Raw genomic sequence first — 267,524 nt, forward strand, 5'->3', positions numbered from 1 at the left:
CATTCTTGATCTGCAGAAATTATACCCCAAAACATTCAAATGCAATGTCACAATGAACACTTTATAAATGTACCCTTTGTTTCTAACGCATCTGATTTTCTGAATCAATATGTTTTCAGTGTTCCTGTACTGTAGAATCTCATCAGCTTCCAAAATTAGAGCTTTTAGCTTCAGTTTAGACTGGCGTGGCTTTAAAGTCGCGCAACTTCATCGCGGCTTGAATCTGACTTCAACAGAAGTCAATACAAGCTGCTCTGAAAAAGGTCCCCCCCTCAAGTAGTGCAGGAACCTTTTGAGTCACACCGATTAGAACGGTTCCATTGCCGTTGGAAAGCGACTTGTCAGGCAACCCTTAGGCTAGATGAAAACTTTTTATAGGAACTGTTTATCCAAATAGTCCAGTAAGAAAAATCTAAGAAACCCTGCTGATGCCTCCACCCACCCCACCTTACACACATCATTGGCGGTGTCAAAGGTGAAAAAAAAATCTCAAAAAGTATGCTTGCAATAGTAGTAAAAGGCCAGTCTGATGAACAGTAAGCAGATGATGAAGGTTCCATTCACACTGGTAGGACTCCAAAGTTGTACGACTTTGGAAAGCAACTTTAGCTTTGTCCAATAATAATGGACAACTGTTGCACACTGGTCACATGTAAAACATTCAGGTGCAGCTTTCATACAACTTTTGAGGGTTAACATTGAAGTCTACGGCCCTCAAGTGGCATCAAAGTCACACCAAAAGTAGTGCTTGAACTATTTTGAAGTCGTTGCAACTTTACGTCTCAGATATGTTCATAAATGTTCATATGTTCACTGTTGTCTTCCGTGGACCTCCAGGCCTTTTTATGTTACTGAGCTCACCAGTGTTCTTTCCTCAGAATGTACCAAACTGTTAGTTTGGCCACTCCTAATGTTGCTGCTATCTCTCTGATGGATTTGTTTAGTTTTTAAAGCCTTTACAATGGCCTGTTTCACTTGCATGGACAGCTCCTTTGAACTCATTATGTAGGTTCACAGCAATAGAATCCAAATGCCACACTTGGAATCAACTCCAGACCTTTTACCTGCTTCATTGAAACAACGAAGAAGTAGCCCACACCTGGCTATATATATATATATATATATATATATATATATATATATATATATATATATATATATATAGCCAGGTGTGGGCTACTTCTTCGTTGTTTCAATGAAGCAGGTAAAAGGTCTGGAGTTGATTCCAAGTGTGGCATTTGGATTCTATTGCTGTGAACCTACATAATGAGTTCAAAGGAGCTGTCCATGCAAGTGAAACAGGCCATTGTAAAGGCTTTAAAAACTAAACAAATCCATCAGAGAGATAGCAGCAACATTAGGAGTGGCCAAACTAACAGTTTGGTACATTCTGAGGAAAGAACACTGGTGAGCTCAGTAACATAAAAAGGCCTGGAGGTCCACGGAAGACAACAGTGGTGGATGATTGCAGGATCCTCTCTATGGAGAAGAGAAACCCATTCACAATATCCAGACAAGTGAAGGACACTATCCAGGAGGTGGGCGTATCATTGTCAGAGTCTACAATCAAGAGAAGACTTCACAAGAGCAAAATACAGAGGGTTCACCACAAGGTGCAAACCATTCATAAGCCTGAAGAATAGAAAAGCCAGATTAGATTTTGCCAAAAAATACCCGTTCAGGAAAAGCATTCTTTGGGTGGATAAAACAGATTAATCTGTACCAGAATGACAGAAAAAAAAATAAAATAAATAAATAGTGGAGAGGGCTTGGAACAGCTCAAAGCACACAACATCTGTGGTCACATGGTGGAGCTTGCAGTGTGATGGCTTCCAGTGGAAGTGGGTCATTGGTGTTTATTGATGTGACAGAAGGAGCCAGATGAATTCTGCAGTGTTTTAGAGATATACTGTCAGCCCAGATTCAGCCAAATGCAGCAAAGTTGATTGGACGACGCTTCACTGTACAGATGGACAATGATCCAAAACACTGCAAAAGCAACCCAGGAGCTTTTGAAGGAAAATAAGTGTAATAATCTACAATGGCTGAGTCAATCACCTGATCGCAACCCAATTAAACATGCATTTCGCCTGAAGGCAAAACTTGATATTTATGTTTAACCCCTTGAATTAAAGCTGAAAGTCTGCACTTCACATTCATTTGGATGGTTTTGTTTTCATTTTATTCTGGTGGAAAACAGAGCCAAATGTATGAAAATTGTGGCTGTGCCCATATTGGGGAATCATAGTTTGTAGCCCCTTTTTGAAGAAGTAAACCTCCATGTACTCACACAGGATTTTTGCGATCAGGTGAATCACCAATGCGGATCTCAGCCCCCAACAAGCGTTGCATGCAGCAGTACTGACGGTTTGTGATGACGATACTGGATATGTTGTAGGTCTTTTTCAGGTCCAGATTCCACCAGGGCTCATAGTCCTTCATGGTGTGAGTGCAGAAACCTTTATGAAAATCCGTTTCTGCGTTTCCGTCTATGGCTTTGTTTGCATAGCCCATCACTCTGGACTTGTAGACAGAACTCTGGCTGGCTTCTCCATTTCGGGCCACATTAACCACTGGAGATAAGACATAGAATTAATTAGTGACCTCACAACCAGAAATATCACTTTATGGTAAATTTACCATTTAAAAAAGGAAATATCTACAACTTCCATGATCTGACCCTCCATAGGATAGAGAATACTCTTCTCCTGGACTTCTCTTTTTGTTTGAGAACACTCCCCACCAGGATATCACACCTGCCAACATGACCCTCCATAGGGTAGAAGATACTCCCCCTCATGACCTCTATCTTTCCAGTTACACACCTCACTGGAATATCACTCCCTCCAGCATGACCCCCTATAAAAAAGATAGAAGAAAAACAAAATACTCTTCTCCTGACCTTCTCACCACCTTAATATACCCACCACCAGGATATCATATCACCAACATGAACCTCCAGGGGTCTCCAAGCTTTCTAAAAAGGGCCAATCTACTGTTCTTCAGACTTTATGGGGGCTGGAATGTGGCCATTGGGGATAAAAATGCCTCAGACTTGGTGGTCAGTGTGAGTAAATTACATAGCACCTTGTGTCAGCGGGGGGAATAGTGCCCCATCATTGTGTCAGCAGGAGGAATAGTACCCCATCATTGGTGTCAGCAGGAGGAATAGTGCCCCAAAGGCTAGAGAAAAAAAAAAATTAGTAAAAGGAACACACTTGACCACTGGGCTGCAGTTTGGAGACCACTGAGGTAGACAATACTCTGCTCCTGACCTTTTCTTTACGGTTACAATTACACTCACCACTGGGAGATCACATCTCCAACATGACCCTCCAAGGTAGAAAATACTTTGCTGTGACTAGGGATTTAAACGTGTCTGGGTTCAATTCAAGGCAGGTTCTCCGAACAGGACTAAAATATGGATACCAAATCTGAACCCCCATTAAAGTTTTAAGAAGCCAAATGTTAAAAATTATGGCTGTTATCCAGGCTCACATAAGCCTCCAACAGCTTTTCTCAACCTTTCAACAGAGGAACCCCTCTTACGAATGACTAGCTACTAGCTAACTCAGAATACATTGATGGTGATGGTCAGAGGGAAGAATGGTCCTTACGCTTGTGGTCATGGGGAAGAATTACCCCCTTACAGATAGCTAAAGATCAACGGAGTCAGTGGGAACTTCTTAGACAGATTGCCCATTGCTTAAGGAATTCCTAGCAACCTCTGGACGAACCCTAGGGTTCCATGGAAATCTGGTTGAGAAACCCTGGTCCATTAAGGTAGGAATTTCTGATCCACAACGAATCATTCTAATTAAAATGAACTGACGCCTAAGAGACACAGGGCTTTCATTGCTGAACTCTACAAAACATATGGAGACCAGGAAATCAATTTCATTGGGACGTCATTGTCTTCATGTTTAATTAGAAAGTATTAAAGGCCAGAGACTGTCAGGCAACTACGTTTCAAAGAGTAGTCAGCATAGCAGCCTCCCTGCTTCTCTCAGTACAAGCTCAGTTGGATGATGGAGAGAAGTGGGCATTGCAACAAGCTGTCACCCCTCAAAAGCGCTTGGAGAAGCCTGCTGAATCTTTCTGCAATGGATCACACAGAATTCAGTTTAGAGGCAAGTTGTGATGTTTCCTTGGTGGCTTTAATAGCCATTCACTGCTACTGAGAGTTCGGTTGATACAATCAGTTCAGTTCTTACCTCCGGGCTCAGGAGTACAGCACTGAGTCACAATCAGAAACCCGAACACAAATGGGGCCACCAACAGAGGCATTCTGGAGAGGACAGAGGAAAATGGGGTATTACAATGAGCGAGACTTCATGTGAAAATAGACACAGAGAATATACAGTATACTACAAATTGTAGGATTGCGTTTGTACAATAGAATAAAGCCACACATGGATTCTCTGTAGGTCATATCCAAAAGTTTGAGAGGCTACATATGCGTCACCCTATAGATCAGCCTCTCAACCTTTTCAACACAGAGGAACCCTTAAAATAACTTTCCGGTCTCAGGGACCACCTGCTAAAAGTTACTATCTACAACTCATGAAACATTTGTGATGTCAGTAGGAAGAATGTCCTACATTGGGGGGGGGGGGGGGGGTAGGGCAGGGGGAAGAATGCCCCTTACACTGGAGGGTCAATGGCAGCTGGTGCTCCAATTTTTTTTGGGGTCGGCAAACAAACTACAGCCACACCCCCTCCCAATCACTTGTTTGACCGTCCCGCGCCAATTGACCCATCCAGGTCATGGGCAGCTTCCCCCTCCCCCCTCAGTGTGCTTCCCTACCGGCTTTTCTACTGGCCAATCCGGTCTTAAAGACCCGGTTCGTGATGGGAGGAGAAGCAGGAAGACAATAGCGATTAATTCGCTATTGTGACACCACTGGGTGGGCTTCTCTGGGCTCAGTGCTTAGCCCCCCTGAGCCCACCCTTTTTAAAGCCAATCAGAGCCTCAGCCTCTAACCGTGTGCTTCAAAAAACCCCTATAGAAATCCAATCGTCTAGCACCCTGCATGGAGATTAGGGACTGGGCACATGGAGATTAAGGGGTCCGCGCCCCCTATAAGTGGCCACCTCTGGTCAGTGGTAAGAGTGCTCCTTGCACTGGAGGTCCGTGGGAAGAATTACTCCCCTACGAATAGCTAAAAAGAGCTATGGTGCCAGTGGGAACTGATCTAAGGCAGAAACTGCTCATTGCTCAAGGAACCCCTAGCAACCTCTGGAGGAACCCTGAAACCTTATTATACAGTGCCTTAAAGGTTATGAATATTTTTTTTTTTTTAAAAGGTTCCGACCTTCCAACAGCCCTGAGTCCTTGATGAGGAACTTGACTGGACCATGCGTACTGACAGCTTCACCTGCCCCTTCTGCTCCAGGAGTTCCCTGCCACCGACCGTGTGGTGACAGACATTGCCAATGACCTGACCATGTAGAGGCAATGTTCCCTCACAGCTCTCCCCAGGCCTCCTCCTGCGATCGGAGCACCCCCCCAGCTGCTGTCTAACATGCCATTCCTTACTTCACTCTGCCGACTTCTCCCCCCAGTGGCATATCACCTTACATAGTAGGCGAGGTTGGAAAAAAAAAAAAAAAAAAAAAAAAAAAAAAGACACAAGTCCAACCTATGTGTGATTATATGTCAGTATTACATTGTATATCCCTTGTGACATTGGGGGATGTCTAGCTCAGTGAGAGATGCGTTTTAAGTGAGTTCACAGCCAACAGGAACTAAGGTTTAAGGGTGTAGTAGCCCACTTTTATTGAAAGTAACAAAGATGAAAGTTCACACACCCGTTTGATTTCCCACACAGGGGTTCTTCTCCCAAAAACTACTGAAAAATGCCAATCCACCTGGCTCTTAAGGCTCGCTCAGCCTTGGGCACAGTTCCTTGCTGCACAGGCCCACTGCTACTTTAGGCTTCCACACTGCTCCAAGACTCACGGTCCCCAAGACTCTCTTCCAGTTGTCTCAGCTATGGTCTCTAGGCATGTGCATTTCGAATAGAAATTTGGACGAATTTTTCATTATTCGGATACATCCGAATTACAAAAGTAAAGAATTTAAACGAATTTGAAAAAAAAATAGGAGGGAGGGAGAGGGGGAGAGAGGGAGTCACAGGGCTGACTGTTCCCAGCTCACCTCATGTTCGGCAGTCTGTGCACTCAATCGCAGGTGCTCTCCGGCTTTCATTTCATGCTCTTCGTCGGCAGTTCCCACTCGGTCACAGGTAGTATCCAAACTTTTCGTATCATGTTCAAAATCTTGCGGTTTATGCTTCCTAACCTGCACCCCCTTTTGTGAAAACCTGCCGGAGTCGTTGTCGCTCATGTCCCGACATCATTCGGCACAGATGTACTACTCACTGTCGGTCGGTCTCAATATCACTCGCAATAGGTTTCACTGGTTATGAAACTCATTGTCCATGGGGTTGCCATCTCATTTATTAGGAGATGAGCATGTATTGTTTGTATGGGTTTATGTGGCTGATTGGGGTGTAATCAAACCCACCTGGTGCCTCCTCTGCACTTGATTAGCCTGGGGGGGTGGGTAGTTTCACAGCAAGGGATGGCATACACTCTACAACCAATTGGTATCAGATACTCCTTACTACCGATTTATATCAGATGAATTTCATACGTTTTACAACTGATTCGTATCAGATGCATTGCAGAGGCCGACTCTACCAACTCACTGCATGTCCTTCGAGATTGGTCGTAGGTTTTCATCGATTGTCACACACTCACTGTCGCAGGTAGGACTTGTGGTTGCCTGCTACCGAACCGTTACTTTATGTTCCCCTTCATAAACCGCCTACGACTTCGTAGGTCTTACTTGGTTATTCGTACTTACTGCCATTCTCTGTTCCTCATTTGAGCCCAGTCGCACCCGCGATGTTACAACTCATGACAGCCTTCACTCGGCACCACTGGTATCTTACTGACTAGGAAATAAGAACCGTACGAATAAGTGCAACCGCCTTCAAAACAAGTCGCTTACAGCGCAGGGTCTCGAACCTGCGTCCCACACACACACACACACACACACACACACCACACCCCTACTAAACGCCCATTTCACCTACTAACCCCCTACACCTCCTACTGAAAACACACACTTCACCTAACTGACCCCCTATACCTCTTATTGGATACCAAGTACACACCAACAGCCGATCCGAATCTAGTCGCAACATCGGCCCTATGATTCGGATCCGTGGCAATCACAAGCCCCTTCAACCACTAACAGTCAGCTGATCTGAGTCCAGTCGTAGCACCGGCTTAACGATTCGGATCCGGCACACAAGCCCCATCGTCACCTTACATCCACAACCGATCCGAATCTAGTCGCATAATCAGCGCAAAGATTCGGACCCTTGGCAATACAAACTTCACCAACCGATCCGAGTCCAGTCACAAAACCGGCTCAAATATTTAGATCCTCAGCATACACAAGCACTCACCAACAGTGTGCTTCTTCCAACCGACCGATCCAAGCCCAGTCACATAGTGGCTCAATGATTCAGGATCCTCGGCATTACAAAACCCCACCATCCCATCCGAGTCCAGTCGTAGCACTGGCTCAACAATTCGGATCCTCACCAATCCAACGTTCACGGACCGATCCGAGTCCAGCCGCATACCGGCTCAAAGATTTGGATCCTCAGCACTTCCAACCAATCCGAGTCAAGTCGTAGCACCGGCTCAACGATTCGGATCCTTGCCAATTCAACTCTCACCAACTGATCCGAAGTCCAGTCGCATACCGGCACGATGATTCAGGATCCTCGGCATTACAAGCCCCACCGTCCAATCCGACTCAACGATTCGGATCCTTGCCAACCCTACTTTCCCTGACCGATACGAGTCCAGTCTCACACCGGATCAACGATTCGGATCCTCAGCATACAAGCACTCACCAACAGCGTGCTTCTTTTGTCCGACCGATCCGAGTCCAGTCGCAATACCGGCTCAATGATTCAGATTCTCAGCATACACAAGCACTCACCAACAGTGTGCTTCTTCCATCTGACCGATCCAAGTTCAGTCGCATACCAGCTCAATGATTCAGATCTCTCACACCATCTATTTTGTACCAATGCTGCGCACGGTTATTCCTACATAATCAAATTTCTGCTAAAAAACTCTTTTCGCCTATCAAAGGCTTTGCAATGGTTGCAAACGTTACGAAATGGCTTCATACAGCCACTCATCTCCAGTAGCAACACAGCTACTCAATCGTATTCTCTATCCCTTTCCCCTTTAGGTCAGTTAGACTACCAGTTGGTCCACCCTGCACCAGGTTTGGACAATATCTCCCCAAAAAAAAAAAAAAAAAAAAAAAAAAAAAAAAAATTTTTTTTTTTTTTTTTTTATTCGAGGGCCTGCACCTTCACCAGGGGGCCAGCTGCCCCAAACAGCTCTTTGCAATCCCCCTTGTCAAACCAAAATTCCCGTGTCACTGTACTACAGGTTCCCAGTCGACTCAAAATTTTTTCTCTCACTTATAGGGCATCAAGTCAGGTGTATAGTTCAAAGGAATCCCCCCTTGCTTTTCTCTTGAACACTTTTCACTACATGTTTTACTTCACATACACGATTTGACTTGCTCCCAAGGTGTTAGTAACTGTCACATACTTCTGTGCACTTCACTCTGTTTTCTAAGAGCGATCAGAGATCCTTCACCACGCAGACAAGGTCGCCTAACATCCAGCTTGCTGGCAGTGCAAGCGTTAGCAGACCGAACATACGACAATTAACTACACAACGCAACATTCTTTCTTAGAATACCAGACTGCAAAATATTCGCCCCTGTCCGCCCAGGGGGGCTCTGGTTCAGTAGTCTGTGCCGAGCACAGGCGACACCCGAGCTAGCGGTTACCTAGCCAGTCACCTCCTGGATCACCTCGGTTGTCACGCATTATTTCGAGTTTTCTAAAATCACTCAACAGTGCTCGTACTCAATCGACTGTCGCTATGGCTATCCTTCCTTGTCCTTCTCCATCTACCCAAACGCATCTATCCACTCCTACCTTTGCAACTTGCCTTAGACACATGCATTGCCCTTCCTTGCTTTTGCCGACAGCGATAACTTCGCCTCCGCCCATCACCCTTTGCGGGCACAGCAAGCGACGGCTCAGTCTCACAGAGCTTGGACCATAAAAAAAAAAAAAATATATCTACAGGCCGCCCTCCCAGGCATCATGGCAGTATTTTCTGAGCGACTATTCAGCTGCACTCCTTGGTCACACTTTCAAACGGGTACTCATTCCATGACTGTCACCACTAAAAAAAAAAAAAAAAAAAAAAAAAAAAAGGAAAACCAGCAGCCAGACTCGAGGTGACCCTTATCTCACGCCTCCTAGTGTTTCTCTCCCAGGTACAAGACCCGGACTATATCCTTAAATTAGATGTGCCAGCAATAAGCGGATCTGCCCAGATGGAATGAATTTCTCATCAACTGGAATGGTATGTCAATGTTCATTCCGTTAGCATCTCCCTCTTCATCTCAGGTATTCACGGACGCCACAGCCTCCACAGGTCCTCGCATCAATTTTTTGGCCATCTTTGGGTCGCAGGGCCATGGCCATCAGAAATCCTCTTGATTCCCGGCTTCAGTTAGTCCTTCTCTTTGTTCGAACTCTACCTCATTATTGCAGCAGCTCACGTCTGGCGCAGTATCTGGGCAGCACAAACACTGTCGTTTGCCACAGACAACTAAGCCACAGCTAGTATAAATAAAAGCAGGTTCAACTCGCTGGCCATCATGGCCTTCCCGAGCAGGCTGGTGCAACTATCCCCACAACACCAAATAATGTTTACTGCATCTACATCCCAGGCAACTGCAATACTCTGGCCAACGCACTACCCGTTTTAACTTTGCGTCGTTCCTTTTGCAGGGATCTGGAACCGACCCGACCATGTATTATCCCACATTGGTCGTAGCTAACCTCGGATTAAAACATCTTCACAATGCTACCTGCCTTGTTAATCTATCATTTTCTCACAACACCCTGAAGGCCTACCATACTGCCTGGAAAATCTATGACAAGTTCCTAGCCTCAAACCCTAGGGCAGTATCAGGAGATTTCCATCACATCCTGGCCTACAGATCATCTTGCCACACGCAGTTGGCATTTTCATGCAATACCATCAGACTACTTAGCTGGCATCCAGCATCTCCTTACAAAATCCTACCAAACCACCGTTGGTTGCCACCCATGCGGTCCAGACTATCCTGCGCGGTAGTCACAGACAATTCCAAATAGTAAACATCTACCTGCGACCAGCGCCATATTTTGAGACATGTCTACCATCCTGTCACATTCCCCTTTGGGTTAATTTCAGCCAGGTCGTTCACGCAACCATCTACCTAGCTTTCTGCGGTTCTTATGCCCCAGTGAATTCACAGTCACCGGCCCCAGTAAGATGTTACGTAGGCGCCACCTGACACGCCACCAAAATTACTTCATCCGGCACCTCATGGTGTCTGAAACACAACAGTCTGGTCCCAGTGTAGATATACTTCCAAGACGCTCAACGCCTGCCTGCCCCGTGGCCATTCTAGACCAATTATCAGCTCATCTGCCCGACCTCGGAGGGCAGCCATTTCTACCGCTCCCTACTAGCCCTCTAAGCAGCAACCAGTTCACCAGACAAGTTGGGAATCTTTTGCCCAACTTAGGCCTTGACCCCGGCCAAATTTCCTGGAAATTCTTTTGCATCAGAGTAGCATCAGCAGCCTCACGAAACGGGGTCCCGGACCACGTTCTCAAGAAAACGGGCAGGTGGAAATTCACTTGCTTCGCTCGATACATTCCCAATCCACAAGCAGAAATGTCACGAGCCTTTGGCAAGCTTGCCCCGTAGTATGTCAGTAAACTTAAGCAAATCATTACCTCCCCAACCAAGTCTTTTTGTGCCCTTCTCTGGCATACCACCCAGCAGATCTGGGTTTACCATACAGCAGGCCAGGGCACACTTCAGGTCTATTTTATGTTAGTCTTGTGACGTGTTTATGTGCTTCATATCTCTCAGGACGGAGGGCTCCGACTAATTATATATATATTTGTATTATTCTCTTCTATTGTTTATGCTTTTCTTTTCTATTATTTTATATTCTATAATAGTCTTTTCAATTCAAATTCTATACAAAATTCGAATTTCGGAACATGGCTTCTGAAGTTTGAATTTTCGTATAGAATGAATTTGAATAGAAAAGATTAGAACAGAAAATAGAAAAGAATAGACTAGAAAAACAATAGAACAGAATAGAATAAGATATAATATAGAAAAGATTAGAATACAATATATTATATCTTAGGCTATTCTGTTCTATTGTTTTTCTAGTCTATTCTTTTCTATTCAAATTCATTCTGTACCAAATTCCAATTTTGGAAGATGGAGATATATATCCCCATCTTCCAAAATTGGAATTTGGTACAGAATGAATTCAAAAGCGAATAGAAAATATTAGAATACAATATATTTTTTTTTTTCTATTCTGTTCTATTGTTTTTCTATTCTATCCTAATCTTTTCTATTGGAATTAGATTTTATTCTATACGAATTTCAAATTTCGCAAAATGGTTATATAGTTTACTTTTTCAAATTCAGTTAATGTTTTTTTCGAATGCGGTAGAATTTTTTCGAATTTTATAGTTTTTTTCGAATGTGGTAGAATTTTTGGATTTGACAGTTTTTTCCGAATACGGTCGAATTTTTTCGAAGACGAAACGAAACAAATTCCGAAAACGAATGCAACAAATTTAACTAAACGAATTGTGTCCATTTTACACACATTTTCACTAAGACAGGGACTCTCACATATCCCCCCTTTGTTTTGATCCAGAGGGAGGAACACCAGCACCCATCAGGGTTGGGTCACCTCTGTGCCGGCTGTCAGCCGCGTAGGCCCAACCTTTTTTTTCGGGTGCACTTCCAGGTAAGTCCTACTCTGACTCTCCATGGGATCCCACTTGTTTCTATCCTATACTTTCTCCCACTTCTGGGGTTCCTGGCTTTTCTCAGGGGAACTCTGCCTTCCCCGATACCCTCACTTTCTTGATATGGGGAACCACCTTTTCCCTCACTGACACCAGTTTTTCCCATTACAACAGTTTTTTTTGGTTTAACAAATTGTCTGAGGTTACTTACAGAAATTAAACCCTCGTTAGCAGTACCAACCAGCGACATACCACAAATTCTGATGTCGCCACTTCCAATACCATCAATACTTCCCCACACAGTGTCTCCGGGTACCTTAATTTGTACCTCTTTGCGAATGACAGGAAAAATCTCTGCTACTGACACATCTATTTTCGGGCCCTTCCTTCACGTGATGTCTAGTGGGTAAGGCAGTGTCCACACCCTCTACTGACCACTGCTCAGCCGCAACTCGGACCGGACCAGCAGAAGTTTTCTTAGTTATCGCATCAGGTGGGGAGACCTCTGATGTTTTCAAACGTTCTCTTGAGCGCCTTCCATCCACACTGGTAACTAGAAGCACCCTCTGAGAACCTTGAGACCATTTGCCACACTGCTAACAAATATGGTACCAACCAGTTCTTATTTGATTAACATGAAGCACAGAATGTACTACTTGGCTCCACCTACTGGTACTACGCAGTACCACCTTGTCCGACCACGGTGGGGACACCCAAGTGTACAGCAAATGTGTATTTTGGACTTTAAGCATTTTCAACAATACATTAGTCATCTTAATGCGATCCACATCTACATACAAGACCTTTCTAGGGACTTTTCCATTATCAATGACTTGGAGGGGCTCATTCACTGAAGCCGGAAAGGTAGAGACATTTACAGCGACCTCCACCTCACTGGCGTTATCCGTCTTCACAGCCTGGCGCTCAACTGGAGCGCTGACCGATGTATGTCTCACATTTATCCTTTCTGCCACAGCATCAGGGAGCCACTGCAGGTCATAAGTCACATTTTTGCACTCACCATTTTCCAGTGGTTGGGCTGTGGATAACAACTGCCATGCATGCGCCCTTAACCGGCCCTTCTGACTGGAAGGGACCAATCTCTGCCGGGGCCAACACGCCCTTGGCCACCCTGCAATCCCTCCATTGGGCATAGCAGGTGTTATGTCCACATCTGTGTCAACCATTATAGCTTTGTTTAGTGTTGCTACTGTTTCCTTGCACCACATTTCCCAGTCAGTGGTACTTCCCTGACAGGCATTCTGCAGCGCTGCATCACCTGTTCCAAGAGGCACCAATGGAACCCGGGACTTATTACCCAATACTGTACATTTGTCATCTCTATATGTGTCAAATTGTACAAGCACAGTTTCACTTATGTCACATTGAGACGATGCTTCTTCACACAAGGCAGGGTGCAATACACTATTTGGACCAGTTTGTTCTGGTGGCGCTACCATCACACCCAGCTTTAACAGGGTGAATAAATTGTTCAACAATCTGGTCACATACCAGGCGGGTGGTCTGCACCCACACACTCACACTGTGGTGCAGTCCCTCTGTTCCCCCAGAGTAGTGCCAGAGCGGTCCTGAACAACCTCCAGTTCCAACACAGGGAGATCCCTGGAGATTTCCATGGACAACCCTGCGGCTCTGCCTCTGGTGGTCATGGGAGACATCCTACTCCCATCCTTAGTAAACACATTACCAACATTATTCTCAAATAGAACATTTGCAGAAATAAATTTCTCAACCTTTAGAGGATCATCATGACTCTTAGACATAACTGTAGCTATTGTGGGTAGCCTCTTACTTGAGCAGCTCCACAGATGACCTGGAAAACCCTCCACTCCAACACTGTGGGCTCCTGGAAGGTTTCCCTGGGCAACCCTGCAGCGCCTGTCTCAGTCACTAGGGAACATGGTATACGGATTTCTTTAGTTACCCCTAGTACAGCTCTTGCAGCACTCTGCTGGATTCCAACAGGTACATACAGTCCCCATGTCCTTTTTAGTCTTTAGTCCTGCTGCCAGTTGGGCTTTACCCTGTGCCTCCCCACTGCTCCGGGTAGCACACTGCAGCAAGTCCACCTGTACTGCGGATCTCCCCGCCGGACACACTTCCACTTCATTGGGTTCTGTCCCACAAACTGCAACAGTCTTACCAATTCCTGTAGCCGGTGTCATAGACTTCATTTGAGAGCGTGGTCTCATCTGTGGTGTCTCCATAGGCTGACTCTTCCATGTGGTCATGGAGCAACACTGCAGCCTTTCCGGACCCACTGACACTCCCTGCATGTAACAGTGGGTTCCCTGTTGCTAGGGGTAACAGCAGACCAGCATGCCAAAGATGGTTGGCTACACCTCATGGAGGTTTCAGACTGTTTTGCCCTTCTTTCTGGGCTGACCACTTCACATAAGTGGCCATAACAGAAAACCTTGCGTTTCTCTGGATTTCCAAAACCTAGGTCTTCCGGTGACATTTCTCCTATCCCGGAGCATTGCTGGCAGCCCATGATACAATGGAACTCTCCTCTAAGGATTTCCTCTTTAAACTTGCGGTAGTCATCCTGGTCCCCATCCATCAAATGGTAAACCGATTTGAACTCTATCTGTAATAAGGTTTTCAGCAATTTTGGCCACCGGTCACTAGGCCATTTTCTCTTTACAGCAACTTTTTCAAATCTTACAAGGAAGTCCAACCTCCTCTGTGGGCAGCATGGGTTGCATATAATCATGGGCCAAGATCTGAGCCCCTTGCACTGCGCCCCACTCTTTATTCTGGTTCCACTTGAACCACTCATTCACCACTGGCCCCTTTTGACTGGTCCTCCTAGGTGAAGACATCTCAGGCCACGCTGAGCTCACTTCCCCTTTAACTTGATTTAACATGAACTTCTTGTGTTTTGACTGCCTCATCCTTGCAGTCACATGCACAGCAGCTTGTTACACGGTTCACAGCAGTAATACAAAAAAAAAACCACACAATGCACACAATGCTCATTGCCTGGCTGCACTTCCATACACAGCCACTCACCGTTACTTGACAAACTCACTGCTGGCGCAGAGACCCGGGTTTCACCGTCTGTATGCCCGCATTCGAACACCACTTGTGACATTGGGGGATGTCTAGCTCAGTGATAGATGCGTTTTAAGTGAGTTCACAGCCAACAGGAACTAAGGTTTAAGGGCACGATAGCCCACTTTTATTAAAAGTAACAAAAGGATGAAAGTTCACACATGCGTTTGGTTTCCCACACAGGGGTTCTTCTCCCAAAAACTACTGAAAAATGCCAATCCACCTGGCTCTTAAGGCTCGCTCAGCCTTGGGCGCAGTTCCTTGCTGCACAGCCCCACTCCTGGCCTTTAAGAAGGGGCTCTCCTGACACTCTAGGCTTCCACACTCCTCCAAGATTTACGGTCCCCTCTGGTCCCCAAGACTCTCTTCCAGTTGTCTCAGCTATGGTCTCTGACTCTCTCAGCTGGCCCAACTCTGTCCACTGACCTGGAACCTCTCCCACATGGAGTACCGTCTCAAGGATGTTGCCTGGGTTCTTAAAAACGGTAGCACACCTCCTTCCTGTCTGCAGCAACTGCTCCAATACCAACTCTTTTCCCACACACACTGAGCTATGCTCAGCTCTGCCTTATAACGAGTGTGTGCACCTGGACACAACCTGCAGAGCTTCTGGAAAACCTGGACACATGACTGAAGACTCCATCCCTCCCAATGCTCTTTGAAGTCTTCAAGTTTCCAGCCCCAATCCAGACTTACAAAATCCAGAGAAAACTTAAAGCATAGTTTTCTCTGCTCACCGATCTTTTGCTGGAACTTCTCAAATTGCTTCTTTGAGAGTCCTGTGTCCATTTTACACACATTTTCACTAAGACAGGGGCTCTCACTCACACCCGTATGTTGTGGTCATTCAGGTGCTTATCTAATAGTTTCTTGAAACTATCAATGCTCGCCTCCGAGACCACCTGTGGAAGGGAATTTCACATCTTTGCCGCTCTTACAGTAAAGAACCCTCTACGCAGTTTAGGATTAAACCTCTTTTCTTCTAATTTTAATGAGTGGCCACGAGTCTTGTTAAAGTCCCTTCTGCGAAAAAGTTTTATCCCTATTGTGGGGGTGTCACCTCAGCTTAGATATGAGGCACGCCCCCTGCCAATACCAATTGGGGATTGGTCAGGGCTCACACACAAGCTGCCTGCCACTCCAGTTCCAGGCCCAACCCCTCCAGAATATTCTCCTTGGAAGCAGGGGGAGGCACCTCAGAACTGAAGTGCAGGTGGTCACACCCTGTCATGGACATACTACTTCCAGACCTGCAACAGGGCTCAGGCGCATCCCCACCAACAGGTTCCCAGTAACGAACACGCGTGCGCCAATACGCGTGCGCCGATCGCGGACATCGCACGCACAGTGATGCGGCTTTGACGTCCAGTGGCCTTTAAGAGGGGCTTCCACCATTCAGCTCTTGCTGTTTGATCTGCAGCTTCACCTGTGACCTATTCCTGTAATCTGCATCCAATCACCTGACCTGACTCTCTGACCACGATGCTGTCTCCAATCCTGAACCTTGGCTTTCCCTGACTCTGATCCTGTTTACCTGTCTGCCTGATCTCCTGTTACCAGAAACCAGCCTGAACTTGACCATTCCTTGCCTGCCGATTCTGTTGAACTGATCCACTGTGTATGACCCAGCTTGTCTGACCTTGCTTCTGCCTGCTGTGTGCACCCCGCTGACCTGCACCCAGCTCACCTGCACCCAGCACTCCAGCCAGTTCCAGTGTCTCCCAGTGGACATCTCCAGTTCCAGAGAATCCACCAGGCACTCATACCCCACTGTGCTCCTACGGTCACTGTCCTCAACTCCAGTGATCTGGGAACCAGGGCTGTACGAGAGGTCTCCCTCTGCACGTCAGGCTCACATACGAGGTACGTGTCACACCCACTGCTACTCTAACCACTCCCAGACACCAGATCAAAACAGACCGGCCTAGTTTGCAGCATAGGCCTGCCTAAATTTGCCTGTGCTGGACAACCTAGTAAAAATATACCTTTCTAGAACCTACCTATTGGTAGAGGGTGCTACATATCCCAAGCTTTGAACATCTCACAGAGCACTGTTTAAACCATCATCTGAAAATGGAAAGCGTGTGGCACAACTGCAAACCTACCAAGACATGGCCATCCACCTGAACTGACAGGCCGGGCAAGGAGATCATTCATCAGAGAAGAGCCAAGAGGCCCATGGTAACTCTGGAGGAGCTTCAGAGATCCTCAGCTCAGGTGGGAGAATCTGTCCACAGGACAACTATTAGTCATGTTCTCCACAAATCTGCCCTTTATGGAAGAGTGGCAAAAAGAAAGACATTGTTGAAAGAAAGCCATAGGAAGTTTTGTTTGCAGCTTGATCAGAGGCACTGGCAAGCATTACTGATGGCATCCCTGGTGGGCTCTCCTGGTGGTCATGGGTAGGCATCCTTGGGGGGGGGGGGGGGGGGGGGAGCAGCCAATCGGCTCACATCTTTCAGCGTGAGTAGAGGAAAAGCCTATACACAGCTTTTCCTGTTTACGTTGATCAGCTGTTATTGGACACGGCTGATCATGTGGTAAAGCGCCTCAGTCAGAGGCTCTTTACCTAGTTCGGAGATGCGGTGTGTCAGACCGACACCACCAATCGCAGGTTATTCCGCTGGACGTCATGATGCCCAGTCAGGATAACTGAACCACTTCCCAGCCATCATTCTGCTATAGGCCGGGCGGGATGTGGTTAAGGTCAGCCCAGACAAAACGCATTAACTGTCCATTTTCAGTGTACGCAAAATCATATAATGGAAGTGTTTTGTTTTTTTGTTTTTTTAAGGATTGTGCTGAGGTTTATTCAGGTCTGAGAGACCATGCCTCTTTAAGCACCACCATTCATTCACCGATGACCTGCCTGGGTGTAAGAAGATGTCCGCTGCTGCCTTTGTGTTCTGTCACATTAGGAACGCATAGCGGCCATGTTGGAACGCATGCGCATTAAGCATTTTTTGCAGGGAACGTCACTTCCGTTCCTTTTTCTGATGGGCAGCGGTATTCTGACAGGACACTGGCCTGATAGCTTCCCCAGCGACTCGGTAATGGGCCACGCAGCAAGAGATTCCGGCCTTGATTGGTGTAGAGGGGTTGCCTGGCAACCCACAACGCTTGTCCAGGTGTCCTCTCAACCTGGATGGAGCTAAACAATGAGGTCAGCACTACTGTAGCTGGTGCCGGTGACAATATAAAAAACATTAAAGTAAAAAAAGTGTATACGGACTGGGCTGCAGCACGCTACACGGCAGAGAGTGACATTTGGATATTTATCCCTTGGTCACTCAGCTAGCATTCTAAGCTTCAGTGACTAGCTGTCCCCTATATTGCTGTGGATATTACATTGGTATACTCCATAGGATTGATATTACAGACATTACGCGTTCAAGATTTGGTCCACTCTCCTACAGTCTGACAGCCATGCAACATTTTCTTGGATTTCTGATCCTTAGTGCCCACTTATCACATGGAACCACTAAACTGGACCCAATATACATGTAAAAAAACTTGAACCCTCAGCCCCTGACAAAGGTATCTGAATACTTCATACCGGAAACGCGTCAGGCATCAGGGCATTTACATTGCATGACGTTTATATACACAGTTCGTTTTTGTTTGTTTACCAGGTGATATGTGTTATGCACCCTTGTGATGTGTAAATTTCATATGTATTTTATTCTATACTATTAAAGACATTTTTTACATCTACTGAGTGGATGGTCCGTTAAAGTCCCACTTGAGGGGGTGTTTTTTCCTTTGTTAGTAAATAAGTGACAAATACTAGAAGATGACCAAATATAGCTGCAATTATTGTGTATGTGAACTGATATCACAAAAAATGTTGTATATATATATATTCGGAATGTATAATGCGTGAATATTAACCTCCCTAATGGTTAATCAGTGAATCATGTGCAAAATAATCAAATGGAGCCTATTATAAACAACAACATCCTTCACCATAACAAAATCCTATAACTAAATATCAATGTGATAATTATTGAACACAATAAAGAAGAAAGAAAGATGATATATTAATGTGATGAACCACAGTGCACAGATATCTCAATAGGACAGCATACCGCTGTGAAGAAATAGAACGTCTTTGGTGATTGATGAATATAGACAGGTTTCAATGAGTAATCCCCAGTGATAGATGGCTTGCTCATATTTAGCTGCTCATTAGCATGGGCTGGCTTCTGCCTTTCAAAGAACTTCCGCAGTATGAAACAACAAAAGAGACCATTGCGCAGGTAGTATAATATATATTCCCTATAAACTAAGGGTAAACTTCACTCACACTTTCAGCAGAATAAATTGCATATGGAATTGCATACAGCTAACAGCTGGGATCTCCTCACACGCCAACAGTGTGCACACAGCAATGCTCGGGAGGATCCAGCGATGAGCATTGCTGTGTGTACACTGTTGGCGTGTGAGGAGATCCCAGCTGTTAGCTGTATGCAATTCCCATATGCAATTTATTCTGCTGAAAAAGTGTGAGTGAAGTTTACCCTTAGTTTATAGGGAATATATATATTATACTACCTGCGCAATGGTCTCTTTTGTTGTTTCATACTGCGGAAGTTCTTTGAAAGCCAGAAGTCAGCCCATGCTAATGAGCAGCTGAATGTGGGCAAGCCATCTATCACTGGGGATTACTCATTGAAACCTGTCTATATTCATCAATCACCAAAGACGTTCTATTTCTTCACAGCGGTATGCTGTCCTATTGAGATATCTGTGCACTGTGGTTCATCACATTAATATATCATCTTTCTCTCTTTTTTAATGTGTTCAATAATTTATTATCACATTGATTTTTAGCTATAGGATTTTATTATGGTGAAGGATGTTATTTATAATAGGCTCCATTTGATTATTTTGCACGTAATTCACTGATTAACCATTAGGAGGTTACACCGTGTTATATTGGGAGGTTAATATTAGCGCATTATACATTCCGAATATATACAGTATAAAAAACATGTACAGGTCAGTGTTAATGACTGGGCAATCCAGCTTTATGCAACTGCACAATGCTGTGTGATATCTGTAGGTAAATACTGGCTTTTTTTGCGGGACCGACATACCTGGGGTGGGCAGTGCTTTACTTTTTGCCTTTTAGATTGGTGGATGTTTAACCCGTTACGGACTGTCCCACGCAGATATACTGCGGCAGGGCAACCCTCCTGTGCAAAATCACTTACCTCTACGTGATTTGGTGCACTGGGTCTGGGGCATGTGCCGCTGGCAACCCGCTCCCACTGCGATTGGACACAGAGGGAGCCAATCAGTGGGTCCAGCGGGACCCACCGATCATTCTCAGGAGAGGCAGAACGACGGTCTGTTTATGTAAACAAGGCAGACCACTGTTCTGAGAGAGGGGAAGATAGAGATTGCGTTTCTGCTAAGCTTCAACACAGATCTTGGTCTTCCTCTAGTCAAATTATCCCTCCCCCACAATTAGTAAGCTCTCCCTAGGAGCACATTTACCCCTTTGATTGCCCCGGATGTTAACCCCTTCCGAGCCAGTGTCATTAGTACAGTGACTGTGCATATTTTCATATTTTTAGCACTGATCACTATATTAGGGTCACTGGTCCCCCCCCCCCCCCCCCCCAAAAAAAAAAAAAATTCAGTGTCAGATTTGTCTTCCGCTCTATTTATAATTTATATTTATACACACAAATAATCTCTCATATATAGATATAATTACACACATTAAAATAGAGTATATAGTAATCAGTTTGTAGACACTAACTTGTGCAAACCAAGCAAAATACGCATATTAGGATTTTTCTTTAACCAAAAATATGTAGCAGAATACATATTGGATATGTATTATAGCAGACAGTAAAAAAAATATTGATTCACAAAATTGTCAGTCTTTTTTGGTTTATAGCACAAAAAAATCAAAACCAGAGGAGATCAAATACCACCAAAAGAAAGCCCTTTGTGTGTGGGGGGGGTAAGACACATTTTATTTCGGTACAGCGTTGTATGACTGCGCAATTGTCAGTTAACCACTTAACCACTTCAAAACCAGCCTCGTTTTGGATTTTAGGTGTTTAAGAGTTTAAAACAGGTTTTTTTGCTAGAAAATTACTTAGAAAAAAAAAATATATAATGTTTGGGGGTTCTAACACCCTAGAGAATAAAATAGCAGTCATTGCAATACTTTTTTTTGCACCGTATTTGCGCAGCGGTCTTCTAAGCGCAGTTTTTTTGGAAAAAATTAACTTTTTTGAAAAAAAAAAAAATAAGACAACAGTAAAGTTAGCCCAATTTTTTTTTATATTGTGAAATATAATGTTACGCCAAGTAAATTGATACCCAACATGTCACGCTTTAAAATTGCGCCCGCTCGTGGAATGGCGTCAGACTTACCCTTAAAAATCTCCATAGGCGACGTTTAAAAAAATTCTACAGATTGCATGTTTTGCGTTACAGAGGAGGGCTAGTGCTAGAATTATTGCTCTCACTCTACCGGTCGCGGTGATACCTCACATGTGTGGTTTGACCACCGTTTTCATATGCGGGCGCTACTCACATATGCGTTCGCTTCTGCGCGCGAGCTCGTCGGGACAGGGCGCTTTAAAAAATTTTTTTTTTTTTTTTTTTTTTTTATTATTTATTTTACTTTATTTTATTTATTTTTTCACTGTTTTTAAAAAAAAAATAAAAATTTGGATCACTTTTATTCCTATTACAAGGAATGTAAACATCCCTTGTAATAGAAAAAAGCATGACAGGTCCTCTTAAATATGAGATCTGAGGTCAAAAAGTCCTCAGATCTCATATTTAGACTAAAATGCAAAAAAAAAAAAAAAAAAAAAGTCGTTTAAAAAAAATGACAAAAAAAATTGTGCCTTTAAGAGAAGTGGGCGGAGCCGTCGTAATGACGTCGCTCCGGCCGTCACATGGTATAGAGACGGGTGGGGGGCCATCTTGGCCTCACTCGTCTCAGTACCTCAGCGGTGACAGGTCCCGATCTCCTCCGCCGCTACCGACGGCTCCGGTAAGCGGCGGAGGGCGCGGGAGAGCGGTGGGAGGGGGGGTGGCACCTCTCCCGCCGCCGATAACGGTGATCTCGCGGCGAACCCACTGCAGAGACCACCGTTATCGTGTACAGAATCGCCGGCCCTAAAGATGGATACCTCGGTTGTGGCAGCAGCTGCTGCCGTTACCGAGATATCCATCTTTAAATCAGAGGACGTCAATATACAGTGGGCGGTCGGGAGGCGGTTAAGGACCGGAAGGATTTGCCTCCTTAATGACCAGGCCATTTTTTACAATACGGCACTGCGTCTTTTTGCAAAATCTTTTTATTAAGTTTTATATTGTCATACAAAAAAAATGCCCATACAAGGGCCAAACATTGCCCACGCAGGGGCATATCCTCTGATGCGGCAACAGGTCACACCAGGACACATCATTTGACATAAATAAACTTCCTTATCTATACCCCAATGGGGGGAGAGGTTAATTCAGGAGAATCCATGCTCTGCATTAAAATGACAGGATAATGTGACAAGAGATATTGGGTCAGCTTGCTAACATATTATAACCATAATGGTAATTTAGGAATTTGTTACTGTATCAGTTGCCGTGGTATTATCCAACCAACAGGTCCATACCTTTTCAAATTTTTTTGGGCAGCCCTTGCCCGAGTAGGTGGCTTTATAAAGGGGCAGACTGGCATTCACTAGGCTCTTCCAGAATCTAACAGAGGGGGGAGATGACCATTTCCAGGTCATCGTGATGGCTTTACATGCATAGTATAATAAAAGAGATATATTAGTATCTTCCTAGCTCTGAGTATTGGCATTTGTTCCACTAGTCCCAGCAGACAATGTTTAGGATCATATGGGACACTAATCTTTGTGACCCTATTGATCACTTGGAGTACTTCTTTTCAATAATGTACAATTGCTGGGCAAGCCCAGAAAATGTGAAAGAAGTCCCCCGGCTGATAGGAGCAGCGCCAGCACGCCGGAGAATACGCCGGCGACACCCGGTGCAGCCTGTGAGGCGTGTAATGAACTCTGTATGATTTTGAATTGAACCAGTTTGTCCCTGGCTGAGAGCAGAGGGGAGAATGGAAAATCCCAAATCTCCCTCCAATCATCTTCATCCATCTCCGGTATGTCCCAAACCCATTTCCTGTGGAGGGAGGACAACTCAGAACAGTGGCGACCAGCAGGGACCCATAGATCTGAGATGTGGGTTTCTCGAGATCTTTCACCCGAAATATTTTTTACTTTTTGCTATAGCCACCACCCCCCCAAAAAAAAAAAAAAATATAATAATAATAATAATAATAATAATAATAATAATAATAATAAATAATAATAAGTTTAGTCTGATATATTTTTTTACATATTTCTGGTAAAAAAAAAAAATAATGAAATTTGCAATAAGCGTAAATTGATTGGTTTGCGCAAAAGTTATAGCATCTACAAAATAGGGAATAGATTTATGCTTTTTTTTTTAACTAGTAATGGCTGTGATCTGCAATTTTTAGCAGGACTGCAACATTGCGGCGGACAGATTTGACACTTTTTTGGGACCAATGACATCTATACAGCGATCAGAGCTAAAAATAGCCACTGATTACTGTATAAATGTCACTGGCTGGGAAAGGGGTTAACACTAGGGGGCGATCAAGGGGTTAAAGGTTACCTAGGGGAGGTGTTTCTAACTAAGGGGGGGGGGGGGGAATGGGACTGACTGGAGAACAGTAGGAATAGCAGATCGGTCTCTCCTCACCTGACAGAAAGGAGATCTGTCAATGTACATCGACAGATCTTCGCTCTGTCTGACATGGAGGGGGGTAAACCTTCCGGGGCTGAAGTGGTTAAATCTGTTTCACTGTTAATTTACACGTATCACATGCCTGACAAAGGGGCCCTGCATGACACCAAAACGTTGCACCTTCTTGCTTTTGATGTGATCATGCTGAAATAAAAACAGTTTGGACTGAAGATCCGAGGTGTGCTGGCAAATCCATTCCTTGTGACTAGGGATGAGCCGAATACCCCCCGCACCAGAACCTGCGAACGGACCGAAAGTTTGCGCAAACTTTAGAGTGCCATTAAAGTCTATAGGACTCGAACATTTGAAATCAAAAGTGCTAATTTTAAAGGCTAATATGCAAGTTATTGTCCTAAAAAGGGTTTCGGGACCCGGGTCCTGCCCCAGAGGACATGGATCAATGCAAAAAAAAGTTTTAAAAAACGACCGTTTTTTCGGGAGCAGTGATTTTGATGCTTAAAGTGAAAAAAAAAAAAAAAAAAAAGTAAAATATTCCTTTAAATATCATACCTGGGGGGTGCCTATAGTATGCCTGTAAAGTGGCACATGTTTCCTGTGCTTAGAACAGTCCCTGCACAAAATGTCATTTTTAAAGGAATAAAAGTCATTTAAAACTGCTTTCGGCTTAATGTAATGTCGGGTCCTGGCAATATGGATGAAAATCAGTGAGACAAACGGCATGGGTACCCCCCAGTCCATTACCAGGCCCTTTGGGTCTTGTATGGATATTAAGGGGAACCCCGCACCCAAATTAAAATGAGGAAAGGTGTGGGGCCCCCAGGCCCTATATACTCTGAACAGCAGTATACAGGCGGTGCAAACAAGACAGGGACTGTAGGTTTGTTAAGAAGAATCTGTTTGTAATTTTGAACTGGTACATTTTTAAAGTGTAGCACCAGCCAAAAAAAAAATCTATTTTTAAGCTTTTTGGAAAACATAAGGAAGGGTTATCACCCCTGTGACATTTGTTTTGCTGTTGTGCTCATCTTCAGAAGATTTCACCTCACTTTTTGACAAATGTTTTTTGAAAATTTGGGGTTTTTAGTGAAACAAGGATTGGTGATAAAGCATCAGTGGAGAGGAGACACGTTTTTCCCATATTAACTCTTACAGGAGAGAATTTCCCTTCCTAGGGGTAGATTTCATCTCACTTCCCGTTGTCTCCTTCCGTTTGCAAGTAGGAGTCGTTTGTAAGTTGGATGTTTGAAAGTAGGTGCCTGCCCTATATACTCAGCAGAAATTTGGGCCTTAGGTGTTGTTGTGGCCACAACACTGTAAGCCCTCACAGGGCCCTGCTGTGAAATATTAGATCAAGAATTGTAATAACATGCCCCTGTTGAACAGGGTCAGAAAGATTGGGCCTTTGGTGGTGGTGTTGCTGGTGCCACAACACTAAGTCCTCTTGGTGGGCGCTGGAATGGGCCCTGCTGTGAAATATTAGATCAAGAATTGTAGATACATGTCCCTGTTGAACAGGAGCAGAAAAACTGGGCCTTAGGCATTGGTGCCACAACACTGCAACCCCTCACAGATGCTGTAGTTGGAGCACAGGAATGAGCCCTGCTGTAAAGTATTGCATCAAAAATTGTAATTACACGCCCCTGTTAAACAGGGGCAGAAAAATTGGGCCTTGGCCACTGGTGGCAGTGCCCAGAACCAAAAATGTTCTTACAAGCCATCAGCATGAAAATTGAGGAGGAAGAGGATCATCACTCAGCATCAGCAGTCTTGAAGGGATCTCTCATAAAAAGAAAAAAAAAAAAAAAAATCAGTTACATCAGCATCAGGTAGTTGGTAGCTTGTGATCCAAGACTGATTCTTTTTTATGAAGGTCAGCCAATGTGATCGGTTACAAAGCCTCCAGCAGCACTGAATGTGCGTTCCGAAAGAATGCTGGATGCAGGACAGGCCAGTAGCTCAATTGCATACTGTGCAAGCTCTGGCCAGTGATCCATCCTCAAAACCCAGTAAGCCAGAGGATTTTCGGTGGGAAAGGTGTCCAAGTCAGATCTTGCCCCTAGGTAATCCTGCACCATGTGAATCAGATGCTGGTTGCTGGAACCGATCAGACCTTAAAATTGTCTGAACACAAACCTTTCTGCAAAGGCCTCCTGAAGAGGTTTCATCCTCTGCTCCCTCTGCGACGGCAAGATAAGGTCCGCAACCTTACCCTTGTAACGTGGATCAAGGAGGGTTGCCAGCCAGTAATGAACCCTCCCTTTGATACCACGAATACAAGGATCCTTCCGCAGGCTTTGCAGGATCAGGGAGGCCATGCAGCGTAGGTTTGCTGAGGCATTCAGTCCAGAGTCCTCTGGGTCACTAAGGACGACATGATCCGCAGCCACATCCTCCCAGCCACGTACAAGTCCATGGGTTTCTTTGGATTGTAAAGGATCCCTTGAAGACTGCTGCTGATGCTGAGTGCCAGGCTCCACCTCTATGCTGACACAATCCTTTGCCTCACCCTGTGTGATTGGCGGGCACGCAGGAACACTGTCTGGATAAAGGGGCTTTGAGAGGTAAGGAAGTACTCCTCTTCCTCCCTCTGTTCTGCCTCAAGTGCCCTGTCCATTATTCCATGCAGCATGTGCTCCAACAGGTGGACAAGAGGGACAGTGTCACTGATGCATGCACCGTCACTGCTCACCATCCTTGTGGTTTCCTCAAATGGCAACAGTACAGTGCATGCATCCCTGATCATAGCCCACTGGCCTGGGGAAAAAAAAAAAATAAGGTCCCCCTGACCCTGTCCTGGTGCCATAGTCGCATAGGTACTCATTGATGGCCCTCCTCTGCTGCGTGTGCAGCCGCTGCAGCATGGCCAATGTTGAGTTCCACCTGGTGGGCATGTCACAGATTAGGCGGTTCTTGGGCAGATTAAATTCCTTTTGGAGGTCAGCCAGCCGAGCACTGGCATATGACCTGCGGAAATGCACACAGACTTTCCTGGCCTGCCTCAGGACATCCTGTAAGCCCAGGTACCTGCCCAAGAACCGCTGCACCACCAAGTGAAGAACGTGAGCCAAACAGGGCACATGGGTCAGTTGTCCCTGTCGGAGGGCGGAGAGGAGGTTGGTGCCATTGTCGCAAACCACCATACCTGCCTTAAGCTGGGGTGGTGTCAACCACCTCTGAACCTGCCCCTGCAGAGCTGACAGAATCTCTGCCCCAGTGTGGCTCCTGTGCTCCAAGCACACCAGCTCAAGCACCGCATGGCATCTTTTTGCCTGCGTGCTTGCGTAGCCCCTTGAACACCTACGGAGCACCGCTGGTTCCGAGGACAAATCAGCACAGGAAGAGGCAATGGAGGAAGAAGAGGGGTGGAGGAGAGAGGTGTGGCAGAACCACCACTAGTAGAACACTACTGCACCCTGTCTTGCATCCTTCCCAGCTGCCAGAAGAGTCACTCAGTGCGCGGTGAAAGATAGGCAACATCCCTGTCCATGCCTGCTGGACCATGAGTCAGCGGTAATATGCACCTTTGCGCTGACCGCCCTGTCCAGTGAGGCATAATCACTGCCTTCCACATGCCGGTAGAGAGCCGGAATCGCCTTCTGTGAGAAAAAGTGGCGTTTGGGAACCTGCCACTGAGGAACTGCACATTCCACAAACTCATGGAAGGGGGCAGAGTCTACCAACTGAAAAGGCAGCAGTTGAAGTGCTAGCAACTTAGCCAAGCTAGCATTCAACCGCTGGGTATGTTGATGGCTGGGAGCGAACTTCTTTTGGCGGTGCAGCAGCTGGGGTAGGGAAATTTGCCTGGTACAATCTGATGTCGGTGTACCGATAGCAGATTGCCCGCAAGTACTTGGCTGTGACACACCTAATTCTACACCTTCATTCCTCTCAGTGCAGGTTTCAGAGAGGACTGAAGGTATAGTGGAGTTGGAGATCCCAGCTGATGAGGAGCAAGGAAAGGTCCACTTTGTTCTTTGCTGTGGGTCTTTTAGGTACGCTTGCCTACGAACTGCATGGCAGGTCGACATATGTCTGGTCAAGCATGTGGTGCTCAAGCGGGTGAGGTTTTGGCCACGCAAGATACGCTTGAGACATATGTTGCAAATAGCAGTGGTGGGATCTGATGCACTCGTCTCAAAAAAGGCCCACACCAAAGAACTTTTGGAATAATGCGCAGAGACAGCAGCGCCCTGCACATGCAGAGCTCTGTGGTGTGATGCAGTCGGTGTGCTGCCCTTAAGCTGGCCCCTGGAGGGCATCCTGCCTCGTTGGAGATGTTCCGCCTCCTTCTCCCTCCTCTCCGGCACCCACGTGGAGTCAGTGACCTCATAATCCCCTCCCTCCTCATCACTGGAGCAAACCTGGCAGTATGCTGCAGCTGGGGGAACATGACTGCCAGATTGCCATTCTTCTTGGGCACCCCCTCTGTCTGGGCTCATGTTACTGCCTTCCTCTAGCTGGGTACCATCATCGGAGCCTTCAAAACGCTGGGCATCCTCCTGGAGTATGTACCCAACACTGTGGTCAAACAGTTCGGGGGACTCCTCAGGAGGACATGGTGGGGCTAGGGAAGGAGTCACTGATGACATTGAGCCGAGGGAAGAGGCCGCATTGGTAGCTGCTTTGCCAGACAAAGTACCCTGAGCGTGGGTGAGAGATAATGAGGAGGATGAGGACGGCTTGGTCATCCACTCGACCAAGTCTTCCGCATGTTGCAGCTCAACACGGCCAGCTGCCGAAAAAAAGGACAAGTGTATCCCACGGCCACATGCTGATGAGGATGCACCGTCTCCACGACCAGCACTGTTGCCTCTAGACACAGAGCCTGCTTGCTCTCTTTTATTGGCTTGTGACTGTCTGTCTCTCCTTGTTGGCCTTCCAGACATACTAATGGCCTGCAGTGAGATGTAGCTGCACAAAGCTGGGATAGATATACACACACACACACACACACACACACACACACACACACACACACACACACACTGCAGCTAGCAGAATTAACTGCCTGCCTGTAGTATTAGTATGAGAACACCACCAATTTTCTTCAGGTAGCTTTAGGTGCACACTGTGTAGAGGACACAGTACACTAACTGTAAATACTGTAGCTGCCTGCCTGTGGTACTAATAGGATCAGAAGAACATACCTCCCAACTGTCCCGGATTGAGCGGGACTTTCCGCATTTACAAGTTTGTCCCGCTGTCCAGGGAGTTTGTCCCGCATTATTCTGTTGATTAATGTTGCCTTCTAGCTCAATAGGACCTGCAGCAGTGTGCACATTCAGAACAGCCAGGGATTGGTGAGCAAGACGGCTGGGTGTGCCCTGTGCAGCCCCCATGAGAGACTGCAGCTGTCAGATTCGAGCTGTGATGTCGGGTGTGGGCGGGACTGCTACCCAGACCCTCCCCTCTGTCAAGCAACCACTGCATAGGGAGAGGCATTTTTACTTTAAGGTCCCTCAAATTCTTTAAAAACCCCCAAAATTTATGTTAGTATTTGCAGATGTTACTGTGTTTTTTTTTTTTACATCATTGCCTGCATATCCACTGGGGACTATTTTTTTTTTTCTTGCTGAGGGATACAGAAGCCTGGTCGCATAACCCGATGATCTTTACTTAGACCCGGTGTTCTGCCGAGAAAGTTCCCCTCGACGGATAATGACCCCCCTGTAGTGCGCAGGCGCAGTAGGAACAACAAGGGAGCCACTGAAAAGAGCCGAAGCTGAACACCTGAATCAGCTGTACCTGCGTGCCAAGAGTATAGTAAAAAAAAAAAAAAAAAAAAGAAAAACCACTTTTTAATAGGCCCCTCGAGGGCTCGCCGCTCTTCGGGCATGACCTCGCTACTCTCGGGATTTTAATATTCTAACTCTATGTCCACTTGGATGGTGGGGCTTTAACGTGGACTTAGGTTAGAATGTATTGCGCAGGCGCCGTATACAGCTGACGATCAGCTGTTCGACAATTTTCGGCGGCTCCGTAGTCGTTCCTACTGCGCAAGCGCAGCGCATGCGCAGTACAGGGGTGTCCTTATCCGCCGGGGGAACTTTCTCGGCAAGGAGACTTCAGAAGCGGATTGATATAAATCTCTCTTCTGCCTCCTCAGCCAATGGGAAACACTGTACCTGGCTCACCTTCTTTGACTTCTAAGAAGAGGAGATGTCAGCAGCTGCATCGAAGGGGGAGAGAGAGGAGAGAACACAGCCTGCAATGGGGACACACTGTAAGAAGCAGACAGATTCCTTAGCACCAGCACTGAAAACAGTGAGTTGTATTACCCTGCACTGCTGCCAGCATGGAGCTCTAGAGGACAAAATCGTTCAACTAATCCCTCCAGGCTTGTATACTGACACCAGCAAGATTTGTGATAAAGATTGTATGCGGGGCAGACAGAACACAGACAGACTGCATTCCTTTCTGCCATATACAGTATACATATACACACACACACACACACACACACACATACACACCACCTAGGATGCATATACACAATACATTGTAAGTGCAGCTGACTCGCCTGCCTTCTCTAACTCGAATCAAATGACACTGTCTATCTCTCTCTCTCTATCTCTCTCTCTCCACCACAACACAACACACTACACAAGGCCGCCACGCAGGCCGCTTTATATATAGTGTGGGGCGTGTACTAAACCCCCTGAGCCATAATTGGCCAAAGCCACCCTGGCTTTGGCCAATTACGGCTCTCTGTACAGATGGCGATGTGATTGGCCAAGCATGCGGGTCGCGCATGCTTGGCCAATCATCAGCCAGCAATGCACTGCGGAGCCGCAGTGAATTATGGGCCGTGACACGCCACTCGAATTTGGCGTGAACGGCCCATAACGTTCGCATTTCGACGAACGGTCGAACAGGCTATGTTCGAGTGGAACATGGGTTGAACTCGAAGCTCATCCCTACTTGTGACATTCCTGGTCCAGTTTCCAGCTGGTGGTGGTTACAGCACCCATCGTCTTAGAGCGGGGGTCAGCAACCAGTAGATCGCAGACAGGCAACTAGTGAATCGCGGTCTGGGCTTGCTGATCCGCCATCCTAGAGCATCAAACATAAGAGTGCAATGCAGAGGGACTCCTTGTAATGTTGGAGCTGTAGTAGGGAGCCAGAGCCGCATAAGCAGATGCCTCCTCTGTAGTGCCGGATCCTTTTCCATGTGCGATACCAACCGCACTCCACCTCTTATCCCGGCTAGTGATCTCCAGAGTGGTGCCAGCAGCAGGAAAGGAGATCTTCAGGTCAGTGTGAAGCAATACACCGAGCATAATAGTATAGGGCCGCTTTACACTGATGTGCTGCGATTTACCCACACCGCTGGTGCAGTGCATACCTCCCAACTTTCTGAGACGGGAATGAGGGACACCTATTAGCAAATGTAGGCATAGGACACACCCCCTGCCACCCCCCCTTAAAGTAGAATTGTACAAGAAGAATTGGTTAAACCCACTAAGTGCTTTTTTTTTAATCACTACTATTCCTTTAGATTGGCTTTTGGAAATTACAAATGCAGCAATTGAGACATTGGATGAAAGGTTTAGCGCTGGGAAACACTTTTGATAGAGATAAAGTGCATTTTATATACAACTTTATAGATCAGACCAAAATGAGGGACAAGTGAGGAGGAAAGAGGGACAGAGGGACTTTATTCCAAATCAGGGACAGTCCCTCGAAATCAGGGACAGTTGGGAGGTATAGACACCACGGGCGCATTGCAGCGTACCTGCAGCTTTCCTGCGCTTAGCCATAGACTTCCATTTTATCCTGCAGGTTTGATGCACTTTCTGAAACCGCCCCACACCTACAGGATATAATAGAATTTTATAGGAAAAGCACAGCCAACGCAGGAAAGTCTCAGATGTGCTGCACCCATGGTATGGGTATTCCGCAGCACATTGTGTGAAAGCAGCCTTATAGGGGGGCTCAGAACTAGAGTTGCCACCTCATCCCTTTAAACCCGAACACCTTTGAATTACACGGGTTCTGAGGCTAATTAAATGCAGATAAAGCACCGAGTTTAATTACTACCTTAACCAGCCACAGAACCTGTGTGATTAATATGTGTTCGGGTTTAAAGGGATGAGGTGGCAACCATACTCATGTGAGTGAGGCCGCTCTGCAAGTGCTCTGCAGCCTCGTACAGCACACAAGGGGTTTGTTGCTTGTGTTGTGTTGATTTCTCACCACCTGCTTTAACCCCGTGGACCCCGCAGAAGCATGCATTTGCAGGGCGCTTACAGAGTGGCCCCATTTACATGAATGGGTCACGATTGGCAGGTTGCACCCACCAAAAGCAGCAAGGGGTTTAATTTATGCTGTGGCATGTGCATAGCTCCCAACTGTCCCTGATTTCAAGGGACTGTCCATGATTTGGAACAATATCCCTCTTTCCTCATTGGTCCCTCATTTTGGTCTGATCTATATAGTTCAGTGGCGTACCTTTGGGGGGGGGTAAGTGTTGTGGTCTGTAAGGGAAGCGGTGACAGCGGGGCGGGCTCATGCAGTGCAGCGGCGATGGATGTGTGCGCAGGCCAGGGAGGGGCGAGCTGTGACAGGATGGGGTGCCTGGGCCGGGTGCGGACCGTACCACTAGCCGGTTGACACGCCGCCGGATTGACAAAGGAGCAGGAGAAAACACTACGGGGTTTATTTACTAAAGGCAAATCCACTTTGCACTACAAGTGCACTTGGAAGTGCAGTTCCTGTAGATCCGAGGGGGACATGCAAGGAAAATAAACAGCATTTTAGCTTGCACATGATTGAATGATAAAATCAGCAGAGCTTCCACTCAGTTCAGATCTACAGCGACTGACTGCACTTGTAGTGCAAAGTGGATTTGCCTTTAGTAAATCAACCCCACCATCCCTCTCTCCTGTACAGCAGGGGAGGGAGAGAGACCGCGGGCAAGCGCTGAATAGAAGACGGAAAATGCCAAGTTAACTAGTAGGTGATTGGTTGCTAGGTGGTCCTAGCAACCAATCATTAGCATTGTCGATATGAAAAGTTAACTCCAGCAGTTCCCACCCTCTGGTGTGTGTGTCCCTCTGCACGAGTAAGGTAGGAAGGGACAGCTGTGAAACATGCAGGGGGTCCAAAGCTGGGGGGGTTGTGTAATGTGCAGGGGTCCAGTGTAATGTAATGTTTGACATGCCAAATCAGCCCAATATGAAAGGGGGCTCAGAAACAATTAAACATTGATCCCATGCATGCAGACTTTTCAAAATCTGATCCTTTAAAAATCTAGGGGGCGTGAAAGGACAGAAAGAAAAGCCGCATACCCAGATACTGACAGATAGCAACTACGGGGATCTAACATTCCTCCACGCCTTTGTCCAGGCCCCCGGCCACCACCTGTCTTTCTCAAGACCGACCACCCACCTTGGCCACGTGCCCCTCTCATCCACACCCACCTTGGCCACGTGCCCCTTTCATCCACACCCACCTTGGCCACGTGCCCCTCTCATCCACACCGACCACCCACCTTGGCCACGTGCCCCTCATCCACACCGACCACGTGCCCCTCTCATCCACACTGACCACGTGCCCCTCTCATCCCACAATTGTCAACAGAGGGGTTAGAAGCTCCCCAAATCTTCTCAGACAGACAAGTCAGCAGAACGAATGGATTAATTCCTTACTAGGATTGTAACATTCGACACTCTGGTAGACCCCCATACACACGCACATACTTTTCCCAGAAGATATCAAGCAACTAGGGCTGAACCAAGGACAGGTGGCACGCATAGGAGCCTACTGGACTGATTAAAGCAAAGATGTCATCTGCCTTAAAACTCATCACCAAAATCTTGTCCACAACCAACCTCCTTATACGAGGAGCACCCCTGAGCTGCACCACATTCCGCCAACAGAAAGGCAGGGGTGGAGATAGCAAACCTGCAGCAGACCTCCCTCCTTAGCTGCCCACCTGATGTGACCCCCTCATCCCAGCCAGAGTCCCAGCATAGGTTTTATTGGCAGAACCAGAAGCTCCAGACCTCAAAGCTGCACCCTGCCCATTGGTTGCAGGAGCCACAGAACCCCCACTCTGCAAACCACCAGAGGCAGCAGCTGTCACTCCATCCACCAACACACATCCCCCTTTCCAGCATTACAAGCAGCTTTATCATTCATGCTTTCACATCCATGGCACTACTGCTCCCAGCAGACCCACTCACACCACATACTGCGGTCCTCACCACCTCCTCCCCCAACATACTCATCTTAGGTAAAAACCTTCCACTCCTTGTCACTCTTCCTGGGATTTCAGTAACACCTTTCACAGTGCAGCTGCCATGTTCCTTCCCACCATCATCTGTTGTACCTGTAGCTACCGGCAGGGATTGTTCAGAAAAAAACGGCAACTCCCACCTTTACCTTCCTTCTAGCAGAATCCAGCATTACAGACTTCTTGGGATCAGAAGCCAGGCCTACAGCCCTCTTTTATGCAGGGCTCTGTGCAGAAACAGGTGGTTTTTCCCTCCAAAACTCCATACTGGTGTCCATAATGTCAGATTTAACCACTTCAGCTCCGGAAAGGTTTTACCCCCTCATGACCAGGCCATTTTTTGCTATTCAGCACTGAGCTACTTTAACTGACAATTGCGCAGCCATGCAACACTGTACCCAAATAAAATTTATATATTTTTTTTCACACAAATAGAGCTTTCTTTTGGTGGTATTTGGTCATCTCTGTTTTTTTTCACATAAAGGAAAAAAATTCCAAAGCTTTATAAACGTATAATAACAATAGTGTGTGAGTGTGGGGGGACATTTTTGTTTATTAAAAAAATCATACAAACATACAGCTTATTATTAAGAACATATTTACACAAAAATAAACAACAACTAAACAAAAACAGGCGTGCTTACATCAGCAAGTAAAGAAAAACGTTTCCTGATAAGATAACATAGAAAGAAACATATTTTAACAAAAACAAAAAAGAGACTACAAACCCCGAGCCTCAACTTAAACACAATCCCCCACATCATTCACCCCGACTTCCACATCATTCACCTTGCATTCTGCACCAGCCAATCTCAAGTTCCCTTCCCCCTCCACCATCATCCAATCCATCCCTCACTCCACCCCTCTGTGTCTGCCAACCTCCAGCCGCACTTCTGCAACGCCTAGGAGGAGGGGTTGGCACCACCATACATGCTGGTCCAGCACCCTCCACTGCTTTCACTACACTAGGAGAAACAATAGGTGCAGACACAGACTTGACAACCACACTTTGTGACACTGACTGGGGAACCACAGACTGGGGGGGAACTGACACCACAGAGGCCCTCACAGACACAGATTCTGATGGGACAGGGACACTAGGATTCCCTTGTACAACCTCCGCCAACCCAGACTCTTCTCTATCCAGACGGAAAAATTCTTCCACCAACTCTGGTTTATTGTGCAAAGCCTCAGGGCACCGGCTATAAGGGTGACCAACCTTATCACATAGGTTACATTTCATGATGTTACAGTCCCTTGCCAGATGCCCCAGTTCCTGGCACAAAGAACACTTCTGTTCTGGACATTTAGAGGAGAAATGTCCCTTGACTCCACATTTATGGCACAGCTTAGGTTGACCAGGGTAGAAGGCAGTAATCCTATCTCTATCAATAAAGGCAGAGGAGGGCAAATGCTGGACCACATTCCCACACACACTCAACCTCATTGATACTGACCACCCACCGTCCAGATTCCTCTATCATCCACAATCTTTTTTAGGGGACACAACGTTTTACCAAACCTCCTCAACTAGACCCATAAATCCTCGGGGGGTATAGACTCATTCCTTGTCAGGATAATCACATTTTTTATCAAGGGCTGATGTGAGATTACCTTAGGGACAAGCCCCTTCCAGTCCGGCTAGCCCCCATATACATGCTCAAACCGCTCCAAAGACAGATCCAGTGATTCTAGAGGCACAAATGACAAATCATATTCAAAGGAACCAGCCGGACTGATAAGAGCATAAGTATCCTCCTCCATAAATCCCATGGCTAGGATCTTATCCACAACCACCCTCCTGGTGGAATACCTCATCCTTCCCACCTGAGCTGTACCACATTCCTGCGTTTAATGGAAGAAGGTGCGTTAGGTAAAAGTCGCACAACTGGCTCCCTTTCACCACCGGCAGCATGACTTTGTCCCCACACAGCCCTAGCATAATTCCTAACTGGGACAGTTGACACATTAACTGGTTGCATAGGGATATTAACTGCCTGCATAGGAACCTCTGAAATCTGGTTTGGTAAATTACCCACCACTTGATCCTCCCTCCTTCCCTCTAGCACAACAGTCCCGCTCACCATAGTCCCAGAAGTACCACAGATACCAGCAGTCCCCTCATCAAGTAAAGTCTTCTGTTTAGAAAAATCACCAGCTGTTTCAGCGTTCATACGGGCCTCCTGCTCTGCAGTTTCAATGTTCATGCGACATTCCTGCTCTGCACTGTTAGTGTCCATGTGGGACTCCTCGCAGCCACCTAATCCTGCATTCCCTGCTGATTGTAAGGGTCTGTTGGCAGGAAAAGCACTCCTTTATCATGATCCTCATCTGATGAGGCGGTGCCGCTCAAGGGAGATTCCATTTCTGTAATGGCCTGCAGCAATCCGCCATTTTCCTCAACCTCCTCCTGAGATGACCCAGGCTTCTGGGGAGGGAGGGGGGCAGATACTGACTCAGACATGACAGATCCTGAGACAGGGGTAGTACGGGGGCCACCATGTGAAGCCACTTTCTTACCCTCCATCCATACTGTCGCCATTGCCCCTCCATCCATACTGTCGCCATTGCTTTGGCATCCACCCTCTGGCTGGTATTAACACAGGCACTTTCCTTCATCTGTTTGAATCTCTCCTTATTCTCACACTTTTCTCTGAACACACCGCTGCTCTCCTTCAGAGAGGAGACCAACTTCTCCTGCTTTTTTAATGCCTCTTCCAGAGACTTTAACTTGGAGATTTCCCTCTTACTGTTTCCAGACTTACTGTGCAGAGATTTATTTTTCCTGAGATCTACTTTCATGACAGCAAGTTTCTGTTCCTCCTTAGCAATGTGGCGAAGTCTTTTCACCACTTTATCCTGGAAGACTGGTAGGGACTCCTCTTGCATAGGGACAGGCCCAGGATTCATTGCAGCTTGAGCACATGGAGTAGGCCTCAGTGCCTCTGGAGAGCCTACACCTTCATCTTCCCCACCCACTGCATGGTGGTTGGGCGAGAAGCCTGCAGGACAGGCCCAGGCTTGAAGTTTCCTCCAACTGAGACCAAAGCAGAGTGAGCCAACACCACCACCTGGTGGAGAAGCTCCCCTGGTGCAGAGACTGATGTGACTGACTCAATGATCTCTGTACAGCACTGCGGTATCATAGTTGCCAACAGTCACGATTTTCCCAGGACAATCCCAATGTTGGGACCCTCATCCCGATCAGAGGCCGTCCCGATTTGGGATTTTGTCTTAGTCCAGGGAAATCGGGAATGTTTTTGGCTCTGCAGCAGTTCTGGCTCCAACAATATGGCCACTGGCCCAACCGCGAGATCTCTTTCCCCTTGTGTTCAGTGGAGAGGGGAGGGGGCTCGATCCGTGCAGCCAATAAATCAGCTTCTCTCTTCACAATTCTCCTGCACACTGAAGCCAGTGTTAGCTGCACGGATCGGCCCCTCCCCTCCCCTCGCCACTGAACACGAGAAACGAGAGGAGACACATGGAGCTGCAACCAACCCTCCATCTCGGCTGTGGACCTGAGCCAACCAATCACTGCACACCTCTTACTGACCCCCATCAGCCACCATACACCCAGGAGACAGAGGAATCAGCTGACTCCTCCCCCGGCCTGCACTCACCTGCATGGTGACACTTCTCCCCATATTCACCTGAGACTTACACCTGCCTGCACGTGCATGCCTCTCCACCTTCACTACAGAGTGTGCGCGCCCCCGGGAGGAATGTAATGTGACAAACGGCCCCGCTCAGTGGTGCATGCTATTTCCCAGCCACGCCCCCAGGATTCGTAAAACCGGAAGTGTATGCCTGCCGCTTCCTGGTCGCATGGTTACCATGGTGACAGCCAGCAACAAGCCGGATCACCAGCATGGGGGATGATGTTTGGAGGAAAGGCTGAGTGTGGATGACAGGTGAGATAGATCCTCCTCCTCATATACCATTCACACACCGATGTGTACATTACTTTGCTACACAATCATTGCATGAGCCAAGTCACAGCTGGACATACACTATACAATCTGATTGTACAACTTCCTGCAGATATAATGACAGCTGTGTAGTGCAAGAGCCCCCCTAATGATATGGAATGCTGACCATACACTATAAGATCTGATTGTACAACCACCTACAGACATACTTGCCAATTGTCCCAAATTTCCCGGGACATTCCCGGGATTTAGACCCTTTCCCCGATTTTATTGTGTCCCGGGAAATGTCCCCGGAAATCCGTTTTTTCCTGATTTTTCGCCGCCGCCGCTAGAGGTCCATGGCCGGTGGAGACAATGTCTCTGCTGGCCATGTTTAAGAAGACCAGAAGAAGAACACGGGTGGCTACAATGGAAATTAAGCTGCGGTGCCTCCCACCCGCCCCGCTGCCGGTCTGTCTCTGCCCTGTTATGGAAAGGGACAGGGGTGGGCAGCGCCGCAGCTTAATTTCTATTGTAGCCATGCGGCCAGCTAAGCCTCTATTTTGTTCCCCCTCGGGGAATAGGGAAACTGTAATGGTGGTGGAGACACCGCTATACCTGATGTAAGGGGGCTCCAATGGGGAACTCCTCATAACTCAAGCGGAAAAGGAAAGGGATACCCAGAGCCCCACCCACCCGCTTATAGACTTCTGTATTGAAGGGGCACTGAAGCAAGAAATGGTCCATTGTCTCCTCCACACCCCACTCTTGGACAACCACAATTCTCTGCAGAGCAATGCTTTAAGTTGCCCTTCACATAGAGTCTGCCATGGAACGAGAGCCAGGCCAAATCCCAAAACTTTAAAGGGATTCTCTCCAGATTAGTCAAACGTAGACCCTTCCTCGTAAAAGAGCCTGGGCAATCCCTCAAGGCCAGTGGCTCGCTAAAGGCAGATTTAACAACCCTCCTCTCCAGGGCCTTCCTAGGAAGAGACTTAATTTTCTTCGCCGTCACTCGCCACTGCTGAAGCATTTTCAGGCACGGGGCAACATAAGCCGGGAGATTGTCAGGCTGTCAGGCTTTTCACTGACCCACCATTCTCCCAGCTTCTCAGAAAATGCCTAAACCAGGACTGAAAGATACCAACCCACCCAGGTGGTTCATCTGCCAGTATTTTACCAAAATTATGTTTCAAAAACATCAGAGATAGAATATCACCAGGTTGACCATACCTAGGCCACCCATCCACCTGGGAAGGTAGGTTACTGACCTCTTAATGAGGTTCAGATTGTTCCCCTATAACAGCTGGAGGAAACAGCTGTAAATTCTCGCATAGAGAGACACTGACAAAACACAGACAAAGCTGACATACAGAAATACCGGGATCAGGTAAATTTTAATCAGGTCAATCCCTTTCCTGTAAGAGAGTTTCAAAGCCTTCCAGCTGGCAGCCTTGGCATCTGCATCTTGTAGCCTGCTTTCCCAATTTGCATGGCCATAATCGCAGGGACCAAATTTGATGCCAAAATCTTTAATTTCCTGCCGAGGCTCTGGGAAGGTGTCCGCAAGCTCGAAGCTATCGCCTTCCGCTCCCATCCAGAAAACCCGCACTCATATCCTAATTGACCTTTGAGCCAGATGCCTCAGCATACTGCTCCATCACCGAGACCACCTCCTCCACCTCCTCTGTCCCAGAGATGAAAACAGACACGTCATCAGCATAGGCCATGACCCTCAGAGCGGGCTCACCAAGAATGCCCAAAGGAACTCTGTACAACGGTTACGCTCTCTATTCTCCTGATGAAGGGATCAATTGCGAACACATATAGCAGAGGACTCAAATGACACCCCTGATGCACAATCAAGCCAACCTCAAAAGGCTGTCCCATCCAATCATTCACAAGCATGAAGCTTGCAGCCCCTTTGTACAAAGTCTTCAGCCAATCAATAAAGCCCCCTTTAGGCCATACTTGCCAAGACGCACCCTTTAAAACTATGGACAGTCTCAAGGCACCCTTTAAAATTACAGACAATCTTAAAGCGGAGGTTCCCCTCAAAAAAAGCTTGGCTCTCGGCTGTTACCGTCGCCATCCTCGGTGGGGGAATCAGGAAGTGAATCGTTGCGGCTTCACTTCCTGGTTCCCTACTGCGCATGCATGAGTCACGCTGCACAATCTGGATGGTCCCTGCTGTCTCTGGGACCCGTGTGTTTCCCAGCAGACAGCGGGGGGGGGGGGGTTGGGGGGCGGGAAGAGGCTTAGACTTCTGCGGGAGTCTATGCCCGGAAGTGAGTGAGTGACCTTAAGGCACCCTGGTTGAAAAAAGCTGCTCTAGACCACAGTCTGTGGGCCCATTTATTCCATCTATGAGCCCAATGTTCAAGTGTGACATTTCGGAATGAAAATGTGAATGCAATTCACTATAGGACATTCCATGTATGTTCCAATCTAGTGAAATCTATCTCTTAGATTACGTATTTTTTTCCTCCTGGTTAATGTTCCTTTTGACATAAACTATATTGACAAATAGGCAAAAGGTTGAGCCCACATCCATTAGCCGTTGGATTTGTAGTAGTACAAGATACAAAAGAACATGTGGGGTAAGGATAGCGTTAAGTTGCCCTATACACAGTAATATATTTCTCTCCCCTTTGGTGGGAGTGGAGATGACCCCATCTATAAGGATATACACTCACCGGCCACTTTATTAGGTACACCTTGCTAGTAACGGGTCGGACCCCCTTTCGCCTTCAATCTTGGTGGCATAGATTCAACTAGGTGTTGGAAACGTTCCTCAGAGATTTTGCTCCATAGTGACATGATAACATCACACAGTTGCTGCAGATTTGTCGGCTGCACATCCATTATGCCAATCTCCCTTTCCCCCACAACCCAAATGTGCTCTATTAGATGAGATTTGGTGAGTGTGGAGGCCATTGGAGGACAGGGACCTCATTGTCCAGTGGTGAGATGATTGGAGCTTTGTGACATGGTGCATTTTCCTGCTGGAAGGAGACATCAGAAGATGGGGACACTGTAGTCATAAAGGGATGGACATGGTCAGCAACAATACTCAGGTATTTTCAAATTCAAATTCCGATTCGATAATTTTTTTACATTTTGTTTTAATCAGAATGCATTTTTTCGAATTCGGAGGAGTTTTTTTCGAATTCTGTCTAATTTTTCGAAGACGAAACAAAATGAATTCCGAGAATCAATTAAACAAATGTAACAAATTTATTTAGATAACAAATTAAAATGAAACAAATTTTTTCATCCCGCACATGTATACTGTTGCCTTTCTATCATCTGGATCAGTCTGCCCATTCTCCTCTGACCTCTGACATCAACAAGGCATTTTCCTCCACATAACTGCCGCTCACTGGATGTTTTCTCTTTTTTCCACCATTCTCTGTAAACCCGAGAGATGGTTGTGCGTGAAAATCCCAGTAGATCAGCGTTTTTTGAAATACTCAGACCAGCCCGTCTGGCACCAACAAACATGCCATGTTCAAAGTCACTTAAATCCCTTTTCTTCCCCATTCTGATGCACGGTTTGAACTTCAGCAAGTCGTCTTCGAAACATCTAGTTGTCTAAATGCATTGAGTTGCTGCCATGTGATTGGTTGATTAGCAATTTGTGTTACCAAGCAATTAAACAAGTGTACCTAATAGAGTGGCCGGTGAATGTACAGTACATACACACACAGCGCAAGGTCATGTTCACACTATGAGATGTTTCTCGGGGCTGCTGTTCCATTTGAGCTCCACATGGTGGTGATCTCACTTATACCCAGACATGAAGCCTCTATGGAAGACAGGAAGTGATGTCAGGTACAGACAGGAAGTCTCTATGTAAGACAGGAACTGATGTCAGGTACAGACAGATAGTGAACAAGGGTGCACACACGTAGTTGCCAACAGTCCCGATTTTCCCGGGACAATCCCGATTTTGGGACCCTCGTCCCGATTTAATCTTGTCCCGTGTGTTTTCCTGAATTTTTGGGATTGTCCCGAGAAAATCGTGAGTGTTTTTGTAAAAAAACGGCAACGGCTCCACAAAAATGTCCGCCGTCGCCCCACGAGTGAGTCAATAAGTTGTTTCCCCTTGTGTTCAGTACAGGGGAGAGGGGCAGCCAATCGGCTTCTCTCTTCAGTGTACAAATAGAAAATTCTATTGTACACTGAAGCCTATTGGCTACAGGGATTGGCGACCCCTCCCCCCTCTCCACTGAACACAAGGAAATCCTCCCTCTGCCCCGTGTGTGTCAGTGTCTCATCTTTGACGAGAAGAGAGGGGGGGCCACCAGGGAGCAGCCGCTCGTGAGTGTGACACATGGGAGAACTTACTACAGACACGCTTCCTGCGCTACTCTGCATGCTGGCTAGTTGGTAATGTGCCCCCTGAGGTGCCCCATGCTCTAATGTGCCATGTGCTATGTGCCCCGATGAGCCCCATAATGTGCCATGTGCAATAATGTGCCCTGATGTGCTATGTGCCCTGACGTGCCCCGTGCCCTGATGTGCTATGTGCCCTGATGTGCCCCATAATGTGCCATGTGCCCTGACGTGCCCCGTGCCCTGATGTGCCATGTGCCCTGATGTGCCATGTGCCCTGATGTGCCATGTGCCCTGACGTGCTATATGCCCTGATGTGCTATATGCCCTGATGTGCTATATGCCCTGATGTGCTATGTGCCCTGACGTGCTATGTGCCCTGACGTGCTATGTGCCCTGATGTGCTCCGTGTCCAGATGTGCCATGTGCCCTGACGTGCTATGTGCCCTGACATGCTATGTGCCCTGACGTGCTATGTGCCATGATGTGCTATGCGCCCTGACGTGCCCCGTGCCCTGACGTGCCCCGTGCCCTGACGTGCCCCGTGCCCTGACGTGCTATGTGCCCTGACGTGCTATGTGCCCTGACGTGCTATGTGCCCTGACGTGCTATGTGCCCTGACGTGCTATGTGCCCTGATGTGCTATGTGCCCTGACGTGCTATGTGCCCTGACGTGCTATGTGCCCTGACGTGCTATGTGCCCTGACGTGCCCCATGCCCTGACGTGCTATGTGCCCTGATGTGCTATGTACCCTGACGTGCCCCGTGCCCTGATGTGCTATATGCCCTGACGTGCTATGTGCCCCATAATGTGCCCTGATGTGCCCCATAATGTGCCATGTGCCCTGACGTGCCCTGTGCCCTGATGTGCTATATGCCCTGATGTGCCCTGTGCACCATAATGTGCCCTGATGTGCCCCATAATGTGCCATAATGTGCCCTGATGTGCCCCATAATGTGCCCTGATTTTTCCATAATGTGCCCTGACGTGCCCTGTGCCCTGATGTGCTATGTGTCCTGATGTGCCCCATAATGTGCCATGTGCCCTGATGTGCCCCGTGCCCTGATGTGCTATGTGCCCTGATGTGCCCCATAATGTGCCATGTGCCCTAACGTGCCCGCCCCGTGCCCTGATGTGCTATGTGCCCTGATGTGCTATGTGCCCTGATGTGCTATGTCCCCTGACATGCTATGTGCTCTGATGTGCCATGATGTGCTATGTGCCCTGACGTGCCCCATGCCCTGATGTGCTATGTGCCCTGATGTGCTATGTGCCCTGATGTGCTATGTGCCCTGACGTGCCCTGACGTGCTATGTGCCCTGACGTGCTATGTGCCCTGACGTGCTATGTGCCCTGACGTGCTATGTGCCCTGACATGCTATGTGCCCTGACGTGCTATAAGCCATGCTGTGCTATGTGCCCTGACGTGCTATGTGCCCTGACATGCTATGTGCCCTGATGTGCTATAAGCCATGATGTGCTATGTGCCCTGACGTGCCCCGTGCCCTGATGTGCTATGTGCCCCGATGTGCTATGTGCCCCGATGTGCTATGTGCCCCGATGTGCTATGTGCCCTGACGTGCTATGTGCCCTGACGTGCTATGTGCCCTGATGTGCCCCATGCCCTGACGTGCCCCATGCCCTGACGTGCTATGTGCCCTGATGTGCTATGTACCCTGACGTGCCCCGTGCCCTGATGTGCTATATGCCCTGACGTGCTATGTGCCCCATAATGTGCCCTGATGTGCCCCATAATGTGCCCTGATGTGCCCCATAATGTGCCATGTGCCCTGACGTGCCCCTTGCCCTGATGTGCTATATGCCCTGATGTGCCCTGTGCACCATAATGTGCCCTGATGTGCCCCATAATGTGCCATAATGTGCCCTGATGTGCCCCATAATGTGCCCTGATTTTTCCATAATGTGCCCTGATGTGCCCCGTGCCCTGATGTGCTATGTGCCCTGATGTGCCCCATAATGTGCCATGTGCCCTGATGTGACCCGTGCCCTGATGTGCTATGTGCCCTGATGTGCCCCATAATGTGCCATGTGCCCTGACGTGCCCTCCCCGTGCCCTGATGTGCTATGTGCCCTGATGTGCTATGTGCCCTGATGTGCTATGTGCCCTGATGTGCTATATGCCCTGATGTGCTATGTGCCCTGACGTGCTCCATGCCCTGATGTGCTATGTGCCCTGATGTGCTATGTGCCCTGACGTGCTATGTGCCCTGACATGCTATGTGCCATGCTGTGCTATGTGCCATGACGTGCTATGTGCCCTGATGTGCTATGTGCCCTGATGTGCAATGTGCCCTGATGTGCTATGTGCCCTGACGTGCCCTGACGTGCTATGTGCCCTGATGTGCTATGTACCATGATGTGCTATGTGCCCTGACGTGCCCCGTGCCCTTATGTGCTATGTGCCCTGACGTGCCCCGTGCCCTAATGTGCTATGTGCCCTGACGTGCTATGTGCCCTGACGTGCCCCGTGCCCTGACGTGCTATGTGCCCTGATGTGCTATGTACCCTGACGTGCCATGTGCCCCCTAATGTGCCCTGATGTGCCCCATAATGTGCCATGTGCCCTGACGTGCCCCGTGCCCTGATGTGCCCTGTGCCCCATAATGTGCCCTAATGTGCCCCATAATGTGCCATAATGTGCCCTGATGTGCCCCATAATGTGCCCTGATTTTTCCATAATGTGCCCTGATGTGCCCGTGCCCTAATGTGCTATGTGCCCCATAATGTGCCATGTGCCCTGATGTGCTATGTGCCCTGATGTGCCATGTGCCCTGATGTGCCCCATAATGTGCCATGTGCCCTGACGTGCCCCGTGCCCTGATGTGCTATGTGTCCTGACGTGCCCCATGCCCTGATGTGCTATATGCCCTGACGTGCTATGTGCCCCATAATGTGCCCTGATGTGCCCCATAATGTGCCCCGTGCCCTGATGTGCTATATGCCCTGATGTGCTATATGCCCTGATGTGCCCTGTGCCCCATAATGTGCCCTGATGTGCCCCATAATGTGCCATAATGTGCCCTGATGTGCCCCATAATGTGCCATGTGCCCTGATTTTTCCATAATGTGCCCTGATGTGCCCCGTGCCCTGATGTGCCCCGTGCCCTGATGTGCCCCATAATGTGCCATGTGCCCTGATGTGCTATGTGCCCTGATGTGCCATGTGCCCTGATGTGCCCCAAAATGTGCCATGTGCCCTGATGTGCTATGTGCCCTGATGTGCCATGTGCCCTGATGTGCCCCATAATGTGCCATGTGCCCTGATGTGCTATGTGCCCTGATGTGCCATGTGCACTGATGTTCCACCATAATGTGCCATGTGCCCTGATGTGCCCCATGCCCTAATGTGCCATGTGCCCTGATGTGCTATGTGCCCTGATGTGCTATGTGCCCTGATGTGCCATGTGCACTGATGTTCCACCATAATGTGCCATGTGCCCTGATGTGCCCCATGCCCTAATGTGCCATGTGCCCTGATGTGCCATGTGTCCTGATGTGCCCCGTGGCCTGCTGTGCTATGTGCCCTGATGTGCCCCATAATGTGCCATGTGCCCTGATGTGCCATAATGTGCCCTGATGTGCCCCGTGCCCTGATGTGCTATATGCCCTGATGTGCCCTGATGTGCTATATGCCCTGATGTGCTATATGCCCTGATGTGCTATGTGCCCTGATGTGCTATATGCCCTGATGTGCCCTGATGTGCTATGTGCTCCGTGCCCTGATGTGCTGTGCCCCACTCTCCTATGCCCTGATGTGCCCCGTGACCTGATGTGCCCCGATGTCCTGTGCCTCAATGTCGTGTGCCCTGATGTGCTGTGTCCTGATGTGCTGTGCCCTATACGCTGATATGCTGGGCTCTGTACCCTGATGTGTTGTGCCCTGATGTGCCCTATACGCTGATGTGCTGGGCTCTGTACCCTGATGTGCTGTGCCCTGTATCCTGATATGCTGTGCACTGATGTGCCTTGTATCCTGATGTGCCTTGTGCCCTGATGTGGCCTGATGTACCGTACCCTGATGTGTTGTGCCCTGGGCCGGTCTGGATGAAGTCCAGGGCCACATTTTTGTCCCAGTCCAGCCCTGGCCCCCTCCCCCATATCACCACCATACCTGCCCCTCCCCCCCCCCCCATATCACCACCATACCTGCCCCCCCCATATCACCACCATACCTGCACTCGCCTCCCCCCATGACAACACCATGCCTGCATCCCCCTCCCCCCATGCCTGCACCTCCGGCCTAGTCACCACCATGCCTGCACCCCCTCCGGCCTAGTCACCACCATGCCTGCACCCCCTCCGGCCTAGTCACCACCATGCCTGCACCCCCTCCGGCCTAGTCACCACCATGCCTGCACCCCCCAGGTCACCATCATGCCTGCACCCCCAAATCACCACCCTGTCTCCACCCTTCCCCAAGTCAGCCTGTAACACCCCAAGTCACCATGCCTCCACCCACACACCTCTCCCCCCTTGTCACCACTCTTGAGGAGATGTAGCTAGACTGTAGCCAACACTCCATCTGCAGCCAACACTCCGCTGGGGACACCTGACGTAAGAGGTACTGTACTGGGAATGTTTGATGGAAGGAGGCACTCTGCTGGGGCACCTGATGCAAGGACAGACTCTGCTGGGGGAACCTGATGTAAGGACAGACTCTGCTGGGGGCACCTGATGCAAGGACAGACTCTGCTGGGGGCACCTGATGCAAGGACAGACTCTGGTGGGGGCACCTGATGTAAGGACAGACTCTGCTGGGGGCACCTGATGTAAGGACAGTCTCTGCTGGGGGAACCTGATGGCATCTGGTGGCAGGCGACGTAGCAGGTGACACGCTCAGTGGTCCCACTGATTCTGCATTATGGTGAGTTGAATGATTTCATTTTATATTACAATGTAATAATAGAAATAATGCGATTCAATCATCCTGACACAATAACAACCATGGTATCGGGATGATTGAAGTGCTAACACCAGGTGTTTGGAGTATCTTTATCTGCTGATTGTTAAACTTTCTAGAATACACATTTTTATTGTGTAGGATCTGGGGCTGCTGTCCCATCATTCCCCTCTCCCCCTTTCCCCCATTCCCTCTCCCCCTTTCCCTCTTCCCCTTTCCCCCATTCCCTCTCCCCCTTTCCCTCTTCCCCTTTCCCTCTCCATCCCTCATTCATCTCAGACTCTAACCACACCCTCTTGAGCCACGCCCATTTAAACCACGCCACACTTGTATTTTTCTAAACCACGCCTACAAACGAATGCCCCACCCCCTAATTATTGTACGGCTCTGCCTACAGCCAAAAATGTATCCCACATTTTTTTTTGCAATGTTGGCAACTATGCACACACAGCTTCAGGCAAAAAATGGACACACCCGGTCCAGGGTGCTAATCTTGAAGGAAGGCCGAGTGGGGCTGAAAGAAGGCTTCCGGGTCAAGGCAGGCAGAAGGGAAAATCCTGGAGGCCTTGCTACAGTCTTTGGTCCCCACATGTTATGACAGAAAAGGGACTACAAAGGGGGAGGGGGGTAGGGGGGAGTCCCAGGGTTCGAAAAGCCATATACAGCAAATATGGAACAGGAACAAAGCGTAAACTCTGAATAGTCTGACACTCCTCTCAGCTTAGGGATGATATATGGTACTTCCACATCAGCCAAGACCTCAGTTCCTAAATTGTCGGGGTGTCTGGCTTTATCCTGGTACAGCATCCAATGACTCCTGAGCTATCTGCTGAGAGAAGCCTCATCTTGCCCACAGATCAATGATGTCCATCAGCTATTCTCTACACACTGCCTCTTGCTTAGAGGAATTTAATATTCCTGACTTACATTACTATATAAATATACTGTACATGGTTGAATACACCCGATGTCCAAAAACAATCTCCAGAGCTCTTAAATGTGATAACTGTCCTCATCATCCGCCTCAACCCAAGATAAACCAGTAGAGGACTTTCCCATCTTACACATTTATTAAGTCACATATAATATTATATCACCACTAAGAGTCTCCACCAAGCTGAATGGTTCAGATAATTCTCACCTAATTGCCCACCAACAGGGAGGAGCCTCCAGGATGGAGGAGGATCAGAGTCATGTGACCAAGAGGTTACTCAACCTCACCCTGGAGATCATCTACCTGCTGACTGGGCAGGTGAGGAGGATTCTGGGAGGTCACAGGACATCACTCTTCTCTAGTCTGGTTAATAGACCATGTTCTTATTGTAGACAGATGTCATATAATTGATATTGGTTTATCTTTCTCCTGATCTGTAGGATTATGTTGTAGTAAAGAAGTCTAGTGAGGATCCAATCTCAGGAGGATGGAGCAGGACCCAGAGCCCCACCATGGTGTCTCCCTATTGTTCTCCCATACCTGAGAGGAACAAAGAGCAGAACATCCTGGAACTGACCACCATGATGGTCCATTTGCTGGCAGGAGAGATGAGTGGTGCTGGGAATTCTGGGACATTATCCAGTAACAGACAAGGAGTGTGTCTGGATGGTATCTGTATCATTGTGTGTGCCAGATTCATATAAGGTGTCAGGATGTCACTGTCTAGTTCTCCACAGAGCAGTGGGAGTATTTAGAAGGACACAAGGATCTGTACAGGGATGTCATGATGGAGAATCAGCCGCCCCTCACATCACCGAGTAAAAGGAGACTTTATTGTAAAGGAGAGAGCAGTACAGAGGCTCCACCTAGATCTCCCATCAATCTACAAATTCAATGCAGACAGAACCCAGGACCCATAGCTGCATATCAAGGTTTTTGTTTACTATTCTGCTGGTCCTCCACTGTAATATTATGAGGGAGGAGAAGTCAGCAGAAACTGCAGCGTGCGTGTGTTGTCCCGCCTGGGCTATGGGGGGAGATTGTGGAAATGTTCCCCCGTAGGAAGTTTTGGGAAGCGCTGCACCAGTCAAGTGAAGGTAGGACATAGAAGGAAGAGATTGCTACTTCTGAAATTAAAAAATAACTGAAGGTGAAACATTTGTTTAGTTTTGTATAGAGTAGGGAGGGATTACAGCAGCTATCTGTATGTTTACTGTTATCACCAAAAGTGAAAGAAAATCCGAAATATTGAGTGATCACCAGAACAGGAATCATGGGGAAATCTTTCAATAGCGAGTTCTGGTAACCACCAGGGATTTCCTCCTACTTCCTGTTGTGACTATGGGACAGAAAGTGAAGGGAAACCTCCCCATGGTACACAGATGGCAAAAAATACCAGACAGGGGTTGAAACCCTCCCTTACTACGTCCAGAATGAAAAAAATAGTCTTGCTTTCAATTCTACTTGAATACTGGTTGGTCCTTTTTACTTTCCAGTCATTCTTCATGAATGGCGATGTTGATAGATAAGAGGTCCAAAAGACCCCTTTGAGGGTCATCTGAGAGGTGAGAGAGAATCAGTTTACCTGGTGGATCAAACAAGGGACCCCAACAGCTTCTGTCTGCAAATCTTCCTGATGGCAATCATTTTTTCACATTTTCTTTTCTTTAGTACACTGACACGACATCGGGAAAACCTCCAAGGATCCTCTCACTTCATCTACAGCCGGTAAAGCAGAAGATAAGAACACGACGAGAGGTTCTCCAGTAGGAAAGCCCAATCCCACAGATGCCCCCCCTGGACTTCACAGTGCAGACCAATCACCATATCCTGCAGACCCTGAGAAACCTCACACCTTGAGGCATGGTACTGGAGATCCAAGGCAGGTGTTATATTCCTGCTCTGAGTGCGGGTAACTTTTTCATTCTAGATCAGGTCTTTCTTCACGCAGAAGAGGTGTTCACACGGTGGTCCACAACTACTTCATTTTTGACGACCAATATTATCTGCAGGTACAAGGAACCGCCATAGGTGCTAATTTTGCACCTTCTTATGCAAATCCAACCATGGGCTTATGGGAGTACCAATACATATGGCAGAATAACCCTTATGTAAAACATCTGATATTCTATGGTAGATATATAGATGATATTATCATGATTTGGGATGGTCCTGTGATATCATCAAAGAATTTGTCCAACACTGTAACAATAAACCACATGGTTTGTCTTTTACTTACATCACAGATCCTGATAAGTTAGCCTTTCTTGGCTTAGAACTACATCATACGAATGATGAGATTCATGCCAAGAATTATTATAAACCCACAGCTGGCAATTCTCTGCTTCATTACAAAAGTTTCCATTACCATAAGTGGACAAAAAACATTCCCAAAGGACAGTTTTGCCGTCTCAGGCGAAACTGTGCAAAACAAAAGATTATAGAAAACAAAGCAATCTATTAAAAAATAAATTCATGGACAAAGGCTATCCGGAATCTCTTATTGACCAGGCCTATAAACATTATTTACAAGATGATCTCCCTAAAATAGAAAAAGAAGCTTTCGATCAATCCGTTCGCTCCACCACCAAGTTTCATACTGATTTTAAAAAGATGGAGACACTTTTTAAAAAATATTGGCCGATATCATTGGAGGATCCACATCTTTGAGAGCGCAGTGTGCATGCGCCGGTGAACTCACTGGCTCCTACTAAAGTAAATATCTCCCAAACAGTGCACATTTGGGAGATATTTACTGTATTTACAGGTAAGCTATATTATAGAATTACTGATGACTGACCCAACACATTGACAGCTTCCTAGTGGGCTTGCTTACGTCGGTTAGGATTAGGATCTGAACAAGCCCAAGCTCATCCCTACTGGGGAGAAGACATATTCCTGTCCAGAATGTGGGAGATCCCAGGAGCCACTTCCTTGGCCTATATACATGACGTATGATAGAATTAGTCCTCATCCAGCTTAATTATTCACATTTGTGTGCTCGTTCATTTGTAGATTCTCTAAGAGGAGAGGCCGTTGTTGTTACACAAGAAGGATTTTTACCAAAAATTACATATCATTATTCAAGAAGAAGTCTCACTTCTATTTTTATGAATGTTTTCTCTGCCTCCCGGGTAAGATGTGGTACTTTGTCCCATGTTCCTAGGTGCTATCTAAGGCTAGCTGTGAGGTCAGATAGGGCGCCCCTCCTCCCTCCACATCCATCGGCCAACGCAGCTAGCAAGGAGATGGCTATTTTGACGGAAGGGTCTGTTCACCATCTACAAGCACTTGCCCTCTTACCTGGAACATTTTAGCTGAAAGCCCCCTTCCCCCTGCATTTCTTGTGAGGGAGAAAAGTGCCACCTGTAAAAATAGCTGTCTCTTTGCTAGCTACATTGTCGGATGGCTGTGGAGGGGTGCCCTGTCTGACCTCACAGCTAGCCTGAGACAGCACCTAGGAATATGGGACAAAGTCATGTCAAAGCAGACTTCACCCTGCTAGAGATGTTCTACTAGCCAAGAGCACCCTGTGAAGGCCCAGCCAAGCCATGTTATTGGTTTGTTTTTCAGTTGGTGCCATTAGATTTGTTCTCTGGAATCCTAATTGTTTCTCAGGTTATATCAGTGATTCCGCTGAATGTTGTTTCCTGTTTCTGTGTTTACTTCACCCAATAAAGAATAGTTACTGCATTGTGTCTTCTCAGTCTGTCATTTGGATAAGTTTGTAATTGGGCCAGCAGTGTTAATTTCACCAACAAAAACATTTTTGTCATAAATTTAGTCACTGGCATGTTTCCAGTGATGAAAACAACAAAAATTACCCCAAATTTTCAGCAATTGACGAAAAGTATGATGAAAGTCAATTCCCACTTTCGTCAATGAACTAAAACGGAAATGAAAATGTAAGGGAGAGACTTTTAACCGTTGTTTGTTTGTCAGGTCACCTTGAGGCTAGGTGACAGATGCACACCGTTGGGATCAGGAGTGCACCGCAAGGTAGTGGACCCTACGGCTGACTGCTGCAGATGAGAGTCAGGGTGGTAAGGAAGGCAGGGCCGCTGGAACACCAACATGGATCCCATTGGGGTTAGAGCGTAAGATTCCCTAGGGCGCGGAGTCTAAGAGCCAGCAGGTGTTCACCAGAGCCTCTAGTGGTGAGGATGGACTGGGCTGCAACTGGCTCCAGGTCACGACCCCCAGGGTCCCCCAGCTCACACACTTACAGTAGGCAACAGGAGGATAGGGATAGTAAGGGAATAAGCCAAGGTCGGGGCCACAAGCAGACAAGGACAACAGAGTTCACGCCAAGGTTCAGGGTCACAGGCAAACAGGGATAGTCGGGGACACACCAAAGGTCAGGATCACGAGCAGACAGGAATAGTCGATAACAGGCCAAAGTCGGTGACTGGAATCAGACGTAGGAAACACAGCAAGTACACACGAAAGCTAACACACAATGGTTGATCAGCACTGCTGGCTTGCAGTGCACAGGTTAATATAGGGTTCCCTGATAGGGCCTGGGGTGGGGCCATGCTTAGAGGAGAGGTTAAAAAAACCAGCCAGGTGTGAGTGGCTGGCCTCTTAGTCTGAACACATGGAGAAAGTAAGCTGACATAACCATGACATTGTTTCCCCTCCCAGCAAGCAAGGTAGCGATCGTACTATGCAGCATTTACAAGCATCACAACCGCCCAAAGCACTGTGTGCATTACATGTCTCCGCTCCTCAGACCACCCAGAGCACCATGTCTCTGCTCCTCAGACCATCCATAGCACTGTGTGCATTACATGTCACCACTTCTCAGACCATCTGGAGCACTGTGTGCATTACATGTCTCCGCTCCTCAGACTATCCGGAGCACTGTGTGCATTACATGTCACCGCTTCTCAGACCATCCAGAGCACTGTGTGCATTACATGTCTCCACTCCTCAGACCATCCAGAGCACTGTGTGCATTACATGTTACCACTTCTCAGACCACCCGGAGCACTGTGTGCATTACACGTCTCCACTCCTCAGACCATCCAGAGCACTATGTGCATTGCATGTCACCGCTTCTCAGACTGTCCAGAGCACTGTGTGCATTACATGTCTCCACCCCTCAAACCATCCAGAGCACCGTGTGTATTACATGTCTCCACTCCTCAGACCATGCAGAGGACTGTGTGCATTACATGTCACCGCTTCTCAGACCATCCGGAGCACTGTGTGCATTACATGTCACCGCTTCTCAGACCTTCCAGAGCACTGTGTGCATTACAGATCACCGCTTCTCAGACTATCCGGAGCACTGTGTGCATTACATGTCTCCGCTCCTCAGACCATCCAGAGCACTGTGTGCATTACATGTAACCACTTAACAGACTGTCTAGAGCACTGTGTGCATTACATGTCTCCACTCCTCAGACCATCTGGAGCACTGTGTGCATTACATGTCTTTGCTCCTCAGACCATCCGGAGCACTGTGTGCATTACATGTCACCGCTTCTCAGACCATCCAGAGCACTGTGTGCATTACATATCTCCGCTCCTCAGACCATCCAGAGCACTGTGTGCATTACATGTCACTGCTTCTCAGACCATCCTGAGCACTGTGTGCATTACATGTCTCCGCTCCTCAGACCATCCAGCGCACTGTGTGCATTACATGTCTCCACTCCTCAAACCGTCCAGAGCACTGTGTGCATTACATAACTTTGCTCCTCAGACTGTCCAGAGCACTGTGTGCATTACATGTCACTGCTTCTGAGACCATCCAGAGCACTGTGTGCATTACATTTCTCCACTCCTCAGACCATCCAGAGCACTGTGTGCATTACATGTTACGCTCCTCAGACCATCCAGAGCACTGTGTGCATTACATGTTTCCGCTCCTCAGACCATCTGGAGCACTGTGCGCATTACATATCTCCGCTCCTCAGACCATCCAGAGCACTGTGTGCATTACATGTCACCGCTCCTCAGATCATCCAGAGCACTGTATGCATTACATGTCTCTGCTCCTCAGACCATCCAGAGCACTGTGTGCAATACATGTTATGCTCCTCAGACCATGCAGAGCACTGTGTGCATTACATTTCTCCGCTTCTCAGACTGATATGACCAGAAAGGACGGTAACCCCCAGTGTTGGTCTCCGGAGTCCATTAAGGCCTTTGAGAGTCTCAAGGCTGCCTTTGTTTCTGCTCCTGTGTTGGCACATCCTGATCCTACATTACCTTTTATCCTTGAGGTTGATGCTTCTGAGACTGGAGTTGGCGCTCTTCTGTCTCAACGTCCTAACTCTGAGAGCGTTATGCATCCTTGTGGCTTCTTTTCCAAGAAATTGTCACCTGCGGAGTGCTATTATGAGATTGGTGACAGAGAGCTGTTAGCGATCATTTTAGCCCTGAAAGAATGGAGACATCTCCTCAAAGGTACCGCTGTGGCAGTTCTCTTTCTTACTGACCATAAGAATCTCACATTCTTGTTTGAGGATAAACGCCTCTCTCCCAGAAGGGCGCGATGGGCTCTTTTCTTGTCTAGTTTCAACTACATTGTCTCATTCTTACCTGGTACTAAGAATGTAAGGGCTGACGCTTTGTCACAACAATTTTCCTCCACTTCCAAGATAGAGTAGGTTCCGGTTCCTGTGATTCCTCCTGATCGTATTCTGGCTACGGTTCGCACCAGTCTCACTTTTCCTTTGGGTGACAAAATTCTTGCTGCCCAGGTTCATGATCCTCCTGAGAAACCCTGTGACCGCTGCTATGTCCCAGAGAGTCTCCGTACTGCCGTGCTCCATACTTACCATTCTCCCAAAGCTGCTGGCCACCTTGGGAAGAATCAACTCTTTTGGTCAATTTCCCAACAATTCTGGTGGCCTAGTCTACGTGCTGATGTAACTGCCTTTGTAGCTGCCTGTTCCATCTGTGCTCAGAGTAAGACTCCACGACACCTTCCAGTGGTCTATGAATTTCATTGTGGAGTTACCCAACTCCCAGGGCAACACAGTTATCCTTATGTTGGTTGACCGGTTCTCGAAAATGTGTCATTGTATTCCACTTAAGGTACATGGGCTACTCAAGGTGATTGTCTTGAACAGGGGTAGTTGGTTTGTGTCCTGGGTCTGGCGAGCCTTTTGTGCACAGTTGGGAATTCAGCTTGTAAATATTGTACTAAAGCGCTGATATGTGAAATATATCTGAAAAGATGTGCAAAAGAATATATTATGTGCAAAAATATGAATGAAAAATAGGAAATAACCAAATAATCAAGCAGCACCCATGTGAAAAAGTGTTCTGATTACACTAGGATGTGAGTAAATCTGTCAATGAATAGTGCGCTAAGATTAACTTCCTATTAAAGTGAAAATGTTGAGTATTGTAGCAATTAAGCATACCATAAAAACATAAATACTTGGTGAGTTACCTCAATAAAAATACAAAAACACGTGCATAAGGCAGATATCGATCCCTAAAATATCAACCTGCATAGGATATAATCAAACAGTAGGACAAAAAAATTTATATATCAAAATCCCTGGAGGGATGTATAAAAAGAAGTTATAGGTAAGCATAGGGGAAATAACCACCACAGTTCACTGTTGCTGATTGCTTCAGTAGATAACTATCTGGAACGTAAGTCTCTCCCCTGCACTTCTGATGCACCCGGCTGCTTGTTTTTTAAATTCCTCCCATCATGTATTGCATTCATGTAACCAAAATGAAGAATATCATTGCGCAATGATCACAGCCTCTATGGTACTTTCTTTGTTAAGCATATGTGTTTACACTCATATGGGATACAAAGTAACAGCTCTTTGAACCAATCAGTCGCTGACCGCGATCTCACTCCTCTCATCGTTCACTGTGTCCAACACTTAGGCACATCGGATGACGTTACTGGCTCCTCCCGACGCGTTGCGTCACATGTCACGTGACTTTATCAAGGGTCGCGTCGGGAGGAACCAGTTACGTCATCCGATGTGCCTGTGTGTTAGACACAGTGAATGGTGAGAGGAGTGAGATCGCATACAGTCCATCGTTGACTCCCGTAGGTTCCATGGGTGCATACAGTACCTGGTGCATTGGAGAGGATACGGTCCGGAGGAACGCTCTTGGGTCTCATCCTCGGACGTACATGCCCCTGTCCTCCTCCGTGATTTCCATAGACGTTTTCCCCCTAAGCCTGGTGGTCCTCCAAGGGGGAGGGGTAATTGAGGAGGGGGTACTGTCAGGGCTGGGCTCAGCCCTTCCTTCTCTGAGCTGGCCACTCAGCTGTCGGCTAATTGCCAGCTCCTATCTCTCCACAGTGACTCACCTGTTGATGATATCCTGCTCGTCAGTCCTGCCTACTTAAGCCGTCCAGCCCAGATGATCTCTGCCTTCGCCTTGGTCACATCTTTAACCACTTCAGCCCCGGAAGAATTTACCCCCTTCATGACCAGAGCACTTTTTGGGATACGGCACTGTGTCGCTTTAACTGACAATTGCGTGGTCGTGCGACATTGCACCCAAACAAAATTGATGTCCTTTTTTCCCACAAATAGCGCTTTCTTTTGGTGGTATTTGATCACCTCTGCGATTTTTTATTTTTTGCGCTATAAACAAAAAAAGAGGGACAATTTTGAAAAAAAAGCAATATTTTTTACTTTTTGCTATAATAAATATCCCCAAAAAATATATAAAAAAAATAATTTTTTCCTCAGTTTAGGCCGATATGTATTCTACATATTTTTGGTAAAAAAAAAATCGCAATAAGCGTATATTGATTGGTTTGCGCAAGAGTTACAGCGTCTACAAAATAGGGGATAGATTTATGGCATTTTATTATTATTTTTTTTATTAGTAATGGTGGCGATCTGTGATTTTTATTGTGACTGCGACATTATGGCGGACACATCGGACACTTTTGACACTATTTTGGAACCATTGTCATTTATACAGCGATCAATGCTATAAAAATGCTTACTGTGTAAATGACACTGGCAGGGAAGGGGTTAAACACTAGGGAGCGATCAAGGGATTAAGTGTGTCCTAGGGAGTGATTCTAACTGTGGGGGTTTGGACTACCTAGGACATGACAGCGATCACTGCTCCCGATGACAGGGAGCCGTAGATTTCTGTCATGTCACAAGGCAGAACTCGGAAATGCCTTGTTTACATAGGCATCTCCTCGTTCTGCCGCTCCGTGACATGATCACAGGACATCAGCCGACATCGAGTCCGCAGGCACGTTCACGGAGCATGCGGCAGACGCGCCCACAATGCCACGTCTTAAAGGGGACGTACCTGTATGCCCATTTGCGCAGCCGTGCCATTACATAAGTCCATCAAGTCCAACCTATGTGTGTGATTATATGTCAGTATTACCTTGTATATCCCTGTATGATGCGGTCGTTCGGGTGCTTATCCAATAGTTTCTTGCAACTATCGATGCCCCCCGCTGAGACCATCGCCTGTGGAAGGGAATTCCACATCCTTGCCACTCTTACAGTAAAGAACCCTCTACGTAGTTTAAGGTTAAATCGCTTTTCTTCTAATTTTAATGAGTGGCCACGAGTCTTGTTAAACGAGTCCCTATTGTGGGGTCACCAGTACGGTATTTGTATATTGAAATCATATCCCCTCTCAAGCGTCTCTTCTCCAGAGAGAATAAATTCAGTGCTCGCAACCTTTCCTCATAACTAATATCCTCCAGACCCTTTATTAGCTTTGTTGCCCTTCTTTGTACTCGCTCCATTTCCAGTACATCCTTCCTGAGGACTGGTGCCCAGAACTGGACAGCATACTCTAGGTGTGGCTGGACCAGAGTCTTGTAGAGCGGGAGAATTATCATTTTATCTCTGGAATTAATCTCCTTTTTAATGCATGCCAATATTCTGTTAGCTTTGTTAGCAGCAGCTTGGCATCGCATACCATTACTGAGCCTATCATCTACTAGAACCCCCAGGTCCTTTTCCATCCTAGATTCCCCCAGAGGTCCCCCCCAGTGTATAGATTGCATTCATATTTTTGCCACCCAAATGCATTATTTTACATTTTTCTACATTGAACCTCATTTGCCATGTAGTTGCCCACCCCATTAATTTGTTCAGATCTTTTTGCAAGGTTTCCACATCCTGCGGAGAAGTTATTGCCCTGCTTAGCTTAGTATCGTCTGCAAATACAGAAATTGAACTGTTTACCCCATCCTCCAGGCCGTTTATGAACAAATTAAACAGGATTGGTCCCAGCACAGAACCCTGGGGGACCCACCCCTGACCATTCCGAGTACTCCCCCTTTATCACCACCCTCTGAACTCGCCCTTGTAGCCAGTTTTCAATCCATGTACTCACCCTATGGTCCATGCCAACGGACCTTATTTTGTACAGTAAACTTTTATGGGGAACTGTGTCAAATGCTTTTGCAAAATCCAGATACACCACGTCTACGGGCCTTCCTTTATCTAGATGGCAACTCACCTCCTCATAGAAGGTTAATAGATTGGTTTGGAAAGAATGATTCTTCATGAATCCATGCTGATTACTGCTAATTATACCGTTCTCATTACTAAAATCTTGTATATAGTCCCTTATCAGCCCCTCCAAGAGTTTACATACTATTGATGTTAGGCTAACTGGTCTGTAATTCCCAGGGATGTATTTTGGGCCCTTTTTAAATATTGGTGCTACATTGGATTTTCTCCAATCAGCTGGTACCATTCCAGTCAGTACACTTCAAGTAAAAATTAGGAACAATGGTCTGGCAATTACCTGACTGAGTTCCCTAAATACCCTCGGGTGCAAGCCATCTGGTCCCGGTGATTTATTAATGTTAAGTTTATCATATTACGTATATCATCTTGCACTGGTCGGCAAGCGGCTAGAGACACTCTCCTGTGTTCCTGTTAAAGACTTGCTTGGCTGACATTCCTTCTGGCTCCAGTTCCTGCTTGCTGTTCTACTACACTCATCTCTGGCCCCCTGATGTTTTGGCTTGTCTGACTATCCGTTTCGGTTCCTGAACTCTAGCTATGTTTTGACTACGTTTACTCTTTTTTTATTATTATTAAACAAGTGAGATTTAACTGTACTTCTTTCTCAATCTGATTCATGGTTTCTGACAGATACGAAGAAGCCGGATGTTCAATCCACCCACATTGAGTTCCAAAACCCAGAAATAATGGAACCACCAGTCAGATAACCCAATATATTCCAATCTGGAGAAAGAAAAATACAAATACCATCCCGGTTCTTGTGGTCTGACTAAAACATTAGGTGTCAACACATAGAAAGACCAACCTAATGCGGGTAGCCAAACAAATAAATCAGTCAGTAACAACAATCCCGACTGAAAAGTAATAAATAAAAAAAAAGCGCCATCTTCTGGATATATTGAAAATTATATATATGAACATATATTCCAGATAAATAACATACTTGAATATAGTTAATTCATATATACAGTGCCTTGAAATTTTCCACATTTTGTAACTTTTTGATCCCATAAATTTAACACAATTCCATGAATACCTGTGACTCAAAGTTAGGACCCTGGTCAGACAAGATGCTTTTCAGGAACCCATAAGGTTGCACTACATAAGACCAGAAAAATTTAGCCATGGTGACAGCAGCTTGATATCGAGTGGGTACCACCACAGCAAACTTGGAAAAGTGGTCAACAAACACCAGAGCACATTTATACCCTGAATAGACTCTGCCACCAATAGAAAATCCATAATATCTAAAGGGGTTTGTTGGGCCAGACCTTTATGCAGTGCTCAGCTACGACACTCTTGACACACCATGTGCACCCAATTAGACAGTCCTGGACAGTAGAAGAACCATCAGGTATACACCTCTATCCGATGTGCCCCCAGATGAACATTGATCTGATGTAGTATTTGACAAACCCCTAGAGTGGTGGACTGTGGCATTACCAGCTGGTATATGTCTTATTGTCACTGGCACAGGGGCCCTGTGATACAACACATCTCCAGGCAATCCCACTGTTGAACAACACTTGAACGTATTTGGAGTTCCTGGTAGGTGAGCCTTCAGGGTCCTTTTTCTGCAGAGCAGTCCATTATTTTAAGAAGTAAACCTCTGATACCACCTGTGAATTCTTTATCCACTGGTTAGCCACATGTGTCTCAAATGTGACATAGGTCGTTCTTATGAGTGCCACTTCGGAATCTACCCGCATCTGATTCTTTTCCTCCTGTGGCTGCTCAAGAAGATAGCATGATAAGGCTACTTGCCCTCCTATCAAATACTCTGCAAACTTCTCAGTAATGGCCCACACTAGAGTCAACTTGAACAAGCTGTAATTGTGGGCATTTCTCTCAGTGGGCCTCAGGCTGCAACTGGCATAAGCAAAGACCCGCTCAAACCCATCCTGTTCTGGGACAAGCACTGCCAAAAGCCCCTGAGTACTGCCATTGGTGTACACCCAACTGCTTGATATAACCTGCACACGCCAGTTGGGGGTCCGTGGTCAACACTTCTTTAGATGTCTCAAACACCTCCTGTTGAGCCTTGTCCCACTGCGCTCAGATAAAGGAAGACAACTTGCCTTTATGCTGTGTAGAGTGTCTGCATCAAAGTTGTGTGAGGGGTGCAGCAATCTGAGCATACTTGGGGATAAAATCAGTTATAATACCTCACAAGTTTCAAAAAGGCTCTCAGTTCTGTGAGGTTAGTTGGGACGAACCAATCCTTTATGGCTTGAATCTTGGTTATGCCTGGGGACACCCCTTCTGCTTTCATCAAGTGTCCCAAGTACTATATGTGGTTTTGCAACAATTGACATTTGTAAGGTTTCAACTTGAGCCCGTGTTGCGCCAGTCTGATTAACACCTGGTCCAAGTGGCGGAAGTGTTTCTCAGATGTCTTGGAGAAGACATTAACACTGTGCAGTTAAATGAAGATGGTGTCAAAGTTGAGGTCCCCGGTCATCTTTTCATCAATGTCTGAAAGGTACTAAGAATGATAGTTAGGCTGAAAAGCATCAGTTTAAACTCATATGACCCTAACAGTATAATGAAAGTTGTTTTCTTTCAGTCTTCCTCTCTGACAGGTAAATTCCAATAGGCACTGGAAAGGTCCAAAGTGGAGAAGTAACAGACTTGCCCCAGGGCCATTTAAGATTCCTCTAGCTGAGGCAGATGGAGATGGTAGGCATCTCCTCCAGCACAACGCCTATTTGCAGACTGTTTCTCTCTCTCTCTTGTGCAATACTTGGTTTCTGACACAGCTAGCACATGGTAGGCCTAACTCTATCACAGTCAAACCTTAGAAATTGCCATTTGCTGGCAGGGACCGTGGGCCCCTTTGGTGTAGCAACAAAGTGCTAGCTGTAACAAGGTGGACTACTCATCCCAGTCAGTCCTGTGCAGACTCTTACAGCCCTTATGGCTGCAGCCACCTGACTTCAATGTCAGTGTAGTAAGGTCCCAGGCCTCTTTTGGTCTAATGAGAACCTCCAGGGCCAGAGATAGCTGACATCCTTCTGTATATGGTGGGTTGTGAGGCATGGCGGGTGCAAGGAGGTTAAAGTCATTGGGCGCCAGACACTTCTTGAATGCAAAAGAGATTTTATTTCTCTAACAAACTTTTTGGGGAAAAGAGGGTTAGGGTCAGGACACCCTTTGGTAGTTGCAAGTTCAATTGGCAGACTCTGAGACTTCAATAGGAGGACAGCCATGCAGGGAAAGGCATCCAGCAAGACGCCACATCTGCATGTGCAGGAATGCTGTCTCCTATGGCAACAGTCTTTAACAGTTCCTAACACAAACGTAACAGTTTCTTTCACTTCCACTACAATCTCTTCTTGTAGTTCTTCAGCCCACTGAGCTTGTGGTCTCTCACTAGACCCACTGATTCACTGCCACTAAATCCCTTTAGCTCCTTCAATCCTTATGGTTGTATCTTCCTAAAGCGTGACCCCCACCTCCCTGCTGGGTCCCTAGCTTGGCACTCCCAATACTTCTCAAGCTTCACCCCACTGGCCTGCTGGGTCCATAGCTTGACACACAGGGCCGCTCTGCAAGCGTCACCTCTGCTGGCTGGGTCCCTGGCTTGATACCCACTGAAGTTTCCCAATTCTTCACCGTCCCTGGTTGGTGAGAATTCTGCTCTAGTACTTGCTTCAGTTACTCACTGTGGTCCCTGGTAATAAGGTGGTTGGTCCCTTAGTGACGACAGCTTCCCCTCTACCTTCGATCACGACAGGTTCTCCGGCCGGCAGAACCATCACTTCTGGTTGGACTGCAAGCCACAGTCCCAACCCTACACTGCTCTCTCTTGCTTCTGGATGGGCCTTCAGACAGCCTAGCAGCCAGATGTGCCCTGGATAGGCCCAATTCCAGGCCTAGCAGCCCAGGCAATACAACACACGTCCACCCAGACGGCCGTCCAGGTGGCACAGAACATAGATCACCTGACTCCACCCGAATACATAGGCTCTCCCAGCAGGCCAAGGGATCCAAGAAAACTCCTGCCCATTGGCTGAGACACCCACATACCCATAACCTGACCTTGAGTTGCCCTTCTCAAATCTAGTACCACCAAGTACCCGGCCACCTAGTGGTAGAACAGAAAAGTGCAACAAGGCCAAACTTAGGGAGAAATCAATAGATCTCTATCAATCAACCAGGAAAACTACTCTTGGCAAGTTAATTTGCGAGGAGAAACCCTGCCTAAACTCCAGGGTGCTGCATTAGTAACATCACAGTCTCTCCCAAATGGCTCTACATCCAGTTCCTGGCATGCCTTTCTCAGCTCTCCCTCACTGACACCTGGTGAATCCCGCCTGGAGACTTGTCCGGCAGTATTCCCCACTGTCCTCTCTTGCTCCTGTTCAGGACACCCCTAGGGTTGTATGGGGTCCCTGTTCAGCTCTGAGCTCCTGGCCAAAGGTCACTCACCCCCCCAAACTGGGAGGTTCCCTCAAAGGCCCCGACAGCCTAACACTCCATCTCCAGTTCTTCCACCTGAACGACTCCTCCTCAGCCAGGCTGACCCTGGGTATTTCAAGGAGGCCTGCCCCCTGTCAATCCTAGTTGGGGATTGGTCCGGGCTCCCTAAAACACAAGAAAAATAAAAGGAAAAGACTGCGCTACGAAGTGAAATTGCACAAAAATCAATAATGCAATAAATCAATATATACACTGGAAACCCACATAAACGTCCAATAAAATCAGATCATTAGAGTAATAATTATAAAAAAATTTTTTATGACAAAGTCCATAGACGTGAAAAGATCTAGAAGAATCCTTCAATAGTTCTCTGTGAATAGCAAGTGGGAAAGTGAAAATTAGGTACACCCAGCAAAGTGATCCTTCACCATCACACATATGCACTTACCAGATGGGAAGCACTATAAGGCACATCTCAAGACTGTATCCCGGTCAGGCAACTTGACGTAACCACTACTCCAGATACCGCTAGGGATGATGGGCGTGTAGAATGAGTCACAATATACTATCAGCAGTAGCCCTCCGTACAGCATCGATCCATCCAAACACCAACCCGAATCCATACCATAGGGGTAGAAGAAAGGCAGCCATAGTGTGAATCTGATAGGAACTTTTATTAAAATAAGGTAAAACACTTACAAATTTGAAGTATAAAAAAGAGCATTCACCAGCCAGCAAGCGAGCGCCCGTTCGTAGTTGCGTGCAATGATGTCAGAGCGTCAACCTCCCGACGTACGTTTCGTCTAATCACTGACGTCGTCTGGGGAACGACCATGCCACTCCACTCCTCTTCCCCGCCTCTCTTCTAGAATCCTCTAGAAGCCAGGTTGAGGTACCAGAAAAGTGCTGATGCATGTCAGTCGCCTGCTGCTATTCTAAACCACTCCCAGCCCAACAGATCAAAAACAAACAGGCCTAGCTTAATTCTAGGCCTGCCTAAATTTACCTGTACTAACCAAAAATCTAACTCTAGCACCTACACTAGGTAGAGGGTGCTACATTATGTTACTGCAAGCCTGTACAGTGATACCTGTACTAACCAAAAATCTAACTCTAGCACCTACACTAGGTAGAGGGTGCTACATTATGTTACTGCAAGCCTGTACAGAGAGGATAGTAAGGCTATAATACTTTACATGTCTAGGACCAGGAGCAGCCTCATATCTCTAGCTTGGGACAGCAGTAGCCAGATGCTTTGGTTTTTCCCGCAAGGAGTAGCAACTGCACCTTCAGTTTGGAACCTCTTTTGTTACTGTTACCACAGCTGCACCATCAATCCACAGGTGAAGAGCACTTTTGAAGTGAGTTACTAGCAGCCAGAGACATTAGCAAGTCCTCTATTTCTACATGTCTCAAACTGTGTTCAGGTTCTTCAGTTCTGGGCATCTTGTGCATCCCTATTCTTCTCTATTCAAGTTATTCCTTAAATAGCCAAAACAAAACAAAATCCCCTGGACTGTTCATTGAGCCTTTGAGAAAGCATGGAAATTTCTGTTGCCTGGCTGTGCTAAAGGGAAAGACCCAACAAATCCAGCAGCCCTTACAGGGGTAGTGCTACAGAAGAGAAGGGCTAGAAGCTGCCAGATGTCCTTCTGCCAGGGAACGAGGTGGGGCTCTAAATGATTTGCTGCAGCTTCTAATGCACATTCTTAGAAACTTGCAGTCTGTGTTGAGTGTAATTGGTCCTCCTAATTCCTATCTGGAACTGCAAAACAATAATCCCCTGTGTTGTGGAAATCAGTAGAGGGGAATTCTGTAGTTTAGGAAATGGTAACAAGGCAGAACTGACACCATTACATGTGATTTCGGTTCAGAAAAGGCAATGTGTTGTCAGCTCACAACAGAAAATTAGGAGCTATGTGTATTTCTGGTAGATCGGTTATTTTTCTGTACCAGGGTCTTCAACAGCTTCCCGTCATCAGAAATGACCCATACATCGTAGGGAACTAGCTGTGATACCAGGACCATGGCTGCACCCATGATCCTGATATCATTTTTTTTCATCCGGCAATTCTCTTTTTTGTAAAAGTTATCTACAGCTGCATAATTACTTTTCCAGGAGGAAGAAGAGAGCCCCCCATCCCCCTGCCGCCTTTCCCAGGCTCTATTGACCCACTGAGAACCCGGGACCAATGTGACATGTCGCATCGGATGCATTCGAAGGAGCGAGAGAAACTCCTGTTGTTCCCCCCCCACTGTGATGTCAGAAGCTGGAAGTGACAAGGATTCCATCACTTATGGTTTGTTTGTTAGCTACTTGCCGACCACCCGCCATCGTTGTACGTCGGCTGTTTGAAGTGAAATACCGTTGTTATGGCAAGAGATAGTTGCCATAACCCCGGTATTTTTTTAAACAGCGGGCGGTTCGTTTTCAGATAAAAGTGATCTCAGCAGCGGATTTGCCGCAAGACCACTTTTATCGGCGGCGGGAGAGGTGCCCCTCCCGCCGCTCCCCTGTGGTCTCCGCCACTCCCCGGTGGTCTCCACCGCTTACTGGAGCTGTCGGTAGCGGGGGAGACGATCGGGTCCTCTCCCCTCAGTAACATGGAGCTGAGTGAGGGAAAGATGGCCCCCAATCAGCTCCATACCATTGGATGACAGAAGCGACATCAAACATCACTTCTGCCCAAAGGTCTTAATAGGGAATTTTTTTTTTTAATTGCATTTAAGCGTAAATGTGAGATCTGAGGTCTTTTTGACCTCAGATCACACATTAAAGAGATCCTGTCATGCTTTTTTTCAATTATTTTCTATTACAAGAGATGTTTACATTCCTTGTTTAACCACTTCAATACCAGGCACTTAGACACCTTCCCGCCCAGGCCAATTTTCAGCTTTCAGCGCTGTCGCAATTTGAATGACAATTGCGCGGTCATACAACACTGTACCCAAACAAATGTTTTATCATTTTGTTCCCACAAATAGAGCTTTCTTTTGGTGGTATTTGATCACCTCTGCGGTTTTTATTTGTTTCCGTTAAAATTTTTTGTAAATAAGCACGTTTTCTCCTTCAATGACATTGATATGGCTGCACTGACGGGCACTGATACGGTGGTACTGATGGGCACCAATGAGGTGGCACTGACGGGCACTGTTGATGGGCACTGATAGGCGGCACTGATGGGCACTGATAAGTGGCACTGATGGGCACTGATAGGTGGCACTGGTATGCGGCACTGATGGGCACTCATAGGTGGCACCGATGGGCACTCATAGACGGCACTGATGAGCACTCATAGGCGGCACTGATGGGCACTCGTAGGTGGCATTGATTGGTACATATGGGTGGCACTGATGGGTACTTATGGGTGGCACTGATGGGCACAGATAGGCACAGATGGGCAATGACAGGTGGCACTCATAAAACATATCGGGGGCATTGCTGGAACATAATGGTGCCAATCAGTGCCCATTTGTGGGCACTGATTGGCACAGATTGGGCACATGTGGATGGCCATGGGGTACATACCTGGCCATCCACATGTTGCCCCTTCCCTGGTGGTCCTAGTGGCGATCCCTGGTGGTCCAGTATGGTGATCTGAGGGGGGCTGCACTGATAAACAATCAGCGCAGACCCCCCCCCTGTCAGGAGAACCGGCGATCGGCTCTCCTCTACTTGCGTCTGTCAGACACGAGTGAGGAAAAGCCGATCAACGGCTCTTCCCATTGACAGCGTGATCAGCCGTGATTGGACACGGCTGATCACGTGGTAAAGAGCCTCCGCCGGAGGCTCTTTACCAAGATCGGTGTAGCGGTGTGTCAGGCTGACACACCGCTCCACCGATCGCCGCGATGCGCGCCCCCAGGGGCGCACAGCGGCATGTAATCCTGCTGAACGTCATATGATGCCCAGTCAGGATAACGGAACCACTTCCCGGACGTCAATCCGCTATAGGGCAGGCGGGAAGTGGTTAAGGAATAAAAGTGACCCTTTTTTTTTTTTTTAATGGACAGTATAAAAATAAAAAGTAAAATAAATAAGAAAAAAAAAGAAAACAATTTAAAGCTCCCCCTGTCCCCACGTACTCGCGCGCAGAAGCAAACGCTCACGTACGTCACACCCGCATATGAAAACGGTGTTCAAACCACAAATGTGAGGTATCGCTGTGATCGTTAGAGTGAGAGGAAACATTCTAGCACTAGACACCCTCTGTAACTCTAACCCGGTAACCTGTAGAATTTTTTAAACATCGTCCTATGGAGATTTTTAAGCGTCAAAGTTTATGGCCATTCCACGAGTGGGTGCAATTTTGAAGCGTGACATGTTAGGTATCAACTGTCTTTCACAATATAAAAAAAAAAAATTGGGCTAACTTTACTGTTTTCTTATTTTTTTTAATTAAAAAAAGTGTATTTAAAAAAAAAAATGCGTTTGTAAAACCGCTGCGCAAATACGGTGTGACATAGAGTATTGCAATGACCACCATTTTATTCTCTAGGGTGTCTGAAAAAATATATATACAATGTTTGGGGGTTCTAAGTAATTTTCTAGCAAAAAAAAATGATTTTAACCTGTAAACAACAGATCTCAAAAAGAGTCTCGGTCGTAAAGTAGTTAAGAAGCGTTTACTGGCTTATAAAACACCCAATCAAACTGATCTCAGTCCAGGAGAGATCTGGAGTCTAATAGACCACAGATCTCTCCATAAAGACAACCTGTCACGTCCCACCGATGCTGTCACAAGGGACATCCCTTGTGACATCAATAAAGTTCAATAAAAAAAGGTTTAAAGAAAAAGTATCAAAAAATACATTTAAATAAAAATATATAAATAAATAATTTAAAATGCCCCCCCTGGTCTCCCCATGCAAATGTGAATGCATACGTAGGTTCTGCATGTATATATAAACTGTGATCGCACCACACATGTGAGGTAGACGTGTGCAATTCGTTTTGTTCTGAATTCATTTTTTAACGATTTTTCGACAAAATTGTTAATTCGGAAATATGCAAATTAACAAAAACCCGTTTACCAAATTTTTAAGAATATTCTGAAATCCTAAATTTCGGAAATTCGAAATTTCGCACGATTTGAAATTTCGGAAAATTTGAACTTTCGGATATTCGAAATTTCGGAAATTTGAAATCTCGGAAATTTGAAATGCGAAAATATGAAAATTTTAAATTTCGGAAATTCGAAAAATCCGAAGATTTGAAAATTCGAAAATTCGAAAATGTAAATATTCGTAAATTTCAAAATTTGAGGATCCAAAAATTCAAAAGAATTAAGATCCGAAAATCTGAAATAATAACTAACTAATAATAACTTAACTATTGCTAAGCTATTAAATTATAGGTATTGGAATTTCCTTTCAAATTTGGCTGTTTATGAATGTAACGAATATGAATTTATCTGAAGTTACAAATTATCCGAACTAACGAATGCCTTATCTAAACGAATGGAATGTAACAAATTACTTTTTGTTATTATTATGTATTATTGATTAGTTCCGTTCCATTTGTTTAGGTGCGGCATTCGGTATTTTGGATAATTGTTGACTTCAGATAAATTCATATTCGTTACGTTCACTAACAGCCAAATTTGAAAGGAAATTCCAATACCTATAATTTAATAGTTATTATTAGTTAGCTAGTTATTATTTCAGATTTTCGGATTTTCTTTCTTATTTTTGGATTTTCGGATTTCCGAATTTTCAAATTTACAAATTTTGAATTTCCAAATTTACAGATTTACAAACTCCGAATTGTTGAATTTACAAATTTACAAACTCCGAATTATCGAATTTACAAATTTACGAATTTATATAAAAAAACAAATGAAATGAAAACTAAAAGAAACACATTTTTCGGCAGTGCACATGTCTAATGTGAGGTATGACCATGAATGTCAGAGTGAGAGCAATAATTCTAGCACCAGATCTCCAGTGTAACTCTAAACTGGGAACCTGTAAAGGCTTTTAAGGCGTCGCCTATGGAGATTTTAATGTAGCGTAGTTTGACGCCATTCCCAGGCATGCACAATTTTAAGGCGTGACAAGTTTGGTATCTATTTACTTGTAACACCATCTTTTATATTTCACTATTCTTCCCAATGACACCAGTGATGGGGCACATTTCCTCTAACTGACACCAATGATGGGGCACTATTCCCCCCCACTGACACCAACGATGGGGCACTATTCTACCCATTGACCCCAATGATGGGGCACTATTCCTCCCACTGACACCAATGATGGGGCACTATTCTACCCATTGACCCCAATGATGGGGCACTATTCCTCCCACTGACACCAATGATGGGGCACTATTCCTCCCACTGACACCAATGATGGAGCACTATTCCCCCCACTGACACCAATGATGGGGCACTATTCCTCCCACTGACACCAACGATGGGGCACTATTCCTCTCATTAACGCCAATGATGGGGCACTATTCTTCTAACTGACACCAATGATGGGACAGTATTCCTCCCCCAATACCAAAGATGGGTCATTGTTTACTCCCACTGACTTCAGGACATTTTATACTCCCAATGACCACAGCACAGCCCCCCTAAAGTCTGAAGGACAGTAACCTGGCCCTTCATTTAGAAAGTTTGGAGACCCCTGTTTTTGGGGTTACGTGTAGGCAAGAGTGAGTTAGGGTTTCCCATTTATTTGGTGGGTTCCCCCTTTATTAGATGGGTTCTGGCATTAGGCTCGCCTCTCTGCCCTTATCTGTGGGATGTCAGCAATTGAAAAAAAAAAAGGAAGATGTCCCCCTGAGCGAGAGAGCTCCCCCTGGAGCTTGGGGGAGGAGGTTTTGGACCAAAGGAGGCTGAGTTTAGCAGAGTTATGGGATGAATATATGTGAGTAGCACCACAGCACCCCTCCTGTGAATTACTGGGACAGCTGCCGGGATAGTTACCAGAACTTTTGGAAATTGAAGTATTAATGTGTTGATCTTCTTCCAAAGATTTAAAAAAATTGTGGACTGTTGTATTCCTGTTTGTTTATTGAGTAAACGTCCTTAACAACCCATGTGTCATCAGCTGTCAGGGGGTTTCCCCGCTGACAGCTGAATGTAAAAAAAAAAAAAAAAAGAAAAATGCCGGCTAAAAAAATTCACAAAAAAAATAAAAAAATGCGTAGGGTCCCCCCAAAACCATTTACATTCTTATACTAATACACGTAGTCTTTGAAGGAAATCCGCAATATGTTTATATTTTGATTTAATTATCTAATTGGATTCAAACTCAATCCGAATTTGACTACATTTCGTTTTGTCATTTTAAATTTGTTTAAATTCGTTAGTAAGTCTGAAATTCGGATACATCTGAAACCCTGAATAACGAAAATTGCCCCGAATTTTGATGCGGAATAAACAAACCACACATGTCTAATACAAGGATATGAGAACACATACATGCTGAACTGGACTAGAGTCTTTATTTAACCTTTTCAACTATGGATTCTAGTTAAAGGAAGTGAACTGTATGACATGAAAATCAGAAACCAACAAAACAGCCAGGCAGCCAACATTTTCCAAAAGAGCCAACACCAAGAGCAGACCCTGTATTTCTCTCAGGGAAGGTTCATTATAAAGTAGTACAGAAGAAGGAAAATAACCACATTTGATGTGCTCCAAACATTGGCGGAGATAACTGTCCATGTGATGTTACCAGCATTCATGGCCACGTTCTCCTTTGTGTAAACCTCCACTTCGCACAGTGCCAGGTGTTCGAAGCGCCCACGGATCACCACACTGACGTATCGACCCGACATCCCGCTGCAGCACAGAGAGATCCGAGGTTTGGAGACATCTGTGACCTTTTTGCACCTAGAGAGATAGAAAAGGAGATTGGGCAATGAGTATCACCTCTATGGAGCAGTACAATTCTTCCAGGAAGTCTTGTCCCCGTCTAAGAACTGAGTGATAAATCCTCCTATGGTTTAGCACGTTAAATGCATCAGTCATGTTACCACCAACATCCCCTATTTTACCAGAGTAGAACCCGTCTAACACCCCAAAGGCAGGATAGCACCGCCAGAGGCAGAGGCTGGCCAGCATTTCACCCTCAGGGTCGAGTCCATGGCTAAAATGGGGGGAGGGGGGCAGAGAAAAGATATTGGGCGCCAGTCACTTGTCTTTTTAAAGTTTTTAAAGTTTTCTTAAATAACAGTCTAGGAGGTGAGGGTTAGGGGTCCCAGATACCATAGCAGATGACTTAGAGACTCTCCAGATCAACGTACAGCTTGAGCATCAGAACCTTTAAGCCAACCTGGCAACACCGTAAGTACATTCCTGAATTTTAGTGTGTCCTCCAAGTAAGACCCCAAGCCCTTCTAGGAGACCAGCCATCTTCCCAGCTCTCTCCTGCAAGGGAATTTCCTCTGTGTCTCCTTTTTGGCACAGCTTCCTTCAGACCAGGCAGGACAGCTTTAGGACCACTTCAGCACACATTAGGCCCAAACCAGGCTATTGGCCCTAACAGCATTGCTCCATCTAGCGGCACCTCCTTAGGCTGAAGCCCAGAGAAAGGGCGAGCAAATGGCCGGTCCCAATTATTTATATCCTCCAGCATGCACCAGTGGCCTAGGGCTGCAACTAACGATTAATTTCATAATTGATTAGCTGGCCCATTATTGTTTTGTTTAATCGGATAATAACCTCTTAAAAAAAGTGTGGTGGATAATTTAGTTTAAGGGTTGTAAACCCTCACGGTTGTAGTGCAGACCCCCCCCCCCCAGAGCCTCCCTTTTACTTACCTGAACTCGATCATTCCAGCGATGGGGATGAGCACACCAGCTTCAGCCAGTGTCTTGGGTCCTTATTGGATAGATTGATAGCAGCAGGATCCATTGGCTCTCGCTGCTGTCAATCAGGCCGAGTCCTGCTGTCTGTGTCAATGGACGCAGCAGCAGGACACTGGAGCTCGCCTGCACGAGTGCCCCCATGGAAAGCGCTTCTCCATGGGGACACTTGATGCGGGAAGGAGCCAGGAGCGGGGGACCCCAGAAGAGGAGGATTGGGGCCACTCTGTGCAAAACCCCCTGCACAGAGGAGGTAAGTATGACATGTTTGTTTTTCTTTTGTTTTTTTAAACAAAGCTTTACAACCGCTTTAATATGTAAAGTAAAGTAAAAGAAGAAGTAGAAAAAAGTAGAAAAAAAAGGTAATTTATTCTTAAATATCTCTATGCAGTGGCAAATATAAATAACAACTATATGGTTAGGGAGCAAAATCTCTAATCCACTCTGAGAATAACAGACAGAGGAAATACCGTACAGTGCCTTGCAAAAGTATTCACCCCCCTTGGCATTTTTCATGTTTTGTTGCCTCACAACCTGGAATTAACATGGATTGTTTGAGGATTTGCATCATTTAATTTACAGAACATGCCCACAACTTTGAAGATTTTTTTTTTTATTGTGAAGCAAACAAAATAACAGAAAAAGTCAATGTGCATAACTATTCACCCCCCTAAAGTCAATACTTTGTAGAGCCACCTTTTGCGGCTATCACACCTCCAAGTCGCTTTGGATAAGTCTCTATGATCTTGCCACATCTTACTACTGGGATTTTTGCCCATTCCTCTCCTTGCAAAGCTGCTCCAGCTCTTTCAAGTTGGATGGTTTGCGCTTGTGTACAGCAATCTTTAAGTTTGACCACAGATTTTCTATTGGATTGAGGTCTGGGCTTTGACTAGGCCATTCCAACACATTTACATGTTTCCCCTTAAACCACTCAATTGTTGCTTTAGCAGCGTGTTTGGGGGTCATTGTCCTGCTGGAAAGGGAACCTCCATCCTAGCTTCCAATCACACACAGAGTGGTACGGGTTTTGCGCAAAGAAAATCCCTGTATTTAGCGCCATCCATCTTTCCCTCAACTCTGACCGGTTTCCCAGTCCTGACTGCTGAAAAACATCCCCACAGCATGATGCTGCCACCACCATGTTTCACGGTGGGGATGGTGTTTTTTAGGTGATATGATGTGTTGGGTTTTGCGCCAGACATAGCGTTTTCTTTGATGGCCAAAAAGTTACATTTTAGACTCATCAGACCAGAGCACCTTCCTCCATACATTTTGGGAGTCTCCCACATGCCTTTTCGCAAACTCAAAATGTGCCATTTTGTTTTTTGCTGAAAGTAATGTCTTTCTTCTGGCCACTCTGCCATAAAGCCCAACTCTATGGAGCGTACGGCTTATTGTGGTCCTATGTACAGATACTCCAGTCTCTGCTGTGGAACTCTGCAGCTCCTCCAGGGTTATCTTAGGTCTCTGTGCTCCTCTCTGATTAATGCCCTCCTTGTCCGGTCTGTGAGTTTTGGTGTGAGGCCGTCTCTTGGCAGGTTTGCTGTTGTGCCATGTTCTTTCCATTTGGTTATGATAGATTTGATGGTGCTCCTAGGGATCATCAAAGATTTGGATATTTTTTTTATAACCTAACCCTGACTTGTACTTCTCAACAATATTGTCCCTTACTTGTTTGGAGAGTTCCTTGGTCTTCATGGAAGTGTTTGGTTAGTGGTGCCTCTTGCTTAGGCGTTGCAGCCTCTGGGGACTTTCAAAAAGGTGTGTCTATGTAATGACAGATCATGTGACTTAGATTGCACACAGGTGGACATCATTTCACTAATTATGTGACTTCTGAAGGTAATTGGTTGCACCAGAGCTTTTTATGAGCTTCATAACAAAAGGGGGTGAATACATACGCACATGCCAATTATCAGTTTTTTATTTCTGAAAAATAGTTTTATGTATATATTTTTCTAATTTTACTTCACCAACTTAGACTATTGTGTTCTGATCCATCACATATAATTCAGATTCAAAAAACATTGAACAAAAGGCTGTAATGTAACAAAATAGGTAAAAAGCCAAGGGGGGTCAATACTTTTGCAAGGCACTCTATATACTATTAGAGGTTGAATCTGGTAAATATCATCAGACTCAGAGATCAAATTATTTTTTTAAAGAAAAAAAAAATTAAAGAGTATTTTGTGGATTTTCAGACAGAACTGTAATATATTATGTATGACAGACTCCCTTGTCATAGGCAGGTGGTTTGATAAAAGTCACTTATGCTGTCCATACAAAAACAATGTCTTCCTTCAAAAAAAATGTAATTGTGAGAGCATTCGTTGATTTTCTAATGGTTAGTGCGGTAAAATCGGCATTCATTTTTGACCACAGTGATGGGAAAATTTGAAGGAGCAGAATAGAAAACTTCTTGGTCAAAGGAATTTTCAGTGTATGTGGGTTTTGATCAGAAATGACATTCATTTTAAAACTGAATGTTAGAAGCAAGAGAAATCTTCAAACAACATTCTTTCATTCAGCGACTGTACAAAGATTTTTCGTATGAATATTTTTGTCTGAAAATCGATACGTGTATGGCCAGCATGAGGCACGGTACACACCTATGCAGTTTGCTTTTGATCCGTTTCTGCAGTGCTTTCTGCTGTGCGTCTTTGCACACGCGACTTTGCTGCGATTTGTGTTTTGCATTTTTTGGCCAGTTTATTGTTGGGCAGATTAAAAGATGCAACACACTACATGCTTTTCTGCAGCTTCTCCATTGAAGTCTATTGAACCACAAACAGCAAAAAAAAAAAGCACAGTTTTGCTGACCCTTTCCAAACACGCAGCGGCAGAAAAAAAAGCTAAGATGTGAACATGTCTCATAGGAAACCATGTTAAATGAACTGTAGTGCATTTCTGCAAAAAGCACCAAAAAACGCATAGGTGTGAACCAGATCTAAGATGTTTAGTAGCAGCAGAATGCTTTTTTTGTATCATCTGTCATAATGGGGTAAAAAAACAAAACTTAGCCCTTTATAGTACAAAAAGAGCAAATAATTACTATAAGGGGTTCATTTATACTGTGAAACAGTGAAAGTAATAATAGATATTACTTATATCATACAGAGTATCTCACAAAAGTAAGTACACCCCTTACATTTTTTGTAAATATTTTATTCTACCTTTTCATGTGACAACACTGAAGAAATGACACTTTGCTACAATGTAAAGTAGTGAGTGTACAGCTTGTATAACAGTGTAAATTTGCTGTCCCCTCAAAATAACTCAACACACAGCCATTAATGTCTAAACCGCTGGCAACAAAAGTGAGTACACCCCTAAGTGAAAATGTCCAAATTGGGCTCAAAGTGTCAATATTTTGTGTGGCCGCCATTATTTTCCAGCACTGCCTTAACCCTCTTGGGCATGGAGTTCACTAGAGCTTCACAGGTTGTCACTGGAGTCCTCTTCCCCTCCTCCATGATGACATCACAGAGCTGGTGGATGTTAGAGACCTTGCGCTCCTCCACCATCCGTTTGAGGATCCCCCACAATTCTCAATAGGGTTTAGGTCTGGAGACATGCTTGGCTAGTCCATCACCTTTACCTTCAGCTTCTTTAGCAAGGCAGTGGTGGTCTTGCAGGTGTTTGGGGTTGTTATCATGTTGGAATACAGCCCTGCGGCCCAGTCAGGGAGGGGGTCATGCTCTGCTTCAGTATGTCACAGTACATGTTGGCATTCATGGTTCCCTCAATGAACTGTAGCTCCCAAGTACCAGCAGCACCCATGCAGCCCCAGACCATGACACTCCCACCACCATGCTTCACTGTAGGCAAGACACACTTGTCTTTGTACTCCCTACCTGGTTGCCGCCACAAACACTTGTCACCATCTGAACCAAATAAGTTATCTTGGTCTCATCAGACCACAGAACATGGTTTGAGTAATCCATGTCCTTAGTCTGCTTGTCTTAATCAAACTGTTTGTGGGCTTTCTTGTGCATCATTATTAGAAGAGGCTTCCTTCTGAGATGACAGCCATGTAGACCAATTTGATGCAGTGTGCGGCGTATGGTTTTAGCACTGACAGGCTGACCCCCCCCCCCACCCCACCTCTTCAACCTCTGCAGCAATGCTGGCAGCACTCATACATCTATTTCCCAAAGACAACCTCTGGATATGACGCTGAACACGTGCACTCAACTTCGCCTTGAGGCGATTCAGTTCACATTTGCAGCGCTATACAAATCATTCATTCATTCATTCTTTAGTCGACCATGGCGAGTCCTGTTCTGAGTGGGACCTGTCCTGTTAAACCGCTGTATGGCCTTGGCCTCCGTCTTTGCCATGAGGTTCCATGTTGAACTTCCAGTGACCAGTATGAGGGAGCGAGAGAGATAACACCAAATTTACCACACCTGCTCCCCATTCACACCTGAGACCTTGTAACAAGAACGAGTCACATGACACCAGGGAGGGAAATGGCTAATTGGGCCCAATTTGGACATTTTCACGTAGGGGTGTACTCACTTTTAATTCCAGCGGTTTAGACATTAATGGCTGTGTGTTGAGTTATTTTGAGGGGACAGCAAATTTACACTGTTATACAAGCTGTACACTCACTACTTTACATTGTAGCAAAGTGTCATTTCTTCAGTGTTGTCACATGAAAAGATAGAAGAAAATATTTAACAAAAATGTGAGAGGTGTACTCACTTTTTTGTGATACTGTATATAAAAACAAAAATACAATTATATATAAAAATAATATATACCGTATTTATCGGCGTATAACACGCACTTTTTTCCCCTTAGAATCAGGGGAAAATCGCGTCATACGCCGATCCCCTGCGATCCTGAGCTTCAAAATCGCCGACCACGATTTGAAAATGGCGCCTCCGGCGCCGAAATACACAGAGCCAGTCCTCGGCTCTTCTCGGCCACATTCGGCTTCACTCGAGCGCCGCCCGAACCTAGCCGAGTGTACTCGGCTAGGTTCGGATAGCTCCGCTCACAGTCACGCTCATCCCGGGCGGGACTACGAGTGGAGCCGAAAGTGAACGAGAGCCACCGAGAAGAGCCGAGGACCGGCTCTTTGTATTTCGGCGCCGACGGCGCCATTTTCAAATCGCGGTCGGCGATTTCGAAGCTCAGGATCACAGGGGATTGCAGGATCGCAGGGGAGCGGCGCCATTTTCAAACTGCAGTGACAATGAAAAGTCACTGCAGTTTAACTGCAGCCTGAGCAAGGCTGCAAATGGACACAGAAAGCTGCAGATCGGCACTGACAAAGTTGCAAGGCTGCAAATGACACCAAGGCTGCTGACTGCAAGGCTGCAAATGACACTGGACAAGCATGCAGATGGACGCTGTGCAAGGCTGCATTGATGGGCATTTAAATGTAAGTTTTTTTCCTTAAAACATTTTTTTCCTTATAATTCCCTCCTAAACTTGGGGTGCGTTATACGCCGATAAATACGGTATATATTGTTATATATATATATCTTGCTTATTTTTTTCTAACAATTAGCTGGGATGTCAGCAGTTGCGGTGGTCCATTTCTGACTGATTTGGTAACACAAATCTAATCCACCCATTTATCAGCCCATATTGGGGCACCATCATAGTTTGTAGCCCCTGTTTGAAGAAGAAGTAAGCCTCCATGTACTCACACAGGATTTTTGCGATCAGGTGAATCACCAATGCGGATCTCAGCCCCCAGCAGGCGTTCCATGTAGCCGTCCTGACTGTTTGTGATGACGATACTGGATATGTTGTAGGTCTTTTTCAGGTCCAGATGCCACCAGGGATCATAGTCCTCCATGGTGTGAGAGCAGAAACCATTATTAAAATCCCTGTCTGCGTTTCCGTCTATGGCTTTGTTTGCATCACACATCATTATGGACTGGTGGACAGAACTCTGGCTGGCTGTTCCATTTCGGGCCACATTAACCTCTGGAGATAAGACATAGAATCAATTAATGACCTCACAACCAGAAATGTCACTTTATGGTAAATTTACCATTTAAAAAGAATATCTACCAATTCCATGATCTAAACCTTCATAGGATAGAGAATACTCTTTTCCTGGCCTTCTCTCCACCTTTATGATTATACCCACCACCAGGACATCACATCACCAATACAAACCTCCAGGGGTCTCCAAACGTTCTAAACAAAGGGCCAGTCTACTATTCTTCAGACTTTATGGGGGGGCTGGACTGTGGCCATTAGGGATAAAAAAAACACTTCAGACTTGGTGGTCAGTGGGTGTAATTAAATTACATAGCACCTTTGGTCAGCATGACGAGGAATAATGCCCCATCATTTGTGACAGTGATAGGAACAGTGCCTCATCATTGGTGTCAGTGGGAGGAATGGTTCCCCTATGATTGGTGTCAGCGATAGGAATAATGCCCCATAGTTGGTGTCAGCAACAGGAATAGTGTCCTTATCTTTGGTGTCAGTGAGAGGAAAAGTGCCCCATCATTGGTCTCAGTGAGAGGAATAGTGCCCTATCATTGTTGTCAGCGAGAGGAATAGTGCCTCATCATTGGTGTCAGTGAGAGGAATAGTGCCCCATCTTTAATATAAGTGGGAGGAATAGTGTTCCATCATTAGTGTCAGTGGGAGGAAAAGTGCCCCATGATTGGTGTCAGAGGAATAGTGCCCCATCATTGGTGTCAGTGGGAAAAATAGTGCCCTATCATTGGTGTCATTGATAAGAATAGTGCCCCAGCATTGGTGTCAGTGAGAGGAATAGTGCCCCATCATTGGTGTCAGTGGGAGGAATAATGCCCCATCATTGGTGTCAGTGGGAGGAATAGTGCCTCATGATTGGTGTCAGTGGGAGGAATAGTGCTCCATCATTGGTGTCAGTGGGAGAAATAGTGCCCCATGATTGGTGTCAGGGAGAGGAAAAGTGCTCCATACACAAAAGGAAATTGCACATGGGACTTTAACGAGGCACAACCAAGAATTATAAAATGTACAAAAATGTTCTAGAATCCTCTAGAAGCCAGGTTGAAGTACCAGAAAAGTGCTGATGCATGTCAGTCACCTGCTGCTACTCTAAACCACTCCCAGCCCCACAGATCAAAAACAAACAGGCCTAGCTTAATTCCAGGCCTGCCTAAATTTACCTGTACTGACCAAAAATCGAACTATAGCACCCACACTAGGTAGAGAGTGCTGCATTATGTTACTGCAAGCCTGTACAGAGAGGATAGTAAGGCTGTAATACCTTACATGTCTAGGACCAGGAGCAGCCCCATATCTCTAGCTTGGGACAGCAGTAGCCAGATGCTTTGGTTTTTTCCACAAGGAGTAGCAACTGCACCTTCAGTTTGGAACCTCTTTTGTTACTGTTACCACAGCTGCACCATCAATCCACGGGTGAGGGAGCAGGAATTCTTCATTGCTCCCTGGCAGGTTCAGAGAAAGTTCTTCTTGAAGGCCCGGATCTTCTCTCCATCCTTAGGTCACTTCTCTGCGGTTCACACCTCTCTTCTGTCTCCCTTTGTGGCCTAGGACATACTCGCTGGTAGTGACCTACACCTCCACAGTTTAGACAGATGTCTTGATTCGTGGGCTTCTGGCCGGACAACCCAGTATGTTCTGTCATCAATTCAGTGCGACCATCTCAGATATGAGATCCAATGACCTGGTCATCATTTCCATCATTCTGGACATCTGAGCTTTCAGAATCCCAAGTTCTGGATCTCTATCAGCTGTACTGGCCACTCTGACTCCGACAACAGGTTCAGACTTTTGACTCTTTCCTTTGTCCTCCAGCATGGCTTCTTCCTCTCTCACTAATTTAATGAACTCAGGATACTTCATGAACCTGGTATCAGCTGAAGTCTGTAGCCGGATCCAAACGGGATCAGAGCTGCATTCTTGCTTGATCTACGACAGAAGGTAGCATCCCCTTCTTTAATACGATCTGATGCAATATCTTATTCAAGCGTCTGAGGTATTCAGACAAGCGTTCACTGTCTGCTGTCTGGATTAAACGAAACTCAGTCTGGTCGGCTAACTTCACACTGGATCCTCGCAAACCGTCATCGACCACCCATATTTCTTGCCAAAGGACAATGTCTGCACTACCTGACTGACCTGCTCATCAGTCTAGGTCTCTCCAGGGAGCTCAATCACTACGCTTGATTCTGGGTTGGCGCCTTCTTCTTCGCACCACTGGATCACAGCGTTGGGGTCTATCTTGGTGCTTAAGGGTGCCCTCTAGGGGGGGTTGATTGCAGAATAACAGGATCCCGGATGAGTCCCCACGTGTAGCACTTACCCCCAAAGGAGCTGCTGGTAATGAATTGGGCCTGCACTCTGCTTTTGCTCCCCTTGAGAATTTTCTCAACCCTCTTGACACAGCTGTGTAATAGTGTTGGTGTGAAGCCCAATAGCAACAACAACCCAAAAATAACATCAGATATTGTATTTTTACCGTTACCTGGGTATCCGCCTGCTACGAGAATTGAAAACAGCCAATTGTAGATTTGATTGACAGTAATTTTACTAGAAACTGGTTTTAGAAAGAGTAATCACAATAATGCCTGTAATGTACAGAGTCAGAACATACAATAATCAAAGAGCATTCAAATAATCAGACTCAATAATAATACAGTGAGTATCATATGCGGGTGAGTCTCCAAGTGGGACTGATGCTCAGTGTGGTATGACCTTGACGCTGGGCGTGCTCCCACTTCCAGCACAGCCACGCAAACCACACACAACCTGTTTGTCTGCTACACAGCACTGAATGTTATTATATTACAATACATATGCTCAAGGGCTCCCCCTAGATTGTAGTACCTCCCCGTGTGCACACTGCAGGATGAAAGGCCTTGTAATAGAAAATAATTTTCTGGTTCTCTTTCTTCGGCTAGCACATTTCACTGAAGTTTTTGTAATCCGTTAAGTGCAAGAATGGCAAAGTAAAATAAACTGATATGTAACTGCAGCTTGCTATGCAACACACTTGTAAGTTTTCTCCTCAATGATAAATTGTCCCGGACCGTCACTCTGCAAACAGTGGAGTGCAGGCTTTGGGCCTGGTTAAACACAGTTCATTTAAGTGAGCCTGCTGTATAGAACTGCAGGTCTCAGCAACACTTGTGAGATTAGTCTTATGCCCCGTACACACGGTTGGATTTTCCGATGGAAAATGTCCGATCGGAGCGTGTTGTCGGACATTCCGACCGTGTGTGGGCTCCATCGGACATTTTCCATCGGATTTTCCGACACACAAAGTTTGAGAGCAGGCTATATAATTTTCCGACAACAAAATCCGAACGCGTCAATTCCGACCGTGTGTGGCCATTTCCGACGCACAAAGTGTCACGCATGCTCAGAAGAAATTCCGAGACGGAACAGCTCGGTCTGGTAAAATGAGCGTTCGCAATGGATACAGCACTTTCGTCATGCTGCAATGTCAAAAATAGTTTAATGCAGCGCACTCCCTTCTTCTTTATAATGTGAGAAGAATGAAGTAGTTTTGTTGCTCATATTCACACAGACTTCTCACAAACTTCTTTCTTTATTATTTATTGTGATTCCCTCAATATATTTAGATTTGTCACATCCGACCAAATATTTTTGGGTTGTTTTTAAATATTTTTTCTTTTTTTCTTTTACAAAGGGTTTTATTGATAATCATAGCAATTTCACAGTTTAACAGTGTAGATAATGCATCTTGAATAAACATAACAAAAAGTTTAGCATCTTATAAATAAAATAAGTATGCTAGTAAATCAGAGAAAAACAAAACAATAAGAATATAACAGAGGCTGAAAACATTTTTGAAAGGGAGGTTAAAGAAGAGCTAGGGGCAGAGATTAGTTGAGAAGGGAGGAGTAAAGAATGGGGGGAAAGGAGAAAAGAGGAAGAAAGGGGGGGTGGGTCCCCGCGGTGGGGAGCAAGAGTGCATTAAATCCGAAGAAGGGTGGTATCAAATCTAGTGGGTTTAGTATATTTGACCCATGGCCTCCATACCTTCAGGAACTTATCACGAGTGTCCGAAAGGACAGCGGTCAGCTTTTCATTAACCATTATAGCATCCATGCGATTCTTAACTGCCTCATAACTTAGTGTCTGTGTCTTCCATGCCCTAGCTATCGTTAGTTTGGTTGCAGTAAAGAGATGCAGAGCCGGCTGGCACTCCGGGCGAAGCAGCTCCGCAATTGGTTTGCAGAGAAGTGCCTCGAACGGATCCTTTTTGAGGTCAGCATGGAGTATGCTTCGGAGGAGGGAGTAAACTCTAATCCATAACCTGCGTACCCTCGGACAGGTCCACCAGATGTGCGACATTGTGCCCTCCTGGGAGCACCCTCGGAAGCACAAGGGAGAGTAGGCTGGAATGAACCGGGCCAGTCTAGCAGGCGTGTAGTACCACCTGTAAAGTATCTTATAGGCATTTTCTAAAAAGATGACATTCTTTGAGCATTTGGATATTGCTAAAGTCATGACCTGCCAATCCTCCGGATCGAGCTGTTTTCCTAGTTCCCTTTCCCATTGAAGGTGACAGAGTCGTGTCGGTGGTTTTTTAGAGGTAATAATAGAGGAATAGACCAGTGATATTAAACCCGAGGTTTGGGGTCTTGCTCTGCAGAAGTTCTCGAAGGGGGTCAAAATATAAGGGGTCGGTTGAGATTTTATAAGCCCCTGGAGAAGTGACGAATCTGTAGGTAGCTATAGTGTTCACGTAACGGAATATCGTGAGAGGAGCGTAGAGCCTCGAATGATATTATCCTGGTGGGGGTGAAAAAACAGTGAATGTCCATGAATCCGTTTGTCTTCCACCAGGAGAATTGCTGGGGATTTTCCCAGCCTGGTGGGAACAATGGGCACTGGGGAAATTGAAGTAGGGGTAGATGAGGAGAAATCAGGCCGGCCGAATACTTTACCGAGTCCCACATGCGAAGGGAATGGGCCAGACATGGCCCCGTCACGAGAGGACGATATGTGGGAGGGAGCCAGGGCAATGAGGAGATTGGTGTTGGGTGTGAGTCCACTAGGTCCATAGTGGCCCATAGCGGCATTTGGTGTTGTGCATGGAGTTGGGATAACGGGGCTATGTTTGCAGCTATATAGTAGGCTTGTAGGTTAGGGACTGAAAGTCCACCATTGATTCTGCGGGCATATAGTATTTGCTTATTGATTCTGGGGCGGGTAGAACCCCAGACAAATTTCAGGATTTGGCGCTGATGTATTCGTAGGATATGCGGCGGGATCGGGACCGGTAGGACTCTAAAGAAGTAGAGTAATTTCGGCAGGTATGTCATACAAATTGCCACGATCCTGCTGAACCAGGATAGTGGGAGATGAGTCCAAGAGGACAACATGTCCATCAGCTTCTTGAGTATAGGAGGAAAATTTGCCTTATAGAGTCCCGCGTAGGTTGGGGTGAGCCGGATCCCCAGGTAGGGTAATGAGGTCAGCCATTGGAACGTGAAGGTATTTTTTAAGGTTATCAAGTCTGAGGACCGAAGATTAATTGACATGGCTTTTGATTTGGTGGGGTTAACGGACAAGCCAGAAAGGGAGGCAAAAGAGTCTAGTAAAGAGAACAAGTTAGGTAGGGTGATTCTAGGGTTTGTTAGGGTTAGGAGAATATCATCTGCGAACAGTGATATCTTATGGGGTGTCCCTGCTATCTCAACACCAGTTATGTCCGGGTGGGATCGGATCGCCTCTGCCAAAGGTTCCATGGCCAAAATAAATAGGAGTGGGGAGAGTGGGCATCCCTGCCGAGTCCCCCTCCTGATGGAAAATGGAACTGATTCGAAACCATAGTATTTGACCCTAGCCTGGGGGGAATCATATAGTGCCATTACCCATTGCAAGAATGACGAACCGAAACCATAGTGACTGAGTACCTTTGTCAGGTAAGGCCAGGACAAAGTATCAAAGGCCTTGTTCATGTCAAGAGACAGTAACATAGTTGCTATAGACCGGCTATGGGCTGTGTGCTGAAGTTGTATTATACGTCTAATAGCGTCTCCTGCTTGTCTCCCCGGAACGAACCCCACCTGGTCTTTTTTGACCAGGCGTGGTAGGAAGGAGTTTAAATGACTGGCCAGGATCTTGGTCAGTATTTTAATGTCTACATTAATAAGTGAGATGGGCCTAAAATTGGTCCAAGACGTGTGGTCACGGTCGGGTTTTGGAATCATAACAATATTGGCAGTTAAAAGGTTAGGTGTGAGTGCATGGCCATCTTTTACTGCATTGAACATGTTGTTAAATGGGGGGCTAAGACGTCTGCTAACTTCCTATAGTAAAGGGCCGTGAAGCCATCCGGGCCTGGACGTTTGCCTACTTTCAGTTCTTTTATACCCTGTAATACTTCCGTTAACTGAATATCTCGATCCATTAACGATGCGTGTGTGTCAGACAGCTTAGGCAATGTCAGTCCTGTCAGGAAGGATGTCAGGTCTTGAGTAGGAGGCTGAGTGGGGGCCTTGTAGAGGGAGGTGAGGCGGTACCTAAATTCTTCCAGCACTTTCAATGGGTTACTTGTGAGGACATTATGTCTCGTGCGGAGAGTGATAGGGTTGTGTTTCGGGGTAAAGGTGCGCAGCCTATTGGCCAGCATTGAGTTGGGTCTGTTGGCCTTGGTGTACCATTTCTGGCGGGCCCAGCGTAATGTACGTTCTGCCTCTTCAGTGAGGCATAGGTCGAGTTCTGTACGCGCCCCATCTAATAGTTTACGGTTAGCCGGGGTAGGGGACTGTTTAAAAATTGTGGATAGGGATTCTAGGCGCGCTTCTAAAGATTTACGCATTGTTATACGCTCTCGTTTGCGTTTTGCTGCCAGCTGAATTATACGCCCCCTGAGTACCGCTTTGTATGCTTCCCAGAGAGTCACCTCGGAGGAAACAGACCCAGTGTTAAGCCTGAAATATTCCACTGAGGCTTGAGTAATATCGGTGAGGACTTCCTTAAAAGATAAGAGAGAGTCATTCATAGTCCAAGCGGAATATTGGGGTTTGCTGAGCAGCGAGTGGCATATAACCAAAACAGGGTCGTGGTCTGTCCAAGGAGCTGCTAAAATGGAAGCAGACACAACCAGGGGGAGATGTTTCCTCAGAACAAACATATGGTCAATTCTGGAGTGGGAATGGTGAGGATGGGAGTAGTAGGTGTAATCCTTGCCAATAGGATGTAGCTCCCTCCAGATATCTACCAGGTCACGACTTTGTAAAGAATGCATGAATTTTTTTGCATCGGATGATGGGGCTTTGTGTTCCAAGGGGTACCTGTCCAGAGCAGGGTTCAGCGTAACATTGGAGTCTCCCGCTAAGAGGAGAGTGCCTCTCTGGTGGGACTGCAACAGGGAGCAGATATGGGAGAGGAAGGGTCCCGGGTTATTATTTGGAGCATAATATGTTAGGATGGTGACCTCCGTGTCCTGAATAGTGCCTTGTAGTAAAAGATATCTACCCTCTGGGTCAGCAATCTCTCCACTGCAACTGAAGGGAACCGACTTGTGTATGGCAATCAAAACGCCCTTCTGTTTAGTCGGACCATTAGCTAGAAAAACTTGAGGGTACATGGCATCGAAGTATTTAGGACAAGAAGAAGATGAGAAGTGGGTCTCCTGTAGGCATGCTATGTTCACTTTCTGTTGCTTAAGATATTTAAAAACTTTAACCCTTTTCTGGGGGGAGTTCATTCCCTGCACATTCAGGGATAACCAATTAAGTGTCATGGTACATGGGAAGTTAGCCATAAAACGACTTTACTCACCCACCGCGAGGACCTGCAAAGGGTGAAAGGGAGGTAGAGAGGAGGTGAAACAAAGAAAAGAACAAGGTAGAAAGGCATACTGTAGTACATATAATAGCCAGTAAAAAATTGTAGCATATAGTACTGAAAAAGTATGAGTGCAACTGGTTGTGGGTCTAAAGGCCCACAGGGGGGTTGAATGTTGGTTGGGACTAACGTCCGAACCAAGAGCCAACTCATGGGGGGAGCAGTGATCCAACGGAACCGCTCGGCATTGTTATATAGTAAAATTAACTTTAAATCTTTAAGCACAAGACTTGGTGCACCGCTTAAGGCACTAAGGGAGAACACAAACATCCTGAAATATGTGGTTGCCTTTTATTTTAGGTCTCCCCGTCGCCCCGGACTCCCCTCCATTGTCGAGGGGGCCCGTGGCGAGTGAGAGACCAAAATGTCATTGGGGTAGTCCCTCATGACTACCCAATAGATAGAGAGGGAGAGGCAATCAATCTGAAAAAAATAAAAATAAATAACTAATAAAATAAAGTGTAACTCACAACACTAACAGGGTGAAAAAATATAACATCATATTCTGAAACCCACCCGCCTCCCCGCAAAGACGGGAAACTGCTGTCAGCAGTCTGCAGCGTATTGACGGCTGCCTGAGAGCTGAGGGAACCAGCATGTTTGCGTCAGAGAAAAAAAAAAAAAAAAAAAAACCTCGACAGAGCAGGAAAAAACAAAGTAGAACCTGTCAAAATTCTATTATCCCGCTGTGCAACAGGGTGTGAGTGCACCCCGCCACAGAGGTGGCAGTATACAGTCAGCTGGACAGTCCGCGGCCTCCATGTACGACCCCTGTAAGGGGGGTCAAAGTGACATGCCTTAGTAAGTGCTCAATGTCTCGCCCGGGTGAGGCCGACTTGTCCCGGAGGCACCATCTCGCAGTTGGGGCGCCCCAGGGGGGCCCAGTCCCGGGAAGTTCTTGCAAGAAATTGAGTGTCAGATCAGGTTCAATTGAACGGAAAAAACTAGCATCTGTGAGGTCAGTTCTGCCTATTACCAGTTCAGTAACAACATGCTGGGTATCAGCGGGAGCCAGATATAATGTAAGTCCGATTGCAACCGCAGGCAGGCTTAGGGTTTCATGGAGTCATTTGGAACTTTTCTGTGAAGAACCGTCAACTTGGGAGGTTATATGCCATAAGCCTTTAGGGCCTGCTATGAACCTTTGGGCCTGCAGGTCCCAAAGGTCTGTGATCCGGGTTGAGACCTTTGAAGGGGCTGAGAGGTCCGGCGAGGAGGCTGGAAGGATCTGGGCCTGGAGGAAGAAGAGGGTGCATCTCCCTGGGAAGGTGGTATTTCCAGCTGCAGTTCCTGAAAATGATGTTTCAGGTCAGAGGGGGAGGATGCATGGAACTGGCGGCCGAGATGCGAAAATGAGAGCTTAAAAGGGAACCCCCATCTATATTTGATCCCTTGGGTCTGCAGGACCTGGAGGTAGGGTTTCACGTCTCTTCTCCTTGCAATAGTTACTGGAGAGAGATCCGCAAAAAGCTGGAGGCTGTTCCCGTGCCGCTTGGAGGAGCCGCTCCTTGGTGCGGTAAAAATGGAACTTGATGATGACATCTCTTGGGGGGCCCTCTGACGGTTTGGGTGCTAGGGATCTGTGTATACGGTGCAGCACGTCCTATTCGGATCCCGGTCAGGCCACGCCCCCCATTTTTTCTTTTTTTCAAGGCTGTTTTTGTATTTGTTTGGTGGTTTGTATATTTTTCAAGGCTGTTTTTTTTTATTTTTTTGTGGTTTGTATTTTTAAAAAGTCTGATGTTTTTTTTTTTTTTTTTGTCTGTTTTACTCCATAATATTTTTTTGTGTGTTTTGTGTGTCAAGTTACCACAACACCATTGATATCTTGTATTATTAAATCTCAAGGAGATTGTTTGGTGTTGGTGTCTCTTGTTAATTTCACATTGTATATTTAAAAATGTACCTGCCTCCTCACAAACAAACAGTCCTTTTAAAAGGAAAACACACATAGGCAAGTATAATTGTAAAAAAAATCCTTTATTAAGGGCTCACAACTAAACAAAGAGGCAGGCAACTCTGGAGAAACAGCTGAAATGGGTGAAGCCTTTGGCCCCCAGGGCACACATCAACTATTTTCTTGCAAAATTGGTGGCCTGAGGAGTCCAGATCTAAGGGAGTGCAGTCTTGTCCAGACGTCCCAGAGATCCAGAAAGCAGCAGATGACATCTGTGTCCCCAGGCTGTGGTCATACAAGAGCCTGCATCTTTGGCCAGACCAGACTGAACCCAGGGCCATCACTCTCTGGTCTTCCTTCCATGCTTCCTTCCATGCTGTGGCTGTGGTGGTGGAGTTGTGGCAGCAGGAGGAGGAGGGGCCAACTCACTCAGGTGGGTATTGGGCGTTAGTTCCCCACTCACCCTCTTACTTAGGACTTTATACAGAAGGTCCTCACATAGCTTGCGTTGACCCTCCTGCATGCCCTTCAGTTTGGTGGCAGCCATGCAGGCCTCTTCAGGAGTGGGTAAGGCTCTGAGGGATGCAGAAGCCTCCCGAATGAGCCTGAGCGCAGAATCCTGCATGTGAGTAGCCTTCCTCGCTCTTTTGTATGGAAGGCGGAGGGGAGGAACCTGCGATTCGGTCAGGCTGCGACTGGTCCCAGGCTTCTCCTGGCTGCCACTTAGCCCCGCCTCCTCCTGGCTGCCAATAACCCCCGCCTCCTCCTGGCTGCCACATTCCACAGCCTCCTCCTGGCTGCCACATTCCACAAACTCCTCCTGGCTGAGGTCTTCCTGTGTATGAAAAAGGGACATCGTTTTCGTTTTTTATTCATCAATCACACACAATTTTCACCTCCTGACTGTTGCAAATTGAATGTTAACAAATATAACACACTATCCTTCTGAGCCCACCTTTTTTCAGTCTTGTCCAAAATATTTTTGCCCACTACTGTCTATTGATATGTAAAACACTTTTTTCAATCAGAAATTAGTGATCAATAATAACATCTAGTAAACATCATTTATTTATTGACCAGAAATCTGTAGAAGAATGCTATACCTGGCTCCATCTGGGCTCCTCCACTTCTTCCTGGCTGGAAGTCCCAGGTTGGACATCGGAAGCCTCAGCTGGGGTGGAAGATAGGGTGGAAGGAAGAGCGGAAGGAAGAGTAGAGAGGGATTCTCTGACTTCAGTCTGGTCTGACAGAAATCGCAGTCTCTCATAGTACCACAGCCTGGGGACATAAATGTCATCTGCTGCAGCTCCGGATCTCTGGGAATCTGTGACCTTCTTGCACTCCCTAAGATAAGTGCTCCTCAGGCCACCAATTTTGGTTTTTAAATAGGGGATGGTTGCTGTGGGGACCACCGGCTTCACCAACTCCAGCAGTTTCTCTAGCGCTGCCTGCCTCTTTTGTTTATTATTGTATTGGGGGTGTTTCACCTGCCACAGACAGGGCAGCTCCCTGTATTTGTCTATTAACAGGGGGAGGAAGTTGTGGTCATTGAAGCCATCCATTTTATCTGCAAGACACAACACAAGACAAACCCTAATGTCAGCCTAAAGTCTATTAAACTTGTGCAAATACAGTCCTCAATCTAGAAGCAGTATAGGCCCAATGTAAAAATCTTACCTTCGCTATCACGATCGGCGCCTCCGTTACTCCTTTCTCCGCTCACAGATCGTACGTGCTACGCACGCGTGTTATGCTTTATAGACACTGGGCATGTGTGAAACTCCGCCCGCCCCTGACGTTTTTTCTAGTCTCTTCCCCGCCCCTTCTCATTCGGCGCAGTGGGGAAAGAGCACATGGCGGAGACACAGCAGGTGTCTGATAATTACACCAACGAGGAGGAGGAGGAAAGCCCGGATCCTGATGTCCTTTGGGGAGATGTTGGAGATGGTGGACATCCTGAAGAAGGCCGACTATGACGGGAAGTATGGACCTTACCCCAACCCCAATGTCAGAAAGGCCAAGATCATGGCGAAAGTAGTCAAGAGTCTGCACCGGAATTTCGGGGTACGACGATCGAAAGATCAGCTCAGGAAGCTGTGGTCGGACCTCAAATTAAGAGAACACGAGCAGTACAGAAAGATCCGGAGAGTGCTGCAAAAAAGTAAGTAGTTGTGCTGTGTTCCTATTCTTTATGTTTATTACGTTCGTGCTGCTCCATGTGCTTTTCCTAATTGTTATCCAGTTTAAAATGGCAACTTTCATGTTCATGGGCACATTTTTCGTTCGTATCAAACATAGTTCGTTTGGCCATATGCAATTACCATCATTTTTTGGGGCCTACTTGTGTGAAAAGAATTGGGTTGTGTAGATGTGTTTGTTACTAGAATGAAATGCAAACTAGATTCTATGTAAGGAGAGGACACTCAGCAGTTTACACATCTGGACGCTGGAGCACTAGTGTGGGACACAAGAACACCTTTTTTATTAGGGGGTCCCACACAGGTGCTCCAGTGTATACTATAGGGGGTCTCCATCTGTGAAGCTTGTACAGGACAGGTAAAGTATTGAAGCTTGACAAAGGACAATAAAAATGCTACATCTTGGAACTCTGCCAAAACAGACAATTGTACCCCACTTCCAAGCAATGTTTCATATTCATATTTCTGCCATCAAATATCTGTGTGCTAAGTATACCTATTTTTTTGTACATAGGGGAAAAAAAACACGAAGGACACCCCTCATCTGAGGAGACCACAGACCCCCACCTCTGGAAGAAGGTGAAATCCCCCAAAGCCAAGCAGAGCAGGAGGAGGAAGACGTGGTGGAAATTGTCACCACAACAGGTGAGTGTCTGCGACCACAGGCTCAGGTAAGAGATGGATGCTGGCAGATTTATAATACATGGTGTTTTTTTTGTTTTCTCTCTTTTTAGGTGATCGTGATGTTGTGGATCCTGATCCTTTCACCTCTGAAAGTGCCCAGATCCTGATCGGGGAGATCATGGGGTGTAATGTTGCATTGGAAAACATCAATGGTGTTCTTCAAAAAAATAAGAACATCATTGATGTTTTAGGGCGAGTTTAAAAGCCCTCCAAATCCCTTTGTTTTTTTGGTGTGCTAGAATTTTTGAACATTTTTTTCAAATATTAGAAAAGCCAAATTTTGAAGAGGCACAAAGTGTGTCAACATGTGCTATCTGCCATCACGGGAGATCAATGGACGCGTTTTGGGGGTGCAACCCCTTCCTCAATAATAAAGTAGCTGTGAGGAAGGGGTTGCACCCCCAAAACACCTCCCTTGATCCCCCATGATGGCAGGTAGCACATGTTGAACTTCTTAAATTGGTGTGCATCTTCAAAATTTGGCTTTTCCTGGGGTGACTTCACCCCATCTGCTGAACGCAATATCAAACTCAGTTTGTAAATACTCATGTCTGATATTGCCTTCAAGTTCTACCAAATGTGAACTTTGTAAGTTCAAGATTTGTGTCTTTCTTGTTGGTTTTAAACATGCCTGTTTGATCTAAAATGGACATTTCTAATTTTTCTAATGTGACCCCAAAAATTGTTATACAACAAACATGTTGGTTTGTTTTAAAAACCTTTTCTAAATGCACATGTGATTGTGCAGGTAATAAAAGGTTGTTAATCAAGATTGTGTGGATTATTGTCTCAACGTTACAAAACTTTTGTTGTGCTGTAATAGGTGTTTTCTGTGACATTGAGGGTTATTTCCTGAGGGGAAATCCACTTTGCACTACAAGTGCAGTTTCAGTGCAGTTTCAAGTGCACTTGTAGTGCAAAGTGTCTTTGCCTTTAGGAAACAACACCCAACAGTGTTTTGTAAGGTTACACAATCACGCCAATTTCAGGACTCACCACATTTCTGTCAGGGTCAGCTAAAACAAACGCAAGCAGGAAATGTCACCAAACCTTGGTTTTTTTTTTTTTTAAATTTAAAAAATGTTTTACACATTGTCTGGCATATTGATGTCCCCCCTACCCTCAAAGAATTCAAGGTATCTTAGCCGGACATCACGGGCACTCAGGGGGGGCAAGCCAGGACAGCCACTTTCAAGCGCCGTCAGGGTTGGTTCATTAGGAATTCCGGCCTCAGGCCCAACTGAGCCAGCATAGTTGGCAGAATGTTTCCGTAAAAAGTTGTGTAGAACACAGCACGCCAGGATAATGTGATTCAGTTTGTATGCCGCCATAAGTATGGGTGTAAGAAACAGGCTTAACCGGCTGGCCATGATTCCAAATGTGTTCTCCACCACTTTTCTGGCTCTGGGCAGCCGGTAATTAAAAACCCTCTGGTCCGGGGTGAGGGTCCTCATCGGGAATGGCCGCATAAGATGGTCCCCCAGCGCAAAAGCTTCATCCGCAACAAAGACGAATGGGAGTCCTTCCACATTGTCTTCTGGAGGTGGCAAGTCCAAGCTGCCATTCTGGAGACGCCTGTAAAACTCTGTCTGGGCGATGACTCCACCATCCGACATCCAGCCATTCTTCCCCACGTCCGCATACAGGAACTCGTAAGTAGCCGACACCACCACCAACATCACAATACTATTGAACCCCTTGTAGTTGTAATAGTACGACCCCGAGTTGGGTGGTGGGACGATGTGGACGTGTTTCCCATCAATTGCCCCTCCGCAGTTAGGAAAGTCCCACCGCTGGGCAAAGTGGGAGGCCACAGTCTGCCATTCCTGTGGCGTGGAAGGAAACTGGAGTTAAAACAAAATCAAAAATTAGTCATTTTGCACATAAACAGGGAAAGCAGATTAGACACAAACATTCTTGGCCATAATCAAGCTAACATTTTTATGAGGGAATTTTTTAAGACCAAAGTATAAGGTACACCTATCAGATTCCCCCCCCTCATGGGCCATTTATAACATTATGGGGGGGGCTCTTGGACAGGTAACCCTCTTGACTTCATTGAGAGATGAATGCCATGGGTATTATTTGGAACAGCCCCTCCTTAGTTACACTATTGGCAGCCCACTGGATAGGTAAGAAGTGTCATAATACAAAGATATAAATACACACTGTACACATTTGAGCACATTTGGACATTCTGCTCTTACCTATCAAGAAAATAATAGGATACAAAAACTTGAAACAGTACAATTTGAAAGTATACAGGCAGGCCCTACTACATGCTTTGGGGAATTCATTCATAAATCCAGGGCTTTTTTTCTGGCGGAACGCACCGGAACTGTGTTCCGCCACCTATTGTCAGGCATTCTGTCTCTAAACAAACTTCCTAATCTCTGTATAGCCTGCGCCCCGCCTCCTGAGGAGGAAACACAGATAAACCTCTGCACAGCTGAGCTGTGTGTAGTCCCGTGCCATCTCCTCCGCCCCTCCCTGCAGATGATCCATGATCTTTGTTTCCCTGCTTCCCTGCTAAGACGAGTGGAACAATGATGATAGGTTAGTAATGTGATCTCAGGGAGGGGGTGTGGCCAGCCTCGTCAGTGCTGTGCATGCCATGCAGACCTGGTAAGTCACTAAAGTCGATGTGTGTGCTGCTGTAGATAGATTTAGAATCTAGATTGGTTTGTGGAGTGACTGTATTTAATCTCCCAGATGGGCCATCATACACCTGACCCTGTCAAGCTAACATAATGGAGTTACATTATGGAGAGGGAGGAGGATGTTTTTGGGTGAAGATGAGATACATTGTGGAGAGCCTCTTCACAATGTAACTCTCATCTCCGCCCAGAATCATCCTTATCCCTCATCCTCTTCCCCAACCTGGATCGTCCATCCCTCTCCATCATCCTCATCCCCACCCCAGATCATCCATCCATCCCTCTCCATCATCCCCACCCTGGATTATCCATCCATCCATCTCCCTCATCCCCACCCCGGATCATCCATCCATCCCTCTCCATCATCCCCACCCCGGATCATCCATTTATCCCTCCATCATCCCCACCCCGGATCATCCATCCATCCCTCTCCATCATCCCCACCCCGGATCATCCATTTATCCCTCCATCATCCCCACCCCGGATCATCCATCCATCCCTCTCCATCATCCCCACCCCGGATCGTCCATCCCTCTCCATCATCCATATCCCCACCCCGGATCATCCATCCCTCTCCATCATCCCCAACCCCGGATCATCCATCCCTCTCCATCATCCCCACCCTGGATCGTCCATCCCTCTCCATCATCCCCACCCCGGATCATCCATTCCTCTCCATCATCCCCACCCCGGATCATCCATCCCTCTCCATCATCCTCATCCCCACCCCGGATGGTCCATCCCTCTCCCTCATCCCCACCCCGGATCATCCATCCCTCTCCCTCATCCCCACCATGGATGATCCATCCCTCTCCCTCATCCCCACCCCAGATGATCCATCCCTCTCCCTCATCCCCACCCCGGATCATCCATCCCTCTCCCTCATCCCCACCACGGATGATCCCTCCCTCTCCCTCATCCCCACCGCTGATGATCCATCCCTCTCCCTCATCCCCATCCCGGATCATCCATCCCTCTCCCTCATCCCCACCATGGATGATCCCTCCCTCTCCCTCATCCCCACCGCTGATGATCCATCCCTCTCCATCATCCTCATCCCCACCCCGGATTGTCATCCCTCTCCATCATCCCCACCCCGGATCATCCATCCCTCTCCCTCATCCCCACCCCGGATCATCCATCCCTCTCCCTCATCCCCACTGCGGATGATCCATCCCTCTCTATCATCCTCATCCCCACCCCAGATTGTCATCCCTCTCCATCATCCCCACCCCGGATTGTCATCCCTCTCCATCATCCCCACCCCGGATCATCCATCCCTCTCCATCATCCCCACCCCGGATCGTCCATCCCTCTCCATCATCCCCACCCCGGACTGTCCATCTCTCTCCATCCCCACCCGGATCGTCCATCCCTCTCCATCATCCTCATCCCCATCCCGGATCATCCATTCCTCTCCCTCATCCCCACCCCGGATCATCCATACCTCTCCCTCATCCCCACCCCAGATGATCCATCCCTCTCCGTCATCCACATCCCCGCCCCGGATCATCCATCCCTCTCCATCATCTCCACCCCGGATCATCCATCCCTCTCCATCATCCTCATCCCCACCCGGATCGTCATCCCTCTCCATCATCCCCACCCCGGATCGTCCATCCCTCTCCATCATCCTCATCCCCACCACGGATCGTCCATCCCTCTCCATCATCCCCACCCCGGATCGTCCATCCCTCTCCATCATCCTCATCCCCACCCCGGATCGTCCATCCCTCTCCATCATCCCCACCCCGGATCGTCCATCTCTCTCCATCATCCCCACCCCGGATCGTCCATCCCTCTCCATCATCCTCATCCCCACCCCGGATCATCCATCCCTCTCCCTCATCCCCACCCCGGATCATCCATACCTCTCCCTCATCCCCACCCCAGATGATCCATCCCTCTCCATCATCCCCACCCCGGATGATCCATAGCTCTCCATCATCCTCATCCCCACCCCGGATCGTCATCCCTCTCCATCATCCCCACCCCGGATCGTCCATCCCTCTCCATCATCCCCACCCCGGATCGTCCATCCCTCTCCATCATCCTCATCCCCACTCCGGATCGTCCATCCCTCTCCATCATCCCCACCCCGGATCGTCCATCTCTCTCCATCATCCCCACCCCGGATCGTCCATCCCTCTCCATCATCCTCATCCCTACCCCGGATCATCCATCCCTCTCCCTCATCCCCACCCCGGATCATCCATCCCTCTCCCTCATCCCCACCCCGGATCATCCATCCCTCTCCCTCATCCCCACCCCGGATCATCCATCCCTCTCCCTCATCCCCACCCCGGATCATCCATAGCTCTCCCTCATCCCCACCCCAGATGATCCATCCCTCTCCATCATCCTCATCCCCACCCCGGATCATTCATCCCTCTCCCTCATCCCCACCCCGGATCATCCATCCCATCTGTTTGCTGGGCAGTCTCTTTCCTGGGCACTCTTTACTGGGCAGTCTTTTTGCTGGACTAATCTAGGCGGTCTCTTTGCTGGACTAATCTAGGCGGTCTCTTTGCTGGACTAATCTGGACGGTCTTTTTGCTGACAGTCTCTTTGCTGGGCTGAGCGGTCTCTTTGCTGGACTATTCTGGGTGGCCTTTTTGCTGGCGGTCTCTTTGCTGGGAATGTCTCTTTGCTCAATATATGGGGATGCATGCTTTGGTCCATGTGAGTCACAGGCCTAAGCTGGGCAGTCTTTTTGCTGGACTAAGTTGGGCAGTCTCTTTGCTGGGTAGTCTCTTTGCTGGTCTGGGCAGTCTATTTGCTGGACTAAGCTGGGTGGTCTCTTTGCTGGGCTGGACGGTCTCTTTGCTGGATAGTCTCTTTGCTGGACTGGACGGTCTCTTTGCTGGGTAGTCTCTTTGCTTGGCTGGATGATCTCTTTGCTGGACTATGGCTGTCTCGAATGCACTGGGAATGTCTCTGTGCCGCACATTTGGGAATGTCTCTGTGCCCCACACTTGGGAATGTCTCTGTGCCCCACACTTGGGAATGTCTCTGTGCCCCACACTTGGGAATGTCTCTGTGCCCCACACTTGGGAATGTCTCTTTGCTTCACATTTGGGAATGTCTCTGTGCTGCACATTCCTGCAGGCTTCTCCCCGTCGCCAAGTACCGCAGGGTAGGGACGAGCCTCTGCTCCGGAGTGATGGCTTGCCTCATGCAGGTATCCTGCCTGCTGATATAGGGGGTCAGCAAAGCCAACAAACGGTGAAACACGGGGTCCGTCATCCGGAGAAAGTTCCTGAAATTATCAGGATTATTCTCACGGATCTCACGGAGCAAAGGCATATGAGAGAACTGGTCACGCTGAAGCAACCAATTCTTGGTTCATGAACTCCTCCCCACCCTGTTCATGGACTGGACTTGTGTCAAGGTCAGGACCCCAACACCAAGCCCCCGCACAGCACGAACTCTACGAGGAGTACGCATACGAAACATGGCTAGAAAACGGTCGGCTGCTCAGAACGAAGTAACAGAACGCATTGAAGAACAGCAAGGCCTGTGAAGAGCGACCTGAAAAACAGTAACGAACGAACAAGAACACAATGACAAGTCAAGGGTACTCGCTGCACGACCTGAAGAGCAGATACAAACCCACAAGCACAAACTGAACAGCAGAAAACGATCTGAAAACCACGAGTCTGAAAAAGCACGAATCGTCTCTCACCAAACTTTTACTAACACGAGATTAGCAAAAGGAGCCCAAAGGCATAGTTGCCAACATTGTAAAAAAAAAAATGTGGGACACTTTTGTGGCTGTAGGCGGAGCCGTACAATAATTAGGGGGCGGGGCATTCAGTTGTAGGCGTGGCTTAGGAAAGATATACAAGTGCGGCGCGCGAAACTGTGAAAAACGGGCGTGGTTTACGCAACATAGTGGGCGTGGCTTAAATGGGCGTGGCTCAAGAGGGTGTGGTTAGAGTCTGAGATGAATGAGGGATGGAGAGGGAAAGGGGGAGAAGGGGAGAGGGAAATGACGGGACAGCAGCCCCAGATCCTACACAATAAAAATATGTGTATTCTAGAAAGTTTAACAATCAGCAGATAAAGATACTCCAAACACCTGGTGTTAGCACTTCAATCATCCCGGCACCTTGGTTGTTATGGTGTCAGGATGATTGAAGTTCATTATTTCTATTATTACATCGTAACATAAAATGAAATCATTCAACTCACCATAATGCAGAATCAGTGGGATCCCTGAGCATGTCACTAGCCACGTCGCCTGCCACCAGCCATCCGTCCTTGCGTCAGATGTCCCAGCAGAGTCCGTCCTTGCATCAGGTGCCCCCAGCGGAGCCCCCCTTACATCAGATGTCCCCAGCGGAGCCCCCCTCAAACCAGGAGTCCCCGGCGGAGCCCCCCTCACACCAGGAGTCCCCGGCGGAGCCCCCCCTCACACCAGGAGTCCCCGGCGGAGCCCCCCTCACACCAGGAGTCCCCGGCGGAGCCCCCCCTCACACCAGGAGTCCCCGGCGGAGCTCCACCTCACACCAGGTGTCCCCGGCAGAGCCCCTCCTCACATCAGCTGTCCCCGGCAGAGCCCCCCCTCACATCAGGTGTCCCCGGCAGAGCCCCCCCCTCACATCAGGTGTCCCCAGTGGAGCCCCCCTCACATCAGGAGTCCCCAGTGGAGCCCCCCTTACATCAGATTCCCACAGCAGTGCGCCCCCCCTACCTCAGAGATGTCCTAGTGTGTCCGGGGAGAGTGGGAGGAGCGGCAGTGCAGAGGGCTGGAGAGGCGGAATTCCGATCTCAGCTGAGAGACAGGGGACGGGGAAACCATTCTCGGCACAACACTTACCGCATGGCTAGAACCCCCGCCCCTTTCCATAGCAGACTGGCAGCGGGGCGGGGGGTAGGCGGGGCGAGGCGGAGCGGGGCAGAGGGTGGGCGGCGACGCAGGAGCTCCGTCTAGCCCCCCCGCCCCGCTGCCAGTCTTCATGAACTTCTTTAAGATGGCGGCCGGCGGAGACAATGTCTCCGCCGGCCACGGACCTCTAGCGGCGGCGGCAAAAATATTGAAGAACTGGATTTCTCAGGACATTTCCCGGGACACCACAATTTCGGGAATGAAGTCCAAGTCCCGGGAATGTCCCGGGAAATCCGGGACAGTTGGCAACTATGCCAAAGGGTGCCGCGCTTGGTTCTGAACTGCCCTTTTATAGTCTCGTCGTACGTGGTGTACGTGACCGCTTTCTTGGCGATCGGAAATTCCGACAACTTTGTGCGACCGTGTGTATGCAAAACAAGTTTGAGCCTACATCATCCTAGGATTTTGTTGTTGGAATGTCCGATCAATGTCCGACCGTGTGTACGGGGCATAAGTGTGTGAAGTGCTATATATAGCTTTTGGGCAACAGCCCTCTCACCACACCAGGCCTGGAGAGTTGGATGCCTATGCCTCTGCTCCGGTAGTCTCAGTCCTGCCGCCGATTAGCACAGTCACGCTGCTCTGCTCGGCAGGATGACCGGAACCCTCGTCTGGCTCCGTCAGGTGTTGTGGGTCATCGGACACAATCACACAGCTTCTCCAGTCCACTCTGGCAAGGCACTCTCCGTTATTGCTGTTCCGCTCTGCACAATGCAAACCGCGCTCTCTGGAACACTCCGTCACAGATCCCTGTAGGCAGGCCACGCGTCCAGAAGAGAGAGAAAATGGCCATGCTGTCCTTTTATTACCTACCCAGCATGCAGTTCTGCCACTTAGTGTTCATGGGTAGGTAAGTCCCTTCACAAAGTAAAAAGTTAAGTCACTTCCTGCTTAGCTTTGATGTGAAAAATAAACAAATCTATTTACATTGAATACCACCAGAGGGAGCCAAATACCAAGCTAGCAGCATTATCCATTATATAACATTACATGGCAAAAATTCCAGCACTACACTTGTTTAAGAAATAAAAGTGACCCCCAATTTTTATTTTTTAATGGACAGTGTAAAAATAAAAAGTTAAATAAATAAGAAAAAAAAAAAAAACTTAAAGCTCCCCCGTCCACACGTGCTCGCGCGCAGAAGCAATCGCTCACGTAAGTCACGCCTGCATATGAAAACAGAGTTTAAACCACAATTGTGAGGTATCGCTGTGATCGTTAGAGTGAGAGGAAACATTCTAGCACTAGACCCCCTCTGTAACTCTAACCTGGTAACCTGTAGAATTTTTTGATGATGGGGCACTATTCCTCCCACTGACACCAACTATAAGGCACTATTCTTCTCATTGACAACAATGATGGGACACTATTCCTCCCACTGACACCAATGATGGGGCACTATTTCTGTCACTGACACCAATGATGGGGCACTATTCCTCCCACTGACACCAACTATGGGGCACTATTCCTCTCGCTGACACCAATGATGGGGCACTATTCCTTCCACTGACACCAATGATAGGGCACTATTCTTCCCACTGACACCAATGATGGGGCACTATTCCTCCCACTGACACCAATGATGGGGCACTATTCCTGTCACTGACACCAATGATGGGGCATTATTCCTGTCACTGACACCAACTATGGGGCACTATTTCTCCCAATGACACCAACGATAGGGCACTTTTCCTCCCACTGACACCAATAATTGGGGACCTTTCTTCCCACTGACACCAACGATGAGGCACTATTCCTCCCTCTGACATCAATAATGGAGTGATTTTCCTTTCGCCAATGCCAATAATGGGATACTATTCCTCTAACTGACACCAACGATGGGGCACTATTCCTCCCACTGACACCAATAATTGGGGACCTTTCTTCCCACTGACACCAACGATGAGGCACTATTCCTCCCACTGACACCAATAATTGGGGACCTTTCTTCCCACTGACACCAACGATGAGGCACTATTCCTCCCTCTGACACCAATAATGGAGTGATTTTCCTTTCCCCAATGCCAATGATGGGATACTATTCCTCTAACTGACACCAATGATAGGGCACTATTCTTCCAACTGACACCAATAATGGGGCACTATTTCTTTCATTAATGCCGATGATAGGACACTATTCCTCTAACTAACACCAATGATGGGGCGCAATTCCTCCCACTGACACCAACAATGGAGCACTTTTTTTCTCATTAACACCAATGATGGGACAGTATTCCTCCCCCAATACAAAAGATGGGTCATTGTTTACTCCCATTGACTTCAGGACATTTTATACTCCCACTGACCACAGCACAGCCCCCCTAAAGTCTGAAGGACAGTAACCTGGCCCTTCACCTAGATAGTTTGGAGACCCCTGTTTTTGGGGTGGGGGAGGAGGTTTGGGACCAAAGGAGGCTGAGTTGAGCAGTGTTATGGGATGAATATATGTGAGTAGCACAACAGCACCCTGTCAGGGAACGTCCCACACTCCGCTTGAGTGCTTCCGTCATATACCACTTCCTCCCAGTCTGTATACAGATATCATATATTCCAACCTCTCTGAGCACAAAACAAGGCGACACTTGCTTGTTGCTAACATGGACTAACTTTATTTGAAATCTCACACAAATATATACACAGCAGAATGACTAAAACCTAACCTAATTAACATGAGCTAATTAACTAATCCTTTATACAGCCTAGGTGACTGAGACATGACCTTTTGCCCAGACTGAGTTAATTATCATAAGTACAACCACAGGACATTTTCTCACAATAGCAGCAGCTCCAATAGGAGTTGTCCCGTCTCCTACATTGTATAGAGGACAATGTGATCAGCTCATTCAATTAACATAAACACAGGGTTAATTAGAACACACAACAATGTGTGGAATACCCTTAAAACCTGTGGCAAGCCAGACTAAACTCATTTACATTAAACACATTATAGCAGAGAACAAGACAGGTAGTTGGAGGTGATGACACCAGCATCTCCTCACAGTATGTGTTCCAACAGTATTAATCAAACAACATACAATATATACATATATACATGACTGAGTCCGATTAGTGCAGTTCAGACTGGATTTCTAATTCACTTCACAAAGAGTATTGTTCCCTTGAAAATCCAGGGCCCATAATGAAAAGGCAAGAGGCTTGCATTCAGTCCTCTCCAACAGCCTCTGTCCCGGCTAGGTCTGTCACATTTCTCCCCTTTCGTCAGGAGACTAACACAGGAGGAGACCTCAGACGGGTTGACTCCGAAGTTAGTCCATAGTTCCAGTCCTCTATTGCCTGTACCCACACAGTACCCCAAACAAATTGTACCAAACAGAGTATTACTCACCCAGCCAACCTCTGCCTCTCTCAGAGAACATATCCGCCACTGGGGAGAGGCCCGGACTGGCCCTTCTCCCTGGAGTCCTTTCTGCCGCTGGACAGAAGACGGGGGGACTGGGCTCACTCCACCATGCTGTTGGAGATCTGGCCCGACTGCCCAGCATCCCTGGGGTATACAGGTGGGGACTGAAGCCCCATCCACTGACACCAGATCAAGCTGCAGTTGTGAGGTGATGACTGCATTCTCTCCTTGGATCCTGATCTGCAGCTCGCGATAGACTGCCACCTCCTCAACTTGGGCCTCCACAATTGCTGCAGGTGTGGGGCAGAGGTCTTGGACCCTCTGTCTGGTTGCCAGCACTTCTGCTGGGGATTTGCTAGGTGGTTCCTCCTCTACAGAAACGTCTATCAAATCCTCAGTCTCTGGAATGGCTGAAAGTGTGGGACAAAGGTCTTGGACCCTCTGTTCAGATACCAGATCTTCAGCTGGAGAAGTTTGTTGTAACTCCATAGATGCTGCTGGTAGAAAATCACATGTCCCTGTCAGTGTTGTGGGAGAAAGGCTGACTACCTCTTCTCTCAAGAAGGCCGAAGCCACTGTTGGTGCTGGGCAGAGCACAGTGAACTTTGGCCCTGATAGCAGCTCTTCTGCTGGAGGCTCATCAGGTTGTTCTTCCTCAGAGAAAAGTCTATCAAATCCCATGTCTCTGCAACTGATGTCTGGGGATATAGGTTCACCATCTCCTGTCCATGGAACCCAGAAGATGCTATCATTGATGGGCAGAGGTTAGCAGAGCTCTGCCCTGTTGTCAGCACTTCAGGTTTGGGGACGGCAATCTGCGGATTTTCCACTGCCGATTCTCTAGCATGTTGCTGAACGTGTTCTAGCAGTTTCCTGTATGCCCTTTCCAGATGCTGTTCCTTCCTTAGTAAATGGTCCAGATCAGGTTTGAGCTCTAAGACCCCTGCAAGACCGAGCATAGCCTCTCTATATTCTCGCAGGTCCTCAAGGTCAGGTTCCCCTTCATCGCCAAACATAAAATGATCTGTAAGGCTCTCCCACAGCAATCCAGGGCCTCCAAAGTCATATCCCTCCGGAGAGCATTCTGTTGTCTCCCCTAAATATCCCTCCTCTGCGTGCCATTGCAGAGCCCAATAACTATTGTCCAGCTCTATCTCCTGCTGGACCAGCCTGTCCAACTCAGTTACCCATTGCTCCTGGGGCTGCTCTCCCAGGAATGCCATCCGCAATGCCCGTTGATCACTGGCCCGTTGCTCTTGGGTTGGAAAGCACTTGCCCTGTTTTATACCAGCGAGCTGGAGGGCTCCAATCCAGAGCTCCACCCGAATCTGCTGCCTGAGCTCCAGGTATTCATCCACAGACACAGTCCTGGTGTATGTTGAAAGGATGATCCGCAGCAGCCCCGGGAACTCTGATGCCAGGTCCATATCTCCGCTGGGGTGACTGAAGTCTGCTATGCTGATCTTGGATCCAGTTGGAGGTTTGGATGTCCCAGACTGCAGGAAGCGTCCCGCTGCTTGCCACCACTGTCACGGAGCGTTCCACACTCCGCTTGAGTGCTTCCATCAGTATAACACTTCCTCGTAGTCTGGATACAGATATCAGATAGTCCAACCTCTCTGAGCACAAAACAAGGCGACACTTGCTTGTTGCTAACATGGACTAACTTTATTTGAAATCTCACACAAATATATACACAGCAGAATGACTAAAACCTAACCTAATTAACATGAGCTAATTAACTAATCCTTTATACAGCCTAGGTGACTGAGACATGACCTTTTGCCCAGACTGAGTTAATTATTATAAGTACAACCACAGGACATTTTCTCACAATAGCAGCAGCTCCAATAGGAGTCGTCCCGTCTCCTACATGGTATAAAGGACAATGTGATCAGCTCATTCAATTAACATAAACACAGGGTTAATTAGAACAAACAACAATGTGTGGAATACCCTTAGAACCTGTCAGGGACAATCCTGGCTGGGGTGCACAGGGTGCAGTGCACCTAGGCGCCACAGAGGTGGGGGCGCTGTCACTGAAGCACCAGAGTGCTCCCCTCCCTCCTCCTCTCCTTGTCCGTAGGTGGCTCTCTTCGCCGGTCACCACCACTGCTGCTGCTGTGCCCACCATCCCCCCTCCCTCCTCCTGTCAGTGGAGGAGAGCCAGACAGCCGGAGACCGGAGCGGCCGAGCTGTCTCTGTATGCAGTGATGTCACGGGGGGCGGCCTGAGCCCGACGTGTTCCACTTCTCCTGTGTGTAACTCCGAGTCCTGCCTGCTGCCCAAGCCTGAGCTCTGTTCTCCACCCGGGCAGCGCGGCTGCACATCGTCCTCATGGAGGGGGGGTCTGTACTAATGTAGGGGAGGTGATTTGTTCTGGGGGGTCTGTACTAATGTAGGGGGGGTAGTTTGTCCTGGGGGGTCTGTACTAATGTAGGGGGGTGATTTGTCCTGGGGGGTCTGTACTAATGTAGGGGGGGTGGTTTGTCCTGGGGGGTATGTGCTAATATAGGGGGGTGATTTGTCCTGGGGGTCTGTACTAATGTGGGGGGGTGGTTTGTCCTGGGGGGGTCTGTACTAATGTGGGGGGGTGGTTTGTCCTGGGGGTTCTGTACTAATGTGGGGGGTGGTTTGTCCTGGGGGGTCTGTACTAATGTAGGGGGGTGGTTAGTCCTGGGGGGTCTGTACTAATGCGGGGGGTGGTTTGTCCTGGGGGGGCTGTACTAATGTGGGGGGGTGGTTTGTCCTGGGGGGTCTGTACTAATGTAGGGGGGGTGGTTTGTCCGGTGGTCTATACTTATGTAGGGGGGTGGTTTGTCCTGGGGGTCTGTACTAATGTAGGGGGGTGGTTTGTCCGGGGGGGTCTAAACTAATGTAGGGGGGTGATTTGCCCTGGGGGGTCTGTACTAATGTAGGGGGGGTGGTTTGTCCTGGGGGTCTATACTAATGTAGGGGGGGTGATTTGTCCGGGGGGGTCTGTACTAATGTAGGGGGGATGATTTGTCCTGGGGGTCTGTACTAATGTAGGGGGGTGGTTTGTCCTGGGGGGGTCTGTACTAATGTAGGGGGGTGATTTGTCCTGGGGGGTCTAAACTAATGTGGGGGGGTGATTTGTCCTGGGGGTCTTTACTATTGTAGAGGAGGTGGTTTGTCCTGGGGGGTCTATACTAATGTAGGGGGGGTGATTTGCTAGGGGGGTGGTTTGTCCTGGGGGGTCTATACTAATGTAGGGGGGTGAATTGTCCTGGGGGGTCTGTACTAATGTAGAGGAGGTGGTTTGTCCTGGGGGTCTATACTAATGCAGGGGGGTGATTTGTCCTGGGGGGTCTATACTAATGTAGGGGGGTGATTTGTCCTGGGGGGTCTGTACTAATGTGGGGGGGTGGTTTGTCCTGGGGGGTCTATACTAATGTAGGGGTTGTGATTTTTCTGGGGGGTCTGTACTAATGTAGGGGGGATGATTTGTCCTGGGGGGTCTCTGCTAATGTAGGGGGGTGAATTGTCCGGGGGGGTCTGTACTAATGTAAGGGGGATGATTTGTCCTGGGTAGTCTGTACTAATGTAGGGGGGGTGGTTTGTCCTGGGGGATCTGTACTAATGTAGGGGGTGATTTGTCCTGGGGGTCTGTACTATTGTAGAGGAGGTGGTTTGTCCTGGGGGGTCTATACTAATGTGGGGGGGTAATTTGTCCGGGGGGTCTAAACTAATGTAGGGGCGGGGGTGATTTGCCCTGGGGGGTCTGTACTAATGTAGGGGGTGGTTTGTCCTGGGGGGTCTAAACTAATGTAGGGGGGTGATATGTCCTGGGGGTCTGTACTAATGTAGAGGAGGTGGTTTGTCCTGGGGGGGTCTATACTAATGTAGGGGGGGTGATTTGTCCTGGGGGTCTGTACTAATGTGGGGGGTGGTTTGTCCTGGGGGGGCTGTACTAATGTGGGGGGGTGGTTTGTCCTGGGGGGGTCTGTACTAATGTAGGGGGGGTGGTTTGTCCGGTGGTCTATACTAATGTAGGGGGGTGGTTTGTCCTGGGGGTCTGTACTAATGTAAGGGGGTGGTTTGTCCGGGGGGGTCTAAACTAATGTAGGGGAGTGATTTGCCCTGGGGGGTCTGTACTAATGTAGGGCGGGTGGTTTGTCCTGGGGGTCTATACTAATGTAGGGGGGGTGATTTGTCCGGGGGGGTCTGTACTAATGTAGGGGGGATGATTTGTCCTGGGGGTCTGTACTAATGTAGGGGGGTGGTTTGTCCTGGGGGGGTCTGTACTAATGTAGGGGGGGTGATTTGTCCTGGGGGGTCTAAACTAATGTGGGGGGGTGATTTGTCCTGGGGGTCTTTACTATTGTAGAGGAGGTGGTTTGTCCTGGGGGGTCTATACTAATGTAGGGGGGGTTATTTGCTAGGGGGGTGGTTTGTCCTGGGGGGTCTATACTAATGTAGGGGGGTGAATTGTCCTGGGGGGTCTGTACTAATGTAGAGGAGGTGGTTTGTCCTGGGGGTCTATACTAATGCAGGGGGGGTGATTTGTCCTGGGGGGTCTATACTAATGTAGGGGGGTGATTTGTCCTGGGGGGGTCTGTACTAATGTGGGGGGGTGGTTTGTCCTGGGGGGTCTATACTAATGTAGGGGTTGTGATTTTTCTGGGGGGTCTGTACTAATGTAGGGGGGATAATTTGTCCTGGGGGGTCTCTGCTAATGTAGGGGGGTGAATTGTCCGGGGGGGTCTGTACTAATGTAAGGGGGATGATTTGTCCTGGGTAGTCTGTACTAATGTAGGGGGGGTGGTTTGTCCTGGGGGATCTGTACTAATGTAGGGGGTGATTTGTCCTGGGGGTCTGTACTATTGTAGAGGAGGTGGTTTGTCCTGGGGGGTCTATACTAATGTGGGGGGGTAATTTGTCCGGGGGGTCTAAACTAATGTAGGGGCGGGGGTGATTTGCCCTGGGGGGTCTGTACTAATGTAGGGGATGGTTTGTCCTGGGGGGTCTAAACTAATGTAGGGGGGTGATATGTCCTGGGGGTCTGTACTAATGTAGAGGAGGTGGTTTGTCCTGGGGGGGTCTATACTTATGTAGGGGGGGTGATTTGTCCTGGGGGTCTGTACTAATGTGGGGGGGTGGTTTGTCTGGGGGGGTCTGTACTAATGGAAGGGGGTAGGTGGTTTGTCGCGGGGGTCTGTACTAATGGAGGGGGGTAGTTTGTCCTGGGGGGTCTGTACTAATGGAAGGGGGCAGGTGGTTTGTTGCGGGGGTCTGTACTAGTGGAGGGGGGTGGTTTGTCTTGGGGGTCTGTGCTAATGTAGGGGGGTGGTTTGTCCTGGGGGTCTGTACTAATGTAGGGGGGTGGTTTGTCCGGGGGGGTCTAAACTAATGTAGGGGGGTGATTTGCCCTGGGGGGTCTGTACTAATGTAGGGGGGTGGTTTGTCCTGGGGGTCTATACTAATGTAGGGGGGGGATTTGTCCGGGGGGGTCTGTACTAATGTAGGGGGGATGATTTGTCCTGGGGGGTCTGTATTAATGTAGGGGGGTGGTTTGTCCTGGGGGGGTCTGTACTAATGTAGGGGGGGTGATTTGTCCTGGGGGGTCTAAACTAATGTAGGGGGGTGATTTGTCCTGGGGGGTCTAAACTAATGTGGGGGGGTGATTTGTCCTGGGGGGTCTGTACTATTGTAGAGGAGGTGGTTTGTCCTGGGGGGGTCTATACTAATGTAGGGGTGTGGTTTGTCCTGGGAGGTCTATACTAATGTAGGGGGGTGATTTGTCCTGGGGGATCTGTACTAATGTGGGGGGTGGTTTGTCCTGGGGGGTCTATACTAATGTAGGGGGGATGATTTGTCCTGGGGGGTCTCTACTAATGTAGGGGGGTGAATTGTCCAGGGGGGTCTGTACTAATGTAGGGGGGATGATTTGTCCTGGGGGGTCTTTACTAATGGAGGGGGGTAGTTTGTCCTGGGGGGTCTGTATTAATGGAAGGGGGCAGGTGGTTTGTTGCGGGGGTCTGTACTAGTGGAGGGGGTGGTTTGTCTTGGGGGTCTGTACTAATGGAGGGGGGTGGTTTGTTCTGGGGGGTCTATACTAATGTAGGGGGGTAATTTGTCCGGGGGGTCTAAACTAATGTAGGGGCGGGGGTGATTTGCCCTGGGGGGTCTGTACTAATTTAGGGGGGTGGTTTGTCCTGGGGGGTCTAAACTAATGTAGGGGGTGATTTGTCCTGGAGGTCTGTACTAATGTAGAGGAGGTGGTTTGTCCTGGGGGGTCTATATTAATGTAGGGGGGGTGATTTGTCCGGGGGGTCTAAACTAATGTAGGGGCGGGGGTGATTTGCCCTGGGGGGTCTGTACTAATGTAGGGGGGGTGGTTTGTCCTGGGGGGTCTAAACTAATGTAGGGGGGTGATTTGTCCTGGTGGGGTCTGTACTAATGTAGAGGAGGTGGTTTTTCCTGGGGAGGTCTATACTAATGTAGGGGGGGTGATTTGTCCTGGGGGGTCTGTACTAATGTAGGGGGGTGGTTTGTCTGGGGGGGTCTGTACTAATGGAGGGGGGTAGTTTGTCCTGGGGGGGTCTGTACTAATGGAAGGGGGCAGGTGGTTTGTTGCGGGGGTCTGTACTAATGGAGGGGGGCGTTTTGTCCTGGGGGGGTCTATACTGAAGGAGGTGTTTATACTGCACTGACGGAGTGGGGTCTATACTTAGTGGAGGGGGGGTCTGTACTGAGGGGCGACTATGGTTGGTGGAGGGGGTGATACCATGTTTTACCGCACCGGGTGACACCAACCCTAGTGACGCCACTGCAGCCGCAGGCTCATGTTTCCCCTCTCCCTCTCCTCCTCGTGCACGCTGCTGTACTAGAGAGCGCTGCACTATGTTTCTTCCCCCGCCTTCATATATAGGGAAGAAAAAAAAGGAGCAAAGAAGAGGATTGTGGGACATGTAGTCCCAAGGACTGGCAGCCCCACTGTAACACAGAAACTACAGCCCACACAGCATGCTCAGCTAAATGGGAGAGAGAGAGCAAGGAGCCCGGGAAAGCTTTCAGGGAAGTGCACCCAGGACTCCAGAGGGAGAGGACAGTGCTGAGGGAACACCACCAGAGAGAGAACACTGCTGCCCTGCGCCACATGAGGGAAAGCCACACAGCCTGGTGCCATCCCTGGTGGAGAAAGGAATGGAGTCATTGCCAGAATATAGATCTGGGTGCTACCCAGCGGAGTCACCACGGGCAATTCAGAGTGAGCTGACTCCTGATCATAGGAACTGCAGTCTCTGACCATCTCTTGTAACATGTCTGCAGTCTCTGACCATCTCTTGTATCATGTCTGCATTCTCTGACCATCTCTTGTATCATGTCTGCAGTCTCTGACCATCTCTTGTATCATGTCTGCATTCTCTGACCATCTCTTGTATCATGTCTGCAGTCTCTGATCATCTCTTGTTTCATGTCTGTAGTCTCCTACCATCTCTTGTATCATATCTGCAGTCTCTGACTATCTCCTGTAGTATGTCTGCAGTCTCTGACCATCTTCCGTACCATCTCTGCAGTCTCTGACTGTCTCCTGTAGTATGTCTGCAGTCTCTGACCGTCTGACCGTTATATCTCCAGTCTCTGACCATCTCCTGTAATATGTCCGCATTCTCTGACCATCTCCTGTAATATGTCTGCAGTCTCTGACCATCTCTTGTAACATGTCTGCAGTCTCTGACCATCTCCTGTAGTATGTCTGCAGTCTCTGACCATCTCCTGTATCATGTCTGCAGTCTCTGACCATCTCCTGTATTATGTCTGCAGTCTCTGACCATCTCCTGTATTATGTCTGCAGTCTCTGACCATCTCCTGTAGTATGTCTGCAGTCTCTGACCATCTCCTGTAGTATGTCTGCAGTCTCTGACCATCTCCTGTACTATGTCTGCAGTCTCTGATCATCTCCTGTATCATGTCTGCAGTCTCTGATCATCTCCTGTATTATATCTCCAGTCTCTGACCATCTCCTGTACTATGTCTGCAGTCTCTGACCATCTCCTGTACTATGTCTGCAGTCTCTGATCATCTCCTGTGACATGTCTGTAGTCTCTGACCATCTCCTGTACTACGTCTGCAGTCTCTGACCATCTTCTGTATTATGTCTGCAGTCTCTGACCATCTCCTGTATCATGTCTGCAGTCTCTGACCATCTCCTGTATTATGTCTGCAGTCTCTGACCATCTCCTGTATTATGTCTGCAGTTTCTGACCATCTCCTGTATTATGTCTGCAGTCTCTGACCATCTCCTGTACTATGTCTGGGGGCTCTTTCTAACAAATTCTCTAACAGAAGCCCTCTCTGTGTGCATCAGAGAGACTCCGCTCCCGGTCTCATTAGTGTAAGCTCTTCCTGTATTTTCTTTATTGTTAAAAGATCATGGGAGGATCCCAGGGTAACGAAGAGTTTTAAGGGGAACATCTCTGTGTTTGAGTCGTTGCCATAGAAACATTTGTAAAGGGGAGGAGTTGATAAGATGACCACGCCCACATGGGGACGTCAGAAATATTTCTGCACCCAGGCGTCTGTGACCCTAGGATTGGCCCTGGAACCTGTGGTAAGCCAGACTAAACTCATTTACATTAAACACATTATAGCAGAGAACAAGACAGGTAGTTGGAGTTGATGACACCAGCATCTCCTCACAGTATGTGTCCCAACAGTATGAATCAAACAACATACAATATATACATATATACACGACTGAGTCCGATTAGTACAGTTCAGACTGGATTTCTAATTAACCTCACAAAGAGTATTGTTCCCTTGAAAATCCAGGGCCCATAATCAAAAGGCAAGAGGCTTGCATTCAGTCCTCTCCAACAGCCTCTGTCCCGGCTAGGTCTGTCACACACCCCTCCTACTGGGACAGCTGCCAGGATAGTTACCAGGACTTTTGGAAATTGAAGTATTAATGTGTTGCACTTCTTCCAAAGAATTACCAAATTGTGGACTGTTGTGTTCCTGTATGTTTATTGAGTAAACGTCCTTAACAACCGATGTGTCATCAGCTGTCAGGGGGCTTCCCCGCTGACAGCTCAATGTAAAAAAAAAATTGCCGGCTAAAAATTCACAAAAAAACAAACGCGTAGGGTCCCCCCAAAACCATATACATTCTTATACTAATACACATAGTCTTTGAAGGAAATACGCAATATGTTTATATTTTGATAACATTTTCTATTTTGATTCAAATTCAATCCAAATTTGACAAAATTTAGTTTTGTCATTTCAAATTTGTTTAAATTCGTTAGTAAGTCAGAAATCCAGATACATCTGAAACCCTGAATAACAAAAATTGCCCCGAATTTTGATTCTGAATAAACAAACCACACATGTCTAATACAAGGATATGGGAACACATACATGCTGAACTGGACTAGAGTCTTTATTTAACCTTTCCAACTATGGATTCTAGTTAAAGGAAGTGAACTTTATGACACGAAAATCAGAAACCAACAAAACAGCCAGGCAGCCAACATTTTCCAAAAGAGCCAACGCCAAGAGTAGGGATGAGCCGAACACCCCCCAGTTCGGTTCGCACTAGAACCTGCGAACGGACCGAAAATTTGCGCAAACTTTAGAACCCCATTGAAGTCTATGGGACTCGAACGTTCGAAATCAAAAGTGCTAATTTTAAAGACTAATTTTCATGGTATTGTCCTAAAAAGGGTTTGGGGACCCGGGTCCTGCCCCAGGGGACATGTATCAATGCAAAAAAAAGTTTTAAAAACGGCCGTTTTCAATGATGCTTAAAGTGAACAAAAAGTGAAATATTCCTTTAAATATCGTACCTGGGGGGTGTCTATAGTATGCCTGTAAAGTGGCGTGTGTTTCCCGTGCTTAGAACAGTCCCTGCACAAAATGACATTTTTAAAGGAATAAAAATCATTTAAAACTGCTTGCGGTCCCGGCAATATGGATGAAAATCAGTTAGACAAATAGCATGGGTACCTCCAAGTCCATTACCAGGCCCTTTGGGTCTTGTATGGATATTAAGGGGAACCTCGCACCCAAATTAAAAAAAGGAAAGGCGTGGGGCCCCCCAGGCTCTATATACACTGAACAGCAGTATACAGGCAGTGCAAACAAGACAGGGACTGTAGGTTTGTTGTTAAGTAGAATCTGTTTGTAATTTTGAACTGGTACATTTTTAAAGTGTAGCTCCAGCCAAAAAATCTATTTGGGGTTTTTAGTAAAATAAGGATTGGTGATAAAGCATCAGTAGAGAGGAGACACGTTTTTCCCATATTAACTCTTATGCCCCGTACACACGGCCGGACATTGATCGGACATTCCGACAACAAAATCCTAGGATTTTTTCAGACGGATGTTGGCTCAAACTTGTTTTGCGTACACACGGTCGCACAAAGTTGTCGGAATTTCCGATCGCCAAGAACGCGGTGACGTCAACCACGTACGACGAGACTAGAAAAGGCCAGTTCAGAACCAAGCGCGGCACCCTTTGGGCTCCTTTTGCTAATCTCATGTTAGTAAAAGTTTGGTGAGAGACGGTTCACGCTTTTTCAGACTCGTGGCTTTCAGATCGTTTTCTGCGGTTCAGTTTGTGCTTGTGGGTTTGTATCTGCTCTTCAGTGTGTGCAAGCAAGCTACGCGTGACTTGGATTAGTCATTGTGTTCTTATTCGTTCGTTGCTGTTTTTCAGGTCGCTCTTCACAGGCCTTGCTGTTCTTCAGTGCGTTCTGTTACTTCGTTCTGAGCAGCCGACCGTTTTCTAGCCATGTTGCGTATACGTACTCCTCGTAGAGTTCGTGCTGTGCGGGGGCTTGGTGTTGGAGTCCTGACCTTGACACAAGTCCAGTCCATGAACAGGGTGGGGAGGAGTTCATGGACCAAGAATTGGTTGCTTCAGCGTGACCAGTTCTGTCATATCCCTTTGCTCTGTGAGATCCATGAGAATAATCCTGATGATTTCAAGAACTTTCTCCGGATGACGGACCACGTATGTTGGCTTCGCTGACCCCCTATATCAGCAGGCAGGATACCTGCATGAGGCAAGCCATCACTCCGGAGCAGAGGCTCATCGCTACCCTGCGGTACTTGGCGACTGGGAGAAGCCTGCAGGACTTGAAGTTCTCAACAGGCATCTCCCCCCCCAGGCTCTGGGAATCATTATCCCAGAGACCTGTTCTGCCATCATACAGGTCCTGCAGAAGGAGTATATGAAGGTAAGATTTTTATCCTTTAATATCACATTTTATTGTATTGAATGTTTGCTAATATATTGTATTTCTTTCCTCATTCCCTAATTACCATGATTGTAATATGCTGTGAATGTCCCCTTTGTCCTCATGCATGCTTGAATTTTATGGGTTTTTTTTAGTCCTTCATACATATTTGCCTTCACTTATCTCCCCAACATGCTCTCCTGCCCCTATATTCACCTCATGTAGTCACTTAACAATGTATTTTATCAGCTCCATAGTAGTGCTTTACCCCAATCACCCCTAAAATGTTTAGAAATGTGATTTGTGCTTTAAATTCAGGCAGAGTGCCAGAGGCTTTGTTTTGTAGTGTCCCCAAATCATTTTTATTAACCCTCCCTCCCCCCAACTGCTAAGTCAGCTGATCCCAATTCTCTATCTATCCTCAATCATCTATCTGCTGACTTTTCCAAACCCATACACACTATACCCACCTCTTTTGTGGTCAGATGTATGGATGAATTCTCCAAAGCATGTAGTGCAAGGGCCTGCCTGTATACTTTCAAATGGTACTGTTTCAAGTTTTTGTATCCTATTATTTTCTTGATAGGTAACAGCAGAATGTCCAAATGTGCTCAAATGTGTACAGTGTGTATTTATATCTTTGTATTATGACACTTCTTACCTGTCCAGTGGGCTGCCAATAGTGTAACTAAGGAGGGGCTGTTCCAAGTAATACCCATTATTTAGGCATTCATCTCTCAATGAAGTGGAGAGGGTTACCTGTCCATGATTCCCCCCCCCTATAATGTTAGAAATGGCCGATGAGAGGGGGGGGAGGGGGAATATGATAGGTGTACCTTATACTTGGGTGTTGTAAAATTCCCCTTAATAAATGTTATCTGGATGTTGGCCAAGAATGTTTGTGTCTAATCTGCTTTCCATGTTTATGTGCAAAAATACTAATTTTTTGGGGGTTTTCCTCAACAGTTTCCTTCCACACCACAGGAATGGCAGACTGTGGCCTCCCACTTTGCCCAGCGGTGGGACTTTCCTAACTGTGGAGGGGCAATTGATGGGAAACACGTCCACATCGTCCCACCACCCAACTCGGGGGCGTACTATTATAATTACAAGGGGTTCAATAGTATTGTGATGTTGGCGGTGGAGTCGGCTAATTACGAGTTCCTGTATGTGGACGTGGGGAAGAATGGCCGGATGTCCGATGGTGGAGTCATCGCCCAGACGGGGTTTTACAGGCATCTCCAGAATGGCAGCTTGGACTTGCCACCTCCAGAAGAGAATGTGGAAGGACTCCCATTTGTTTTTGTTGCGCATGAAGCATTTGCGCTGGGGGACCATCTTATGTGGCCATTCCCGATGAGGACCCTCACCCCGGACCAGAGGGATTTTAATTACCGGCTGGCCAGAGCCAGAAGAGTGGTGGAGAACACATTTGGAATCATGGCCAGCCGGTTCCGCCTATTTCTTACACCCATCCATATGGCGGAGTATAAACGTAATCATATAATCCTGGCATGCTGTGTTCTACATAACTTTTTACGGCAACATTCGGCCAACTATGCTGGCTCAGTTGGGCCTGAGGCCGGAATTATAAATGAAACAACCCTGACGGCACTTGAAAGTGGCCGTTCTGGCTTGCCCTCCCTGAGTGCCCGTGATGTCCAGTTAAGATACCTTGAGTTCTTTGCGGGTAGGGGGGCCATCAATATGCTAGACAATTTGTGAAACCTTTATCAAATAAAAAAATAAAAACAAATCTTTGGTAAAATTTACTGCTTGTGTGTGTTTTAGCTGACCCTGACAGAAATGTGGTGAGTCCAGAAAATGGCGTGATTGTGTAACCTTATACAAAGCACTGTTGGGTGTTATTTCCTAAAGGCAAAGACACTTTGCACTACAAGTGCACTTGAAACTGCACTGAAACTGCACTTGTAGTGCAAAGAGGATTTGCCCTTAGGAAATAACCCCCATTTTCACAGAAAGCAGCAATTACGTCACCACAAAAGTGTTGTAGCGTTGAGACAATAACCCACAAATTCTCGATTAACAATCTTTTTAATATCTGCACAATCACATGTGCATTTAGAAAAGGTTTTTAAGGGGGCGTGGCCAACGACCGGGATGTGAGGACGTGCAAAGCCTGAGCTCCGTCCGCCTCACTCAGATCCTTCAACCATCCTGCTAGCCCGGCCGCCATCCACAACCATCCTCACACTTACTAACCTCCCAGGACTCCAGAGCACCTCGGGCCATGGTGAAATACGGTCCGGCCATGGAGGAAACATCAGGATTCGGTCCGCCATCGCAGCCATGCCCGTCGCAGCAAAATGGCGCCGGTCGGCGCCACGCTCAGAAGCAAGGTCAGCCATCCACCTCCCTGACAATCCAGCAGCATCGAGGGAAGGGTGAGTCACAATATATCCCTGGCAGCAGCCCTGAAAACCCCCTTCTATCCTCCTCCCCGGATGACATAGACTCAGTATCTGATCCTAAGGCTGATGTGGCTGCAGGCCCTGCGGAGCCCTCTCTCTCCCAAATTATGGAGGCCATACAGCACAGCCATGCTTCCCTCACCACACAAATGGATTCAATTAAAACTGATTTATCATTCCTGAAGCATGATGTACAAAACCTAAGACATAGAGTGCAAAATGCAGAACAGCGCATAGGAGATTTAGAGGATGACACGCGCCCTTTGCAGGGATCTGTAAGGGAGCTGCGCCAGGCCCAAGATTATATGGCTGATAAGCTTACAGATATGGAAGACCGTCTAAGACGTAATAATCTCCGCCTTCTAGGCTTCCCGGAAGGGGCAGAGGGCAAGGCCCCAGAAAAATTTATGGAACAATGGCTGATGTCAGTATTTGGCGCCAATGTTTTTTCCACCATGTTTGCCATCGAGAGAGCACACAGGGTCCCACTACGCCCCCTGCCCCCTGGGGCTCCCCCACGTGCTATGCTTATTAAGATGCTGCATTTCAGGGACAGAGAAGCCATCATTAGAGCAGCCAGGGAAAAAGGGAACATACTCTTCAATGGTAACGGTATTACTATCTTCCCTGACTTCTCGGTGGCCACACAGAAACAACGTGCCACTTTCCTAGCAGTCAAGAGGCGTTTGCGTGATCTGCAACTACCATACAGCATGCTATATCCTGCACGCCTTCGGGTCATTTATCAGGGTAAAGCCCATTTCTTTTCTGATCCGAAAGAAGCGGCTCACTGGGCAGACACGCTGGGACCTTTAGATCAAAGGAACCTACCACGGAGATCACCCCCCCGATGACCAATATAACCCCTTATTGTTCCAACATAAACAAAGCTCTTTGTTCACTGATATTCTTGAACTATTGATCTTTAATATCCACAATGAAGATTGCAAATAAGCTCCAGGACATTGACATTTCCATATTAGCTCCTACTGAACGGTAGAAAGGCAGAGAAGACCAATGCTGTACGTCCCATGATGGAACTGTTCATATCCTTCCACTGGCTGACCAAACTGGTTACAACTAGGCGGGCTGGAACTGGAACTTTTCTATCATCATCCAGCTGAATATTTTGCTAAGGCCGGGCTGAGGAATACTTTGATACACGGGTGGTAGCTTGTGTCTATAATCTCCATCTGTTTAGTGCTACCCCAGGTTGTTGACTACGGGACTGTTCTAAACACCCCCTGCTACGCAGGTTCAAGTTAGGGTATAAAGCTCTCATGAGTTGGGGTATGGGAGCCGGGAGGGTTAGGGTGGGTTGGGAAGGTGGGAAAACCTTTTGGGTGTTGGCATCGTTTATGCCTTGGTTACATGTTTATTACTATTTTACGATATATATTTGCAGGTTCATGGATCAGACTAACCATCAAGGTGCTCAGGTATATGTACTAGATAACATACAAATTTTTCAGACAAATATCCGGAATTGCGCCGCCGCTTCTCGAGGAGCCCGGGGACCCACAGGATGGCTGACCATGGGGTGTCTCGGGAGGCGGTCGTGCAACCTTTTGTATTACACCCAAAAATGAATAATTTACGTCTGATATCATGGAATGTTAGGGGGCTTAATTCCAAGATAAAGCGTTCAGTGATGTTTGATTATTTAGCACGCCACAAGCCGCATGTGATCCTCCTCCAGGAGACCCATCTCCAGGGTTCCAGAGTTATGGCCCTTAAAAGAGCTAAAATAGCTTATGCCCTACACTCCACCTATTCTTCATTTGCCAGGGGGACGTCTATTCTCATTGCCAAATCAGCACCAATCTCCATTAAACACATTAAACTTGACCCAAATGGCTGCTTTGTCATCTTGGTAATGGAACTTCTAGGTAAACCATATACGGTGGTAAATATTTACATCCCACCACCCTTTACGAGGAAATTCTTTGAAAGGGTGATGGGAACAATACTCGAAATCGCTGAAGGCCCACTAATCATAGCAGGGGATTATAATACGGTGCTAGACAACTCTATAGACAGATTCCGATGTTCTATAATGCCCCCAACGCCCTTAGGATCATATCTCACTCAATTTGACCTGGTGGAGGCCTGGAGGTGGAGACATGCGGGGGCAAAAGAGTACTCATGTCAATCTGACTCCCATAATACTCTATCACGAATTGATCTCTGTTTGGTCTCTTCTAGCATTCTTCATTTAATAACAAGAATTAAGTATCTGCCCAGAGCACTATCGGACCACTCACCTCTGATGGTGGATCTGGCCCTTGACACGCCCTCCTCGTACAGAATGTGGAGGCTGAGCCCACTCTGGTTAGAGGATCAGGCCGTGGTGGACCAGAGTTCTGCTGATATGAAAATTTATTAGATAAATAACAAACATAGTGCAGACACCCTGACGGTCTGGGATGCCTTTAAGGCCACCACTCGTGGCTCCTTTACAGCAGCGATTGGGCAAGCCCGCAAGGCATCACAGTCCAGACTAATGGACGCAGAGGATGGGCTCAGGGACGCGGAGATTGCGTATTCTGACAACCCTACCTCTGCGACACACGCCACTTGGCGACATAGGGCAAGAGAGCTGGACTTGGTACTGGTGGAACGTACACAAAAAAAACTCCTATATCAAAGCCAGCGGATATTTGAATTTGGAGATAAAAATAGTAGGTTATTAGCATACATAGCCAGACCAGAATATCAACCATGCAATATTCCCAGAATCAAAAACTCGGCGGGCATAATAGTGGAACAGAGCAGTGATATTGTAGAAGCGTTTGTTGAGTTCTATTCCAACCTATATACAACCAGAGCTCACTATACGATAGTGGAACTAGATGACTACCTCTCCGAAATTTCACTCCCCAAACTAACAGAACTGCAGACAATCACACTTGACGCCCCGTTGACGGTTGACGAAATAGGAGACGCAATTAAATCTTTTGCTAGACACAAAACTCCAGGCCTTGATGGATTTCCTATTGAGTGGTACATGCACTTTAGGGACCTGCTAATACCTCATTTATTAAAGATGTATAATTTTGCCATTAAAACAGGTCGGTTGCCACCCTCCATGTCAGAAGCATTGATAGTGTTAATTCCCAAGCCTCATAAGGATCACCTCTTATGCGAGTCATACCGACCAATCTCACTTATTAACACTGATGTGAAGATTTTAGCTAAAATACTTGCTAAACGATTAAATGCAGTGATTACGACTATTGTGGGGGCGGATCAAACAGGGTTCATACCTGGAAGGTCAACCTCTATTAATTTACGTAGGCTATATACTAATCTGCAGGCAATCCATGACAAAACTGGTACCCGTGCTGTCCTGGCTTTAGATGCTCACAAGGCCTTCGATTCAGTCGAATGGCCATATCTGTTTGAAGTTTTAGCCAAATTTGGGTTTGGCTCTACTTTTATACAGTGGGTACGTCTCCTTTATTTCAATCCTACTGCTAGACTGAGAGTGAACGCATCTGTATCAAGGGCCTTCCAGATAAAGAGAGGTACAAGACAGGGGTGTCCATTGTCGCCACTCCTGTTTGCAATAGCAATAGAACCCCTGGCAGCATTGGTGAGAACCAGTGGGGAAATTGGGGGACTGACGACTGGGGGCCTGGAAGAAAAGGTGTCCTTGTATGCGGATGACATGTTGATATATTTGGAGGACCCCCAGTCGTCACTCCCAACCCTGCTGGAGATCATCCGACGGTTTGGCCATTTCTCAGGCTTTCAGGTCAACTGGGATAAATCTTTATTGTTCCAGATTGACCGAGAGACTCAAGTAGAACCACCTCAAGATTGCCCACTACAAATAGTTCACAGCTTTAGATACCTGGGGGTATTAATTGAACAACCTATCTCTTCCTATGCCAAGATTAATTTAGACCCTCTCATTAGTAGACTGAAAAATACATTGAAAACCTGGAATAACCTCCCGCTTACACTCCTAGGAAGAATAAATATCTTTAAAATGATATACCTCCCAAGATTCCTTTACGTTCTGGGCAACTCACCAATTTATGTAACAAAAGCCAAATTTAAGGAAATAGATTCTATAATCACCCAATTTATATGGAGGGGCGGTGTAGTGAGGATTGCCAAGCATACCTTGCAATTACCCACCCTAGAGGGGGGACTGGCGCTACCGTGTCTTCAAACGTATTATATTGCTTCACAACTAGCACATGCCCATTGGTGGTTCTTCCCAGAGGCCAACAATGCAGCTACTGCTCTGGAGGCAGCCATCCTCACCTCATACGAATCTCTCCAAAACTTAATACATCGCATGTCACTAAGGGGGAGAGAGGGAGTAAAGGTTCTAGCCATGACAATACAGATCTTTAAAATATCTAAACTGCTACCCCCTAGCTCTAGAGCTGTCTTGTCTCCTAATGCTCCATTATGGGGAAATCCAAACTTACCTGAATTTAATCAGAGAACTGACGGGGGATATTGGGCAAAAAAAGGGGTTAAAACTATAGCACACCTGTTTTTAGACAATACATTCCGATCTTTTACAGAATTTCAGAGGGATTATGGGCTTCCACACACGGCATACTTCCAGTATTTACAGATAAGACATACTGCAGCGGCACAATTTGGGCTTCGCAATACAGAGATGCAGCCTTCTCAACTTGAACTCCTACTGACTGACCCCTCACACGACAAACTTATATCGCTTTATTATAAGACTCTGCTACACTCTACTACTTCTAGGCTCACTGCTATTCAACATAAATGGAAATTGGATATACCCGAGCTGACGGAGGAGATTTGGGGGGAAATTTTACCCGTACAGGTCCCCTCTGTCATCTCTTCTAGAGATAAAGTGATCCAGACCAAATTATTGTACAGAGCATATTTCACACCACGACTACTATTTAAACTAAAGAGAGCACCCGACTCTCTATGTCCTAGATGCAGGATGGCTGAGGGCACGTTCTTCCATTTACTATGGGAATGCACGCCGATACGGCAATTTTGGTCAGAGGTTACGGCCCTTATCAGCACTGTAGCCAATATACCAAATATCTGTAATCCTCTTAGATGTCTGCTAGGATATATCGATGATGAAGAGTTATCCAAACATGTTCAATCATTCATACGTATAGTGATGTTTTACGCCAAAAAAACAATAACCATGCATTGGAAATCTAGTACGACCCCGACTGTGAAACTCTGGCTAACTATTGTCAACCAAGCTATACCATTATATAAGCTGACATACGAGGCAAGGGGATGCCCCAAAAAATTCACAAAAATCTGGAGCTCATGGGTGAGTTCAGAGAGTACCATACCCCCTGCTTAATTAGTGAACACAACACTGGTTTAAAGATATTGCAACTCCCTATACCTACCTCTCGATAGAGACAATGTAATATAATGCAAGATGTACTGTGTGTATTACTATATAAGGTCAATCTGTATACCTGTCCACTGTACTGAACCTTGAATAATGCAATATTTGATGTGCCTTGTGAACCTGCTTAACAATTATTGTTACTGTTTATAAAACAATAAAAAATTACCCCTTTAAAAAAAAAAGAAAAGGTTTTTAAAACAAACCAACATGTTTGTTGTATAACAATTTTTGGGGTGGCATTATCAAAAATAGAAATGTCCATTTAAGATAAAACAGGCATGTGTAAAACCAACAAGAAAGACAAAATCTTGAACTTACAAAGTTCACATTAGGTAGAACTTAAAGGCAATATCATACATGAGTATTTAGGAACTGTGTTTGATATTGCGTTCAGATGGGGTGAAGTTACCCCCGGAAAAGCCAAATTTGGAAGATGCACACCAATTTAAGAAGTTCAACATGTGCTAGCTGCCATCACGGGGGATCAAGGGACGTGTTTTGGGGGAGAAACACCTTCCTCTCAGCCACTTTATTATTGAGGAAGGGGTTGCACCCCCAAAATGCGTCCATTGATCTCCCGTGATGGCAGATAGCACATGTTGACACACTGTGTGCATCCTCCTAATTTGGCTTTTCTAAAAATCGTTCAAACATTTTGAACATTCTAGCACATAAAAAAACAAAGTGATTTGGAGGGGTTTTAAACTCTACCCAAAACATCAGTGATGTTTTTATTTTTTTGAATAACATCATTAATTTTTTTCTTGAGGTTTTCCAATTCTAAATTACACCCCATGATCTCCCCGATAAGGATCTGGGCACTTTCTGACGTGAAAGGATCTGGATCCACAACATCATGATCACCTAAAAAGAGAGAAACCAAACAAAAACAGGTATCAAAAATATGCCGGCATCCATCTCTTACCTGAGCCTGTGGTCGCAGACACTCACCTGTTGTGGTGACTAGTTCCACCACGTCTTCTTCCTCCTGCTCTTCTTGTGTTGGGGGGATTTCCCCTTCTTCCGGGGGGGGGGCTCTGGTCTCCTCGGATGAGGGGTGTCCTCCGAGTCTTTTCTCCCCTATGTAAAAAAAAATGGTATACTTAGCACACAGATATTTGAGGGAAGAACTATAAAGATGAAACATTGCTTGGAAGTGGGGTACAATTGTCTATTTTGGCAGAGTTCCAAGATGTAGAATTGTATTGTCCTTTGTCAAGCTGCAATAATTTACCTGTCTTGTACAAGCTTCACAGATGGAGACACCCCTATAGTATACACTGGAGCACCTGTGTGGGCCCCCTAATAAAAAGGGTGTTCTTGTGTCCCACACTAGTGCTCCAGTGTCCAGATGTGAAAACAGCTGCTGAGTGTCCTCTCCTTACACAGAATATAGTTTGCATTTCATTCTAGTTACACACCCATCTACACAACCAAATTATTTTCATACAAGTAGTCCCTAAAAAATGTGGGCAAATGCATATGGCCAAAACAATGGTGTTTTATAGGCCGAAAGAAAAATGTTTCATACGAACGAATAATGTGCCCATGAACATGAAAGTTGCCATTTTAAACTGTACAACAGTTCCTAAAAGCACATGGAGCAGCACGAACGTAAGAAACAGAAAAAGACAACTACTTACTTTTTTGCAGCACTCTCCGGATCTTTCTGTACTGCTCATGTTCTCGTAATTTGAGGTCTGACCACCGCTTCCTGAGCTGATCTTTCGATCGACGTACCCCAAAATTCCGGTGCAGACTCTTGACAACTTTCGCCATGATCTTGGCCGTTCGGACATTGGGGTTGGGGTAAGGTCCATACTTCCCATCATAGTTGGCCCTTTTCATTATGTCGACCATCTCCACCATCTCCCCAAAGGACATATTTGAGGCCTTAAATCGTCTCCTTCTGGATCGGGACGTTTCCGAATCCGGGCTTTCCTCCCCCTCCTCCTTCGTTGCTATAATTATTAGCATGCACCTGCTGTGTCTCCGCCATGTGCTCTTCCCCCACTGCGGCAAACGAAAAGGGGCGCGGAATAGACTAGAAAGAACGTTAGGGGTGGGCGGAGTTACACGCATTCACAGTGTGTACAAAGCGTAACACGCGTGCGTATTACGTACGATCTGTGAGTGGAGGAAGGAGCATCGGAGGCGCCGATCGTAATAACGAAGGTAAGAGACAAACTTGGGCCTATACTGCTTCTACATTGAGGCCTATATTGTAACAAGATTAGGAGAGTTTTGCCTGACATTAGGGTTTGTCTTGTGTTGTGTCTTGCAGTGAAAATGAATATCTTGAACGATACCGACTTCATGGCAATCTTCATTGACATGTTCAGGGAGCTGCCTTGTCTGTGGGAGATAACCCACCCACATTATAAGAACCAAATAAAGAGGAAGGCAGCGCTGGATCAATTGGTGGAAATTGTGAAGCAGGTGATCCCCATGGCAGACATTACCTATTTGAAGATCCTAATTGGTGGCCTGAGGAGCACATATCTAAGGGAGCGCAAGAAAGTCCAGGATTCGCAGAGATCCGGAGCAGCAGATGACATCTATGTCCCCAGGATGTGGTACTATGACAGGCTGCATTTTCTGGCAGGTCAGACTGAACCCAGGTCATCACTCTCCAGTCTTCCTTCCACGCTTCCTTCCCCCCCAGCTGAGGCTTCTGACGCCCAACCTGGGCCTTCCAGGCAGCAACATGTGGAGGAACCCAGCTTGAGCCAGGTATAGCATTCTTCTAAATATTTCTGGTTGTCCAATCAATGATGTTAACTAGATGTTAGTTTGGAGTACTAATTTATGATTGTGATTGATGGTGCAAAACATTAAACCATGTCCCTTTTTCATACACAGGAAAGTCTCAGCCTGGAGGTGGCCGGGCCGAGCAGGCTGCCTGATATGCAGGTCCCTCCCATCCACCTGCAAAGAGAAAGTGGCAGGAAGAGGAGTACCCTAGAGGAGGCTGCCATAGGCCTCTTTTGGAAGGCTACAGAGGCCCTGGGAGCACCCCACACTGTGGAGGAGGACTTTGCTGGCATAATTGCCTGTAAAATGCAGCGGATGGAGGAGGGCCAACAACTCATGTGTGAGTCATCAATGTTGGAAACTCTCAATAAGGGGTTGAGGGCCCAAATAACATCTGCTACCCACATTTGTGACCTCACACATGGTCCTCCTCCTCCAGGTCCTACTCCTCCTCCTCCTCCAGGTCCTACTAGTCCTCCTCCTCCTCCAGGTCATACTCCTCCTCCTGCCACATCTCCAACAGCAGAGCCACAGCCAGGAAGGTAGCGTGGAAGGAAGACCAGAAAGTGATGACCCTGGATCCAGTTTGGTCTGGCAAAAGATGCAGCCTCTTGTGGTACCACAGCCTGGGGACATACATGTCATCTGCTGCTTTCCGGATCTCTGGGACTTCTGGACCAGACTGCACTCCCTTACATATGGACTCCTCAGGCCACCAATTTTGATGTTCAAGAATTGATGTCTGCCCTGGGGGTCCAAGGCTTCGCTAATTTCTGCTGTTTCTCCAGCGTTGCCTCCCTCTTTGTTTGGTTCTGAGCCCTTAATAAAGGATTTTTGGTTTCAATTATACTTGCCTATGTGTGTTTTCCTTCAAAAAGGACACTTTGTTTGTGAGGATTCAGGTACATTTCAAATATACAATGTGAAATTAACAAGGGACACCAACACCAAACAATCTCCTTGAGATTACATAATACAAGATAATAATGGTGTTGTGGTAACTTGACACACAAAACACACACAAAAATATTCTGGAGTAAAACTAAAAATAAAATAAAACAAAGATCAGCCTTGGAAAAAATACAAACCTAAAAAAAAAAAAAAATTTGCCTTTAAAAAAAACCCCCAAAAAAACACAAAAATATTTTTGTCAGATGTGACAAATCAAAATATATTAAGGGAATCCCGATAAATAATAAAGAAATACGTTTGTGAGAAGTCTGTGTGAATATGAGCAGCAAAACTACTTCATTCTTCTCACATTATAAAGAAGAAAAGAGTGCACTGTATTAAACCATTTTTAACATTGCACCGTGACGAAAGTGTTGTATCCATTGCGAACGCTAAGTTTACCAGACCGAGCTGTTCCGTCTCGGAATTTCTTCTGAGCATGTGTGGCACTTTGTGTGTCGGAACAGGCCACACACGGTCGGAATTGACGCGATCGGATTTTGTTGTCAGAAAATTTTATAGCCTGCTCTCAAACTTTGTGTGTCGGAAAATCCGATGGAAAATGTCCGATGGAGCCCACACACGGTCGGAATTTCCGACAACACGCTCCGATCGGACATTTTCCATCGGAAAATCCGACCGTGTGTACGGGGCAACCCCTCACAGATACTCTAGTTGGAGCGCAGGAATGAGCCTTCCTGCAAAATATTGCATCAAAAATTGTAATTACTTGCCCCTGTTAAACAGGGGCTGAAAAATTGGGCCTTAGGCACTGGTACTGGTGCCACAACACTGCAACCCCTCACAGATACTCTAGTTGGAGCACAGGAAGGAGCCCTGCTGCAAAGTATTGCATCAAAAATTGTAATTACACGCACCTGTTAAACAGGGGCTGAAAAATTGGGCCTTAGGCACTGGTGCTGGTGCCACAACACTGCAACCCCTCGCAAATACTTTAGTTGAGCGCAGCAACGAACCCTCCTTGCAAAATATTGCATCAAAAATTGTAATTACACGCCCCTGTTAAACAGTTGCTGAAAAATTGGGCCTTAGCCACAGGTAGCGGCGCCCAGAACCCAAAATATTTTTACAAGCTATCAGCATGATCATTGAGGAGGAAAAGGATAGTCATTCAGCATCAGCATAGGCAGTCTTGAAGGGATCTGACATTTAAAAAAAAAAATATTCGGTTACATCAGCATAAGGTGCTTGGTAGCTGGTGGTGATCCAAGACTGATTCATTTTTATGAAGGTCAGTCGATCGACTGAGTCGGTGGACAGGCGCACCCTGTGATCGGTTACAAAGCCTCCAGCAGCACTGAATGTGTGTTCCGAAAGAACGCTGGATGCAGGACAGGCCAGTAGCTCAATTGCATACTGTGCAAGCTCTGGCAAGTGATCCATCCTCAAGACCCAGTAACCCAGAGGATTTTTGGTGGGAAAGGTGTCCAAGTCAGATGTTGCTCTTAGGTGTTCCTGCACCATGTAAAACAGACGCTGGCGATGGTTGCTGGAACTGATCATACCTTGGGGCTGCCGACTAAAAAATTGTCTGAACGCATCGGCCAAACGGCCACCTTCTCCACCACTCCTTCTTTGACTGACCGAAGCCTCCACAACACGTTGTCCAGGCACAGTAGTTTGTAACCTCCCAGTCTCTGGGAAAACGTTGCACAGACCTTTCTGTAAGGCCTCCCGAAGATGTTTCATCCTCTGCTCCCTCTGCGACGGCAAGATAAGGTCCGCAACCTTACCCTTGTAACGTGGATCAAGGAGGGTTGCCAGCCAGTATTGATCCCTCTCCTTGATACCACAAATACGAGGATCCTTCTGCAGGCTTTGCAGGATCAGGGAGGCCATGCAGCGTAGGTTTGCTGAGGCATTCGGTCCGGAGTCCTCTGGGTCACTAAGGACGACATGATCCGCAGCCACCTCCTCCCAGCCACGTACAAGTCCATGGGTTTCTTGGGGCTGTAAATGATCCCTTAAAGACTGCTGCTGATGCTGAGTGCCAGGCTCCACCTCCATGCTGACACAATCCTCCTCGTCCTCTTCCTGTGTGATCGGCGGGCACACAGGAACACTGTCTGGATAAAGGGGGCCTTAAGAGCTAAGGAAGTCCTCCTCTTCCTGCCTCTGTTCTGCCTCAAGTGCCCTGTCCATTATTCCACGCAGCGTGTGCTCCAACAGGTGGACAAGGGGGACAGTGTCACTGATGCATGCACTGTCACTGCTCACCATCCTTGTGGCCTCCTCAAATGGTGATAGGATAATGCATGCATCCCTGATCATGGCCCACTGGCATGGGGAAAAAAAACAAGCTCCCCTGACCCTGTCCTGGTGCCATAGTCGCACAGGTCACAGATTAGGCGGTTCTTGGGCAGGTTAAATTCCTTTTAAAGGTCAGTCAGCTGAGCACTGGCATTATATGACTGGCAGAAATGCGCACAGACTTTCCTGGCCTGCCTCAGAACATCCTGTAAGCCCGGGTACCTGCCCAAGAACCGCTGCACCACTAAGTTAAGGATGTGAACCAAACAGGGCACATGGGTCAGTTCTCCCTGTTGGAGGGCGGAGAGGAGGTTGGTGCCATTGTCAAAAACCACCATTCCTGCCTTAAGATGGCATCAACCACGTCTGAGCCTGCCCCTGCAGAGCTGACAGAATCTCTGCCCCAGTGTGGCTCCTGTCCCCCAAGCACACCAGCTCAAGCACCGCATGGCATCTTTTGGCCTGCGTACTTGCGTAGCCCCTTGAAAGCCTAAGGAGCACCGCTGGTTCTGAGGACAAAGCACAGGAAGAGGCCATGAAGGAAGAAGAAAAGGAGGGGGTGGAGGAGAGAGGTGTGTCAGAATCACCAGTAGTAGCATTTTGGAGGCGTGGTGGCGGAACAACCTCCAACACTACTGCACCTTGTCCTGAATCCTTCCCAGCTGCCAGCAGAGTCACCCAATGCACCGTGAAAGATAGGTAACATCCCTGTCCATGCCTGCTACATGTCATGGTTATGCATTAGAGTTTTGTCTGTCAGCTTACCTGTCTCCATGTGTTCATCTCTAAAGACCAGCTGACTCTCACCTGAATGGTTTTATAACCTCTCCTCTAAGGATGACCCCACCCCAGGCCCTATCAGGGAACCCTATAGTAACCTGTGCTGATCAACCATTGTGTGTTATCTTTCGTGTGTACTTGCTGTATTTCCTGCGTCTGATTCCAGTTACCGACTTTGGCCTGTTCTCGACTATTCCTGTCTGCTCGTGACCCTGACCTTTGGTGTGTCCCTGACTATCCCTGTTTGCCTGTGACCCTGAACCTTGGCGTGAACTCTGTTGTCCTTGTCTGCTTGTGGCCCCGACCTTGGCTTATTCTCTTACTATCCCTATCCTCCTGTTTTCTACTGTGGGTGTGAGCTGGGGGACCCTGGGGGTCGTGACCTGGAGCCAGTTGCAGCCCAGTCCATCCTCACCACTAGAGGCTCTGGTGAACACCTGCTGGCTCTTAGACGCCCCAGGGAATCTTATGCTCTAACCCCGGTGGGATCCGTGCTGGTGTTCCAGCGGCCCTGCCTTCCTTACCACCCTGACTCCCATCCGCAGGAGTCAGCCGTAGGGTACACTACCTTGCAGTGCACTCCTGATCCCTACGGTGTGCATCTGTCACCTGAGTCAGCGGTAATATGCACCTTACCACTGACCGCCCTGTCCAGCGAGGCCAAGAGATTGCCTTCCACATGCCGGTAGAGAGCCTTCCATGAGAAAAAGTGGCATTTGGGAACCTGCCACTGAGGAACCGCACATTTCACAAACTCACGGAAGGGGTCAGAGTCTACCAACTGAAAAGGCTTCAGTTGAAGTGCTAGCAATTTAGCCAAGCTAGCATTCAACCGCTGGGCATGTGGATGGCTGGGGGCAAACTTCTTTCGGCGGTGCACCTGCTGGGGCAAGGAAATTTGCCTGGTACAATCTGACGTTGGTGTACCGATAGCAGATTGCCCGCAAGTACTTGGCTGTGACACACCTAATTCTGATGTACCTCCTCCTCCTCCTCTCTTCTATTAGGCACCCACGTGGAGTCAGTGACCTCATCATCCCCTCCCTCCTCATCACTGGAGCAAAGCTGGCAGTATGCTGCAGCTGGGGGAACATGACTGTCAGATTGCTGTCCTTCTTGGGCACCCCCTCTGTCTGGGCTCACGTTACTGCCTTCCTCTAGATGAGTACCATCATCGGAGCCTTCAAAACGCTGGGCATCCTCCTGGAGCATGTACCCAACACTGTGGTCAAACAGTTCGGGGGACTCCTCAGGAGGACATGGTGGGGCTAGGGAAGGAGTGACTGATGCCTTTGAGCCGAGGGAAGAGGCCGCGTTGGCAGCTGCTTTGCCTGACAAAGTACCCTGAGCCTGGGTGAGAGATGATAAGGAGGATGAGGAAGGCTTGGTCATCCACTCTACCAAGTCTTCTGCATGTTGCGGCTCAACACGGCCAGCTGCCGAAAAAAGGACAAGCGTGTCCCACGGCCATGTGCTGATGGGGATGCACCGTGTCCACGACCAACACTGTTGCCTCTAGACACAGAGCCTGCTTGCCCTCTTTTATTGGCTTGTGACTGTCTGCCTCTCCTTGTTGGCCTTCCAGACATACTAATGGCCTGCAGTGAGATGTAGCTGCACAAAAGTGGGATGTATATATATACTGATTATACTGCAGCTAGCAGAATGCCTGCCTGTGGTATTAATAGGATCAGAAGACGCACACTAGCACTTGTCTTCAGGTAGCTAAAGGTGCAACTGTGCAGGGTACACAGTACACTAATGCCCCGTACACACGGTCGGATTTTCCGATGGAAAATGTCCGACCGGAGCGTGTTGTTGGAAATTCCGACCGTGTGTGGGCTCCATCGGACATTTTCCATCGGATTTTCCGACACACAAAGTTGGAGAGCAGGAGATAAAATTTTCCGACAACAAAATCCGATCGCGTCAATTCCGACCGTGTGTGGCCTGTTCCGACGCACAAAGTGCCACGCATGCTCAGAAGAAATTCCAAGACGGAACAGCTCGTTCTGGTAAACTTAGCATTCGCAATGGATACAGCACTTTCGTCACGCTGCAATGTTAAAAATGGTTTAATACAGCGCACTCTCTTCTTCTTTATAATGTGACAAGAATTAAGTAGTTTTGCTGCTCATATTCACACACACTTTTCACAAAGTTTTATTTTTGTTTTTTTATTGAGATTCCCTGAATATATTGTTATTAGTTGTCACATCTGACATAATTTTTTTTTTTATTTAATTTTTTGGGGGATTTTAAGCCTTTTTTTTATTTAATGTTTGTATTTTATCAAAGGCTGATCTTTGTTCAGTGTTATTTTTATTTTTACTCCAGAATATTTTTGTGTGTGTTTTGTGTGTCAAGTTACCCCAACACCATTGATATCTTTTATTATTTAATCTCCAGGAGATTGTTTGGTGTTGGTGTCCCTTGTTCATTTCACATTGTATATTTGCAATGTACCTGAATCCTCACAAACAAACTGTCCTTTTTGAAGTAAAACACATAGGAGAGTATAATTCAAAATAAAAATCCTTTATTAAGGGATCAGAACCAAACAAAGAGGAAGGCAACACTGGATCAACATGAGAAATTAGTGAAGCCTGGGACCCCCAGGGCAGACATCAATTCTTGAACATCAAAATTGGTGGCCTGAGGAGTCCATATGTAAGGGAGGGCAGTCTGGTCCAGAATTCGCAGAGATCCGGATAGCAGCAGATGACATCCGTGTCCCCAGGCTGTGGTACCACAAGAGGCTGCATTTTTTGGCCGACCAGACTGGATCCAGGGTCCTCACTTTCTGGTCTTCCTTTCACGCTTCCTTCCCGGCTGTGGCTGTGCAGTTGGAGATGTGGCAGGAGGAGGAGTAGGACCTGGAGGAGGACTGGGAGGACCTGGAGGAGAGGGAGGACGAGGAGGAGGACCTGCAGGAGGAGGAGGAGGACCATCGCAAAGGTGTGTCTGAGCTGTAATTTGGCCCCTCATACCTTTGTTAAGAGCCTCCAATATGAGCGACTCACACATGGCTTGTTGTCCCTCCTCCATCCTCTGCATTTTATATGCAATGACGGCAGCAATGTCCTCCTCCACGGTCTGTGGTGCTCCCAGGACCTCTGTAGCCCTCCAAAAGAGTCCTCTGGTAGCCTCCTCTAGGGCATTCCTCCTACTGCCACTTTCTCTTTCCAGGGGGGGTGGAGGGACCTGCAGATCAGCCAGCCGGCTCGGCCCAGCCACCTCCTGGCTGAGACTTCCCTGTGTATGAAAAAGGGACATGGTTTTAGTTGTTGCATCATCAATCACAATCCTAAATTAGTACTCCCAACTAACATCTAGTTAACATCATTGATTGTACAAGCAGAAATATTTAGAGGAATGCTATACCTGGCTCAATCTGGGCTCCTCCATGTGTTGTTGCCTGGAAGGCCCAGGTTGGGCGTCAGAAGCCTCAGCCGGGGGGGAAGGAAGCGTGGAAGGAAGACTGGAGAGGGATGGCCTGGGTTCAGTCTGGCCTGACAGAAAATGCAGCCTGTCGTAGTACCACAGCCTGGGGACATAGATGTCATCTGCTGCTCCGGATCTCTGTGAATCCAGGACCTTCTTGCGCTCCCTTAGATATGTACTCCTCAGGCCACCAATTAATTTCTTTAAATACGTGATGTCTGCCGTGGGGATCACCTGCTTCACAATTTCACACAATTGCTCCAGTGCTGCCTTCCTCTTTGCTTGGTTCTTGAAATGGGGGTGTTTAATCTCCCACAGACAGGGCAGCTCCCTTAACATATCTACGAATACTGACATGAAGTCATTGTCTTTCAGTAGCATATCCATGTTCACTGCAAGACACAACACAAGACAAAGCCTAATGTCAGACAAAACTCTCCTAATCTTGTTACAATATAGGCCTCAATCTAGAAGCAGTATAGGCACAAGTATGTCTCTTACCTTCGTTCTTACGATCGGCGCATCCAATGCTCCTTCCTCCACTCACAGATCGTACGTAATACGCACGCGTGTTATGCTTTATACACACTGCGCATGCGTGTAACTCCGCCCGCCCCTGACGTTCTTTCTAGTCTATTCCCCGCCCCTTTTCGTTCGGCGCAGTGGGGGAAGAGCACATGGTGGAGTCACAGCAGGTGCGTGCTAATTGCAGGAACGAGGAGGAGGAGGAGGAAAGCCCGGATCCGGACACGTCCCGATCCAGAAGGAGACGTTTTAAGGCCACATATATGTCCTTTGGGGAGATGTTGGAGATGGTCGACATCATGAAGAAGTCCGACTATGACGGAAAGTATGGGCCTTACCCCAACCCCAATATCAGAAAGGCCAAGATCATGGCGAAAGTGATCAAAAGTCTGCACAGGAATTTCGGGGTAGGACGATCGAAAGATCAGCTCAGGAAGCGGTGGTCGGACCTGAAATTGAGAGAGCCAGAGCAGTACCGAAAGATCCGGAGAGTGCTGCAAAAAAGTAAGTAGTTGTGCTGTGTTCCTATTCTTTCTGTCTTTATTCCGTTCGTGCTGCTCCATATGCTTTTATTAATTGTAACGTTTAAAAGGGCAACTTTAATGTTCATGGGCCCATTATTCGTTCGTATCAAACATTTTTCTTTCGGCCTCTAAAACACCATTGTTTAGGCCATATGCATTTTCCCACATTTTTTTTGGGCCTACTTGGATGCCAAATATTTGTTTGAGTAGATGGGTTTGTTACTCGAATGAAATGCAAACTAGATTGTGTGTAAGGAGAGGACACTGAGCAGCTGTTTTCACATCTGGACACTGGAGCACTAGTGTGGGACACCAGAACACCATTTTTATTAGGGGGGCCACACAGGTGCTCCAGTGTATACTATAGGGGGGGCTACATCTGTGAAGCTTGTACCAAACAGGTAAAGTATTGCAGCTTGACAAAGGCCAATAAAAAAAATACATCTTGGAACTCGGCTAAAATAGACAATTGTACCCCAATTCCAAGCAATGTTTCCTATTTCTAGTTCTGCCATCAAATATCTGTGTGCTAATTATACCATTTTTGTTTTACATAGGGGAGAAAAGACTCGGAGGACACCCCTCATCCGAGGAGACCACAGACCCCCCCCCCCTGGAAGAAGGGAAACTAACACCAACCCAAGAAGAGCAGGAGGAAGAAGAAGATGTGGTGGAGATTGGCACCACAACAGGTGAGTGTCTGCGACCACAGGCTCAGGTAAAAGAGATGGATGGTGGCAGATTTTTGATACCTGTTTTTGTTTTCTTCCTCTCTTTTTAGGTGATCGTGATGTGAGGGATCGAGATCCTTTCACATCAGAAAGTGCCCAGATCCTGATCGGGGAGATCATGGGGTGTAATGTTACATAGTTACATAGTTACATAGTAGGTGAGGTTGAAAAAAGACACAAGTCCATCAAGTCCAACCTATGTGTGTGATTATGTGTCAGTATTACATTACATATCCCTGTATATTGCGGTCATTCAGGTGATTATCTAATAGTTTCTTGAAGCTATCAATGCTCCCCGCTGAGACCACCGCCTGTGGAAGGGAATTCCACATCCTTGCCGCTCTTACAGTAAAGAACCCTCTACGTAGTTTAAGGTTAAACCTCTTTTCTTCTAATTGTAATGAGTGGCCACGAGTCTTATTAAACTCTCTTCTGCGAAAAAGTTTTATCCCTATTGTGGGGTCACCAGTACAGTATTTGTAAATTGAAATCATATCCCCTCTCAAGCGTCTCTTCTCCAGAGAGAATAAGTTCAGTGCTCGCAACCTTTCCTCATAACTAAGATCCTCCAGACCCTTTATTAGCTTTGTTGCCCTTCTTTGTACTCGCTCCATTTCCAGTACGTCCCTCCTGAGGACTGGTGCCCAGAACTGGACAGCATACTCCAGGTGCGGCCGGACCAGAGTCTTGTAGAGCGGGAGAATTATCGTTTTATCTCTGCAGTTGATCCCCCTTTTAATGCATGCCAATATTCTGTTTGCTTTATTAGCAGCAGCTTGGCATTGCATGCCATTGCTGAGCCTATCATCCACTAGGACCCCCAAGTCCTTTTCCATCCTAGATTCCCCCAGAGGTTCTCCCCCCAGTGTATAGATTGCATTCATATTTTTGCCACCCAAATGCATTATTTTACATTTTTCTACATTGAACCTCATTTGCCATGTAGTCGCCCACCCCATTAATTTGTTCAGGTCTTTTTGCAAGATTTCCACATCCTGCGGAGAAGTTATTGCCCTGCTTAGCTTAGTATCGTCTGCAATACAGAGATGGAACTGTTTATCCAATCCTCCAGGTCGTTTATGAACAAATTAAATAGGATTGGTCCCAGCACAGAACCCTGGGGGACCCCACTACCCACCCCTGACCATTCTGAGTACTCCCCATTTATCACCACCCTCTGAACACGCCCTTGTAGCCAGTTTTCAATCCATGTACTCACCCTATGGTCCATGCCAACGCACCTTATTTTGTACAGTAAACGTTTATGGGGAACTGTGTCAAATGCTTTTGCAAAATCCAGATACACCACGTCTACGGGCCTTCCTTTATCTAGATGGCAACTCACCTCCTCATAGAAGGTTAATAGATTGGTTTGGCAAGAACGATTCTTCATGAATCCATGCTGATTACTGCTAATGATATCATTCTTATTACTAAAATCTTGTATATAGTCCCTTATCATCCCCTCCAAAAGTTTACATACTATTGATGTTAGGCTAACTGGTCTGTAATTCCCAGGGATGTTTTTTGGGCCCTTTTTAAATATTGGTGCTACATTGGCTTTTCTCCAATCAGCTGGTACCATTCCAGTCAATAGACTGTCTGTAAAAATTAGGAACAACGGTCTGGCAATCACCTGACTGAGTTCCCTAAGTACCCTCGGATGCAAGCCATCTGGTCCCGGTGATTTATTAATGTTAAGTTTCTCAAGTCTAATTTTAATTCCGTCCTCTGTTAACCATGTAGGTGCTTCCTGTGTTGTGTCATGAGGATAAACACTGCAGTTTTGGTTACTGAAGCCCCCCGATTCACTCGTGAAGACTGAGGAGAAGAATAAATTCAATACCTCTGCCATCTCCCCATCCTTTGTAACCAGATGTCCTTCCTCATTCTTTATGGGGCCAATATGGTCTGTCCTCCCTTTTTTACTGTTTACATACTTAAAGAATTTCTTGGGATTTTTTTTGCTCTCCTCCGCTATGTGTCTTTCATGTTCTATCTTAGCCATCCTAATTGCACCCTTACATTTCTTATTGCATTCTTTATAAATTCTGAATGCTGTGGATGATCCCTCAACCTTGTATTTTTTAAAGGCCTTCTCCTTTGCTTTTATATGCATTTTTACATTGGAGTTAAGCCATCCAGGATGTTTGTTCGCTCTTTTAAATTTATTACCCAATGGGATACATTGGCTAATGCCCTTATTTAATATGCTCTTAAAGCAAACCCATCTCTCCTCCGTATTCTTTGTTCCTAATATTTTATCCCAATTTATGCCTTTTAGCAAGGTTTGTAGTTTAGGGAAGTTGGCTCTTTTGAAATTCAGTGTCTTTGTGTTCCCTTCATGTCTCCTATTTGTGTGATTTATACTGAAACTAATTGACCTGTGATCGCTGTTACCTAAATTGCCCCGTATTTCCACATCTGTTATCAGGTCTGTATTGTTGGTAATCAGTAGATCTAGTAATGTTTTATTTCTAGTTGGTGCGTCTACCATCTGACCCATAAAATTGTCCTGCAAGACATTAAGGAACTGGCGAGCCTTAAATGAATGCGCGGTTCCCTCCGCCCAGTCTATGTCTGGATAATTAAAATCCCCCATTATGATAACACTTCCCATCCTTGCTGCTAATCCAATTTGTGATAGGAGATCCGTCTCCACTTCCTCCCTCAGGTTAGGGGGCCTATAGCATACTCCCAGTATTATTTTCCCCTTAGCTTCATCCCTTTGGAGCTCTACCCATAAAGATTCCACCTCCTCCCTAGCCCCCTCAGTGATGTCATCTCTCACATTCACTTGTACATTATTCTTGATATATAGGCATACCCCTCCCCCTTTTTTACCCTCTCTATCCTTGCGGTATAGGGTATACCCTTGAATGTTTGCCAGCCAATCATGAGAGCTGTTGAACCAGGTCTCTGAAATTCCCACAAAATCCAAATCCTCCTTGTACAACAGTATCTCTAGTTCACCCATCTTGTCCGCCAGGCTCCTGGCATTGGTGAACATGCCACATAGTTTAGACCGGTCGCATATTGTCCTCGTATTGGGTGTTTCAAGATTGCAACTTGGACTTGCTACTATACTCACCTTGTGTTTTTGTGCTTTGGTTAACCTACCACTAATGCTCCCAATACTACCCTCTGGAATATCTTCCGCGCTGGCTATCACTGTCTCTGGACCCTCCCCCCATCGCCTAGTTTAAAAACCCCTCTAACTTTTTGGCCATCTTCATACCCTCCTCATTTAGGTGCAGTCCGTCCCTTCTATAGTACCGGTAACCGACTGAGAAGTCGGCCCAGTCCTCCAGGAACCCAAACCCCTCCTTACTACACCAGCTCTTCAGCCACTTGTTTACTTCTACCTAATCTCCCTCTGCCTCTCTGGTGTGGCTCGATGTACCGGTAGTATTCCTGAGAACACTACCTTGGAGGTCCTTTTCCTCAATTTAGCTCCTAAGTCCCTAAAATCGTTCTTTAGGACACTCCATCTGCCTCTGACTTTGTCATTGGTGCCAACGTGCACCATGACAGCCGGGTCTTCCCCAGCCCCTCCCAGTAATCTGTCCACAAGATCCGTGATGTGCCGAACCCGAGCGCCCGGTAGACAACATACTGTTCGGCGCTTCAGGTCTTGGTTACAGATTGCCCTCTCTGTCCTTCTAAGAATTGAGTCCCCTACCACCAGAATCTGTCTTTCCTTTCCCTTTGCTGCCCCCCCACTCTCACTGGAGGAGTTCTTCCCCTGGCAGCTAGGAGAGTCCCTCATCTCCAGCAGTGCTGGTCCCTGACTGGTAACACCAATGTCACTCAATGGAGCGTACTTATTGGGATGCTCCAGTCCTGGATCGGCCTCCCTGGCACTTCCCCCTCTACCCCTCCTGACTGTCACCCATCTACTCTTTGCTAGTGCCTGCACCTCTTTGTCTCCACCCGCCTCTGTGCTGGCCCCTGCCGGCACCTGCCGTGTACATTCCTGGCTCACCTTTAGTATGGAGGGACTTCTCAGTGCTGACAGTTGCTTCCCCAGATTCAGAACCTGGGCTTCAAAACATACAGAAAAAAATCAATGATGTGATTAAAAAAAATAATAACATCATTGATGTTTTGGGGCGAATTTAAAACCCCACAAAATCACTTTTTGGATTGTGGTCCAATCTTTTAAAACTTTTTGCAATGTTTTGAAAAGCCAAATTTGGAGGATGCACACAGTGTGCCAACATGTGCTATCTGCCATCACGGGAGATCAATGGATCAATTATAAAGTAGCGTTGAGGAAGGGCTTGCTCCCCCAAAACACATCCCTTGATCCCCCTGATGGCAGATAGCACATGTTGACATTCGTAAATTGGTGTGCATCTTCCAAATTTGGCTTTTCCAGGGGTGATTTCCCCCCACCTGAACGCTATTGTCAGACTGGTACGTAGCAGACAGGTGAGCCCGATGTAGCAGGGGGAGGCCTCCCTTACGTATCTGGTTACCGGCCCCTGGTAGTATGGACAGGAGGCACGGGAGCACAGAGTGGTATGAGAGCCTGGCAGGTAGCTGCAGGAAGATCCCGGTAAAGATGGTTATGGAGATCACCAGTCAACTGAAGCACAGGCAATGGATGCAAAGCAGGAGTGGAGCGGGTTGGTCGGGTCACAGGCAGAGGTCGGCAGCAGGCGGGCAACGCAGTACAGAGGAGCAGGCAGGTTCGTAGTCAGGACGGTCCGGGATCAGTGGCAGGCAGCAAACAAGGAGGATCAGAGACAGGCCGGTGGTCAGGAGATCGGGAACAACAGGAAACAGGAAGCAGGAAGCAGGTGCAGGGATACAGGGAGCTGAAGATCGGACAGCACCGAGCCCCCTGTGCAGATGGCCTAAATAGGCAGGTTGGCGCCAAACACCGGGCGCGCGCGCCCACCGACACGCGCCGACGCGCGCCCCCGCACACACGCACGCGCCCGCACACCGGCACCCGCGGCGGCGTGCACGGGAACGCGCGTGCGCCGACGCGCCCCAACGCACCGTGACGCCCACCAACAGCGCATCTGCCCAAGGGAACTCTCTGACAGTGCCCCCCCCTCAAGGGCAGCCTCCGGATGTCCAACTGTGCCAATTTGGAAGCGTGGGTACTCCTAAAAGACCTCAGAAGCTCTTCGGCATGTAAGTTGCCCTCTGGCTCCCAGGAGTTGTCCTCTGGTCCGTACCCCCTCCATTTGATCAAATACTGCAACTGGTTGCGTCTTTTCCTGCAATCCAAAATAGCCTCCACCTCGAATTCTTCCTTGCTATCGACAATTATGGGTTCTGGTGGATCAGTACTTCGACCAGCAAAAGTGTTGGGTACAACAGGTTTTAACAATGAAATGTAAAAGACCGGATGAATCTTCAAAGTACTAGGTAGATTGAGTTCATAGGCCACATTGTTAATCCTCTTCTTGACTGCGAACGGACCCAAGAATTTGGGGCCCAATTTCCTTGAAGGGCAGGCCATTCTTATATTGGTCGTGGATAACCAAACCTGGTTGCCAGGTTCCAGGATGAGCTCTCCCCGCCTCTTCCTGTCAAACATCTTTTTATTATACTCTTGGGTCTTAGCCATGGTGTCCTGCAAGAGTTTGTTGTTAGAAAGAAAGAAGTCCATGGTCTCAGAGACCGCAGGGATCGCACATTCAGGTAAAGACCTGGGCAGAAAGGACGGGTGGAATCCGTAATTGGCAAAAAACGGTGTTTGCTTAATGGCCGAATGTAAGGAGTTGTTATAGGAGAACTCAGCGATTGGCAGCAGAGAGACCCAGTTGTCCTGAGAGAAAGATGAAAAACAACAGAGGTATTGCTCCAAAGTTTGATTAGTTCTCTCCGTCTGCCCATTAGTCTGGGGATGGTAAGCGGAGGAGAGTGCCAGCTCAATTTCCAGGGAGTTACAGAGAGCCTTCCAGAACCGAGAGGTGAACTGAACACCACGATCAGATATGATGTTCGATGGGACTCCGTGCAACCTGACAATCTCTTTAATGAAGACCCTTGCTGTGTCCATGGCCGAAGGCGTGCCCTTCATCGGCAGGAAGTGAGCCATCTTTGTTAACCTGTCTACGACGACAAAGATGGTAGAGAAGCCCTCTGACTGGGGAAGCTCTACAATGAAATCCATTGATATCATCTTCCACGGTCTTTCCGGGACGGGTAATGGTTTTAACAGACCCCAGGCTCTAGTCCGGCTATTCTTGTTCCGGGCACAGGTGGTACAAGATTCTACATAGTTCTTGCAGTCGTTCACTAACAAAGGCCACCAAAATGTGCGCTGCACTAACTCCGTTGTCTTCAGCACACCGAAATGTCCAGCCATCTTATGATCATGGCAGAGCTCCAGCACTGCCACCCTCAAATCTTCAGGGACTACGATTTTACCCTTGTGCCAAAAAAGACCATCCTGGGCCCTCACCACCTCTCCGGAACTTGGGGTCCAATTTAAAGAAGCTTGTTTTATGCGGGATAACAGATCAACTTGGAGCAAAAGAAAATTTCCGGATGGAAGAATGGTGTCCGGATGCTCAGGTTTGCCTGAATCAGGGAACATACGAGAAAGAGCATCCGGCTTGGTATTTTTGGAACCAGGTCTGTACGTTATATGAAACTGAAATCTGGAGAAAAATAGAGCCCATCTTGCTTGTCGAGGTTTCAGTCTTTTGGCAGTTCGGAGATACTCCAGATTTTTGTGGTCCGTATAGACCAGGATAGGGTGTGCTGCACCCTCCAGTAAATAACGCCACTCCTCCAAAGCAGATTTAATGGCCAGAAGCTCCCGATCGCCAATATCATAATTTCTCTCCGCTGAAGAGAGTTTGCGGGAGAAAAAGGCCACTGGGTAGAGAAGGGCCTTTGGGCCTTGCCGTTGGGACAGAACAGCTCCGACTGCGACCTCCGAAGCGTCCACTTCAAGGACGAATGGTAGAGCAGGATCCGGGTGTTTTAAGATTGAAGCGGAGGTGAACAGCTCCTTGAGTTTTTCGAAGGCAGATTGTGCCTCAGGGGACCACTGGAATCGATTCCCTTGTCTGGTTATTTCAGTGATGGGGGCAATTATTGTAGAGAAGCCCCTAATGAACTTCCTGTAAAAGTTCGAAAAGCCGATGAACCTTTGAACCCCTTTTTTATCGGAGGGAGCGGGCCACTCCAGAATGGCTGATACTTTCTGCGGATCCATTTTTATACCATCAACAGAAATGATTAGGCCTAAAAACTGGATGCTTTGAAGTTCGAATTGGCATTTTTCTGGTTTAGCATAAAGTCCATGCTGCCTGAGACGAGCTAACACATTTCTGACACGCCTGTGATGATCTGAGACTGAAGAGGAAAAGATCAGGATATCATCTAAATAGACAATAACATATAGATCCAGGAAGTCACGGAAAATGTCGTTGACAAAATGTTGGAACGTAGCAGGTGCGTTGCACAGACCGAAGGGCATGACAAGGTATTCATAATGTCCGAATCTGGTGCGAAAAGCTGTCTTCCACTCATCTCCTTCTCGAATGCGGATCAGGTTGTAGGCACCACGGAGATCTAACTTGGTAAAGATTACTGCGGATCCTAATCTCTGGAAGAGTTCGGGCACTAAAGGTAGAGGGTAACGGTTCTTGATTGTTACTTTGTTCAATTCCCGATAATCGATACAAGGACGCAAGGAATGGTCCTTTTTCTCCACAAAGAATATACCAGCCCCGGCCGGAGAGGTAGATGGGCGGATAAACCCTTTTTTCAGGTTCTCGTCGATATATATTTTTAGAGTATCCAACTCCTGCTCTGTCAGTGGGAAGATCCTTCCAAAGGGAACTACTGCTCCAGGTAATAGCTCGATTGGGCAATCGTAAGGCCTGTGAGGAGTTAAGACCTCTGCTCCTTTTTTGCTAAAGACGTCCAGAAAGTCCCAATAGGGTGCAGGGACTACCTGTTGAAGCTCGGATTCGGTGTCTAAACAGAGTAATTGGGTAGACTCAGCAGAATTTGTATGAAAGCAGTGTGGTCGGCAGTAATCAGAAAAGAACTTGACTTCTCCACTGGACCAGTCAATGCTGGGGTTATGGGCCTGTAACCATGGCATCCCCAATATGATGGGAAAAAGGGGAGAGGAGATGGCATCCAGGCGCAGAAGTTCTTGATGGTTAGAGCCCATGGTGGCTAACAAAGGAATGGTTTCCTGCGTGACAGGGCCGGAGCGAAGAGAGGAGCCATCCGCGAGATATACCGAGAGTCCCCGGACTTTGGACTGGAGAGGAATGTGATGGTTGGCAGCGAAGGTCAGGTCAATAAAACAGCTGCAGGCTCCTGAATCAATGATGACTGTAGCTGGAATAATCTTTCCTGGAAGCTGTAGGGTGATAGAAAGAGCAAGATGGTTAACAGGTTTAGAGAAAGCAGGTGCACAAATTGAAGAGATGGGCAGCGATTTAAGCGACTTACGTGTCTTGTTTGGGCAAGACCTCACGTAGTGTCCAGGCTCCCCACAGTACATGCAGAGATTGTTAACTCTTCGGCGTTGGCGTTCTTCTGGATCGAGAGAAGGGCGGAGTAGCCCGAGTTGCATTGGTTCGGCGGTATCTGGAACCGGTGTGGCCGGTGCCGGGAAGGACTGGCTTGGAGAGCTTGGAACCTTGGGTTGCATCCAGGTAGGGCGGAATTGGCTGGTAGTCTTCTCGGAGTGACGCTCTCTGAGGCATCGGTCGATCTGGATAGCTCCAGCACTGCCACCCTCAAATCTTCAGGGACTACGATTTTACCCTTGTGCCAAAAAAGACCATCCTGGGCCCTCACCACCTCTCCGGAACTTGGGGTCCAATTTAAAGAAGCTTGTTTTATGCGGGATAACAGATCAACTTGGAGCAAAAGAAAATTTCCGGATGGAAGAATGGTGTCCGGATGCTCAGGTTTGCCTGAATCAGGGAACATACGAGAAAGAGCATCCGGCTTGGTATTTTTGGAACCAGGTCTGTACGTTATATGAAACTGAAATCTGGAGAAAAATAGAGCCCATCTTGCTTGTCGAGGTTTCAGTCTTTTGGCAGTTCGGAGATACTCCAGATTTTTGTGGTCCGTATAGACCAGGATAGGGTGTGCTGCACCCTCCAGTAAATAACGCCACTCCTCCAAAGCAGATTTAATGGCCAGAAGCTCCCGATCGCCAATATCATAATTTCTCTCCGCTGAAGAGAGTTTGCGGGAGAAAAAGGCCACTGGGTAGAGAAGGGCCTTTGGGCCTTGCCGTTGGGACAGAACAGCTCCGACTGCGACCTCCGAAGCGTCCACTTCAAGGACGAATGGTAGAGCAGGATCCGGGTGTTTTAAGATTGAAGCGGAGGTGAACAGCTCCTTGAGTTTTTCGAAGGCAGATTGTGCCTCAGGGGACCACTGGAATCGATTCCCTTGTCTGGTTATTTCAGTGATGGGGGCAATTATTGTAGAGAAGCCCCTAATGAACTTCCTGTAAAAGTTCGAAAAGCCGATGAACCTTTGAACCCCTTTTTTATCGGAGGGAGCGGGCCACTCCAGAATGGCTGATACTTTCTGCGGATCCATTTTTATACCATCAACAGAAATGATTAGGCCTAAAAACTGGATGCTTTGAAGTTCGAATTGGCATTTTTCTGGTTTAGCATAAAGTCCATGCTGCCTGAGACGAGCTAACACATTTCTGACACGCCTGCGATGATCTGAGACTGAAGAGGAAAAGATCAGGATATCATCTAAATAGACAATAACATATAGATCCAGGAAGTCACGGAAAATGTCGTTGACAAAATGTTGGAACGTAGCAGGTGCGTTGCACAGACCGAAGGGCATGACAAGGTATTCATAATGTCCGAATCTGGTGCGAAAAGCTGTCTTCCACTCATCTCCTTCTCGAATGCGGATCAGGTTGTAGGCACCACGGAGATCTAACTTGGTAAAGATTACTGCGGATCCTAATCTCTGGAAGAGTTCGGGCACTAAAGGTAGAGGGTAACGGTTCTTGATTGTTACTTTGTTCAATTCCCGATAATCGATACAAGGACGCAAGGAATGGTCCTTTTTCTCCACAAAGAATATACCAGCCCCGGCCGGAGAGGTAGATGGGCGGATAAACCCTTTTTTCAGGTTCTCGTCGATATATATTTTTAGAGTATCCAACTCCTGCTCTGTCAGTGGGAAGATCCTTCCAAAGGGAACTACTGCTCCAGGTAATAGCTCGATTGGGCAATCGTAAGGCCTGTGAGGAGTTAAGACCTCTGCTCCTTTTTTGCTAAAGACGTCCAGAAAGTCCCAATAGGGTGCAGGGACTACCTGTTGAAGCTCGGATTCGGTGTCTAAACAGAGTAATTGGGTAGACTCAGCAGAATTTGTATGAAAGCAGTGTGGTCGGCAGTAATCAGAAAAGAACTTGACTTCTCCACTGGACCAGTCAATGCTGGGGTTATGGGCCTGTAACCATGGCATCCCCAATATGATGGGAAAAAGGGGAGAGGAGATGGCATCCAGGCGCAGAAGTTCTTGATGGTTAGAGCCCATGGTGGCTAACAAAGGAATGGTTTCCTGCGTGACAGGGCCGGAGCGAAGAGAGGAGCCATCCGCGAGATATACCGAGAGTCCCCGGACTTTGGACTGGAGAGGAATGTGATGGTTGGCAGCGAAGGTCAGGTCAATAAAACAGCTGCAGGCTCCTGAATCAATGATGACTGTAGCTGGAATAATCTTTCCTGGAAGCTGTAGGGTGATAGAAAGAGCAAGATGGTTAACAAGTTTAGAGAAAGCAGGTGCACAAATTGAAGAGATGGGCAGCGACTTAAGCGACTTACGTGTCTTGTTTGGGCAAGACCTCACGTAGTGTCCAGGCTCCCCACAGTACATGCAGAGATTGTTAACTCTTCGGCGTTCTTCTGGATCGAGAGAAGGGCGGAGTAGCCCGAGTTGCATTGGTTCGGCGGTATCTGGAACCGGTGTGGCCGGTGCCGGGAAGGACTGGCTTGGAGAGCTTGGAACCTTGGGTTGCATCCAGGTAGGGCGGAATTGGCTGGTAGTCTTCTCGGAGTGACGCTCTCTGAGGCATCGGTCGATCTGGATAGCCAGATTGATGAGTTCATCCAGGGTTTGGGGTACACCGACCCGTGCTAACTCGTCCTTCAGGGGATCAGACAACCCCATGCGGAATTGATAACGTAAAGCCGCATCATTCCAACCAGTGTCGGAGCTCCACCGCCTAAATTCCACCACATAGTCCTCTGCGGCTCTATGCCCCTGTTGAAGGGCGTGCAGGGCGGCTTCGGCAGTCGCTGTCACCTGGGGATCCTCATACAACTGGGACATGACGGTGAAAAAAGCATCAAGGTCGTCCAGTGCTCCAGATTTCTGTTCCAGGAGGCGGTGAGCCCAGGTCTGTGGTTCACCAGACAAGAGGGAGATCACAAAGCCCACCTTGGTCGCCTCCAAGGAAAAAGTGCGAGGTTGCAGGGCAAAGTATAGCTCTTTCGGGTACGGGTACCTTAGGCTCTGGAGGTAGCATAACTACTGAGGGCGCAGATGGCGCTCCGGCCGATGAAGCAGCTTGTGGACGGGTTGGAGCTGACAGGACCTGGACTTGTTCTTCCAACCTTGTGTAGCCTTCCTGGAGGCTCTTCACAGCTTGCGTGAGACCCGCCAGGTGTCTACACAGTTCCTCCATGGGGGAGGTTCCCTGCTTGGGCTCGGACATGGCTATCCGATACTGTCAGACTGGTACGTAGCAGACAGGTGAGCCCGATGTAGCAGGGGGAGGCCTCCCTTACGTATCTGGTTACCGGCCCCTGGTAGTATGGACAGGAGGCACGGGAGCACAGAGTGGTATGAGAGCCTGGCGGGTAGCTGCAGGAAGATCCCGGTAAAGATGGTTATGGAGATCACCAGTCAACTGAAGCACAGGCAGTGGATGCAGAGCAGGAGTGGAGCAGGTTGGTCGGGTCACAGGCAGAGGTCGGCAGCAGACGGGCAACGCAGTACAGAGGAGCAGGCAGGTTCGTAGTCAGGACGGTCCGGTATCAGTGGCAGGCAGCAAACAAGGAGGATCAGAGACAGGCCGGTGGTCAGGAGATCGGGAACAACAGGAAACAGGAAGCAGGAAGCAGGTGCAGGGATACAGGGAACTGAAGATCGGACAGCACCGAGCCCCCTGTGCAGATGGCCTAAATAGGCAGGTTGGCGCCAAACACCGGGCACGCGCGCCCGCCGACACGCGCCCCCGCACACACGCACGCGCCCGCACACCGGCACCCACGGCGGCGCGCACGGGAATGTGCGCGCGCCGACGTGCCCCAACGCACCGCGACGCCCACCAATAGCGCATCTGCCCAAGGGAACTCTCTGACAGCTATATCAAACCCAGTTCCTAAATACTGATGTCTGATATAGCCTTCAGGTTTTACCTAATGTGAACTTTGTAAGTTCAAGTTTTTTGGCTTTCTTGTTGGTTTTACACAGGCCTGTTTTATCTTAAATGGACATTTCGATTTTTGATAATGCTACTCCAAAAATTGTTATACAACAAACATGTTGGTTTGTTTTAAAAACCTTTGGTAAATGCACATGTGATTGTGCAGGCATAAAAAAGTTGCTTACTCAAGAATGTGTGGATTATTGTCTCAACACTACAACACTTTTGGGGTGATGTAATTGCTGTTTTCAGCAAAAATGGGGGTTATTTCCTAAGGGCAAATCCTCTTTGCACTACAAGTGCAGTTTCAGTGCAGTTGCAAGTGCACTTGTAGTGAAATGTGTTTTTGCATTTAGGAAATAACAGCCAACAGTGCTTTGTATAATAAGGTTACACAATCACGACATTTTCTGGACTCAACACAACACACTCAACATTTCTGTCAGGGTCAGCTGAAACAAACACAAGCAGCAAATGTCCACAAAGAATTTCTTTTTTTTTTAATTATAAAAAGGCTTCACAGATTGTCTGGCATATTGATAGCCCCCCTACCCGCAAAGAACTCCAGGTAGCGTAACCAGACATCATGGGCACTCAGGGAGGGCAAGCCAGGACGGCCGCTTTCAAGCACCGTCAGTGTGGTTTGATGTAGGATTCCGGCCTCAGGCCCAACTGAGCCAGCATAGTTGGCCGAATGTTTCCTTAAAAAGTTATGGAGAACACAGCACGCAAGTATAATATGGTTCCGTTTATACTCTGCCATATGGATGGGTGTCATAAATAGGCGGAACTGGCTGGCCAGGATTCCAAATGTGTTCTCCACCACTCTTCGGGCTCTGGCCAGCCGGTAATTAAAAACCCTCTGTTCCGGGGTGAGGGTCCTCATTGGGAATGGCCGCATCAGGTGGTCCCCCAGCGCAAACGCTTCATCAGCAACGAACACAAATGGGAGTCCTTCCACATTGTCCTCTGGAGCTGGCAAGTCCAAGCTGCCATTCTGGAGACGCCTGTAGAACTCCGTCTGGGTGATGACTCCACCATCGGACATCCGGCCATTCTTCCCCACATCCACATACAAGAAGTCGTAATTAGCCGACACCACCGCCAACATCACTATACTATTGAACCCCTTGTAATTATAATAGTATGACCCCGAGTTGGGTGGTGGGACGATGTGGACGTCTCCATCAATTGCCCCTCCGCAGTTAGGAAAGTCCCACCGCTCGGCAAAATGGGAGGCCACAGTCTGCCATTCCTGTGGCGTGGAAGGAAACTGTTGAGGAAAAAACAATAAACATTTTACTATTTTTACTCTGAAACATGGCAAGCAGATTAGACACAAACATTATGGGGCAACCTCCAGATAGCATTTATTAAGGGGAATTTAACAATGCCAAAGTATAAGGTACACCTATCATATTCCCCCCCCTCTCATGGGCCATTTCTAACATTATAGGGGGTGTGTGGAAATCTTGGACAGGTAACCCTCTTCACTTCATTGAGAGATGAATGCCTAAATAATGGGTATTACTTTGAACAGACCCTCCTTAGTTACACTATTGGCAGTCCACTGGACAAGTAAAAAGTGTCATAATACAAAGATAGAAATACACACTGTACACATTTGAGGACATTTGGACATTCTGCTATTACCTATCAAGATAATAATAGGATCCCAAAAATTTAAACAGTACCATTTGAAAGTATACAGGCAGGCCCTTGCACTACATGCTTTGGGGAATTCATCCATAAATCTGAGCACTAAAGAAGTGGGTATAGTGTGTATGGGTTTGGCAAAGTCAGCAGATAGATGATTGAGGATAGAGAATTGGGATCAGCTGACATAGAAGTTGGGGGAAGGAGGGTTACTAAAAATTATTTGGGGACACCACAAAAAAAGCCTCTGGCACTCTGCCTGAATTTAAAGCAAAAATAACATTTCTAAACATTTTAGGGGGTGTTTGGGGTAAAGCACTACTATGGAGCTGATAAAATACATTGTTAAGTGACTACATGAGGTGAATATAGGCCAGGAGACACCATGCTGGGGAGGATAGTGAAGGGCAAATATGTATGAAGGACCTAAAATAATAATTACATAAAAATCCAGCATGCATGAGAACAAAGGGGACATTCACAGCATATTCCAATCATGGTAATTAGGGAATGAGGAAAGAAATACAATATATTAGCAAACATTCAATACAATAAAATGTGATATAAAAGGATAAAAATCTTACCTTCATATACTCCTTCTGTAGGACCTGTATGATGGCAGAACAGGTCTCTGGGATAATGATCCCCAGAGCCTGGGGGGAGATGCCTGTCGAGAACTTCAAGTCCTGCAGACTTCTCCCTGTCGCCAAATACCGCAGGGTAGCGACCAACCTCTGCTCCGGAGTGATGGCTTGCCTCATGCAGGTATCCTGCCTGCTGATATAGGGGGTCAGCGAAGCCAACAGATGGTGAAATACGGGGTCCGTCATCCTGAGAAAGTTCCTGAAATCATCAGGATTATTCTCACGGATCTCACGGAGCAAAGGCATATGAGAGAACTGGTCACGCTGAAGCAACCAATTCTTGGTCCATGAACTCCTCCCCACCCTGTTCATGGACTGGACTTGTGTCAAGGTCAGGACCCCAACACCAAGCCCCCGCACAGCACGAACTCTACGAGGAGTACGCATACGAAACATGGCTAGAAAACGGTCGGCTGCCGGGAACGAAGTAACAGAACGCACTGAAGAACAGCAAGGCCTGTGAAGAGCGACCTGAAAAACAGTAACAAACGAACAAGAATACAATGACTACTTAAAGTCACGCGGAACTTGCTGCACGCACTGAAGAGCAGATACAAACCCACAAGCACAAACTGAATGGCAGAAAACGATCTGAAAGCCACGAGTTTGAAAAAGCGCGAATCGTCTCTCACCAAACTTTTACTAACACGAGATTAGCAAAAGGAGCCCAAAGGGTGCCGCGCTTGGTTCTGAACCGGCCTTTTCTAGTCTCGTCGTACGTGGTGTACGTGACCGCGTGGTTGGCGATCGGAAATTCCGACAACTTTGTGCGACCGTGTGTAGACAAAAAAAGTTTGAGCCAACATCCGTCTGAAAAAATCCTAGGATTTTGTTGTCGGAATGTCCGAACAAAGTCCGACCGTGTGTACGCCCTATAACTGTAAATACTTCAACCTGCCTGCCTGTGGTATTAATAGGATCAGAAAAAGAACACCAGCACTTGTCTTCAGGTAGCTATAGGTGCACACTGTGCAGGGTACATAGTACACTAACTGTATATACTTCAAGCTGCCTGCCTGCAGTATTAATAGGATCAGAAGAAGAACACCAGCACTTGTCTTCAGGTAGCTATATGTGCAACTGTGCAGGGTACACAGTACACTAAATACTGTAAATACTGTAAAAACACCTGCCTGCCTGTCATTATATTAGAAAGAGAATAACAGGAACGGATCTAGCTAAACTGAATACAGTGTATATATATATATATATATACACAACACCTGGGATGCATATATATACACAATACACTGTAAGTGCAGCTAACTGACTTGCCTGCCTACTCTATCTAACTTAAATCAAATGACACTGTCTCTCTCTCTGTCTAATTCTCTCTGCCACCACAACACACTACACAAGGCCGCCACGCAGGCGGCCTTATATAGTGTGGGGCGTGTACTAAACCCCCTGAGCCACGATGTTCGATTCGAACATGGGTTCGACACGAACTCGAAGCTCATTCCTAACCAAGAGCAGACCCTATATTTCTCTCAGGGAAGGTTCATTATAAAGTAGTACAGAAGTAGGAAAATAGCCACATTCGATGTGCTCCAAACATTGCCGGAGATAACTGTGCATGCGATGTTACCAGCATTCATGGTCACGTTCTCCTTTGCGTAAACCTCCACTTCGCACAGTACCAGTTGATCTGAACGCCCACGGATCACCACACTGACGTATCGACCCAACATCCCACTGCAGCACAGAGAGATCCGAGGTTTGGAGACATCTGTGACCTTTTTGCACCTGGAGAGATAGAAAAGGAGATTGGGCAATGAGTAGCACCTCTATGGAGCAGTACAATTCTTCCAGGAAGTCTTGTCCCCGTCTAAGAACTGAGTGATAAATCCTCCTATGGTTTAGCACGGTAAATGCGTCAGTCATGTTACCACCAACATCCCCTATTTTACTAGTGTAGAACCCATCTAACACCCCAAAGGCAGGATAGCACCGTCAGAGGCAGAGGCGGGCCAGCATTTCACCCTCAGAGTCGAGTCCATGGCTAAAATGGGGGGGCCGAGAAAAAATATTGGGCGCCAGTCACTTGTCTTTTTAAAGTTTTCTTAAATAACAGTCAAGGAGGTGAGGGTTAGGGGTCCCAGATACCATAGCAGATGACTTAGAGACTCTCCAGATCAAAGTACAGCTTGAGCGTCAAAACCTTTCAGCTAACCTGGCAACACCGTAAGTACATTCCCGAATTTTAGTGTGTCCTCCAAGTGAGTCCCCAGGTCCTTCTGGGAGACCAGCCATCTTCTCGGCTCTCTCCAGCAAGGGAATTTCCTCTGTGTCTCCTTTTTGGCACAGCTTCCTCCAGATAAATCAGGACAGCTTTAGGACCACTTCAGCACACATTAGGCCCCAAACCAGGCTACTGGCCCTAACAGCATTGCTCCATCTAGCAGCACCTCCTTAGGCTGAAGCCCAGGGAAAGAGTGAGCACATGACCCGTCCCAATTATTTATATCCTCCAGCAAGCACCAGTAGCCTAGGGCTGCAACTAACGATTATTTTCATAAACGATTAGTTGGCCCATTTGTTGTTATGATTAATCGGACAATAACCTCTTAAAAAAAGTGTGGTGGACAATTTAGTTAAAGGGGTTGTAAACCCTCACAGTTTTTTACCTTCATGCCTCCCTTTTACTTACCTGAACCTGATCATTCCAGCAATGGGATCGAGCACACCAGCTCCAGCCGGTGTCTTGGGTCCTTATTGGATAGATTGATAGCAGCAGGATCCTTTGGCTCCCGCTGCTGTCAATCAGGCCGAGTCCTGCTGTCTGTGTCAATGGACGCAGCAGCAGGACACAGGAGTGCACCCGCATGAGTGCCCCCATGGAAAGCGCTTCTCTGTGGGGACACTTGTTGCGGGAAGGAGCCAGGAGCGGGGGACCCCAGAAGAGGAGGATTGGGGCCACTCTGTGCAAAACCCTTGCACAGAGGAGGTAAGTATGACATGCTTGTTTTTCTTTTGTTTTTTTAAACAAAGCATTACATTCCCTTTAACCACTTCAATATCTGGCACTTTCACCCCCTTCCTGCCCAGGCCAATTTTCACCTCTGCCGGGTTAGCCCCCCATATCAAAATTTTTGAAAAAATCTTATGTAGTTTGTTAGATCTTTGTTAGATCAACCGTTGTTTGAGTTAGATCTCACACAGAAGAAGCAATATTAACAGTTATTTGCTGGGGGGGGGGGGTTAACCCGTCATCAGCCCCCCTTATCAAAAAATTGACAAAACAGCTATTTTGGAAGCAATTTGTTAGATCGGGTAAGATCAAGTGGTTTTAACGTTAGATCTCACATATTTAGAGACTTATTAAGTGATTAATGAGGCCTTATCAAATTTTCTGGCCAAAAATCATTCAGGCTAATAGATATTCGTTGGATCCAGTAAGATCAAGTGTTTTTAACGTTAGATCACACATCATTTCAGAGATATTCCACATCAAAATAGAGATATTAGGTGGTACATATGGACGGTTTAGCCCCCCCTTATCAAATTTTCTGGCCAAAAATCATTCAGGCTAATAGATATTCATTAGATCTGGTAAGATCAAGTGGTTTTAACGTTACACAGTGGTGTGGTGGTAGCACTCTCGCCTAGCAGTAAGAAGGGTCACTGGTTCGAATCCCAACCATGACACTACCTGCTTGGAGTTTGCATGTTCTCCCTGTGCCTGCGTGGGTTTCCTCCGGGTACTCCGGTTTCCTCCCACACTCCAAAGACATGCTGGTAGGTTAATTGGATCCTGTCTAAATTGTCCCTAGTATGTATAAATGTGAGTTAGGGACCTTAGATTGTAAGCTCCTTGAGGGTAGGGACTGATGTGAATGTACAATGTATATGTAAATTGATGGCGCTATATAAGTACCTGAAATAAATAAATAAATAACGTTAGATCTCACATAATTAGAGACTTATTAAGTGATTAATGAAGGGGGCTGGCTCCCCCCCTATCAAATTTTCTGGCCAAAAATCATTCAGGCTAATAGATATTCGTTAGATCCGGTAAGATCAAGTGTTTTTAACGTTAGATCTAACATCATTTCAGAGATATTGTACATCAAAATAGAGATATTAGGTGGTACATATGGACAGGTTAGCCCCCCCTTATCAAATTTTCTGGCCAAAAATCATTCAGGCTTATAGATATTCGTTAGATCCGGTAAGATCAAGAGGTTTTAAAGTTAGATCACACATCATTTCAGTGATATTCCACATCAAAATAGAGATATTAGGTGGTACATATGGACGGGCTGGCCCCCCCTTATCAAATTCTCTGGTCAAAAATCATTCAGGCTAATAGATATTCGTTAGATCCGGTAAGATCAAGTGTTTTTAACGTTAGATCTCACATCATTTCAGAGATATTCCACATCAAAATAGAGATATTAGGTGATACATATGGACAGGTTAGCCCCCCCTTATCAAATTTTCTGGCCAAAAATCATTCAGGCCTATAGATATTTGTTAGATCTGGTAAGATCAAGAGGTTTTAACGTTAGATCTCACATCATTTCAGAAATATTCCACATCAAAATAGAGATATTAGGTGGTACATATGGATGGGTTAGCCCCCCCTTATCAAATTTTCTGGCCAAAAATCATTCAGGCCAATAGATATTCGTTAGATCCGGTAAGATCAAGTGGTTTTAACGTTAGATCTCACATCATTTCAGAGATATTCCACATCAAATTAGAGATATTAGGTGGTACATGTGGACGGGTTAGCCCCCCACATGCAATTTTCTGGCCAAAAATCATCTAGGCTAATAGATATTCATTAGATCCAGTAAGATTAAGTGGTTTTAACGTTAGAGATATTAGGTGGTAGTACATAAGGATGAGATTAGATCTCACATAATTAGAGACTTATTAAGTGATTAATGACCCCCTCTTATCAAATTTTCTGGCCAAAACATCACCCCGGCTAATTGATATTCATTAGATCCGGTAAGATCAAGTTATTTTAACGTTTGATTATCCATAATTACAGGGATATTATGGATATTTGGTAGCGATGCACGTATATCCATACTAGTGTCTATATCGGAGGCGGTGATGAGCATTTTCACATGTACCAGTGAGGAGTGTCATTGAGCATACTGAGGTACCAGCTGGAGGGCCCAGAAAACCCAGAGAGTCCATTCAGGAAAAATTGACTCTGAAGTGTGAAGAGGTTTTAGGCAGCTGAAGTGAAGCCTAGTAACCGCTCCAGTCGTGGCCTATGAAGATCCAACCAAGCCATACGAGCTACACTTTGACGCCAGTCGAGATGGGTTAGGTGGGATGCTATATCAAGAACATGACTGCCATCTACGGCCTGTTGCCTACGTGAGTCGGAACTTGGCCCCTGCCGAGAAGAACTATCCCATGCACAAACTTGAGTTCCTGGCCTTGAAGTGGGTGGATAAGCTGAGGGATTACCTGTATGGAGCGGAGTTCATGATCAAGACCGACAACAATGCTCTAACCTACATCCTCACTACCACCAAGTTGGACGCCACGGGTCACAGACGGTTGGTTGCTCTATCAGGGTTTATTTTCAGCCTGAAGTATCGACCGGGGTCAGGAAACAAGAGGCCGATGCTTTGACAAGAAAGCCCCATTGTTCCAAAGACCCTCCAGAAGAATAGGCCCAACTGACACCTGAAGGGTACGACATGGAGCAGAACATCAACCTGGAGTAGGATCCACGACCGAAGAGGTTGGAGTGTCAGCCGTTGATGTCCCCAGATGTTATTGCAATGTCGCCCAAGTCGGGGATGAAGGTCTGTCCAAGCTGTCAAAGACCTGCGGAGGGACCAGTTGGAGGACCCTCCCTGTAGCTTGGCATTGAAGGCCTTGGAGAGCCAATGCCCTGACTTGCTCCTCACTGACTCCCCGAAGGAAACCCATCTGCTGCACCGAGAGTGGGATCGGTTTCAGGTGCACAGAGGGTTGGTCTACCGAAGGGGTCCCTCTGACGATTCTGAAGAAAAATGGCAGCTATTCCTACCTGAAAAACATACGGAGACAATATTAACTGCCCTACTATCAGGAACCATGAATGAGACCGAGACAGAAGTATAGTTAAATCACACTTATTTAATAATAATAATAATAATGTAAACAGAGTAAGCGTAGTCAAAACAAGCCAGAGTTCAGTAACCGGATCGGGTAGTCAGCCAAGCAAATGTCAGAGAGCCAGAGATAAACGTAGTAGTACAGCAAGCAGGATCAGGAGCCAGAAGGAACGTCAGCCTAGCAAGTCTTCAACAGGAACACAGGAGAAAGACTCTGTGATGTTGACAAAGGTGAAGGCAGAGATCAAGTGAGCTGGATGACTTGCTGGGTAACTATGGAGAGAAATGGGAGCTGGCAATTAGCCGACAGCTGAGCAGCCAGCTCAGAGAAGGAAGGGCTGAGCCCAGCCCTGACACCTACATGACAACCATGGCCACCTAGGGCCCAAGAGAACTTTTCTCCTGGTGAGGGACCGGTTCTACTGGCCCTGCATGCAGGCTGAAGTTGAGGACTATTGCCACTCCTGCATCAGATGTATCCAAAGGAAGACTTTGCCTCACTGAGCTGCCCCAATGGACCATCTTCAGAGTCAAGGACCCATGGAGCTGGTGTGCATTGACATTCTGTGCTTGGAGCCTGATCTGAGCAGGCAGGGAAATATCTTGGTAGTGACTGACCATTTCACTCAGTATGCCCAGGTGTTTTCCACGAGGGACCAACAAACATCCATGGTGGTCAAGATTTTCACGGAGAAATGTACTATTGTCTGTCCCAACGCATCCACTCTGATCAAGGGAGAAATTTCAAGAGTAGTCTCATCAAGAGACGTTCAGACCTGTTGGGCATCAGGAAGTCTAAAACTACCCCGTATCATCCTCAAGGGGATCCTCAACCAGAGAGATTCAATTGAACCCTCCTGGATATACTTGGAACTCTAAGTTCAGAACAAAAGCAGCACTGGAGCAAGCATATAGTGGCTATTGTTCATGCTTATAACAGCACCGCCAATGATGCCACAGGTTACTCTCCCTATACTTTGATGTTCAGACCCTAGGCCCGGCTACCAGTAGACTTGGCCTTCGGCACATCCCTCGACCATACCTTAGCAACTTTCCACAGAGGGTGTGTGGATCACCTGCAGAGACGTCTGAAAACCACCCATGAGAAGGCTCAAGCTGCATCATATGCCTCAAAATAAACTTTGACCTTAGGGTACAAGTGCAGGACCTACAGCTGGATGACAAGGTACTGCTGAGAAACCTGGGTGTCCCTGGAAAGCACAAGTTGGCTTACCGCTGAAAGTCACAGCCCTATGTCATTTGCAAGCATCTGCCCAGACACTCAGTATATCAAATCCGGCCAGAGGGAAGCACAGGCCTGCTGAAGACTTAGCATCACAATCATCTGGTACCTCTGTCAGAAGCAGTTCATGTGCCACCACAGCCAGATTTACAGTCCACACCCACGGCCTCTCAAAGATCCCGGCCAGTGACTAGATCTCACTCTGTACCCTTTGCTGAAGATGAAAACAGTGAGGATAAAGAGAAAGATTGTCTGTGGCCATCTCAAATGCCAGGGCCTGCTACCCACCTCCCCTTTCTTCTCCTCCCAAGGTGACTGAGATGACTCTCAGGCCAGAGGCTCCAGAGTTTGTACCTCAAGTCCACCTTTTGAAGAGTTGGAAGACCCTCAATCTTCCCTGCTGACAACAGACCCCCTAAGACTTTTCATCCTTCATTGAGGAAGCTGAAGCTGATATGCAGGAAGAAGAAGAGACCAGTGTGCCTGTAACCCCAGAACCTAAAGAACAGCGAGAGCGAAGGGTTATTCACCTGCCAAAAAGACTAACATATGATACTTTGGGTGAAAGCTCTGAGGAGGTCTTTCTCATTGCAAAAAGGACTCTTGAAGAAATAGACTCTTCCACCGCAGATTTGGTGGTGGACAATCCCAACTCACTGTCAGGGCTGGGCTCAGCCCTTCCTTCTCTGAACTGGCCACTCAGCTGTCAGATAATTGCCAGCTCCTATCTCTCCACAGTTACTCAGCTGTTGATGATATCCTGCTCGTCAGTCCTGCCTACTTAAGCCATCCAGTCCAGAGGATCTCTGCCTTCGCCTTGGTCAACATCACAGAAACAATCTCCTGCGAACCTGTTCAAGACTTGCTTTGCTGACATCCTTTCTGGCTCCAGATCCTGCTTGCTGTTCCACTACATTGATCCCTTACTTCTGGCTTGGCTGACTATCCGTTCCGGTTACTGAACTTTGGCTATGTTTTGACTACGTTTGTTCTTTTTACTTTTATTATTAAACAAGTGTGATTTAATCTGTCTTGGCCGGATTTCTTGGTTTCTGACACTCAGCCCCTGGCACATCTAGCTGGGCCATTCCAGTTAACCTCCCCTCCTATACTAATTGTTGGGATGTTCCTCTGCCAGGGTTTTATGCAGATGTAAATTATATGGTTTCCTGTGCACACTAACCTGTTTTTTTTTCTGTGTGTATATCAAAAGCATGTAACAGGTCATAACTCTTTACCTCCTTTGGCGGACTAAAGGTTCTTTGGTGGGGGGGATTTTGTAGCGGGGGCTACTCTATTACCCATGGTCCCGCACCTCCCGTCATTCCTGCCAGCGACTGCCGGACTGCATAGACACTGACACAGGCACTCACTGAGGGAGAGCACGCCTATCAGTCCCTGTGGGGGATTTCTCCCCCTCCCTCTCCTCTTCCTGTGTCCCTATTGGCAGGGAGAGGGAGCCAATCAAGCAGCAGCAGAGGACCACAGCCCACAATACAGCCCCATTGATTTCTACAGGGGGTGGAACTACCAACGCAGCCTGCTTTGCAAGAAGGGGGGGCTAGCTAAAGACTTAAGCTTGTTGGTCTGAGGAGAGATCACCATGAGGCAGGGAGGTGAAAAGAGGTGTGAGGAGAGACTACAGGCACCCGCTGAACAACCATCCAAAGAATGTTCCAGAGACCATCCAGAGACGGTTGAAGATGGATGTACCTTCTGTACCACCTAATATCTCTATTTTTTATGGAATATCTTTGAAATTATGTTAGAACTAACGTTAAAACCTCTTGATCTTAACGGATCTAATGAATATCTATAAGCCTGAATGATTTTTGGCCAGAAAATTTGATAAGGGGGGGCCAACCCATCCATATGTACCACCTAATATCTCTATTTTGATGTGGAATATCTCTGAAATGATGTGAGATCTAACGTTAAAACCACTTGATCTTACCGGATCTAATGAAAATCTATTAGCCTGAATGATTTTTGGCCAGAAAATTTGATGGGGGGGCCAGCCCCCCCTCATTAATCACTTAATAAGTCTCTAATTATGTGAGATCCAACGTTAAAACCACATGATCTTACCGGATCTAACGAATATCTATTAGTCTGAATTATTTTTGACCACAAAATTTGATAAGAGGGGCTAAACCGTCCATATGTACCACCTAATATGTCTATTTTGATGTGGAATATCTCTGAAATGATGTGAGATCTAACGTTAAAAACACTTGATCTTACCGGATCTAACAAATATCTATTAGCCTGAATGATTTTTGGCCAGAAAATTTGATAAGGGGGGGCCAGCCCGTCCATATGTACCACCTAATATCTCTATTTTGATGTGGAATATCTCTGAAATGATGTGAGATCTAATGTTAAAACCACTTGATCTTACCGGATCTAACAAATATCTATTAGCCTGAATGATTTTTGGCCAGAAAATTTGATAAGGGGGGGCCAGCCCCCCCTCATTAATCACTTAATAAGTCTCTAATTATGTGAGATCTAACATTAAAACCACTTGATCTTACCGGATCTAACAAATTGCTTTCAAAATAGCTAACTGTTTGGTCAATTTTTTGATAAGGGGGGGCTGATGACGGGTTAGCCCCCCCAGCAAATAACTGTTAATATTGCTTCTTCTGTGTGAGATCTAACGCAAACAATGGTTGATCTAACCTGATCTAACAAAGATCTAACAAACTGCATAAGATTTTTTCAAAAATTTTGATATGGGTGGCTAACCCGACAGAGGTCAATTTTCAGCTTTCAGCCCTGTCACACTTTGAATGACAATTGCGCGGTCATGCTACACTGTACCCAAACAATTTTTTCACCATTTTGTTCCCACAAATAGAGCTTTCTTTTGGTAGTATTTGATCACTGCTGGGGTTTTTATTTTTTGCGCAACAAATAAAAAAATACCAAAAATTTTGAAAAAAAAAAAAAGATTTTCTTTTTGTAAATAAGTAAGTTTTCTCCTTCACTGATGGGCACTAATGAGGCTGCACTGATGGGCACTGATAAGGCGGCACTGATGTGCACTGATAAGGTGGCACCAATGAGGTCGCACTGATGAGGTGGCACTGATGGGCACTGATGATGGGCACGGATAGGCGGCACTGATGGGCACTGATAGGCGGCACTGATGGGCACTGAAAGGCTGCACTGATTGGTACTTGCGGGTGGCACTGACTGATAGTTGGCATGGATGGGCACTGATAGGTGGGCACTGATGGGCACTGATAGGTGGCATTGATGGACAATGATGGGTGGCACTGATGGACACTGATAGATGGCACTGATGGGCATTACTGATAGGGAGACATCTGGCAGGTATTGGTAATGGGCACTGACTGGCACCATTTGTGGGCACTGATTGGCATATTTTGGGCACTGTCATACCTGGTGGCCATTGGTGGCATACCTGGTCATCCATCCGTTCTCTGCCATATCTGGTGGTCCTGGTGGAATCCCTGGTGGTCCAGTGTGGGCATCCATGGGGGGAGCTGCGCTGATAGTCAGTCAGCGCAGAACCCCCCTGTCAGGAGACCTGCCGATCGGCTCTCCTCTACTCGCGTCTGTCAGATTGGATATCCCTGATCAAGTGGTATAGAGCCTCCGTCAGAGATCGTTGTAGCGGTGTGTCAGACACCACCGATCGCTCCCCTACATGCACGCCCCGGCAGTTATCTTGAAAGATGTCACATGACCTTCAGTCAGGATAACTGAACCACCGCCCAGCCTATAGCAAAATGATTAGTTTTTTATTTCTGAAAAATTGTTTTATGATATATTTTTCTAATTTTACTTCACCAACTTAGGCTATCGTGTTCTGATCCATCACATATAATTCAGATTAAAAAAAACATTGAACAAAATGCTGTAATGTAACAAAATAGGTAAAAAGCCAAGGGGGGTGAATACTTTTGCAAGGCACTGTATATACTATTAGAGGTTGAATCTGGTAAATATCATCAGACTCAGAGATCAAATTATTTTTTTAAAGAAAAAAAAATTAAAGAGTATTTTGCGGATTTTCAGACAGAACTGTAATATATTATGTATGACAGACTCCCTTGTCATAGGCAGGTGGTTTGATAAAAGTCACTTATGCTGTCCATACAAAAACAATGTCTTCCTTCAAAAAAAATTTAATTGTGAGATCATTCGTTGATTTTCTAATGGTTAGTGCGGTCAAATCGGCATTCATTTTTGACCACAGTGATGGGAAAATTTGAAGGAGCGGAATAGAAAACTTCTTGGTCAAAGGAATTTTCAGTGTATGTGGTTTTTGATGGGAAATGACATTCATTTTAAAACTGAGTGTTAGAAGCAAAAGAAATCTTCAAACAACATTCTTTCATTCAGCGACTGTACAAAGATTTTTCGTATAAATATTTTTGTCTGAAAATCGATACATGTATGGCCAGCATGAGGCACGGTACACACCTATGCAGTTTGCTTTTGATCCGTTTCTGCAGTGCTTTCTGCTGTACGTCTTTGCACATGTGACTTTGCTGCGATTTGCGTTTTTTGGCCAAGTTGTTGTTGGGCAGATTAAAAGATGCAACACACTACATGCTTTTCTGCAGCTTCTCCATTGAAGTCTATTGAACCACAAAAAGCAAAAAAAAAGCACAGTTTTGCTGACCCTTTCCAAACACGCAGCGACAGAAAAAAAGCTTAGATGTGAACATGTCTCATAGGAAACCATGTTAAATGAACTGTAGTGCATTTCTGCAAAAAGCACCAAAAAACGCATAGGTGTGAACCAGGTCTAAGATGTTTAGTAGCAGCAGAATGCTTTTTTTTGTATCATCTGTCATAATGGGGTAAAAAAACAAAACTTAGCCTTTGTCCAAATTGGGCTCAAAGTGTCAAATATTTTGTGGGGCCACCATTATGTTCCAGCACTGCCTTAACCCTCTTGGGCATGGAGTTCACCAGAGCTTCACAGGTTACCACTGAAGTCCTCTTCCACTCCTCCATGACGACATCACGGAGCTGGTGGATGTTAGAGATCTTGCGCTCCTCCACCTTCTGTTTGAGGATGCCCCACAAATGCTCAATAGGGTTTAGGTCTGGAGACATGCTTGGCCAGTCCATCACCTTTACGCTCAGCTTCTTTATCAAGGCAGTGGTCATCTTGGAGGTGTGTTTGGGGTTGTTATGTTGGAATACTGCCTTGCGGCCCAGTCAGGGAGGGGATCATGCTCTGCTTCAGTATGTCACAGTACATGTTGGCATTCATGGTTCCCTCAATGAATTGTAGCTCCCAAGTACTGACAGCACTCATACAGCCCCAGACCATGACACTCCCACCACCATGCTTCACTGTAGGCAAGACACACTTGTACTCCCTACCTGGTTGCCGCTACACACGTTTGACACCATCTGAACCAAATAAGTTTATCTTGGTCTCATTAGACCACAGGACATGGTTTGAGTAATGCATGTCCTTAGTCTGCTTGTCTTCAGCAAACTGTTTGCGGGCTTACTTGTGCATCATCTTTAGAAGAGGCTTCCTTCTGGGATGACAGCCATGCAGACCAATTTTATGCAGTGTGCGGTGTATGGTCTGAGCACTGACAGACTGACCCCCCACCCCTTCAACCTCTGCAGCAATGCTGGCAGCACTCATACGTCTATTTCCCAAAGACAACCTCTGGATATGACGCTGAGCACGTGACCTCAACTTCTTTGGTCGACCATGGTGAGGCCTGTTCTGAGTGGAACCTTTCCTGTTAAACCGCTGTATGGTCTTGGCCACCGTCTTTGCCATGAGGTGCCATGTTGAACTTCCAGTGACCAGTATGAGAGAGTGAGAGAGATAACACCAAATTTACCACACCTGCTCCCCATTCACACCTGAGATCTTGTAACACGAACGAGTCAAATGACACCGGGGAGGGAAAATGGCTAATTGGGCCCAATTTGGACATTTACACTTAGGGGTGTACTCATTTTTGTTCCCTAGTGGTTTAGACATTAATGGCTGTGTGTTGAGTTATTTCAAGGGGACAGCAAATTTACACTGTTATACAAGCTGTACACTCACTACTTTACATTGTAGCAAAGTGTCATTTCTTCAGTGTTGTCACATGAAACGTTAGAACAAATAGAACAAAATATTTACAAAAATGTGAGGGATGTACTCACTTTTGTGTGATACTGTATATAAAAACAAAAATACAATTATATCTAAACATAATATATATATATATATATATATATATATATATATATATATATATATATTTATAATTTAGATATAAATAAAATTTTATATATATATATATATATATATATATATATATATATATATATATATATATATATATAGATAGATAGATATAAAACTTGCTTATTTTTTTCTAACAATTTGCATGGATGTCAGCAGTTGCGGTGGTCAATTTCTGACTGATTTGGTAACACAAATCTAATCCACCCATTTATCAGCCCATATTGGGGCACCATCATAGTTTGTAGCCCCTTTTTGAAGAAGAAGTAAGCCTCCATGTACTCACACAGGATTTTTGAGACCAGGTGAATCACCAATGCGGATCTCGGCCCCCAGCAGGCGTTCCACGTAGCTGTCCTGACGGTTTGTGATGACGATACTGGATATGTTGTAGGTCTTTTTCAGGTCCAGATGCCACCAGGGCTCATAGTTCTCCATGGTGTGAGAGCAGAAACCTTTAAAAAAATCCACTTCTGCCATTCCGTCTATGGCTTTGTTTGCATAGCACAACATTTTGGACTGGTGGTCAGAACTCTGGCTGGCTGTTCCATTTCGGGCCACATTAACCTCTGGAGATAAGACATAGAATCAATTAGTGACCTCACAACCAGAAATGTCACTTTACGGTAAATTTACCATTTAAAAAAAGAACATCTACCAATTCCATGATCTAAACCTTCATAGGATAGAGAATACTCTTTTCCTGGCCTTCTCTCCACCTTTATGATTATACCCACCACCAGGATATCACATCACTAGGGATGAGCCGAACACCCCCCCGGTTCGGTTCGCACCAGAACCTGCGAACGGACCGAAAGTTCGCACGAACGTTAGAACCCCATTGACGTCTATGGGACTCGAACGTTCAAAATCAAAAGTGCTCATTTTAAAGGCTAATTTGCATGGTATTGTCCTAAAAAGGGTTTGGGGACCCGGGTCCTACCCCAGGGGACATGTATCAATGCAAAAAAAACTTTTAAAAACGGCCGTTTTTTCGGGAGCAGTGATTTTAATGATGCTTAAAGTAAAAAAAAAAAGTGAAATATTCCTTTAAATATCGTACCTGGGGGGTGTCTATAGTATGCCTGTAAAGTGGCGCATGTTTCCCGTGTTTAGAACAGTCCCTGCACCAAATGTCATTTTTAAAGGAAAAAATCTCATTTAAAACTGCTTGCGGGTTTAATGTAATGTCGGGTCCTGGCAATATGGATGAAAATCAGTGAGACCAACGGCTTGGGTACCCCCCAGTCCATTACCAGGCCCTTTGGGTCTTGTATGGATATTAAGGGGAACCCCGCACCCAAATTAAAATAAGGAAAGGTGTGGGGCCACCAGGCCCTATATACTCTGAACAGCAGTATACAGGCGGTGCAAACAAGACAGGGACTGTAGGTTTGTTGTTAAGTAGAATCTCTTTGTAATTTTGAACGGGTACGTTTTTAACGTGTTTAGCTCCAGCCAAAAAATCTTTTTTAAGCTTTTTGGAAAACATAGGGAAGGGTTATCACCCCTGTGACATTTGTTTTGTTGTCTTTCCTCCTCTTCAGAAGATTTCACCTCACTTTTTGTCCCAATGAAAAATGTTTTTTGAAAATTTGGGTTTTTTTGTGGAACAAGGATTGGAAAGCATCAGTGGAAAGGAGAAATGTTTTTCCCATATTAACTCTTACAGGAGAGAATTTCCCTTCCTAGGGGTAGATTTCATCTCACTTCCTGTTGTCTCCTTCCGTTTGCAAGTAGGAATCGTTTGTAAGTTAGATGTTTGAAAGTAGGGGCCTGCCCTATATACTCAGCAGAAATTTGGGCCTTAGGTGTTGCTGTGGCCACAACACTGTAAGCCCTCACAGGGCCCTGCTGTGAAATATTAGATCAAGAATTGTAATTACATGCCCCTGTTGAACAGGAGCTGAAAAATTAGGCCTTAGGCACTGGTGCTGGTGCCACAACGCTGCAACCCCTCACAGACACTCTAGTTGGAACGCAGGAACGAGCCCTGCTGCAAAGTATTGCATCAAAAATTGTAATTACACGCCCCTGTTAAACAAGGGCTGAAAAATTGGGCCTTAGGCACTGGTGCTGGTGCCACAACACTGCAACCCCTCACAGACACTCTAGTTGGAACGCAGGAACGAGCCCTGCTGCAAAGTATTGCATCAAAAATTGTAATTACACGCCCCTGTTAAACAGCGGCAGAAAAAATGGGCCTTAGGCACTGGTGCTGGTGCCACAACACTGCAACCCCTCACAGACACTCTAGTTGGAATGCAGGAATGAGCCCTGCTGCAAAGTATCACATCAAAAATTGTAATTACACGCCCCTGTTAAACAGGGGCTGAAAAATGGGTCCTTAGGCACTGGTGGTGGCGCCCAGAACCAAAAATGTTCTTACAAGCTATCAGCGTGATGATTGAGGAGGAAGAGGATAATTACTCAGGGATAGTCACTCAGCATCAGCATAGGCAGTTTTTGAAGGGATCTGAGATTTCAAAAAAAATTATTCGGTTACATCAGCATCAGGTGCTTGGTAGCTGGTGGTGATCCAAGACTGATTAATTTTTATGAAGGTCAGTCGATCGACCGAGTCAGTGGACAGACGCACCCTGTGATCGGCACCCCCTCTGTCCGTGCTCATGTTACTGCCTTCATCGAGCTCAGTATCATCATCAGAGCCTTCCAAACGCTGGGCATCCTCCTGGAGCATGTACCCAACACTGTGGTCAAACAGTTCGAGGGACTCCTCAGGAGGACATGGTGGGGCTAGGGGAGGAGTCACTGATGACATTGAGCCGAGGGAAGAGGCCGCTGCTTTGCCAGACAAAGTACCCTGGGCATGGGTGAGAGAGGATGAGGAGGATGAAGACGGCTTGGTCATCCACTCGACCAAGTCTTCCGCATGTTGCGGCTCAACATGGCCAGCTGCCGAAAAAAAGGCCAAGCGTGTCCCACGGCCACGTGCTGATGAGGATGCACCGTCTCCACGACCAGCACTAGACACAGAGCCTGCTTGCCCTCTCTTATTGGCTTGTGACTGTCTGCCTCTCCTTCTTGGCCTTCCAGACATACTAATGGCCTGTAGCTGCACTAAGCTGGGATATATATATATATATATATATATATATATATATGTACTGATACTGCAGCTAGCAAAATCAACTGCCTGCCTGTAGTATGAGAACACCACCAACCTTCTACAGGTAGCTTTAGCTGAACACTGTGAGGTGGACGCACCCCACTAACTTGTAGGTTTAGCTGAACACTGTGAGCAGGACGCACTGCACTAACTGTAAATAGTCTAGCTGCCTGACTGTGGTACTAATAGGATCAAAAGAACACCAGCAATTTTCTTCAGGTAGCTTTATATACTGTAACAAGACAAGCCTGCCTGTCAGTAGGAAAATAACAGGAACGGATCTAGCTGAACACTGTGAGCAGGACGCACTGCACTAAATGTAAATAGTCTAGAAGATAACAGGAACGGATCTAGCTAAACTGAATACAGTGTATATATATATATATATATATGCAACACCTGGGATGCATAGATATACACAATACACTTTAAGTGCAGCTAACTGACTGACTGTCCTGCCTAATCTAGATAACTCAAATGAAATGACACTGTCTCTCTCTCTCTATTTCTCAGCACACCGGAACACACTGCACAGGGCCGCCGTGCAGGCGGCCTTATATAGTGTGGGGCGTGTACTAAATCCCCTGAGCCATAATTGGCCAAAGCCTCCTTGGCTTTGGCCAATTACGGCTCTCTGTTAAGGCGGCGCTGTGATTGGCCAAGCATGCGGGTCATAGTGCATGCTTGGCCAATCATCAGCAAGCAATGCACTGCGATGCCGCAGTGAATTATGGGCCGTGACGCGCCACATGAATTTGGCGCGAACGGCCCATATCGTTCGCAATTCGGCGAACGACCGAACAGCCGATGTTCGAGTCGAACATGGGTTCGACTCGAACACGAAGCTCATCCCTACACATCACCAATACAAACCTCCAGGGATCTCCAAACGTTCTAAACAAAGGGCCAGTCTACTATTCTTCAGAATTTATGGGGGGCTGAACTGTGGCCATTAGCGATAAAAAAAAAAAAACACTTCGGACTTGCTGGTCATTGGGTGTAATTAAATTACATAGCACCTTTGGTCAGCAGGACCAGAAATAGTGCCCCATCATTTGTGATAGTGATAAGAACAGTGCCCCATCATTGGTGTCAGTGAGAGGAATAGTTCCACTATGATTGGTGTCAGCGATAGGAATAATGCCCCATAGTTGGTGTCAGCAACAGGAATAGTGTCCTTATCTTTGGTGTCAGTGAGAGGAAAAGTGCCCCATCATTGGTCTCAGTGAGAGGAATAGTGCCCCATCATTGTTATCAGCGAGAGGAATAGTGCCTCATCATTGGTGTCAGTGAGAGGAATAGTGCCCCATCATTAATATCAGTGGGAGGAATAGTGTCCCATCATTAGTGTCAGTGGGAGGAATAGTTCCCCATGATTGGTGTCAGTGAGAGGAATAGTGCCCCATCATTGGTGTCAGTGGGAAAAATAGTGCCCTATCATTGGGGTCATTGAGAAGAATAGTGCCCTATCATTGGGGTCATTGAGAAGAATAGTCTCCCACCATTGGTGTCAGTGAGAGGAATAGTGCCCCAGCATTGGTGTCAGTGAGAGGAATAGTGCCCTATCATAGGTGTCAGTGGGAGGAATAGTGCCCCATCATTGGTGTCAGTGAGAGGAATAGTGTCCCACCATTGGTGTCAGTGAGAGGAATAGTGCCCCATCATTGGTGTCAGTGAGAGGAATAGTGCCCCATCATTGGTGTCAGTGGGAGGAATAGTGCCCCATCATTGGTGTCAGTGGGAGGAATAGTGCCCCATGATTGGTGTCAGTGGGAGGAATAGTGCCCCATGATTGGTGTCAGTGGGAGGAATAGTGCCCCACCCATCATTGGAGCACAGGTGTGTCAGGAGGAGGCTGTCTCTGGAGCTGCTGCAGGTGATCCGTGTGAGAGGGGAGTGGTGGTGAAATCTCTCCCAGCTCTCCTGGCCCCTTTCTGGGGAAGCCATGGAGGCCAGCAGGACCTTTCCTGCTGGAAGCTCTCAGCCATCTCCCGGGCCATCAGGTAACATGCCTGCCCCTATACAAGCCATGGCTGGGGATCTCTCTACCCCTGGTGAAGATGAAGGTTCCGAGGCCATCCGGGAGCGAGTGGTGGCTGGGATTAAGGTCCTGAATAAGGAGAGAGACAAGCTGTACAAGCTCAGAGCGGAGCTGAAGCACTTGAGAAGGCAGCGTGAGGGTTTGCATAGCCAGAGACGTGGGTCCATGGATCCGGAAATCCAACTGGCCAAGGTCCGGGTTGAACACAAGGAAACCATTGTGTCCATGATGGAAGGCAGAGATGGGCCCTTCAAAGAAAAATTCTGCAATGACAGAAGGTTTGCCAGGATGACAAAAATGGAGGTGGAGGAGGAGACCCCCAGTTCAGACCCCCTGCCCCCTCATGGAGAGGTAAGCAGCCCCATGCCTTCCCAGGACTCAGGAGGCATGCTCAGGGTAATCCAGGCAATGGAGTCTCCTATGCGGGAAGATCAGCTGGTGTTCCATGAGGAGGACATTACAGATAATGTGCCTGAGAAGATAAAGCCTGTCAAGCCCCATGTAGTGCATAAAACTGTTTTTGCATAGCTGCCAACTGTCCCGAATTTCCCGGGACATTCCCGGGACTTGGACTTCATTCCCGGATTTGTGGCATCCCGGAAAATGTCCCGAAAAATTCGGTTCCGGTTTTTGAAACCGCCGCCGCCGCCGCTAGAGGTCGAGAGACATTGTCTCCGCCGGCCGCCATTTTGTTGGAGTTCAGGAAGACGGCTGGGGGGGGGGGCTAGACGAAGCTTCTGCGTCGCCGCCCACCCCCTGCCCCGCTCCGCCTCGGCCCGCCCCGCTCCGCCTCGGCCTGCCTCGGCCCGCCCCGCTCCGCTCCGCCTCGCCCCGCCTCGGCCCGCCCCGCCTCGGCCCGCCCCGCTCCGCCTCGCCCCGCCTACCCCCCGCCCCGCTGCCAGTCTGTTATGGAAAGGGGCGGGGGTTCTAGGTGGGGGGTGAGCGCGCGCACCGCTGTGGGACACGATGTGAGTGGGGGGGGGGCACAGGGGACACCTGATGTGAGTGGGGGGGGCACTGGGGACACCTGATGTGAGTGGGGGGGGGCATTGGGGACACCTGATGTGAGTGGGGGGGGCACTGGGGACACCTGATGTGAGGGGGGGGCACTGGGGACACCTGATGTGAGGGGGGGGGCACTGGGGACACCTGATGTGAGGGGGGGACACCTGATGTGAGTGGGGGACACCTGATGTGAGTGGGGGGGGCACTGGGGACACCTGATGTGAGGGGGGGATACCTGATGTGAGTGGGGGGGGCACTGGGGACAGCTGATGTGAGGGGGGAGGGCACTGGGGACACCTGATGTGAGGGGGGGGCACTGGGGACACCTGATGTGAGTGGGGGGGGCACTGGGGACACCTGATGTGAGGGGGGGGCACTGGGGACACCTGATGTGAGTGGGGGGGGCACTGGGGACACCTGATGTGAGTGGGGGGGCACTGGGGACACCTGATGTGAGGGGGGGGCACTGGGGACACCTGATGTGAGGCGGGGGCACTGGGGACACCTGATGTGAGGGGGAGCTCCGCCGGGGACTCCTGATGTGAGGGGGGGCACTGGGGACACCTGATGTGAGGGGGAGCTCCGCCGGGGACTCCTGATGTGAGGGGGGCTCCGCCGGGGACTCCTGATGTGAGGGGGGCTCCGCCGGGGACTCCTGATGTGAGGGGGGGCTCCGCCGGGGACTCCTGATGTGAGGGGGGGCTCCGCCGGGGACTCCTGGTGTGAGGGGGGCTCCGCCGGGGACTTCTGATGTGAGGGGGCTCCGCCGGGGACTCCTGATGTGAGGGGGGGCTCCGCCGGGGACTCCTGGTGTGAGGGGGGCTCCGCCGGGGACTCCTGATGTGAGGGGGGGCTCCGCCGGGGACTCCTGGTGTGAGGGGGGCTCCACTGGGGACTTCTGATGTGAGGGGGGCTCCGCCGGGGACTCCTGGTGTGAGGGGGGCTCCGCCGGGGACTCCTGGTGTGAGGGGGGCTCCGCCGGGGACTCCTGGTGTGAGGGGGGGCTCCGCCGGGGACACCTGATGTGAGGGGGGCTCCGCCGGGGACTCCTGATGTGAGGGGGGCTCCGCCGGGGACTCTTGATGTGAGGGGGGCTCCGCCGGGGACTCTTGATGTGAGGGGGGCTCCGCTGGGGACTCTTGATGTGAGGGGGGCTCCGCTGGGGACTCTTGATGTGAGGGGGGCTCCGCTGGGGACTTCTGATGTGAGGGGGGCTCCGCTGGGGACTCTTGATGTGAGGGGGGCTCCGCTGGGGACTTCTGATGTGAGGGGGGCTCCGCCGGGGACTCCTGGTGTGAGGGGGGCTCCGCTGGGGGCACCTGATGCAAGGACGGACTCTGCTCGGACATCTGAAGCAAGGACGGACGGCTGGTGGCAGGCGACGTGGCAGGTGACACGCTCAGGGATCCCACTGATTCTGCATTATGGTGAGTTGAATGATTTCATTTTATATTACAATGTAATAATAGAAATAATGCGCTTCAATCATCCTGACACCATAACAACCATGGTGCCGGGATGATTGAAGCATTAACACCAGGTGTTTGGAGTATCTTTATCTGCTGATTGTTAAACTTTCTAGAATACACATATTTTTATTGTGTAGGATCTGGGGCTGCTGTCCCGTCATTTCCCTCTCTCTCCCCCTCTCCCCCCCTCTCCATCCCTCATTCATTTCAAACTCTAACCACACCCTCTAGAGCCACGCCCATTTAAGCCACGCCCACAATTTCGCGTAAACCACGCCCATTTTTCGGCGCGACGCGCTTCGCGCGCCGCACTTGTCTGTTTTTGATAGGCCACGCCTGCTGGTGAATGCCCCGCCCCCTAATTATTGGACAGCTCCGCCTACAGCCACAAAAGTGTCCCACATTTTTTTTTTACAATGTTGGCAACTATGGTTTTTGTGAACACTGTGACTGATACTGACAATGTGCCCAGTGATAATCAGGCTGCTAATCCCATGTGTAGCAATGCTGTGCCTGCTGATGCTGCAGTGCAGCAAAATATGCATTTAAAAAATGACATTCCTGCAGAGGAACTGCAACATTCAGCAGATCCAATTAACCCCCCTTTAGCTGAGTCTAAAGCTGTTTGCCCCACAGCTGCTGAGGACTCTACAGCACAGCTTCAGGAGACAGCTGGTATTGCATCAAAAACTGTGACTATTCCTGATGGGAATGTGAATGTTTGTGTGACTGATAAAAATCATCCCAGTACCAGTGTGATGGACAGTCCTACCAACTCTGTTCAAGCAGATAATAATAATAATAAATGTAATGTACAGACTAATGTGACATCAGTGTGGGGCCTTGGCCCTGATAAACCTACATTTGCTCAGGTGGTACGCTCTGCTCCTGGTGGCTCCGCCCCCAAGCGGGTTTTCCCCCTGCGGCCTACCACTTTGAGCACCCCAGGATCTGGTCTTGGGTCTCTGGCTTCTGCTGGGGGTCCGAGACAAAATGTAGTGATTCTTAAATGGGAAGGTGGTGCAATCCCTCCAGCACGGCGTGCAGTGGTGGACATGATTTTGGAGATGGGTTTTGGGGCAAACGATCTGTATGCCCTAATACATGTTGCTGGGAGCCAGGAATATACTATTAGTTTCACCAGGCCAGAGGGTCTTGACCTGTTCTGGGAGCGATATGAGGCTCGGTGCAGGTCAAGACCCGAATGGGAAGGTCTGGCCCCAATTGCGGTTTCACAGAGGTCTACAGTGAAAAAAAATCACAATTATCCTCACTAATGAGAGTGTTCCTGCTCGAGATTTAGAGGTCTGGTTAAAGAATTATGGTGAGGTATTGACTAAGCTCGATAAAATACTTGATGAACGTAACATCTGGACTGGGGGTTGGTCGGTTACAGTCAGGTTGGCCAGGGATGGGAATGTTGTCCGTCACCTGCCCTCCTCAGCTTTCATAGGGAGGGATAGGATGACTATTTTCTACCCTGGTCAGCCGAAGCTGTGTCACCACTGTGGAGAAAAGGGACATTTGAGCTCTTCCTGTTCAGCCTTGATATGTTCAGTGTGTCGGGGTCAGGGTCATATGGCCAAGGACTGCACCGAGATGATCAGGTGCAACCTGTGCCTGCGCCTTGGCCACCCCTATAGCAGATGTCCTGAAGCCTGGCACAATATGGCGAAGGAGGTACTAGATGACTTGTCAGGGCTGGACAGGATGGAGGGTGAGGCCCCTGGTGTACCATCCTCCTCTGCGGTGACTGACTCCCCTGGTCCTGTTCAGGATCCCTCTCCAGTTCCTGTGGCCACCCCTCCTGTGTCTGTAAGTATTCCTTCTGTATCTGTCTCTGTGTCCCCCCCGCCTACTGTACCCTCTCCTCTTGTGTCAGAACCTTCCAAGTCTGTGCCCCCTGAGTCAGTTCCCCCCAGGAGTCTACCCCTCCTAAGTCTGACTCAAAGGGAGCACCCCCCCCCACCAGGAGTGGTAGCATGTACTAAAAAGGTTGCTTCTTCCTCTGTAAAGAAGTCTTCTGTAAAGACATCAAAGACAAAAATAAGAGATGAGGGCATCTCTGAAGCTGACCTGCAGTACCTGGAGGAGAGAAGGAAGGTTGGGAAGCGGAAGAAGCAGGCGGTGAGGATGGAACAGGCTCCAGTGCCTGTCCCCAACCTTCATAGGTCCTCTACGTGGGATATTTCCTCATCTGGAGCTTCTTCGGAGCGAAGTTCCGAATCTGAAATGGAATTTGAGGCGGCCTCAAGAAAGAGAGAGGCTTCTGGTGATGAGCAGCAGAGGGGAGCTAAGAAGCAATCCACCCAATAACCCAAATGGCGGTTCCCCCTCCGTTAAAAGTGGTGACAATAAATGTCGCCAGCATTAAGTCAGTAAGAGCTCGTTCTATGGCCTTCTTTTTGTTCAGCCAATTAGATGCTGAAATTTTATTTTTGCAAGAGACTAGGCTCACCTCCTTGGCAGATATTCATATGGCCAAGAGAGAGTGGAGGTATGGTCCATCTTACTGGTCTCTTGCGGCCGAGGCTTACGGCGGTGTGGCGGTGTTGTTTAAAACCGGCATGGTAACTGTCCGGCGGGTTATTGAGGTGGAGATTGGGAGATGTATGGTCTTAGACGTCCTTGTGGGAGGGCAGGACCTGCGCCTAATTAATGTTTATGGGCCGCACACAAAGTGGGACAGGAAATGCCTTTTTACAAGGATCAAGCCATTTCTTTTTACATTACGGCAAGTGGTCTTTGGAGGTGACTTTAATACAGTAACTAGGCCCAAGGACAGGAAGGACTTCAAGGACAGGCTGGGATATGATAGCGTTTTTTTAAATAGTATGGTTAGGGATGCTGGTCTTGTGGATGTGAACATTAAGCACCTCCCGGATGACACCGGGTTCACCTTTCATCGAGGTAATAGTCAGAGTAGAATAGATAGGTTTTTTTTGAAGGAGACCTCTGCTTTCTCACCCCCAGTGGTGCAGGCAGTAGAGTTCTCTGATCACTGTATGCTATCTGTGGTCCTGAATGCTTCAGACGCCCCTCAGAGGGGCAAGGGCATCTGGAGATTGAATTCGACTCTACTCAAGGAAGAACATGTTAGACAATCCTTTGAGGAATTCTTTCAGGCACAGGTGACCATCCTGGACTTTTGTAGCAGCAAGGCTGAGTGGTGGGAGCTGACCAAAAAGAGGATTGCTGGATTCTTCAGGGGCCTAGCCAATAGAAAGCAGTTTACTAAATACATGACCTACCAACGTTTACGGAGGAAGCTGGATATTCTTGTCTCGAGAGGAGGAGATCCTGGGGCAATCTCCGAAGTGAAACTCCTTCTCAGGAAGTGTCAATATGACCGGCATGCCTCTTTGGTTCTAGAGAGGGACTATGGGAAGTACCACTCGCCTGACCCTTACCAGAACTGCAAACAAGGTGTAGCAGTTAAAACGGTCGTTGGCCTTAAGGACAGTACAGGTTCCTTGACAAAGTCCAGGTCAGGGATTCTGGAGGTCGTGAGGTCCTTTTATGCTGACCTTCTTGGGAGGAAAGAGCTTGACCGTGACAAGATGCAAAGCTTTTTGGACTCTACTCCAGGTCTAAATGATGAAGATGTCCCATTGATGAGTTTGACAGAGGAGATCACAGTTGAAGAGGTGATGAGGGCAATTGAACAGCTTGCCATCAAAAAGTCACCTGGACCAGATGGCTTGACGGCTGAGTTTTACAAAGCTTTTAAGTCTATTCTGGCCCCACATTTGGTAGAGGTTTTTAACAGTTGCCTTGCTGAGGGGGTACTTCCCCCTTCCATGAGGCACTCAGCTGTGATTCTTCTTTCAAAGGGTAAAGATCCTTTGATGATTGAGCATTGGCGCCCCATCAGCCTTCTTAATGTCGATAGAAAGATACTGGCAAAGATATTTTTCTGGCGCCTATCGTCAGTAGCAGAGTCTTTTCTTTCTCGCCATCAGCACTGTTCGGTCCAGTGTAGGTGCACCTTCACAGCAGTTTTAGCTGTCCGGGAGGCCTTGGAGCGGTGCAGGGCTGCAGGCTGGGGAAAGTATTTGCTGACATTGGATCAGGCAAAGGCTTTTGATCGTGTTAACCATGAGTACCTGTGGTTGCTCCTTAGTAAGTACGGTCTGCCGGGTGGTTTTGTCGATTGGTTAAAAATCTTGTATAAGGGGGCAGAGAGCTTTCCTCTTGTTAATGGTTGGGTTGGGCGGTCCTTTGAGGTTGGCTCCGGGGTGCGCCAGGGTTGTCCTCTGAGTCCCCTGCTCTATGTGTTTGCAATCGACCCCTTCATCAGGAGGCTAGAGAGCGGCATGTTGTGTGGGGTGCCAGTGGGGCTCCCGGGTGAGCCGCCTTTGAGGGTTGTTGCCTATGCGGACGATGTGTCTGTGATTGTCACCGGGGCGGATGAAGCAGAGGAGGTGGTCTCTCTGACATCACGGTATTCTGAAGCATCAGGCTCCAAGATCAATCAGGAAAAGAGTGAAGTTTTCTGGATGGGAAAGGAAGGTGAGGGGTTTGATCTCCCGGACACCTTTCCAGTGCCCCAGGAAAGAATTAAGATTCTAGGCATTGAATTTGGACCCGGCGATTATAGCCTCAAAAACTGGGAAGGCAGACTGGAAATTGCCAATACTAAGGTGGTCAGCTGGAAGAGATCGAAGTTATCTATAAGGGAAAGGGTTGATCTGATTAAGACTTACCTGATTCCGATCTTCTTGTATGTCAGCTTTGTCTGCATCTTGCCAGTGTCTCTCTCTATGCTAGGGTCAGTAGTGTGTTCTTCCAGATGTTGTGGGGGAACAGACTGAACCCCATCAAGAGGAATGTCACCTATCTATCCAGGAGGGAGGGTGGCTTAGGTATGGTCAACCCAGTTCTTTTCTTTTCACTGCTTTTTCTCAAGTTTAATATTGGTAACATGCTTGCAGTGGAACCTCCTGGATGGGCAGGCATATTTAGATCTTGGTTTAGGCCTTTTCTACAACTTTGGGCAGAAGGTGGCCAAGTGAAGAATCTCAGGGGTCATCGTGGTCAGCTACCAGCCTATGTCGCTCCGTGCCTGAAGTTACTACGGCAGTGGCGATTGTCGGCTGAAGATCTCAGATCGGTTCAGAGGAAAGTCCTTATGAGTCGAGTCTTGAGCGAAGTCTTTCATTACCCACTGGCCTTAAGGGATTGCCCAGGCCCAGTTTTGAGGGCAGGGTTAAGACTTATTAATTTGGACAGAGTACCCCCTAAATTCAGGGATCTGGCCTGGTTGTGCTTCCATGGGAGGCTCTATGTTCGGGGCAATTTGAAATTCCGCAGTGGGATGGATCTTAGCTGTCCTCGGGTGGAGTGTGCAGGTGAGGAAGAGACTATGGACCATTTTCTGCTTCATTGCCCTTTTAACATAGAGGTGTACAAACAGGTGGGGCGGGCCCTCGGTGTTCCTTTCCTCTCCAGGCTTGGTTATGCTGAGTGGGTGTATGGAGCATTCAATACTGGTGGTGTTTTTTGTTTAGATACACTTTTTCTAGTTAGCCTAGTAGTCCGTTATTTCACTTGGAATGCACGGTGTCAGGTCTGCATTCGGCGTAAAATCCTTCCTGTTCAGGTGGTGGTGTGTGACATTTTGCATGAGGTGGAGAAGATTTGGGTGCTCGAGAGAGACAAGCGGAGTCAGGGGACTTGGTTGAAGGCGTGGAGGGGTTTCAAGCCTCCCTGACTGCCAGGAGTCTCTTTCCCGGGTGTGGCTGTCTGTCTCTTATCACCCTAGATTATTATTTTTTTGGATTCATTTTTGATAAATGGCTGCGTACATAGGTGATGGGTTGTGCCTCTTAGGCCCTCTCTGCTGCTTTATGTAAATAGTTTTCTAAAAATCTTTTGGTAGTGGATTATGTATATATTAAATATATTCTGAACATGGATGTGTATTCCTTGGATTTCTGTTGAAGTTATGTACTATGGTTTTGTTTTTTACTTTTGTATAAAATTGGTTGCTTGATTCTTTTAATAAAAGATCAATAGTGCCCCATCATTGGTGTCAGTGGGAGGAATAGTGCCCCACCCATCACTGGAGCACAGGTGTGTCAGGAGAAAGGAGTCTCTGGAGCTCCTCCAGATGATCTGTGTGAGAGGGGAGTGGTGGTGAAATCTCTCCTAGCTCTCCTGGTCCCTTTCTGGGGAAGCCATGGAGGACAGCGGGGTCTCTCCTGCTGGAAGCTCCCAGCCATCTCCTGGGCCATCAGGTGACATGCCTGCCCCTGTACAAACCATGGCTGGTGATCTCTTTGCCCCTGGTGAGGGTGAAAGCTTAGAGGCAATTCAGGAGCGAGTGGTGGCCGGGATTAAGGTCCTGAATAGGGAAAGAGACAAGCTCTCTAAACTGAGAGTGGAGCTGAAGCGCCTGAGAAGGCAGCGTGAGGGCTTGCATAGCCAGAAACGAGGATTGATGGATCCGGAAATCCAACTGGCCAAGGTCTGGGTGGAACACCAAGAAACCATTGTGGCCATGATGGAAGGCAAAGATGGGCCCTTTAAGGAAAAATTCTGCAATGACAGAAGGTTTGTGAGGATGACAAAAATGGAGGTGGAGGAGGAGACCCCCAGTTCAGACCCCCTGCCCCCTCAGGGAGAGGTAAGCAGCCCCATGCCTTCCCAGGACTCAGGAGGCATGCTCAGGGCCATCCAGGTAATGGAATCTCCTGTGCGGGGGGATCAGCTGGTGTTTCATAATGAGGACATTACTGATAATGTGCCTGACAAGGTAAAGCCTGTCAAGCCCCATGTGGTGCATAAAACTGTTTTTTTTCAACACTGTGACTGATACTGACAATGTGCCCAGTGACAATCAGGCTGCTAATCCCATGTGTAGCAATGCTGTGCCTGCTGATGCTGCAGTACAGCAAAAATTACATTTAAAAAATGACATTCCTGCAGAGGAACTACAAGATTCAGCAGAACCAATTAACCCCCCTTTAGCTGAGTCTAAAGCTGTTTGCCCCACAGCTGCTGAAGACACTACAGCACAGCTTCAGGAGACAGCTGGTATTGCATCAGAAACTGTGACTATTCCTGATAGGAATTTGAATGTGTGTGTGACTGATAAAAATCATCCCAGTACAAGTGTGATGGACAGTCCTACCAACTCCGTTCCAGCAATTAATAATAATATAGAATGGTAAAGGTACCGCGCTAACAAAAACAATAGCAAAAAGCAGCAGCATACAGTGCGATCACACCAAAAATTAAAGAGATAAAAAGATATCTTCTAAACATTTATTTTAAAACATGTAGTCACTCACAGTTAAAACAGCAGAGTTGCGCATACGAAAGCCGGCCGGCATACACAAGATAAGCAGAGCCCGTTCTCCTACTCCGAGGGCATGGTGACGTCAGTGCGTGCCTTTCCAGATGCGTTTCGTGATCATCTGACATTGTCAATGGGGAACTTTTAAAATAAATGTTTAGAAGATATCACACTATGGCCAGTCTTCTTTTCTTCTGAGCTACCTGGGTTTCCCATTTGAATATGTGGATACGTGGATGCAACGAGTGAGCCTTGGAGATTTACCCCCCCGCCATCCGAACACAGGGATCATTAGCAAGCTTAAAGGCTTTGGCTGGGCTAAAGCCACTTGCCTTCTTAAGTTTGCCGTCTGGTAAGCTAAACTAACAGCTACGGTGGATGGGCACATTAATTTATAGGCACACTGTGGTGGTGTTTTATGCTCCTAATGGACATTTGTTATCCTTGATGTCATTTATTATGGACTTTAATTTCTAGCACAGCTTTCTTTATCTAATTAATAATAATAATAATAATAGTAATGTACAGACTTATGTGACATCAGTGTGGGGCCTTGGCCCTGATAAGCCATTTGCTCAGGTGGTATGCTCTGCTCCTGGTAGCTCCGCCCCAAGCGGGTTTCCCCCTGAGGCCTACCACTTTGAGCACCCCAGGATCTGGTCTTGGGTCTCTGGCTTTTGCTGGGGGTCCGAGACGAAATGTAGTGATTCTTAAATGGGAAGGTGGTGCAATCCCTCCAGCACGGCGTGCAGTGGTGGACATGATTTTGGAGATGGGTTTTGGGGCAAACGATCTGTATGCCCTAATACATGTTGCTGGGAGCCAGGAATATACTATTAGTTTCACCAGGCCAGAGGGTCTTGACCTGTTCTGGGAGCGATATGAGGCTCGGTGCAGGTCAAGACCCGAATGGGAAGGTCTGGCCCCAGTTGCGGTTTCACACAGGTCAACAGTGAAAAAAATCACAATTATTCTCACTAATGAGAGTGTTCCTGCTCGAGATTTAGAGGTCTGGTTAAAGAATTATGGTGAGGTATTGACTAAGCCCGATAAAATACTTGATGAACGTAACATCTGGACTGGGGGTTGGTCGGTTACAGTCAGGTTGGCCAGGGATGGGAATGTTGTCCGTCACCTGCCCTCCTCAGCTTTTATAGGGAGGGATAGGATGACTATTTTCTACCCTGGTCAGCTGAAGCTGTGTCACCGCTGTGGAGAAAAGGGGCATTTGAGCTCCTCCTGTTCAGCCTTGATATGTTCAGTGTGTCGGGGTCAGGGTCATATGGCCAAGGACTGCACCGAGATGATCAGGTGCAACCTGTGCCTGCGCCTTGGCCACCCCTATAGCAGATGTCCTGAAGCCTGGCACAATACGGCCAAGGAGGTACTAGATGACTTGTCAAGGCTAGACAGGATGGAGGGTGAGGCCCCTGGTGTACCATCCTCCTCTGCGGTGACTGACTCCCCTGGTCCTGTTCAGGATCCCTCTCCAGTTCCTGTGGCCACCGCTCCTGTGTCTGTAAGTATTCCTTCTGTATCTGTATCTGTGTCCCCCCACCTACTGTACCCTCTCCTCTTGTGTCAGAACCTTCCAAGTCTGTGCCCCCTGAGTCAGTTCCCCCCCAGGAGTCTACCCCTCCTAAGTCTAACTCAAAGGGAGCACCCCCCCCCCCACAAGGAGTGGTAGCATGTACTAAAAAGGTTGCTTCTTCCTCTGTAAAGAAGTCTTCTGTAAAGACTTCAAAGACAAAAATACACTTCTCAGGAAGTGTCAATATGACCGGCATGCCTCTTTGGTTCTAGAGAGGGGCTATGGGAAGTACCACTCGTCTGACCCTTACCAGAACTGCAAACATGGTGTAGCTGTTAAAACTTTGTTGGCCTTAAGGACAGTACAGGTTCCTTGACAAAGTCCAGGTCAGGGATTCTGGAGGTCGTGAGGTCCTTTTATGCTGACCTTCTTGGGAGGAAAGAGCTTGACCGTGACAAGATGCAAAGCTTTTTGGACTCTACTCCAGGTCTAAATGATGAAGATGTCCCATTGATGAATTTGACAGAGGAGATCACAGTTGAAGAGGTGATGAGGGCAATTGAACAGCTTGCCATCAAAAAGTCACCTGGACCAGATGGCTGAGTTTTACAAAGCCTTTAAGTCTATTCTGGCCCCACATTTGGTAGAGGTTTTTAACAGTTGCCTTGCTGAGGGGGTGCTTTCTCCTTCCATGAGGCACTCGGCTGTGATTCTTCTTTGAAAAGGTAAAGATCCTTTGATGATTGAGAATTGGCGCCCCATCAGCCTTCTTAATGTCGATAGAAAGATACTGGCAAAGATCATTTTCATCATTTTCTGGCGCTTATCGTCAGTAGCAAAGTCTTTGCTTTCTCGCCATCAGCACTGTTCGGTCCAGGGTAGGTGCACCTTCACAGCGGTTTTAGCTTTCCGGGAGGCCTTGGAGCGATGCAGGGTTGCAGGCTGGGGGAAAGTATTTGCTGACATTGGATCAGGCAAAGGCTTTTGATCGTGTTAACCATGAGTACCTGTGGTTGCTCCTTTAGTAAGTACGGTCTGCCGAGTGGTTTTGTCGATTGGTTAAAAGTCTTGTATAAGGGGGCAGAAAGCTTTCCTCTTGTTAATGGTTGGGCAGTCCTTTGAGGTTGGCTCCGGGGTGCGCCAGGGTTGTCCCCTGAGTCCCCTGCTCTATGTGTTTGCAATCGACCCCTTCATCAAGAGTAGGGATGAGCCAAACACCCCCCTGGTTCGGTTCGCACCAGAACCTGTGAACGGACCGAAAATTCGCACGAACGTTTGAAATCAAAAGTGCTCATTTTAAAGATTAATTTTCATGGTATTGTCCTAAAAGGGGTTTGGGGACCCGGGTCCTGCCCCAGGGGACATGTATCAATGCAAAAAAAAGTTTTAAAAAGGGCCGTTTTTTCGGGAGCAGTGATTTTAATGATGCTTAAAGTAAAAAAAAAAAAAAATTGAAATATTCCTTTAATAATCGTACCTGGGGGGTGTCTATAGTATGTCTGTAAAGTGGTGCGTGTTTCCCATGCTTGGAACAGTCCCTGCACAAAATGTCATTTTTAAAGGAAAAAAAGTAATTTAAAACTGCTTGCGGCTTTAATGTAATGTCGGGTCCTGGCAATATGAATGAAAATCAGTGAGACAAACGGCATGGGTACCCCCCAGTCCATTACCAGGCCCTATGGGTCTTGTATGGATATTAAGGGGAACCCCACACCCAAATTAAAAAAGGAAACAGCAGTATACAGGCATAGGGAAGGGTTATCACCCCTGTGACATTTGTTTTGCTGTCTGGGCTCCTCTTCAGAAGATTTCACTTCACTTTTTGTCCCAATGACAAATGTTTTTTGAAAATTTGGGTTTTTTTGTGAAACAAGGATTGGTGATAAGGCATCAGTGGAAAGGAGAAAAGTTTTTCCCATATTAACTTACAGGAGAGAATTTCCCTTCCTAGGGGTAGATTTCATCTCACTTCCTGTTGTCTCCTTCCGTTTGCAAGTAGGAGTCGTTTGTAAGTTGGATGTTTGAAAGTAGGGGCCTGCCCTATATACTCAGCAGAAATTTGGGCCTTAGGTGGTGTTGTGGCCACAACACTGTAAGCCCTCACAGGGCCCTGCTGTGAAATATTAGATCAAGAATTGTAATTACATGCCCCTGTTGAACAGGGGCAGAAAAATTGGGCCTTTGGTGTTGGTGGTGGTGCTGGTGCCACAACACTGTAAGTCCCCACTCGCTCTTGGTGGGTGCAGAAACGGGCCCTGCTGTGAAATATTAGATTAAGAATTGTAATTACATGCCCCTGTTGAACAGGGGCTGAAAAATTGGGCCTTAGGCACTAGTGCTGGTGCCACAACACTGCAACCCCTCACAGATACTCTAGTTGGAACGCAGAAACGAGCCCTGCTCAAAAGTATTGCGTCAAAAATTGTAATTACGCGCCCCTGTTAAACAGGGGCTGAAAAATTGGGCCTTAGGCTCTGGTGGCGGCGCCCAGAACCAAAAACGTTCTTACAAGCTATCAGCGTGATCATTGAGGAGGAAGAGGAAAATTACTCAGGATAGTCACTCAGCATCAGCATAGGCAGTCTTTGAAGGGATCTGAAATTTCAAAAAAATTATTCGGTTACATTAGCATCAGGTGCTTGGTAGCTGGTGGTGATCCAAGACTGATTCATTTTTATGAAGGTCAGTCGATCGACCGAGTCGGTGGACAGACGCACCCTGTGATCGGTTACAAAGCCTCCAGCAGCACTGAATGTGCGTTCTGAAAGAACATTGGATGCAGGACAGGCCAGTAGCTCAATGGCATACTGTGCAAGCTCTGGCCAATGATCCATCCTCAAGACCCAGTAACCCAGAGGATTTTCGGTGGGAAAGGTGTCCAAGTCAGATCTTGCCCCTAGGTATTCCTGCACCATGTAAAACAGACGCTGGCGATGGTTGCTGGAACCGATCATACCTTGGGGCTGCGGACTAAAAAATTGTCTGAACGCATCGGTCAGACAGCCACCTTCTCCACCGCTCCTTCTTTGACTGACCGAAGCCTCAGCAACATGTTGTCCAGAAACAGGAGTTTGTAACCTCTCAGTCTCTGGGAACGCGTTGCACAGACCTTTCTGCAAGGCCTCCCAAAGGTGTTTCATCCTCTGCTCCCTCTGCGACGGCAAGATAAGGTCCGCAACCTTACCCTTGTAACGTGGATCAAAGAGGGTTGCCAGCCAGTATTGGTCCTTCTCCTTGATACCACGAATACGAGGATCCTTACGCAGGCTTTGCAGGATCAGGGAGGCCATGCAGCGTAGGTTTGATGAGGCATTCAGTCCGGAGTCCTCTGGGTCACTAAGGACGACATGGTCTGCAGCCACGTACAAGTCCATGTGTTTCTTGGGACTGATCCCTTAAAGACTGCTGCTGATGCTGAGTGCCAGGCTCCACCTCCATACTGACACAATCCTCCTCCTCCTCCTCCTCCTCTTCTTGTGTGATCGGCGGGCACGCAGGAACACTGTCTGGATAAAGGGGGCCTTGAGAGCTAAGGAAGTCCTCTTCTTCCTGCCTCTGTTCTGCCTCAAGTGCCCTGTCCATTATTCCATGCAGCGTGTGCTCCAACAGGTGGACAAGGGGGACAGTGTCACTGATGCATGCACTGTCACTGCTCACCATCCTCGTGGCCTCCTCAAATGGTGACAGGACAGTGCATGCATCCCTGATCATGGCCCACTGGTGTGGGGAAAAAAAAACAAGCTCCCTTGACCCTGTCCTGGTGCCATAGTCGCACAGGTACTCATTGATGGCCCTCTGCTGCATGTGCAGCCGGTGCAGCATGGCCAACGTTGAGTTCCACCTGGTGGGCATGTCACAGATTAGGCGGTTCTTGGGCAGGTTAAACTCCTTTTGGAGGTCCGCCAGCAGAGCACTGGCATTATATGACCGGCGGAAATGCACACAGACTTTCCTGGCCTGCCTCAGGACATCCTGTAAGCCCGGTTACCTGCCCAAGAACTGCTGCACCACCAAGTTAAGGACGTGAGCCAAACAGGGCACATGGGTCATTTGTCCCTGTCGGAGGGCAGAGAGGAGGTTGGTGCCATTGTCGCAAACCGCCATTCCTGCCTTAAGTTGGCGTGGCGTCAACCACCTCTGAACCTGCCCCTGCAGAGCTGACAGAACCTCTGCCGCAGTGTGGCTCCTGTCCCCCGAGCACACCAGCTCAAGCACCGCATGGCATCTTTTGGCATGCGTACTTGTGTAGCCCCTTGAACGCCTACGGAGCACCGCTGGTTCCGAGGACAAAGCACGGAAAGAGGCCATGGAGGAAGAAGAAGAGGAGGGGGTGGAGGAGAGAGGTGTGTCACAATCATTAGTAGTGGCATATTGGAGGCGTGGTGGCGGAACAACCTCCAACACTACTGCACTTTGTCCTGCATCCTTCCCAGCTGCCAGCAGAGTCACCCAATGCGCGGTGAAACTTAAGTAACGTCCCTGTCCATGCCTGCTGGACCATGAGTCAGTGGTAATATGCACCTTACCGCTGACCGCCCATGCATGGACATTGCCTTCCACATGCTGGTAGAGAGCCGGAATCGCCTTCCGTGAGAAAAAGTGGCGTTTGGGTACCTGCGACTGAGGAACCGCACATTCCACAAACTCACGGAAGGGGGCAGAGTCTACCAACTGAAAAGGCAGCAGTTGAAGTGCTAGCAATTTTGCCAAGCTAGCATTCAACCGCTGGGCATGTGGATGGCTGGGAGCAAACTTCTTTCGGCGGTGCAGCAGCTGGGGCAGGGAAATTTGCCTGGTACAATCTGAAGTCGGTGTACCGAAAGCAGATTGCCCACAAGTACTTGGCTGTGATACACCTAATTTACCTTTACCTTCATTCCTCTCAGTGCAGATCTCAGAGAGGTCTGAAGGTATAGTGGGGTTGGAGATCTCAGCTGATGATGAGCAAGGAGAGGTCCTCTTTGTTCTTTGGTGTGGGTCTTTAAGATACGCTTGCCAACGAACTGCATGGCAGGTCAACATATGTCTGGTCAAGCATGTGGTGCCCAAGGGGGAGATGTTTTGGCCACGCGAGATACGCTTGAGACATATGTTGCAAATAGCAGCGGTGCGATCTGATGCACTCGTCTCAAAAAAGGCCCACACCAAAGAACTTTTGGAATAACGCACAGAGACAGCAGCGCCCTGCACATGCGGAGCTTTGGCGTGTGATGCAATCAGTGTGCTGCCCTTAGGCTGGCCCCTGGAGGGCATCCTGCCTCATTGGTGATGTGCCTCCTCCTCCTCTCTCCTATCAGGCACCCACGTTGAGTCAGTGATCTCATCATCCCCTCCCTCCTCATCACTGGAGCAAACCTGGCAGTATGTTGCAGCAGGGGGAGCATGACTGCCAGATTGCTGTCCTTCTTGGGCACCCCCTCTGTCCATGCTCACGTTACTGCCTTCATCTAGCTCAGTATCATCATCAGAGCCTTCCAAACGCTGGGAATCCTCCTGGAGCATATACCCAACACTGTGGTCAAACAGTTCAAAGGGACTCCTCAGCTGCTTTGCCAGACAAAGTACCCTGAGCATGGGTGCGGGAGGATGAGGAGTATGAGGACGGCTTGGTCATCCACTCGACCAAGTCTTCCGCATGTTGCGGCTCAACATGGCCAGGTGCCGAAAAAAAGGCCAAGCGTGTCCCACGGCCACGTGCTGATGAGGATGCACCGTCTCCACGACCAGCACTGTAGCCTCTAGACACAGAGCCTGCTTGCCCTCTTTTATTGGCTTGTGACTGTCTGCCTCTCCTTGTTGGCCTTCCAGACATACTAATGGCCTGTAGCTGCACTAAGCTGGGATATATATATATATAGAGAGAGAGAGAGAGAGAGAGAGAGATAAATATATATATCTCTCTCTATATATATCTATATATATATATATATATATATATATATATATATATATATATATATATATAGATATATATATTGATACTGCAGCTAGCAAAATCAACTGCCTGCCTGTAGTATGAGAACACCACCAACCTTCTACAGGTAGCTTTAGCTGAACACTGTGCAGAGCTTACAAAAAACTAACTTGTAGCTTATTTAGCTGCCTGCGGTAGTGATAGGATCAGGAAAATACCACCAACCTTCTACAGGTAGCTTTAGGTGAACACTGTGCAGAGCTCGCAAAAAAATAACTTGTAGCTTATTTAGCTGCCTGCGGTAGTGATAGGATCAGAAAAACACCACCAACCTTCTACAGGTAGCTTTAGGTGAACACTGTGCAGAGGTCGCACTACACTAACTTGTAGTTTTATCTGAACACTGTGAGGAGGACGCACTACACCAGTTTGTAGCTTTAGCTGAACACTGTGAGGAGGACGCACTACCCTAACTTGTAGCTTTAGCTGAACACTGTGAGGAGGACGCACTACCCTAACTTGTAGCTTTAGCTGAACACTGTGCAGAGGTCACACTAAACTAACTTGTAGCTTTAACTGAACACTGTGAGGAGGGCGCACTACACGAACTTGTAGCTTTAGCTGAACACTGTGCAGAGGTCGCACTACACTAACTTGTAGTTTTAGCTGAACACTGTGAGGAGGACGCACTACACCAACTTGTAGCTTTAGCTGAACACTGTGAGGAGGACGCACTACACCAACTTGTAGCTTTATCTGAACACTGTGAGGAGGACGCACTACCCTAACTTGTAGCTTTAGCTGAACACTGTGCAGAGGTCACACTACACTAACTTGTAGCTTTAGCTGAACACTGTGCAGAGGTCACACTACACTAACTTGTAGCTTTAGCTGAACACTGTGAGGAGGATGCACTACCCTAACTTGTAGCTTTAGCTGAACACTGTGCACTACACTAACTTGTAGTTTTAGCTGAACACTGTGCAGAGGTCACACTAAACTAACTTGTAGCTTTAACTGAACACTGTGAGGAGGACAAACTACACTAACTGTAAATAGTCTAGCTGCCTGACTGTGGTACTAATAGGATCAAAAGAACACCAGCAACTTTCTTCAGGTAGCTGTAAATACTGTAACAAGACAAGCCTGCCTGTCAGTAGGAAGATAACAGGAACGGATCTAGCTAAACTGAATACAGTGTGTGTGTGTGTATGTATGTATATATATATATATATATATATATATATATATATATATATATACACACAACACCTGGGATGCATATATATACACAATACACTGTAAGTGCAGCTAACTCACTGACTGTCATCCCTAATCTAGCTAACTCAAATGAAATGACACTGTCTCTCTCTCTCTCTCTCTCTCTCTAAGCACGCCGGAACACACTACACAGGGTCGCCTTGCAGGTGGTCTTATATAGTGTGGGGCGTGTTCTAAACCCCCTGAGCCATAATTGACCAAAGCCACCCTGGCTTTGGCCAATTACAGCTCTCTCTACTGACGGCGCTGTGATTGGCCAAGCATGCGGGTCATAGTGCATGCTTGGCTAATCATCAGCCAGCAATGCACTGTGATGCCGCAGTAAATTATGGGCCGTGACACGCCACACGAATTTGGCGCGAACGGCCTAATTGTTCGCAATTCAGCGAACGGTCGAAGAGATCGAAGTTATCTATGAGGGAAAGGGTTGATCTGATTAAGATATACCTGATTCCGATCTTTTTGTATGTCAGCTTTGTCTGCATCTTGCCAGTGTCTCTCAATGCTAGGGTCAGTAGTGTGTTCTTCCAGATGTTGTGGGGGAACAGACTGAACCCTATCAAGAGGAATGTCACCTATCTATCCAGGAGGGAGGGTGGCTTGGTTATGGTCAACCCAGTTCTTTTCTTTTCACTACTTTTTCTCAAGTTTAACATTGGTAATATGCTTGCAGTGGAACCTCCTGGATGGGTAGGCATATTTAGATCTTGGTTTAGGCCTTTTCTACGACCTTGGGAAGAAGGTGGCCAAGTGAAGAATCTCAGGGGTCATAGTGGTCAGCTACCAGCCTATGTCGCTCCGTGCCTGAAGTTACTACAGCAGTGGCGTTTGTCGGCTGAAGATCTCAGATCGGTTCAGAGGAAAGTCCTTATGAGTTGAGTCTTGAGCGAAGTCTTTCATGACCCACTGGCCTTAAGGGATTGCCCAGGCCCAGTTTTGAGGGCAGGGTTAAGACTTATTAATTTGGACAGAGTACCCCCTAAATTTAAGGATCTGGCCTGGTTGTGCTTCGATGGGAGGCTCTATGTTCGGGGCAATTTGAAATTCTGCAGTGGGATGGATCGTAGCTGTCCTCGGGAGGAGTGTGCAGGTGAGGAGGAGACTATGGACCATTTTCTGCTTCATTGCCCTCGGTGTTCCTTTCCTCTCCAGGCTGGGTTATGCTGAGTGGGTGTATGGAGCATTCAATACTGGTGGTGTTTTTTGTTTAGATACACTTTTTATGTTAGCCTAGTAGTCCGTTATTTCACTAGGAACGCACAGTGTCAGGTCAGCATTTGGCATAAAATCCTTCCTGTTCAGGTGGTGGTGTATGACGTTTTGCATGAGGTGGAGAAGATCCGAGTGCTTGAGAGAGACAAGCGGAGTCAGGGGGCTTGGTTGAAGGCGTGAAGGGGTTTCAAGCCTCCCTGACTTCCAGGAGTCTCTTTCCTGGGTGTGGCTGTCTGTCTCTTATCACCCTAGATTATTATTTTTTTTTATTAATTTTTGATAAATGGCTGCGTACATAGGTGATGGGTTGTGCCTCTTAGGCCCTCTCTGCTGCTTTATGTAATTAATTTTCTAAACATGTTTTGGTAGTGGATTATGTATATATGGTATTATGAACATGAATGTGTATTCCTTGGATTTCTGTTAAAGTTTTGTACTATGGTTTTGTTTTTTACTTTTGTATAAAATTGGTTGGAAGAAAATCCAACTTACAAATTGGTAGAATAGTTTTATGGTTCGCCACACATGTTCAGTGGTGTAATAGATTTAACTGAATTCACGGATCTTTCAAAAAAGGATAAATAAGACACCCGGATAAAACCACCCAATGGTCCACATATTTCACTCTGGGAGGTGTGGAGGGGAGGGAGGCCAGACACTGACAATCCCCTGGAATGGCACCAGGAAGCATAGTATGAAAATATGCGCAGACACTGAAAACTATAAAATAAAAAAAATCGCTATGAACCTCCATGAAGGAGGCCAGCTATTATTATTATTATTATACATGATTATATAGCACCAACAGTTTGCGCAGTGCTTTACGACATGAGGGCAGACAGTACAGTTACAATACAGGAGGAATCGGAGGACCCTACTCATTAGAGCTTACAATCTAGAAGCGAGGGTCAAGTGTAGGGATGAGCTTCGTGTTCGAGTCGAACCCATGTTCGACTCGAACATCGTCTGTTTGCCCGTTCGCGGAATTGCAAACGATATGGGCCGTTCGCGCCAAATTCGTGTGGCGCGTCACGGCCCATAATTCACTGCGGCATCGCAGTGCATTGCTGGCTGATGATTGGCCAAGCATGCACTATGACCTGCATGCTTGGCCAATCACAGCGCCGTCTGAACAGAGAGTCGTAATTGGCCAAAGCCAAGGAGGCTTTGGCCAATTATGGCTCAGGGGATTTAGTACACGCCCCACACTATAGAGATAGACAGAGATAGACAGAGAGACAGTGTCATTTGATTTGAGTTAGATAGATTAGGCAGAACAGTCAGTCAGTTAGCTGCACTTACAGTGTATTGTGTATATATATATATGCATCCCAGGTGTTGCATATATATATACACTGTATTCAGTTTAGCTAGATCCGTTCCTGTTATCTTCCTACTGACAGGCAGGCTTGTCTTGTTACAGTATTTACAGCTACCTGAAGAAAATTGCTGGTGTTCTTTTGATCCTATTAGTACCACAGTCAGGCAGCTAGACTATTTACAGTTAGTGCAGTGCGTCCTGCTCACAGTGTTCAGCTAAACCTACAAGTTAGTGTGGTGCGTCCACCTCACAGTGTTCAGCTAAACCTACAAGTTAGTGCGGTGCATCCTGCTCACAGTGTTCAGCTAAAACTACAAGTTAGTGCGGTGCGTCCACCTCTCGGTGTTCAGCTAAACCTACAAGTTAGTGCGGTGCGTCCTGCTCACAGTGTTCAGCTAAAACTACAAGTTAGTGCTGTGCGTCCTGCTCACAGTGTTCAGCTAAACCTACAAGTTAGTGTAGTGAGACCTCTGCACAGTGTTCATCTAAAGCTACAAGTTATTGCAGTGCGTCCTGCTCACAGTGTTCAGCTAAAACTACAAGTTAGTGTGGTGAGTCCACCTCACAGTGTTCAGCTAAACCTACAAGTTATTTTTTTGCGAGCTCTGCACAGTGTTCACTTAAAGCTACCTGTAGAAGGTTGGTGGTGTTTTCCTGATCCTATCACTACCACAGGCAGCTAAAAAAGCTACAAGTTAGTTTTTTGCGAGCTCTGCACAGTGTTCAGCTAAAGCTACCTGTAGGTGGTGTTTGGTGGTGTTCTCATACTACAAGTAGGCAGTTGATTTTGCTAGCTGCAGTATCAGTATATATATATATATATATATATATATATATATATATATATATATATCCCAGCTTAGTGCAGCTACAGGCCATTAGTATGTCTGGAAGACCAAGAAGGAGAGGCAGACAGTCACAAGCCAATAAGAGAGGGCAAGCAGGCTCTGTGTCTAGTGCTGGTCGTGGAGACGGTGCATCCTCATCAGCACGTGGCCGTGGGACACGCTTGGCCTTTTTTTCGGCAGCTGGCCGTGTTGAGCCGCAACATGCGGAAGACTTGGTCGAGTGGATGACCAAGCCATCCTCATCCTCCTCATCCTCTCTCACCCATGCCCAGGGTACTTTGTCTGGCAAAGCAGCGGCCTCTTGCCTCGGCTCAATGTCATCAGTGACTCCTTCCCTAGCCCCACCATGTCCTCCTGAGCAGTCCCTCGAACTGTTTGACCACAGTGTTGGGTACATGCTCCAGGAGGATGCCCAGCGTTTGGAAGGCTCTGATGATGATACTGAGCTCGATGAAGGCAGTAACATGAGCACGGATAGAGGGGGTGCCCAAGAAGGACAGCAATCTGGCAGTCATGCTCCCCCTGCTGCAGCATACTGCCAGGTTTGCTCCAGTGATGAGGAGGGAGGGGATGATGAGGTCACTGACTCAACGTGGGTGCCTGATAGGAGAGAGGAAGAGGAGGAGGAGGAGGAGGCGGCACATCACCAAGGAGGCAGGATGTCCTCCAGGGGCCAGCCTAAGGGCAGCACATTGACTGCATCACACCCCAAAGCTCCACATGTGCAGGGCGCTGCAGTCTCTGCGCGTTATTCAAAAAGTTCTTTGGTGTGGGCCTTTTTTGAGACGAGTGCATCAGATCGCACCGCTGCTATTTGCAACATATATCTCAAGCGTATCTCGCGTGGCCAAAACATCTCCGGCTTGGATACCACATGCTTGACTAGACATATGTTGACCTGCCATGCAGTTCGTTGGCAAGCGTATCTAAAAGACCCACACCAAAGAACAAAGAGAACCTCTCCTTGCTCCTCATCAGCTGAGATCTCCAACCCCACTATACCTTCAGTCCTCTCTGAGACCTGCACTGAGAGGAATGAAGGTGTAGAATTAGGTGTGTCACGGCCAAGTACTTGTGGGCAATCTGCTTTTGGTACACCGACGTCAGATTGTACCAGGCAAATTTCCCTGCCCCAGCTGCTGCACCGCCGAAAGAAGTTTGCTCCCAGCCAGCCACATGCGCAGCGGTTGAATGCTAGCTTGGCAAAATTGCTAGCACTTCAACTGCTGCCTTTTCAGTTGGTAGACTCTGCCCCTTTCCGTGAGTTTGTGGAATGTGCGGTTCCTCACTGGCAGGTACCCAAACGCCACTTTTTCTCACGGAAGGCGATTCCGGCTCTCTACCGGCATGTGGAAGGCAATGTCCATGCCGCGCTGGACAGGGCGGTCAGCGGTAAGGTGCATATTACCGCTGACTCATGGTCCAGCAGGCATGGACAGGGACGTTACCTCAGTTTCACCGCGCATTGGGTGACTCTGCTGGCAGCTGGGAAGTATGCAGGACAAGGTGCAGTAGTGTTGGAGGTTGTTCCGCCACCACGCCTCCAAAATGCTAATGATTGTGACACACCTCTCTCCTCCACCCCCTCCTCTTCTTCTTCCTCCATGGCCTCTTCCTGTGCTTTGTCCTCTGAACCAGTGGTGCTCCATAGCCGTTCAAGGGGCTACGCAAGTACGCAGGTCAAAAGATGCCATGTGGTGCTTGAGCTGGTGTGCTTGGGGGACAGGAGTCACACTGCGGCAGAGGTTCTGTCAGCTCTGCAGGGGCAGGTTCAGAGGTGGTTGATGCCACGCCAAATTAAGGCAGGAATGGTGGTTTGTGACAATGGCACCAACCTCCTCTCTGCCCTCCGACAGGGACAAATGACCCATGTGCCCTGTTTGGCTCACGTCCTTAACTTGGTAGTGCAGCGGTTCTTGGGCAGGTACCCGGGCTTACAGGATGTCCTGAGGCAGGCCAGGAAAGTCTGTGTGCATTTCCGGTCATATAATGCCAGTGCTCGGCTGATGGACCTCCAAAAGGAGTTTAACCTGCCCAAGAACCGCCTAATCTGTGACATGCCCACCAGGTGGAACTCAACGTTAGCCATGCTGCAGCGGCTGCACACGCAGCAGAGGGCCATCAATGAGTACCTGTGCGACTATGGCACCAGGACAGGGTCAGGGGAGCTTGGTTTTTTTTCCCCACGCCAGTGGGCCATGATCAGGGATGCATGCACTGTCCTGTCACCATTTGAGGAGGCCACGAGGATGGTGAGCAGTGACAGTGCATGCATCAGTGACACTGTCCCCCTTGTCCACCTGTTGGAGCACACACTGCGTGGAATAATGGACAGGGCACTTGAGGCAGAACAGAGGCAGGAAGAGGAGGACTTCCTTAGCTCTCAAGGTCCCCTTTATCCAGACAGTGTTCCTGCATGCCCGCCGATCACACAGGAAGAGGAGGAGGAGGAGGAGGAAGATTGTGTCAGTATGGAGTTGGAGCCTGGCACTCAGCATCAGCAGCAGTCTTTAAGGGATCAGTCCCAAGAAACACACGGACTTGTACGTGGCTGGGAGGAGGTGGCTGCGGACCAGGTCGTCCTTAGTGACCCAAAGGACTCCGGACCGAATGCCTCAGCAAACCTACGCTGCATGGCCTCCCTGATACTGCAAAGCCTGCGTAAGGATCCTCATATTCGTGGTATCAAGGAGAAGGACCAATACTGGTTGGCAACCCTCCTTGATCCACGTTACAAGGGTAAGGTTGCGGACCTTATCTTGCCGTCGCAGAGGGAGCAGAGGATGAAACATCTTCGGGAGGCCTTGCAGAAAGGTCTGTGCAACGTGTTCCCAGAGACTGGGAGGTTACAAACTCCTGTTTCTGGACAACGTGTTGCTGAGGCGGAGGAGGTGGAGAAGGTGGCAGTCTGACCGATGCGTTCAGACAATTTTTTGGTCCGCAGCCCCAAGGTATGATCGATTCCAGCAACCATCGCCAGCGTCTGTTTTACATGGTGCAGGAATACCTAGGGGCAAGATCTGACTTGGACACCTTTCCCACCGAAAATCCTCTGGGTTACTGGGTCTTGAGGATGGATCACTGGCCAGAGCTTGCACAGTATGCAATTGAGCTACTGGCCTGTCCTGCATCCAGCGTTCTTTCAGAACGCACATTCAGTGCTGCTGGAGGCTTTGTAACCGATCACAGGGTGCGTCCATCCACCGATCGACTGACCTTCATAAAAATGAATCAGTCTTGGATCACCACCAGCTACCAGGCACCTGATGCTGATGTAACCGAATAATTTTTTTTGAAATCTCAGATCCCTTCAAAGACTGCCTATACTGATGCTGAGTGACTATTCCTGAGAAATTATCCTCTTCCTCCTCAATCATCACGCTGATAGCTTGTAAGAACATTTTTGGTTCTGGGCGCCACCACCAGTGCCTAAGGCACGATTTTTCAGCCCCTGTCTAACAGGGGCGTGTAATTACAATTTTTGATGCAATACTTTGCAGAAGGGCTCGTTTCCGCGCTACAACTAGAGTATCTGTGAGGGGTTGCAGTGTTGTGGCACCAGCACGAGTGCCTAAGGCCCAATTTTTCAGCCCTTGTTTAACAGGGGCGTGTAATTACAATTTTTAATGCAATACTTTGCAGCAGGGCTCATTTCAGCATTCCAACTAGAGTATCTGTGAGGGGTTGCAGTGTTGTGGCACCAGCACCAGTGCCTAAGGCCCAATTTTTCTGCCCCTGTTTAACAGGGGCGTGTAAGTACAATTTTTGATGCAATACTTTGCAGCAGGGCCCGTTTCTGCACCCACCAAGAGCGAGTGGGGACTTAGTGTTGTGGCACCAGCACCACCACCAACACCAAAGGCCCAATTTTTCTGCCCCTGTTCAACAGGGGCATGTAATTACAATTCTTGATCTAATATTTCACAGCAGGGCCCTGTGAGGGCTTACAGTGTTGTGGCCACAACAACACCTAAGGCCCAAATTTCTGCTGAATATATAGGGCAGGCCCCTACTTTCAAACATCTAACTTACAAACGACTCCTACTTGCAAATGGAAGGAGAAAACAGGAAGTGAGATGAAATCTACCCCTAGGAAGGGAAATTCTCTCCTGTAAGAGTTAATATGGGAAAAACATTTCTCCTTTCCACTGATGCTTTCCAATCCTTGTTCCACAAAAAAACCCCAAATTTTCAAAAAACATTTTTCATTGGGACAAAAAGTGAGGTGAAATCTTCTGAAGAGGAGGAAAGACAGCAAAACAAATGTCACAGGGGTGATAACCCTTCCCTATGTTTTCCAAAAAGCTTAAAAAAGATTTTTTGGCTGGAGCTAAACACGTTAAAAATGTACCCGTTCAAAATTACAAACAGATTCTACTTAACAACAAACCTACAGTCCCTGTCTTGTTTGCACCGCCTATATACTGCTGTTCAGAATATATAGGGCCTGGTGGCCCCACCCCTTTCCTTATTTTAATTTGGGTGCGGGGTTCCCCTTAATATCCATACAAGACCCAAAGGGCCTGGTAATGGACTGGGGGGTACCCATGCCGTTTGTCTCACTGATTTTCATCCAAATTGCCAGGACCCGACATGACATTAAACCCGCAAGCAGTTTTAAATGAGATTTTTTCCTTTAAAAATGACATTTGGTGCAGGGACTGTTCTAAACACGGGAAACATGCGCCACTTTACAGGCATACTATAGACACCCCCCAGGTACGATATTTAAAGGAATATTTAACTTTTTTTTTTTTTTTTACTTTAAGCATCATTAAAATCACTGCTCCTGAAAAAACGGCCGTTTTTAAACGTTTTTTTTGCATTGATACATGTCCCCTGGGGTAGGACCCGGGTCCCCAAACCCTTTTTAGGACAATACCATGCAAATTAGCCTTTAAAATGAGCACTTTTGATTTCGAACGTTCGAGTCCCATAGACATCAATGGGGTTCTGACGTTCGTGCGAATTTTCGGTCCGTTCGCAGGTTCTGGTGCGAACCGAACAGGGGGGTGTTCGGCTCATCCCTAGTCAAGTGATACAAAAGGTGATAACTGTGGGGGATGATCTGTGAAGGAGCTAGTTGAGACTCCCGTGGGAAAACTGCGCTCCAAAGCTAAGAAAGCATCCAAGAAAAAGAAAAAAACAAAAGCCATTTGCTACACCTTCCCCTCCCTTGCCTGTTAAAAAGAGAACAAGGTCCCCAGACAAGGAAAGACGGACACGAGAAATCAATGCACACCTTTCTGAGGGAGTTGTCAAACAGACTCCAATGCCTCCAAAGAGGCTGATTAGGGCTCAAACTATAGAATCACCAGCTGGAAATCTGCCAAAGAACCTGATAGGGCCTTCTCCTATATTCTCAATACAAGTAGTGGGCATCTATACTCAAGTCGTGCTGGATACAGGAATTCTCCGAGTTACGAACACCTGAGTTACGAACTACTCCTATTTACGAACGGCCTCAAATGCCGGCCACTTGTGCTCCACGCTGGTCCTGGATACCTTTTCGAGCACCTCCGGCCACATCCCACACTGCCATACCACGCCCCAGATAACATAACAAGCGCCTGGAACATCCCACATCCATGCACAGGCGGCAGTTACACTTACGAACACGTACAAATGCAGTGTTCCGACCGGAAGTTACACTTACATATGCAGTGTTGCTACTTACGAACAACTTCGACCTACGAACAAACCTACAGTCCTTATTGTGTTCATAACTCGGGGACTGCCTGTACCGGAGTCCAGATGACATTGTTTTATCAGGACTTCTACCACAAGTACCTGAGGCACATTCCTTTATGTAAACTCAAAAGAGTTAGAGATTTGGGGTATAGGAACCCAAAAGTGCCCATATGACAGTTAAATATGCATCAAGATAACCACTGATACTTCCTTGGCTGGAAAGCCGGAGACTTTCAACACTTTGACTGTTGTCTGTCCTTGACCTCCTGAGGAAGGCTGCAATTCCTTGCTGATAGGCACTAACAAAAATCTTATGAGGAGATTACTCACGCCTTTGGAGGGTGCCCCCATAGGGAAGATCCATCCTAAGTTGGGGCAGGCTTTTCAGCGAATGTGTTGCAGGAGAAGAAAGCCCCTACGGAAGGGGTAGGGAGACTGTGGTGACTAGACACTCAAGAAAAGATACTGCAGCCTGGGGAAAGAACCTGCATGAAAGCCACTGTCAAGTTGTCATGGGACCAACTGGGTCCCTATGTGATGGTAGAAGCTAACCCACTGGAGGAAGATAACGGGATAAAACTGGTTCCGAAGATCGTACCCAGTAGGGCCTTACTGAGAAGCGGGGACCGAATCCCTTTCAATGTAAGGAACGTCACCAGCCATTCAATCAGCCTGAAGCCTCGTGTGGTGATTGTGAAAATAAGTGCTGCCCCCCCCCAGTGACGGGGGATGACGTAATCCAGAAGAGAAATGGAAGAGAGACTACTGTCCAGTGCCCGAATCCCTCCCCCAGATGGGAAGAGAGGATCAAAGCTTAATTAGCTTGATGGGAGGAGATGTTCTCCAAGAATGACTTTGCCTTAGAGGGGATATGATTTCAGTTTACAAATACTGTACTGGTGACCCCACAATAGGGATAAAACTTTTTCGCAGAAGAGAGTTTAATAAGACTCGTGGCCACTCATTACAATTAGAAGAAAAGAGGTTTAGCCTTAAACTACGTAGAGGGTTCTTTACTGTAAGAGCGGCAAGGATGTGGAATTCCCTTCCACAGGCAGTGGTCTCAGCGGGGAGCATTGATAGCTTCAAGAAACTATTAGATAATCACCTGAATGACCGTAACATACAGGGATATGTAATGTAATACTGACACATAATCACACACATAGGTTGGACTTGATGGACGTGTGTCTTTTTTCAACCTCACCTACTATGTAACTATGTGGTCTGTGCCAGGAGTGCCCAACACCGAATTCGGTTAAGTGAAGATAAGCCTTTCTGAGAAAGGGCTAGAGGAATCCCTCTGTGTGACCTGGAGGACCTTCAAGAACATTTGGCTGAACTGAAAAGGTAGGGGTCATTAGGGAATCCAAGAGCCCTTAAGCCTCTCCTATTGTGGTCGTGAGAAAGAAAAATGGGTCCCTCCGGATTTGTATTGACTACTGAACTTCAAATCGGAGGACTATTCCAGATCCGTACACAACCCCTCGCATAGAAGAGGCCTTGCAATGCTTATCAGGAGCTAAATGGTTCAGTGTTCTGGATCTGAAGAGTGGATACTATCAGATACCCATGCATCCAGATGACTGAGAGAAAATGGCCTTTATCAGTCCTCTAGGATTCTTCGAATTCGACCGAATGCCACAGGGTTTTCCAGGGGCCCCTGCCACCTTTCAGAGACTGATGGAGAACACCGTGGGAGACATGAACTTGATAGAAGTGTTGGTGTATCTGGAGGATATCATTGTTTTTGGCAAAACGTCGGAGGTGCATAAAGCCCGATTGGAGAAAGTTTTCCAACGATTACACACTGGGGGGCTGAAGCTGTCATTAGAGAAGTGTCATTTCTATCAGACTTCAGTTACATATCTTGGACATGTGGTCTCAACTGAGGGGGTGGCTACTGACCTTCAGAAGTTGGAGGCTGTAACTTCCTGGCCTCGCATAAGCACTGTCACCAAGTTGAGGTCGTTTTTGGGTTTCTGCTCCTTTTTATAGAAGATTTGTGAATCATTTTTCACAGATTGCCAAACCTCTGAATGAGTTGTTGCAGAAACAGATGGGTGAAGACCCGCAGAGGGCCCACACTGGAGGCCCAAGGAAGCCACGTGAGTCTGTTCAGGAGACAGTGAAGTATGAAAGAGCCTTTGAACGCCTGAAAGGGAACCTTATTGAAGCACCTGCGTTGGCCTATGCTGATCCCTCTAAACCTTACGAACTACACGTGGACTCTAGCAGAGATGGCCTAGGGGGAGTGATAGTAAAACTCCGCCCGGTGGCTTATGTGAGTTGCTGTCTCACTCCCTCTGAAAAGAATTATCCGGTACACAAGTTGGAGTTCCTGGCCCTCAAGTGGGCTGTAGTGGACAAGCTACGAGACTATATGGGGCCATGTTTGTGGTGAAAACGAATAATAAACCGTTGACTTACTTGCTCTCCACTGACAAACTGGATGTCACTGGTCATTGGTGGTTGGCCGCTCTGTCTGAATTTCGGGTCAGTTTGAAATATCGGCCAGGAGTGGGAAACCAAGACGGTGATGCTCTTTCCCGAAGACCTTTCGCCACTGATACTGGTCAGAAGAGCTGGATCCATTTGCCCTTGGAGGGAGGGCTGGCTGTATGCCAGAGAAATAGAACACCGGCATAATGGGGTGACAGGGGCCGAAGTTGTGGGGGTCACCCCTGCTGGAGTGCCAAGATATTACTGTGATTTGACACAAGTGCGTAGTAAAGAACTGCCTCAATTAACCAAAGAGAACATGAGGAGGGACCAACATGAAGATCCACTGGGTAGCCTTATAAATAAATCCTTGTCCGTTCGGGACCCTCAGATGCTATTAAGTAGTTCCACTGAGGGAGCTAAAGTAGTTCATAAAGAATGGGAGCGAATGAGGTTATAAGATGAAGTTGTATACCGGAAAGGCCCATCTGAGAAACCAGAAGGTGTTTGTCAATTATTTCTTCCTGAGAGGCACCGCTTAACAGTGTGGATGGCTCTCCATGATGACCATGGCTACCTAGGTGCAGATAGAACCTTAGTTCTATCTTAAGTTAGTGAGAGACCGATTTTATTGGCCATCCATGAGGGCTGAAGTGGAAAGCTACTGTCGCTCTTACATCAGATGCATTCAGAGAAAGACTTTACCAGGCAGGGCAGCCCCAATGCTTCTTACTGCGATAGCCAGCCATAGATGGGAGCGAGTGGCGTCTTTTTTGTATCACTGTGGTGTTTTTTGGTCAGGCAATGCACTGACACCTTTGCAACCATTGTGCTATATGCTGGGTGTTTAGTGTACCCCTGTACCTTTTAAGAAGGGGTGGCTTTCTTTCAGTCCACCTGCTCTCACCTATCCATCAGAATGCATGTGCCTCCACTGTGGAGACACTTATAAATTAGTGTTAGGTACCACAGATACCAGGGTGCCTTGACGAGGCTCTGTGGCTTACGCATGCATTTGCAAATGTGTGCAGACTAAACCCCTGCTTTTAATGCATACTGTTAGACAGGTTATTTGGTTGTCTGCGGGCTGGTGGTAAGTTAAGCTTGGTTTTTCCCTTGGATTTATCCTTGGCCTTGTTTGTACCAGCCCCAATGGGCCATCTACAGAGTCAGGGACCACTGGACTGGGTGTGCATTGATTTCTTGTGCTTTGAACTTGACCTGAGTGGCCGGAGTAATGTCCTGGTTGTGACAGATCACTTTACTCATTATGCTCGGCCTTTCCCCACTAGGGATCAACAAGCCAGGACTGTAGCAAAGGCCCTAGGGGAGAAGTTCTTCACCCCTTATGTACTGCCTCAGCGTCTACACTCAGATCAAGGTCCAGATTTTGAGAGTAAGCTAATCTGAAGATTGTGTGAACTCTTGAGTATCAAAAAATCCAGAACCTCTCATTACCATCCCCAAGAGAACCCACAACCTAAATGTTTTAACCATACTCTGTTGAACATATTAGGAACTCTTCCTTTGGAGAAGAAACAACATTGGGGGGGGATCACATTGCTGCTGTGGTTCATGCTTACAATAGCAGAGCGAATTACTCTACTGGATACTCCCCCTACCAGTTGATGTTTGGCAGGGAAGCTCGCTTGCCGGTGGATTTGGCTTTTGGAACATCATTAGATCACACATCTCAGGCCTCTTACCGAGGATACGTCGACAGACTTTGAAAGAATTTAAAGACGGCCTATGAGAAAGCTAGGCGCCAGTGACTGTCATCATATCTGTAAATCCAACCTAATGGATTGTGGAACTAGTAGTTTTTCATACCAGCAGTTCCATTGTATAACTATAAACCGGGATTACACATCCCAGGGATCCGTGCTACCATCCAGGAGACTTCTGGGAAAGACTATAAAGGAGACAGGAGATCCACCTCACGCTATCTTCTTCCTTGGCCCTATGTAATGCACACCTCTCCATGACGGTGAGATAGAGGTTTGCGGCCTACCACGCGGTGTTCAAGTGATTCTAGCCCGGCCTTGTAGAGCCCAACTCTACTTACTGTTCGTCAGACATCTACACGGCACCAACTCAGCAGCTCGGCACCACGTTTGTCCATGCTCCGCACCTGTGAGTCATCGCTGGCGGCTTCATTGACGGATGTTTCTTTCCGGGACGCTATCTGCAAGGCATCTAGTTTGATCAGTCGTTGCTGAGAAGGCAATTGCCCACCTTCTGCAATATCTCCCTGGTTACTATATTCGAACACTGTGTACACTCACCTTTACCTTGGGAACACTTTACTGCATTTCTATTTGAACACTGTACATAGACACCTTTACCTACAACCATTTCAAGGAGTACCATTAGCCTGTTTAAGCCATTCAATCTTTTAATGCATCACTGTGCCTTATTTGATATAATCTAATGCCGCGTACACACGGTCGGACTTTCCGGCGGACTTGGTCCGGCGGACCAGAGTGTGCCGGACAATCCGCCCGTGTGTAGGCGCCAGCGGACTGTTCCGGTGGACTTTTTCCCCAAAGTCCGCCGGACCAAGATTTTAAACATGTTTAAAGTTTATCCGACGGACTCAGTTTCGGGCGGAAAGTCCGCTCGTCTGTGTGCTGGTCCGACGAAAAGTCCGCTAGTGTGTATGCTGGTCCGACGGACCAGATACGACGCGAGGGCAGGGTATTGCATCTCGCGCTCGCTGCAATAGGAAAAACAGATTTTCCTATTGCGGTGAGCGCGGGGCATACCAGGCCCTTAGGTCTGGTATGGATTATAAAGGGGAACCCCCTACACCGAAAACACGGCGTGGGGTCCCCCCTAAAATCCATACCAGACCCCAATCCGAGCACGCAGCCCGGCCGGTCAGAAAAGGGGGTGGGGACGAGCGAGTGCCCCCCCTCCTAAACCGTACCAGGCCGCATGCCCTCAACATGGGGGGGTGCTTTGGGGGAGGGGGGCGCCCTGCAGGGCCCCCCACCCCAAAGCACCTTGTCCCCATGTTGATGAGGACAAGGGCCTCTTCCCGACAACCCTGGCCATTGGTTGTCGGGGTCTGCGGGCGGGGGGCTTATCGGAATCCGGGAGCCCCCTTTAATAAGAGGGCCCCTAGATCCCGGCCCCCCACCCTATGTGAATGAGTATGGGGTACATGGTACCCCTACCCATTCACTTAGGGAAAAAGCGTCAATAATAAAACACACTACACAGGTTTTTAAAATAATTTATTAAACAGCTCCGGGGGGGTCTTCCTCCGGCTTCGGGGGTTCCTCCGGTTCCTCTTCTCCCGGCGTCCGGTTGGTTCTTCTCCGCTCTCTTCTCCCGGTGTTCCAGTTCTTCGGCCGGCTCCTCTGCTGTCTTCAGGTAGCTCTCTTGCCAGCAGAGGTCCGGGCTTCTGGGCTTCTGGGCTTCTTGGCTTCTTCCCTCTTCTCTTCTCCAGATGTTGACACGACGCTCTCTCCGGCTGGACTGCTCTCTGAGGGCTCCGTTGTGACTTATATAGGCGGATACCCCGCCCCCTAATGATGTCACAGTCCCTGGGCATGCTGGGACTGTGACGTTTTAGGGGGCGTGGTCACCGGGCGATGTTGACCATGCCCCCTAAAACGTCACAGTCCCAGCATGCCCAGGGACTGTGACATCATTAGGGGGCAGGGTCTCCGCCTATATAAGTCACAACGGAGCCCTCAGAGAGCAGTCCAGCCGGAGAGAGCGTCGTGTCAACATCTGGAGAAGAGAAGAGGGAAGAAGCCAAGAAGCCCAGAAGCCCGGACCTCTGCTGGCAGGAGAGCTACCTGAAGACAGCAGAGGAGCCGGCCGAAGAACTGGAACACCGGGAGAAGAGAGCGGAGAAGAACCAACCGGACGCCGGGAGAAGAGGAACCGGAGGAACCCCCGAAGCCGGAGGAAGACCCCCCCGGAGCTGTTTAATAAATTATTTTAAAAACCTGTGTAGTGTGTTTTATTATTGACGCTTTTTCCCTAAGTGAATGGGTAGGGGTACCATGTACCCCATACTCATTCACATAGGGTGGGGGGGCCGGGATCTGGGGGCCCTCTTTTTAAAGGGGGCTCCCGGATTCCGATAAGCCCCCCGCCCGCAGACCCCGACAACCAACGGCCAGGGTTGTCGGGAAGAGGCCCTTGTCCTCATCAACATGGGGACAAGGTGCTTTGGGGTGGGGGGCCCCGCAGGGCGCCCCCCTCCCCAAAGCACCCCCCATGTTGAGGGCATGCGGCCTGGTACGGTTTAGGAGGGGGGGTGCTCGCTCGTCCCCACCCCCTTTCCTGACCGGCCGGGCTGCATGCTCGAATCGGGGTCTGGTATGGATCTTTGGGGGGACCCCACGCCGTTTTTTCGGTGTAGGGGGTTCCCCTTTATAATCTATACCAGACCTAATGGCCTGGTATGCCCCACGACGGGGCTCGCAAGGTGTTAATCTTGCCGATAAAAGCGGCAAGATTGATTTCCTTTTCTAGTCCCGTCGCACATGAGTCACGTTCAAAATGAACGGACTTGTCCGTGTGTGGGCAAGTCCGTTCATTCTGAAAGTCCGCCGTAACTCCGGCGAAAGTCCGTCGGAAAGATGGGCGGACTTAGCCCGCCGGAAAAGTCCAGTCGTGTGTGGGCAAGTCCGTCCGTTTTAAAGTCCGGCGCACCTGGCAGACAAAGTCCGTCAGAAAGTGCGCCGGACCAAGTCCGCCGGAAAGTCCGACCGTGTGTACGCGGCATAATGAGCTCCAACTGCGAGTGAAGACTATCAGGCCTGCACCTCAGACTTTGCTGTTGTTACTATTTAAAGGGCCCTACACTATTTTTATCTGTCTGATCTCTGATTAGGATTTAAAGGTTGAATAGGCTGGCCTGGGGTTTCCCTCTAGAGTGTGACTATGTGCATTAAACACTTAACCTCTTATTGTCCTTTAGGTCAGGTTTCAGGTGGTATCTCATTGTGCATATATGTACTGTATATTGCATCTTCATACTGTTAACTGTTCTTAAGCTGTCTTTGGGAATTCCTCCACCGAGCCTACTTATTCAGAACTCCTTTCCTTGTGAATTAATACAACTGCTTACACCAGTAAAAGCCAAAGTAATATAAACATATTGATTTGTCTGACGTGTCCTTTAACCACTTCCCGCCTGCCCTATAGTGGATTGACGTCCGGGAAGTGGTTCCGTTATCCTGACTGGGCGTCATATGACGTCCAGCAGGATAACATGCCGCCACGCACCCGCGGGGGGCGCGCATCGTGGCGATCGGTGGAGCGGTGTGTCAGCCTGACACACCGCTCCACCGATCTTGGTAAAGAGCCTCCGGCGGAGGCTCTTTACCACGTGATCAGCCGTGTCTAATCACGGCTGATCACGCTGTCAATAGGAAAAGCCATTGATCGGCTTTTCCTCACTCGCGTCTGACAGAGGGGGGTCTGCGCTGATTGTTTATCAGTGCAGCCCCTCCCCCTCAGATCACCGCACTGGACCACCAGGGATCGCCACTAGGACCACAAGGAAGGGGCAACATGTGGATGGCCAGGTATGTACCCCATGGCCATCCACATGTGCCCAATGTGCCCAATCTGTGCCAATCAGTGCCCACAAATGGGCACTGTTTGGCACCATTAAGTTTCAGATCTGCCCAGCAATGCCCCCAATATGTTTTATCAGTGCCACCAATCAGTGTGTTCAGTGCCACCTGTCATTGCCCATCGGTGCCACCTGTCAGTGCCCATCAGTGCCCACCTATCAGTGCCCATAAGTGCCACCCATCAGTGCCACCCATAAGTACCCATCAGTGCCACCCATATGTACGAATCAGTGCCGCCTATGAGTGCCCATCAGTGCTGCCTATGAGTGCCCATCAGTGCCACCTATGAGTGCCCATCAGTGCCGCATACCAGTGCCACCTATCAGTGCCCATCATCAGTGCCTGTCAGTGCCACCTCATCAGTGCCACCTCATCGGTGCCCATCAGTGCCGCTGTATCAGTGCCCGTCAGTGCAGCCATATCAGTGCCCGTCATTGAAGAAGAAAACGTACTTATTTACAAAAAATTTTAACAGAAACAAAGAAAAACTTGGTTTTTTTTCAAAATTTTCGGTCTTTTTTTATTTGTTGCGCAAAAAATAAAAACCGCAGAGGTGATCAAATACCACCAAAAACAAGCTCTATTTGTGGAAACAAAATGATAAAAAATTAGTTTGGGTACAGTGTTGTATGACCGCGCAATTGTCATTCAAATTGCAACAGCGCTGAAAGCTGAAAATTGGCCTGGGCGGGAAGGGGTCTAAGTGCCCCATATTGAAGTGGTTAAAGGTGCTTGTGGAGAGATGTCTGAACCCAGAGTGTCATGTGGGTTGAAAGGTTCGCAGGGTCCGTGCTACACAGCTATTAGGTGGGGGGCGGATAGGTTTCTCTGAAGAGAAGCGTTTTCCGGGATCATCTAAAAGCAAGAAGAGTAGGAGATAGTCGGACAGATTGGTGTAGGGAGTTCCATAGGATAGGAGAGGCCCTGGAAATGTCCTGGAGGCGAGCATGGGAGGAGGTGATGAGGGAACTAGAGAGCAGGAGGTCTTGGGAGGAATGAAGAGAAGGATTTGGTTGGTATTTTGAGACTAGGTTAGTGATGTAGCTGGGGGCCGAGTTGTGGATGGCTTTGTAAGTTGTTGTTAGAATTTTGAATTTAATTTGTTGGATTAGTGGAAGCCAGTGGAGGGATTGGCAGAGAGGGGTGGAGGACACTGAATGGTTGGTAAGGTGGATGAGCCTGGCAGCAGCATTCATGATGGATTGAAGGGGGATAGCCTATGTAAAGGTAATGCCGTGAGGAGGGAGTTGTAGTAGTCCAGGCGAGAGATGACCAAGGAGTGGACTATGAGCTTTGTGATGTCATTGGTTAAGATGGGGCCTATTTTGGAGATGTTGCAGAGGTTGAGGTGGCAAGATTTAGAAAGTGTTCGGACATGGGGCCAAAAGCATAATTCAGAGTCTAGGGTTACACCTAGAACCTTGGCATGTGGGGACAGGCTGATAGTAGTGCTATTGATCTTGACAAAGAAATCAGGGGAAGGGGCACATGGGGGAGAAAAAAGCATGATCTCAGTTTTGGATAGATTGAGTTTGACTAGCAAAACTAGCAAAAATACCGGTCCCCCAGTTCCTGTAGATGAAGTGCCCATGACAACAGTGAGAGAAAGTGCGTGAAATAAGAAAGATTGCCATAAACAAACACATATACATCATGCATATGAAAACCCTGTGAGATTATACTCACCCTGATACATGCACAGATACATGCGGATACATGCAGATACGGATGGTCTAACAGTTCGGCCCGAACATTTACCTGTTTGCAGGGTGTTCTCTGGGTGTTCGCCCCGACGAGCACCCTGCAATGCACTGAATGCTGCACAGTGCATTCTGTGCCCTGATTAGGCAAAGCTTTGCCCAATCAGGGCACAGTGTAAGCTGGTTGTTAAAGAACAGGGCTGGGAAGCCAGCCGCCGCATCCTTAACAACCGATGAGTCATCAGCTGTCAATAGGTTTCCCTGCTGACAGCTGAATGAAAAAAAAAGTGCCGGTAAAAAAAATAAAGAAAAAAAAAACGACATGGGCCCCTCCCCCCAGTCCATACCAGGCCTTTTGGGTCTGGTATGGATTTTAAGGGGAACCCTATGCCAAAAAAAAAAAATGGTGTGGGGTCCCCCCAAAATCCACGCCAGACCCTTATCTTAGCATGCAGCCCAACAGGTCAGGAAAAGGGGAGGGGAAGAGCGAGCACCCCCCCTCCTTAACCATACCAGGCCACATGCCCTCAACATGGGGTGGTGGGTGCTTTGGGGCAGAGGGGGCTCTGTGCCCCCCATCCCAAAACACCTTGTCCCCATGTTGATGGGGACAAGGGCCTCTTCCCGACAACCCTGGGCTGTGCTTGTCGGGATCTGCGGGTGGGGGGCTTATCGGAATCTGGAAGATCACGGCCCCCCTCCCCTGTGTGAATAAAAAAAAAGTGTCCTTCGATGTAAATCCCCCATCAATTATGTCACCCAATGGACATGAAAAATAGAAAAAATGGAAAAGGCTTCCACCTTCATGGGAGGCTACCCGCCATATGCTCTCTCTTCGCTTTGACTGCTCTTATGTAGGCATGTGATGCCAGAAGGGGTGGGGTCACTTGGTTAAGTCACTGGGTGGCCCCGCCCCTTCTGGCATCACATGATGTCAGAAGGGGCGGGGTCACCAGGTTATGTAACCGGGTGGCCCCACCCCTTGTCTATATAAAGAGCTGTCAAAGCGAAGAGAGAGAATACGGATGGTAGCCTCCCATGGAGGCGGAAGCCTTTTCCATTTTTTCAGTTTTCAGGTCCATTGGGCATCAGGATTGATGGTGGATTTACATCGAGGGACACTTTTTGACAAATCCTTTATTAAAATATAACAAAAAAGTGTCCCTCGATGTAAATCCACCATCAATCCTGATGCCCAATGGACCTGAAAACTGAAAAAATGGAAAAGGCTTCCGCCTCCATGGGAGGCTACCATCCATATTCTCTCTCTTCGCTTTGACAGCTCTTTATATAGACAAGGGGTGGGGCCACCCGGTTACATAACCTGGTGACCCCGCCCCTTATGACATCATGTGATGCCAGAAGGGGCGGGGCCACCCAGTGACTTAACCAAGTGACCCCACCCCTTCTGGCATCACATGCCTACATAAGAGCAGTCAAAGCGAAGAGAGAGCATATGGCGGGTAGCCTCCCATGGAGGCAGAAGCCTTTTCCATTTTTTCAGTTTTCAGGTCCATTGGGCATCAGGATTGATGGTGGATTTACATCGAGGGACACTTTTTTGTTATATTTTAATAAAGGATTTGTCAAAAACAGTTTCCCGTTTTTCTTATTTTTGGCACTTTTTTTGGTGAATGGGTACGGGTATGATGTACCAGATATCCATTCATTGGGGGGGTGAGATCTGGGGGACTTCCAGATTCCGATAAGCCCGACAACCACAGTACTGTGTTGTCGGGAAGAGGCCCTTGTTCCCATCAATATCAACAAAGCACCCCCCCATGTTGAGGGCATTTTGCCTTTTTTTCTGACTTGCCAGGCTGCATGCTCGGATAAGGGTCTGGTATGGATTTTGGGGGGGACCACACGCACTCTGAAAAAAATATTTAAAAAATGAAAAAAAAAAAATAAACAACAAAACTGTAAATAATAATAGATAAAATAATTTTAAAAAAAACATTGACACCGTCCACTGCTCTCCTGACACTGTCCACCACCCCCCTCCCTCACCCCCAATCATTGTGAAAAACAAAAAATACAAAAATAAATTGTAAAAATAAATAAAATTATAAAAACAAATAAAAACAATTCTGACACTGACACCATCAACTGGCCCCCAAAAAGCATTTTGAAAAAATGAAAAAAAAAAAAAATAAAAAAATGAAATTGTAAAAAAATAAAAATAAAGAACTACTGGCACAGTCCACTGCACTACTGATACCGTCCACTGCCCTACTGACACCGTCCTGCACATACTACCTATTGCTGTGTGCTCCACACTCCTCTCCTGTACATACTTCCCACTCTGCAATGCACATTCTCTATTTAACATTACTGCCTTCTGCACTATGTAAGTCATCTCAGACTTTTAAGCCCTTTAAGCCATGCCCAATATGTAGTGCAATTTAAGCCATGCCCACATTTCACCGCGGTGGGGGCCCACATTTTATTCCAGAATTTTTGAGTGCAGGGGCACCGCTCTCAGTGCACAGCAGTCAGGGGGGACAGCAGAAGGAAAGGGAACTTCCAGGCGTGAGAAGCTCCGGGTCTCCCCACGTACAGGCAGGCAGATGGTGCATCCCAGTGAGCAGGGTTTCCAGGCTGCAGGTGGAGCACAAAGCAGCTGCAGCAGCTGGGGGTTGTCCCTGAAGCCTGTGACCATCCATTTAGTTCACGGAATGGCAGGGGGTCGAAGCCTAGAGGTCAACTTACTCATGAGGACTGCAGTGGGAGGGGCTGGAGGAGACCCCGTCTCCTCATCTCGGCATAGGTGTCACTGCTGGCAGACACCACAGAGTCGAAGACAGTGTCACAGTGAGTACAGCTGCCACTGACCCCCCTCCAGGCACTGTCACTGACCCCCTTCCAAGCACTGCCACTGACCCCCCTCCAGGCACTGGCAGTGACGCCACCCCCAGCACTGCAACTGACCCCCCTCCCAGCACTGCCACTGACCCCCCCTCCTATAACTGCCACTGACCCCCTCCCAGCACTGCCACTGACCCCTCTCCCAGCATTGCCACTGACCCCTCTCCCAGCACTGCCACTGACCCCCCCCTCCCAGCATTGCCACTGACCCCCCCCTCCCAGCACTGCCACTGACCCCCCCTCCCAGCACTACCACTGACCCCTCTCCCAGCACTGCCACTGACCCCCTCCCAGCACTACCACTGACCCCTTTCCCAGCACTGCCACTGACCCCCCACAAGCACTGCCACTGACCGCCCTCCCAGCACTGCCACTGACCCCTCTCCCAACACTGCCACTGAACCCCTTCCAGCACTACCACTGACCCCCCTCCCAGCCCTGCCACTGACCCCCTTCCCAGCATTGCCACTGACCCCCTTCCCAGCACTGCCACTGACCCCTCTCCCAGCACTGCCACTGAACCCTTTCCAGCACTACCACTAATCCCCTTCCCAGCACTGCCACTGACCCCCCTCCCAGCACTGCCACTGACCCCTCTTCTGGCACTGCCACTGACCCCTCTCCCGGCACTGCCACTGACCCCCTCCCGGCACTGCCACTGACCCCCTCCCAGCACTGCCACTGACCCCTCTCCCAGCACTGCCACTGACCCCTTTCCCAGCACTGCCACTGACCCCTTTCCCAGCACTACCACTGACCCCCCTCCCAGCCCTGCCACTGGCCCCCTTCCCAGAATTGCCACTGACCCCCCACCAGCACTGCCACTGACCCCCCTCTCAGCACTGCCACTGACCCCCTCCCAGCACTACCACTGACCCCTCTCCCAGCACTGCCACTGAACCCCTTCCAGCACTACCACTGACCCCCCTCCCAGCCCTGCCACTGACCCTCCTCCCAGCTTTGCCACTGACCCTCCTCCCAGCACTGCCACTGACCCCCTCCCAGCACTGCCACTGATCCCCCTCCCAGCACTGCCACTGACCCCCCTCTCAGCACTGCCACTGACCACTCTCCCAGCACTGCCACTGAACCCCTTCCAGCACTACCACTAACCCCCTTCCCAGCACTGCCACTGACCCCTCTCCCGGCACTGCCACTGACCCCCTCCAGACACTGCCACTGACCCCCCTCCCAGCACTGCCACTGAATCCCTTCAAGCACTACCACTGACCCCCCTCCCAGCACTGCCACTGACCCCCCTTCCAGCACTGCTACTGACCCCCCTTCCAGCACTGATACTGACCCCCCTTCCAGCACTGCTACTGACCCCTCTCCCAGCACTGCCACTGACCCCTCTCCCAGCACTGCCACTGACCCCCCACCAGCACTGCCACTGAACCCCTTCCAGCACTACCACTGACCCCCCTCCCAGCCCTGCCACTGACCCCCTTCCCAGCATTGCCACTGACCCCCTTCCCAGAACTACCACTGACCCCCCTCCCAGCACTGCCACTGACCCCCCTTCCAGCACTGCTACTGACCCCCTTCCAGCACTGATACTGACCCCCCTTCCAGGTCTGCCACTGACCCCCCTCCCAGCACTGCCACTGACCCCCCCTCCCAGCACTGCTACTGACCCCCCTTCCAGCACTGTTACTGACCCCTCTCTCAGCACTGCCACTGACCCCTCTCCCAGCACTGCCACTGACCCCCCACCAGCACTGCCACTGAACCCCTTCCAGCACTACCACTGACCCCCCTCCCAGCCCTGCCACTGACCCCCTTCCCAGCATTGCCACTGACCCCCTTCCCAGCATTGCCACTGACCCCCCTCCCAGCACTGCCCCCTCTCCCAGCACTGCCACTGAACCCTTTCCAGCACTACCACTAATCCCCTTCCCAGCACTGCCACTGACCCCCCTCCCGGCACTGCCACTGACCCCTCTTCCGGCACTGCCACTGACCCCTCTCCCAGCACTGCCACTGAACCCCTTTCCCAGCACTGCCACTGACCCCTTTCCCAGCACTGCCACTGAACCCCTTCCAGCACTACCACTGAACCCCCTCCCAACCCTGCCACTGACCCCCTTCCCAGAATTGCCACTGACCCACCACCAGCACTGCCACTGACCCCCCTCTCAGCACTGCCACTGACCCCCTCCCAGCACTACCACTGACCCCTCTCCCAGCACTGCCACTGAACCCCTTCCAGCACTACCACTGACCCCCCTCCCAGCCCTGCCACTGACCCCCTTCCGAGCATTGCCACTGACCCTCCCCCCAGCACTGCCACTGACCCCCTCCCAGCACTGCCACTGATCCCCCTCCCAGCACTGCCACTGACCCCCCTCTCAGCACTGCCACTGACCCCTCTCCCAGCACTGCCACTGAAACCTTCCAGCACTACCACTAACCCCCTTCCCAGCACTGCCACTGACCCCTCTCCCGGAACTGCCACTGACCCCCTCCAGACACTGGCACTGACCCCCCTCCCAGCACTGCCACTGAATCCCTTCCAGCACTACCACTGACCCCCTCCCAGCACTGCCACTGACCCCCCTTCCAGCACTGCTACTGACCCCCCTTCCAGCACTGATACTGACCCCCCTTCCAGCACTGCCACTGACCCCCCTTCCAGCACTGCCACTGACCCCCCCTCCCAGCACTGCTACTGACCCCCCTTCCAGCACTGCTACTGACCCCTCTCCCAGCACTGCCACTGACCCCTCTCCCAGCACTGCCACTGACCCCTCTCCCAGCACTGCCACTGACCCCCCCTCCCAGCATTGCCACTGACCCCCCTCCCAGCACTGCCACTGACCCCCTCCCAGCACTACCACTGACCCCTCTCCCAGCACTGCCACTGAACCCCTTCCAGCACTACCACTGACCCCCTTCCCAGCATTGCCACTGACCCTCCTCCCAGCACTGCCACTGATCCCCCTCCCAGCACTGCCACTGACCCCTCTCCCAGCACTGCCACTGACCCCCTTCCAGCACTACCACTAACCCCCTTCCCAGCACTGCCACTGACCCCTCTCCCGGCACTGCCACTGACCCCCCCCTCCCAGCATTGCCACTGACCCCCCCTCCCAGCACTGCCACTGACCCCCTCCCAGCACTACCACTGACCCCTCTCCCAGCACTACCACTGACCCCTTTCCCAGCACTGCCACTGAACCCCTTCCAGCACTGCCACTGAATCCCCTCCAGCACTACCACTGACCCCCTCCCAGCCCTGCTACTGACCCCCTTCCCAGCATTGCCACTGACCCCCACCAGCGCTGCCACTGACCCCCCTCCCAGCACTGCCACTGACCCCTCTCCCAGCACTGCCACTGACCCCTTTCCCAGCACTGCCACTGACCCCTTTCCCAGCACTGCCACTGACCCCTTTCCCAGCACTGCCACTGAACCCCTTCCAGCACTACCACTGACCCCCCTCCCAGCCCTGCCACTGAACCCCTTCCCAGAATTGCCACTGACCCCCCTCCCAGCACTGCCACTGACCCCCTCCCAGCACTACCACTGACCCCTCTCCCAGCACTGCAACTGAACCCCTTCCAGCACTACCACTGACCCCCCTCCCAGCCCTGCTACTGACCCCCTTCCCAGCATTGCCTCTGACCCTCCTCCCAGCACTGCCACTGACCCCCTCCCAGCACTGCCACTGATCCCCCTCCCAGCACTGCCACTGACCCCCCTCTCGGCACTGCCACTGACCCCTCTCCCAGCACTGCCACTGAACCCCTTCCAGCACTACCACTAACCCCCTTCCCAGCACTGCCACTGACCCCTCTCCCGGCACTGCCACAGACCCCCTCCCGACACTGCCACTGACCCCCCTTCCAGCACTGCTACTGACCCCCCTTCCAGCACTGCTACTGACCCCCCTTCCAGCACTGCCACTGACCCCCCTCCCAGCACTTCCACTGACCCCCCCTCCCAGCACTGCCACTGACCCCCCCCTCCGAGCACTGCTACTGACCCCCCTTCCAGCACTGCTACTGACCCCTCTCCCAGCACTGCCACTGACCCCTCTCCCAGCACTGCCAATGACCCCTCTCCCAGCACTGCCACTGACCCCCCACCAGCACTGCCACTGACCCCCCTCCCAGGACTGCCACTGAACCCCTCCCAGCACTACCACTGACCCCTCTCCCAGCACTGCCACTGAACCCCTTCCAGCACTACCACTGACCCCCCTCCCAGCCCTGCCACTGACCCCCTTGCCAGCATTGCCACTGACCCCCTTCCCAGCATTGCCACTGACCCCCCTCCCAGCACTGCCACTGACCCCTTTCCCAGCACTGCCACTGACCCCCCACCAGCACTGCCACTGACCCCCTCCCAGCACTGCCACTGACCCCCTCCCAGCACTGCCACTGACCCCTCTCCCAGCACTGCCACTGACCCCTTTCCCAGCACTGCCACTGACCCCTTTCCCAGCACTGCCACTGAACCCCTTCCAGCACTACCACTGACCCCTCTCCCAGCCCTGCCACTGACCCCCTTCCCAGAATTGCCACTGACCCCCCACCAGCACTGCCACTGACCCCCCTCCCAGCACTGCCACTGACCCCCTCCCAGCACTACCACTGACCCCTCTCCCAGCACTGCCACTGAACCCCTTCCAGCACTACCACTGACCCCCCTCCCAGCCCTGCCACTGACCCCCTTCCCAGCATTGCCACTGACCCTCCTCCCAGCACTGCCACTGACCCCCTCCCAGCACTGCCACTGATCCCCCTCCCAGCACTGCCACTGACCCCCCTCTCAGCACTGCCAGTGACCCCTCTCCCAGCACTGCCACTGAACCCCTTCCAGCACTACCACTAACCCTCCTCCCAGCACTGCCACTGATCCCCCTCCCAGCACTGCCACTGATCCCCCTCCCAGCACTGCCACTGACCCCCCTCTCAGCACTGCCAGTGACCCCTCTCCCGGCACTGCCACTGACCCCCTCCAGACACTGGCACTGACCCCCCTCCCAGCACTGCCACTGAATCCCTTCCAGCACTACCACTGACCCCCCTCCCAGCACTGCCACTGACCCCCCTTCCAGCACTGCTACTGACCCCCCTTTCAGCACTGATACTGACTCCTCTTCCAGCACTGCCACTGACCCCCCTTCCAGCACTGCCACTGACCCCCCTCCAGGCACTGGCAGTGACCCCGCCGCCAGCACTGCCACTGACCCCCCTCCCAACACTGCCCATGATCTCCCTCCTAGCACTGCCACTGACCCCCTCCCAGCACTGCCACTGACCCCTCTCCCAGCACTGCCACTGACCCCTCTCCCAGCACTGCCACTGACCCCTCTCCCAGCACTGCCACTGACCCCCTCCCAGAACTACCACTGACCCCTCTCGCAGCACTGCCACTGAACCCTCTCCCGGCACTGCCACTGACCTCCTCCAGACACTGGCACTGACCCCCCTCCCAGCACTGCCACTGAATCCCTTCCAGCACTACCACTGACCCCCCCTCCCAGCACTGCCACTGACCCCCCTTCCAGCACTGCTACTGACCCCCCTTCCAGCACTGATACTGACCCCCCTTCCAGCACTGATACTGACCCCCCTTCCAGCACTGCCACTGACCCCCCGTCCAGCACTGCCACTGACCCCCCTCCCAGCACTGCCACTGACGCCCCCCTCCCAGCACTGCTACTGACCCCCCTTCCAGCACTGCTACTGACCCCTCTCCCAGCACTGCCACTGACCCCTCTCCCAGCACTGCCACTGACCCCCTTCCAGCACTGGCACTGATCCCCCCCTCTAAGGACTGCCGCTGATTCCCCCCAGCACTGCCACTGATCCCACCCCCCCTCAGCACTGCCACTGATCCCCCCAGCACTGCCACTGATCCCATTCCCCCACAGCACTGCCACTGATCGCATTCCCCCACCAGCACTGCCACTGACTAATCTCACCCCCCAATCAGCATTGTCACTGAGTCGAAGACAGTGTCACAGTGAGTACAACTGCCACTGACCCCCCTCCAGGCACTGCCACTGACCCCCTTCCCAGCACTGCCACTGACCCCCCTCCAGGCACTGGCAGTGACCCCGCCCCCAGCACTGCCACTGACCCCCCTCCCAACACTGCCCATGATCTCCCTCCTAGCACTGCCACTGACCCCCTCCCAGCACTGCCAGTGACCCCTCTCCCAGGACTGCCACTGACCCCCTCCCAGCACTACCACTGACCCCTCTCCCAGCACTGCCACTGAACCCCTTCCAGCACTACCACTGACCCCCCTCCCAGCCCTGCCACTAACCCCCTTCCCAGCATTGCCATTGACACTTTGGGCCCAATTTGGACATTTTCACTTAGGGGTGTACTCACTTTTGTTGCCAGCGGTTTAGACAATAATGGCTGTGTGTTTGAGTTATTTTGAGGGGACAGCAAATTTACACTGTTATACAAGCTGTACACTCACTACTTTACATTGTAGCAAAGTTTCATTTCTTCAGTGTTGTCACATGAAAAGATAGAATAAAATATTTACAAAAATGTGAGAGGTGTATTCACTTTTGTGAGATACTGTATGACTGCAAAATTTGTAGGGATGGTGGAAACACCTCCTATGGATATTTGGCAGTGGACGGTGTCAGTAGGGCAGCGGGGGGTGTCCACTGCTTATCAGTGCAGCCTATCAGTCCACATATGCGTAGCCTCATCAGTGCAGCCTCATCAGTGCCCATAAGTGCAGCCTCATCAGTGCCGCCTTAGTGCAGCCTCATCAACGCCCACAAGTGCAGTCTCATAACTGCAGCTTATCTGTGCCCATCAGGGCTGTCTTATCAGTGCAGCCTCATCAATGTCCATCAGTGCTGCCTTAGTGCAGCCTCATCAGTGACACCAGTGCAGCTTATCAGTGCCCATAAAAGCAACCTTATCAGTGCCCCTCAGTGCAGCCTATCTGTGCCCATCAGTGCAACCAGTGCCCAAGCTGTCTCATCTGTGTCCACAGGGGCAACCTGTCTGTGCCCATATGTGCTGTCTCATTTGTGCCCACCAGTGAAGCCTATTTGTGCCCATAAGTGTTGTCTAATCTGTGCCCACCAGTGCAGCCTATCTGTGCCCATAATTGCTGTCTCATCAGTGCCCATTTGTGAGTGCCTATAAGTGCTGTCTCATCAGTGCAAATCTGTGCCCATAAGGGCTGTCTCATCAGTGCCCATCTGTGCCCATAAGGGCTGTCGCATCAGTGCCCATCTGTGCCCATAAGGGCTGTCTCATCTCTGCCCATCAGTGCCAATAAGTGCCGTCTCATCAGTGCCCATTTGTGCAGCATGGATCCTTAGGAGAAACCGGTTGGTTGACAGAGCGGGAATCTCGGGCTGTGACAGATCTTGTATATGAAACGCACCGCTCACCATACAGTCCCGCCTCCCAGGTCGGCATTGTGAAAGACAGCACACTGGTCCAATGCCGGTCCGGGAGTTCTTTCTTATTTCACACACTTTCTCTCACTGTTGTCATGGGCAATTCATCTACAGGAGCTGGGGGACCAGTATTTTTTGCTAGCTGGCCTTCTTCATGGAGGTTCATTGCAAATTTTTTTCTGCTTTAAAGTTTTCAGTGTCTGCGCACATTTTCATACTGTGCTTCCTGGTGCCATTCCAGGGGATTGCCTTTGCAATGTCTGGCCTCCCTCCCCTCCACATCTCCCCGGGTGAAATATGTGGACCATTGAGTGGTTTTATCCAACTGTCTTATTTATTCTTTTTTGAAAGACCCGTGAATTCATTTAAATCTACTACACCACTGAACATGTGTGGAGAGCCATAGAACTATTCTACCAATTTGTAAGTCAGATTTTCTTTCTCTCCCCACATTTTATTTTTTTTCACTTTTTTTCCCCCCTCTTAACAAGTTTGTCTCTAATTTCAGTTACCCATATGTACTTCACCTGAGGAAGCGAGAGTTATCTTGTGAAACGCGTAGAGAATCAGTACTTAAGGATTCACCCCATGGAATTTTTATTCTGATTTTAGTAACAATGGCTATTTGTGTACATATACTTTGTAATTGTATGTGCTATAAATATTTTTAAATGTATGAAGTATTTGTTCTATGTCATAATACATTTTTGTACATTTTAGAATTCTTGGTTGCGCCTCGTCAAAACCCTGTGGGCAGTTTTCTTTTGTGTATGTATATTTTGGGACCCCATAGTTGGTGTCAGTGGGAGGAATAATGCCCCATCATTGGTGTCAGTGGGAGGACTAGTGTCCCAACATTGGTGTCAGTGGGAGGAATAGAGCCCCATCATTGGTGTCAATGAGAGGAATAGTGCCCCATAGTTTGTGTCAGTGGGAGGAATAGTGCCACATCATTGGTGTCAGCGAGGGGAATAGTGCCCCAAGGACTGGAAAAAGGTTAGCAAAGACACATATCTGGCCCCAGTTTGGAGACCACTGAGGTAGGCAATACTTATCTGAGGCAGAGATTGCTCATTGCTCAAGAAAACCCCTAGAAAACTCTGTAGGGACCTTCAAGGAACTCCTAGCAACCTCTGGAGGGGCCCTCAAGTAACCCCTCGCAACCTCTGGAGGGGCCCTCAAGGAACCACTAACAATCTCTGGAGGAACCCCTAGCAACTTCTGGAGGAACCCTAGGGTTCCATGGAAACCTGGTTGAGAAACCCTGGTCCATCAAGTTAGGAAATTCTGATCCACAACTGATATCTTTATAATTAAAATGAACTGACACCTAACGGAGACCCATACAAAGAAAACACAGGGCTTTCATTGCTGAACTCTACAATACATATGGAGATCAGGAGTTCTAATTTCATTGGGATTTCATTGTTTTCATGTTTAATTAGAAGGCATTAAAGGCCAGAGACAGCCAGGCAACTAAGTTTCAGAGGGTGGTCCGCATAGCAGCCTCCCCGTTTCTCTCAGTACCAGTAAGCTCAGTGTTGGATGATGGAGAGATGTAGGCATTGTGACAAGTAGCTGCCACCCCTCTCAAAAGCACTGGGAAAAGCCTGCCGAATCTTCTTGCAATGCAGCACACAGAATCCAGTTTAAAGGTAAGTTGTGATTTTTCCTTGGTGGCTTTATTAGCCATTCACTGCTACTGAGGTTTATGTTTATACAATCAGTTCAGTTCTTACCTCCGGGCTCGGGAGTACAGCACTGAGCCACAACCAGGAACCCGAACATAAGTAGGGCCACAAGGAGAGTCATTCTGGAGAGGACAAAGAAAAATGGGGTATTACAATGAGCAAGACTTCATGTGAAAGAAAATAGACAAAAAGAACAATAAGGACAATAGACACACCAAGAGAGGACATACAGTATACTACAAATTGTGATGTAGCACCCTGATGTTTAGGCAGGGATGCTGTTAGATTTAGTTGCCAGGCCGTAGTTGCCTCGGCCAATTGTTAGGAGATCAAATGATTTCACCCTAATTCTGGAATTGCTGCACTTCTCTCTTCTGTCGCTAGGTGGCCGGGTACCTGGTGACATTAGCTAAGATAAGGGCATTGCAAGGACAGATTAGAAATGAATGGGGTGTCTCAGCCAATGGGCAGGGATTTTCTTGAATCCCTTGGCCTGCTGGGAGAGTCTATTTATTTGGGTTGGGTCAGGTGATCAGGGTTCTGTGCCACCTTGACGGCTGTCTGGGTGGACGTGTGTTGTGCTGCCCCAGGTTGCTAGGCCGGAAGCCTAAGGCCTATCCCATCTGAATGCTAGGCTGTCTGAGGGCCTATCCAGAAGCAAGAGAGCAGCGTAGAGTCCAACCAGAAGTGACGGTTCTGCCGGCCGGAGAACCTTTCGTGGTCGGAGGTAGAGGGGAAGCTGTCAGCACTAAGGGACCATCCACCTTATTAACAGGGACCACAATGAGTAGCTGAAGCAAGTACCAGGGCAGTATTCTCACCAACCGGGGACGGGAAAGAATTAGAAAACTTCAGCAGGAGCCAAGCCAGGTACCGAGCAGGCCAGTGGGGTGACGCTTGAGGAGTATCTGTTTGTGCCAAGCTAGGGACCCAGCAGGGACGCGGGGGTGACGCTTGAGGAAGATACTGTGTAAGAAGATTGGAAGAGCTCAGGGGATCCAGTGGCAGTGGATCAGCAACTCTAGTGAGAGAGACTGGGAGCTCAATTGAGTGAAGAGGAGATTGTAGAGGAAGTGAAGAAGTTCATTACAACTTGTGTTGGAAACTGTTACACGACTGTTGCCATAGGAGACAGCGATCCCACTTGTGCAGTTGTGGAGTCCTGCTGGATGCCTTTCCCTGCATGGCTGTCTGCCTGTAGAGATATCAGAGTCTGCCAATTAACATTGCAACTACTAAAGTTGTCCTGGCCCTAACCCTCTCTCCCACAGTTCTGTTTAAGAGACAATTAATCTCTTTGCATTCAAGAAGTATCTGGCGCCCATTAATCTACCTTGTTCATTTCTCGCTGTCGCCAGTAGGTGTCACTGGTACCACAGGCCAGTATGAGAATTACAACTAGGTTGAACTATGAATAATTCTTCTTCTTCCAGAACAGCCCAGTAGGAGGTTCCAGGCCACTGTACATTCTGGGAAAGGGGTATGTATTTGGGCTGTGCCATGTGCTCTCTCTCTCTTACCTCTGGCCCTCCTGTCCTGAGGATGTGCTGCTGCGAGTTCTGCAAGTAGGCCCCTTACTGGAGAGAGCCAGGATGAAGGCTGGTCTCTCAGGAGGGCCCAGTGACTCGTTTGGAGGATGCACCTACCCCTAAACTGCACCTAAAGTGTTGCCGGATGGCTTAAAGGTTCAGACACTGTGAAGCTGGATCTAAATCTACAAATCAAATCCTATTTGCAGTATCGCCAGGTCGGCTTAAATGTTCTGATGCTGTCAAGGTGTTCTACAATCTAAAGTTAAATAGCTACTGGCTGCTAAGTCTGTGAGAGGCTTATCCAGGATCTGCTAAGAGAGAAAGCTGTTTGTTTCTGGATCCAAGGAGTCTGTAAGTGATCTGCAAATGGTATCTGAAACCTCCCCTAACCCTCTCTCCTACTACTTCATTCAAGTTCCTTATTAAAACATTGAAAATATCTAAAGTGACTGGCACCCAAATTCTGTTCTAAACTCCCCATTATAGCCATGGACTCAGCCCTGTGTTGAATGTTAGCTCACTCCCTGCCTCTGGTGGAGGCAGCGAGCCATGATGGATCCTTCCCTCCAGCAGACCCAGGGGGTGCTACATCTGTAAGGTGCTACATCTGGGGGGTGGCTTTATCTGTAAGTCATATGCAGATCAAAAGTTTGTGAGGCTACATATACCTAATACTATAGATCAGCCTCTCTTAACCTTTTCAACACAGAGGAACCCTTGAAATAACTTTCCAGTCTCATGGACTACCTGCTAAAAATGACTATTACTACAACTCATAATACATTGGTGATGGTCAGTGGGAAGAATGTCCCTTACATTGGTGATCAGTGAAAAGAATGTTCCTTACATTGGTGATCAGTGGGAGGAATGTTCTTTACATTGGTGATCAGTGGGAAGAATGTTCCTTACATTGGTGATCAGTGAGAAGAATGTTCCTTACATTGGTGATCAGTGGGAAGAATTCTCCTTACATTGGTGATCAGTGAGAAGAATGCCCCTTACATTGGTGATCTGTGAGAAGAATGCTCCTTACATTGGAGGTCAGTGGGAAGAATGCTCCTTACATTGGTGATCAGTGGGAAGAATGTTCCTTATGTAGCAAACTCTTTATTTACCCACGAAGGAGCTGCTAATAATTTTCTTCGGGCTTACCGTTACCATCTTTAGTGTTCATGAAACACTGGCTCCAACACTTAGTCCTTTTTTCCAAGTTTTATTAAAGAACAAAAATATGCAATAGTAAGGTAGAAGGTGAAAAGGGATTCAGGTACCTTGGATCTTGCGGTTTGAGGTCATTTCTATATTTAGCGAATAGCACTTCCACAGCTGGATTCAACAACAACCGGATAGGTCTCTCTCACTGACCTAGCAGCCGATGTGATGCTCGAACATGGTTTCTGCCACAGACCTTACAATCTTGAATGAACTGATTGCTGTGCTTGATCCCATATGCAAGAGTCTTCCCCTGGTCACTGCAATCCCTTGCTTCTTCCCGCAGGCCAGACAGCAAAGAGACCATCCTATGGACCAGTAGGCCACTAAAACTCTGATTCTTCTTCTAGTAGCAGGGCCTTGGGTCCGCCAACCTCAAGGCAGAACTTTAAGCAACAGCAGTTCCCCAGGCCAGGAGGGCCATGAGGTCAGGAAGCGCCAACCCCTTCCACAAATACCCCTGCCCAGAATGCCCGGCGGATGAACCACTCCCACCGAATAGTTTCTGAGCAAAGAGTATTCAATATGTTCAACCAGACTGTATTTACAACATTCACCAATAGTGACAGCACCACCCATGGTCGGATGGAAATCTGCACAGTCCAGCCAAACTGGTACAGAAACCATTAAATTTAGGTAATAATAAGCTGAGCCAAACTGTAGCTTCAACTAACTTAAATTTCAAAAGAATAGCGTCTGCTCTTCAGGAGCAGGGCGCTACATACTCCCCCCACCGCAATAAACTCTGTCCCCATTGTCGAAAAAAGCAAAATTTTAACTCTCAATCCTGAGAGTCAAATACCTGAATCCCAACATTTGAGTTGAAAGAAGAGAAAGAGTAAAGCAACAACACATTAAATGATTTACAACATCACACATGAATTAGAAAGCACAGCAACACTCTCCCATGACCTGTCTAGCTATCTGTACCACCCACTCTCCAATTGTTTGCTAGAAGATCCTGTCGAATCTGAAATAAAACACACAAAACAAAACAATAATATAAAAGTCAGTACCTTCCTTGCAAGAAGCAAAACCCCATTTCCTGGAAAATGAAATTTTCTTTCTCGCCATGAACTATATTTATCATTATATATATATTTTTTTTCTAAATGCAGAAAGTTCGACCTTGTTGGGCAAACTGCTACCACCTAGTGGCAGAAGTTGTTGGAATGCAAATCTTTTAAAGCGGTTGTATACCCGCTGAATTTTTTTTTTTTTTACCACTGTAAAGCACAAGGCATAATGAGCTAGTATGCACCACATACTAGCTCATTATGAAATACTTACCTTAGAACGAGGCGTCGGTGTCTTACCTGGTCCACGCCAAGGTAGCTGACATGTTGCCTCGGCGTGTCTTCCGGGTATCGCGGTTCCAGCGCTGTGAGTGGCTGGAGCCGCGATGTCATCACTCCTGCGCATGCGCGTGGGAGATTTCTTTCCCAGCAAGGTCCGGCAGTTGCTGGGCCTTCAGCCGAGAATCCCCTGTGAGCATGCGCCGCTGCAGTCAGCGGCTCATAGCAAGGGGAATAGCTCCTAAACTGTACAGGTTTAGGAGATATTTTTTTTACCTACAGGTATGCCTTATTATAGGCTTACCTGTAGGTAAAAGTAAAAAAAAAAGACTATACAACCTCTTTAAGGCAAGTGTTGAAAGAGTTCAAAAACCTTGACACACAGTTTCTCTATCAACTGACACTAACTATTCCCCATAGTCCTTGCATTGAAGAAAGGAAAAGAAAATAGTTTTCTTCTTAGGCTGTCACCAACAGAAACAGTTACCATAATCGATCACCAATAAAACCGGGGATCAGGCAAAGTCACAGCTTTCCCTTGTGCATCTACTGTAGTGATGAAGTATACAATGTTATCTTTTCCCCGCCGATAGATAACAACTTTATCCGCATATATGTGTCTCCCATAGCTCCAATGCAACAGGCATCCGGCAAATCGATCATTGATCACAGAAGAACATCCTGGCTTCCTAAAGGGCTTTGGTACTTTCAAAGAGTCCCAAATGTCTTCACTATACCAGCTCTCTCTGTTCTCCTCAATTTCTTGCATGATATCCCTAGGAACGTACGGGAATTCAAGTCCATATTCTGTGGCCACTCGCTTATTTAACAGCCGTTGAGATGGAGCGAGCCTTGGCAAAGAACGGAAACTTCCCAAACCAGAAAGCACACATGAAACCGGGGACTTGTGTACCATGGCAAAGAGAGATGATTTGTTTGCTCCGGATGGACCGGTATTTTTAGACAAAGTCCCGCTAGTAATTGTAGGGGTCTCCACCCGAGGTGATGGGCTCCCCGAGTTCACGGCTGCCCAGTCAGACAAGTTAAATGTTGCAGCAACATCGTCACTATTCGCCCACAGCATCTCCTGGGACAAAGATTCAAAGAGATCATCATCTCCTGAAAGGTCTGAGAGAGAGTCTATTTCCGAGTCCCGCAACTCCTCCGCAGGCGTATATCGGCAAACAGTCCCCCCATGCACAATGTTCCCTGAGATCTCACTCGTTCCTTACGTGGACTCCTTCTGTGGATCCGGTTCAGGCAATCTCTGAGGTAAACCTCGACCGCGGCTGCAGGAGGCTTTCACATACCCAACCTTCTTTTGAGTAGGAACAGCAAGGTCGGTAATGGTAGAAGTGATGGCAGTAGCAATATCCACTGTCGGTTCCTCAATGGTAGTTTCAGCACCATCTCTCTTGGGAACACTCGGCGTAGCAGACTTTGAGAGCGTAGGCCTGATTGTAGGATTGAATACAACAATCTCTTCAGTGGCGATGCCTGTGGCCCAATCCATTCGGTAGGCCCAGGGCGACATGGTGGGTTGTTCCACAGTGTACAGATACTCCCCGCAGTGTAAGCATCAAACAAACGGTCGAGGACTTGCGACCAGTCCCTCGCATCCGTTACACAGCATGCCCAAAGCCTCTGAGTCTCCCGTTGTATACAGGATGAAACGCCCATGCGGTTTCAGGCGAATCCCCGTGTCCTTCAGCAGCGTTCCAGGCAGTCTGATACTTGCAGTGGTTCCTCCAGAGAACATTCTGGGCCCCATAGCAGACTGCATCCCTGGCATTCGGAACATAGCGACAGCTCGGCAGGACCTTCCTTCTCCGCGTTTAGTCAGACCACGCGGTGTCTCACTCAGCACGTAGTTTAGACAACTCCTCCCATTGGCTCCTCTGGTCACACAACTCCTGGGCTTTCTTGACTCCACCCACTGCCGACTCGCCATTACCTTGGTCCGTAACCAATCATGTTGTTGAACACAAACAGACAAAAAAAAATGGCAAAGTCCAAAAACCTTTTATTGCATTAGTTCCTTGGCAAAAAAGTTCCTTTAGTTTCTATAGGTAACCATAAATCCCGGACGAGCCCCCACATGTAGCAAACTCTTTATTTACCCCCGAAGGAGCTACTAATAATTTTCTTCGGGCTTACCGTTCACATCTTCACAGTATTCGTCATAGGGGTACTTATTACTTGCTCAATTGAAACACTGGCTCCAACACTTAGCCCTTTTTTCCAAGTTTTATTAAAGAACAAAAATATGCAACAGTAAGGTAGAGGGTAAAAAGGGATTCAGGTACCTTGTATCTTGCGGTTTGAGGTAATTTCTATATCCAGCAAATAGCACTTCCACAGCTGGATTCAACAACCAGGTCTCTCTCACCGACCTAGCAGCCGATGTGATGCTCGAACATGGTTTCTGCCACAGACCTTACAATCTTGAATGAACTGATTGCTGTGCTTGATCCCAGATGCATCTCTGACTGAGTTCCTAGGCTCTTCTCAAGATACCAGCCTTATGCTCGGTCCTCTCCTGAAGAGTCCTCCCCTGGTCACTGCAATCCCTTGCTTCTTCCCGCAGGCCAGACAACAAAGAGACCATCCTATGGATCAGTAGGCCACTAAAACTCTGATCCTTCTTCTAGTAGCAGGGCCTTGGGTCTGCCAACCTCAAGGCAGAACTTTAAGCAACAGCAGTTCCCCAGGCCAGGAGGGCCATGAGGTCAGGAAGCGCCAATCCCTTCCACACGGTGTCTATCCCTTAAATACCCCTGCCCAGAATGCCTGGCGGATGAACCACTCCCACCGAATAGTTTCTGAGCAAAGAGTATTCAATATGTTCAACCAGCCTGTATTTATAACATCCACCAATGGTGACAGCACCACCCATGGTCGGGTGGAAATCTGCACAGTCCAGCCAAACTGGTATAGAAACCATTAAATTTAGGTAATAATAAGCTGAGCCAAACTGTAGCTTCAACTAACTTAAATTTCAAAAGAATAGCGTCTGCTCTTCAGGAGCAGGGCGCTACACTTACATTGGTGATCAGTGAGAAGAATGCCCCTTACATTGATCAGTGGGAAGAATGTTCCTTACATTGGTGATCAGTGGGAAGAATGCTCCTTACATTGGTGATCAGTGGGAAGAATGTTCCTTATATTGGTGGTCAATAGGGATGAGCCGAACACCCCCCTGTTCGGTTCGCACCAGAACATGCGAACAGGAAAAAAATTCGTTCGAACACGCGAACACCGTTAAAGTCTATGGGACACGAACATGAATAATCAAAAGTGCTAATTTTAAAGGCTAATATGCAAGTTATTGTCAATAAAAGTGTTTGGGGACCTGGGTCCTGCCCCAGGGGACATGGATCAATGCAAAAAAAAGTTTTAAAAACGGCCGTTTTTTCAGGAGCAGTGATTTTAATAATGCTTAAAGTCAAACAATAAAAGTGTAATATCCCTTTAAATTTCATACCTGGGGGGTGTCTATAGTATGCCTGTAAAGGGGCGCATGTTTCCCGTGTTTAGAACAGTCTGACAGCAAAATGACATTTTGAAGGAAAAAACTCATTTAAAACTACCGCGGCTATTGCATTGCCGACAATACACATAGAAGTTCATTGATAAAAACGGCATGGGAATTCCCCACAGGGCAACCCCGAACCAAAATTAAAAAAAAAAAATGATGTGGGAGTCCCCCTAAATTCCATACAAGGCCCTTCAGGTCTGGTATGGATATTAAGGGGAACCCCAGCCAAAATTTTTAAAAAAAATTGACGTGGGGTTCCCCCTAAATTCCATACCAGACCCTTCAGGTCTGGTATGGATTTTAAGGGGAACCCCGCGCCAAAAAAAAAAAAAAAAAACGGCGTGGGGTCCCCCTAAAAATCCATACCAGACCCTTATCCGAGCACGCAACCTGGCAGGCCGCAGGAAAAGAGGGGGGGACGAGAGTGCGGCCCCCCCCCTCCTGAACCGTACCAGGCCACATGCCCTCAACATTGGGAGGGTGCTTTGGGGTAGCCCCCCAAAGCACCTTGTCCCCATGTTGATGAAGACAAGGGCCTCATCCCCACAACCGTGGCCGGTGGTTGTGGGGGTCTGCGGGCGGGGGGCTTATCGGAATCTGGAAGCCCCCTTTACCAAGGGGACCCCCAGATCCCGGCCCCCCCCCTGTGTGAAATGGTAAGGGGTTACTTACCCCTACCATTTCACTAAAAAACTGTCAAAAATGTTAAAAATGACAAGAGACAGTTTTTGACAATTCCTTTATTTAAATGCTTCTTCTTTCTTCCTTCATCTTCTTCTTCTTCTGGTTCTTCTGGCTCTTCTGGTTCTTCCTCCGGCGTTCTCGTCCAGCATCTCCTCCGCGGCGTCTTCTATCTTCTTCTCCTCGGGCCGCTCCGCACCCATGGCATGAGGGGGGAGGCTCCCGCTCTTCTCTTCATCTTCTTCTCATCTTCTTCTTCATCTTCTTCTTCTTCTTCTTCTTCTCTTCTTCATCTCTTCTTCCTTCTTCATTTCTTCTGCGGGCCGCTCCGCATCCATGCATGGAGGGAGGCTCCCGCTGTGTGACGGCGTCTCTTCGTCTGACGGTTCTTAAATAACGGGGGGCGGGGCCACCCGGTGACCCCGCCCCCCTCTGACGCACGGGACATGACGGGACTTCCCTGTGGCATTCCCCGTGACGTCACAGGGAAGTCCCGTCAATTCACAGTGCGTCAGAGGGGGGCGGGGTCACCGGATGGCCCCGCCCCCCGTTATTTAAGAACCGTCAGACGAAGAGACGCCGTCACACAGCGGGAGCCTCCCTCCATGCATGGATGCGGAGCGGCCCGCAGAAGAAATGAAGAAGGAAGAAGAGATGAAGAAGAGAAGAAGAAGAAGAAGAAGAAGAAGAAGATGAAGAAGAAGATGAAGATGAAGAAGAAGATGAAGAGAAGAGCGGGAGCCTCCCCCCTCATGCCATGGGTGCGGAGCGGCCCGAGGAGAAGAAGATAGAAGACGCCGCGGAGGAGATGCTGGACGAGAACGCCGGAGGAAGAACCAGAAGAGCCAGAAGAACCAGAAGAAGAAGAAGATGAAGGAAGAAAGAAGAAGCATTTAAATAAAGGAATTGTCAAAAACTGTCTCTTGTCATTTTTAACATTTTTGACAGTTTTTTAGTGAAATGGTAGGGGTAAGTAACCCCTTACCATTTCACACAGGGGGGGGCCGGGATCTGGGGGTCCCCTTGGTAAAGGGGGCTTCCAGATTCCGATAAGCCCCCCGCCCGCAGACCCCCACAACCACCGGCCACGGTTGTGGGGATGAGGCCCTTGTCTTCATCAACATGGGGACAAGGTGCTTTGGGGGGCTACCCCAAAGCACCCTCCCAATGTTGAGGGCATGTGGCCTGGTACGGTTCAGGAGGGGGGGGGGGCCGCACTCTCGTCCCCCCCTCTTTTCCTGCGGCCTGCCAGGTTGCGTGCTCGGATAAGGGTCTGGTATGGATTTTTAGGGGGACCCCACGCCGTTTTTTTTTTTTTTTTTTTGGCGCGGGGTTCCCCTTAAAATCCATACCAGACCTGAAGGGTCTGGTATGGAATTTAGGGGGAACCCCACGTCAATTTTTTTTTTAAATTTTGGCTGGGGTTCCCCTTAATATCCATACCAGACCCGAAGGGCCTTGTATGGAATTTAGGGGGACCCCCACATCATTTTTTTTTTTTTATTTTGGTTCGGGGTTGCCCTGTGGGGAATTCCCATGCCGTTTTTATCAATGAACTTCTATGTGTATTGTCGGCAATGCAATAGCCGCGGGTAGTTTTAAATGAGTTTTTTCCTTCCAAATGTCATTTTGCTGTCAGACTGTTCTAAACACAGGAAACATGCGCCCCTTTACAGGCATACTATAGACACCCCCCAGGTACGAAATTTAAAGGGATATTACACTTTTATTGTTTGACTTTAAGCATTAATAAAATCACTGCTCCTGAAAAAACGTCCATTTTTAAAACTTTTTTTTGCATTGATCCATGACCCCTGGGGCAGGACCCGGGTCCCCAAACACTTTTTATGACAATAACTTGCATATAAGCCTTTAAAATTAGCACTTTTGATTTCTCCCATAGACTTTTAAAGGGTGTTCCGCGGCATTCGAATTTGCCGCGAACACCCCAAATTGTTCGCTGTTCGGCGAACTTGCGAACAGCCAATGTTCGAGTAGAACATGAGTTCGACTCGAACTCGAAGCTCATCCCTAGTGGTCAATGAGAAGAATGTTCCTTACATTGGTGATCAGCGGGAAGAACGCTCCTTACATTGGTGATCAGCGGGAAGAATGTTCCTTACATTGGTGGTCAGTGAGAAGAATACTCCTTACATTGGTGATCAGTGGGAAAAATGTTCCTTACATTGATGATCAGTGGGAAGAATACTCCTTACATTGGTGATCGGTGGGAAGAATGTTCCTTACATTGGTGGTCAGTGAGAAGAATGCCCCTTACATTGGTGATCAGTGGGAAGAATGTTCCTTACATTGGTGGTTAGTGGGAAGGAGGAGGAGGACACACCCAAAGAGCTCTCTGTGAGAACCAGCCTTTTTCAAGCCTGGGCCTTGCCTGCTAGCTTGGCCCAGGAATAATGCCCGATCCTGGGGGAGGCCCTGGGAGGGATTCCCCTGATGATACGGGGCCTAGTGAGGAGGAGGAGGTGGAGGATCTGACTGTGGGTCCAGGCCCTGGTGAGAATGTGGATGTCTACAGACAGAAGATCATTGAACGCTTTCGAACAATTGGAAGAGCTGAGGAGAAACTTAAATGTTTAAAAGCTGAACATAAAAACTTCAGGGCCAACTTCAGGGCCAAGTATTTCCAGGCCTGGAGTAAGAATCGTTTGGCCATGAAGCCAGAGTTACAGCAGCTGGAGGAGAAGGTAAAGAAACAATCTTTATTTTTGGAGCAATTGAAAGACAGAAGTGGAGCTTTTGCAGAAAAGTTTAACAATGAAAGAAAATTTGCCAGCCAGACATCGGTGAGTTCTGAGGATCAGCAGCTGCAGGTAACACACAACCCGGCTTCATCTGCCTCTGCACCTCTCCCCCCATGTCAAGCTGGGGAATCGCCAGTGGCAACCAGCCAGGGGGTTGAGAGTGAACATGGCACACTAAAGTTCATTCAGCAGATGGAGTCACCCCTACGGGCAGACAGGTCTGTTGATGAACCAGCAGAAGTCCCTGAGGCTGAGCAGAGGGGTTACAGACTGGCAAAGCCAGCACTGGTGGAGAAATCCCAGTGTGCCGTGCTGCCTCCTTCCAACATGTCTGCCACCACCAGCTGTGGTGGATTGTGTCCCGGCTGTAATGGATGGTGTCCCGGCTGAGGAACAAAAGGAAAGGAGCTCTGCAAACAGCTGCCTGTTGGAGTCTCTGCTGTGGAGAAACCTTATGCAGACATGGAGGGAAAACCCCTGGCAGAGGTGTCATCAGACCAACAGAGCAATGTGGAAGGATCTTCATCAAACACCCTGGACATGGATTTTGCTGCTCCTGCTGAGACCTGTAGTTCTACAAGCAAGATGGCTGCCAGCTCCAAAGAGCCTGTTTCACCTTCACCTGGGCTGATTGATGCAGGTGGGGGAGGGGATCAGCACAGTGCAGCATGTGAAGTGGAGACAGCCATGGAAGTCTCCTGCAATGATTCACCTGTTGCTGTATTAGAAGAACCTTCACTCTGCTCAGCTGATAGTCCTGTCCTGATGGAGGAGAAGAGTCTGCCTGGAGGTGATGTGTGTATGGGGACAGCAGTGAGTGAGGACACGGCAGGAACTATGAATGTGCCAGAAAATATTCAATGCAATAATACTGATAAAGCAAAGGATGTGTTGGTGGTGGTGAAGGGGTTAATGTGGCTGCTATAGGTAAAAATGACATTTCTTCTGCTCAGCAGAGGAAAGATTCATCAGGTGTGCAATCGTTATCTGCCAAAGTTGTTTTTGATGTTTCTAATCGCACAGATGGATCCTTTGCAAGGAAGAATATGGGGAGTTATGCGTCTGTTCTGGGGAGTCGCACCAAGGAGGGTGGAGGGAATTTTTTAAATGTTAGTCACAATTTGGGGAGGCTTGGTGGTGGGATGGTTAGTGGGTACAGGAGGAGGAATGTGGTTCAGTTGAAGTGGGAGGGGGAGGGGACCCCACCAGTAAGGGGAAGGGTGGCTGAGCTGGTTCTGGAAATGGGGTTTAAAGCCTTGGATATATTTGCTTTGATTTGACCAGTGGGGAGTTATGAGTATGATTTGTCCTTTGTAAAGCCTGAGGGTCTGGATTTATTTTGGGAGAGGTACAGGAGGTGCAAGGGCCTTCCGCAGTGGAGTGGTTTGGTACCAAAAGTGATTTCGAGGCAGCCTCTGATAAAATCAGTGACGGTCCTGGTGCATAACAAATCTATACCAGAGGCTGATTTGATAGTATGGCTACTAGGGATGAGCTTCGTGTTCGAGTCAAACCCATGTTCGACTCGAACACTGTGTGTTTGGTCGTTCACCGAATTACGAACGATATGGGCCGTTCGTGCCAAATTCGAGTGGCGCGTCACGGCCCATAATTCACTGTGGCATGGCAGTGCATTGCTGGCTGATGATTGGCCAATCACAGCGCCGTCTGAACAGAGAGCCGTAATTGGCCAAAGCCAAGGAGGCTTTGGCCAATTATGGCTCAGGGGGTTTAGTACACGCCCCACACTATATAAGGCCGCCTGCACGGTGGCCCTGTGTAGTGTGTTCCGGCATTCAGACAGAGATAGAAAGAGAGAGAGAGAGAGAGAGAGAGACAGACAGACAGTGTCATTTGATTTAAGATAGAGTAGGCAGGTCGAGTCAGTTAGCTGCAGTTACAGTGTATTGTGTGTATATATATATATATATATATATATATATATGCATCCCAGGTTGTGTGTGTGTGTGTGTGTGTATATATATATATATATATATATATATATATATATATATATATATATATATATATATATATATATATATATACACACTGTATTCAGTTTAGCTAGATCCTGTTCTTCTCTTCCTAAAATACTGACAGGCAGGCAGGAGGTGTTTTTACAGTATTTCTAGTTACTGTACTGTGTACCCTGCACAGTCTCACCTACAGTATGGCTACCTGCAGCCAGGTGCTTGTGTAGGCTCATTGAAGTATTTCCAGTTACTGTACTGTGTACCCTGCACAGTCTCACCTACAGTATAGCTACCTGCAGCCAGGTGCTTGTGTAGGCTCTTTGAAGTATTTCTAGTTACTGTACTGTGTACCCTGCACAGTCTCACCTACAGTATAGCTACCTGCAGCCAGGTGCTTGTGTAGGCTCTTTGAAGTATTTCTAGTTACTGTACCGTGTACCCTGCACAGTCTCACCTACAGTATAGCTACCTGCAACAAGGTGCTTGTGTAGGCTCATTGAAGTATTTCCAGCTACTGTACTGTTTACCCTGCACAGTCTCACCTACAGTATAGCTACCTGCAGCCAGGTGCTTGTGTAGGCTCTTTGAAGTATTTCCAGTTACTGTACTGTGTACCCTGCACAGTCTCACCTACAGTATAGCTACCTGCAGCCAGGTGCTTGTGTAGGCTCTTTGAAGTATTTCCAGTTACTGTACTGTGTACCTTGCACAGTCTCACCTACAGTATAGCTACCTGCAACCAGGTGCTTGTGTAGGCTCAATGAAGTACTTCCAGCTACTGTACTGTGTACCCTGCACAGTCTCACCTACAGTATAGCTACCTGCAGCCAGGTGCTTTTGTAGGCTCATTGAAGTATTTCCAGCTACTGTACTGTGTAACCTGCACAGTCTCACCTACAGTATAGCTACCTGCAGCCAGGTGCTTGTGTAGGCTCATTGAAGTTATTTCCAGTTACTTTACTGTGTACTCTGCACAGTCTCACCTACAGTATAGCTACCTGCAGCCAGGTGCTTGTGTAGGCTCATTGAAATATTTCCAGCTACTGTACTGTGTACCCTGCACAGTCTCACCTACAGTATAGCTACCTGCAGCCAGGTGCTTGTGTAGGCTCTTTGAAGTACTTCTAGTTACTGTACTGTGTACCATGCACAGTCTCACCTACAGTATAGCTACCTGCAGCCAGGTGCTTGTGTAGGCTCATTGAAGTATTTCCATCTACTGTACTGTGTACCCTGCACAGTCTCACCTACAGTATAGCTACCTGCAGCCAGGTGCTTGTGTAGGCTCATTGAAGTATTTCCAGCTACTGTACTGTGTACCCTGCACAGTCTCACCTACAGTATAGCTACCTGCAACCAGGTGCTTGTGTAGGCTCAATGAAGTATTTCCAGCTACTGTACTGTGTAACCTGCACAGTCTCACCTACAGTATAGCTACCTGCAGCCAGGTGCTTGTGTAGGCTCATTGAAGTATTTCCAGTTACTGTACTGTGTACCCTGCACAGTCTCACCTACAGTATAGCTACCTGCAGCCAGGTGCTTGTGTAGGCTCTTTGAAGTATTTCCAGTTACTGCACTGTGTACCCTGCACAGTTGCACCTACAGTCTACCTGAAGACAAGTGCAGGTGTTATCATACTAATAATATTACAGGCAGGCAGTTGATTCTGCTAGCTGTAGTATAATCGGTATATGTGTATATACATCCCAGTTTTGTGCAGGTCACTGCAGGCCAATAGTATGTCTGGAAAGCCAAAAGGAGAGGCAGACAGTCACAAACCAATAAAAGAGGGCAAGCAGGCTCTGTCTAGAGGCAACAGTGCTGGTCGTTGACATGGTGCATTCTCATCAGCACGTGGCCGTGGGACACGCTTGGCCTTTTTTTCAACAGTTGGCCGTGTTGAGCAGCAACATGCGGAAGACTTGGTCGAGTGGATGACCAAGCAGTCCTCATCCTCCTCATCCTCTCTCACCCAGGCTCAGGGTACTTTTTCTGGCAAAGCAGCTGCCAACGTGGCCTCTTCCCTCGGCTCAATGGCATCAGTGATTGCTTCCCTAGCCCCACCATGTCCTCCTGAGGAGTCCCTCGAACTGTTTGACCACAGTGTTGGGTACATGCTCCAGGAGGATGCCCAGCGCTTTGAAGGCTCCGATGATGGTACTCAGCTAGAGGAAGGCAGTAACGTGAGCCCAGACAGAGGGGGTGCCCAAGAAGGACAGCAATCTGGCAGTCATGTTCCCCCTGCTGCAGCATACTGCCAGGTTTGCTCCAGTGATGAGGAGGGAGGGGATGATGAGGTCACTGACTCAAAGTGAGTGCCTGATAGGAGAGAGGAGGAGGAGGCGGCACATCACCAACGAGGCAGGATGCCTTCCAGGGGCCAGCCTAAGGGCAGCACACTGACTGCATCACACTGCAGAGCTCCGCATGTGCAGGGCGCTGCTGTCTCTGCGCGTTATTCCAAAAGTTTTTTGGTGTGTACCTTTTTTGAGATGAGTGCATCAGATCGCACCGCTATTTGCAACATATGTATCAAGCGTATCTTGCGTGGCCAAAACAGCTCCCACTTGGGCACCACATGCTTGACCAGACATATGGTGACCTGCCATGCAGTCCGTTGGCAAGCGTACCTAAAAAACCCACACCAAAGAACAAAGAGGACCTCTCCTTGCTCCTCATCAGCTGGGATCTCCAACCCCACTATACCTTCAGTCCTCTCTGAGACCTGCACTGAGAGAAATGAAGGTGTAGAATTTGGTGTGTCACAGCCAAGTACTTGTGGGCAATCTGCTATCAGTACACCAATGTCAAATTGTACCAGGCAAATTTCCCTGCCCCAGCTGCTGCACCGCAGAAAGAAGTTCGCTCCCAGCCATCCACATGCCCAGCGGTTGAATGCTAGCTTGGCAAAATTGCTAGCACTTCAACTGCTACCTTTTCAGTTGGTAGACTCTGCCCCCTTCCGTGAGTTTGTGGAATGTGCGGTTCCTCAGTGGCAGGTTCCCAAACGCCACTTTTTCTCACCGAAGGCGATTCCGGCTCTCTACCGGCATGTGGAAGGCAATGTCTTGGCCTCGCTGGACAGGGTGGTCAGCGGTAAGGTGCATATTACCACTGACTCATGGTCCAGCAGGCATGGACTATGACATTACCTAAGTTTCACGGAGCATTGGGTGACTCTGATAGCAGCTGGGAAGGATGCAGGACAAGGTGCAGTAGTGTTGGAGGTTGTTCCGCCACCACACCTCCAAAATGCCACTACTGGTGCTTCTGACACACCTCTCTCCTCCAGCTCCTCCTCTTCTTCTTCCTCCATGGCCTCTTCCTGTGCTTTGCCCTCGGAACCAGCGGTGCTTCGTAGGTGTTCAAGGGGCTACGCAAGTATGCAGGCCAAAAGATGCCATTCGGTGCTTGAGCTGGTGTGCTTGGGGAACAGGAGCCACACTGGGGCAGAGGTTCTGTCAGCTCTGCAGGGGCAGGTTCAGAGGTGGTTGACGCCAAGCCAACTTAAGTCAGGAATGGTGGTTTGCGACAATGGCACCAACCTCCTCTCCGCCCTCCGACAGGGACAAATGACCCATGCGCCCTGTTTGGCTCACGTCCTTAACTTGTTGGTGCAGCGGTTCTTGGGCAGGTAACCGGGCTTACAGGATGTCCTGAGGCAGGCCAGGTAAGTCTGTGTGCATTTCTGCCAGTCATATAATGCCAGTGCTCGGCTGGCAGACCTCCAAATAGAATTTAACCTGCCCAAGAACCACCTAATCTGCGACGTGCCCACCAGGTGGAACTCAACGTTGAATAGTATGAAAAAGTGTGCTTACAATCCATACAAACAAGTGATATTTTGCATAGTACACAATATATTGAAATATAGCAAACAAATGCATAAAAAATGCAGCAAATAATTGCATAAACACAACCACATGTGAGGTGAGAATTTATCTAATCAGATATGATACGACCTGTGAAATAAATACAAACGTGAAAAAATCACTAATATAATTCAAAAAATTGTGTATGTTATTGGGAAGGGTGAATCTAAAAAAAATTTTTTATGAAAATTGTGACTCCAGTCTATAAAGTGAAACAATATAGAGAAAGTTCATCAGTGTGAGGAACTATCATCCACCTTCCATAGACATATCTTCCATATGCATAAACAGAAGGAAAGAAGGATAAAAGAGTGATGTGACTCCACTCGTTGTGAATCCAAAGAGTAAAAGTTGAAGATGGACCCTTACCCTCGGTGATGGACCCCCTATTAGCGAGGTCTGACGAGCGTGCAGACTTCGCCCTCTGCAGGGACCATGTGGAGAGGATATCCGCAGCAGCTGACAGATCAGACGTCTCCGGTCCGGGCTGGTCCAAGTCTTGAACCTGGAGGGGGGAGAAGCGCTCACTTGCTTCCAGAATAGTGAGGGGGAAGAAGCGAAAATAGGGCTCCAATAGTGTAAATAAGTTTCGGATTTATTATAAATATAACAAAAATGGAGAGTGCACACTCCGTGAGAATACTAGTAAAAACAATAAAAATATGGCGGCATTAAAAAGAACGAACACCCGTGCATTACATGGGGCAATCAACGTGACGGCTTACAACACGTAGCCACGCCCTACATGTTTCGTCACAAGCTGACCTCTTCAAAGGGGCACGGGCAACGTATTGAGCCATCACCTAAATAGTCTAAAATGTGCACCAAGCCTCGTTTCCAACTCTGCTCTAATCCAGCTTGAGCCTTAATAGGAAAAGGATCAGAGTGGGGAAACCAAGCCTCTACCTGGTGCTCTCCACTAAATGAATGTTGCCATAGTGACTCACTGATATACACAATGAAGTGAGAATAATTAACCCCTCAGAGTCGCAACGCAATCACCACTCAGAGGAAATCGCTAGCATTACTAGACTATTAATAACTCCTCCGAGTGGCAATCTAAAAGGTTTATTTGGAAAGTATTAAAGAGGGACTTAACTTATTACTAGGAAGCAATATACTACAATTATAAAATAATAAAAATGTAGTAAATATTCTATGCTGCAGAAAATGAAAAATATTAATTATACATATTATTATTACAAAAATAAAACATAAAAATATATTTAATGCTGCAACAAATAATAAATGACAAAAACCAATCATATATATGTCATATTCTATTGTAGTATATACGCAAGAGCACATACATGAAGAGCATCGGTATTACAAAGTGCAACCATATTTCATATTGCATCATACGTATTAAGTTTGAACAGCAAGTTCTAATGACAACCAATTTCACAAATAATTTAAAGAGCCAAATTAATGGATCATCAGCATATTTGAGAAAATATAAATATAAAAATGAAAATAAAAATAAACAAAATTAAATAAAATTAAATAAAATAGTAGACCCAAATCACATTATCCCTTATACTCCATAATTACTAAGGAAAATGTGAATGGATAAAGGGGGATAGGGAGACAGAAAGGGGCTTAGGAATTATCGATAAATGCATTTAACTCAATATCCACATTTAAACCTAGAGGCCTAAGAGAGCGGATCTTGTAGATCCACTCCATATCAAGCCTAGAGATGGCACGTCTCTTAGAGCCCCCCTCCATGGAAGTTTGAGTTTGTCAATTCCCATAAATACAGTCCCCCTAGGATCTTTTTTATGCTTTTCCAGGTAATGTTTGGAGACTGGATGACCCAAGAAACCCCTTCTAATGTTTCCAGTGTGTTCGCCCAGTCTCACTTTTATTGAACGAACCGTGCGGCCCACATAATGGAGCCCGCACGGACAAGTAAGGAGGTACACCACATGTGTTGTGGAACACGTAATGAACGATTTAATATGGAAATTGTAAGGGGAATTATTAGAATGAAATTGGCACACCTTCTTCTCAACCATAGCATTGATGGAGAAAACCTCACAACTCAACGTTGGCCATGCTGCAGAGGCTGCACACGCAGCAGAGGGCCATCAATGAGTGCCTGTGTGACTATGGCACCAGGAGAGGGTCAGGGGAGCTTGTTTTTTTTCCTCAGGCCAGTGGGCCATGATCAGGGATGCATGCACTGTTCTGTCACCATTTGAGGAGGCCACGAGGATGGTGAGCAGTGACAGTTCATGCATCAGTGACACTGTCCCCCTTGTCCACTTGTTGGAGCACACGCTGCATGGAATAATGGACAGGGCATTTGAGGCAGAACAGAGGCAGGAAGAGGAGGACTTCCTTAGCTCTCAAGGCCCCCTTTATCCAGACAGCGTTCCTGCGTGCCCGCCGATCGCACAGGAAGAGGAGGAGGAGGATTGTGTCAGCATGGAGGTGGAGCCTGGCACTCAGCATCAGCAGCAGTCTTTAAGGGATCATTTTCATTCCCAAGAAACCTATGAACTTGTACATGGCTGGAAGGAGGTGGCTGCAGATCATGTCGTCCTTAGTGACCCAGAGGACTCCGGACCGAATGCCTCAGCAAACCTGCGTTGCATGACCTCCCTGATCCTGCAAAGCCTGCGGAAGGATCCTCATATTTGTGGTATCAAGGAGAGGGATCAATACTGGCTGACAACCCTCCTTGATCCACGTTACAAGGGTAAGGTTGTGGACCTTATCTTGCCATCGCAAAGGGAGCAGAGGATGAAACATCTTCGGGAGGCCTTGCAGAAAGGTCTGTGCAACGTGTTCCCAGAGACTGGGAGGTTACAAACTCCTGTTCCTGGACAACGTGTTGCTGAGGCTTCGGTCAGTCGAAGAAGGAGCAGTGGAGAAGGTGGCCGCCTGACCGATGCGTTCAGACAATTTTTTAGTCGGCAGCCCCAAGGTATGATCGGTTCCAGCAACCATCGCCAGCATCTGTTTTACATGGTGCAGGAATACCTAGGGGCAAGATCGGACTTGGACACCTTTCCCACTGAAAATCCTCTAGTTTACTGGGTCTTGAGGATGGATCACTGGCCAGAGCTTGCACAGTATGCAATTGAGCTACTGGCCTGTCCTGCATCCAGCGTTTTCGGAACGCACATTCAGTGCTGCTGCAGGCCAAACAGCAAACAATTTGGGGTGTTCGCGGCAAATTCGAAAGCCACAGAACACCCTTTAAAAGTCTATGGGAGAAATCAAAAGTGCTAATTTTAAAGGCTTATATGCAAGTTATTGTCATAAAAAATGTTTGGGGAGCTGGGTCCTTCCCCAGGGGACATGGATCAATGCAAAAAAAAACTTTTAAAAACAGCCGTTTTTTCAGGAGCAGTGATTTTAATAATGCTTAAAGTGAAACAATAAAAGTATAATATCCCTTTAAATTTCGTACCTGGGGGGTTTCTATAGTATGCCTGTAAAGGGGCGCATGTTTCCTGTGTTTAGAACAGCCTGACAGGAAAATGACATTTCAAAGGAAAAAAAGTCATTTAAAACTACTCGTGGCTATTAATGAATTGCTGGTCCGACAATACGCATAAAAGTTCATTGATAAAAACGGCATGGGAATTCCCCACAGGGGAACTCTGGCCAAAATGTAAAAAAAAAAAATGGCATGGGGTCCCCCTCAAAATCTATACCAGACCCTTCAGGTCTAGTATGGATTTTAAGGGGGACCCCATGCCAAAATTTAAAAAAAAACGGCGTGGGGTCCCCCCAAAAATCCATACCAGACCCTTATCTGAGCACGCAACCTGGCAGGCCGCAGGAAAAGAGGGGGGACGAGAGAGCGCCCCCCCCTCCTGAACTGTACCACGCCACATGCCCTCAACATTGGGAGGGTGCTTTGGGGTAGCCCCCAAAACACCTTGTCCCCATGTTGATGGGGACAAGGGCCTCATCCCCAACACCCTTGCCCAGTGGTTGTGGGGGTCTGCGGGCGGGGGGCTTATCGGAATCTGGAAGCCCCCTTTAACAAGGGCAGCACAGTGGTGTAGTGGGTAGCGCTCTCACCTAGCAGTAAAAAGGGTCGCTGGTTCGAATCCCAACCACTATCTGCCTGGAGTTTGCATGTTCTCCCTGTGCCTGCGTGGGTTTCCTCCGGGTGCTCCGGTTTCCTCCCACACTCCAAAGGCATTCTGGTAGGTTAATTGGCTTCTGTCCAAAATTGGCCCTAGTATATGAATGTGAGTTGGGGACCTTGGATTGTGGGCTCCTTGAGGGTAGGGACCAATGTGAGTGTGCGATGTATGTGTAGAGTGCTTCATAAATTGATGGCACAATATGGGTACCTTAAATAGATAGGGATAATTGTAGACACGCACCCACACTCGCTCAGGTTGAACTGGATGGACTGGTGTCTTTATTCAACCTTACTAACTATGTAACTATGTGACTTTGCAGCAGGGCTCATTCCTGCACTCCAACTAGAGTATCTGTGAGGGGTTGCAGTGTTGTGGCACCAGCACCAGTGCCTAAGGCCCAATTTTTCTGCCCCTGTTTAACAAGGGTGTGTAATTACAATTTTGGATACAATATTTTGCAGGAGGGTTCGCTGTGGCGCTTAACTAGAGTATCTGTGAGGACTTACAATGTTGTGGCACCAGCACCACCACCACCAAAGGCCCAATTTTTCTGCCCCTGTTCAACAGGTGCATGTAATTACAATTCTTGCTCTAATATTTCACAGCAGGGCTCGTTCCTGCGCCCACCAAGAGTAACTGTGAGGACTTACAGTGTTATGGCACCAGCACCACCACCATCACCAAAGGCCCAATTTTTCTTCCCCTGTTCAACGGGGCATGTAATTACAATTCTTGATCTAATATTTCACAGCAGGGCCCTGTGAGGGCTTACAGTGTTGTGGCAACACCAACACCTAAGGCCACAATTTCTGCAGAGTATATAGGGCAGGCCCCTACTTTCAAACATCCAACTTACAAACGACTCCTACTTGCAAACAGAAGGAGACAACAGGAAGTGAGATGAAATCTACCCCTAGGAAGGGAAATTCTCTCCTGTAAGAGTTAATATGGGAAAAACGTTTCTCCTTTCCACTGATGCTTTATCACCAATCATTGTTTCACTAAAAACCCCAAATTTTCTAAAAACATTTGTCATTGTGACAGAAAGTGAGGTGAAATCTTCTGAAGAGGAGCACAGACAGCAAAACAAATGTCACAGGGGTGATAACCCTTCCCTATGTTTTCCAAAAAGCTTTAAAAATAGATTTTTTGGTTGGAGCTACACTTTAAAATGTACCAGTTTAAAATTACAAACAGATTCTACTTAACAACAAACCTACAGTCCCTGTCTTGATTGCACCGCCTGTATACTGCTGTTCAGAGTATATAGGGCCTGGGGGCTCCACAACTTTCCTTTTTTTAATTTGGGTGCTGGGTTCCCCTTAATATCCATACAAGATCCAAAGGACCTGGTAATGGACTGGGGGGTACCCATGCCGTTTGTCTCACTGATTTTCATCCATATTGTCAGGACCCGACATTACATTAAAGCCACAAGCAGTTTTAAATGACTTTTATTCCATTAAAAATGTCATTTTGTGCAGGGACTGTGCTAAGCCCGGGAAACACGCGCCACTTTACAGGCATACTATAGGCACCCCCCAGGTAGATATTTAAAGGAATATTTCACTTTTTTTTCACTTTATGCATCATTAAAATCACTGCTCCCGAAAAAACAGCCGTTTTTAAAACTTTTTTTTGCATTGATACATGTCCCCTGGGGCAGGACCCGGTTCCCCAAACCCTTTTTAGGACAATACCATGCAAATTAGCCTTTAAAATTAGCACTTTTGATTTCGAACGTTCGAGTCCCATAGACTTCAATGGGGTTCTAACGTTCGTGCAAAGTTTCGGTCTGTTCACATATTCTGGTGCGAACTGAACCGGGGGGTGTTCGGCTCATCCCTACTGGACAAGCATGCAGATGGATGCTGTGCAAGGCTGCATTTATGAGCATTTAAATGTAAGTTTTTTTTTCCTTAAATAGTTTTTTTCCTTAAAATTCCTTAAACTCTTATCTTAAGGTTTGCTGATTGGTTATTGGCAGTTACGTAGTGTCTCGTTTACTGCCGTTGAGAAAACCTGTCTGCATTAGACAGTGATGTAATGGCGGACAAACGGTATCAAAGTGGCGCGCTTAAAAGAAAACAAAAGGTTTAAAGTAATGTATAGAAGGTAGGGCTCAAAAGTGACTCAAGCCCAGGGGCCCCCACCACCCTAAGTCCTGCCCTGGCTGTCAGTGCCTTTGATGGAGCTCCCAGTCTTGGGGGGGGGTGACTTTGGGCCCAAGGCTCGTGTGCGGATGGGGCCCTTCAAGAAATCGTGGAGGCGTCCTGGACAGGAGGCACAGGAGGAACAGGAGAGGACAGCAAGAGAGAGCATTGCCGGGCAAGTGTCCAGAGAGAGGAACAACTGATCGCAGCCAGGAGGGCTGGTGATTGACAAGCACAGTCAGAACTGCTAGGGAGGCGTGCCTGAGAGGACTGGCAGCATGCAGTCCAGGATGGGTGCAGAGCCAGCAAAGTGGACTGTGGTGTCATGGGCAGTGGAGGAAGGCAGCTGCAGCCAGGAGGACTGGCAGTGCCTGAAGATGGGTTACTGGGCTCAGTAGCCAAAGAGTGGAGGAAGGCAGCTAGCACCAGGAACTTTTTATTGCTACACTAAAGGGGTCCTTTAGTGCACTATATATTGTGCACTATATATTTTCATTTTATATTGCATGTGAATATGATCATCAATTACTGAGTGCCGCCTTTAAATATCGTGTGACCATCTACCCACACAAGTCTCCATCTTTGTCCACTGAGAGTGGTAAAAGCTGTTTTGACCCATCTGTTAGCTCAGGGGTCCATATGCTGAGGTGAGTGGTTTGGCTAGCTGGTGGTGGAATCACGGATGTATTGCACTGCATGGACTGTGTTGAGCAACACAGAGGAGACCTTTTCTCTATCAACCTTTTTATTTTAAAAATGGACATTTATACTATTAATAACATTTGAATTTTCTGGTTATAGCGCTGCACTGCCTTATTTATTCTATGTACTTTGAGGTTTTTTATGTTTACCTTCAGTGTTCAGCTGCTTGTATTTTTAAAGTTGGGATTTTTGCGCTGACTGTATTTCCATTTACAACTGATCCTATACTTCCTATACTGCATCCAAGTTCAATCCCCTCAACAAAATACAAAAACAAAGCTGATGGACTGTTCATTGCCTTGTATTGTCTGAGGATTGAATGCCGGACTGGGCAGGGTGACAGGTGATGCTTGAGAAGCATCAAGTGATGAGCCAGGGACCCAGCAGGACAGCAGGGGTGACACCTGAGAATCATTGAGTGACAAGCTAGGGACCCAGCAGGATAGCGGGAGTGACGCTTGAGGAGTATACAGCGTGCTAGCTGCGGAAGAGCTCAGGAGATTCAGTGGCTATTGGATCTGAAAGTCTAGTGAGAGGCTGGGAGCTCAGTGAGTAAAAATCTACAGTGAGAGACTGTATTGTAAGAGAAGAACTATTCTGTGTTGCCAATAGTTTAGTACAACTACCATTAGTGACTATTACAAGATTTGTTGCCATAGGAGACAGCGGTCCTACCTATACAGAAGTGGTACTAGGCTGGAGGCCTTCCACTGTATAGCTGTCTACCTATAGAAGTCTCGGAGTCTGCCAATTATCATTGCATCTACTTAAGGGTGTCCTGGCTCTAACCCTCTCTCCCACAATTCTGTTAAGAGACAATAAATCTCTTTTGCATTCAAAAAGTGTCTGGCATTCATCACTCCATCTTGCATTACACCCACCATGCCTTGTAACCCACTCAACAAAGACGGATGTCAGCTCTCCCTAACTCTTGGGATCATCATTGGGCCTCTAAGGTCCCAGGACTTTGCTACATTTGGCGCCCAACGTGGGGCAAGGGCATTGATCCTGCAGCAGTTGCCCATAGCAACCGGCTACAGCTACATCGGGATTTCGTCTGGCTCCATGGGAAGGTGGTAAGTAACATCTTTGCGTCCTATGTGCATTCCAACAATGTGGGTAAGAACCAACAGGTCTCATTGCTCATGGGAGAGTATCAGCCTGGTCTTTTGATACTTTACACCAGCGCTGCAGGGGTTAAAATATACTCCATTAAAGTTTTGGCACGCAGTGCAGAGGAAAAGGTGGGCGCTGAAGTTTCCAAAGAGTGTGTGAGCCAATCCTCTGGCAGGGGGAGGAGCTACCGCTCTACAGAGGAGGATAAGGAAGTGCTGCCACGTGTGCCTGGTTGTTGGGTGGAGAAGATGACCCAGTTTGGAAGTACAATGTCGGATTGTAAGGTGTAAGCTCCGGGTGTTGGCCCTGGTCTGAGCAGGTCTAAGGGCATCCTGACTGATACCAGAGTGCGGTATACACCTAAGGGTGGTCTTGCCCTGTATACGGCTGGAGGTTATGAACCCTTGGGACTGATTTGCGGGAAGTGTCTCGGCTTGGCCACACACCTGCAGCCTTGGATCATCTGTGGACGCTGCGGGGAACCCCTGCTTGAGATAGTCTCACCAGCCCAACCTCCGTGGGTATTACAAGCGGATTGGGACAAGAATGTCGCTGTCTGGGAACGGCATTGAGAGTCCCCCTGCTATCACCCGGCTTGTACGAGAAGCTGCTCCTCTCATCTCTGTGGCTGCTCCAGGACCCAACGCTCTGGTCATCTCTCAAGGCCGTAGACGGGCCCACCTGCTTTCCTTGATGGTGGAACCACCTGGGAAAAAGACGCCGGAGTTGGGTAAGCCTGAAATGGGTGAAAATAGTGTGCCAGTGGGGGGGGGTAGTACCTGTGGCCAGTTGGGGAGACAAGGTTTTTGCACCAGTTGCTGCTAGTTTCAAGCGCAACCTACTCCCGGCCGAAGAGTGCTCCACTTTTTCAGATTCGGCCGAAATTTCGGTGCATCCCTAGTTTTAACGCTTTAATGGAAAAAAGTGATAAAAATAATCATGTATATAAATAATGAAATAAAAACAGAGTACAAAAAATAAAATAACAGAAAAAGATGACATCTGAATCAAGAAAGAATAAGCCATAAAAAATAGAAGTAAAATAAAAATAAAATATAGAAAGTGAGGAGTAATAGATGATGGACAACTGAAAATAAAGCAAAGTGGAGCAGGTTGATCTATGGGTAAAAAAAAGGAGGGGGTAATTAGGGAGTAGAGAGGGGGAAAGCGAGGATAGAAATAGAAGGGCAGAAGACAGGAAGGAAAGGACTAAAGAAGAGAAAGGACAGTAGGTAACAAGGCGAGCGAGAGTCCAAGCGGCTATGGGTCATGGGCTTTCTAGCTCCAAGGTAATATGCATGGGGGAAGGAGAGGGTCATAATCACATAACCTACACATAATAAAGACTAATTTTCCACACACTGTTTAATGTACTCAAGGCTCACCACCGCATAATAGTCAAAAGAACAAAAAGGAAGAAAAATGAAACCAGTAAACCAATGGTCCTGATGTACAGGTTACAATCATAGAATCAGCCAAGTCAACAGATCAATTATATCTTTAAAAAAACATGTAAATGATAGGTTGGTGTTGCATCCTCCGGGGTGTACTGTACTAAGGGTGTGAATCCAGTAGGCCTCATGTTGTAAAAGAAGACGGTCACGGTTCCCACCTATAATGGGCTGCTTGACATGCTCCATGCCCCTCATTTCATGTATTTGATGTATTTGCTTAACAAAATGTACAGCCACCGGTTTGTTCAGATCAATCTGTACGCCTTCATCGGTCTTGGACAGGGCTAACCTTATGTTGATAAAATAGACAGGTAGGGTGCTACTACCCAATAAGATCGGACATTTTTTTCCCAGACCTACCTGGGTGCGGAAAGGCAGTCGCACAGCTTCCATAGCAATCATGAGAAAAGATGGTCCTTGCTTGCTCTTTAACCGCTTCTGGACCGCCAACCACATATATACTGTGGCAGGGCCTGTACCTGGTACCTGTACGTGATTTTGTGCACGCGGTCTAGGGGGCGCGCATGCTGCCATAGCCCCGCTCCTGCTGTGATTGGAGCAATTGCCGCTGGGACTGGCTGATCGTTCAGAGGAGAGACGGAACCGTTGTAAACAAGGCAGATCGCTGTTCAGTCAGAGAGTAAAAGAGAGATCTTGTGTTTCAGCTAAGCTGAAACACGGATCTTTCTTTTCCTCCCGTACATCCACTCCACCACACAGTTAGAAAGCATTCCCTAGAGCAGTGTTTCTCAACTCCAGTCCTCAAGGTGCCCCCAACAGGTCATGTTTTCAGGCTTCCCATTATTTTGCACAGGTGATTTGATTCGTTTCGCTGCCTTGGTAATTACCACAGCCATTTCATCTGAGGGAAATCTTGAAAACATGACCTGTTGGGGCGCCTTGAGGACTGGAGTTGAGAAACACTGACCTAGGGAAACAGTTAACTCTTTAATCGCCCCTGGTGTTAATCCCTTCCCTGCCAGTGTCATTTATAAAATCGATCAGTGCATTTTTTTTTAGCACTAATCACTGTATTGGTGTCACTGGTCCTCGAAAAGTGTCACTTATGGTCCACTGCAATGTCGCAGTCCCACAAAAAAATCGCCGATCACCACCATTACTAGTAAAAACAATTAAAAAAATTAAAAGTCCCTAAATATATTCCATAGTTTGTAGATGCTGTAACTTTTGCGCAAGCCAATCAATATACGCTTATTGGGATTTTATTTCCCAAAAATATGTAGCAGAATACATATTGGCCTAAACTGATGAAGAATTTCGATTTTTTTACATTTTTTTTATTGGGAACACTTTATAGCAGAAAGTAAAATATACAGTTGGACCTTGGATTATGAGCATAATCCGTTCCGGGGGAATGCTTGTAATCCAAAGCACACTTGCATATCAAAGCGAGTTTCCCCATAGAAGTCAATGGAAACAAAGATAATTCGTTCCACATTGACTTCTATTGCATGCAATACCACATGTGGCTAGAGGTGGGGAGGCACCGAAGAGACTCGGAAATAATCGGAGACTGCTCGGCTGCACTCGGAAAGGCTTGGAAACACTCAGGAACCTAGTATTTCCGAGTGTTTCCGAGTATATCCGAGCTTGAATCCTGCTCGTTTTGCGAGACAACACTCGTAACTCGAGTCAGAATTTTAAAACAATAATTTCAGTAATTTAAGCTCAATTGTCAGTTAAAGTAATGCAGTGCCGTATCGCAAATAATTGCCTGGTCATGAAAGGGGGTAAAACCTTCCGGAGCTGAAGTGGTTAAAATCTTTGAAATTATTGATTCTCCATAGCTACATAGTAGGTGAGGTTGAAAAAAGACACAAGTCCCTCAAGTCCAACCTTTGAAAGACACAGGAACAGACAGCAGATGTGAACACGTTTCAGCCTTGTGGGCCTTGTTCACTACAAATGCCATGTACAAAAATGCCACAATATATAGTGTATAAACCCCTCCTGGCAGCACGTGTCATTAACCACTTAAGGACCAGAAGGATTTGCCCCCTTAATGACCAGGCCATTTTTTGCAATACGGCACTGCGTCACTTTAAGTGACAATCGCTGTACACAAACAAAATTTATGTCCATTTTTTTTTCCCCCACAAATAGAGCTTTCTTTTGGTGGTATTTGATCACCTCTGCGATTTTTATTTTTTGCGCTATAAACAAAAAAAGACAGACACTTTTGACACATTTTTGGGACCATTGACATTTATACAGTGATCAGTGCTATAAAAATGTGCCGATTACTGTGTAAATGTGTCAGAAACCATGAATCAGACTGAGACAGAAGTACAGTTAAATCTCACTTGTTTAATAATAATAAAAAAGTTCAGAAACTGGAACGGATAGCCAAAATGTCAGGGAGCCAGAAATTAGTGTAGAACAGCAAGCAGGAGCCAGAAGGAATGTAAGCCAAGCAAGTCTTTAACAGGAACACAGGAGAGCGTCTCTAGAGATGTGACCAAGGAGAAGGCAGAGATCATCTGGACTGGACAGCTCAAGTAGGCAGGACTGACGGGCAGGACATCATCAACAGGTGAGTCACTGTGGAGAGAAAGGAGCTGGAAATTAGGCGACAGCTCAGAGAAGGAAGGGCTGAGCCCAGCCCTGACAAAATGTCACTGGTAGGGAAGGGGTTAACACTAGGAGGCGATCAAGGGGTTTAATGTGTGCTCCCTAGTGAGTGTTTCTAACTGTATGGGGATAAGAGTGACCGGGGAGGAGACATATCGCTGTTCATACTTACTAGAAACAAAAGATATGTCTCCTCTCCCCTGACAGAACAGGGATGTGTGTGTTTACACACACAAATCCCCATGCTGGCACTCGTGCCCGCGATTGCGGGTGACCGGCGGCAATCACACCGGCCGGCCATGAGCATTGGGTCCACCGTCGTGCCGCGGGCATGTGTGCGCGCCTCCGGGGGCTCTTAAAGGGAACAACGTGCCCATACATTGTTTTGTGCAGCCATGCCATTCTGCCAATGTATATTGGCGTGAGCAGGTGGGCAATACATAATCAAGGTTACTTGGAGCGGTGAAAAACCATACATCGTACGGTGTTTCATACTATTCTGTGAGCAATAAAAGTCAAATCAATGAAGAATCTTTTCCTCAGCTCCTCCTTCATATTCGGGCGCCTCTGCTGATACCAGTTTTCTATCTTTTGGGGCTCTTTATACCTCTTGCTGTGAACATACCGGAATCCTGAGACCGCAGAGCCTAGGATTGTCATGATCACCCCACCGAGCACTGAGAGCAACCATACCCTGCGCAGAGACAGTCTTATTCCCTGCAGGCTTCCACACCAGGTTGTCTGATATCTCATTAGGGAGCTCAGCAACCTCCCAGATGTGAGCACACCATTGCAATTTAGCTTTTCATCATTTAATTCATCCACTCATTTGTCAAAATACTACATCATAAGGTACTCTCCTGTGACCTCTGTCTCTTTTTCTTTTTTTTGTCCTTATCTTTGGAGGGACCACAGTTAAAGTGGAGTTCCACCCAAAAGTGGAACTTCCACTTTAAGTAATCCTCGCCCCTTGACATGCCACAATTGGCATGAAATTTTTTTTTTTTTTGGGGGGGTGGGTACCTCGTTTTGAGTGGGACTTCCTGTCCCACTTCCTGCTTCCACCTTCTGGCCGCCTAGGCGACTCCTCCTCTCCCCCTAGGTGTCCCCTCCCTCCCTGCAAACCTCTGGGACACGTCACAGTAACCAGAAGATTGCCTGGCCACTGACAGAGCACAGCACGACTCGCGCATGCGCAGTGCACACCCGGCTGTGAAGCCGCAAGCTGTCACAACCAGGCGCCCAAACTTACGATGCCGGCGCTGCGGAGAGGAGGGGGAGAGGAGCGAGGCATCAGGCGGCTGCATCGCTGGGCCGTGGGACATGTGAGTGGCTGTTTATTAAAAGTCAGCAGCTATACTTTTTGTAGCTGCTAATTTTTAGACCCCTTTCACATTGGAGGCATTTTTCAAGCGCTTTAGCGCTAAAAATAAAAAAAAATTACAAAACAGATTACAGTGCACGCATACAAAATCATACCTCCCAACTTTTGAACTTCAGAATGAGGGACACTTGAGAGAGGAAGTGTCACTACGCACGCCGCGGCAAAAATGGGTGTGGCCAAATAAGAGCAGGAGGGGCTTATGGGGCATGGTTAAACAAAACCCGGGCTTCCTGCTTTGATTGCTGTGTCACAAGCAAGAGTCTCACAAACACAATCCCCAGTACAATCGTTTAAAAATAAAAAAGCTTCCATTACAAATGGTTTTGCACACAGGTGGAAGAGTGTGTTACACAGAGTGTGAGGTTCAGGAGTGCGTTACATACATACAGTCCCCTGTTCCCCCTGTACAGCAACTTCTAATTTCCCTGTAACTCATGATATGCTGGCAGTTGTAGTCCCCCCTTACATTATGGTCATGCTGGCAGTTGTAGTCCCCCTGTCAGTTGACCATGCTGGCAGTTGTAGTCCCCCTGTCAGTTGGTCATGCTGGCAGTTGTAGTCCCCCCTGTCAGTTGGTCATGCTGGTAGCTATAGTCCCCCTGTCATGCTGGCAGTTGTAGTTCCCCTGCCATGGTCATGCTGGCAATTGTAGTCCCCCTGTTATGGTCATGCTGGCAGTTGTAGTTCCCCTGTCATGCTGGCAGTTGTAGTTCCCCTGTCATGCTGGCAGTTGTAGTCCCCCGTCATGCTGGCAGTTGTAGTCCCCCTGTCATGGTCATGTTGGTAGTTGTAGTCCCCCTGTCATGGTCATGTTGATAGTTGTAGTCCACCTGTCATGGTCATGTTGCTAGTTGTAGCCACTCACCCTCTGCAGCTCTCTTTTGATCTCCTGACCTTGGTGATGATGGACCCCCTCACAGCATACTCCACTGTTGCCAGCACCTGGGGTTCAGAGACTGCAGGGTGGGGATCTGGCTCCACACCACAGGGGCTTCAGACTTTCACCAAACTACTCTTGGCCCTCCTGGGGGCCCTTGCATCCATCCTCTTCAGCCCGACCTCACCGGACCCTTGTGTCACCAGGTGATCACTGCTCTGTGGGGGCAGAGTCAGGAGGAGGGGCAGGGTGCCGCTCTGTGATATTCAGAGAAGAGAGGAGGAGGAGCAGGGTTCCCCTCTGTGGTGGGTGCGGTCAGGAAGGGGCAGGGTGTCGCTCTACAAAGCTACACTTTGTCTCATTGAAGTCGGCCATACCCCAGCCGGCTTTCCCACCAATCCCTAGCTGTGCTTGATGTACTTCACACTACCACAGGTCCTATTCTGCTGTTACAGTGTTACCATATAATGAAGTAATGCGGGACAAAGCACCTGTACTCCGGGACTGCGGGACAAAGGTGAAAATGCGGGACAGTCCCGCCCAATCCAGGACTGTTGGGAGGTATGCAAAAATGACATTTATTCTGCAAGGCTAGTTAAAAACACCTGAGCATATTCAAAAAATACGGGGGGTTTGATCGGGAATTGGATTACATCGCTGGAGTAAGAGCATGGATTTATTGGATTACATCACTGGAATCTCTTTTTTATTTTTCATTTTTTTTATTTTTAATAAAGGACTTGTCCCAAGTCATCTCCTGTGGTTTTTTAACATTTTGACACTTTCTTTTTGTGAAATGGTAGGGGTACAATGTACACCTTACCAATTCACATAGGGGGGCTGGGATCTTGGTGTCCCCTTTGTTAAAGGGGGCTTCCAGATTCTGATAAGTCCCCCGCCCACAGACCCCCACAACCACCAGGCAAGGGTTGTGGGGATGAGGCCCTTGTCCCCATCAACATGGGGACATCCTCCCCATGTTGAGGGCATGTGGTCTGGTACGGTTCAGGAGTGGGGGGGTGCTCTCTCGTCCCCCTCTCTTTTCCTGCGGCCTGCCAGGTTGCGTGCTCGGATAAGGGTCTGGTGTGGATTTTTTGGGGGAACCCCACGCCGGCACTAGCGCTAGCACTTTTTTTCCTTTAGAAATGTAATTTTGCTCTGGGACTGTTATAAACATGGGAAACATGCGCTACTTTACAGGCATACTATAGACACCCCCCAGGTACGAAATTTAAAGGAATATTTCACTTTTATTGTTTTAAGCATTATTAAAATCACTGCTGCCAGAAAAACGGCCCCAAACACTTTTTATGATTAATAACTTGCATATTAACCTTTAAAATAAGCACTTTCAATTTTTCATGTTCGTGTCCCATAGACTTTAATGGTGTTCGAACAAATTTTTTGCCTGTTCGCATGTTCTGGATGCAAACCGAACAGGGGGGTGTTCGGCCCATCCCTACTGGTGGCCACTAATAAGAGGTAATGAAGAGGGGGAGGGGTGCTCCAGCCCAAGAGACCTGGTCAGGGTCCATACAATATACAAAAACAGCTCTCCTTGGCAGAGGGAGGTTGCCTGTGTTGATAATCAGCACACTGATTATTAGCACAGGCCCCATCAGATGTGCCCATCAACTGCCAGTCAGTGCCCCATCAATAACATCTGTCAGTGCCAATCAAACTGCCAATCAGTGCCCACCACAGTGTCAATCAGAGCCCAGCACAGTGCCAATCACAGTGCCAATCAGTGCCCAGCAGTAACACCTGTCAGTACCTCATCATAAGTGCTGCCCAGCAGTGCCATCTATTAGTGTCCATCAGTGCCACCTGTCAGTGCCCATCAGTGTCACTCATCAGTGCCGCCTATCGTTGCCCATCAGTGCTGCATATCAGTGCCCATCAATTCTACATATCAGTGCCCCCTCATCAGTGCCAACTCATCAGCGCCCATCAGTGAAGGAGAAAACAAAATTTTATGATAATTAGAAATTAAGAAAAACTTTTTATTTTCCAAAAATGTTGGTCTTTTTTAGTTTGTTTAGCAAAAAATAAAAACCCCAGAGGCGATCAAATACCACCAAATGAAAGCTCTATTTGTGGGAATAAAATGATAAAAATGTAATTTGATTACAGTGACAGTGCTGAAAGCTAAAAATTGTCCTGGGCAGGAAGGGGCAAAAGTGCCGGTATTGAAGTGGTTAATAAACTGAAAAACAAGTGGAACTCCGCTTTAAACACCATACCTGGATAGACATAAATCAATCGAAAATACAAACATAATTGGTTACATGATCAAAAAAGGACATTAAAATCCAAGAAAATAACAATACAAAAGCTAAAGCTGACTAAACAGAAAAACATACCCCTTTGTCGCTCCTGTGCTTTCTTCTAAAAGGGCCTGTTGTTTTTCCCACATATGAGAGTGAACATGGGCATTTGAGAACGTACACCGAATAATCAGTATTACAGTTCAGATATTCATGGATGCGATAATGGATCCCTTATGTGGGTGTGTGAAATGTTCACCACATATAAGAGAGTTAAAAATGTTACTGTTATGACGTGAGGCCTACTGAATTCACACCCTTAGTACGGTACACCCCGGGGGACGCAACACCAACCTATCATTTAAATGTTTTTAAAACGAGCGATAATAGATCTGTTGGCTTGGCTGATATTATGATTATACCTATACAATCAGGACCATTGGTGTACCTGTTTCATTTTTATTCCTGTTCGTTCTTTTCCCTTCTTTTGACTATTGTGCGGTGGTGAGCCTTGAGTACATTAAACATTGGGGGGTGAAAAATGAGTCTTTACTATGTGTAGGTTATGTGATTATGACCCTCTCTTTCCCCCATGCATATTACCTTTGAACTAAAAAGTCTTTGTTTTTCCAATTTTTTTTTTTTAACCCATAGATCACCGTACTCCACTTTGCTTTATTTTCAATTGTCTGGCATCTCTGTCCTCTCTTCTTCCTCTTTCTGATTTTTATTCTTTATGACTTATCCTTTCTTGATTTATATTTAATCTTTTCCTTTTATTTTTACCTCTGTTTTCATTTCATTATTTATATACATTATTTTTTTTCCATGAATCTTTTGTTTTATTGCTATTATTTGTGATTTTATATTTTCTTTCTTTATTTCCTGGCCAGCCTCACGTCAGCACACAATGGGTTAACCCATTCCTACAGTCTCTCAGTACCACCTTCTCTTAGCTGATAAAAGGGAGCCCCTCCTCCCCCGCCCTTGTTCCTTTATTTTGGTCGGACTCCAGGCCACCATGCTCGTGGATTAGACTACACCCCCCTACCGAACCTAGCCACCCAGGTTCAAGCCTCTCCTGGGATCGGAAGGTCCAGAACAATAAAGGTAGTTCCTTTTATCACACTGGACACTCTATGTGCAGGAGCCATGCGGGCATACTAAGGCTTAAAGAGCTTACCATTTTAGGCTGTGGTGTTGCTGTAGTATTGCGCTTTCCTTTCCTGCTCCCTAGGAGCTGCGCCGGCCGCTTCCCCTGTATTTTCTGTAGGTCAGCGATGACCTCACAGGGGGCGGGGCTGAGGGGGTGGAGATGTCAGGCGTCACCTAGCAATGCTCACCATAAAGCCTGGAGAGCCAGAAGCTCCAGTGCTGTTTGCCACAGCTAGTGAGTGAAGTGTGCTGGTGAGTTTCTTTCACAGAGGGGGAGGGGTGGCTGGGCTTTGTCAGTGTTTACTGAACCATGATAACAAAATGCATTACACCATGTGTTTACAGCTTTTCAGATACCCTACAAACCTGCTGCCACCTTGACTGACTCCATATCCAGTATTAAGGTAAAGTTATTTCCCTTAAAGAGCCAGTTAAAAAAAAAAAAAAAAAAAAAGTGATAGAAAAAGGAACTTCTTTTTACTTTTTCTATATCCTGTCTTTTGTTGCTGTAGTATGAGCTCACCACAGCCCCAAAGTGCACAAAGATCGTCGGAAAGGTAGGAGGGGTCTATGGGGGCCACGAAACAAAAGAGTGCAACACCAGTCTAATAAGGTGTTTTGTCTTTATAGGAGTAGAAGTCCTAAAAAAAGACAGTCGCGGAAGGAAAAGTCCCACCACCGCTCAAAATCTCCGCATGCATCTGGGTCACGCGCAGGACATAGATCCCAGGTCAGTCCACGCTGCAAAAATGCTCAGACTGCTATGGCGGCAGAACCAAGTGCGACAAGAGCCCGTCTCGCCGAAGGCCTCTGCTGGGCCTGTTCAGCGCCATCCGCCCCTGAGAAACTCTTGTGCGCAGAATGCATAAGAGATGTAGCCACAGATAGAGAAACAGAGGCACGTAGGATAAAGGTCTATATTCAGGAGGCGGTGACGGAGAGTATGCAGGCGGTCGCAGGCGTAAGTGCCTCTGGGACTAAGCCTAGAGCCAAGAACGCATCTAAGCAGAAGCGAGACTCATCGCCGGGGCTTGAAATATCTTCAGGAGATTCTTCAGATTCTGATGAACCGTCTGAATATTTATTCGACTTCCAACTCATAAACCCTTACATTGTAGCAGTGAAGGAGTCCATAGACTGGGAACAAGACACTCAGCCTCCGGAAAAAATTAAAAGATATTTCCCTAACTTGAAAAGGCAAGGGGCAACCTTCCCGTTTATGACGGAAATCCACTAATTATTCGATGAGGATTGGGGAAAGCCTGAAAGGAAGGCAAACAAACAAAATGGCTTTTTAAGATTATACCCATTTAACACCCCAGATGCTGCCTTTTGGGAGTCACCTCCAGGGGTAGATGCGGCCTTGCAGCGCTTAGCAAGGCAGGTGTCTCTGCCATTGCAGGATTCTACAACCTTCAGAGACCCGATGGACAGGCGCACAGACACAGATCTAAGGAGGATCTATTTAACTGCTGGCGCAGCTTGCCGCCCGGCCATAGTCCTAACCTCGATCTCCAGGGCTCTGAAGGTCTGGGTCACAAATGTGGAGACGGCCCTGAAGTCTGACGTAGAGACGGCCAGAATCATTTCGGCAATGGAGGAACTTAATCTCTCAGCCGCCTTTTTGGCAGAAGCCTCTATAGACCTAGTAAAACTGCTCGCAAGAATTATGATGTTTTCAGTAACGGCAAAAAGAGCACTATGGTTACGCCATTGGGTGGCAGACAGTACCTCGAAAAAGGCACTTTGTATCATCCCAAAAGGAGACAGCAAATCACTTGGTCAGGCCAATCAGAGTCCAGAAGGGTGCAGAAGGCCAGGTCATATAGACCAGGCTGAGAATATACGAGACCCCAATGGAGAGGCTCACAAAGCTCCTTTCTTTGGAAAGTGAAGTCTAAGGCCACTCAGACCGCTAAGAAACCGGAGAAGTCCTTTTGACGGGTTGACCGCCCATCCCCCCAGGTGGGTGTCAGGTTGGCGTCCTTTTGGAAGGTATGGGTGGAAAAAGTCAAGGACCAATGGGTCCAGAAAACAGTAAAGCGAGAATACAGGATAATGTTTCGAGAAAAACCACCGGACATCCTTGTCCAGACAGAATGGCCACAAGATCAGAAGAAACGAAGGTGCTTGCAAGAATATGTGACCGAATTACTTCAGAAAGAGGCAATCTCGCCAGTTCCTCTAAAGCAGCAGGGAACAGGGGTTTACTCCCCAATTTTTCTGGTGCCCAAAGCGTCCGGAGATCTCAGACTGGTCCTACACCGAAGATCTCTAAACCACTACATTGGTCCCAAGACATTCAAAGTGGAATCAATATTTACAGTTATATCGATTCTGCAACTAGAGGACTGGCTAATATCAGTCGATTTAGCAGATGCCTACCTTCATGTCCCAATCAACAGGCATCACCAAAGATACCTGAGATTCATGGTAGGGGAAGATCATTTCCAGTTCAAATGTCTGCCCTTCGGAATCAGCACAGCACCTCAAGTCTTTTCCAAGATCTTGCTAGCTACCATCGCTGTTATACGTTTGAGGGGCATAACATTTTTTCACTACTTAGACGACATCTTGATAGCGGCCGTGCAAGCGAGGAGTTAACGGCACAAAGCGAAGTGGTGCTGAAAATTCTATCCGAATTCGGCGGGATTATCAACAAGCAGAAGAGCCAGTTGATTCCCTCCCAAGAGATGGAGTACCTAGGGCCTGTTTTCAACACAAGCAAAGGGCAGGTTTCGCTACCACATCGCAAGATAGCCGAGCTAGTAGCCTGCATGAACAGCTTGATGGAGTCCTCGTCGCTGTCGGCGAGGGACTGTATGACGCTTCTGAGAATGTTTACCGCAGCAACCCTAGCTATTCCCTGGGCAAGATTCCATACAAGGGCATTCCAAACATCGTTTCTGAACCAGTGGGATGGTGTATCACTCCACCAAAAGTTCTTCATACCAAGATGGATCTGCCAGGGCTTGGCGTGGTGGATAGCGCCAGGAACTCTGTTGTGGGGCATGCCTCTCAGCCCCAGAGATTGGATCCAGATAACCTCGGATGCCAGTCTCCGGGGCTGGGGCGCTCACTGCCTTGGCAGACGGGTTCAAGGCAAATGGAGCAGGATGGAGACCAGACACTCCAACCTGCTGGAGTTACAGGCAGCATACCTAGCCCTACTGGCATTCAAGAACCTGATTCAGGGAGCTCGGGTCAAGCTCATGTTGGACAACCGGATGGCGGTCGCTTGTATAACCAAACGGAGGAACCAAGAGTTTGCCACTGCTGAAGTTGGCAACCGAGATATTCGTCTGGGCCGAGGCACATGTGGAAGCCTTGATGGCAGCCTACATTACGGGCAGTCAAAATTACATAGCAGACCATCTGAGTCAGGATTTTCCCAACAAAAACGAGTGGGCACTCAACAAGGACTATCTGAAAACAATCTTTTACAGGTGGGGTACACCCTCGATAGATCTGATGGCGACCCCATGGAATGCACAGGTACCCCAGTTTGTGTCAAGATTCCACTGCAACGAAGCGCTAGCTCAAGATGCCTTCTCAATCCTGTGGGAATTTCCCTTAGTCTACCTTTTCCCACCGGTACCTCTAATAATGAAAACCCTATTAAAAATTGCGAGGGAGAACGTGCATACAATTGCAATCCTACTCTTCTGGCCATGAAGGCCATGGTTCCCACTGCTCCTGCAGATGGCGGCAGTTCCCCCAATATGGCTGCCACTAAAGAAGGACCTACTACAGCAGGACCAATGGTGTCACCCCAACCCAGGCAGATTGCAACTGACAGCATGGCTGTTGAATCAGCCACACTATATAATAAATTTGGGTGCGCTACTAGTGTCACAATGGTTAAAGTTAACCTTCAACCCAAACTTCATAATATTTATGTATAGATGTATTATTTGGTTAAACAAACATTGTGCAATCCTAATAAGTGAACATATGTAAAGTCCCAAAGAAATCAATCAAAAAATATGTGTTTCTATGAAGATAGTCCTTCCTTCAGCTAATGGGATTGCTTATCCTTTGGTGTCTGAACAAGCTGACAAAGCGGTAAAAGAAGAGGGGGCTGCTTACCAGATATGTTGGACCCCTATTACGGGGGTCTTCAGAGCCTCACAGGTGCCAGATCTTATAGGCAGGAACAGCTGCTTTCACTTGCGGCTTCAGATCTGCCTTGGCTTCTTACCGAGCACTGGGATGATCTTATCTTGAACGATGCCGATATGTGATCTCAGATATGATGGACCCCTATTACGGAGGTCTCCAGAGCTTCACCGATGTCAGGGCTTACAAACATGAACAGCTGATTTTACCTGCAGTTTGAAATCCGCTTTAGGTTCCTCCCGAGCACTGGGATGCCGTATCGTGAGCTGCGCCTCTGTGTAATCCCTCGTTAGCATGTTGGGAGTAAAACAGAAAAATCCTCCATGGTGAAGTACATAAAAAATCTCTTTATTCAAAACTGATGAATGGCTGACATCAAGGTTAGAGAAATTTCAAAACGGACAGCTCGGCTGCGGTGAGGCTTGCCCAGCTGGTGTGCGGTGACGTCAGGTCCCGTAGCTCCGTCCGACGCGGCGTTTCTCCATAAGAGGCTTCGACGGGGAGAGAAGACTGGGGCAAGACGTCATACACCACACTATATAAGTATCTCCGCAGGAAGGTGACACCGGAAACGAGATTGTAATGGATTTATCAATCAGTTCACAGTGTGACCATATAAAATATGCAATAAATTAAGTAAATTAAGAACTGTATTGTCATATCTATGCCACAAAAGTTGTAATGGAAATCTTCTAAAACAAAATCATACAAATAAAATGATGATAAAAATGATAATAAAATTATAATAAAATTACAGCAACATACCAAGTTCTTTTTGGCAAATATAAAACCAATACATGTGTGAAATACATATTCTAAAGATAGTGCCAGTTCTAACAAATAAGAGAGAAACGGCATATCCTTCAATAAAGCACAGCATTATCTCATCCTCCCCTGTCAACTCACCCCATCATTAAAACAGGGGGACACTGTGGGCAAGCGAAGGATGTTTAGAATCCTGACAATATAATTAACACGTTCATTACCAACATAATGTGTATTAAATTCCTATAAACTTGGGAATCCTGAAGGGGACGGAGGTATCAATAAAGAGAAGAGAGCTAGATCCTTAAAGAACCGATAGATCTACAGGAAAACCAATCCCATAAAAATATATATATAAACTGAAAGGGTACAGGAATTGAAAGAGTACAAGAATTATCAGCTATTGTCAATGTAACAATTTATGTCCCATTCTATATTGAGGCCCCACGGGGTATAGATCTGCATATCAAATATCCAGCGGGTTTCGCGGCATGAGATATGGCGTTTTAAATTACTACCCCTCCAATGGGGGGTGAATTTTTCAATAGCCATAACTTTCAGCTGCGATGTATCCTGGTTGTGAAACTGGCGAAAATGCCAAGAGACACTATGTCCAACAAACCCCCTGCGTATGTTGGACAAGTGTTCATCAATCCGAATTTTGAGCGCGCGGGTAGTCCTCCCAATGTACTGAAACCCGCACGGGAAACTGAGAAGGTATATTACCCCTACAGTCCCGCATGTAATAAAATCTTTTATAGGATAGACCCTTGAAGTGACAAAGGATGAGAAGCTGGAGCCCTTAACAGTTTGTGATGACCTGCAAACCGCACACCTTCTACATGGAAAAAAACCTTTTAGGTTGCCAAACATTTGGACTTTGGGAGGTGGGTCAATGACACTGGGTGCCAATACATCCTTAAGGTTTTGATTTCTTCTGTATAAAACATTGGGTCGATCCGGAAGTACAGGTCCTAACACCTTATCACACTTGAGGGTCTGCCAATGCTTTCAAATAATTTTGTTAACCCACCTGTAATGTATAGAAAAACTGGTCAAGAAAGACCATTCCAGGTCTTTGTTTTTCCTCTCATTACCATTACCGGTTTTAGGAACTAATAGTTTCTGTCTGTCTAGAAGGGCGATTTCCTGCGGATACTTATCCAATGAGGAGGGTGAGTATCCCTTTTCTATAAATCTTTTTCTTAGGACGGTAGTTTGAATCTGAAAATCTTCTATGTGAGAGCAATTTCTCCTAATACGTTGGAATTGTCCTTTTGTCCTTTGGGTATGGCTTTTAGCCAATTTGGATGATGTCCACTGTCCAGTGGAATATATCCATTATGGTCCGTGTATTTAAAATAAGTTTTACTAAGGAGGGAACTATGTTCTTTGTAAATGATCAAATCTAGAAAATTGACTGAGGTTGAGCTATGTTCATATGTGAACTTAATCCCCCAATCATTATTGTTCAATTGGGTCATAAAAGTATGGAGGGATTGTTCATTGTTCTTCCACAGGAAGAAGGCGTCGTCAATATAACAATGCCAAAAAAGGAGGCGGGGCTCATTCAGGGAAAAAAGTTTGTCATTTTCCCACAGAGCCATGAACAGCCCAGCTAAGCTCTGGGCAAATTTTGCCCCTATGGCAACTCCGGTGCTCTGGAGGTAAAATTCCCCTCCATAATAAAAATAGTTGTGTTCCATAGCAAAATGCAGTAATTTCATAACAAAATCTATGGTGGAAGTTTTCCAAGAGAGTTCCTTTCTAAGAAAAAACTCAGCTGCTTGGTATCCCAATTCATGGGGTATTATAGTATAAAGGGAGGCAACGTCCGCCGTTACCAGCAAGACGTTGTCGTCCACTGTATACTCAGATATTTTCCTCATGATTTGCATTGAATCTTTCAAAAACACTGGGGTTTTGCTTACCACCGGCTGGAGATAGAAATCAATGAATTCCCCTATCCTAGAGGTAAGGGAGTCAATTCCGCTTACAATGGGGCGGCCGGGGGGTTGGACAGGGTTTTTGTGAACCTTAGGGATATAGTATATAATTGGTGTTCTTGGTGCTAGGGGAATAAGAAATTCCCGTTCTTTTTCATTAATAACTCCTTTTCTATAACCTTCCTGTACTAAACTACTCAGAGCCCTCTTGTATTTATTTAAGGGATCTCTCTTAAGGATGGTGTAAGTATCCCTATCTGACAAAAGGGACTCCATTTCCTTCATATAATCCTTCTGTGGGAAAATGACAAACTTTTTCCCTGATTGAGCCCCGCCTCCTTTTTTGGCGTCGTTATATTGACGACGCCTTCTTCCTGTGGAAGGGGGATGAACAATCCCTCCATACTTTTATGACCCAATTGAACAATAATGATTGGGGGATTAAGTTCACATATGAACATAGCTCAACCTCAGTCAATTTCCTAGATTTGATCATTTACAAAGAACATAGTTCCCTCCTTTAGTAAAACCTATTTTAAATACACGGACCGTAATGGATATATTCCACTGGACAGTGGACATCATCCAAATTGGCTAAAAGCCATACCCAAAGGACAATTCCAACGTATTAGGAGAAATTGTTCTCACATAGAAGATTTTCGGATTCAAGCTACCGTCCTAAAAAAACGATTTATAGTAAAGGGATGCTCACCCTCCTCAATGGATAAGGATCTGCAGGAAATTGCCCTTCTAGACAGACAGAAACTATTAGTTCCTAAAACCGGTAATGGTAATGAGAGGAAAAACAAAGACCTGGAATGGTCTTTCTTCACATTACTGGTGGGTTAACAAAATTATTCGAAAGCATTGGCAGACCCTCAAGTGCGATAAAGTGTTAGGACCTGTACTTCCGGATCGACCCAATGTTTTATACAGAAGAAATCAAAACCTTAAGGATGTATTGGCACCCAGTGTCATTGACCCACATCCCAAAGTCCAAATGTTTGGCAACCTAAAAGGTTTTTTTTCCGTGTAGAAGGTTTGCAGGTCATCACAAACTGTTAAGGGCTCCAGCTTCTCATCCTTTGTCACTTCAAGGGTCTACCCTATAAAAGATTTTATTACGTGCGGGACTGTAGGGGTAATATACCTTCTCAGTTGCCCGTGCGGGTTTCAGTATATTGGGAGGACTACCCGCGCGCTCAAAATTCGGATTGATGAACACTTGTCCAACATACGCAGGGGGTTTGTTGGACATAGTGTCTCTTGGCATTTTCGCCAGTTTCACAAACGGGATACATCGCAGCTGAAAGTTATGGCTATTGAAAAATTCACCCCCCATTGGAGGGGTAGTAATTCCTGTACCCTTTCAGTTTATATATATTTTTATGGGATTGGTTTTCCTGTAGATCTATCTGTTCTTTAAGGATCTAGTTTCTTTGTCATGGTTATGCAATAGAGTTTGTTTGTCAGCTTACCTCTCCATGTGTTCATCTCCAAAGACCAGCTGTCTCTCACCTGACTGCTGCTTTTATTAACTCTCCTCTAGCATGGCTCCACCCCAGCTCCTATCAGAGAACTCTATATTAACCTCTGCACTGCAGGTCAGCCCTGCTGATCAACCTTTGTGTGTTTGGCTTCCTGTTCCTGCCTGCCGTGTGCTCTACGTTTATTTCTGTTACCGACCTTGGTATGTTCTATACTATTCCTGTCTGCTCGTGACCCTGACCTTTGGCGTGTCGCCGACCATCACTGTTTGCCTGTGACCCTGAACCTTGACGTGTACTCTGTTGTCCTTGTCTGCTTGTGGCCCTGACCTTGGCTTATTCCTTTACTATCCCTATCCTTTTGTTGCCTACTGTAGGTGTGAGCTGGGGGACCCTGGGGGTCAGGACCTGGAGCCAGTTGCAGCCCAGTCCATCCTCACTACTAGAGGCTCTGGTGAACACCTGCTGGCTCTTAGACTCCGCGCCCCAGGGAATCCTACATACTAACCCCGGTGGGATCCGTGTTGGTCTTCCAGCGGCCCTGCCTTCCTTATACCCGGACTCCCATCCGCAGCAGTCAGCCTTAGCGTCCACTGCCTTGCAGTGCACTCCTGATCCCAACGGTGTGCATCTGTCACCTAGCCTCAAGGTGACCTGACAGTTTGATCAGCCATGGACCCGGCTGATGTGCCGCTTCCTGCAGCCGATCCATTGCAGGGCATAGTTCGCAGACTCGAGACCCAGGAATCTAATCAGACTCAGGTGATGCTATTCCTTAAGGATCTGGCTTTCCGCTTCGAGCAGTTCCAGGCCTCCTTGGGAAACCTGAACCTGCAGCCTCAAGTACAATTAGCAGCTGCACTTATCTCACCAGTCGCAGCCACACATTCATATTTACTGCCAGCTCCGTCCCGTTTCTCTGGGGACTCCAAGGCCTGCAGGGGCTTCCTCAGCCAATGCACCATTCATTTTGAGCTCCAGCCTCAAAACTTTCTGTCTGGGCTAAGGTAGCCTATATCATTTCCCTCCTCTCTGGTGAAGCTTTAGCTTGGGCTGCCCCCCTGTGGGAGAAGAATGACCCAGTGGTTTCCAGCCTGTCCGACTTCTTGAAGCTTTTTCGTAATATCTTCGAGGAGCCAGCTCAGGTTTCTTCAGCGGCTAGTACCCTTTTACGCCTTCGCCAAGAATCTTGTTCAGTGGGACAATATGCGCTTCAGTTCCATATCCTCACAGCTGAATTGAGCTGGAACAATGAGGCCCTGGTTGCAACCTTTTTACATGGCCTCTCTCACCGAGAGAAGGACGGATTAGCAAGAAGAGCCATCCCCGCCGGTCTGGACGATGTAATTTCCTTGTGCAATAAGATTGACATTCGTTCCCAGGAGAGGTCCCTAGAAAAAAGACGCCAGCACCCTCTAGGTCCTAGTCAGCCAGAACTCTTTCCCCGTCACTCTGTGGAGCATCCTCTGCCTGCTGAGGAACCTATGCAGCTGGGCCGGACTAGACTAACCCCCGAAGAATGTGCTAGATGCAGAACTCTAGGCTTGTGTCTTTATTGTGGGGGCAAGGGTCATTTTTGTGACTCCTGCTCGCTTCATCCGGGAAACGCTCGGGTCTAATACATTTGGAAGGAGGAGTATTGGACCTAGAAACATCACCTTCTCGTCTTCTTCTTCCGGTGTTCCTCCATGTAGGCCCTTCTCCCCAATCGGTCCTAGCATATCTGGACTCCGGGGCTGCTGGCAATTTTATGGACTGGAGAACTGCTTCTTCTATGAAGCTTACCCTTTCTCCCCTCGCTACACCACTGGTAGTGTCGGCAATTGATGGCACTGTGCTCCCAGGGGGTCCTATACATTTCCAGACGCTACCTATTAGGATTTTGGTAGGGATACTCCACCAGGAGTGGATTTCCTTTCTCATTCTACCCAAGGCCTCTAGCCCCATTGTATTGGGCCTTCCTTGGCTATAGCTCCACTCTCCACATGTGGACTGGATCTCTGGGCAGATTCTGGCTTGGGGTCCTTCGTGTTTCTCGTTCTGTCTTCTCAAGGTGGTCCCCAAGGAGAGACTTCCCATTGCTACCACATCTGTATCTTCTGATCTTCCTGCGGCATACAGCGATTACCGGGATGTGTTCTGTAAGAAGCCTGCTGAGGTGCTTCCTCCCCACAGATCTTTTGACTGTGCCATTGACCTTGTCCCTGGAGCAACTCTGCCCAGGGGTCGTACTTACCCTCTGTCCATTCCAGAGACTCAGGCCATGTCTGAGTATGTCGCCGAGAATCTGGAGAGAGGTTTCATCCAGAAATCCTCGTCGTCTGCAGGAGCAGGGTTCTTTTTCGTTGCTAAAAAGGATGGTACCCTCAGACCCTGCATCGACTATCGAGGGTTAAACACAGTGACCATCAAAAACCAATATCCCTTACCTCTAATATCTGAGCTATTCGACAGGTTGAAGGGGGCTTCCATTTTCACCAAGTTGGATCTCAGAGGTGCATACAATCTCATTATAATACGGGAAGGTGACGAATGGAAGACTGTGTTTAACACTAGGGACGGGCATTATGAATACCTGGTTATGCCTTTTTGGTTTGTGTAATGCTCCAGCTGTGTTCCAGAACTTTGTCAATGAAATTTTCAGGGATCTACTGTACCAGTTTGTTGTCATCTATCTGGTAGACATTCTCATCTTTTCCGAAAATCTGCTTGCTCACAGAAACCATGTCCGCACCGTTCTTCAGCGCCTTAGAGAGAATAATCTCTATGCCAAGCTGGAGAAATGTTCCTTTGAATGTCCTGAGGTCCTGTGTCTGGGATGTTTTGTTTCTAGTTTGGGTCTTCGCATGGATCCCGGAAAGGTCTCGGCCATTACCAACTGGCCCCTTCCTGCTAGACTCAAGGCCACACAGCGCTTTATTGGCTTCACAAATTATTATAGCAGCTCATAAGGAATTACTCTTCCATTGCCACGCCTATTTTTGCTTTAACCAAGAAGGGTGCGAATGCCAAAGACTGGCCTCCCGAGGCTGTCTCTGCGTTTCACGATCTGAAACAGGCCTTTGTTTCTGGACCTCTCTTGAGGAGACCAAATCCTGGGGACCCATTTTTTATTGAAGTAGATGCTTCTTCGATGGGGGTGGGAGCTGTGCTTCTTCAGTTCTTTGAGAAGAGACGTCAACCATTTGCGTTCTTCTCCAAAAAAATTTCACAGGCGATCATTCCGACCTCATGCATTGTTGCCCATTCTACCACCCTGGAATCAAAAATTCCTCCTGGCAAGACCTTTGTTCCCACGGAGCTAAGAGCCTTCATTGGGGACATGATTCCAAGGTGGCAGGTCATGCTGGGTTCCTCCGATCCTTCCTGCTCATCAATCGTCTCTACTGGTGGCCTAACCTCCGCTCAGATGTTAAAGAGTACGTTAAGGCTTGTCATGTCTGTGCTCAGTCTAAATCTTCCACACTGGCCCCTGCTGGTCTTCTCATGCCCTTGCCCATTCCTAAGGAGCCCTGGTCTCATATCGCCATGGATTTTATCACCGATCTTCCACTGTCGGAGAATAATACAGCCATTTGGATGGTAATTGATCAGTTCTCCAAGATGGCTCATTTTGTTCCTCTTGTTGGTCTCCCTTCTGCCTCTGCCTTGGTTCCCATTTTCGTACGAGAGATTTTCCACCTTCATGGTGTTCCTTCCCATGTCATTTTGGACAGGGGTGTTCAGTTTACGTCCCGTTTTTGGAGAGCCTTTTGCAAATCCCTCAACATTACCTTGGACTTTACCTCTTCTTACCATCCCCAATCCAATGGCCAGACTGAGAGGGTTAATCAGGAGTTGGAGGTCTTTCTCCGTACCTTGGTCTCGGCTCATCACGACTTCCGTGGGCAGAGATCTCCCACAATAATCATGTCAACGTCAGTTCTCAGAAAACACCCTTTATCACTGTTTATGGAAGACATCCTCAACTCCCTCTTCCTATGACCTGTTCTTCCGACATTCCAGCCTTGGCTACTGTTCAGGAATTATTCAATTCCATGTGGGCTGACTTCATGATTCCCTCCAGAAAGCTGCCAACAAATTCAAGAGTTTAGCTGACCGGCGCAGGCGTAAGCCGCCTTCTCTTCAGCCAGGAGACAAAGTCTGCCTCTCCGCCAGGAACATCAAACTCTGGGTTCCTTCCCTCAAATTTGCTCCAAGATTCATTGATCCGTACATCATAACTTCTAAACTGAATCCGGTTTGTTTCCAGCTCCAGATTCCCAAAAGCCTCAAAATCTCTAACTCCTTCCATGTTGCCCTTCTGAAGCCTTTAGTCCTCAATAAGTTCTCTCGTCCTCTCTCTACTGCAGCGCCGGTCTCTGAGGATAATCAGGAGTACGAGGTTATCCAAATTTTGGATTTCCGAATCTGTAGAGGCATTCTCCAGTACCTCACGCATTGAAAGGGGTTTGGTCCTGAGGAGAGGTCGTGGATCAAGGCTTCTGAGGTCTTTGCACCTCGTCTGTTGAGGAAGTTTCATTTGAAGTTCCCCTCTAAACCTGGTCCCAGGCGGGGAAGGGGGAGGCCTCGTAAGAGGGGGGTACTGTCATGGTTATGCAATAGAGTTTGTTTGTCAGCTTACCTGTCTCCATGTGTTCATCTCCAAAGACCAGCTGTCTCTCACCTGACTGCTTTTAATAACTCTCCTCTAGCATGGCTCCACCCCAGCTCCTATCAGAGAACTCTATATTAACCTCTGCACTGCAGGTCAGCCCTGCTGATCAACTTTTGTGTGTTTGGCTTCCTGTTCCTGCCTGCCGTGTGCTCTAGGTTTATTTCTATTACCGACCATGGCGTGTTCTATACTATTCCTGTCTGCTCGAGACCCTGACCTGTGGCGTGTCCCCGACCATCCCTGTTTGCCTGTGACCCTGAACCTTGGTGTGTACTCTGTTGTCCTTGTCTGCTTGTGGCCCTGACCTTGGCTAATTCCTTTACTATCCCTATCCTTCTGTTGCCTACTGTGGGTGTGAGCTGGGGGACCCTGGGGGTCGCGACCTGGAGCCAGTTGCAGCCCAGTCCATCCTCACCACTAGAGACTCTGGTGAACACCTGCTGGCTCTTAGACTCCGCGCCCCAGGGAATCCTACGCTCTAACCCCGGTGGGATCCGTGTTGGTGTCCCAGTGGCCCTGCCTTCCTTATACCCAGACTCCCATCCGCAGCAGTCAGCCGTAGGGTCAACTGCCTTGCGGTGCACTCCTGATCCCAACGGTGTGCATCTGTCACCTAGCCTCAAGGTGACCTGACACTCTTCTCTTTATTGATACCTCCGTCCCCTTCAGGATTCCCAAGTTTATAGGAATTTAATACACATTATGTTGGTAATGAATGTGTTAATTATATTTTCAGGATTCTAAACATCCTTCGCTTGCCCACAGTGTCCCCCTGTTTTAATGATGGGGTGAGTTAACAGGGGAGGATGAGATAATGCTGTGCTCTATTGATGGATATACCGTTTCTCTCTTATTTGTTAGAACCGGCACTAACTATCTTTAGAATATGTATTTCACAGATGTATTGGTTTTATATTTGCCAAAAAGAACTCGGTATGTTGCTGTAATTTTATTATAATTTTATTATCATTTTTATCATCATTTTATTTGTATGATTTTGTTTTAGGAGGTTTCCATTACAAATTTTGTGACATAGATATGACAATACAGTTCTTAATTTACTTAATTTATTGCATATTTTATATGGTCACACTGTGAACTGATTGATAAATCTATTACAATCTCGTTTCCGGTGTCACCTTCCTGCAGAGATGCTTATATAGTGTGGTGTATGACGTCTTGCCCCAGTCTCCTCTCCCCGTGGAAGCCTCTTATGGAGAAACGCCGCGTCGGACGGAGCCACGGGACCTGACGTCACCACACACCAGCTGGGCAAGCCTCACCGCAGCCGAGCTGTCCGTTTTTGAAATTTCTGCTCCAACCTTGATGTCAGCCATTCATCAGTTTTAAATAAAGAGATTTTTTACGTACTTCACCATGGAGGATATTTCTGTTTTACTCCCAACATGCTAACGAGTGATTACACAGAGGCACAGCTCACGATATGGCATCCCAGTGCTCGGGAGGAACCTAAAGCGAAATTCAAACTGCAGGTAAAATCAGCTGTACATGTTTGTAAACCCCGGCACCGGTGAAGCTCTGGAGACCTCCGTAATAGGGGTCCATCATATCTGAGATCACATATCGGCATCATTCAGGATAAGATCATCCCAGTGCTTGGTAAGAAGCCAAGGCGGATCCGAGGCCGCAATTGAAAACAGCTGTTCCTGCCTATAAGATCTGGCACCTGTGAGGCTCTGAAGACCCCCGTAGTAGGGGTCCAACATATTTGGTAAGCAGCCCCCCCTTCTTTTACCTCTTTGTCAGCTTGTTCAGACACCAAAGGATAAGCAATCCCATTAGCTGAAGGAAGGACTATCTTCATAGAAACACACATATTTTGATTGATTTCTTTGGGACTTTACATATGTACACTTATTAGGATTGTACAATGTTTGTTTAACCAAATAATACTTCTATACATAAATATTATGAAGTTTGGGTTGAAGGTTAACTTTAACCATTGTGACACTAGTAGTGCACCCGAATTTATTATATATTTTACAGAACTAGATATTCGAGTTTATTTTGGTTGCAGCACTTTTTGTCTATAGTTGCTTGTTCACAATTTTCGGTATTTGTTCTAATTGAGTTATAACATCAGCGTAGGAGAGTGGGGATAGCGCAGATTGTGTCGGGTTTAATTGAATCAGCCAGACTGCAGTCTCAGGGCATCTCAGAGGAGGTCATCTCGATAATATTGAAGTCAAGAAGTACCACAACTAATACCACATATACCAGGATTTGGAGAAAGTTTACAGCATTCGCTTTACAACAAAAATTTGCCCCATTGTCTGCAAACATTGCGCAGGTGCTGGAGTTTTTACAGTCAGCTCTAAGTATGGGCTTAGCATACAACACCATAAAGGTGCAGGTGTCAGCCTTGTCTTGCTTCACAGGCCACAAGTGGGCTGACAAGCCGCTAATAAAGCAATTTCTCAGAGCGGCCATAAGAATAAGACCACCAAGGAAGTCCCTGTTCCCAGCCTGGGACTTGGGCACAGTGCTAAAAGCTTTGCTCCAGCATCCATTCGTGCCTGCGGAGACATGCCCACTATGGTTCCTGACAGTCAAGCTGATTTTCCTCACAGCCATAACATCAGCGAGGAGAGTTTCAGAGCTGGCAGCTCTATCTTGTAAAGATCCTTTCTGCATCATTCTCCCAGACAAAGTGATCCTAAGGCCCTTGCCAGCCTTAACCCTTAAGGTGGTTTCCAAGTTCCATGTAAATTGGGAGGTAGTCCTACCCAGCTTCACGCAACCGAGGCAAGCGGAGGAACTAGATCTCAGACCATTGGACATGGTCAACCTATTTTCAACCTACTTAAACCGCTCTCTACAGATGCGCAAAACGCATACCTTGTTCGTCCTGCCGTCAGGACCTAGAAGAGGAGAAGTGGCATCAGCTAGAATCATAGCTACCTGGATCCCGAAGGTGATAAGTCTCACTTATGAGAAACAGGGGCTGACGCCTCCACAGGTTATTAGAGCTCATTCAACAAGAGGGGTGGCAGCCTCATGGGCAGCTTCTGCTAAAATATTGGTTGAAGACATATGCAGGACCACTAGTTGGAGCTCCTGCGAAACCTTCGCAAGACATTACAGTTTAGATGCCACAGCGGCTAGCGCATCAAATTTTGGAAACGCAGTGGTGTCAGCACCCTTCCAAGCAAAATAAAATATTCACTAAAGCAGCATTACCAGTTGTTTTTCGAGTCTTTGTTATCCCACCCTATATCAGATAAATCAAATCCCATTGTGTGCAGACGTGAGGCTGGCCAGGAAAAAGGAAAATTGTTACCAATACTTACTGTAATTTTCCTTTCCTGGCCTGCCCTCACGTCAGCACAATCTTTTTTCCCTTCCTACAAGCCTGTCGTCCGCTAGTTAATGGAACAAGGGCGGGGGAGGAGGAGCTCCCTTTTATCACCTAAGAGAAGGTGGTACTGAGAGACTGGAGGAAGGGGTTAACCCATTGTGTACTGATGTGAGGGCAGGCCAGGAAAGGAAAATTACGGTAAGTATTGGTAACAATTTTCCGTTTATTTTCATTTTTTTTCTTTTTCTTTTGCAAATTGACAATGAATACAAAGACACTATACAAAATACATCCCCTAAAACATCAGACATACTACAAAGCAATAACTAACCAAAACAAAATATATATATATAAACAAAGTCTAGTATATCTATATAGATATAAAGCAATACTTATTTGTGCAGATTGATCTATACCGCTATAGGAGACATAGCCTCAAGCCACCGTGACCAGATATTCTCAAATTTACTCATATGCAGCGTACACAAGATCGGAACTTCCAACAACAAATGTTCGATGGGAGCTTGTTGTTGGAAATTCCGACCGTGTGTAGGCTCCATCGAATATTTTTTGTTGGAATTTCCGACAACAAAAATTTGAGAGTTGGTTCTCAAATTTTCCGAAAACAAAACCCGTTGTCGGAAATTCCGATCGTTCTGACACACAAAATTCCACACATGTTCGAAATCAAGCAGAAGAGCCGCACTTGGCTATTAAACTTCATTTTTCTCGGCTTGTCGTACGTCACCGCATTCTTGACGTTCGGAATTTCCGACAACATTTGTGCGACCATGCGTATGCAAGACAAGTTTGAGCCAACATCCGTCGGAAATAAATCCCAGGATTTCGTTGTCAGAATGTCCGATCGTGTCTACGCGGAAATAGAGTTCCTTAAGAAATCCGTATGTCTTTCAAAAGAAATAATCCAATGTTAACCCCCCCAAAAAAAAAGGTGGTCCTGCTCCTTTAAAGCATGTTATATGACACAGTGCTTGTCATTTGGGCCCCTTTAACACCTAAAAAAACCTGGCTGATCCAGCCAGTTTCTCCCAACCCTTCTGTAAACTGACCACGGTGTATCATGGCTGCTGATACCAGACACCGTGGTCAGTTTACATGCCTCTGTCATCAGAAACCTGCTATCTGCTATCCACTCTGCTCCTGTCTCCTCCTCCCCTCTCCCCTCTCTGTCTGTGTGTAAGTCGCCCCTCCCCCCTCCTGCTTTTCTCATAACACTGACCTGTTTACACCATCAGCACTGTCTCCTATTGCAGTGTCCCCCTCTTTGAATGATTTATAAATATAAATGCTTTAAATACCTCATTTAAGAGCCGAGATTGCGATCACATGACTAGCAAGCTCTCTCCTCCTCCCCCCCAGACTGACATCAGCAGAGGAATCTCAGCCCTGCCCCCTGCATCTCTCAGAGGAGGAAAGGAGAAAGCTGG

General features: G+C 47.6%; 1 protein-coding gene across 1 annotated transcript; it reads right to left on the reverse strand.

Annotated features, from left to right (window-relative positions):
* Positions 1-1,919: 1,919 nt before the first annotated feature.
* Positions 1,920-215,224, reverse strand: LOC141146120 (uncharacterized). Its single transcript, XM_073632874.1, has 8 exons — positions 215,152-215,224; positions 160,950-161,232; positions 148,688-148,845; positions 77,531-77,813; positions 70,639-70,890; positions 33,116-33,247; positions 4,215-4,288; positions 1,920-2,573 (listed from the first exon to the last, which is right to left on the reverse strand). Exons 1-8 carry the CDS (start codon positions 215,222-215,224, stop codon positions 2,287-2,289), a joined length of 1,542 nt encoding a protein of 513 aa, XP_073488975.1. The 3' UTR covers positions 1,920-2,286.
* Positions 215,225-267,524: the final 52,300 nt, after the last annotated feature.

Source organism: Aquarana catesbeiana, linkage group LG05, assembly GCF_042186555.1.
Source record: "Aquarana catesbeiana isolate 2022-GZ linkage group LG05, ASM4218655v1, whole genome shotgun sequence".
Taxonomy (NCBI): Eukaryota; Metazoa; Chordata; class Amphibia; order Anura; family Ranidae; genus Aquarana; species Aquarana catesbeiana.

Excerpts from the sequence above, each read along its gene's own strand:
- LOC141146120 (XM_073632874.1), bottom strand. The coding sequence starts at position 215,224 with ATGACTCTCCTTGTGGCCCTACTTATGTTCGGGTTCCTGGTTGTGGCT. Across the intron at positions 148,846-160,949 it reads CCTGGTCTCAAAAATCCTGT|GTGCAAAAAGGTCACAGATG; the intron begins GTGAGTACATGG and ends CTATCTCTCCAG. Across the intron at positions 70,891-77,530 it reads CCTGATCGCAAAAATCCTGT|GTGCAAAAAGGTCACAGATG; the intron begins GTGAGTACATGG and ends CTATCTCTCTAG.